The 234,059-nt window shown below is 44.6% G+C and overlaps 8 protein-coding genes and 6 pseudogenes across 18 annotated transcripts; all 14 read right to left on the reverse strand.

Moving 5' to 3' along the window:
* Nucleotides 1-7,678: 7,678 nt before the first annotated feature.
* ZNF331 (zinc finger protein 331) lies at nt 7,679-67,348 on the reverse strand. Of its 5 annotated transcripts, XM_030819749.1 has the most exons (7): nt 66,299-67,348; nt 65,709-65,773; nt 47,990-48,056; nt 31,519-31,582; nt 19,321-19,404; nt 16,728-16,854; nt 7,679-11,267 (listed from the first exon to the last, which is right to left on the reverse strand). In XM_030819749.1, the coding sequence occupies exons 5-7, from the start codon at nt 19,327-19,329 to the stop codon at nt 10,012-10,014; spliced, it is 1,392 nt and encodes a 463-aa protein (XP_030675609.1). In that variant the 5' UTR covers nt 19,330-19,404; nt 31,519-31,582; nt 47,990-48,056; nt 65,709-65,773; nt 66,299-67,348; the 3' UTR covers nt 7,679-10,011. The 5 variants fall into 5 exon arrangements, with proteins under 5 accessions (XP_030675609.1, XP_012355602.2, XP_003259771.2 ...); XM_012500148.2 differs by lacking the exons at nt 65,709-65,773; nt 66,299-67,348 and adding an exon at nt 49,803-50,252; XM_003259723.2 differs by lacking the exons at nt 65,709-65,773; nt 66,299-67,348 and adding an exon at nt 49,240-49,451.
* A 16,313-nt stretch (nt 67,349-83,661) lies between these two features.
* On the reverse strand, nt 83,662-90,161 carry LOC115836950 (vomeronasal type-1 receptor 4). The gene is given in 6 exon segments (XM_030820211.1): nt 83,662-84,133; nt 84,136-84,376; nt 84,379-84,627; nt 84,629-84,813; nt 84,816-84,879; nt 90,150-90,161. Coding segments are annotated over 6 exon segments (942 nt in total). The 3' UTR covers nt 83,662-83,942.
* A 1,416-nt stretch (nt 90,162-91,577) lies between these two features.
* Nucleotides 91,578-91,739, reverse strand: LOC105738325 (annotated as a pseudogene).
* A 1,892-nt stretch (nt 91,740-93,631) lies between these two features.
* On the reverse strand, nt 93,632-95,615 carry LOC115836952 (annotated as a pseudogene).
* Nucleotides 95,306-121,791, reverse strand: ZNF813 (zinc finger protein 813). 2 transcript variants are annotated; one of them, XM_030819747.1, is made up of 5 exons: nt 121,751-121,791; nt 105,753-105,840; nt 102,634-102,760; nt 96,020-97,467; nt 95,306-95,683 (listed from the first exon to the last, which is right to left on the reverse strand). In XM_030819747.1, exons 2-5 carry the CDS (start codon nt 105,765-105,767, stop codon nt 95,615-95,617), a joined length of 1,659 nt encoding a protein of 552 aa, XP_030675607.1. In that variant the 5' UTR covers nt 105,768-105,840; nt 121,751-121,791; the 3' UTR covers nt 95,306-95,614. The 2 variants fall into 2 exon arrangements, with proteins under 2 accessions (XP_030675607.1, XP_030675606.1); XM_030819746.1 differs by having other exon boundaries at nt 95,306-97,467.
* On the reverse strand, nt 109,355-110,305 carry LOC100598982 (annotated as a pseudogene).
* A 7,544-nt stretch (nt 121,792-129,335) lies between the features above and the next one.
* LOC105738326 (60S ribosomal protein L39-like) lies at nt 129,336-129,578 on the reverse strand (the record flags this gene model as incomplete). The annotated part of the gene is made up of 1 exon (XM_030820220.1): nt 129,336-129,578. A coding segment is annotated over one exon (243 nt), but the record flags the coding sequence as incomplete, so codon positions are not given.
* Nucleotides 129,579-130,729: 1,151 nt separating this feature from the next.
* LOC115836910 lies at nt 130,730-132,147 on the reverse strand (annotated as a pseudogene). The gene has a single exon (XR_004031912.1). The product of XR_004031912.1 is annotated as a putative zinc finger protein 137 (transcript).
* On the reverse strand, nt 130,730-142,059 carry LOC100596050 (zinc finger protein 761). The gene is made up of 3 exons (XM_030819745.1): nt 141,734-142,059; nt 139,751-139,877; nt 130,730-134,349 (listed from the first exon to the last, which is right to left on the reverse strand). Exons 1-3 carry the CDS (start codon nt 141,749-141,751, stop codon nt 132,167-132,169), a joined length of 2,328 nt encoding a protein of 775 aa, XP_030675605.1. The 5' UTR covers nt 141,752-142,059; the 3' UTR covers nt 130,730-132,166.
* Nucleotides 142,060-146,694: 4,635 nt separating this feature from the next.
* LOC101177596 lies at nt 146,695-147,625 on the reverse strand (annotated as a pseudogene). Its single transcript, XR_001114162.2, has one exon. The product of XR_001114162.2 is annotated as a tropomyosin alpha-3 chain pseudogene (transcript).
* A 15,110-nt stretch (nt 147,626-162,735) lies between these two features.
* LOC100600666 (zinc finger protein 765-like) lies at nt 162,736-180,822 on the reverse strand. The gene is made up of 4 exons (XM_030819748.1): nt 180,764-180,822; nt 172,552-172,639; nt 168,958-169,084; nt 162,736-164,440 (listed from the first exon to the last, which is right to left on the reverse strand). Exons 2-4 carry the CDS (start codon nt 172,564-172,566, stop codon nt 163,143-163,145), a joined length of 1,440 nt encoding a protein of 479 aa, XP_030675608.1. The 5' UTR covers nt 172,567-172,639; nt 180,764-180,822; the 3' UTR covers nt 162,736-163,142.
* Nucleotides 180,823-185,361: 4,539 nt separating this feature from the next.
* LOC115836911 lies at nt 185,362-186,292 on the reverse strand (annotated as a pseudogene). Its single transcript, XR_004031913.1, has one exon. The product of XR_004031913.1 is annotated as a putative zinc finger protein 137 (transcript).
* Nucleotides 185,362-225,381, reverse strand: ZNF845 (zinc finger protein 845). Of its 3 annotated transcripts, none has more exons than XM_030819742.1 (5): nt 225,310-225,381; nt 217,346-217,472; nt 198,399-198,486; nt 193,775-193,901; nt 185,362-188,576 (listed from the first exon to the last, which is right to left on the reverse strand). In XM_030819742.1, the coding sequence occupies exons 3-5, from the start codon at nt 198,411-198,413 to the stop codon at nt 186,310-186,312; spliced, it is 2,409 nt and encodes an 802-aa protein (XP_030675602.1). In that variant the 5' UTR covers nt 198,414-198,486; nt 217,346-217,472; nt 225,310-225,381; the 3' UTR covers nt 185,362-186,309. The 3 variants fall into 3 exon arrangements, with proteins under 3 accessions (XP_030675602.1, XP_030675603.1, XP_030675601.1); XM_030819743.1 differs by lacking the exons at nt 217,346-217,472; nt 225,310-225,381 and adding exons at nt 198,797-198,898; nt 205,845-205,878; XM_030819741.1 differs by lacking the exons at nt 198,399-198,486; nt 217,346-217,472; nt 225,310-225,381 and adding an exon at nt 198,008-198,082.
* LOC100600011 (zinc finger protein 816-like) lies at nt 214,536-216,380 on the reverse strand. The gene has a single exon (XM_030820224.1). It carries the CDS (start codon nt 216,168-216,170, stop codon nt 214,536-214,538), a length of 1,635 nt encoding a protein of 544 aa, XP_030676084.1. The 5' UTR covers nt 216,171-216,380.
* Nucleotides 225,382-234,059: the final 8,678 nt, after the last annotated feature.

The following is a 234,059-nucleotide window of genomic DNA, read 5'->3' on the forward strand; positions in this document are numbered from 1 at the left end:
ACAGGTGAGCGCTATCATCCCCTTCTAAGTTTTCCATTTTTTGTAGAGACGAGGTCTCCCAATGCTGCCCATGCTAGTCTCTTGAGCTCAAGAGATTCTCCTGCCTTGGCCTCCCAAAATGCTGGGATTACAAGTATGAGTCACCACACCCTGCCAGTTTTCGCATTTTCTAAAGCTTGTAAAAATAAAGAGGAATACGTGACAGAGAACATATGCGCCCTGCAAAATATGTGTCTAGTAAAATATTTACTAACTGGCCCTTAACAGAGAGTTTGCTGACCCTTGGTGTTGTCAAAACTTGTGAAATAAATGACTCCAGGTTTAGTGCAAACTCAGGTGAGGACACCCCTTACATTTGTCCGAAGAGCCAGTGAAATGTGCACAGAGTTATTCTGTTGGTCTTGCTGCGTGCATGTGTTCAGATGGGGCTTGTTTTGGTGATGAGTTTCACTCAGCCACACCTGCCTAAAAGAGAGCGGAACCTTCCCCATTGCTCCTCAGCTTCTATAACTTTGTGTAATTACTGCCTCTCCAGACAATGATGTCTGCTCTGTAGCAAATAATTTCTCATAAATTCTTTATTTCTTATTTTACACGTAATAATTACATGTGTTTATGGGACATAGAGTGATAATTTGATTTCTGTACACAATGTGTAATGATCAAATCTGGGTAATTAGCATAGCCATCACCTCAAACATTTATTGTTTGTATTGTGAACATTCAAAACCCTTCTAGCAAGCCGGGCGCGGTGGCTCACGCTTGTAATCCCAGCACTTTGGGAGGCCGAGGCGGGCGGATCACGAGGTCAGGAGATCGAGACCACGGTGAAACCCCGTCTCTACTAAAAATACAAAAAAATTAGCCGGGCGTGGGGGCGGGCGCCTGTAGTCCCAGCTACTCGGAGAGGCTGAGGCAGGAGAATGGCGTGAACCCGGGAGGCGGAGCTTGCAGTGAGCCGAGATTGCGCCACTGCACTCCAGCCTGGGGGACAGAGCAAGACTCCGTCTCAAAAAAAAAAAAAAAAAAAAAAACCCTTCTAGCTTTTATTTTATTATTTATTTATTTATTTATTTATTTTTCGAGATGGAGTCTCGCTCTATCACCCAGGCTGGAGTGCATTGGCGCGATCTCGGCTCACTGCAAGCTCCGCCTCCCGGGTTCACGCCATTCTCCTGCCTCAGCCTCCTGAGTAGCTGGGACTACAGGTGCCTGCCACCATGCCCACCTAATTTTTTTTTTTGTATTTTTAGTAGAGACGGGGTTTCACTGTGTTAGCCAGGATGGTCTCGATCTCCTGACCTCATGATCCCCCTGCCTCAGCCTCCCAAAGTGCTGGGATTACAGGCATGAGCCACCGCGCCCGGCCTATTTATTTATTTTAGATACAGGGTCTCACTCTGTTGCCCAGGCTGGAGTGCAGTGGCACAATCACACAGCTCATTGCAGCCTCGACCCCCTGGGCTCATGGGCTCAGGTGATCTCCAACCTCAGCCTCCTGAGTAGCTGGGACTACAGGTGGGTGCCACCTCATCTGGCTGTTTTTGTATTTTAGATATTATACATATTTATGTAATTTTTTAATTAAAAAAAATTTTTTTGGAGCCAGAAAGTCACTCTGTTGCGCAGGCTGCAGTGGCACAATCTCGGCTCATTGCAACCTTCACCTCCTGAGTTCAAGCGATTCTCCTGCCTCAGCCTCCTGAGTAGCTGGGATTACAGGTGCATGACACCATGCCTGGCCATGTATGTATATCCTTTTGCCATTATTGTATACCACACTGTTTAAATTACTATTGCTTTTTAAAAATTTTTTGAAATCCAGTCTGGGTGCAGTGGCTCACGTCCGTAATCCCAGCACTTTGGGAGGCCGAGGCAGGTGGATCATCTGAGGTCAGGAGTCTGAGATCAGCCTGGCCAACATAGCAAAACCCCATCTCTACTAAAAATACAAAAATTAGCCAGGCATGGTGGTGGGCACCTGTAATCCCAGCTACTTGGGACGCTGAGGCAGGAGAATCACTTGAACCCGGGAAGTGGAGGTTGTGGTGAGCCGAGATCATGCCACTGCACTCCAAGCTGGGTGACAGAGCGAGACTCCGTCTCAAAAAAAAAAAAAAAAAAAAAAAATTGAAATCCAAAAGTGTGAGTCCTCCACTGTTCTTTATTTTGGCTATTTGGGGTGTCTTGAAATTCCATACAACTCTAAGAGTTGGTTTCTCCATTTCTGCAAAAAATTGTCATTGAGTATTTTATTGAGATTGCATTGAATATGTATATATTGCTTTGGGTAATATTGTTATCTTTGAAATTTTATTTTAAAAAATAATATAGGCTGGGCGCGGTGGCTCAAGCCTGTAATCCCAGCACTTTGGGAGGCCGAGGCGGGCGGATCACGAGGTCAGGAGATCGAGACCATCCTGGCTAACACGGTGAAACCCCGTCTCTACTAAAAATACAAAAAATTAGCCGGGCATGTTGATGGGTGCCTGTAGTCCCAGCTACTCGGGAGGCTGAGGCAGGAGAATGGCATGAACCCGGGAGGCGGAGCTTGCAGTGAGCCGAGATCGCGCCACTGCACTCCAGCCTGGGGGACAGAGCAAGACTCTGTCTCAAAAAAAAAAAAAAAAAAAAAAAAATAATATATAGAGCTGGGATCTTGCCATGTTGCCAAGGCTGGTCTGGAACTCCTGGGCTCAAGCAAACCTCCTCCCTCAGCCTTCCAAAGTGCTAGGATTACAAGCATGAACCACCGTGCCCAGTCATCCTCTTAACAATATTAAATCTTCCAATTCAGGACCATGAAATATCCTTTCATTCCCAGCACTTTGGGAGGCCAAGGCGGGTGAATCACCTGAGGTCAGGAGTTCAAGACCAGCCTGGTCAACATGGCAAAACCCTGTCTCTACTAAAAATACAAAAATTAGCCGGGCGTGGTGGCAGGCACCTGTAGTCCCAGCTACTCAGGAGGCTAATGCAGGAGTCTGTTGAACCCGGGAGGCAGAGGTTGCAGGGAGCCGAGAGTGCACCACTTCACTCCAGCCTGGGTGACAGAGTGAGACTCTGTCTCAAAAAAAACAAAAACAAACAAAAAAAACCTTCCATTTATTTAAGTTTTTTAAAAAAATTATTCTACAACTACAACTGTTTTGTAGCTTTTGCGTACAACTCATGTACCTCCTTTTCTTTTTTTTTTTTTTTTTTTTTGAGACAGAGTTTTGCGCTTGTCCAGGCTGGAGTGCAATGGCACGTTCTCGGTTCATTGCAACCTCCGCCTCCTGGGTTTAAGCAATTCTCCTGCCTCAGCCTCCCAAGTAGCTGGGATTACAGGCATCTGCCACCACACCCAGCTAATTTTGTATTTTTAATAGAGATGAAGTTTCCCCATGTTGGCCTGGCTGGTCTTGAACTCCAGACTTCAGGTGATCTGCCTGCCTCAGTCCCCTAAAGTGCTGGGATTACAGGCATGAGCCACCAAGCCCGGCTCAATAATGACTTACTTTAGTAAAGCTCTTTGACTTCATGGTTACTCTTTGCCCCATGGCTCTTACTGCTTTTTGTAGTTTTTTTTTTTTTGAGATAGGCTCACTCTGTCGCCCAGGCTGGAGTGAAGTGGTGCCCTCTCGGTTCACTGCAACCTCCGCCTCCTGAGTTCAAGCGATTCTCCTGCCTTAGCCTCTTGAATAGCTGGGATCACAGGCATGCGTCACCTTGCCCGGCTAATTTTTGTAATTTAGTAGAGACGGGGTTTCACCACGTTGGTCAGGCTGGTCTCAAACTCCTGACCTGAGGTCATCCATCCACCTCGGCCTCCCCAAGTGCTAGGATTACAGGTGTGAGCCACTGCACCCGCCCTGTTTTTTTTTTGTTGTTGTTGTTACTGCTGTTTGTTGGGTGTTTGTTTGTTTTTTGTCATTATCCAGGCTGGCATGCAGTGGTGCAATCATCACTCACTGCAGCCTCCAGCTCCTGGGCTCAAGCAATCCTCCTGCCTCAGCCTCTTGAGTAGTTGGGGCTACAAGTGAGCACCACCACGTCTGGCTAATATTTTTATTTTTTGTAGAGACAGAATCCCACTATGTTGCCCAAGCTATGGTAAACTTTTTATTATTATTGTTATTTATTTTATTTTATTTTATTTTGTGAGACAGAGTCTTGCTCTGCCAGCTAGGCTGGAGTGCAGTGGAGCAATCTTGGCTCACTGCAACCTCTGCCTCCTGGGTTCCAGCAATTCTTCTGTCTCAGCCTCCTGAGTAGCTGAGATTACAGGCATGTGCTATCATACCTGGCTAATTTTTGCATTTTTAGTGGAGACGGGATTTCACCATGTTGGCCAGGCTGGTCTTGAACTCCTGACCTCAGGTGATCTGCCCACCTCGGCTTCCTAAAGTACTAGGAGTATAGGCATGAACCACTGTACCGTCTCCACTAAAAATACAAAAATTAGCCACTCTATTGCTCAGGTTGGAGTGCAGTGGGGCGATCTCACCTCACTGTAGCCTCCTGGGTTCAAGCCATTCTCCTGCCTCAGCCTCCTGAGTAGCTGGGATTATAGGCATGGGTCACCACGCCCAGCTAATTTTTGTATTTTTTTTTTTGAGATGGAGTTTCGCTCTGTCGCCCAGGCTGGAGTGCAGTGGCGCAATCTTGGGTCACTGCAAACTCCGCTTCCTGGGTTCACACCATTCTCCTGCCTCAGCCTCCCGAATAGCTGGGACTACAGGTGCCCGCGACCACACCCGGCTAATTTTTTGTGTTTTTAGTAGAGACGGGGTTTCACTGTGTTAGCCAGGATGGTCTTGATCTCCTGACCTCGTGATCCGCCCGCCTCGGCCTCCCAAAGTGCTGGGATTACAGGCGTGAGCCACCGCACCCGGCCTGATTTTTGTATTTTTAGTAGAGACACGGTTTCACTAAGTTGGCCAGGCTGGTCTTTAACTGCTGACCTCAGATGATCTGCCCGCCTAGGCCTCCCAAAGGGCTAGGATTACAGGCATGGGCCACTGCGCCTGGCCACCTCTGGGCTTGTTTTTTTTTTTTGAGACAGAGTCTTGCTCTTTCTCAAAAAAGTGCACTGGCTGGATCTCAGCTCACTGCAACCTCTGCCTCCTCAGTTCAAGTGATTCTCCTGCCTCAGCCTCCCGAGTAGCTGCGATTGCAGGTGTGCACCATTGTGCCGGGCTATTTTTGCATTTTTAGTAGAGACAGGTTTTCACTGTGTTGGCCAGGCTGGTCTCAAACTCCCGATCTCAAGTGATCCACTTGCCTTGGCCTCCCAAAGTGCTGGGATTACAGGCGTGAGCCACCGCGTTGGCCTACCTCTGGGCTTTTGATATAGACTTTGGATTTTGCTCCTTGAGCCAGGAGTCCTGCCTGACACACATTCTTCCTGTGTTACCTTCTGTGAACTAACCTGTCCACCCAGGCTGTCTTCCTGTGCCTTGGCTGTGTCCCCTAAGGCCAGGCCAGTGCTGCCTTTCTGCACAGCCTCCTCGTTTCTCAGTATTCTCCCTACCCCTACTCCCACATTCCTCCAGCCCCCTCTCACTGTCTACCACCTGCTTCTCCTCTTCACACTCCTTCCCTTGCCCTTCTCTTCCTATCCCACCAGCTCCTCCGTTTACGCGGGAATGCCGGGAAGGGCAGTGGCCCCCCCCATGCGTGTTGCTCTTGGTGTCAAGGAGGGGACCCTGGGCCCCTTCTGCTGAGGCTGGCGTAGGGTCCACAGGGGAAAGGGGCACTAAGTAGGATGATGCCGCCTATGAGGTTGATTCCTAAGGGTACTGAAGCCTAGACCAGAAAGATAGCCAGCTCTGAAACCTGGGTCTGGAACCCCTTCCCCTGAACATGCTCCCTCACTTCCCCACCACCCCTGGAGAATCTGAATCCTTAACCTAACGCTGAGTTATTTGTACTGTGAGAACTAAGCAGCTTTGATTGAAATGTAACCCTACCCCTGAGGTAAATCAAACAAGCAGGACTTCAACCCTACACTCTGGATCCTTTGCCAACCTTTATAGGACACCCCTGAGCTCTAACCACACCACCATCCCCCGTGCCTAAGGTTCTCCTGCGGGATGTAGCGTCTGCCCTCCATCTCCGCAGCTGCTCTCAGGAGCACTGCAGTCCTCCCCCAGCCCTAAGGCCTCTCTCCAGGACTCTATCCCTTCTCTCCCAGAATTCATCCCCGAGCTCTAGCCGTCCCTTCCCATGCGCCAGGCCCTCCCATGCCCATTAGCCACTCCTCTGCCCCGTCAAACTCACTCCCATGGGGTCTAGAGTCCTCCCCAATCCATATTCTCCGATTCCTACTATGGGCTTTGGTCGTTTCCCTAAGGTAATCCTACCTCAGCCTAGGACCATCTTAAGATAGTTCAGGTCTCTCCCCTGAGTCTGTGTGCTCACCTCCCCCAGGACTCTGTCAGAGGTGTTTGAACCACAGCGACTCCATTTTGAGTGCGGGCTGGGAAAATGCTGAGACTTGCTGGCTGCATTCTGAGAAATTTAGGCATTCTGAGCCTCTAGATGTTTACAGTTACGGGAACAAATTAATAACCGTTACTAAACAGACCCACACTTGGGAGTGTCCAGATATCCTGATATGTGGAGAACAAAGGCATTCCTAGTTGTGCTTTAAAGATAATATCAATTCTTACAAAATAATGAAGAAAAGGAATCGTTTATCACAAACCCTTGTAGCAGAGCACATCTCCCCATATATGTGAGCATTGGACCTAGGGTGGATGCGTTCCTCCTCATGTCAGGAGCGTCCAACACTGTCTATGGAGCAGCTGTCCTTTCACCACTTTTTCTGTTTTTGAGATGGAGTCTCCCTCTGTCGCCCAGGCTGGAGTGCAGTGGTGTGATCTCAGCTCATTGCAACCTCTGCCTCCCGGGTTCAAGCGATTCTCCTGCCTCAGCCTCTTGAGTAGCTGGGACTACAGATGTGTGCCCACACACACGGCTAATTTTGTATTTATAGTAGAGATGGGGTTTTGCCATGTTGGCCAGGCTGGTCTTGAACTCCCGACCTCAGGTGATCCACCCACCTCGGCCTCCCAAAGTGCTGGGATTACAGGTGTGAACCACCGCACCTGGTCCCACCACTTTACTTTTTTTTTTTTTTTTTGAGACGGGATCTCGCTCTTTCGCCCAGCCCGGAGTGCAGTGGCGCAATCTCGGGTAACTGCAAGCTCCGCCTCCCGGGTTCACGCCATTCTCCTGCCTCAGCCTCTTCGAGTAGCTGGGACTACAGGCGCCCGCCACCACGCCCGGCTAATTTTTTTGTATTTTTAGTAGAGATGGGGTTTCACCGTGGTCTCGATCTCCTGACCTCGTGATCCGCCCGCCTCGGCCTCCCAAAGTGCTGGGATTACAAGCGTGAGCCACCGCGCCTGGCCCATTTTACTTTCTTAATAAAGTTGCTTTTGCTTTGCACTGAGGACTTGTCCTGAATTCTTTCTTGTGTGAGATCCAAGAACTCTCTCCTGGGGTCTGGATTGGCACCCCTTTCCTGTAACAACTCTATTCCGGGCCCTGACCCCTTCCCCAGGACCAGTCCGCTCACCTCCCTCCCGCCCTGTCCCTGCTGTGGGACACCGCCAGGATTTGGCAGAGGTCCAGTCTGCTGGCGGGGTTCCTTCTTGAATAGGTTGTGTTTGAATATCCAACAAAGAGACCTGCTCATCTTTGATTTTATTTATTAATATTTGATTGACAAATAATAATTGTATTATATTGATGGAGTACAATGTGATGTTCTGATACATGTATACAGTGTGGAAGGATTAAATCAAGCTAATTAACATATCCATCACCTCGCTCCCTTATCCTTCTTCTTTGTGGTGAGACATCTGAAATCAACCTTGTTATTGGGATTTAAATTGAATCATCCTGGTGACTGTCTAGAGTGACAGCACATTGTGGTTTTACTCTACAATTCCTTGAGAAGCAATGGCATTGAATACATTTTCACTTACTTATTGGCCATTTGGTGGTCTTCTGTTGAGACGTGCTGAAGTTTTCTCCCCTTTAAATGGATTTTTTTTTTCAACTTGAGGGATTCTTTATATTTTCTGTGAGAGTTCCTTTGTCAGGTGTACCGTAGAGCAAACATCTTCTTCCAGTCCTGTTTCTTGTCTTTTCCCTATCTTAACAGCATCATTTGATGGACAGAACTTTGTACTTTTGATGAAGTGTAACGACTTTTTATGTTTGCTGTGTTTTGTGTACTAAGACATCATTGCGTAACCCACGGTTGTGCCAATAATCTCTTAATGTTTTCTTCTAGAAGACTCAATGGTCTTTTCTGAACTCATTGCACCCACAGGGGGTTTTCTTGTAAAAATTCACTAATGGCAACACAAATGGTGGTAATGATCATAAAAACAACAGTAGTTAATATTTATTGAAATTACACAATATTCCAGTTGTACTTTCAAAGACTTTACATGTACCAAACATTTAATTTCCATGATAGCAGTCTCGGGTAGATGTGATTCTCCTTATGTATAGATAATGCACATAGTGTCTGGTGCTGGACAGTGCACAGGGGTAGTGAGCCTTTGGCCCAGTGTCTCACAGGGAGGAGGGCGGGGGATGGTGGGGACAACTGGTAGAGTGGGTGCCATGACTAAGGCTTTCTCATGTGTTACATTAGCAGGGCTATTCCACAGATGCCACGGAGTAAAGACAGAATGGTAATGGCAGTCTTTATGTATTCATTAAACTAACCCACACAATAAAAACATCTACACCAAAAACAAGATCATTAAGAAAAAGTGATTTTTCCACTCTTCAAATTTGCCTCTAGAATGACTTCTGATATCCTGTAAGCAGAACAGTGATCAGTGGGCTGGGTGCAGTGGCTCACACCTGTAATCCTAGCACTTTGGGAGGGCAAGGTGGGTGGATCACCTGAGGTCAGGAGTTTGAGACCAGCCTGGACAACATGGTGAAAACTGTCTCTACTAAAAATATAAAAATGAGCCAGGTGTGGTGGTGCATGCCTGTAATCCCAGCTACCGGGAGGCTGAGGCAAGAGAATTGCTGGAACCTGGGAGGTGGAGGTTGCAGTGAGCCAAGACCATGCCACTGCACTCCAGCCTGGGCAAGAGTGAGACTCTGTCTCAAAACAAAACAAAAACAAAAACAAAAACAAAACAAAAAAGACAGTGAGCAGTGAAGGCTTTCTTATGTTAAACTGTACCATGAATTTTCCTTGTGTTGAGGAAGGAATAGATGTAGTCTAGAGGCCTTCCTACATTCTTTGTACAGCAGTCCCCTCTCACCTGAGGGGGGTACATTCCAAGACCCCCAGTCGATACCTGAAACCACAGATAGTACATTTTTTTCCTGTACATATATACGATACTATATACTACATTTTTTCCTGTACATACATATCTAAAGTTGAATTTATAAATTAGGCACAGTAAGAGATTACCAACAATAACTAACAAAATAGAACAATTCTAACAATATATGTAATAAAATTATGTGAACCTATCTCTCTCCCAAAATATCTTATTGTCATGTAGATCTTAGCAACCTCAGTACATGATTTTTTTCTTTTCTTTTTTAAGTTGAGAACTTTCACCTTTTCCCTTAAAAGGAAGCACTCTGTGGCTTCTCTTTGGCATATCCGAATCACCAGCATCACTACTATTGCTCTCTAGGGCCACCGTTAAGCAAAGTAAGGATTGCTTGAGCACAAGCACTGTGATGCTATGATAGTTGGTCCGATCACCAAGACGGCTACTAAGTCACTAGCAGGGTGGGGAGCGTATACAGCGTGGATGTGCTGCACCAAGGGATGAGTCACATCCCGGCTGGAGCCGGACAGCGAGAGATTTCATCACGCTACTCAGAAGGGCACACCATTTGAGACTTACAAATTCTTTATTTCTGGAATTTTCCATTTAATATTTTTGAACTGCAGTTGACTGCAGATAACAGACTGTGGAAAGCGAAACCATAGATACAAGCGGGCTACTGTGTTCAAAAGGCTCTTCAACTGTTGTGGATCCTCTGATGTTCTCGGAGATGGTTTAGGTGGTTACACGCCTTCCCGCACTCCTTACATTCGTAGGATTTTGCCCCACTGTGCGTTTTCTGATGTTGTGTAAGCTGATGGCCATGACTAAAGCTCTTCCCACATTCTGTACACCCATAGGGTTTCACCCCGGTATGAATTCTCTCATGTTTCACGAGGCTCGACCCATAAATGAAAGCCTTCCCACACTCCTTACATTTATACGGGGTTTCGCCCGTGTGGATTCTCTCGTGCTGAGTGAGGTGATAGCCACAATTGAAGGCCTTCCCACATTCTGTGCATTTGTACGGCTTCTCGCCTGTATGTATCCTCTCGTGCTTAACGAGGCTCGAACCCCAGCGAAAGGCCTTCCCACATTCCTTACATTCGTGAGGCTTCTCACCGGTGTGGATCTTCTGATGCTGAGTAAGGTAATTGACTCGAGTAAAGGCCTTCCCACACTCTTGACATTCATAGGGTTTCTCACCTGTGTGAATTCTTTTATGCTGAATGAGGCTTGAACCACAAATAAAGGCCTTCCCACAGTCTTTACACTCGTAAGGCTTCTCCCCGCTATGAATTCGTTTGTGCTGAATAAGTTTGTACACACGGCTGAAGGTCTTCCCACAGTCTTTGCATTCGTAGTCTTTCTCCCCAGTGTGGAATCTCTGGTGCTGAGTGAGCTCATCACCACGCCGAAAGGCCTTTCCACAGTCTTTACATTCATAGGGTTTTTCACCAGTATGAATTCTCTTATGAATAACGAGGCTTGAGCCCCATCGAAAAGCCTTCCCACAGTCTTTACATTCGTAGGGCTTCTCCCCAGTATGAATTTTTTGATGTTGGGTAAGCTGATTGCCCCAACGGAAGGCCTTCTTACATTCTTTACATTCATAAGGTTTCTCGCCAGTATGGATTTTCTGATGTTGACTAAGCTGATAGCCACGACTAAAGGCCTTCCCACAGTCCTTACATTCGAAGGAATTCTCCTTGTGATGTCTCTGATGTGTTCTAGGAGGGGTGCCTTCTCTAGTAGCAGGCCTTTTTACATAATTGATGATCATTTGATTGACATACCTCCCTCTGGAGCGCTGTGGTCTTTCAAGCGTACCTTCGCATATCCAGTTACGGCCAAGGGATTTACTTCTTCTATCTGAATTCCTTTTGGAAGCCCTTATTTCGTGAATGTTTTTTTCTGTAGGTAAACTCTTATTTTCATATGCTGACTCCAAATCTGGGAAAAAAGAACATATTTTCTTTCCTTTAGAGGGACACAAGTACAAACAAACCTAACCACAAACCAAAAACTTGTCTAACAGAAATAAAAATTATCCAGTAGAATAAATGTGAATCACCCAGGGCTCTTGTTAAAATGTAGATTCTACTTCTGGCACAATACTAGATGAGAATTCATTGGAGACATCTGTTTTAAAGTCAAACATGAAAAAGGTCCCGACAATTAGTCCTATTATTTCCTATTTTGAAGATGAAAACAAGTATTTGTAGATGATGTGATGATATACTTGGAAAACCAAAGAAAACCAAATATAGAAGTACTGTAACAAAACAATATGCAGTTGGATAGCTGTGTGTAAAGCATTCTGAAACTGATACACGTATATGTCAGTAGTAGTATTAAAAGTAACTGGGTAGAGGGCCAGGAATGGTGGCTTATGCCTATAATCCCAGCACTTTGGGAGGCCACGGCAGGCGGATCACCTGAGGTCGGGAGTCCCAGACCAGCCTGACCAACATGGAGAAACCTTGTCTCTACTAAAAATACAAAATTAGCCGGGCATAGTGGCGCATGACTGTAATCCCAGCTACTCGGGAGGCTGAGGCAGGAGAATTGCTTGAACCTGGGAAGCGGAGGTTGCAGTAAGCCAAGATCATGCCATTGCACTCTAGCCTGGGCAACAAGCATGAAACTCTGTCTCAAAACAAAAACAAAAACAAAAACAAAAAAAAACAGGCCGGGTGCAGTGGCTCACACTTGTAATCTCAGCACTTTGGGAGGCCAAGGTGGGTGGACCATGAAGTCAGGAGTTCGAGACCAGCCTGGCCAACATGATGAAATCCTATCTGTACTAAAAATACAAACATTAGCTGGGCGTGGTGGTGGGCGCCTGTAATCCCAGCTACTCGGGAGGCTGAGGCAGGAGAATCGCTTGAACCCGGGAGGCAGAGGTTGCAGTGAGCCGAGATTGTGCCACTGCACTCCAGCCTGGGTGACAGATCTAGACTCTGTCTCAAAAAACCAACAAACCCTGTCTCTACTAAAAATACAAAAATTAGCCAGGCATGGTGGCATGTGCCTATAATCCCAGCTACTTGGGAGGCTGAGGCAGGAGAATCGCTCAAACCCGGGAGGTGGAGGTTGCAGTGAGCCGACGGAGTAAGACTCTGTCTCAAAAAAAAAAAAAAAAAAGCAACTGGGTAAAAGAATACAACATTCAAAAGCAACAAAAAAGATAATATACAAGACTAAATTTAATAAAAAATGTGAAAAAGTTTAGAGGAACAATAAGGAAAAGTTGAGAACTTGAGCATCAATAAGGAGGTTAACTGCAAAGGACTGAGAAACAGCAAACGGTTAAATCTGTAAGTTCATAATTACATTACAAAATGTTAAATGGCCAGCTTTGGAGCACGCTAGGAAACCAGACCTTTATTTTAAAAACTGGCAGTTGGCTAGGTGCGGTGGCTCACGTCTGTAATCCCAGCACTTTGGGAGACCGAGGTGGGTGGATTACTTGAGCTCAGGAGTTCAAAACCAGCCTGGGAAACATAGTAAAACCCTGTCTCTACAAAAAAATATAAAAATTGGCCAGGTGTGGTGGTGTACACCTATAGTCCCAGCTACTTGGGAGGCTGAGGTGGGAGGATGGCTTGAGCCCGGAAGCCAAGGCTGCAGTGAGCCCAGACAGCACTACTGCACTCCAGCCTGGGAGTAGAAGTAAGACCCTGTCTCAAAAAAAAAAAAAAAAAAAAAAAAAGAAAAGGAAAAAATACAACATAAAAACTGACAAAGAAAAACAACAAAGTTTTTATCCTTCTTATCCAATATGAACAGTGCCACTGCATGAGCAATTAGCAGATGAAACAAAGTTTCTCTTTAAATTATAACAGCTAATAAATGAAGCGGCAGTGATGGGCACGCACCATTTGAGCCCCCAGTGTAATGAATGCAAGCACTGCCAATGACTGCCCACGGCAAAGAAGAGCTACAACCAGATACCAGGTGCTTCATGGTGGAGACACATTAACAGCACCCAGGAAGCAGTATTGCCAACACCTAGATATAAGAAAAAGAAAATGGGCACTTAAAGTGAGGCTAACCCACTTCCAGGAATGATAAAGGGCAGAGGATCATGTCACCTCTACCCCTGCTACTAAAGGCGTGGCCCACAGACCAGCAGTGCATAAAATGGGCTTAAATATGACAGGAAAAACAAGGTGACAGGGAAATGGGGTGAAGATCAAGTTCATGGTAAGATCTTTCTTTCCTAGAGGCTTTGGGCCTGAGCCTTTGGAGAAAGCTTCTCCAACACCTCAGGCTGTGCCTGTCCCTGCCCAGTGGGGACGCTCTTTGTACGGGCGGCTGACTGGCTCTCACTTTCCTCCGTGTTGTTGTCTTGTCTTTTCCCTCACAACCATCAAGGCTCCTTCCCTTAATTCTATAAGACAATACATCTGGCGTGGCCGGGCGCGGTGGCTCAAGCCTGTAATCCTAGCACTTTGGGAGGCCGAGGTGGGCGGATCACGAGGTCAGGAGTTCGAGACCATCCTGGCCAACATAGTGAAACCCTGTCTCTACTAAAAATACAAAAAAATTAGCAGGGCGTGGTGGCGGGCGCCTGTAGTCCCAGCTACTCGGGAGGCTGAGGCAGGAGAATGGCGTGAACCTGGGAGGCGGAGCTTGCAGTGAGCTGAGATGGTGCCACTGCACTCCAGCCTAGGGGACAGAGCCAGACTCTGACTCAAAAAAAAAAAAAAGACAATACATCTGGCTTAGAAATGATATGCCCTCCTTTAAAAACACGAAATGCTAGAGGACATAGAACTTGAGGAAAAATTCCAAGCTCAAAACTTTAAAAATTCTTTAAAAATCATTTTTATATTTTTTGAGAGGGAGTCTTGCTTTGTCGCCCAGGCTGGAGTGCAGTGGTGTAATCTTGGCTCACTGCAACCTCCACTTCCTGGGTTCAAGCGATTCTCCTGCCTCAGCCTCCTGAGTAGCTGGGACTACAGGCGTGTGCCACCATGCCCGGCTAATTTTTTTTTTTTTTTTTTTTGAGACGGAGTCTTGCTCTGTTGCCCAGGCTGGAGTGCAGTGGCATGATCTTGGCTCACTGCAGCCTCTGCCTCCCGGGTCCCAGCGATTCTCCTGCCTCGGCCTCCTGGGTAGCTGGGATTACAGGCGCACGCCGGCTAATTTTTGTATTTTTAGGAGAGACGTGTTTTCACCATGTTGGCCAGGCTGGTCTTGAAGTCCTGACTTCAGGTGATCTGCCCGCCTTGGACTACCAAAGTGCTGGGATTACAGGTGCGAGCCACCATGCCTGGCCTTAAATTTTTTTTGATTGAGTATTAATCAAATTTATAAGAACCAGAGGTCAAAATGCTATTGAGCCTGGTGCAGTGGCTCACACCTGTAATCCAACCTCTTTGGAAGGCTGAGGTGGGTGGATTGCTTTAGCCCAGGAGTTCAAGATCAGCTTGGGCAACATGGAGAAATCCCATCTCTACAAAAAAACACAACAATTAGCCGGGTGTCGTGGTGTGCACCTGTGGTGCCTGCTACTCAGGGAGATGAGGCGGGAGGATCGCTTGAGTCCAGGAGGTTGAGGCTGCAGTGAGCCATGATCGTGCCACTGCACTCCAGCCTGAGTAACAGAGTGAAAAAAAAAAATCTCCTCTTAAAAAAAAAAAAAAGAAATGCCATACCTCTACCTCCCGGGTTCAAGTGATTCTCCTGCCTCAGCCTCCCAAGTAGCTAGAATTACAGGCATGCGCCACCACACCTGGCAAATTTTTGTATTTTCAGTAGAGATGGGGTTTCACTCTGTTGGCCAGGCTGGTCATGAACTCCTATCCTCATGATCCTTCTGCCTTGGCCTCCCAAAGTCTTGTGATTACAGCAGTAAGCCACCGCACCCGGCCTTATTTTTTATTATATTTGAGACAGAGTCTCGCTCTGTTGCCCAGGCTGCAGCACAGTAGCGCGATCTTGGCTCACTGCAACCTCTGCTTCCCGGGTTCAAATGATTCTCCTGCACCAGCCTCCGGAGTAGCTGAGATTACAGGCATGCGCCACCATGCCCGGCTAATTTTTATATTTTTAGTAGAGACAGGGTTTCACCATGTTGGCCAGGCTGGTCTCTAACTCGTGACCTCCAGTGATCCGCCCACCTCAGCCTCCCAAAGTGCTGGGATTACAGGCGTGAGCGACTGCGCCTGGCCGAGAAAAGGTCATATTTTAAATTTCTGTAGGCATTATGCCTGGAGGAACATGGTGGCTGGCAGCATGGAATCTGGGGACCAAAATTGTTAGATTTGATTCTAGCTCCGGCTCCCTCTGTCTGACCACATCACTTTGTGCCTCGGTATCCTCATCTCCAAAATAGACAATGATTGTGCCTATCTCATCTGCCTGTGAGAATGAAATGAAATGTACTTACACACACAGTGCTTACAACAGTGCATGGCACAGAGTAAGCATTTTATATATATATGTATATATGTATATATTATATATGTACGTATTATATGTATATATTACATATGTACGTATTATATGTATATATTATATATGTACGTATTATATGTATATATTATATATGTACGTATTATATGTATATATATGTGTATATATATAATATGTGTGTGTGTGTGTATATACATATATAAAATATATATATTCCTATTTGTTTGTTTATTGTTTTAGCGATGGGGTCTTGATCTGTTACCCAGCCTGGAGTAGCTAACTATAGCCTTCAATTCCTGGGCTCAAGTGATCCTCCTGCCTCAGTCTTCCGAGTAGCTGGGATTACAGGCAGTGTCACCATAGATGGCTTAGCTATTAATATCATTGTTGTTATTTTTGCTAGAAGAAAAATAAGTTTCCAGAGATGTTTACAAGTTATTGTCATTCAATGTTTAACTCAAAGTTCAGGGATTATAACTTTCAACCTCACTTCAGGTATGATATGTAAGAAATGAAATATGCCTACTTTGGTTTTATACAAATTCTGTTTGTCTAATCTCTTCTACTTCAAACACATAGGCTGGTTTACTAGAACAATTCAGGGCACTGTATCCACATGTTTTCCCTAGATGTGGGTCCCTAGAGTAACACCGACCACCAATAGCAATTTGGGTATAAACATAATCTCATAAGACAAACTGGTTCCTTTGAAGATGGTCATGAAATAAATATCCCAGAATTCCCACTCATTCCACGGACATTAAGGAAGAGAGATGATTACAGGGCGAGTCGACAAAGGTGGGAAGGTAACCGAGGGATGGGAGGGGAAGGTGTGTGATGCTCATGGTCACATCAATAAGGCTCAATACATTCCTTGGGGACAGGAAGAAGAAATTCAACTAGTTTCTTGAAAGGTGGTCCTGAAATTCACAGGGGAGAGCGGATATTCCAGGAAGCAGTCTGAGTTATCTGAGGCGTGCAACTCACCCAGTGAGACCAAGTTACTGTAGTTCTCCAGCATCACATCCCAGTACAGGTCCCTCTGGGCGGAGTTCAGACAGGCCCACTCCTCCTGAGAAAAGTCTATGGCTACATCAGCGAACGTCACCAAACCCTGAAACAGAAACCCACACGTGCATGATGAAATGAAAGGAAACAGCTTCCAGATGAAGGAGACAAGAGGCCACCCTCTGGGTAGGGTGAACGCCGTGAGTAGACTGAACGCCTGTGACATGGGCAAGGGGCGGTAAGGACATCAGTGTAACTGTGACGGAAGCAGAATGCCTGCATGTCACTGAAGAGCTCTACCGCTGCACAGAAAATGACTTGTACTGTGCAGAATCCTCAATTAGTCAAACCTGCCAGGAAGTGGATAAAACAATCCAAGTTTTCTTCTTGTTTACAAGCAGTATCTGCTACGTGCCTACCTTATAAGTTCTCAACAAGTGTGGATTCCTATAGCATTTTTTCTTTTAAGGGGTGAAGAAAAATCAAGATTTTTGTTTAAGATCTTTTATTTTAGAAAATAGGGTTTGCTGGGGCCGGGTGTGGTGGCTCACGCCTATAATCCCAACATTTTGGGAGGCCGAGGCAGGTGGATCACGAGGTCAGGAGATCGAGACCATCCTGGTGGTGAAACCCCGTCTCTACTAAAAATGCAAAAAAATTAGCCGGGCGTGATGGTGGGCGCCTGTAGTCCCAGCTACTCGGGAGGCTGAGGCAGGAGAATGGCGTGAACCTAGAGGGGCAGAGCTTGCAGTGAGCAGAGATCGTGGCACTGCACTCCAGCCTGGGTGACAGAGCGAGACTCTCTCAAAAAAAAGAAAAGAAAATAGGGTTTGCCAGGTGTGGTGGCTCACGCCTGTAATCCCAGCACTTTGGGAGGCCGAGGCAGGAGGATCACCTGAGGTTGGGGGTTTGAGACCAGCCTGATCAACATGCAGAAACCTCGTCTCTACTAAAAATACAAAATTAGCTGGGCGTGGCAGCGCATGCCTGTAATCCCAGCTACTCAGGAGGCTGAGGCAGGAGAATTACTTGAACCCGGAAGGCAGAGGTTGAGGTGAGCCAAGATCGCACCACTGCACTCCAGCCTGGGCAACAAGAGCGAAACTCTGTCCCAAGAAAAAAAAAAGAAAATGGGGTTTGCATGTTTGAATGTTTTCAAGCCTCCAGTTCATCATGCCAAACTCCATTTTAAGCATCTTCCTTTTTTTTTTTTTTTTTGAGACGGAGTCTCGCCCTGTCACCCAGGCTGGAGTGCAGTGGCGCGATCTCTGCTCTCTGCTCACTGCAAGCTCCGCCTCCCGGGTTCACGCCATTCTCCTGCCTCAGCCTCTCCGAGCAGCTGGGACTACAGGCGCCTGCCACCACGCCCGGCTAATTTTTTGTATTTTTAGTAGAGACGGGGTTTCACCGCGGTCTCGATCTCCTGACCTCATGATCCGCCTGTCTCGGCCTCCCAAAGTGCTGGGATTACAAGCGTGAGCCACCGCGCCTGGCCGCATCTTCCTTTTAAGCATTTAAAAAATTCCCACACAGGTAAGTCAGACTGCTTATTACAGTTATTCACTTAGGTTGACCAAAACACCTAAGGCTTTCTCTGATTCTGGGGTATGTGATCATCTCCTACTTCCATACTGGAAGATCTTCATGTTTATTACCATCCATAACCCTGCCTTTCCCCTGTTCCTGATTTTTTTTTTTTTTTTTTTGAGACAGAGTCTTGCTCTGTTGCCCAGGCTGGAGTGCAGTGGCATGATCTTGGCTCACTGCAACCTCCATCTCCTGGGTTCAAGCAATTCTTCTGCCTCAGCCTACCAAGTAGCTGGGATTATGGACACATGCCACCATACCCTGCTAATTTTGGTATTTTTAGCACAGATGAGGTTTTACTATGTTGGTCAGACTGGTTTTGAACTCCTGACCGCAAGTGATCCACCCACCTGGGCCTCCCAAAGTGCTGGGATTACAGGTGTGAGCCACCACGCCCGGCCCCCTGTTCCTGATTTAGAGGATAAGGATGTCAGATGATTTAGAATCATCTTGCGGTCTGAGAGATCCATTCAATAATGAAATTTATCCCCCAGTTTCCCCGGCAGGAACATGACCTTTGTTCAAAGGTCCTAATCACAGCCCCATCCCCTTCCAAAAGTCCCATAAAGCTTGGGATCTGAGCACATACTAAGACAGACCAGCGAATATGAGCATTTCCTCTTTTCTACGCAGAAAACACCATCAGTGGAGGATTTGTTTCTCATGTGGGAACCAACATATCTAACTCATCAAACCACAGGCTTGACTTAAATATTTCCCTCAAAGGACTTTGCTACTTCACTGCTCCAACATTACCCTTGCCAAAAAGGGGAGCAAATAGGAGATACTTAATCACCTGCTCAGTGATTTCCCAAAAAGGCAGACGCGGAGCTATGTAGCATTATCATTCACTGGAATAGAAAGAACTGGGAAATAGGTAATTATAAAGAGCTGGACTAGATATAAAAGGCTTCAGATAATTCACAAGCAGATGCACAAAACACAAATATCATAGCTCAAGAAGGAAAGAGAAATACACACTTACCTGGGCCATTGTTTTAGAATTGAAGAACTGATCAGTCTTCTTGGGGTTTCCACTGAAGAAGACACAAATTCTGAGAGGCTAGAGCTAGGGGTGGAAAAAAAAGAGATTAAAACCAGGTGCACCCAGGGTCCCCACAGTGATGTCATATGACCGTTTGGTTCCTCTGTCTTGGCTTCCCAACACAAACACATAACTGTGACATATCTGGGAAAGGTGAAGAGTATCATGGATCAGGCCAGGCGCGGTGGCTCACACCTGTAATCCCAGCACTTTGGGAGGCCGAGGCGGGTGGATCACAAGGTTAGGAGATCGAGACCATCTTGGCTAACATGGTGAAACCCTGTCTGTACTAAAAATACAGAAAATTAGCTGGATGTGATGGCACGTGCCTGTAGTCCCAGCTACTTGGGAGGCTGAGGCAGGGGAATCACTTGAACCCAGGGGAGGCGGAGGTTGCAGTGAGCTGAGATTGCATCACTGCACTCCAGCCTGGTGACAGAGCAAGATTCTGTCTCAAAAAAAAAAAAAAAAAAAAAAAATGTATCACGGATCAAACCTAAACCAAACTCTCAATGAAACCTCAGGAAACCTAGCTGCATGCAGCAGAGGAGGCTTTACTTTTTTTTTTTTTTTTGCCTCAAAGACAGGCCCAGACAATTTAACAGGAGGACTTCATTTCTGGCCAGCTCCCTACTGGGGACGGATGGGTGGGATGTAGTAAAGAATGTGGACTTGCCTAAAAAGTAGTCTGGCCTTTGCCCTCTGGTGCTGAAAGGTAATCTATATTACCTCTAAGAGGAATGTCTTTGTTTCTGATGGGGGCTTGCTACGCCAGAAATACTAATCGAGGGATTCAGGGTAGGAGCTTTCGGTCACGCAGTATCAGCTGACCTGGACACTGAGATTAACCATGTAGACAATCAATCAACCAACCAGTCAATCATGTCTACATGCTGAAGCCCCAATAAAAACTTCCAACATCAGAGCTTTGGTGAGCTTCTCTAGTTGGCGATAGTTGGTGCCTGTTGTCACACATCAAAGACAGCAGAGTAATGAGTCCTGACTCCACAGGGAGAGGACACCAGAAGCTCTGTGTCTGGAACCCTCCTGGACTTCAACTTACGTACTTCTTTTTTTTTTTTTTCTTGAATGGAGTCTCGCTCTGTTGCCCAGGCTGGAGTGCAGTGGCACGATCTAGGCCTACCACAACCTCTGCCTCCCGGGTTCAAGCGATTCTCCTGCCTCAGCCTCCTGAGTAGCTGGGACTATAGGCACACGCCACTATGCCCAGTTAATTTTTGTATTTTTAGTAGAGATGGGGTTTCACCATGTTGGCCAGGCTGGTCTCGAACTCCTGACCTCGTGATCTGCCCTCCTCGGCCTCCCAAAGGGTTGGGATTACAGGCATGAGCCACCGCACCTGGCCATGTACTTCTTTCCTTGGGTGATGACAATCTATATCCTTTCCTTGTAATAAACTGTAACTATGAGCATAACATCTCTCAGTGAATTCTGTGGGTCCTTTTAGTGAATCGTTTTTTTGTTGTTGTTTTTAAGACAGGGTCTCATTCTCACCCAGGCTAGAGTGCAGTGGTATAATCTCAGCTCACTGCAGCCTTGACTTCCTGGGCTCAAGCAATCCTCCCACCTCAGCCTCCCGAGTAGGTGGGATTACAGGTTGCACCACTGCACTTGGCTAATTTTTTTTTTTTTTTTTGGTAGAGATTGGGTCTCACTATATTTCCCAGGCTGGTCTTGAACTCCTGGCCTCAAGTGATCTTCCCACCTTTAGCTTCCCAAGGTGCTGGGATTATAGGCATGAGCCACCATGCCTGGCTCTAGTGAACTGCTGAACCTGAGGGTAGTTTGAGGAATCCCCCCCAACCTTGCACTGGTGTCAGAAGTGAGGCTGGTCTTCTCTGCAGACTGTGCCCAAAAGCCTCTAGATTAGCTAACTCTGGACAGGGGGATTGTGATCTAGGATCAGACAGTGGGTGCTTAGAGTATTTAGTCTCATTCTGAGCCCACCCTGGTCCCTCCAGACAAGCTTCCAGGGTGAACAAGGGCTGTATTATCCAAACTTGGGCCTCTTCTGGCCTCTAGACTGGGTGATGTTACTCAAAACATGGCAGGTGGACAAGAAACTGCTCAGGTAATATACAGAACTTTTTTTTTTTTTTTGTATACCAGAGGTGATATCTGAGAGCACTTTTGAGTCCAGAAAAGCTGACAGCATAATTACACACAGAATATCAAAGTAAAATAGTAAATGGTTACTGAATGTTAAGTTAGAAAAACTATTTAAAGACATGAGAGAGATTTCAGACATACTCTCAGTAGAAAAGTTAGGTTACCAAAACAGAATGACACAATAACATTTGTAAAATTCCATATATAAAAATACACACACACACGCATCTGTCTATATATACACATACACATACACATGTATATATATGGAGAGAGAGGGAGAGGAAGAGAGAGGGAAGGAGGGAACGCAGAACCATACACGCTGACAAACCAACGGTAAGATACCAGTAGAAAAATATATAAAATAGAGATATAAAAACAGAGAAATAGAAAGTAGAGAAACAGAAAGAAAAAGTCCGGGAAGTTCTACGACCCCTTATGCATAACAGTTAACAGAATGAACTGGAAACTGCCATCCTTAGGCTGCTCCCAACACTGGCCTGTGGCATCTGAAAACCAGATCCGAGTGTTCTCACTCTTCTTTCACATGTAAGAGTGGCTTGCTGTGCCTAAACTGAGCCTGGTTCCCTGCTAACCTGTCCTATGCAACCTCTCCCTCTGCTGATTTTGCTTTGTATCCCTTCACTGGAATAAATCAGTATAAACGATGTGGTTTACACGGAACCCTTGGTTTCCTCCGGGAGTCCAGAAGGTTCAGATAGTGCGCGGCAGTCAGTGCATGAACCCTGATCAAAACCTTGCACTACCATACAAAAATCAGCTGGGCCTGGTGGCGGGCGCCTGTAATCCCAGCTACTTGGGAGGCTGAGGCAGGAGAATCACCTGGACCCAGGGGGCAGAAGTTGCAGTGAGCCGAGATCGCGCCGCTTCACTCCAGCCTGGGCAAAAGAGCAAAACTCCAACTCCAAACCAAACCAAACCAACCTTGCACCACCAGACTCTGGTGAGCTTCCCTGGTCGACAACATGGAACAGGTGTTGCCACAATGAGATGCTGGATGAGCCAGGCATGTCCAGTGTGATGCCCCTGGGAGAGGACTGAGGAAGAGGGAGCCTGGTTCCCTGCTAACCTGTCCTATGCAACCTCTCCCTTGGCTGGTTTTGCTTTGTATCCCTTCACTGGAATAAATCAGTCATGAGTAGGTCTAGATGGTGAGTCCTGTTGAGTCCATCTAGAGAAACAAGGAACCTGATGGTGGTCTTGACAACTCCTCACACACCCTGTGATCTTGAGTTTCTTCATTTAAGTGCACCTATTTGTTGCAACAAAAGGCATGCATTCCCTTATCAAATATAAATGTATATTGATTTGAAATGTAGTCAGAGGCAATTAGACTCTCCAAAGACAAAGAAGGTTTCTTTTTTTTCTTAAAAAGTCTACTGCTAGCCATGGTGGCTCATGCCTGTAATCCCAGCACTTTGGGAGGCCGAGGCGGGTGGATCACCTGAGGTCAGGAGTTTGAGACCAGCCTCGTCAACATGGCGAAACCCCATCTCTACTAGAAAAATACAAACATTAGCTGGGTGTGGTGGTGCGTGCCTGTAATCCCAGCTACTCGGGAAGCTGAGGCATAAGAATTGCTTGAACTCAGGAGGTGGAGTTTCCAGTGAGCCCAGATCGTGCCACTGCACTCCGGCTTGGGTGACAGACTGAGACTCTGTCTCAAAAAGAAAAAAAATAAAAAATAAAAAAGGATAAAAGACAAAAAAAGGCCAGACGTAGTGGTTCACACTTGTAATGCCAACACTGTGCTTTGTGGGGCCACGGTGGGCGGACTGCTTGAAGCCAGGAGTCTGAGACCAGCCTGGGCAATATAGCAAGACCCCATCTCTACAAAAAATTTAAAAAGGAAAAAAATTACACAAGGTATAAAGCCTAGAAAATAAATTCCATTTATCCCAACAAAGAGTCAGTACATTCAGAATTACCTGGTCATGAATTATCAGTGGCTATCCTCAGAATGATGTTCCCTTCCTGGCACTCCTCTGAGTGTGTGACCTGGAATTCTCCACCGGCCTTGACCACAGGCTGTCTTGAGCTTCTTCTATTTAGTTTCCCTTGCTGGATTATAAACACTGTACAGGCAGCAGCTGAGTCCACTGAATCAGACTCATTCCAAGCACTAATAGCCACAGCATCTGGCATATTGCAGGCACTGAACAAATGTCTAATTTTGACTCAAAATTCCACATTCTGGAATTTATGACAAGGAAACAGCTATAGTAGTCTATGAATGCATGCCTAAGAATGTTCAAAAAATCAGTTTTTTCTAGGAAAGATTGTCTTTTAAACTGAGATAAATGTAGATACACATGTAGTTATAAGAAATACTAGAGAGTGGGGCCGGGCGCGGTGGCTCACGCCTGTAATCCCAGCACTTTGGGAGGACGAGGCAGGCGGATCACGAGGTCAGGAGATCGAGACCATCCTGGCTAACACGGTGAAACCCCGTCTCTACTAAAAATACAAAAATTAGCCGGGCGTGGTGGTGGGCGCCTGTAGTCCCAACTACTCAGGAGGCTGAGGCAGGAGAATGGCGTGAACCTGGGAGGCGGAGCTTGCAGTGAGCCGAGATCGCGCCACTGCACTCCAGCCTGGGTGACAGCGAGACTCCGTCTCAAAAAAAAAAAAAAAAAAAAAAAAAAAAAAAAAAAAAAAAAAAAAAGAAATACTAGAGAGTGGTCTTTTGTACCCTTGACCTGATTTATGCCAACTGTGACACCTTGCAAAATAACAGTAAAATATCACAACCAGGACAATGATAACAACCCATGGATCTTATCCAGATTTTCCAGCAGATAATGCTTAATAATGAAAACAATTGAAATATCTCATAGTAGAGCCTGGGTGACAGAGCAAGACTTCTTCTCGGCGGCAGGGGGTGTGGAATCCAGCTTACAGAACCTATTCTGAGAAGACGCCAACTTGCAAACATTAGCAAGAGGGTGAAGCTGGTTTTTTTTGTTTTTTTGTTTTTTTGTTTTTTGAGACAGTCTCACTGTTGCTGAGGCTGGAGTGCAGTGGCGTGATCTCCACTCACTACAGCCTCCGCCTCCCGAGTTCAAGCGATTCTCCTGCCTCAGTCTCCTGAGTAGCTGGGATTACAGGCGTGCGTCACCACGCCTGGTTATTTTTTGTATTTTTAGTAGAGATGGGGTTTCACCACGTTGGCCAGTATGGTCTTGAACTCCTGACCTCGTGATCTGCTCACCTCAGCCTTCCAAAGTGCTGGGATTACAGGCATGAGCCACAGTGCCCGGAATTTTTTTTTTTGCTTTTTAAGATTTGCTTTTTGAGATGAGCTTGTTGCCCAGGCTGGAGTACAGTGGAGCGATCTTGGCTCACTGCAACCTCCACCTCCCAGGTTCAAGCGATTCTCCTACCTCAGCCTCCCAAGAAGCTGGGATTATAGGCACTTGCCACCATGCTTGGCTAGTTTTTGTATTTTTAGTAGAGATGGGATTTCACCATGTTAGCCAGGCTGGTCTCGAACTCCTGACCTCAGGTGATCCACCCGCCTTGGCCTCCCAAAGTGCTGGGATTACAGGCATAAGCCACTGCGCCCAGCGTGAACCTTGTGTTCTATGTGAAATGGAAGATACATGTGAACATTTTTAACTATTGCCATCTTATCACCTTATCTTGCAAATGTTACTTACACAGTCTTTATTTGTTACTTGTATCTATAACCTTGCTAATGTTACCCAGAAAGTCCATATTTGTAAGGCACCTGATGATTACTTAAAATTTATCAGTGATTACTGTCATGTTCTGGGAAAGAAACATTACAATTCTAGAATGTCTAGTTATTTTATTTTATTTTTTGAGACAGAGTCTTGTTCTGTCATCCAGGCTGGAGTGCTGTGGCACAATCTCAGCTCACTGCAACCTCCACCTCCCAGGTTCAAGCACCTCTCCTGCCTCAGCCTCCCAAGTACCTGGGATTACAGGCGCGTGCCACTACGCCTGCCTAATTTTTGTATTTTTTGTAGAGATGGGGTTTCACCATGTTGACCAGGCTGGTTTCGAACTCCTGACCTCAGGTGATCTACCTGCCTCAGCCTCCCAAAGTGCTGGGATTACAGGCACAAGCCACTGCGCCCGGCCTCCTAGTTTTTTTTTGAGATGGTCTCACTCTTTCACCCAGGCTGGAGGGCAGTGGTGGGATCACGGTTCATTGCAGTCTTAACCTCCTGGGCTGAAGGGATCCTCCCACTTCAGCTTCCTAAGTAGCTAGGACCATAGGCACATACCACCACGCCTGGCTAATTTTTTTAATTTTTGGAGAGATGAGGTCTCACTATGTTGCTCAGGTTGGTCTCAAACTCCTGGCCTCAAGCAATCACTCCACCTTAGAATCTTTAATTTTAAAGGCTGTCTTTCTTGATAATTTGCTGCTATAGATTAGATTTAAAACTAGATTTAAAGAGTCTCTGGCGTAGTCACATGATTAATTAGCAAAATTCCATGCTCCAGAAAGAAAACACATACATGCTTAAAGGCAAAAACGAGGACTAGAAACGGTAATTACCTCTGGATTGTACAATTATGGGTAATTTAGAGAGTTTTCTCTAAGAGCTCCTTAGGGACTAATTTTTTTTTTCCCCACCAGGCCTGAATTAATCCCATTATAAGAAATTTAACGAGATAGTCCCAAATTAAAAGAAAATACCAAACACAAACATAGTTATGGGGGAGCAGGCACACTGTAGTCATTAAGGAAACTCTGAATGAATAGGCCTGCCTCTCAAATGTGTGTATGTGTGTACACATATTTTGAGACAGGGCCTCACTCTGTCACCACTGGAGTACGGTGGCGTGAACCCAGCTTACTACAGCTTCGATCTCCTGGGTTCAAGTGATCCTCCCACCTCAGCGTCCCTAGTAGCTGGGACGCATTACCATGCCTGGCTAACTTTTGTTTTTGTAGAGATGGGATCTTGCCATTTTGTCCACTTCTCAAATGTGTCTCTATGGTAATTCCAGTACTTTCAAATATGTTACCTTGTATGGCAAAGGAAAATTAAGGTTGCAGATGGACTTAAAATGGATAATCAGCTGCCTCTAAGTTACGGAAGATTCTCTTGAGTTATAGAAGCAAGTGCAATGTAATGAGTCCTTAAACTTAGAAGAGGAGGGTCAGAGTGATGTGACGGAACGACCTGTCTTTTTAGGCTTTGGTCATGGAAGAAGGGGTCGCGAACTAGGGAGTGTGGGCGGCGTCTAGAAGCCAGCCAAAAGCAAGGACATAGAATATCTCCTAGAGCCTCTAACACCCTGGTTTTAGCCTGGTGAGACCCACTTCAGACTTCTGACCTCTATGACAGTAAGATAATACACTTGGGTTGTATTAAGCTAATAATCCACAGTAATTTGTTAAAACAGCAAAAATAAACTGATATAAGGCCTAATATTGAAAAAGTGTGTCACTGAAACAGGCATAACCTTCCTGTTATGGAACATCCTTTCACTGTGTCTCAGTAATACAATCAGACCTTGTGATATAATTTTGTGTATGTTTGTGTATATGTGTGTCTATCTGTGGGTATGTGTGTGTTTATATATATATGGTGTGTGTATATATATACATATGTATGATGTGTATGTGTGTGTATACAGTGTGGGTGTATATATATATGTGTGTATATATATGGTGTGTGTATGTATATGGTGTGGATGTGTATATGTATGTGTGTATATATATGGTGTGTGTATACATGTCTGTGTATGTGTGTGTATGGTGTGGGTATATATATATGTGTATATATGTGTGTATGGTGTGTGTGTATATATGTAGGTGTGTATATGTTTGTATATATGAGGTATGTGTATGGGGTGTGTGTGCGTATACGTGTGTGTATATATATATGATGTGTGTATATATGTGTGTATGGCATGTATATGTGTGTTTATGGTGTGTGTGTGTATGATGTGGCTATATGTGTGTGTATATATGTGTATGTATGGCATGCGTGTGTATATGCTCGTGTGTATGGTATGTATATGTGTATATGTGTGTATATGTATATGCATGTTATGGTGTGTGTATATATGTGCGTGTATATGTGTATATGTATGTATATATGGGGTGTGTGTGCATGTGTGTATGGTGTGTATATACGTAGGTGTGTATAGGTGTGTACATATGGGGTGTGTGTATATGCGTGTATGGTGTGTACATGTGTGTGTATATATGTAGGTGTGTATATCTGTGTATATATGAGGTGTGTATATGTGTATGGTTTTTATATGTGTGTATATATGTAGCTGTGTATATGTGTATATATGGGATGTGTGTGTATATGTGTGTATATATGGGGTATGTGTGTGTACATGTGTGAATGTGTATATATGTATATACGTAGGTGTGTATGTGTGTATATATGGGGTGTGTATATGTGTGTATATATGGGGTGTGTGTGTATATGTGTGTATATATGGGGTGTGTGTATATATGTAGGTGTGTATATATGTGTATGGTGTGTGTGCATGTATGTATGGTGTGTATATGTGTATATATGGTGTGCGTGATATGATGTGTATATGTGTGTACATGTAGGTGTGTATATATGGACTATGTGTGTGTATATGTAGGTGTGTATGTGTGTATATATGGGGTATGTGTGTACATGTGTGAATGATGTGTATATATGTGTGTATATAGTAGGTGTGTATATGTGTGTATATATGGGGTGTGTGTATATGTGTGTATATATGTAGGTGTGTATATATGTGTATATATGGTGTGTGTGCATGTGTGTATGGTGTGTATATATGTAGGTGTGTATATGTGTATATATGGTGTGTACAAGGTGTATATATGTATATGTAGGTGTGTATGTGTGTATATTTGGGTTATGCGTATGTGTGTATGGTGTGTATATATGGGTTATGTGTATGTGTGTATGGTGTGTATATATGTGTCTCTACATGTAGGTGTGTGTGTATGGGGTGTGTTTATGTGTGTATGGTGTATATATGTGTGTATATATGTAGGTGTGTATATGTGTGTATATATGGGGTATGTGTGTGTATACGTGTGTATGGTGTGTATATATGTAGGTGTCTATATGTATGTATATATGGGGTATGTGTGTGTCTGTATGTTCTTGTCCTTGGTTCTTGACTCATAATTCCATAACCCTTGGTACAGTCTTAATGTTACGGCACTTTCAGCCTCAGAAGCAGGCCTCGGGAAGCAGAATCTCTGTCTCTCTCATCTTCTCTTGCCCTCCTTTCACCTGCCCAAAGCAGGACTCTCACTCCAGAGAGGGTCCTGCCCTGTACCTGTAGGAAGGAACGCTGCACTGAGAGACCAAGAAGAATCTGAACAGACAGGCCTTGAGTTTCCCCACTCAGTCTATTAGATTAGATCAACTCTATTTGTCCAATCACATTTCAACACATTCGTGCATGCTTCAGTCACACCTGTCCAATGAAGTCTCCACAAAAGGCCTAAGAAGACAGGGTGAGGAGAGCTTCTGGACAGCTGAACAAGAGGCGGCTGCTAGGAAGCTACGAAAGAACTCATCCACGTGCTGAAAAGGTGGCACACCCCAATTCCATGGGAACAGAAGCTCCTGTGCTTGGGACTCTTCCAACCCTAGCCCTACATATCTCTTCAATCTGGCTGTTCATTAGTATCCTTTAAAATATCCTTTGTAATAAACTGGTATATGCGTTTCCCTGAATTCTGAGTCAATCAAATACATTAATAGAAGCCAAAGAGTATAAGAACCCCAACCTGTAGAGGGTTGGCAAAAGGTCCCAGAGGCCTCGTCTTGTGGCTAGCGGGGCAGAGTGGGACAGTCTTGCTCACAGCCTGTGGAATCTGATGCCATCTGCAGGTAGTGTCAGAACTGAACTGCAGGACATCCAGCTGCTGTCCACTACAGCTTGCTTCTCCCCACACATTTAGTCACAAAGCTTTTTTTTTTTTTTTTTTTTTTTGAAACACAGTCTTGCTCTGTCACCCAGGCTGGAGTGCGGTGGCGTGATCTCAGCTCATCACAGGTTCACAGCCTCCCAGGTTCAAGCGATTCCCCTTCCTCAGCCTCCTGAGTAGCTGGGATTACAGGCATGTGCCATCACACCCAGCTAATTTTTGTATTTTTAGTAGAAACAGGGTTACACCATGCTGGCCAGGCTGGTTTCGAACTCCTGGCTTCAAGTGATCTACCCGCCTCGGCCTCCTAAAGTCCTGGGATTACAGGTGTAGGCCACCGCACCCGGCCAAGTCACAAAGTTTTCTGTGTTGATTATTGTTGTGGTGTGAGAGAAGAAAAATGAGTTGGTTTTGTACATTGACCCTAAGCACAATACTGTACCTAAACAGCCTCTGAAGATACCTGATAAACTAAGTATTTTATTCCTCCCCAGATTCCTATATTGAAATTCTGTTCCCCAACGTGATGGTATTAAGACATGAGGCCCTTGGAAGGTGATTAGGACATGAGCGAGGAGTGCTCAGCAACAGGACTAGTGCCTTATAAAAAGGATCCCAGAGAGCTCTCAGCTCCCTTTCACCATGTGTGGACATGGCACAAGGGTGGTTGCCTGCAACCTGGAGGAGGGCCTCACCAGAACCTGCTTGCACTGGCACCCTGGTCTCAGACTTCCAGCTTCCAGAACTGTGAGAAATAAATGCTTGCTATGGCTGGACACAGTGGGTGATGCCTGTAATCCCTGCAATTTGGGAGGTGGAAGTGGGAGGATTGCTTGAGCTCAGGAGTTTGATACCAGCCTGGGCAACATGGCAAGACCCTGTCTCTACAAAATATTAAAAAATTGGCTGGGTGTGGCGCCTCACGCCTGTAATCCCAGCACTTTGGGAGGCTGAGGCAGGCAGACTGCTTGAGCTCAGGAGTTGACGACCACCCTGGGCAACATGGTGAAACATCGTATCTACCAAAAAAACAACAAAAAAGAGCCAGGTGTGGTGGCTCACACCTGTAGTCCCACCTACTCAGAAGGCTGAGGTGGGAGGATTGCTTGAGCCCAGAAAGCAGAGGTTGAAGTGAGCCGAGATCGTGCCACTGCACTCCAACCTGGATGACAAGGCGAGACCCCATCTCAAAATAAAAATAAAAATATACAGCCACGTGTGGTGGCACACACCAGTAGCCCCAGCTACTTGGGAGGCTGGGATGGGAAGATTGCTTGAGCCCAGGGGGCTGAGGTTGCAGTGAGCTATGATCACACCACTGCACTCCAGCCGGGATGACAGAGTGAGACCCTGTCTCAAAAACAAAACAAAACAAAACGAAAACAATAAAAAAGGCCCAACACGGTGGCTCACATCTTGTAATCCAAGCACTTTGTGAGGCCAAGGTGGGAGGAGAGCTTGAGCTCATGAGATCAAGACCAGCCTGGGCAACATAGTGAGACCCTGTCTCTTAAAAAAAAAATTAAAAAAAAAATAAAAAGTTTGCCCTTTTAGTCACACAGTCTATGGTACTTTGTTATAACAGACTGAATCAACTAAGACAAGAATTAAGAAGTGTGTGCAAAACAGATAAAAGACAGTTTAGTACAGAGAATGTGCTTAATAAGTGTGACCAGGATCCTCTCTTCCTTCACTGAATAATCAATCGTCATGTTGGATAGGATATTTACAAAATGTCTAATTCAATGGGTTTTTTTTTTTTTTTTTTGAGACGGAGTCTCGCTCTGCCACCCAGGCTGGAGTGCAGTGGCACGGTCTCGGCTCACTGCACTCCGCCTCCCGGGTTCACGCCATTCTCCTGCCTCAGCCTCCTGAGTAGCTGGGACTACAGGTGCCCGCCACCACGCCCGGCTAATTTTTGTATTTTTACTAGAGACGGAGTTTCACCGTGTTAGCCAAGATGGTCTCGATCTCCTGACCTTGTGATCTGCCCACCTCGGCCTCCCAAAGTGCTGGGATTACAGGCGTGAGCCACTGCGCCCGGCCGACTGAGTCTTATAAACACATATGATTTAATAAAAAAAAAAAAAAAAGATACTCACTTGACCTAAGATGTTTAACGATTCGTTTTCCTCCTCGGGGATGTTTTTTCTGAAGGATGCTGGCCTGGGGGAAACAGAACCAGAAGGGTAACATCTGCCATACCTAATAAAACCAATGAGAAATACGAGGGCCCCGAGATGGAGTTTCTGGGAGATTCCTGAAGAGCACGCTGTGGTGACTGAGATGATGAAGCGTGGAGCTGCCCCTCTCCCTGTCTCCCACATCAGGGACCTGTCCCTCTACAGGAGGAATTCTACTCCTGAGGCCACCGTCTCCTGTCACTCAGGCGGCCTGCATGGACAGCACTTCTGGCTCTGAAAGCGTCACCTCATGGCTGTTTCTGCCTTCTCGTTGGTGAATTTCCTGGCGAGGCTCAGGCGCTCACGTCCCTCCGCGGCCCTTGTTCTCAGGCAGGTACCGCTTGGTTAGGAGGTGAAGGCAGGGGAAGCAGCAGAGACGCTGGAGCTACAGGCTGTGCTGTCACACACACCTGCGTCACCCAGAAGGCCCGATCACCCATCCCAGCACAGAGACGCTGGAGCTACAGGTTGTGCTGTCACACACACCTGCGTCACCCAGAAGGCCCGATCATCCATCCCAGCATAAGCCTGCACAGATGGCTCAGCCTTACCACAGCACACACTGTCCTGAGACATATCTGCGCCCCCCATACCCACTAACGCTCAGCACGGCCACGCTGCCGGCCCCGCCACCCCACACAGTGCAAAGGCACATCCGTGGGCCACGGAGACCCGTCCTGATCGCCGCCCCTACATATCCCCCAGAACGCACCTCACAGAACAGAGTCCCAGGGACGCACTGCCGAGGTTCACAGGTGCGGGTTCCGTCGCCCCAAAGCCTCGGGAGCACCCCCGGCCCTAGTTATGGGGAGAGCCCGGCTGCATCACCCCACACTCTCTCCAGCAAGTGCGTCACCGCTAGAAGCTCTGTGCCCGTCTTCCCTTGGAGCCATGGGCGCCAATCTCACCTGCGCGGACTGGCGGAGACACAGCGGTTGCGTCACTGGTGCAGAAGCGCACCCAGCACGGCCCCCCTCACCCCCAATGACGCTCGCGTGCACCCGTGTCACAGTTACGGGGTATAGAGCCGCCGCGTCAGCCTCGCACTCCCACGCAAGTGCGTCGCACAGTTGGTCCCGCCACCCATGGAGGCCAGCGCGCATGCGCACCCCGGACTCGGGCCCGGCCTCGCGCACCCCGGAGCCGGAGCGCGCAGGCAGCAGCAGAGCCCGACACGCATGTGCGTGCACACAGATCCTGACACGCATGTACACCCAGACCGCGACACGCACGTGTACGTGCACACAGACCCCCCCAAAGCATGTGTGTGGCCAGACCTTGATACACATGTGCGACCAGACCCCGACACACATGTGCGCGTGCACAGACGCTGACACATGAACACACTGACACGTGTGCGCGCACCCTTCCCACTCCTTCCTCCTTTGGCCTCTCCCGAAGCCACAAGCGCACTCGGCGGTCCCCCTACCCCTATGCTTGGCACGCACCCCCGGGTTCCTCCTAGGAAGCGAATGCCCTACTTAGGCCCAAACACACAGGGGCTTCGGGAAGGGGTAAGAGGCTTGAGGAGGGTGATGTCTGGGGAAACCAGAGCCCCAAGCCCCATGTCCCAGCATGCAGCGCCTTAAGTTCCTGGGGGAGGCCTCTGGGAAACGTAGTCCGGGACGGTCCCAGGCAGGGGCCTCAGGGCGCGTTCCAGGCAGGCAGCCCCACAGAGTCCATCTTGCTCCCTGCAGACGCCCCTTCCCGGCTGGGAGAGGGGCTGTGTCACCCCAGCTGGGACCCCATCTGGCCTCTGGAGTGGGGTGATGCCGGGCGAGCCATGGCTGTCCTCAGAAGGGTATCCTCTCCCAGCCCCTCTGGAGCGTCACCTGGAATTCTCTGCAGGCCGCCAGCACAGGCTTGCCCGAGCTGCTATTCGGTGTCCCTTGCTTGCTGGATTGTAAACAATGTACAGGCAGCAGTTATGCCCCGTTAGTCACGCTCCCATTCCACACTAATGTCACAGGGTCTACAGGATGTTGCAGGTACTTAACCACAGTCTCATTTTGACTCAAAATCCCACTTTTTAGAATTTATCCCAAGGAAATAGCTAGAGTAGTACACACATGTATGCCCAATATGTGCGGAGATTATCTTGCGTGTGAAAGTTTTTCTTTTAAATTGTAGATTCTTAGGTAGTTGTACACATAATACCGAGAAAGCCTATGCATCTTTCACCTGGTTACCCCAACTGGTGATTGTAGTATACAGTATCACTGCCAGGACATTCACATTGACATCATCCATTGTTGTTATGCAAATTTCACGACAGTAATTTTTTTTTTTTTTTTTGAGATGGAGTTTCGCTCTTGTTGTCCAGGCCGGGATTACAGGCATGAGCCACTGCACCCAGCCAAGACAGTAATTTTTAAAAATGAAAATCTTGCAGAAGATAGAGGAAAATATCACAGTACAGAATAAATAAATTAGTCTGCTATATAATGGCATAAAATACATTTACTAATAGTGATACTGATTCATGTAAATTGAAAGAATGTATCATTAATTACTAAGAGAGGAAGGTAGGTTTGAAAGGGTATGTATGATTTGGGAGGAGATATTTTGGTGAAATTAAGAACACAGGCTCTATAGTATAACTTTCAGAATGTCAATCTGAGCTCTAACAGTTATTAACTGCTGGTTTCCTCACTAGTAAAATTGGGATAATAATACTATAAGGTATGACTGTCTCAACTATTAAATATCAGAATATCTAATACATACAGTAATATGTAAAGATTTTTTAAGTTTGTGGTTACTATTGAAGATCAGTAACATTACACTGATCCTGAATCCAGTTTTAAAAAAGAAACTCATCTGCTGTTTTTATTTTAATTTTTTTGAAACAGGGTATCGCTTTGTCACCCAGGCTGGAGAGCAGTAGCGCGATCTCAGCCACACTGCAACCTCTGCCTCCTAGGCTTAAGTCATCCTCCCACCTTAGCCTCCCAAGAGCTGGGACTACAAGTGCACGCCACCACGTCTGGCTAGTTTTTGTAATTTTTTTCTTTTTTTTTGGTAGAGATGGGGTCTTGTTATGCTGCCCAGGCTGGTCTTGAACTCCTGAGCTCAAGCAATCTGCCTCCTTGGCCTCCCAAAATGCTGGGATTACAAGCAAGGGCCACTGCACCTGGCCTGCTGTTTTTTTCTTATGCTAAAATATGTACTTGTCAAACCAGCTGTCAATATAGCGAATGCTAACTGAAAAGAACTTTCAGAGCCTGACGTTAAGAATGAAATTTGTTTTGTTTAAGCACGTTAGGTAAAAAGATTCTAAGACACATAAGGAGGAAATGTTCCCTCTCACAAGCAAGTAGGGGAACAGAGAGATGATTCTGCATCAAAAATTGTGCTCAAATAATATGATCTTAGAAGATGCCAAACTGGGAACATTAGCAAGAGGATGAATCGTGTGTTCCATGTGTTATAGGACATTTATGCAAACCATTTTAATTGCTATCGTATTCAATTTCACTGATCCTGGATTTGTTATTTGTATAGTGGGTATTTTTCACTTGTACATATAATCATGGAAATGTTACTTATACAGGCAGATTTGTAAGGCAACAGGGGTCAGTGATTACTGTCATCGTCTTTGAAAGAACAATTAAAATCACAGAAAATTTAATTCTGAAAGGCCGTAGAGCCATCCCTCAGTATTCAGATTTGTTCCAGAACCCCCTGGATATCAAAATCCTCGAATGCTTAAGACCCTTATACGAAGTGGTGTAGTATCTGCACATAACCTATCCACATCCTCCCGTACATTTTAGATCATCTCTAGATTCTTTATAAATATCTAATATACACGCTATGCTAATAATTTTCATACTGTATTGTTTAGAATAATGAGAAGAAAAGTCTGTACATGTTCAATACACATGTTTGCATCTGTAAAATAGGATGCAAACATCCTATTTTTTTTCCCAAGGATATTTTTGATCTGTGGTTGAATCCACAGATGCAGAACTCATTCCAAGGGTGCACTATATTTTTTGATAATTTGTTGCCATGGGATTAGTTTCAGATGATGTGTCTCTAATCCTATAAGGTGTAAATATATGAGAGGTTTTCCAAAACAAGACAAAGATCACTGGCACGCCCCTCCTGTCCCAACATGCTCACTGGTATAATGTGTCCCGTGGCTGGGCTAGATGCCTTTTACAAACTACCATTTGGAAAGTCTTTGATTCATTTACTTTATCAATTAGAAGGATTTAACGTTCCAGAAACAAAAGCACATACGTGTTTAGAGGGAAAGTGGAGGACTATAAACATATATACCAAAATATGATTAACAGTAATTATCTCTAGATGGAATTACGGGTAATCAATTTTGAGATTCTTCTTTATGAACTCCTTAGAGGACTGAATTTTTTTGCAGTTGGCCTGCATTAATCCCATTATAAGAAATGAAAGTTAGGGGAGTCCTAATTTTTAAAAATGATTGGCCAGGCGCGGTGGCTCAAGCCTGTAATCCCAGCACTTTGGGAGGCCGAGGTGGGTGGATCATGAGGTCAGGAGTCGTTCAAGACCAGCCTGACCAACATGGTGAAACCCCATCTCTACTAAAAAATACAATAATTAGCCAGGCATAGTGGTGCACACTACTCAGGAGGCTGAGAGGTAGGAGAAGCGCTTGAACCTGGGAGGTGGAGGTTGGGCCGAGATTGCACCACTGCACTCCAGACTGGGTGACAGAGCAAGACTCTGTCTCAAAGAAAAAGATTAACAGCCAGGCATGGTGGCTCATGCCTGTAATCTCAGCACTTTGGGAGGCCGAGGTGGGCAGGTCACTTGAGGTCAGGAGTTTGAGACCAGTATGGCCAACATGGCAAAACCCCATCTCTACTAAAAACACAAAAATTAGCCTGGCATGGTGGCAGGAGCCTGTAATCCCAGCTACTCGGGAGGCTGAGGCAGGAGAATCGCTCGAACTTGGGAGGCGGAGGTTGCAGTGAGCTGAGATCAGGCCACTGCACTCCAGCATGGGTGATAGAGCGAGAATCCATCTCAAAAAAAAAAAAAGACAAAATAGACTTTAAATCAAAAACTGTAAGGAGAGGCAAAGAATGTCACTATATAATAAGATCAGTCCATCAGTCAAGATGATGTATTAATTATAGATATGTATGCACCCAGCATGCAAGCTCTTAAATACATAAAGCAAACATTAACAAATCTCAAGGGAGGGTTAGATTTTAATACAATGATAAAGCAGGACTTCAAATCCTACTTTCAACAAAGGAAAGGTTATTTGGACAGAAAATCAACAAGTAAACACTGGACTTGAATTACACTTTAGACCAAATGGACCTAATAGTTGTATTCTGCACCATCTATGTAACAGTGGCAGCATGTACATTCTTCTCAAGTACACATGAAACATTCTCCATGATAGATCATGGTAGGTCATCATACAAATCTTAAGAAATTTACAATGACTGAACTCATATGAATGATCTTTTCCAACCACAAGGGCATAAAACTAGAAATCAATAACGGGAGAAATTTAGGTAAATTAAAAAATATGTGGATATTAAGCGACATGATGCTGAACAACCAACAGGCCAGGGAAGAAACCGTAAAAATATTTTGAGACAAACGTAAATGTAAACACAACATCCTCAAATCTTAAAGAATGCAAGAGAGGCAGTTCTAAGCCGGAAGTTTATAGCAGTAAATACTTATATCACGAAAGAAGTAAGATCTCAAACAAACATTTCGAGGAACCAGAAAATGAACAAATGGAGTCTAAAGATAGGAAGGAAGGAAATAATAAAGATTAGAGCAAAAAAATCAATAAAATACAGACTGGAAAACAATATGAAAAGATTTTTTTTTAAAGTTTTTTTTTTTTTTTTTTTTGAGACAGAGCCCCCACTGTTCCCATACATAGGATTTCTAATGTTAGAATCATGAGGCTTTTAAGAATTGCATAAGATGTTTCTCAGGTCCCAAATTCCAGTGAAATAGCTGATGCCAAGCAGTCTGAAGACATCCACAGAGGAACAGAATCAGCATGAGAATAGTTTCTTCATCTTCCTGTCTCATGACTCCACACTGCACTCTTCAACCAGTGATTTCCACACTTTAAAACCCTTAAAAACCCTAGCTCCAAACTCCTTGGGAGGACGGATTTCATTTTCATACTGCCTCCTTGTTCTGCAGCCTTACAGTAAACCTTCTTTCTTTGCTGCAACCTGCTGTATTGACATGCTGTGCTCATGGGGCAACAGACCTATTACGCTTATAATACTGGCACGAAAACACACACAATGGAAGAACAGAGCCCAGAAACAAATCCAAACTCATGGTCAACTGATCTTTGACAAAGGTGCCAACATCACACAATGGGGAAAGCATGATCTCTTAAATAAATGGTGTTGGGAAAACTGGATATTTGCACGCAGAAGAATGCAACTGGACCCTTATTTTACTTCATAGAGAAAAATGAGGCCAGGTGCGGTGGCTCACCTGAGGTCAGGAGTTTAAGACCAGCCTGGCCAACACGGGGAACTCCGTCTCTACTAAAAACACAAAAACTAGCCAGGTGTGGTGGCAGGAGCCTGTAATCTCAGCTACTCAGGAGGCTGAGGGAGGAGAATCACTGGAACCTGGGAGGTGGAGGTTGCAGTGAGCAGAGATCGTGCCACTGCACTCCAGCCTGGGTGACAGAGTGAGACTTGGTCTCAGAAAAAAAAAAAAAAGAAGAAAAAGAAAAAAAGAAAAATGAAGTCAAAATGGATTAAAGACATAAAAGTAAGACCCGAAACTGTAAAACTACTGGGAGAATACATAGGGAAATTTCTCCTTCACATCGCCCTTGGCAATGAGTTTTTAGCTATCATACCAGAAGATCATCCTACAAAAGCAAAAATAAGCAAATGGGACTATGTTAAACTAAAAATCTCCTGCACAGCAAAGGAAACAACAAAATGAAAAGGTAGCCTACGGATTGGGAGAGACTATTTCAAACCATATATCTGATAAGGGGTTAACATCCAAAATAGGGCTTGGCATGGTGGCTCACACCTGTAATCCCAGAACTTTGGAAGGCCAAGATGGGAGGATGGCTTGAGCCCAGGAGTTTAAGATCAGCCTGGGCAACATGGTGAGACCCCATATCTACAAAAAATTGAAAAACTGGCCGGGCACCGTGGCTCACACCTGTAATCCCGGCACTTTGGGAGGCCGAGGCAAGTGGATCATGAGGTCAGGAGATCGAGACCATCCTGGCTAACATGGTGAAACCCTGTCTCTACTAAAAATACAAAAAAAAAAAAAATTAGCTGGGCATGGTGGCACGCGCCTGTAATCCCAGCTACTCGGAGGCTAAGGCAGGAGAATCGCTTGAACCTAGGAGGCGGAGGTTGCAGTGAGCCGAGATCGCACCACTGCACTCCAACCTGGGTGACAGAGGGAGACTCCATCTCAAAAAAAAAAAAAAATAATAATAAAAGAAAAGAAAAGAAAAATTAGCCGGGCATGATGGCATGTGCCTGTAGTCCCAGCTACTCAGGAGGCTGAGGTAGGAGGATTGCTTGGGTCCAGGAGGTGGAGGATGCAGTGAACTGTGATTGCACCACTGCACTTCAGCCCGGATGACAGAGCAAGACCCTGTCTAGAAAACGAACAAACAAACAAAAAAACAAACAAAAATGACAAAACATAGAACTCAAACAACTTAACAGCAAAAAACCAAATAACTCGGATAATAAATGGGCAGAAAACTTGAACAGCCATTTCTTGATAGAACACATACAAATCACTATAGGTCTGTGAAAAATTCCTCAAGATCACTACTATTATTCAGGGCAACACAAAGTTAAACCACAATGAGATATCACCTCATACATGTAAGAATGGCTTTTATTAAAAAACAAAACAAAACAAAACAAATAACACGTTAGCAAGGCTGTGAGGAAAAGGGTACCCTTATACACTGTTGGTTAGAAGTAAATTAGTATAGCCATTATGGAAAATGCTATGGAGAGGCCTCAAAAAACTAAAACTATCAGATGATGCAGCAATCCCACTCTGGGTATATATCCAAAGAAAATGAAATTAGTATGTCATAGCGATACCTGTGCTCCCATGTTCACTGCAGTAGCATTATTCACAGTAGCCAAGATAAGGAATCAACCTACATACTCATCAGGAATTAATAAAGAAAGTGTGGTAGAGATAACACAATGCAATGCTATCTAGCCTTTACAAAGAAGGAAATCCTGTTATTGTGACAACATGGATAAATGTGGAGGACATTGTACTAAGTGAAATAAGCTAGACACAGACAAATCCTGCATGATGTCATTTACATGTGGAGTGTAAAAAAAATCAAACTCACAGAAGAAGAGAGGTGGTTGTCAGGGGCTGGGAGGGTGATGGGGAATGAGAAGATTAAAGGAGATAAAGTGGGAATAATTTCTGGAGATTTATTGTCTATCATGGTGACTAAATATAATGAATAATATTGTATGCTTTAAATATGCCAAGAGAGTAGATTTAAATGTTCTCATTGCACATATGATTATCAGTGAGTTGAGGGAGGGATATGTTAATCAGCTTGATTTAATCCACAGTATAAACACAGATCAAAGCCTCTGTAGACCATAAACATACACAAATTGCCATTGAAGACATCTGCTAACCTCTGCCATAGATCGGGAACTCATAGTCAACATTAAACCATATGGTTTCCCACAGTTCACACAAAGAGGGAACTGAAGAAAAACGGAAGCTGTCTGCCCAAAGAAGTCCAAGTTAATAGAGCAAATTTCGATTTACTGCATATTGAAAAACATCTCTGGCTTTTATGACACAGAAATTTGCTCAAATTCCACTCTTAAAAGCCTCACAAAACTGGCAACTTTGCCAAGTACAGACTAAACAAACTAATTTTCTCTTTTCTTGTGCTCTAAAAATCAGTCCCACGGAAAAGACCAAAGATATCTATTTGAATCCACCTAAAAACGAATCCCTTCCTTACCCAAGCACACTGTAAAATAAAGCACGCTAACATGAACCTCTAGGAGGGAGTTTTGTTTTTTTTTTTGAGGAGGGTTTTTTCTATACCATCAGATCTTAGAAAACCAGAGCACACAGCAGGACGTCAACAATTTGACAAATGGGTTTGTGAATACTCAAAAGAAGAGGGCTGGCCAACCAGGGGTAGAGAGAGGAATATACCTGCATGGCCCTTGCTACACCCTCTGGGGAGGAATTACTGGGATAAATTGCTATTAGGGAGGATATTTGGGGCCATAAAGAGTAAAGAGTCCTAAGTTATATAAACACAAATCATTTAATGAACAAAAAAGGTAACTCATGTGGAGAGTTACTTTCAGATATATAATATTAGGTCAGTGCAAAAGCAATTGACGTTAGAGGTAATGGCAAAAACAGCAATTACTTTTGCACCAACCTAAATAATAATTTTTTTTTTCCCCCTCAGGATGCTTTTTCTGAAGGATGCCAGCCTAGGGGAAAGGAAGAATGAGACCCTAGGGTCTTTCTGGAGCACAGGCTGCATTAGCAAATACCCTCCAGGGCACGCCTGCCCCCAGGCCACAGCCGAAACCAATCCGAATTGAGAGGACACTGGCATTTGTGAGTTTCAGAGTTCTTGGGGACTAACCTGTATTTACTGGATTCTAGAACACGTGATTCTCCCGACACCCACCTACCAAGTCAGTCACCTCTCCCTCCACAAGGACTCCCACTCCTGAGGCTTCCTGTTACTGCAACACAGGAGCCTGTTTGGAGAACACGTCTGGCTTGAACACTTATCTATGGCGATGGCTACGCCCTTTGTGTTGGTTTAGTTAATGACAGGGTCCTGGCTCTCATGTCCCACTAGCGGCCGCTGCTCTCAGGCAGGTACCACATGGTTGGAAGGTGAAGGCAGAGGAAGCCCAGAGACAATGGGAATACAAGTAGCAGACTGTGAGTCAGTGACTGATCTAGGACTGTGGCTGGGTGATCGGGAGTGTGGCCTACTGAGTGTCCATGAGTGGATGTGACAGGGGCTGTGTCACCCCAGCTGGGACCCCATCTGGCCTCTGGAGTGGGGTGATGCTGGGCAAGCCACGGCTGTTCTCAGAAGGGTATCCTCTCCTAGGCCCTCTGGGGCGTCACCTGGAATTCTCCGCAGGCCACCAGCACAGGCTGCCCGAGCTGCTATTCGGTGTCCCTTGCTTGCTGGATTGTAAACAATGTGCAGGCAGCAGTTATGCCCCGTTAGTCACGCTCTCATTCCAAGTACTAACGTCACAGGGTGTGGCATAGTGCGGGCCCTTAACAAACATCTAATTTTGACTCAAAATTCCACATGTGGAATTTATGGGTCCAGGAGGAGGAAACAGTTAGAAAGACAAGAAAAGAGTTAGAAGTACACAAATGTATGTGAAAGAGCGATCAAGAAAAATTTTTTTCTAGGAAAGTTATTTTTCTAAAAAACTGAGATAACTGTAGATTCACATGCAGTTGTAAATAATAATACAGAGAGATCCAGTGCACCCTGAACCTGACTTATACCAGTAGTGATACCTTATAAAACTACAGTACAGGCCAGGCATGGTGGCTCACGCCTGTAATCCCAGCACTTTTGGAGGCCAAGGCAGGCAGATCACAAATTTGAGACCAGCCTGGCCAACATAGTGAAACCCCGTCTCTACTAAAAATACAAAAATTAGCTGGCTATGGTGGTGGGAGCCTGTAATCCCAGCTACCTAGGAGGCTGAGGCAGAGAATTGCTTGAACCCAGAAGGTGGAGGTTGCAGTGAGCTGAGATCGTGCCACTGCACTCCAGCCTGGGTGACAGAGAAAGACTCCGTCTCAAAAAAAAGAAAAACAAAACTACAGTACAGTATCACAGCCAGGATACTGACATAGATTCCCTCCTTGATCTTATCTACAATTTCCAGAGAATATAGTTTCAACAATGAAAAAAATAGCAATATCTCACAGTAGAGGATAGATTAAATTATGGTCTGCTATATGACAGCATGGAATACTAATAATATTGATTCTTTTTTTTTTTTTTGAGACGGAGTCTTGCTCTATTGCCCAGGCTGGAGTGCAGTGGCGTGATCTCGGCTCACTGCAAGTTCCGCCTCCGGGTTCACGCCATTCTCCTGCCTCAGCCTCCCGAGTAGCTGGGACTACAGGTGCCCACTACCTCGCCCGGCTAATTTTTTGTATTTTTAGTAGAGATGGGGTTTCACAGTGTTAGCCAGGATGGTCTCATCTCCTGACCTCGTGATCCCCCCGCCTTGGCCTCCCAAAGTGCTGGGATTACAGGCATGAGCCACCACACCCAGCCTAATAATATTCATTCTTATTGAGAATTTTTTTTTTTTTTTTTTTTTGAGACGGTGTCTTGCTCTGGCCAAGCTGGAGTGCAGTGGCGCAATCTCGGCTCACTGCAACCTCCGCCTCCCAGGTTCAAGCGATTCTCCTGCCTCAGCCACCTGAGTAGCTGGGACTACAGGTGCATGCCACCACGCCCAGCCAATTTTTGTATTTTTAGTAGAGATGGGATTTCACCATGGTGGCCAGGACAGTCTCGATCTCCCGACCTTGTGATCCGCCCACCTCGACCTCCCAAAGTGCTGGGATTACAGCCGTGAGCCACCGCGTCTGGCTTGAGAAAATTTTTATGATGAATTATCAAGTGAAGAAGGTAGATTAAAAAGGTGTATATAATTTGGGCAGAGATGTTTTGGTGAAATTAAGAATACAGGTTGTGTGGTCTGACTTCAGAGATGTGAATCTGAACTCTGGCAGTTAGCCTCATAGTGTCTGTTTCGTCACTGATAAAATGGAATAAAAATACTACACGGTATGATTGTTACAACTGGCAAGTATGATAATCTATATAAAACACTCAATAATATGTAACATTTGTGTAATAGAAGTTACCTGTTATTACTGAAGGCCAACTCACGTCGGCCAATCTCCTTGCTTTTTTTCTTTTAAAAAATTTTTCTTTTTATAGTTTTTATTTTTAAAAAATTCATAATAAGGCTGGGCGTGGTGGCTCATGCCTGTAATCCCGGCACTTTGGGACGCCAAGGCAGGTGGATCACGAGGTCAGGAGTTTGAGACCAGCCTGGCCAATGTAGTGAAACCCCGTCTCTACTAAAGATACAAAAAACTAGCTGGGCATGGTGGTGTGCACCTGTAATCCCAGCTACTCAAGAGGTTGAGGCAGGAGAGGATTGCTTGAATTGGAAGGTGGAGGTTCAGTGAACCGAGATTGTGGCATTACACTCCAGCCTGGGAGACAGGGCGAGACTCCGTCTCAAAAAAAATAAAAAAATTCATAATAGAGACAGGGTCTCACCATGTTGCCCAGGTTGGTCTTGAACTTGTGGGCTCAAGTGATCCTCCTGCCTCACAGCCTGACAAAGTGCTTTGGATTACAGGTGTGAGCCACCACGCTTGGCCCCCTCCTTTTTTTTCTAATGGTAAAACGTGCCGCTGGGCGAGGTGGCTCATGCCTGTAATCCCAGCACTTTCGGAGGCTGAGGCAGGTGGATCACCTGAGGTCGGGAGTTCAAGACCAGCCTGACCAACATGGAAAAACCCTGTCTCTACTAAAAATACAAAATTAGCTGGGCGTGGTGGCACTTGCCTGTAATCTCAGCTACTTAAGAGGCTGAAGCAGGAGAATCGCTTGAACCCGGGAGGCAGAGGTTGCGGTCGGTGAGCCGCGATTGTGCCACTGCACTCCAGCCTAGGCAACAAGAGCGAAACTCTGTCTCAAGAAAAACAAAAGTGCCTTCCTTGAACCTGCTGTCTGTGTAATCAATATTAACCAAAAATAACATTCAGAGTCTGATGTTAAGAATGAAATTCATTTTGTTTAACAAAATGAATACATTAGCAAAAGAGATTCTAAGAAATATAAAGAGGAAATGTTCCCTTTCCATCAGCAACTAGGGGGAAGAGACATTGTTCTGCATAAACAAATCTAATTTAATGACTCTAATCTGAGAAGATGCCAATTTGAGAACATTAGCAAGAGGCTGAATCTTGTGTTCCACGGGATAAGGGAGATACGTATGAGATACTGTCATCTAATTCTTTTTCTATCTTGGAAATGTTACTTATACAGCCCATATTTGTTACTTGTAAAAATAATCTTGCTTATGTTACATGGAAAGTCCATATCTGCCAGGTACCCAGTGATTAGTGTTCATGGGTGATTACTGTGATGTCCTGGGAAAGGAACATTAATTCTATAACCTAATTCTAAAAGGTTGTCTTTCTTGAAAATTTGTTACCATAGGTTAGATTCAGATGATGTATTTCTAATCCTACAAGGTAGAAATATGTGAGATATTTCAAAGCAAGGCAAAGATCACTGGCATAGCCCTTCCCCTCCCAACACACACACAGGTGTAATGAGACTCATGGCTGGGTTGGATTCCTTTTATAAATTAAGATTTGGAGTCTTTGACTCATTTATGATGAATTAGCAAGATTCAATACTCCAAAAACAAAACACACACATGCTTAGAGGCGAAGAAGAGGACTAGAAACATAAATACTATTTCAAATGTTTTTTTTTTTTTTTTTTTTTTTGAGACGGAGTCTCACTGTCGCCCAGGCTGGAGTGCAGTGGCGCGATCTCGGCTCACTGCAGGCTCCGCCCACTGGGGTTAACGCCATTCTCCTGCCTCAGCCTCCCGCGTAGCTGGGACTACAGGCGCCTGCCACCTCGCCTGGCTAATTTTTTGTATTTTTAGTAGAGACGGGGTTTCACCGGGTTAGCCAGGATGGTCTCAATCTCCTGACCTCGTGATCCGCCCGCCTCGGCCTCCCAAATTGCTGGGATTACAGGCGTGAGCCACCGCGCCCGGCCTCAAATGTTTTTTTTCTTGTTTTTTTTTTTTGAGACATTGTCTCCCTTTGTCACCCAGGCTAGAGTGCAGTGGCGTAATCATGGCTCACTGCAGCCTGGAACCCTTAAGCTCAAGTGATCCTCCCACCTCATCCTTCTGAGTAGCTGAAACTACAGGTATGCATCACCATGCCTGGCTAATTTTTTTCAATTTTTTATTTTAGTAGAGATGGAGTCTCACTGTTGCCCAGGCTGGTCTCAAACTCCTGGCCTCAAGTGATCATCCCACTTTGGCCTCCCAAAGTGCTGGCCATTTAAAATGTTAATCAGTGATTATCTCTGGATGGTACAATTATGGGTAATTTGGAGATTCTTCTTTAAGGGCTCCTTAGGGACTGTTTTTTTCTTTGCCCCCAGCAGGCCTGTGTTAATCCTATTATAAGAAATATAACGAGATAGGAGCAGGGTACAGTGGCTTGTGCCTGTAATCCCAGGTACTTGAGAGGCCGAGGTGGGAAGATCACTTTAGCCCAGGAGACTGAGGCTGCTGTGAACTATTATCAACCCACTGCACTCCAGCATAGGCAACAGAACACAACCTTGTCTATAAGGAAACAAAATAAAACAAAACAAAAATACATAAAAAAAAGAAATAGAGGCTGGGCATGGTGGCTCACGCCTGTAATCCCAGCACTTTGGGAGGCCGAGGCAGGCTAATTAATCACCTGAGGTCAGGAGTTCGAGACCAGCGTGATCAACAAGGAGAAACCCTGTTTCTACTAAAAATACAAAAATTAGCTGCGGATAGTGGCTTCTACCTGTAATCCCAGCTACTCGAGAGGCTGAGGTGGGAGAATCACTTGAATCCGGGAGGTGGAGGTTGCAGTGAGCCAAGATTGTGCCACTGCGCTCCAGCATGGTCAACAGAGCAAGACTCCATCTCAATTACAGAAAAAAAAAAAAAAAAAGACTATCTCCTAGAGCCTCCAGGCACGCACCCCTCCTAGAGCCCTGCCAACATCTTGGTTTTGGCCCAGTGAGACCCACATCAGACTTCTGACCTCTAGGATAGCAAGATAATATATTTGTGTTGTATTAAGTTAATAAATCTGTGGTAATTTGTTAAAGCAGGAGAAATAAACTGATAAGAGGCTTAGTATTGAAAAATGTGTCACTGAAACAAGTATAACCTTCCTGTTCCAAAACATGTTTTCACTCAGTTTCAGTTAATACAATCAGACCCTCAACACGATAATGTAGCTAAATTGCCTCTGTAGGCATTTTAATTAACTGAATATTTTGTCCCCTCCCCGACAATTTCTTACATTAAAATCTTATCCCCCAATGCGATACTATTAGGAGGTGGGGCCTTTGGGAGGTGATTAGGTCATGAGGGTGGAACCCTCAGGAATGGAATTAGTGCCTTATGAAAAGGACCTCAGAGAGCTCGCATCTCTCTTTCCTCCATGAGAGGACACAGCAAGATGGTGACAGTCTCCAACCTGGAAGAGGGCCCTCATCAGAACTTGACCATGCTGGCACCCTCTTCTCAGACTTCCAGCCTCCAGAACTGTGAGCAATAAATGGTTGTTGTTTCAGCCACCAGTCTACGGTACTTTGTTACAGACTAAGGTAAGAATAAATTAAGGAGTGTGTGCAAAACACAAGAGAGTATGGTACAAAAATGTGCTCAATAAATGTGGCCAGGCTCCTCTCTTCTGAAGGATTCATGAATAATCCTAAATAATATACTGTCATGTTGGATAAGGTATTTACAAAAATCTTATTCAATGGAATTTCTAGGCAATTGAAGCATTTCCTTCATTTACTGTTGTTAATAACTATTAGCAGTGTTTAATATTATGTCAGGTGCATTTTTCTTTCTTATAGCTATAACTAAACTTACTTCTTTGTAGCTGCAGAGCATTCCATGAAATGAATGTGGTATAATTACTTAACCATTTCCACCATCCTGAACAATAATTGTGCTCAAGGTACACAGTCTTCGATTCTAGACCAATGGGTCTAAATGTCTTTGGGGCATGTACATCCTTCTTAATGCCATGAAATTAAAGAGTATCTCCTTAGGGTGGTGGTGGTGGGGGACAAATACACTAACACTGATAAACACATACAGTAGATATATAGAGAATGTCCCTTGGAAAGTTGTAAGTGGAGTTAAAGGAAGGCCCTCAGGTTAAGGATAACAGTTCTAGACCATCTGAGGCTGTGGTTCATTTTGTGAACTTGCAAGCATCTATCCCAGTTACCTTCATATGTACGTTGCTCTTGATGTACAGACATCCAGACTTAGCACATACCAGCAGCACTCACTGCGCACTCCCACTCCGGGGTGCTGGTCTGTGGGTTTTATGCATGTTAATGCATTTCACCCTCCTCACAAGCCTATCTTCAGAAGGCTCAAAAAGCTAAGAGGCAGAAACAGGACTCAAATCTTGGTCATCTACATTTAATGTTTGGTCTTAAGTCTTATAAACACATATCATTTAATTAAAAAAAAAAAAGGATACTCACCTGACCCTTTAAGATGTTTAACGATTCGTCTTCCTCCTCGGGGATGCTTTTTCTGAAGGATGCTGGCCTGGGGGAAACAGAACCAGAAGAGTAAGATATTACGCCTTTCTGAAATACAAGCAACATTAGAAAACTCCTGCCATACCTAATAAAACCAATGAGAAATACGAGGCCCTGAGATGGAGTTTCTGGGAGATTCCTGAAGAGCACACTGTGGTGACTGAGATGATGAAGCGTGGAGCTGCCCCTCTCCCTGTCTCCCACATCAGGGACCTGTCCCTCTACAGGAGGAATTCTACTCCTGAGGCCACCGTCTCCTGTCACTCAGGCGGCGTGCATGGACAGCACTTCTGGCTCTGAAAGCATCACCTCATGGCTGTTTCTGCCTTCTCGTTGGTGAATTTCCTGGCGAGGCTCAGGTGCTCACGTCCCTCCGCGGCCCTTGTTCTCAGGCAGGTACCGCTTGGTTAGGAGGTGAAGGCAGGGGAAGCAGCAGAGACGCTGGAGCTACAGGCTGTGCTGTCACACACACCTGCATCACCAGAAGGTCCGATCACCCATCCCAGCACAGAGACGCTGGAGCTACAGGTTGTGCTGTCACACACACCTGCATCAACCAGAAGGTCCGATCACCCATCCCAGCACACAGACGCTGGAGCTACAGGTTGTGCTGTCACAAATACCGGCATCAACCAGAAGGCTCCATCACCCATCCCAGCACAGACGCTGGAGCTACAGGTTGTGCTGTCACACACACCTGCGTCACCCAGAAGGCCCGATCACCCATCCCAGCACAGAGACGCTGGAGCTACAGGTTGTGCTGTCACACACACCTGCGTCACCCAGAAGGCCCGATCACCCATCCCAGCACAAGTCTGCACAGCTCAGCCTCACCACAGCTCACGCTGTCCTGAGACACATCTGCGCCCCTCATACCCACTAACGCCCAGCACGGCCATGCTGTGGGCCCCACCACCCCACACGGTGCAAAGGTGTATCCGTGGGCCACGGAGACCCTTCCCAACCGCCGCCCCCGCACAACCCCCAGAGCGCACCTCACAGAGCAGAGTCCCAGGTACGCACCGCCGAGGTTCACAGGCGTGGGCTGCGTTGACCCAAAGCCTCTGGAGCACCCCCGGTCACCAGTTACGGGGAGAGCCCGGCTGTGTCACCCCACACTCTCCAGCAAGTGCGTCACCGTCAGAAGCCCCGTGCCCGTCTCCCCTCGGAGCCATGCGCGCCAATCTCACCTGCGCGGACTAGCGGAGATGCAGCGGCTGCGTCACTGGTGCAAACGCTCACCCAGCACGGCCTCCATTGCCCCCAATGACACTCGCGTGCACCCGTGTCACAGTTACGGGGACAGGGCCGCCGCGTCAGCCTCGTACTCCCACGCAAGTGCGTCACACACTCGGTCCCGCCACCCCCTGGAGGCCAGCGCGCATGCGCACGCGCACCCAGCGGCCGGAGCGCGCAGGCAGCAGCAGAGCCCGACACGCATGTGCACACAGACCCCTACACGTATGTGCACGTACCCAGACCCCGACACGTATGTGAGCGTACACAGACCCCCGATACATAGCGTGCTCAGCCGTTGACGTGCCTGTGCGGGCACACAGACCCTCACAGGCGTGTGCGCATGCACTGATGCCGACACGCATGTGTGCATGGAGCCCGACACGCATGTGCAGACACAACAGAGCCCGACACATGTGCGCATGCACAGACGCTGACACGCGGACACACTGACACGTGTGCGTGCACCCCTCCCATCCCTTTTCCTCCTCCGACTCTCCCAAAGCCGCAGACGCACCCAGTAGTCCCCCAACGCTGGGGCCTCGGGAGGGGGTGAGGCTTAGAGAAGGATGCGGGACCGTCGGGGGAAACCAGAGCCCCAAGCCCCGTGTCCCAGCATGCAGCACGGCATACTCCTGGATGGTCTCTGGGAAATGTAGTCCGGGACGGTCCCAGGCAGGGGCCTCAGGGTGCGTCCCAGGTCGGTGCTGGAGCGGGCAGCCCCATGCTAAGCCCTTCCTGCTCCCTGCAGACGCCCCGTCCCGACTGGGAGGGGGGCTGTGTCACCCCAGCTGGGACCCCATCTGGCCTCTGGAGTGGGGTGATGCCGGGCGAGCCATGGCTGTCCTCAGAAGGGTATCCTCTCCTAGCCCCTCTGGAGCGTCACCTGGAATTCTCTGCAGGCCGCTAGCACAGGCTGCCCGAGCTGCTATTCGGTGTCCCTTGCTTGCTGGATTGTAAACAATGTACAGGCAGCAGTTATGCCCCGTTAGTCACGCTCTCATTCCAAGTACTAACGTCACAGGGTCTACAGGATGTTGCAGGTACTTAACCACAGTCTCATTTTGACTCAAAATCCCTCTTTTTGGTATTTATGCCAAGGAAGTAGCTATAGTCGTACACAATGTTGAAGTATGTTCACAAAACGCTTTTTTTCTGAAAATGTTTTTCTCTTTTAATTAGGTAGACCTTAGATTCATATGTAGTTACAAGAAATAAAATTGAGAGATCTTGTGTACCTTTCACCTGGTTACCCCAGCTGGTGATTGTAGTATATAATACCACAACCAGAAGATTACCATTGATGTAATCCACTGACGTTACCCAGAATTTCCATAGAATAATTTTTTGTTTGTTTGTTTGTTTGTTTTGAGAAGGAGTTTCGCTCTTGTTGCCCAGGCTCAAGTGCAATGGTGCGATCTCGGCTCACCGTAACCCCCGCCTCCTGGGTTCAAGCGATTCTCCTGCCTCAGCCGCCCCAGTAGCTGGGATGACAGGCATGCGCTACCACGCCCGGCTAAATTTTTGTATTTTTAGAAGAGACGGGGTTTCTCCATGTTGGTCAGGCTGGACTCGAACTCCCTACCTCAGGTGATCCGCCCGCCTCGGCCTCACAAAGTGCAGGAATTACAGGCGTGAGCCACCGCACCCAGTCGAGAATAATTTTTAAAAATGAAAATCTTGCAGTGGCGGATAAAGGAAAATCAGATTAAACCATGGTCTGTTATACAATGACATAGAGTACATTTCCTAATAATACTGACTCATTAATTAAGAAAACTTCTGATGAATCAACAAGTGAAAAGGGTAGGTTAAAAAGGTACATATAATTTGAGCAGAGATGTTTTGGTGAAATTAACACAGGCTCTGTGGTCTGATTTGAGGGTGTTAATCTGAGCTCTGATAGTTATTAACTTCACAGTGTAGTAAAATTTCCTCACTGGTAAAACTGCAAGAAAGATAGTGCAAAGTATGACTGTTTGAACAGGATCATCTACATGAAACACACAGTCATATATAACAATTAAGACAAGGTAGCTGTTATTATTAAAAAATCAATGACATATCTCAATCCATTTTCATAAAAGTAACAAGTCTGCTATTTCCTTTTAACTAGGGAGACAGAGACATCGATAGTTCCTTAAAAAATCTAGTTTAAAGATTCTTATCAGCTGGGTGCAGTGGCTCACTCCTGTAATCCCAGCACTTTGGGAAGCCGAGGTGGGCGGATCACTTGAGGTCGGAAGTTCAAGACCAACCGGGGCAACATGGTGAAACCCTGTCTCTACTGAAAATACAAAAATTAGCCGGGCATGGTGGTGGGTGCCTGTAATCCCAGTTTCTCAGGAGGCTGAGTCAGGAGATTCGCTGGAACCTGGGAGGCAGAGGTTGTAGTGAGCCAAGATTGCACCACTACACTCCAGCCTGGGTGATAGAGTAAGACTCCATCTCAAAAAAAAAAAAAAAAAAAGTGAACATTTTAAACTAGTGCTATCTCATTCTATTTCATATACCTTTGAAATGTTACAGTCAATATTTCTTACTTGCACATATAACCTTGGGAATGTTTCCAAAGCCCATATTTGTAAGGTATCCAGTGACTATTTTCATATTCATCAATGATTAATTTTTCAAAGCAAGGAAACATGACTGGCATCTCTCTTCTCTCCACATGCACACAGACATAATGTGACCCATGGTTGGGCTGGATTTCTTTTACAAACTATGATTTGGAGAGTTTTTGCCTCATTTACATGATTAATCGGATTCAATGTTCCAGAAACAAAACACACACATGCTTAGAGGTGGAGGGGAAGACGGTAAACATACATACTAAGTGTTAACAGTAATTATCTTTAGATGGTATAAATATGGGTAATTACAGTCGGACAGTGGCTCACACCTGTAACCCCAGCACTTTGAGTGGCCAGGGTAGGTGGATCACTTGAGGCCAGGAGTTCGAGACCAGCCTTGGCCAATATGGCGAAACCCCATCTCTACTAAAAATACAAAAATTAGCTGAATGTGGTGGCGGACACCTGTAATCCCAGCTACTCAGGAGGCTGAGGCAGGAGTTCTCTTGAACCCGGGAGGCAGAGGTTGCAGTGAACTGAGCTTGTGCCACTGCACTCCAGCCTGGGCAACAAAAGCAAGACTCTGTCTTAATAAATAAATAAATAAATAAGGGTAATTTTTAGTTTCCTCTTTGTGTGCTTCTTAGGGGAATAATTTTTTTTTTTTTTTGGTTACAGGCTTTCATTAATCCCATTATAAAGTATATAATTATAGGGAGCCCCACATTTAAAAAAAGATTAGTAAGGAAAAAGGACCATTGTTATAGGGGAGTGAGTACATTCTAGTTATTCAGGAAAGTTTGACGGACAGGCCTGTTACTGGCTGAATATATCCACATCCTACATCTGGAACCTGGGAATATGTTATGTTACAAGGCAAGATAAATAAGGTTGCAGATGGACTTAAATTGCTAACCAGCCACCCTTCAGATAGGGAGATTACCCTGAATTATCCAGGTGGGCCTGGTGCAGTTACAAAGTTCCTTAAAGTAGATGAGGGAGTTTCGAAGAAGAGAAACGTGATGACAGAAACAGGTGGGGAATGAGGTGATACAAGAACTTGACTTGTCTTTTCTGGGTTTAAAGGTGTAGGATGGGGCTGGGCACAGTGGCTTACACCTGTAATCCCAGCATTTGGGAGGCCGAGGCAGGCGGATCACTTGAGGTCAAGAGTTCAAGACCAGCCTGGCCAACATGGTGAAACCCCATCTACTAAAAAAAATACAAAAATTAGCCGAGTGTGGTGGTGCATACCTGCAATCCCAGCTACTCAGGATGCTGAGGCAGGAGAATCACTTGAATCTGGGAGGTGGAGTTTGCAGTGAGCTGAGATGGTGCCACTGCACTCCAGCCCAGGCGACAGAGTGAGACTCCGTATCAAAAAAAAAAAAAAAAAAAAAAAAAAAAAAAAAAAAAAAAAAAAAAGTAGGATGGGGTCATGAGCTAAGGAGTCTGGGCAGCCTCTAGAAGCTGGGAAAGGCCATGAAAGAGAATGCCTCCTAGAGCCTCCAAAAAGCAACACAGTCTTCAGTCTTCAACGTGTTGGTTTTAGCCCAGTGAGACCCACTTTAGACTTCTGACTTCTAGGACTTAAGATGTCACCCCCTGATCTTGAATGACCTTTCACTGTGTCTCAGCAATACAGTTGTCTTAGTCTGTTTTGGCTGCTATTAACAGCTGCTATTACAGGCATGAGCCACTGCGCCTGGCATATTTTCCTAATAACATTTTCTTTTTTCTAGCTTACTTTATTGTAGGAGTATTGCATATAACACATATACCATTCTATATTTGTGTTAATCTACTTTATGTAATCAATAAGGCTTCCTTCCATTCCACAGTAGGCTATTACATTTTTAGGGAGTCAAAAGTTAAATGTGGAGTTTTAACTGCATGGTGAGTTGTCGCCCCAGCTCCATGTTGTTCAAGGGTCAACTGTACGTATATCAGACAAAATAGAATTTAAGTCAAAAACTATAAGAAGAGCCAAAGAAAGTCATTATAGAATTATAAAGGGATCAACTCATGAAGAAGATGTATCAATTGTAAGTATGTATGTACCCAACATTGGATCATGTAAATATATAAAGCACACATTATGAGATTTGAAGGGCAAACAGACTGCAATACAATAATTGAAGGGGACTTCAAATCCTACTTTCAACAAAGGACAACTTATTCAGCAGAAAATCAATAAGGAAACACTGGAATTGAATTTTACTTTAGACCAAATGGACCTATCAGATGTATACAGAGCATCCCTCCCAACAGCAGAATACATATTCTTCTCCAGCACACATGAAAGATTCTCCAGGACAGATAACATACTAGGCCAAATAACAAGTCTTAAGAAATGTAAGGCAACTGAAATCCTATCAAGCATCTTTTCAACCACAGTGGTATTAAGCTAGAAATCAATAACAGCAGGAATTTAGGTCAATTCACAAATATGTGGAAATTAAACAACATGATAATAAGTACCAGTAGGTCAAGGAAGAAGTTAAAAGTTTAACTTAAAAATATTTTGAAATAAATGCAAAAGGAAACAACATACCAAATCTTGAGAAACGCAGGAAAAGCAGTTCTAAGAGAGAAGTTTATAGCAATAAACACCGACATTAAGAAAGGAGAGGCCGGGCGCGGTGGCTCACGCTTGTAATCCCAGCACTTTGGGAGGCCAAGGCGGGCGGATCACGAGGTCAGGAGATCGAGACCACGGTGAAACCCCGTCTCTACTAAAAAATACAAAAAATTAGCCGGGCGTGGTGGCGGGCGCCTGTAGTCCCAGCTACCTGGAGAGGCTGAGGCAGGAGAATGGCGTGAACCCGGGAGGCGGAGCTTGCAGTGAGCCGAGATGGCACCACTGCACTCCAGCCTGGGCGACAGAGTGAGACTCCGTCTCAAAAAAAAAAAAAAAGAAAGGAGAAAGACCTTAAACAAACATTACTTCTCAAGGAACTTGAAAAAGAACAAATGAAGCTCACAGTAATAAAAGGAATAATAAAGGTCGGAGACTTTTATTATGGAGACTAGAGAAACAATATGGGAAGATTAATGAAACCAAGAGTTGATTTTTTGAAAAGATAAACAACATTGAAAAACCATGAGACTTTCAAAGACAAAAAGAGGGAAGACTCAAAAATCAATGAGATCAGAAATGAAAATGGAGACATTACAATTCATACCACATAAATACAAAGAATCGCGAGACTACAATGAACAATTAGGTGCCAAAAAAATTGGATAACCTAGAAGATTAATTCCTAGAAACACACAACCTACCAAGACGGAATGATGAAGAAACAGAAAAATCTGAACACATCAGTAATGAGTAAAAAGATTGAATAAATAATACAGAATCTCTGGTCAAAGAATAGCCCAGGACTTGATGATGGCTTCATTGCTGTATTCTACCAAATATTCACAAAATATTCTTCTGAAACTCTTCCAAAAAGTTATAGAGGAAGGAATACTACCAAGTTGCTGCAGTATTATTCACAATACCCCAGGGGAAAACAAAAAAAATCAACCTACATGTTAATCAGTAGAGGAATGGGTAAAGAAAATGTGGCATATATCACAAATGAATACTATTCAGCCTTAAAAACCAAGAAAATCCAGCCATTTGTGATAACATGGGTGAACCTAGAGGACATTATATTAAGTGAAATAAGCCATGCATAGAAAGGTCCACCTGCATTATCTCACTTATTTAAGTGTCAAAAAGCTGAACTCATAGAAGCAAAGAGTGGAATGATGGTTACCAGAGGCTGGGACAGGGGTGGGAACAGGGAGATGAATGGCTACAAAGGCTAGAGAGGAGGAATAAATTCTGCATATCTATTTTATAACCTGGTGACTATAATGAATAACAATGTATATTTGAAAATTGCTGAGAGATGTTAAATGTTCTAATCACAAAAATGATAACTAGTAAGGTGAAGGGTATGTTATTCACTTTGGTTTCATCACTCCATAACGCACACACGTATCAAAACATAATGTTGTACATAATAAGCACATAATTTGTTATCAAATAAAAATAAAAAATAAAAGATGTCATTTTAATAAAACAACAATCCGAATAAATAAATAAAAAGAAGAAAAATACAGAACTATATGTGGCCCATAAATCCCTCTACTGCTGAACCTTTTACAGAAAAAATTTGCCAACTCTGTCCTAGATCCAGAACTCATATCCAAAATCAAACCACATTGCTTCTCACTGTGCACACAAAGCAAGTGGAAAAAAACAACTCTGAAGCTGTCAGCTTCAAAGAAAATCTAGTAAACAGAACAAATTTCAATTTATTGATTACCTGAAAAACATTTATGCCTTTGATGACACAGAAGTTTGCTCAAACTCCACTCTTAAAAGCCTCACAAAGCTGACAACCTTGTCATGTAGTCAAAACATCTACTTTCTGGCTGTGATATGAAAATCAGACTTAGAGAAAAGACTAAAGATAAGTGGTGTTCGATTCCACTTAAAAACGAATCCTTTTCTTAGCAAACCACATTCTAATATCAAGCACTAATGTTAAGCTCCAGGAGGTATTTTTCTATACCATCAGATTCTTAGAAGAGCAGAGCACACAGAAAGAGCTACACAGTTTGCCAAAGGGGCACAGGAATAACATTCAGAAGACAGACTTGGTCAATGGGGAGTACATTGAGGGATATCCCTGTATGAACCCCTCACACCTCTTTGGAAAGGATGACTGGGATAAGTTGTTATTGTGAGAATATTTAGGGGCAAGGGAGGTAAATAGTCCTGTCTTATAAACACTAATCATTTAATGAATAGAACGTAACTCACTTGAACCTTGATTTTAAGATGGGTAAATGATTCTTCCTCTCAAGGGGTGCTTTTTCAGAAGGATGTTGGTTTAGGGGAAAGAGGAGGATAAGAATGAGAAGCTAGGGTCTTTCTAGGTGCACAGCCTACATTAGAAAATACCTTATAAGGCACACCTGCCCTCAGGCCATATCTATAACAATCAGAAGTCAGAGGGCACCGGGATCAGGGTGTTTCAGAGATTCCTGGGGTATACGTTGTATTAACTGGAGTTATAGACTGTGTAGCTGACCTCCCTCTATAAGGATGGTCACCCTGCATGGGTCCCATTGCCCCCAAGATACTCGCACACCTGTCACAATTATGGGGACAGAGCTGGCACATCATCCCCACACACACCCACACAAATGCGTCTTCTACTCACACGCCAGGTCCCGGTTACCCCTGCAGATGCCAATGTACATGCACACACAGACACATATTTCCACATGTGCTGCAGCACTGACTGGAAAAATGGCCAAAACGCCAAGTGATGCCCTGTACATACCGACAGTTGCTTTGAGGCTGCTTCCTTTTATGTCTGAAGGGAGTGTGAATTTTACCTCTGAACTTGTCCTTCAAGCCATGATGGCCCAGCAGACAAGCATTAATTCGCCTTACCCTATTGGTCTTCCCTTTGCATCAAATATTATTAGAAAAATACAAGTTATAAAACAAATTGTATTTACCTACACATGGAACCTGTGAATTCAGAATTATTTGGTTATAACTCGACATCCATGGGTGATATGGCTTGAATATTTGCCCCGTCTAAATCTCAAGTTGAACTGTCATCCCCAGTGCTGGAGGTGGGGCCTGGTGGGAGGTGTTTGGGTCATGGAGGCAGATCCCTCATGTCTTGGTGCTGTCTTGGCCATGGTGAGTGAGATCTTGCAAAATCTGGTCATTTAAAAGTACATGGTATCCCCCGCACCTCCCGCCACTGCTGTGTCCCAACCTTACCCCTCCTTTTGCCATGTGACGTGCCTGCTCCCACTTCGCCTTCCAAGTAAAGTGGAGTAAAAGCTCCTGAGGCCTCCCTAGAAGCCAAGCAGATGCCAGATCTCAATATCATGCTTCCTTTTCAGCCTTCAGAAGCATGAGACAATATAATCTTTATAAATTACCCAGTCTCAGGGATTTCTTGATAGCAGTGCAAGAATGGCCTATCTGAGTGGGTGCTGTCAGAATGATGTTCCCTTCCTAGCAGCTCTCAAGGCACATCACCTGGAATTCCCCACAATCTGTGATCACAGGCTGCCCTGAGCTGCTTCTACTCAGTTTCCCCTCCTTGCTGGGTTATAGACAACATACAGATAGCAGCTGTGTTCTTTTAGTTATTCTCATTCTTCGTGCTAATATCACAGAGTTTGGCATACTGCAGACACTTAACAAGTCTGATTTTGACTCAAAATTCTGGTTTTCAAAATTTATCTGAAGGACACGGCTATAGTCATACACAAATGTTTGTGCAAGAATATTCAGGGCATTTTTTCTCTGTGAATTTTCTTTAGAATGGAGATAAAGATTCACATGCAGTTGTAAGGAACAATACAGCGAGAGAAATCCTGTTTACCTTTCACCTGATTTACACCAATGATGACTGACCTACAGTATAATACCACAACCAGGACACTGTCCTTGATGCAATCAATTGATATTATTCCACTTCTCCAGAGAATAATTTTTTCTTTTTTTTTCTTTTAAAGACAGAGTCTTGCTCTGTCGCCCAGGCTGGAGTGCAGTGGCATGATCTCGGCTCACTGCAAGCTCCACCTCCCGGGTTCACACCATTCTCCTGCCTCAGCCTCCCGAGTAGCTGGGACTACAGGTGCCTACCACCACACCCGGCTAATTTTTGTATTTTTAGTAGAGATGGGGTTTCACCGTGTTAGCCAGGATGGTCTCGATCTCCTGACCTCGTGATCCACCCACCTCAGCCTCCCAAAGTGCTGGGATTACGGGCTTGAGCCACCATGCCCAGCCTTCAGGGAATAATTTTTAAAAAATAAAAAAAATAGGTTGGGTGCGGTGGCTCATGCCTGTAATCCCAGCACCTTGGGAGGCCAAGGTGGGCAGATCAGCTGAGGTCAGTTGTTTGAGACCAGCCTGGCCAACATGGTGAAACCTCGTCTCTACTAAAAATACAAAAAAATCATCCAGGTGTGCGGACAGGCAGCTGTAGTCCCAGCTACTCGGGGGAGCTGAGGCAGGAGAATTGCTCAAACCCAGGAGGCGGAGGCTGCAGTGGGCTATGATTGCGCCACTGCACTCACTCCAGCCTGGGCAACAGAGCGAGACTCTGGCTCAGAAAAAAAAAAAAAAAAAAGAAATATCTGACAGTAGAGGACAGATTAAATAAATTATGATCTGCTATATCATGACATAAAATACATTTCCTAATGATACTGATCCATATAATTGAGAAAGCATTTATGATGTATTACCAAATGAAGAAAGTAGGTTTAAAAAGGTACATGTAATTTGGGCAGAGGTACTTTGGAGAAATTAAGAACACAGGCTCTGGCCGGGCGCGGTGGCTCACGCCTGTAATCCCAGCACTTTGGGAGACCGAGGCGGGCAGATCATGAGGTCAGGAGATCGAGACCATGGTGAAACCCCGTCTCTATTAAAAAATACAAAAAATTAGCCGGGCGCGGTGGCTGGCGCCTGTAGTCCCAGCTACTCGGGAGGCTGAGGCAGGAGAATGGCGTGAACCCAGGAGGCGGAGCTTGCAGTGAGCCGAGATTGCGCCACTGCACTCCAGCCTAGGCGACAGAGCGAGACTCCGTCTCAAAAAAAAAAAAAAAAAAAAAGAACACAGGCTCTGCAGTACAACTTTCAGGGTGTGAATCTGAACTCTGACAGTTACTAACCTCACAGTGTCTTTTTCCTCACTGGTGAAACTGGAATATAAAGACCATAAGATACGGCTATGTCAATTATCAAGTAAGATAATCTACATAAAACATAGTAATACATAACAATTACTTTACATAAGTTAGCTATTTTTATTAAAGATCAATGACATTACATATCCCTTAATCCATTTTTAGAAAAGAAACACGAGGCTGCTGTTTTCTTGTGCTAAAATATGTGCTTCTCAATCAGCTATCAATATCATGAATGCTAACTAAAAATAACTTTCCAAGCCTGATGTTAAGCATGAATTTATTTGAATCAGCAAAATTAGCAAAAATGATTCTAAGACACATAAGAAGAAAATGTTCCCTCTTTACCAGCAACTAGGGAAATAGAGACATGATTCTGCATCAGAAATCAAGTTTAAAGAATCTAATCTGAGAAGAGATACCAAATCGAGAATATTAGCAAGAGACTGAATCATGTGTTCTGTGTGATATGGGAGATTCATGTAATTATTTCAAATTATTGCCACCTTAATCATTTCATGTATTTGGATTTCATGTATCTTGGATTTGTTACTTGTACATATAATCATAAAAATGTTACTTGTATATATTTGGAAGGCATCAGACATCACTGATTATCATTCTCTGTCAAAGAAACATTAAAATCATAGAAAATCTAACTCTGAAAGGCTCTCTTTCTTGATAATCTGCTGTCATGGGATTAGTTTGAAATGGTGTATCTCTAATTCTATAAGGTGTAAACATGTGAGGCTTTTCAAAGCAAGAGAAAGATAACTGGCCTGCCTCTCTCTTCTCCACATGTACACAAATGTAATGTGACCCATGGCTGGGTTGGATTGCTTTCACAAACTAAGATTCGAAGAGTCTTTAACTCATTTACATGATCAATTAGCAGGATTAAATGCTCCAGAAACAAACATACACACGTGTTTAGTGGGGGAGTGGGAGACAGGACACATACCTAGAAAATGTTAACAGTAAATACTCACAGTTAACAGTAAATCCTCACCTCTTTCTCTTCTTCTGACCCCCCTCATCTACTTCTAATACCCTGTGATTACATTGGGCCCACTGGCACAATTCAGGATAATCTCCCTGTCTTAAGGTTGGCTGATTAGCAACTTCAGTCCATCTACAACTGAAATTTCCCTTGCCCCTGCAACACCACATATTCCCGCATTCATGAATTAGGGTGCGGACATTTTTGAAATACACTTATTCTGCTTAACACAAGCCTATCCATTCAAACATTTGTTAATAACTACAAAGTACCAGCACCTTCATAACTCTGATTTTTTCACCTTGAGTAATCATTTTTTTAAATTCAGGACTTCCTTAAGTTGTATTTCTTTTTTTTTTTTTTTAAAGATGGAGTCTCACTCTGTCACCCAGGCTGGAGTGCAGTGGCACAATATCGGCTCTCACTGCAACCTCCACCTCCTGGGTTCAAGTGATTCTCCTGCCTCAGCCTCCTGGGTAGCTGGGATTACAGGCACATGCCATCACGCCTGGCTAATTTTTGTATTTTTAGTAGAGACGGGGTTTCACCATGTTGGTCAGGCTCAAACTCCTGACCTTGTGATCCGCCTGCCTTGGCCTCCCAAAGTGCTGGGATTACAAGCATGAGCCACTGCGCCCAGCAAGTTATATTTCTTATAACGCAATTAATGCAGGCCTGGTATAAAAAAATTAGTTCCTGGGCCAGGCGTGGTGGCTCACGCCTGTAATCCCAGCACTTTGGGACGCCGAGGTGAGCGGATCACGAGGTCAGGAGATTGAGACCATCCTGGCTAACACGGTGAAACCCCCTCTCTACTAAAAATACAAAAAATTAGCCGGGCGCGGTGACGGGCGCCTGTAGTCCCAGCTACTTGGGAGGCTGAGGCAGGAGAATGGCGTGAACCTGGGAAGCGGAGCTTGCAGTGAGCCGAGATCGCGCCACTGCACTCCAGCCTGGCAACAGAGCGAGACTCCGTCTCAAAAAAAAAAAAAAAAAAAGAAAATTTCTATGCCAAAAAATTGAATAATGTAGAAGAAATGAATAAATTCCCAGTAATATACAATCTATCAAGATTGAATCATGAAGAAATACAAAATCTGAACATACTAACAGGTAAGGAGGGTGAATAAGCAATAAAATATCTCCCATGAAAGACCAGAACCTGATGCCCTCACTGCTGAATTCTACCAAACATTCAAAGACCTAATACAATGCTTCTCAAACTCTTCCAGAAAATTCAAGAGAAGGGACTATCTCCAAGCTCATTTTATAAGACCAGCATGACCAAACCCAACAAGGACACTGCAAGACAAGAAAAATCACTGGCCAATATCTTTCATAAACATAAAAGCAAAAATCCTCAGCAAGATACTAGCAAACTGAACTCAGTAGCATATAAAAAGGATCATTCACCATGATCAAGCGGGATTTATCCCAGGAATGCAAGTATGGTTCAACATATACAAATCTATAAATCTGATATAGCACATTGACAGAATGAAGGATAAAATCCTTATGATCATCACAATAGATCCAGAAAAAGCATCTGACAAAATTCAGCAGCCTTTCCTAATAAAAACTCTCAACAGATTAGGTATTGAGGAATGTACCTCAATATGATAAAGGTGATATAACACAAGCACATAGCTAACATCATAATCAATGGTGAAAAGTCGAAATATCAGGAACAAGATGAGGATTCCCACTCTTACCACTTCTAATCAATGTAGTACTAGAAGCCTTAGGCAGAGCAATTAGGCAAGAAAAAGGAAAGCCAATCAAATAGGAAGTGAAGAAGTTAAACTGTTCCTGTTTGTAGATGACATGATCTTATACATATAGAAAACCCTAAAAGCTCCATCAAAAAACGATTAGAAATAATAAATGAATTCAGTAAAGTTGTAGTATGCAACATCAACATTAAAAAATCAGTAGTATCCCTTACAAAATCTATGTGCAAAAATCACAAGCATTCCTATACACCAATAACAGACAAACAGAGAGCCAAATCATGAGTGAACTCCCATTCACAATTGCTACAAGGAGAATAAAATACCTAGGAATCCAACTTACAAGGGATGTGAAGGACCTCTTCAAGGAGAATTACAAACTGCTCAGTGAAATAAAACAGGAAACAAATGGAAGAACATTCCATGCTCATGGACAGGAAGAATCAATATCGTGAAAATGGCCATATTGCCCAAGGTAATTTATGGATTCAATGCCATCCCCATCAAGCTACCAATGACTTTCTTCACAGAATTGGAAAAAACTACTTTAAAGTTCATACGGAACCAAAAAAGAGACCACATTGCTAAGAAAATTCTAGGCAAAAAGAACAAAGCTGGAGGTATCACACTACCTGACTTCAAACTATACTACAAGGCTACAGTAACCAAAACAGCATGGTACTGGTACCAAAACAGAGATATAGACCAATGGAACAGAACGGAGGCCTCAGAAATAACACCACACATCTACAACCATCTGATCTTTGACAAACCTGACAAAAACAAGAAATGGGGAAAGGATTCCCTATTTAATAAATGGTGCTGGGAAAAGTGGCTAGCCACACGTAGAAAGCTGAAACTGGATACCTTCCTTACATTTTATACAAAAATTAATTCAAGACGGATTAAAGACTTAAATGTTAGACCTAAAACCATAAAAACCCTAGAAGAAAACCTAGGCAATACCATTCAGGACATAGGCATGGGCAAGGAATTCAGGACTAAAACACCAAAAGCAATGGCAACAAAAGCCAAAATAGACAAATAGGATCTAATTAAACTAAAGAGCTTCTGAGCAGCAAAAGAAACTACCATCAGAGGGAACAGGCAACCTACAGAATGGGAGAAAATTTTTGCAATCTACCCATCTGACAAAGGGCTAATATCCAGAATCTACAAAGAACTCCAACAAATTTACAACAAAAAAACAAACAACCCCATCAAAAAGTGGGCCAAGGATATGAACAGACACTTCTCAAAAGAAGACGTCTATGCAGCCAACAGACACATTAAAAAATGCTCATCATCACTGGTCATCAGAGAAATGCAAATCAAAACCACAATGAGATACCATCACACACCAGTTAGAATGGCAATCATTAAAAAGTCAGGAAACGACAGATGCTGGAGAGGATGTGGAGAAATAGGAACGCTTTTACACTGTTGGTGGGAGTGTAAATTAGTTCAACCATTGTGGAAGACAGTGTGACGATTCCTCAAGGATCTAGAACTAGAAATACCATTTGACCCAGCAATCCCATTACTGGGTATATACCCAAAAGATTATAAATCGTGCTACTATAAAGACACATTCACACATGTTTATTGTGGCACTATTCACAATAGCAAAGACTTGGAACCAACCCAAATGTCCATCAATGATAGACTGGATTAAGAAAATCCAGTATACACCATGGAATACTATGCAGCCATAAAAAAAAGACGAGTTCATGCCCTTTGCAGGGACATGGATGAAGCTGGAAACCATCATTCTGAGCAAACTATCACAAGGACAGAAAAATGTTCTAACTCATAGGTGGGAACTGAACAATGAGATCACTTGGACACAGGGTGTGGAATATCACACACCAGGGCCTGTCGGAAGGTGGGGGGCTAGGGGAGGGATAGCATTAGGAGAAATACCTAATATAAATGACGAGTTGATGGGTGCAGCAAAACAACATGGCACATGTATACCTATGTATTAAACCTGCACGTTGTGCCCATGTACCCTAGAACTTAAAGTATAAAAAAAAAAAAAAAAAAAAAAAAAAATTAAAGAAACTATAAAAAAGAAATAACAGTATATCACATAAAATATAGTTTTTTTAACATATAAAAAAACAAAAAAAAAAAAAAAAAAAAAAAAAAAAAAAAAAAAAAAAAAAATGTGTAAAAAAAAAAAAAAAAAAAAAAAAAAAAAAAAAAAAAAAAAAAAAAAAAAAAAAAAAAAAAAAAAAAAAAAAAAAAAAAAAAAAAAAAATCAGTAGTATATATACACTAACAACTATTTGAAAAAGAAATCAAGGCTGGGCATGGTGGCTAACAGACAAATGAATTGCATCATTAAAAAACTTCTGCACAGCAGAGCAATCAACAGAGTGAAGAGAGAACCTATGGATTAGAAGGAAATATTTGCAAACCATACATCTGATAAGCAGTTAATATTCACGATATATAAGAAACTCACACAACTCAAGAGTGTGAAAAAAATGTGATTAAAAATTGGGACAAAGGCAGGACATGGTGGCTCACACCTGTAATCCCAGGACTTTGGGAGGCTGAGGCGGGCAGATAACTTGAAGTCAGGAGTTCGAGACCAGCCTGGCCAACATGATGAAACCCCGTCTCTACTAAAAATACAAAAATTAGCCAGGCATGGTGGCGGGTGCCTATAATTCCAGCTACTCGGGAGGCTGAGGCAGGAGAATCGCTGGAACCTGGGAGGCAGAGGTTCCAGTGAGCTGAGATCATGCCATTGCACTCCAGCCTGGAGGACAAGGGCAAAACTCCATCTCAAAAGAAAAAAAAAAAAAAAAAAAAAAAATATATATATATATATATATATATATACATATATATAGTATATTTGAAAATTGCTGAGTAGAGTTTTAATGTTCTCATGACAAAAATAATAATTAGTGAGGTGATGGATACGTTCATCAGCCTGATTTAATTATCTCATAATGTATACATATATCAAAATGTGTACACAATAAATAGAATTTGTCATTTGCCAATTATACAAAAATTTTAAAAATTAATCATGTTAAAAAAATAACTACAATAATAAAAAATAAACAAAAGACCAAAGATATCTGGTGTCTCCTTCCACCCAAAAATAAATCCCTTCCTTATCAAACCACACTGTGATATAAAGTGCTAGAATTAATCTCTTCTGTACCATCAGATTCTTCGACAATTTTTAGACATTTTAGAAGAGCGTAGGTCAATGGAGAATACACGGAGGAATGACCTGCACAGCTCTGTCACATCCCTTGGGGAGGAATTAGTGGGATAAATGGCTATTTGGGAAGATATGCGCCCAAGGAAAGTAAATAGTCTTAAATTGTATAAACGCAAATCATTGAATGAACAAAAAGCTAACTCACCTGAAACCTTACTTTAGGACATATAACACTTCTTCCTCCTCCGGGATGCTTTTCCTGAAGGCCAGCTGGCCAGAGGGGAAAAGGAAGATAAGAATGAGGCACCAGGACCTTTCCGGATCACAAGCTATGTTAGAAAATAGCGCACACGTCCAGGCGCGGTGGTTCACGCCTGTAATCCCAGAACTTTGGGAGGCCGAGGGGGGCGGATTATGAGGTCAAGAGATCGAGACCATCCTTGCCAATATGGTGAAACCCCGTCTCTACTAAAAATACAAAAATTAGCTGGGCGTGGTGGCGTGCGCCTGTGGTCCCAGCTACTCGGGAGGCTGAGGCAGGGGAATCGCTTGAACCCGGGAGCCGAGATTGCGCCACTGCACTCCAGCCCTGGGCGACAGAGCAAGACTCTGTCTCAAAAAAAAAAAAAAAAAAGAAAGAAAGAAAAGGCACACTTGTCCCCAGACCACAGTTAAAATCAATCAGAAATAAGAGGGCACAGGCATGTGAGTTTTTCAGAGAAATGCTGGAAAACTCTAGGAACTGGGGTTCTGAAACATGGAGCTGCCCCTCTCCCCGCCTCCCATGTCAGGTACCTCTTTCTTCCCCAAAAGGAATTCTATTCTTGAGGTTACTTCCTCTTGTCGTCAGGTAGTGTGCATGGAGAGCACTTCTGGCTCCAAAATTGCCATCTCGTGACTTGTGAAGCCTTCTTCTTGGTCATTTTCACAACAGCGTCGAGCCTCTCACGTCACTTTGGGACCACTGCTCCCTAGCAGGTACCACATGGCTGGAAGGCGAAGGCACAGGAAGCAATGGAGACACTAGAAAGACAGGTGACATGGTCGCACACACCTGTGCTCACTCAAAAGGCCATGCACCCAGGCCCGATCCCGACTAGTCACAGCCGCACACTCGCTGGCCCTTTCACACCCACATACGCTCACACCAGAGAGACACTGACTGTCCCTGTCAACCTGACAGAAGTGCAAAGGCACATTTCAGAGACACGGAGACCCGTCCTGGCCGTGCCACCTCTGCAGACCCCACCAACATTGACCTCGCACAGAGCGGAGGTGCAGAGACACAGCCTGGCTGCGTCACCCCTACAGGTGCCCTTACAGCCCGGCGCTATGGCCCTCATAGACGTCTACACACACCTGTGTCACAGTTTATGGGGACAAAGCCCGGCCGCGTCAACCCCGCATGCATCACAGCTAGGGGAACGGGGCTTGTTCGCGTTACCCCACAGACGAAGACAATCATCTCAGTCACTGGGCCACGGCAGGGCCCCACCAGGCAGCCTCTGGCTCATTCACACACACACATACACACACTCCCACTTCCCTGCTCGCCGCTCCCGAATCCTCAGGCCGAAGCTTCTTCATTTTAGGGCCTCCCCGTCCCGAGTGGCTCCCTCACCGCCATTCCCCGCGGAACCCTGCTCTGGCTTCCTCCTGGGAGGCAAATAGCTCCCGGCTCGAGGCCTAACCACACCCAGCACATCAGGAGGTGAAACAAGGGCTCAGGCGCAGTTGGGATAAGGTCCAGGAGAAACCATTTTTAAAAATCCCGCGAGCATGAAGCACGCCCCTCAGCCAGCCACCCGGCTCGCTCCTCATTGGACTGTGCCCCCAATGCCCTCTGGGAAATGTAGTCCGTAACTAGAGAACCTTCGACGTAGCTGGAAGGGCGCCCGTCAGTGTTTCCCAGTATGCAACTCTACACGGCGCTAATGGAGCCGTGACCCAGAGGCCTCTGGGAAATGTAGTCCGTAACCCGGGAATGCACAAAGTTGGAAGAGGCTGTGAGGATTTCCCAGCATGCAACTCTACGCGGCCCTAAGGGCGTCGTGCGTTGAGGGCTTCTGGGAAATGTAGCTCATAACCCGGGAATCGACGTATCTGGGAGGGCGCCCATCAGTGTTTCCCAGCATGCAACTGCACACGGCCCTAATGGAGCCATGCCCCAGACACCTCTGGGAAATGCTCACTAGGCTGGAATCCTCAGCGCTGGAAGCGCGGCCCTCAGAATGCCCTTCGTCAGTGTCTCCTCCCACTGTTAGAGCAGCTGCACCCCCATAGACTTCTGGGGAAGTGTATCTCAGATTGGGAGAATCTTCAAATGCTGGAAGCCCTGTCGGCCTTCTCCCGCCCTGAAACTTTGCTTGCTTCTAAGGCGCACCACAAAAAATTCCTGGGAAAAGTGGTTCAGGCTCTAGGAGTCTACAGTTCTAATTGCTTACAGCTTGCATTTGGGATCCGTCCATAGGTAAGGCGTGTCCCCGCGTCCTTCTGGGAAGGAAATGGAGTCTGAAACGACCAGAAATCACGCCTGTAATCCCAGCACTTTGGGAGGCCGAGGCGGGTATATCACCTGAGGTCAGGAGTTCGAGACCCTCCTGCCCAACATGGTGAAACCCCGTCACTACTAAAAATACAAAAATTAGCCAGGCGTGGTGGTGTGCGCCTGTAATCCCAGCTACTCGGGAGGCTGAGGGAAGGGAATCGCTTGAACCCGGGAGGCGGAGGTTACAGTGAGCCAAGGTCACACCACTGCACTCCAGACTGGGCGATAAGAGTGAAACAGTGTCTCAAAATAATAATAATAATAAGCCCGGAAAGCTTAAAAGCTGTGATTTGGGAAAAGTTCAAAAATTTCCCAGCATGCAACATGGCCCTCCTTCGAAAAGAGCTGTGCCTCCAGAGGGTTCTTGGAAATACAGCCCGGAGCTGGAAATGCCTCTAGAAAGTGTTAGGTAGGGTGTTTACATGTGAGATTTGGGGTTCGTTTCAGCACTGCCCTTTCCCCCACCCCCCAGTAGATTGGGGAGCTCCAGGCACGTGTGTAGGGTCCTTGAGTAGGTTCCACGGGAGTGACCCGGTCGTGACTGGGTCTGTGCCAAGGCTCTCTCTGTAAGGGCAGGACTTTGCGTTTCGTTCTCTGATGCTGTCCCAGGCTTGAGAGCACTGCCTGGCTCTTCAAATGTCTCTGTGAGTGTTACCTTGGTATGGGCGGGAGGGGCCTGGGCTGTATGGCTTGCTGCACGGCAGGATATTGACAAGATGTTCTTATGATCAGGCGGTTTGGCCCTTTTTCCGGTGGGATGTCATCAGGATGTTCCTTGGACCTTTGCCCAGAAAGATATTATAGGGATGGTTTTTTTAGTTGGGCCTTTGCCCGGTAGGACATGATGAGAATGTTTCTTTAATTGGGTCTTTGTTCGCCTTGTGGTCAGGTGGTTAGGTAGGATATTTCTCACTGCCTGAACCCCTGTGAAATGTTTCACTTTGACCAATGTCTGCAAAAGAGCAGGGGGCTTACAAAATGGTGCAATTTAGACTAACACTGGGGTGTGAGATGCTTTGTCCTCAAAAATATATGCTGTCGTTGGGAGAGAACCATTGGTGGGTGTGACTGGATTTGTGATTGTGTGGACTCATCAGGGAGCCTCCTGGAGCTGAGGTAAGGGAGGGTGCCTGTGAGGTTTTTGGCCTTGATTATGACATGGATGAGATTGTATGTTTCTATGAACGTGTGGGTAAGACTACTGTATAGAGTACCCTTGACATAAGTAACTCCATCTTAGAAAAAGACTCCATCTTGCATTCCATAGGGCACTTTGCCAACAGGGACAAGATGTTTTGCTTAATAAATAAATAATAAAGATTGCATCCAACCAGATAAGGATATAAACAAGCACATTCTTCCACTGTCTGTCCTCCCCAGAGGACTCTGTGGCCATAAAAGGAGCAAGGCTTCAGTGGCTTGAAATAACCATCTTAACTGACAACCGTCCTGCTGTCATTTGTGATGAGCACTTGGCATCTGCTGCTGAAGCCTCCTTGCAAGACCAATGGGCCTGCCCAGCCCTGACCAAGGGCTTTGTTCCTCTCCCTAGACTGACTTGTTAACCCTTTCTCCTCTTTTCTCTTGATGTTAAACATTACTTTGTTTATTGTGAAATGTTTAATCTATAACATTTATATATATTGATTAAGTACACTCTTATATATGGTTTGCAATATTGACTGACTTGTGAAGTGGCTTGAGCCTGCGTGCCTATGGCTCTGACTACTAAGTGAAGGGGCAGTACCAAAGAGAATTGTCTTGTATTAGTCAGGGTTCTCCAGAGAGACAGAACTAATAGGATATATGTCTACAGGAAAGGAAGTTTATTAGGGAGAACTGGCTTACACGATCACAGGGCCAAGTCTCATGATAGGCCATCTGCAAGCTGAGGAAAAAAGAAGCCAGTAGTGGCTCTGTCCAAGTCCAAAAGCCTCAGAAGCAAGGAAGCCAACTGTGCAGATGTCAACCTGTGGCCAGAGGCCACAGGGCCCCCGGCAAACCACCAGTGTAAGTCTAAGAGTCCAAAGACCAAAGAACCTGGAATCTGATGTCCAAGGGCAGAAGTGGAAGGAAGCATCCAGCACGGGAGAAAGATGAAAGCCAGAAGACTCAGCAAGCAAAGGTATCCCACCTTCTTCTGCCTTCTGTGTTCTACCCGAGCTGGCAGCCAATTGCATGGTGTCCACCCACATCGAAGGTGGGTCTTCCTCTCTCCATCCACTGACTCGAACATCAGTCTCCTCTGGCAACACCCCCACAGACACACCCAGAAACAATCCTTTACCAGCTGCCTAGGCTTCCTTCAATCCAATCAAGTTGACACTTAATATTAACCATCACATGCCTCTTTGGGAACTCCAGGTGGCTCATGGCTTTTGTGATTGAAATAGCATCAATCAAAGCCTGACACTGTGGAAAGATACAAACGTGGTGTGGACCTGGTTATCTCTGGACCACTGGTGGTTTGCTGGGGGCTCTCGGGCCTTTGGCCACAGGCTGAAGGCTGCGCTGTTGGCTTCCTTGCGTCTGAGGCTTCTGGACTCGGACTGAGCCACTACCGGCTTCTTTCTTCCTCAGCTTGCAGATGGGTTATCATGGGACTTTGCCTTGTGATTGTGTGAGCCAACTCTCCCTAATAAATCAGAGATAAACCAAATCTCAGCAGATTTGAACCTGCGTGGGGAGAGTAATGAAGACATAAACAGTCTCCTGGTCTGGGCTGAGTTGTCTGTTGATCTTGCAAAGAAGAATCTTTGATGTGGGTAGAAACTTCGGCAGCAGATGTCAAGTGCTTATCACAAATGACAGCAGGATGGTTGGCAGTTAAGATGGCCATTTTGCGCTGCTGAAGCCCAGCTTCTTTTATGGCCAGAGTCCTGTGGGGAGGACTGATAGTGGAAGAATGTGCTTGTTTATGTCCTTATCTGCTTGGATGCAGTCTTTATTATTTATTTACTAAGCAAAACATCTTGTCCCTGTTGGCAAAGTGCCCCATGAAATGTAAGATGGAGTCTTTTTCTAAGATGGAGTTACTTATGTCAAGGGTGCTCCATACAACTACTAACTATACAACTACTATACAACTCTATACAACAGGTGTTTTCATTTTGATGGTTGGGCTGTTGTGCACGTTTTCTAGTGGTTTTACAGAGCTCTGTTGGGGGATTTGTCAAATGGCATTGCACGTTATTACTGTCCGTGATGATGTTAGCCTACTCTAGCACGTGTGCCTGTGGAATTATATCTCTGTGTGTACTGGTGAACATAAGCCCAGTCTCATCTGAAACAAAGTGAATAATGCTGTTTCTTTTGAGAACATCAAATTTGTTAAAATTTGGTATACAAATTCTCAATTTATCTGGCACTAAAGTAGACATTTCATATTGAATCAACATATTGTATTTTTATGGAGAAGTGTGTAAGTCAACACAACCTGTTTTTTAATTTTTAACTAAGAAAGAAGAATAAAAAAGATGTTACTTTAATCCAAAATAAGCAACAAAAAAGCAGCAGCTACTTTGTCTCTTTCACAAGTTGTAAGGAGTTAGCTTCCATTTTCTTGTGCTGTTTAGGGGCCTGGATAACTATATTTAAAAAGCTCTGGACTACAGATGTAACTTTCCTCTTGGACATAGGTTTAGGGCCTAGAATCAGGAAGTCAGGGAACCTCCTGGATGTTAGGTGAGGCATCTTGATCTTTTCATTCTCTGAACAAGAAAGGTTAACTCAGAAAACAGAAGTACTCTGTTTAAGAATCTTCAGTTTATCCTTAAGAAACTACTTGCATTTTTTAAAACCATAGGCAATTAATACTTTTTTTTTTTTTTTTTTTGTGATGGAGTCTCGCTCTATTGTCCAGGCCAGAGTGCAGTGGCCCATCTCGGCTCACTGCAACCTCTGCTTGCTGGGTTCAAATGATTCTCCTGCCTCAGCCTCCTGAGTAGCTGGGATTAAAGGCATGCACCACCATGCCCAGCTAATTTTTGTATTTTTAGTAAAGACAGGGTTTCACCATGTTAGCCAGGCTGGTCTCGAACTCCTGACCTCAGGTGATCCGCCCACCTTGGCCTCCCAAAGTGCTGGGGTTATGGGTGTGAGCCACCACGCCCGGCCCAATAAATACATATTTTAATGACCAGTCTAAAATACAAAACTAGCCTGCCACATCTTAGTAAGGATCTGGTTTCTGAGGCCTCCCCAGAAATGAAGAAATGAATATCATGCAATATTTTTCTTTCTGTGTCTTCCTTATTTCTCTTGGCATAACATCTACCAGCTTTTTTCTTGTTGTCATAAATGGCAGAATTTCCATGTTTTCATGGCCAAATAATATTTTACTGTGTATATATCACATTTTATTTACCCATTTGTCCTTTGAAGGAAATTTAGGTTGTTTCCATGTCTTGGCCATGGTGAATAATACTGTGGTGAACATGAAGATGGAGATAGAAGGGGTGTAAAAGGAGCTTCGAAAGAAGTCAGTGCAGCCGGGCGCAGTGGCTCGTGCCTGTAATCCCAGCACTTTGGGAGGCCAAGGAAGGCAGATCACCTGAGGTCGGGAGTTTGAGACCAGCCTGACCAACATAGAGAAACCCCGTCTGTACTAAAAATACAAAATCAGCCAGGTGTGGTGGTGCATACCTGTAATCCCAGCTACTCAGGAGGCTGAGGCAGGAGAATTGCTTGAACCCAGGAGGTGGAGGTTGCAATGAGCCGAGATCGCGCCATTGCACTCCAGCCTGGGCAACAAGAACAAAACTCCGTCTCAAAAACAAACAAACAAAAAACAAAAAAAGTCAGTGCTCTACACTGAACGAAGGATGGAGGGTGACAGAAATGCCCCCACGTTAAAATGACACAAAATGCTGCTGTCTTACTGAAGTTTGGTACTTTCTGTGGGATAGATAATTTTCACTTTGTTCTGTGGCTTTGGTAAATTTCAGGAGTCTGAAATGATTGATTTTAGTGGCTTTGCTAGTGTTTTCATCTTTTGCAGAGGAGACTTGGTTTCTTGTGGTTTGCATTCATCAATGTCAGAAGCTGATCTCTCTATTCAATCTTGCAGTTTTAAGTAATGCATTGAACAGTCACACAACAGAACGCTGAGCAGGAGAACTAGATTTCTAATGTAATCAGAATGGCAGGCACTAAATGAATTATTTTACGATAAGCCTGTGTCCTTTTTATTAACTGTTCAGTGGAGAAGTTTGGAGTCTATAAACTTATAATAAATGTGGCCTGTAAGAACTACAAATACTGGAAAGCTTCTCTGAGGATGTAATTTCTAATTAGATGAATAAAACATTCTGTTTAATTAACTTGGCAAGGAGAAGGCTTTGGCAGGGCACGGTGGCTCCCGCCTGTAATCCCAGCACTTTGGGAGGCTGAGGCGGGCAGATCACGAGGTCAGGAGATTGAGACCATCCTGGCTAACACGGTGAAACCCCGTCTCAGCTAAAAATACAAAAAATTAGCCAGGCGTGGTGGCGGGCGCCTGTAGTCCCAGCTACTCGGGAGGCTGAGGCAGGAGGATGGCGTGAACCCGGGAGGCAGAGCTTGCAGTGAGCCGAGATCGCGCCACTGCACTCCAGCCTGGGCCACAGTGTGAAACTAGGTCTCAAAAAAAAAAAAAAAAAAAAAAGGAGAAGGCTTCAATAAAAAGAAAAAGAAAAGCAACTATGCCGGGGGCGGAGCTGGAGTGGAAATAAGATGGCGGACATTGGACATCATTGAAGGCATGGTGATGTGGTTTTAGTCCATGTGCCAAGAGCAAAAAGTTATTTAAAATATATTAGTTAGGGCCAGGCATGGTGGCTCACGCCTGTAATCCCAGCACTTTGGGAGGCCAAGGTGGGTGGATCACCTGAGGTCAGGAGTTTGAGACCAGCCTGACTGATATGGTGAAACCCCGTCTCTACTAAAAATACAAAAAAATTTGCCGGGTGTGGTGGCGTGTGTCTGTAATCCCAGCAACTTGGGGGGCTGAGGCATGAGAATCACTTGAACCTGGGAGGCAGGGATTATAGTGAGCTGAGATCGTGCCACTGCACTCCCGCCTGAGCAACAGAGCAGGACTCCGTCTCAAAACAGACAGAGAAAAAATATATTAGTTATTGGAGAATATCAGCATATATAAATGTGTTTTCAGGCAAAAACCACAATAACCTGGATACAGACACATGGAAATATGTTAGGAATTTTTTCAGGTGTTCAAGAGGGAGCTGTGAAATATAACTTAGTGATATTGGGGTATGATAATGGGGGAAAATATTTCAAACCATATATACCCTATGTGTGATAAGGAGTTTATATCCAAAATATATAAGGAACACCCGCAACTCAAAAGCAAATATGGTAATGGTAATAACCCTATTAAAAATGAGCAAAGGGGCTGGGCGTGGTGGCTCACGCCTGTAATCCCAGCACTTGGAAGGCCAAGCAAAGTGGATCACCTGAGGTCAGGAGTTTGAGACCAGCCTGGCCAACATGGTGAAACCTCATCTCTACTAAAATACAAAAATTAGCCAGGTGTGGTGGCTAATCATGCCTTCCCAGAAGGCGGAGGTTGCAGTGAGCCGAGATCGTGCCATTGCACTCCAGCCTGGGCAACAGTGAGAGTATATCTCAAAAACAAAAACAAAAACAAAAAAGGGCCTGAATAGACTAATCATCAGGAAAATGCGAATGAAAATCACAGTGAGGTAGCACTTCACATGTCTTAGGATTGCTATTATTAAAAAGACAACGGCCGGGCGCGGTGGCTCATGCTTGTAATCCCAGCACTTTGGGAGGCCGAGGCGGGCGGATCACGAGGTCAGGAGATCGAGACCACGGTGAAACCCCGTCTCTACTAAAAATACAAAAAAATTAGCCGGGCGTGGTGGCAGGCGCCTGTAGTCCCAGCTACTCGGAGAGGCTGAGGCAGGAGAATGGCGTGAACCCGGGAGGCGGAGCTTGCAGTGAGCCGAGATTGTGCCACTGCACTCCAGCCTGGGCGACAGAGCGAGACTCTGTCTCAAAAAAAAAATAAATAAATAAAAAGATAAAAGGTAACAAGTGGTGAGGATGTGGAGGAAAAAAAAATACCCCTGTACGCTGTTGTTGGGACAGTCAATTGGCAGAGCAATTATTTCTTAAAAAATTATAAAAATCATGGAGTTGCCTTACAAGTTGTAATTTAATTTTACTCAAAACAATATGAGAATTAAAATTCTTTTTAATTTTAAAAATCAAAATGACCAAACAATCCAGGAATCCTACCTCTGAGTGTGTATCTGAAGGAAATGGGTTTTTCCAAGAGGTATCTGCACTCCCACGCTTGCTGCAGTGTTACTCGCATTAGCCAAGGCATGTCAGCCGTATGAGGGTCCTTCATGATGCACGGATGAAGACACTGTGACAGATAGACAGATTTCTCAGCGGCTGAGAGGGTTTTAGAGATCCTGACACCCAGAGAGGAATTGGGGACCAAAGAGGATGCAGCTTTTCATTACCAAAGCTGAGGAAGTCCAGAAGGAAGAGGAGAGGCTCACCTCTCCTCAGTGGGGCTCACCTGCAGGCGCCTGCTGAGACTCCGGAGCATGGTCCCTGGGAACGATTCTGATGTTTCTCAACCACGTGCTTCCTTAGCAGAGAACTGTCTAGATTAGCGGTTCCCAGCGTTTTTGGCACCAGGGACTGGTTTTGTGGACGGCAGTTTTTCCACAGACAGGGGGATGGTTTCAGGATTAAACTGTGCCGCTTGAGATCATCAGGCATTAGTTAGATTCTCATAAAGAGCATGCAACCCAGATCCCTCTCATGCACAGTTCACAGTAGGGTTCGCACTCCTCTGAGATGCAGTGGCGCTGCTGATCTCACAGGAGGCAGAGCTCAGGTGGTCACGCTCAATCACCCGCTGCTCACTTGCTGCTGTGCGGTCCAGTTCCTGACAGGCCACCCACGGGGACCGGTCCGCAGCCCAGGGGTGGGGATCCCTGGTCTAGATTAGTGCAGCTTGACTTTGGAAAAGAAACAAAAACCCTCTGATGTGGGCACAGCAGCCACATCACGCAGACCCATGATGCCCAACTTAAGAGCTCCCGCGGGCCCTCAATGGGTAAGGGCAGTAAGCAGCCCAGGTCCTGCTCCCCAGGAGACCACCGGCCACCACTTCAGAAAAGCCAGGGGATCTTGCTGCACTCTAGGTCTGAGGCCATTTGTGAAGACGTAGCTCAGGTGCAGATTCAGCAGGCACATTCCCCGCTGACCCCAGAGCAGCTTTCTGGCCTCACCCAGCTCTGGGGCCTCTGTGCACCATGGTGCAGATCTTCAAGGCCTCGGCCACCCAGGCACCTGTGTCTTCCCTGCTGAGGGGGGCTTCTCCCAGCCCCACTGGCAGGTCCCTGGGGCACATCCCTGGGTGAAGGTGAAGCTCAGAGCTCCTCCCAGGACGGAGAGAAGCCCACCTCTTCCCCGGACAGGAGATAACAGACCCTGTTGGTGGATCAGACTGGGCTTGAGATGAGGTGCCCGGCCCTGTCCAGCAGAGGGTGCTGCTCTGAGAGTCAGAAGAAAGACCTGCCCCTTCTCAGATTCCTCCAGATGACCAGCAGGGAAGACTTCAGACACACGGTGTTAATACATGCTAGAACCCGCGGAAGGAAAATAGGAAAATAACTTGAACGATATACTCAGAATGGTGAACTCTGTGGTTCATTGAGGATGAAGTTCACTATTCAGTTTCATGTGAGTTATCTGCTGTCTTTTGGATGTCTCCTGAGAGTCATGCATTTCTGTAGAATCACAGCAAATACTAGGGTGTAATCATCCATATGTGTTTGTATATTATAAAGTATAGCAAAAATAAATATACATATTTATATCCTTCTACTTTAATTAAGAAAAGGCTGCATCTCTTCACTCTCTCACCTGCAGTCCATGTGGGACTCAGACCCACAAACCTGAGATGCATCTCTATTGAGAAAAGGTTATCTTTTTATGCTTGATGACATCATGGCAAAACCACCATGTCATTGTTTGATTTTTATTTCTTTTATATCTAAACTGAGTCAAGATGTATTAAATGCTTATTGATTATATTTATTTAGTTTTTGGCTGGCTCATATGATTTACTTGGATTTAAATTTTCTTCTATTTTATAGTTTTAATTTACCCTATTTTACTATAGGATATTAAATCTAACATACATATTGTCACTTGTTTTACATATTGTTATGTTTTATATGTTTTCCTATTTTCATTTTACACTGCGATAATGCAATCTTTTACCATATAAATGTATATATTTTTATGTAGGGAATATATAAGTAATTGTGTATTCTTTTGTCTTTTCCTTATAATTTCCATATTGTATAGTATGAGATAAATATTAATATTTTCTAAGTATTTTATACTTTAGATAATTACATATTGATCCATAGGGAGGTTGTTTTGCTGCATGCGTGGGTTAGATAATGTTTTCTCTTCACTTCTGCTTCATCCCCACCCTGATTTCCCTCAACCCAACAGCTCTTGTTGTGGATATGGAATAGTAGTCATTCCAGTGAATGGGGAAAATTGAGTGGTTGATGTTACAAATCAGTTTGAACCCATGACATGGCCTTAAATTACACGCAGCAGGTATTTACATATATATGAAATAATAATTTACAAGTTAGATTTGGGGTGGGGATGCAATTACAAAATAACAATAAAATAAAATATACTTAGGAATAATTTTAACAAATATGTGAAATGTATATAAGAATTAAGTAGAAAATTTCTGAAATATGTGAATATACACATAAGAAGTTACAGCATGGACTTGGGTAAAAAAAATTCAATATTATAAAAATCAATTGTTCATAAGCTAATTTATAAATTTAATTTGATCCAAATAGATACATTCCGTTAAGAGTTATGGATGTTATTGCAAGAATCTCATAGGTGAAAACACAGATAAGAATAATCAAGAAAACTCTGAAAAAGAACGAAATGAGGGTAGCTAGTCTTGTAAGACATGTTGGTTGATGGGCAGACTGATAGATGGGTGAAGCTCAAAACTCAGAAATAGACTGCAGTGCATAAGACACATTATGAAGTGACAAAATCGATTCTTTACAACATATAGTAAAATAAAGGTCTGATTTAAAATAAAGCTACATGGCAAAAAAAAAAAAAGTACAAGTTTTGATCAGGTTAATTCTGGCAGGTTGTGCTGGGCCTTCTGAGATTTCTGGGGATGGACAGCTCCCACTCCTACCCCGAGTTCCCTAATCTGCCATTTTTACTGAAGTCACTCCCCACCATCACTCGAATTGAAAGTGGGTAAAATGTTTCCTCTGAATCCTTTTTGAAGAAACTCAGAAGAAAGCAAGCCTATCTACACATGGTCCTCAAATGACTATTGTGTTTCTCTGCCAAGAAAGAGCAAAGACTGTCACGCCCACAGAAGCAGGATGTTCCATCACATAGGACACTTCTCCATGAGCTCTAACATGGTTTGCTCTGTGTCCCCACCCAAATCTCATGTCTAATTGTAATCCCCACGTGTCAGGCGAGGGGCCCGGTGGCAGGTGATTGTATCATGGGGGCGGATTTCCCCCTTGCTGTTCTGCTGATAGTGAGTGCGTTCTCACGAGATCTGATGGCTTAAAAGTGTGTGCTTTTCTTCACTCTCTCTGTCTCTCCTTTTCACAATGGTAAGACATACCTTGCTTACCCTTCTGCCATGACTGTAAGTTTCCTGAGGCCTCCCCATCCATGTGGAACTGTGATTCAGTTAAATCTCTTTTCTGTATAAATTACCCACTCAGGTAGTTATTTGTATCTGTGGGAAAACAGACTAATAGAAGTCCAGAGTTTTATCTTCCACGTGTGATCAGAGCTTTCCCAGGCTCTGCATTGCTCTGCAGATCAGACCTACCACAGAAGCCTAGCTGTGAGCATCTGACCTCAGAAGTGGCTGCCGAACCTGTGTCCTGCTACTCTACTCTCCTGCAGGGATCCTGCCTGCTCTAAATCTCTTCCAGGGCTCTAGGATCTTTCCTGGATCCATCTACTTCCTGTGTATACACTTGTAGTATCAGACACAAGCTTTGATTCTCAGGATTGGCAGGATTGGACTCCTGCCATCTCCAACCACCTTCTCTACACGTATGGTGTTGCAGTCTTTTCTGAGAGACCCCATCTCAGGTATCTCTGCACCAACATAATGAAATCAGTACAGTGGGAAGAGGAACAGAAAAGAATCAGGCTATGTTGGAGGCTGGGTCTGGGGTTCCGTTACTTGATTTGTTTCTCTGGTTTATCCAAATAGGAGTAAACATACATTCATCTCTACGTGGAAGAAAAACAGGAGGGAGGAGGAGATGCAGCTCACAGAGGAAGGAGGGCAGGTGGGCACCGAAAGGGCACACTCCTCACTAGAATCCCACGCCTGCATCCCAGAGGGAGGGAACAGTCCCAAAGGATTCTTCCGGGTGACGTGGAGACCAAATGCACAGGAACTCCCAGCACCTGCCCTGCCATCTGGCTTAACTGAAACTAACACAGTCCTGGCCCAACATGATTTCCAGTGAGACTCTTTCTGGTACTCATGGAGGTGATTATGAGGGACAAAAGGCGATGAATGTCCCTCCGTTCCTCAGAGCTCCTAGGACCTAAGTTGATTGCTCTCCAGGTTTCAGGTTGTCACTCTCCCTCTCCCTCCACAGAGTCAGTCAGTCCCATTCCAGTACCTACAATTTCCCCTTTATTCTCATCATCCCCTACTGTCTCCAAGACATTTTGTCCCTAAGAGCAAGGTGAAAGGCAGATAAAGATTTTTGTATAAACCTTAATTGTAACTTACTTCGAGTCCCATAAACTCACTTTTAGCTGGGCTGCCACTCATCGTGGGCAAAGTAGACTGGCCTGGGGCTGCTGTTCAGAGAAAGAATGACATATTGTGCCCAGAATGGTCAGAGAGAGAAATCTCATATTTTGGAAATAGAGTCATAGCCCCCAGTGATTTCATCCTGATCCTGCAGGCTGCCAAGAAGAGATCATTCCTTTTGGAGACAGCCACATTCAATCAACAAATTCCCTAAACAACATTGATGGGTCAAGAGGGGAAACGAGAAAGTAAAATCAGACATTTGGCCCATTTTTAGTAGATTTAGTGATTAAAGACTCAGTATGTCAGAGTGAAAATGGTCCCAAAAGTCTAAAAGGTGACATGAATGAGTTTCAAGGGACACATGGTGTGGCTAGAGTCTGCTGGCATGACGCTGAAGGTGGCGAGAGTGGTGTGACATGATTGAAACTTTCCAAAGTGGGTCAAAAGTCCAATGCACTCATTCTGCCAGGAATGGTCAGGGGCCTTCCAAACCACCAGATAAACAGATCAACTTTCACCAAGAACCACAGGCCCGGCCTGCAGTGACAAGCTCTGCATGAGACAGATTCAGGCTCTGTCCAGAGCTTGATTTTGGTCAGGTGCTTCAGAAAACAGTCCTTTACCATGGACTCCTAAATCAGAGATGCAACTGTTAGATCAGCAGCTGAGATTGTTTCCAGTTTGCAGCCTCAAAGAGGGTGTGCCTCATCAGACAGTCTCTAGTTTGAATGGGGATGAACAAACAGCTAGAATGTGGGCAGTGGCCAAAACCCTGAGTTTTGATGATTTTTTTTTTTTGTAACCTCCATGTTCAAGCGATTCTCCCACCTCAGCCTCCGAAGTAGCTGGGATCACAGGTGCCTGCCACTATGTCCAGCTAATTTTTTGTATTTTTAGTACAGATGGTGTTTCCCTATGTTGGCCAGGCTGGTGTCGAACTCTTGGCCTGAAGAGATCCGCCTACCTCAGCCTCCCAAACGGCTGCTGGAATTACAGGCAGGAGCCCCCACGCCTGGCCCCAAGTCTGACCATTGAGCGGAGCAAACACCCCTGCTGCAGGTTCCACGTGGCTGGGCTGGCACTGAGCCCAAACAGCCTCTGCTGTGGACACCATGAGGAATCTACTTCCCTGACCCATCAGTGAACCTGGACCAGGCATTTAGGGGCTACGTGCTAAATTTGGAATCCCCCATAATGCCACAGCTTTGCTTCAGACCGTGGAGAAGGGCATAGAGTTTTCACCGATGATAGATCTTGATTTTTCCTTTAGAGCTGAGATGTTCCTGGGCTGGTCCATTTTCCTTCCGGAATACACCATTTCTGTGTCACAAGCAAGGCTTTCGGGTGCTTTTGTAGAGTTTGGACTAACCCATCTCACAATTGGAATATCAAGTTGGGGAGCCCCAAGCTGTCTGTAGGTCAGGATTTGGTGATGACAATAGCTCAGTAGCAAAGTAACAGATAATGTTCAAAATTAGTGTGACTGTTATTGTGTCAGGGCAATTAGGACCCCAAAGGCACCTCTAGGTAGAGGCTGCCTCCCTTTTCCAGAGGCTGCAGATCACAAAATCATCAGCCACAACTTTTGTCGACCATTGGAATCATTGAGCAATGTAAGTCTGCTCACATAATTTCAATAAACCTTCCCCAGAAAACAGAAGGCTGCATTTGTTTGGGTTCTGTCAGTTACCTCTGCTGGCAGAGTGGGGATCACACCCCACACAGGAAGACTGAGAGTAACTCCTCTCACCTGCCGAGACACACAACATCATCTGCATAGTGAGGATTTGGGACATCAGCGGCTAGAGGCACTCATAGGAATCCTAATGATTCGCCCCCAACTGGTGGCAAATGGCAGGAGAGTTAGTCTCACGCGTCCCTACCTGCACCCCACCCAGATTGGAATAATTCCCTCTGGTACATAGGGACACGAAACCCAAAAACACACATCAATTCCTACTGTCTATTCTGATGCAGAAACCGAACAGGACATTGAATTAGCACAAAAGACCCTCTTTCCACCCTCACTGGGAACCCTGCCCAAACCCTCTGTTGAGTGGGTTTTTTCTTGTTTTTGTGTTTTGTATTTTTCTCTATGTAAACACAGACTAATAAGTGTACGCTATACAATGGCATGGGTAAGGAACTGTGAGGGACCAGTAGACCAGAGGAAGCTAGGATAGGAGTGTGTGTGTGTGTGTGTGTGAGAGAGAGAGAGAGAGAGTGAGTGGTGTGTGTGTGTGTGTGTGTGTGTGTGTGTGGTAGGGGCCAGGACAATGGGGGAAGTGTGATTCTTTTTTAGCTTTTCAGACTATGGTCTGCGCTGCATTTTTTTTCTTTTCTTTTCTTTTTCCTTTTTTTTTTTTGAGATGGAGTCTTGCTCTGTCACCAGGCCAGAGTGCAGTGGCACGATCTCGGCTACTGCAACCTCTGCCTCCCGTGTTTAAGTGATTCTCCTGCCTCAGCCACTGGAGTAACTGGGACTACAGGTGCCTGCCACCACGCCCAGCTAATTTTTATATTTTTAGTAGAGACGGGATTTCACCATGTTGGCCAGGATGGTCTCGATCTCTTGACCTCATGATCCACCCACCTTGGCCTTCCAAAGTTCTGGAATTACAGGCATGAGCCACCACGCCCGGCCTGTGCTGCATTCTTAGCATTGCACCATCCAGCATTTGGTGACTATTCAGGGTCAGAAGCTTGTCTCTTTCTGCCTGTTTGCAGCCACACTTCATCCCACCATCCTTAGCACCTTCACCCACTCCTGCACCTACTGACCCTTCTTCCCCGAATCCACATAGGTTGGTGACTTAAATCCTTGCATGCAACAGGACTAAAAGTGTTTCAGGCCAGGTATGGTGGCTCACGTCTGTAACCCCAGCATTTTGGGAGGCACAAGTGGGCAGATCACTTGAGCCCAGGAGTTCGAGACCAGCCTGGGAAACATGGCACGAGGCGGAGACAGGAGGATTGCTGGAGCCGGGGGCGGGGAGGTTGCAGTGAGCCAAGATGGCACCATTGCACTCCAACCTGGGAGACAGAGTGAGATTCCATCTAAAAACAAAAACAAAACAAAAAACAACGGGGTTTCATTGTCTTCCTCCTAAAAACCTCTAAGCTGATTCTACTCTTTCCACAGAGCTGCTGTAGTGCGGTGTGGTGGAGGGAGGGATCAGGAGGTACAGAAAAAAAGGCTGCTCCCTGCTGGCAAGCACAGCACTAACAAGCCTCGTTTGCCTACAGATTATGACAGCCTGTTGGCCGCTGTCAGCTCAACCCCATGAACTCAGCATCAGTTTCGGGGACTCTTCATCCTTTCCTCCTCCTGCCAGGAGGAGAATGAGCAACAAATAAGTCACATTCGGACAGTTCATTTCAATCCTCCCTCTCACACAACAGCCCCTTTCAAGGGTTTGAGCGTGGAGGAATCTTACCCTCATTTCACTCCAGTTTGGGTGAGACAATTTCCTGCTCGCTCCAGAGAGCCGTTTTCTGTCCGCTAACTACGCCAGTGAAGAACCTTCTACCTTCCTCTTCCACAAAGTCATATCTGTCTCAGCATCCCCAAAACTATCAGAAATTGCAAAAGGTTTTAAATTTTAACCTTACTTGCAAGCCAACAAGTAAGATTGTCAGTTTATGGATGTTGGCTGAGGGCATGAGATTTCTGGATATGAGAAAATATATATTTTATTATTCATCATGAAAATGACAGCAAGAACTTCTCATCTATGCACATTCCCCCGTCTACTCCAAGGGACACAGGGATGAGGCATGTGTGTTTGTACACCGTAACTTATAACGTTTACGTTTCAGTGTCTTCCTCCCAAAAACCTCTAAGCTGATTCCAATTTTTCCACAGAGCTGCTCCAGGGCGGTGTGGGTGGAGGGGGGATCAGGAGTTAAAGAAGGAAAGAGTGACCCCTGCTGGCAAGCACAGCACTAACAAGCCTCGTTTCATAACCGTGTTTATGGGTCTCTAGAGATCAATGAACAAACATAAACATTGTACAAACATGTTCAATTCACATGTTTCTGATAAGATTAGGGGGTTTTGTGTTACTTATACAAGCAAAGCAAAGCTTGGATACACAGGAGTCCCCACTCATGAGAAGAAAGGGGCTGACAGTTGGGAAATCTGCATTGATCATTGCAGAGATGTTCACCACCAACTGACTGGGATTATTTAAAAGAAACAAACAAACTTGGAAGGTGAAGAGAGAGTGTAAAAGGACACAAAGGTGCTCACCAGAAGGATGGTTTTTGTAGCTCTGGACTCAGAGGAGGATGTGGGGGAGACGCTGGTCCTGTGAATGTGCTGGACCCGCCGCTTGTGCCTGTGCAGGATGCAAATGATGGAGCTGCTGCCCCAGAACGTGAGCCCCAGACAGATCACATCAGGGAAGGACAGCAGTGCCGCGTCAGCGACTCTCTGGTGCCCTCGTGATGAGCAGCAGGACAGTATCCCAGATCTTTTGTCTTTGTGGTATTTTTGTTACTCCACTTGCCAGTCACGTGCATAAGAACAATGATATTGACCAGCATGTGGAAGAGCCAGCTGAGGAACACACAGGAGCCAGGGTGCTTGGGGGCTTTCCCTTTAAGCTCTGCCCACCTGGAGCTCCTGGGGCTGATGGTGATAGCCTGGGAGACACTCAGGAGGCAGATGCTGCCAATGGACACTCCCCTGACAACTCTGTGGACATAAAAAAAGAAATTTACATCCAGAATCATTCAGGAAATGTCTAAACCCAAAAGCTGCCATTGTCTGTGGGACTCCTCTAGGGAGGAGGAATAAGGTGTTGGCTACAATTATGTGTCTGATAATCAAATCTGTGGACCTTAACCTGCACCCAGTGATGTAAAAGGACAGATATTGGTAAATAAGAGAGAAATTCCCAGGATTCCAAGTACAGTCTGCGATAAGAAGATCATTCCCATTGCCACATCCCGGCAGCCATTCTGTCAGTTCCCACAGGCTGCTACTTATCTTCAGAGACACAGGATCCTGCAGGGAACGTGATGCATGAGCGACATTTAAAAGGTAGCTGGTACTTGGTGGGGGCTGAGGTGGGAGGATCCCTTGAGCCTAGGAGATTGAGGCTGCAGTGAGCCAAGATCCCGCCACTGCACACCAGCCTGGATGACAAAGTGAGACCCTGTCTCAAAACATAAAAAATAAAAATAAAAAATAAAATCAGCTGAAATGCAATAGAAATAATAAAGTTACTTTCTATTATGAAGAGTTTGCCATATTTGGATGTGTCCCATTTTAAGTGTATTTGCAATGAATTGCTCTTTGCTATGAAGAACAGACATGTATTCACCTCCATATTCTTCATAATCTATGAGCCAGGTACCACCATTATAAAGACAAAGAGGACTCAAGCACAGAGAGATGCCATGATTTGTGTAAATTCACACCGTGTTTGGGGTAGAATGGGGACTGATCTTGTCTGCGCTGATTTCAGAGTGCATTAACCACCATGCTCTACTGTCAAAGCTAGTTAGCGGAGTTCTTTGAATAATGAAGATACATATTTAATTTCTTTTTTATACCTTGTCACTATATTTTACGCAGGTGACATTTAATTTTATAATTTTGGTTTTGACCAGTTTCCATTGATAAAATATTAGCCCATAGACTGATAGCAATTATGAATAAATCTTTAAAGACCTTGATAAAATGTAGATACACTGATTGGAGTATAAAATTATAGGAATCTGCCTCATGACTAAATTCGATTTAAAAGATTGACCCCATATCAGGATAGCCACAGAGACTCACTTCTTTTTACACCAGGAAAGAAAGTATGATGGCACCTACCACAGGAATTAATGGACAATCTGATATCATGTCCTAACTACGTAATGTGACATACTAGAGGATCATAAAATAGATACAGGTAGAAATTATCATTCTTTTCAGTTCATATACTCATCAGTTAATGAGTACATAAATTAAAACAATAAGTGTTGAGGCGAGATTTGTCAAAGGTGTTAATACACGAGGTCAGGAGATCGAGACCACGGTGAAACTCCGTCTCTACTAAAAATACAAAAAAAATTAGCCGGGCGTGGTGGCGGGCGCCTGTAGTCCCAGCTACTCGGAGAGGCTGAGGCAGGAGAATGGTGTGAACCCGGGAGGCGGAGCTTGCAGTGAGCCGAGATCGCGCCACTGCACTCCAACCTGGGTGACAGAGCGAGACTCCGTCTCAAAAAAAAAAAAAAAAAAAAAAAAAAGAACATATATGGAAAATTAAATCTGTAAGCCATGGGATCTTGTGCATTTGATAAATTGAAATGATAGATTTGGAGATTAAGTGAGATTTCCTTTGTTTTTAAAAGACTTTTAAGTTCAGGGGCACATGTGCAGGTTTGTTACATAGGTAAACGTGTGTCATGGGAGTTGGTTGTACAGATCATTTCATCACCCATGTATTAATTCTAGTACCCATTAGTCATATTTCCTGATCCTCTCCCTTCTTTCATCCTGCACCCTCCAATTGGCCCTAGTGTGTGTTGTTCCCCTCTATGTATCTGTCTTCTCATCATTTACCTCCCACTTACAAATGAGAACATGTGGCATTTGGGTTTGTGTTCCTGTGTTAGTTTGCTAAGGAAAATGGCCTCTAGCTCCATCCATGTCCCTGAAAAAGACATGGTCTCGTTCTTTTTTATGGCTGCATAGTATTCCATGGTGTATAGGTACCACATTTTCTGTATCCAGTCCACTAGTGATGGGCATTTTGGTTGACTTCATGTTTGCTATTGTGAATAGTGCTGCAACGAACATACACGTGCATGTGTCTTTATAATAGAACAATTTATATTCCTTTAGGTATATATCCAGTAATGGGATTGCTGGGTCAAATGGTATATCTGTCTTTAGGTCTATTTTCTGGAAGACAGAGTGGTGAGTTCCAAAATTTCTAATGTGAACTAATGGCTTCATGTTCTTCCTTTTACTTTTTTTTTTTTCTCTCTCAAAATCCTTCTTAGGTACTCTGCCTGATTCCATTTATCTGCATATAACTTAAATGATCAAAGGTTTGAATATTATAAGGAAACTTACTTTGGGTGGAAAGATTTCTCTGGGATTCAGAGACTCCACTGAGACATACCTGGTGTGTGTTCAGTCCCTGATGTACCAGAGCTCAGTATTTCCTGCTTCCTTCTTATGAGACCCTCTCTGCCTCCAGGGATCAAGAAGAAAGAATCTCCCCAGACACTCCAAAATCCCTTTGGAGATGCTATCTAGGAATTAGTAAACGTTTTCTTGGTAATTACAACAGGGAAATAGTTTTAAAAAAAGAATAGCTTCCTAGGACTGCACTGTCATAGCTGTGACAGGTAAAATGATCATTGCAGTTTTGAGAGCAGGTGAGGTCACAGAATCACAAGCCCATATCTAGCAGCCTGGCTGCTGCCCTCTCATATAATACTGACTGGCATGACCAGCACACTGAGCTTACCATCCAGACAGAAGGGTGGGTCAGGTGAGTATTTTATATTTCAGTTTGACAGGTAGAGTCCGCAGTAGAAGGAGGTATATAAGAAGTCCAGATATGGCTGGGTGCAGTGGCTCACACCTGTAATCCTAGTACTTTGGGAGGCCTAGGCAGGCAGATCACCTGAGGTCAGGAGTTTGAGACCAGCCTGGCCAAGATGGTGAAACCCCGTCTCTACTAAAAATACAAAAATTAGCCGGGTGTGGTGGTGAGTGCCTGTAATCCCAGCTACTCTGGAGGCTGAGGCAGGAGAATTGCTTGAACCTGGAGGCGGATGTAGCAGTGAGCAGAGATCTTGCCACTGCACTCCAGCCTGGTCGACAGAGCAAGACAGTCTCAAGAAAAAAAAAAAAAAAAAGAAGAAGAAAAGAAAAATAAAAAAAAGTTATCCTGGATTATCTGGGTGGGTCCTACGTGTCTTTGAAGAAGAAATATATGTCAGAGAGATGCAATAGCAGAGGAAGTTAAGACCCAGGAGCACGAGGGTGATTTCACGTGCTGTATATTGAATATATGGGAACCAGGAGAAAGAAATGAATTCTGACAACAATCTGAATGAGCTTAGAAGTAAATTCTGGCCGGGCGCGGTGGCTCATGCTTGTAATCCCAGCACTTTGGGAGGCCGAGGCAGGTGGATCACGAGGTCAGGAGATCGAGACCACGGTGAAACCCCGTCTCTACTAAAAATACAAAAAAATTAGCCGGGCGTGGTGGCGGGCGCCTGTAGTCCCAGCTGCTCGGAGAGGCTGAGGCAGGAGAATGGTGTGAACCCGGGAAGGCGGAGCTTGCAGTGAGCCGAGATGGCACCACTGCACTCCAGCCTGGGTGACAGAGCAGACTCCGTCTCAAAAAAGAAAAAAAAAAGTAAATTCCGCCCCCACAGTCTCTAGAATAGAGCCCATGGCTTTGACTTTGATTTTGGCCTTGTGAGACCAGACAGAGTACCCAGAAAAACCTGACACATTTCTCATCTATGAACTGTGAGAAAATAAATGAGTGCTGTAGTAAACTGCTGGCTAAACCGTGGCAATTCATAAATAGAAAATTAATACACATCTGAACAAATGTAACGATAAAACATTTAAACACTAAAATAAAAAGCAACCATTTATATCATAGTATATCTAATTATCTATATCATAGAATATCTATTATCAATTTCATAGAATATCTAAAATTGCATCTGAAATCACATACAAAATATATATGTATATACACACCATTCAGATATCCATTATTCAATATTTAAATATATATTTGCAGAGTTACATTTCTGTCTAATTCAATAGCTTTCACCCATCAGTGATGGGGTTTTTTTTTGTTTTTAAGATGGAGTTTCACTCTTGTTGCCCAGCTGGAGTGCAATGGCGCAATCTCAACTCACCGCAACCTCCGCCTCCCGGGTTCAAGCGATTCTGCCACCTCAGCCTCACTAATAGCTGGGATTACAGGCATGCGCAACCACGCCCAGCTAATTTCGTATTTTTAGTAGAGATGGGGTTTCACCATGTTGGTCAGGCTGGTCTCAAACTCCCAACTTCAGGTGGTCTGCCTTCCTCGATCTTCCAAAGTGATGGGATTACGGGTGTGAGCCACCGTGCCCGGCCAATCAGTGATGAAGGGGTGGCCCCTCCACACCTGTGGGTGTTTCTTGTCAGGTGGGACGAGAGACTGAGAAAAGAAATAAGAGACAGAGACAAAGTATAGAGAAAGAACAGTGGGCCCAGTGGACCAGCGCTCAGCATGGGGAGCACCTGCCAGCACTGGTCTCTGAGTTCCCTCTGTGTTGATCACTATCTCTACCATCTCGGAGAGGGGATGTGGCAGGACAATAGGGTGATAGTGGGGAGAAGGTCAGCAGGAAAACATATGAGCAAAGGTCTGTGTGTCATAAATAAGGAAAGGTGCTGTGCCTTCATGTGTAGCACACAAACATCTCGGTGTAATAAAGAGCAGTATTGCTGCCAGCATGTTTCACCTCCAGCCCTAAGGTGGTTTTCTCCTATCTCAGTAAATATAACATACACTCGGGTTTTACAGCGAGACATTCTATTCCCAGGGACAAGCGGGAGACAGATGCCTTCCTCTTATCTCAACTGCAAAGAGGCCTTCCTCTTTTACTAATCCTCCTCAGCACAGACCCTTTAAGGGTGTTGGGCTGGGGGATGGTCAGGTCTTTCCCTTCCCACGAGGCCATATCTCAGGCTATCACATGGGGAGAAACCTTGGACAATACCTGGCTTTCCTGGGCAGAGGTCCCTGTGGCCTTCTGCAGTGTATTGTGTCCCTGGGTACTTGAGATTAGAGAATGGTGATGACTTTTAACAAGCATACTGCCTTCAAGCACTATTTTAACAAAGCACATCCCGCATAGCCCTAAATCCATTAAACCTTGAGTCAACACAGCACATGTCTCTGCAAGCACAGGGTTGGGGCTACGGTTACAGATTAACAGCATCTCAAGGCAGAATAATTGCTCTTAGTGCAGAATAAAATGGAGTCTCTTGTGTCTACTTCTTTCTACAGACACAGTAACAGTCTGATCTCTCTCTTTTCCCCACAAGTGATGTTTTTATACCAGTTGCAGTAGATCTACGCATTTTTTAAAATGCCACATCAGATTCCATGGTGATTGTGAATAAACCATGTCATTGCAACACTCCCTGTTTACACATTGACAGAGCTGTGTCCGTATGTGCCCTGCCAGAGCACACATCATACCATGTGGACCATGCTGACTGAGCACATGCGGTGACCTGTGTGATCCTTGGATAGAGGATTATTGCACCATGGTGATTGCACATTCTCTCCAAGACAGGCAACTGATGATAACAGACCTTAGAATAGCCATAAAATGCCACATCCCGACAAATGTGCACCCAGGTAACTCCACCTAGTACTGCCTTCTCTAGGCCCCTGTCATCCCATAGAAGGCCAGAAAAGAATGGGATTTGCAAGAAAATCTAAGGTAGTTTTCACTGGGAGCCTGCAGTTTGTGGAGGGAAATGGGAACTGCTTTATATGGGCTTTTCACCAGGGTGTGTGTGTGTGTGTGTGTGTGTGTGTGTGGTGGGGAGGGTCAGTCCATCCTATGTCCCCACTGCTATAGGAAAATGTGGGGGCATCTCTGGGAAGGCACCTGAAGACAGAAACTCATATTTTGTTCTCCATGTAGGAACTTATCATACCTGATTCTCTTCTGTGCCAAAGGATTATTATAACATATGATGTTTGCTGGAAGTTTTTTTTTTTTTTTTTTTTTTGAGAGGGAGTCTCACACTGTCACCCAGGCTGGAGTGCAATGGCGCGATCTCGGCTCACTGCAACCTCTGCCTCCTGGGTTCAAGCGATTCTCCTGCCTCAGCCTCCTAAGTAGCTGGGATTACAGGCACGCACCACCATGCCCCGCTAATTTTTGTATTTTTAGTAGAGACAGGGTACCTTCATGTTAGGCTGGTCTCAAAGTCCCAACCTCAAGTGATCCGCCTGCCTCGGCCTCCAAAAGTACTGGGATTACAGGCATGAGCCACCGTACACAGCCTCTATGTAACTTCATTTTAGTCTTTGTGGCTATCTCATTTAGGAATAAAATGGGAGGCAGGTTTGTCTGATGCAGTTCTCAGGTTGACTTTTCACTTTGGCTTAGTAATTTTTATTTTCCTTTCACGAGCTTGTGACAGACATGATGCTTTGACACACTGATATTGCTTAATATAGATTTTTCCATAACAGTAAAGTCCAAGAGTCTGTCATGAATTGGGTTAGGGGAGACAAGAAGATTCCCAGGAGACTCCTGGTCTCAACCAATCCTCCCACCTTAGCCTCCCAAAGTGCCAGGACCACAGATGTGATCCACTGAACCCAGTGGAGTCTCCATCTCAAGAAAAAAAAAAAAAAAAGCAATACAGAAATTGAGGTACTCTATGCGATTACATCATTTGCCTTTTTTATTTTGAAATGAAAAGTCTCACATATTTATTATTGAACCCACCCAACCGACGTGTCCGTAACAGATTCAGAGAGAAAAAATATATTCCCAATAAAACATGTCCAACTCTCCAGATAGTGGTGACATTTTCAGCTTGATATGGTAACGTGATTGTAATGCTCAGACAGCATAAATATGTGTGCCATCTCACATGCAATTCCTTATAGACCTAGCTTCGTTCTTCTCCAATGTCTCCTTTTGGAGTTGTACCTGATTTTATTACCAGTTTTGATCTGAATCCACTGGGGAATGGAACCATTTTGCTTTTGTTTCTTGGCCAGGAATTGCTTAAATCTGAAAGTCCTGTGAGAAGATTTGGCGAGAAGGGGAGTCAAGTACACACCACGAGAGGAGAGAGGAAGAGAAGGGGCTTGATGTATTTTATTATTTATTTATTTATTTTTGAGACAAAGTTTTGCTCTTGTTGTCCCCATCTTGGCTCACTGCGACCTCCGCCTCCCAGGTTCAAGCGATACTGCAGCCTCAGCCTCCTGAGTAACTGGGATTACAAGCGCCTGCCACCACACCCACCTAATTTTTGTATTTTCAGTAGAGATGGGGTTTCACCACGTTAATCAGCCTGTTCTCGAACTCCTGACTATTGTTTTTGCTGTTACCTGTCAGTCCTCTTCATTGTGGCACAAACAAGATTAATTTTTTTTGTAAAACTGATGTGGAGAGGGCACGGTGGCTCACACCTGTAATCCCCGCACTTTGGGAGGCTGAGGCCGGCAGATCACGAAGTCAGGAGTTCAAGACCAGCCTTGCCAATATGGTGAAACCCCGTCTTACTAAAAATACAAAAATTAGCTGACATGGTGGCACGTGCCTGTAGTCCCAGCTACTACGGAGGCAGAGACAGGAGAATCACTTGAACCCGGGAGGCAGAGGTTGCAGTGAGCCAAGATTGTGCCACTGCATTCCAGCCTGGGAGACAGAGCAAGACACCGTCTCAAAAACAAAAACAAAAACAAAAAACAAAACAAAACACAAACAAAAAAACTGATGTGGATGGTGTGCCTGTCACTCCATGCATCACCTTCAACATTGTCTTGTCCCAACTCAAACTAAGTTATCCATTTACAAACTGTTTATTTCTTTTGGGCATCATCTCCATAAACTTTTCATAAAGCATCAATGATTTCATTATTCCTCTACCCAAACTTTACCATAAGTATTCTTTTTTGAGCCAGTATCTCACTCCATCACCCATGCTGGAGTGCAGTGGCATCATCACAGCTCACTGCAGCCTCGACCTCCCAGGCTCGAGCCATACTCCTACCGCAGACTCCACAGCAGCTGGCCCTGCACGCATGTGCCACCATGCCCAGCTAATTTTTGCACTTTTTGTAGACAAGGGGGTTTCACCATGTTGCCCAGACTGGTCTTGAATACCTGGGCTCACGTGACCCACCCGTCTTGGCCTCTGAAAGTGCTGGGATTACAGGCCTGAGCCACTGCATCTGGTCTCATTGTAAATTTGATGCTTCTTTTTGTTTTAATTTTAGCAGGATTTATATTGCTTTGATAGAGTCTCTTTTTCTTTTTTTTTTGAGATGGAGTTTCACTCTTGCTGACCAGGCTGGAGTGCAATGGCGCAATCTCAGCTCACAGCAATCTCTGCCTCCCGGATTCAAGCCATTCTCCTGCCTCAGCCTCCAGAGTAGCTGGGATTACAGGCATGCACCCCCATGCCTGGCTAATTTTGTATTTTTAGTAGAGATGGTGTTTCTCCATGTTGGTGAGGCTGGTCTCAAACTCTGGGTCTCAGGTGATCCACCCACCTTGGCCTCCCAAAGTGCTGGGATTACAGGTGTGAGCCACTGCACCTGGCAGATAGAGTCTCTTTTAAAACTCATGTCTTATCCTTCTGAGTGCCTCAAACTGGAGCCTCTTCAGACATGTTATAACAGATTTGTACCAGTTTATTTTGGTGCAAAAACTGGGAAATTCATACACAATTTTCTCATAACATGCAAAATACATATTTTTCCATGAACTTCTTGAAGACCCCTTGTACTAGAAAGCTGTATTCAAGAGGATATAAAAAGGACTGTAGATATTCAAGTGCCACTTATTTCTGGGATGCAAGGATGGTTCAACATATTCAAGCAAATCAATGTGATACACCACTTGAACAGAATGAAAGATGAAAACCACATCATCTCAATAGATGGAGAAAAAGTATTTCACAAAATTCAAAATCCACTCATCATAGAAATCCTAAACAAAATAGATAGAAAAGGAAATTTACCTCAACAATAGAAAGACCATCCATGAAATGACCAACGAGTAGATAACGAAGCAGGGAACATGGAATGATTTTCCTGTAGGATCTCACATGATGCAAGAGTGCTCTCACCTCTTCTAATCAATAAATACTAGCTGTCCTAGCCAGAGCAATGAAATAGCAAAAGAAATCAAACCCATCCAAATCAGAAAGAAAGAAGTAAAATTATATTTGTTTGTAGATGACATGATCTTCCACGTAGAAAATCACAAAGACTCAACCAAAATACTACTGGAACTAATAAACACATTCAGTGTATTTGCACAATACAATATCAGCACCAAAAATTAGTTGAATTTCCATACATTAACAATAAACAATTTTAAAAGAAAATTTAAAAACACTTCCATTTGCTAGAGAACTTAAAGTAAGAAATACTTAGGAATAAAAGTAAAAAGGTGAGAAGTTTGTACCTTGAAATCTACAAACATAGCTCAATATGATTAAGAACATATACAGAGATAATAACCCATATTGCTGGTTTGGAAAAATTAATATTGTTAAATGATTATATAACCCAATGTGATTTAGATTCAACACAATACCCATAAACATCTCTATCAGTTTTTGTTAAAGAACAAAAAGCAAACTGGGAAAAGTGGCTCACGTCTGTTGGCCAGACTGATCTGAAACTCCTGACCTCAAGTGATCTACCCGCCTTGGCCTCCCAAAGTGCTGGGATTACAGGCGTGAGACACTGCGGCCAGCCCAATCTTCTTAACATAAACACTTTAATGTCAATTAATGCTTGATGGTTTGCTCTACTCATTGCATTTGGAACAATTACCTCAAAAATGAATTTTCTGATATTCTGCAAGGAGTGAAGTCAGACTGAAGACCTTGCCACACTGATGACATTTGTAAGTTTTCTGTCCAGTATGGATTCTCTGATGTCTAATGAGGTGTGTACGTGACGTAAATGCTTTGCTACCATCATCACACTTGTGAGGTTTCTCTCCTGTATGAATTCTCCCATGTTTTGCATAGGATGAAGTTTGACTGAAGACCTTGCCTCAGTCATGACATTTGCAAGGTTTCTCTCCAGTATGAGTTTGCCAATGAACTGCAAGGTATGGACGATGTCTGAAGAATTTGCCAATTATTACACTTGTATGATCTCTCTTCCTTATGGGTTCTCCAATGATTTGCAACGGTTGTAGCGTTACTGAAGACTTGATGACAATCATTACGTTAGTAAAGTTTCCTTCATCATGGATTGCCTGATGGTGAATAAGTGTTGACTGCTCATTAAGGCTTTGCAAGACTCATTACACTTGTAAGGTTTCTCTCCAGTATAAATTCTAGTATGTTGTGCCAGGTGTGAATCATGCCCGAAAGCCTTGTCACAAACTCTTTTTTTTTTTTTGAGATGGAGTCTCTGTCCCCCAGGCTGGAGTGCAGTGGCACAATCTAGGCTCACTGCAAGCTCCACCTCCCGAGTTCACGCCATTCTCCTGCCTCAGCCTCTTGAGTAGCTGGGACTACAGGCGCCCGCCACCATATCCAGCTAATTTTTTGTATTTTTTAGTAGAGACGGGGTTTCACCATGTTAGCCAGGATGGTCTCGATCTCCTGACCTTGTGATCCGTCTGCCTTGGCCTCCCAAAGTGCTAGGATTACAGGCGTGAGCCACCACGCCCGGCCCTGGTCACAAACTCTTACAATTTTATGGTTTCTCTCCAGTATGAATTATTTTATGTCTTTCAACGTTTGACTTGTGACTGAACACTTTGTGATATTCTTCACCTTTGTAAGCTTTCTCTCCAGTATGAATTCTCCTGTCTTTTGAGGCTTGATTTGTGACTGTAAACTTTGTCTCATGCTTCACATTTCTAAGGTTTCTCTCCACTATGAAGTCTATGATGACATGGAAGGTGTGCTTGTTGATTAAAAATTTTGCAACATTCATTACACTTGTAAGGTTTCTCTCCAGTATGAATTCTTATGAATTACAAGGACTGAATTGTGACGGAAGGTCTTGCCACACTCATTGCACTTGTAAGGTTTCTCTCCAGTATGAATTGTATGATGATGTGCAAGCTTTGCTTTTCAATTAAAAACTTTGCCACGCTCATTAAACTTGTAAGGTTTCTCTCCAGTATGAAGTCTATGATGACGTGCAAGGTTTGCTTTTTGATTAAAAACCTTGCCACATTCGTTACACTTGTAGGGTTTCTCTCCAGTATGAAGTCTATGATGACGTGCAAGGTGTGCTTTTTGATTAAAAACCTTGCCACATTCATTACACTTGTAAGGTTTATCTCCAGTATGAAGTCTATGATGATGTGCAAGGTGTGTTTTTCGATTAAAAACCTTGCCACATTCATTACACTTGTAAGGTTTCTCTCCAGTATGAAGTCTATGATGACATGCAAGGTGTGATTTTCGATTAAAACCCTTGCCACATTCATTACACTTGTAAGGTTTCTCTCCAGTATGAATTGCCGTATGAATTACAAGAGCTGAAATTCGACGGAACGTCTTGCCACACTCATTACACTTGTAACGTTTCTCTCCAATATGAATAGCCTTATGAATTACAAGGGCTGAATTTCGACTGAACGTCTTGACACACTCAGTACACTTGTAGGGTTTCTCTCCAGTATGAAGTCTATGATGACGTGCAAGGTTTGCTTTTTTATTAAAAACCTTGCCACACTCATTACACTCGTAAGGTTTCTCTCCAGTATGAAGTCTACGATGGCATTTAAGGGTTAACTCCTGACTAAAGGTCTTGCCACACTCATTACACTTATAAGGTTTCTCTCCAGTATGAAGTCTACGATGGCATGTAAGGGATGACTTTCGACTAAAGGTCTTGCCACACTCATTACACTTGTAAGGTTTCTCTCCAGTATGAAGTCTACGATGGCATGTAAGGGATGACGTCTGACTAAAGGTCTTGCCACATTCATTACACTTGTATGGTTTCTCTCCAGCATGAATTCTCCTATGTCTTTTAAGGTTTGATTTGAAACTGAAAGCTTTGTCACATTCTTCACATTTGTAAGGTTTCTCTCCAGTATGAAGTCTATGATGGCATGTAAGGGAATACGTCTGACTGAAGGTCTTGCCACACTCATTACACCTGTAAGGTTTCTCACCAGTGTGACATCTATGATGACATGCTAGGTTTCGCTTCCGATTAAAGACCTTGCCACATACATCACATTTATATTGTTTCTCTCCTAAATGGATTATCTGATGTTTCCTTAAGAGTGAGCTATAATTAAAGGCTGTGCCACTCTCATTACATTGGAAAGACTTTTTTCTCATGTGTACCTCCTGTTTTTGTGTGAGTAACAAATGATTCAGGAAATTATTCCCATAATTATTAGAAATATGGGTTTTGGGCCTACAAGAAATTCTTTGGGCTGTTGAAATTAAGGAAGCATTGTTGATAGACTTCTCAACTTGATTATCAATTTTCCCTTGGGTCTGAAATATGTGGAGTTCAGGCAGATGTGAATGAAAGCTTGACCCAAGCTGATCTTTAATAGGCTTGTTTCCAAAATGCCTTTGATCATATCGGTCTGTACTACCAGTCAACTTTTTGATTTCTGTCATGGGTGCTTCATGGCTATTTCTTTCATCTTCTTGCCACTGAAACTCTAAGTTACGAATATCTTTATCAATTTCCTGAAAGCAAAAGTGTCCAATGTGATGACTTTCATGTCTTTCCAATGTTCCTGTGTGGAACTCTTCTCTCTTGCCTTGAGCAGCTGACAAGAACTCCTTCACCATGCATTTGGAAGAGATATCTACAAAATATAAACACCAATAGGTTTCCAGTTCAGTACAGATGGTAAATAATACTGAAATGTGTAAATGTGACACTACAAAAATACTTATTTTCAACTTCCCAAACATGATCTTCAAAGTTTAGGAACACAAAAGCGTAAGATTCTTTATTAGATAAAGGGCGATTACATGTGCTTCAAATCATTTCTACGGAACCCTATTTCCAATATCACGACAAAACACTGACAGCGCACAAATGTGTATAAGCCTAAAGTAAGGAGTATTTTTCCACTGTGACCCTAAAGTGTCTAACAGTTTGCAAAAAACATATCACTGTCACATCAATGAAAAGTATATATTCTTCATATTTACAGCATATTTACTGTATACAAATAAATGCTAAAGGACCACACGATATACTATATTGGTACATAATCCACAACAAGCTCATGTAAGGATAACCAAAATCAATGGAAATTCTGTATTGTCAAACAATCATAGCACTGAGAAGACAAGAAAAGATTACAAAATGTAGCCAGGTGTGGTGGCCTACATCTGTAGTCCCAGCTACTCAGGAGGCTGAGGCACAAGAATCGCTTGAACCCAAGAGGCAGAGGTTGCAGTGAGCTGAGATCAGAACACTGTACTTCAGCCTGGGTGACAAAGAGAAACTATCTCAAAAAAAAAAAAGTTAATACAATATTTTTCTGAATAACTGTCATAAAATTACCTATATCTATGCAGAAAAGGCACATTGTGACATTTTTTAAAAAATTTTGTATTTTTTTATTTTTGAGATGAAGTTTCACTTGTCACAACAGGCTGGAGTGCAATGGCCCGATCTCGGCTCACTGCAACCTCCACCTTTTGGGTTCAAGCCATTCTTTTGCCTCAGCCTCCTGAGTACCTGGGATTACAGGCACATGCCAGCATGCTTGGCTAATTTTTGTATTTTTAGTAGATATAAGGTTTCACCATATTGGCCGGGCTGGTCTCGAACTTTTGACCTCAATGAGCCACCCGCCTCAGCTTCTCAAAGTCCTAGGATTGCAGGCGTAAGCCACAGTGCCCTAGTTAATGTGACATTAATGCCGGGCGCGGTGGCTCACACCTGTAATCCTAGCACTTTGGGAGGCCGAGGCAGGCGGATCACCTGAGATCAGGAGTTCGAGACCAGCCTGACAAACATGGAGAAAACTCGTCTCTACTAACAATACAAAATTAGCCGGGTATGGTGGCTCATGCCTGTAATCCCAGCTACTCAGGAAGGCTGAGGCAGGAGAATCACTTGAACCCAGGAGGCGTAGGTTGCAGTGAGCCAAGATCACGTCATTGCACTCCAGCCTGGGCAACAAGAGTGAAACTCCGTCTCAAAAAAAAAAATGGCATTAACTAATGGACTCTGTCAGTTATATTGCATACCACATACCGAAAAGCTTTACATACAATCATAAAAGTTAGTTAGTAAAATATTGTAACCAATAAAACTAGCAAGCAAATAACAAGTACATTTATACAACCTGCAGAATTCTAAACAATTCCCTGTTAAGAAAAAAGCCACAACTTCTATTTACCACCAGCACACAATATAAGAACTGAAATACATGTTAAGATCACTACCTGCTGAGTTATGAGGTAAAAAATATACACAGCATTATAAGGAATAAGAATTGACTAATGGCTGGGCGCGATGGCTCATGCCTGTAATCCCAGCACTTTGGCAGGCCAAGGCGGGCAGATCATGAGGTCAGGATTTCCAGAGTTGCCTGGCCAAGATGGTGAATCCCTAACTCTACTAAAAATACAAAAAAAATTAGCTGGGCGTGGTGGTGTACACCTATAATCTCAGCTACTTGGGAGGCCGAGGTAGGACAATCATTGGAACCTGGTAGGCAAAGGTTATAGTGAGCCGAGATTGCACCATTGCCCTCCAGCCTGAGTGAAAGGGTGAGACTTCGTCTCAAAAAAAAAAAAAAAAAAGAATTGACTAACAGTGTCAGAGGGTGCAATTATGATGTCACAACTACATTTATGAAACAGTCAGGAAATACAGCAATTCTATATATATGCATTGCCCTTAGTTATCTAGTTCACTAGCATAAAATATAAAACATAGAATGTGTACTGGGAAAATTTATAAACAGATCAGAGAAAACATTGTATATAACAAGTTGCACAATAAAAACAAACAATATGATGCAGGCTCCCTGGTCTGAATGTTCTTATTGGCCAAAAGCCATGTTCAGAGTTCTTATTCTCTAATAGGATGTTCTGCAGATGGGGCCTTTGAGAGAATTTGGTCACGGGTGTTGACCACTCGTGAATAGGGCTTGTGCTTTTATAAAAAGAGATATTAAAGAGCTCGTTTCCTGTTCCTCTTTCCACCACGTCAGGACACAGCAGGAAGGTGGCTGGGCTAAACCATGAAGAAGGCTCTCGCCAGGAACCAATTTGGCTGGCACCTTGCTCTTGGATTTCCCACTTTCCAAATTCATGAGAAATAAATTTCTGTGTCTGAAGCCTCCCAGTTTATTTCTTTGTTTGTTTGTTTCTGAGACTGAGTCACACTCTGTCACCCAGGCTGGAGTGTAGTGGCATGATTCTCCTGCCTCGAGATTCTCCTGCCTCAGCCCAGAGTCTTACTTTGTCACCTGGACTGGAGTGCAGTGGGGCAATCTTGGCTCACTACAACCTCCACCTCCCAGGTTCAAGAGATTGTCCTGCCTCAGCCTCTCGAGTACTGGGGATTACAGCCGTGCGCCACCATGCCCAGCTAATTTTTGTATTTTTAGTAGAGACGGGGTTTCACCATGTTGGCCAGGCTGGTCTCAAACTCCTGAACTCAGGTGATCTGCCCATCTCAGCCTCCCAAAGTGCTGGGATTACAGGCATGAGCCACTATACCTGGCCAATTTTTTGTATTTAGTAGATTCGAGGTTTCACCATGTTGGCCAGACTGGTCTCAAACTCCCGACTTCAAGCGATTCGCCCACCTCGGCATCCCAAACTGCTGGGATTAGAGGCATGACCCACCTCAGCTGGCCAGTCTAAGGTATTTCTGACAGGACAGTGAAATGACTGAGACAGGAAAGTGAGCATCTCATGATCAACATCACTGAAGGCTGACAAATCTTATTAAACAAAGGAAGTTAAGAGCCTGTACTATAAATCTTGTAATACTTGAAGCCATCTAATAGCAATAACATGTTTTACAAACTTTGAGGCCAGCCGGGCATGGTGGTTTACATCTGTAATCCCAGCACTTTGGGAGGCTGAGGTAGCAGGATCACAAGGTCAGGAGATTGAAACCATCCTGGCTAACACCATGAAACTCCGCCTCTGCCTCTACAAAAAACAATACAAAAAATTAGCCAGGTGTGGTGACATGTGCCTGTAGTCCCATCTACTTGGGGGACTGAGGCAGGAAAATCACTTGAACTCGGGAAGCAGAGGTTGCAGTTAGCCAAGATTGAGCCATTGCGCTCCAGCCTGGATGACAGACTGAGACTCTGTCTCCAAAAAAAAAAAAAAAAAAAAAAGAAAAAGAAAAAGAAAGAAATGAAAGAAGTCTGAAGAGTCATTCCAACCCACAAATATATATAAAGTTCTCCAGTAAAGGTAAATTAAAAGACAGATAGGCTGGGTGCGGTGGTTTATACATGTAATGGCAGCAGTTTCGTAGGCTGAGGTTGACGGATCACCTGAGGGCAGGAGTTTGAGATCGGCCAGACAAAAAAAGAGAAACCGTGTGTCTATTAAAACACAAAATTGGCCAGGCGTGGTGGCACATGCCTGTAATCCCAGCTACTCGGGAAACTGAGGCAGGAGAATCACTTGAACCTGGGAGTTGGAGGTTGGAGTGACCCGAGATTGTGCCATTGCACTCCAGCATGGGTGACAAGAACAAAACTTCATCTCATCAACAAATAAATAAATAAATAAATAGGCAAATAAAAGGACAGATACAGAAACTGTTATAAGTGTACCTTTTCTTCATAATTCAACTTTTTTTCTATTATTTAGAAGAAAAAAGCATGAAAACACAATATACATATATGTTGATGAAAATGCAACATACACAAATAATTCTGACGTAAATAAAGAGTTCTGGTGGAGAAAGAGTAGTTTTTGCAGGTTATGGAATTTTTTGTGTGTGTGTGTGTGACAGAGTCTCGTTCTGTCACCCAGGCTGGAGGGCAGTGGCACAGTCTCAGCTCACTGCAACCTTCGCCTCCCAGGTTCAAGTGACTCTCCTGCATTAGCCTCTTGAGTAGCAGGGCTTACAGGTGCCCACCACACTGTCTGGCTAATTTTTGTATTTTCAGTAGAGATGGAGTTTTGCCATGTTAGCCAGACTGGTTTTGAATTCCTGACCTCAGGTGATTTGCCTGCCTTGGCCTCTCTAAGTGCTGGGATTACAGGCACGAGCCACTGGAGCACAAGGATCCGTTGAGCTGGAGAGGCAGAGCCAGTTGCAGTGACCCAAGATTGTACCACTGAACTGTAGCCTTGGCGACAGAGTGAGACTCTGTCATAAACAAACAAAAAATAAATAAGAAGGGAGTCAAAGCATGTCTACACAAAAAAGCTATTAAACACAAAAAGTAGTAAATGAGAAATGAAGAACCAAAAAAATCTACAAGAAATACAGATAATATGTAACAGAAACACAATGGTAAGGTCTTCTCCATCAGTAATACTTCAAATGTAAATATTTAACTCTGCACTCAGAAGGCAAAGACTGGCTGAATCAACAGGAACCAACTACATGTTTTCTACAGAAGACTCATATTGGCCTTAAGGACATACATATGCAAAAATTTTAAAAATAAAAGCCAATAATTAGTTATGGGGGTTGGGGCCTGTAATCCCAGCTACTCGGGAGGCCGAGGAGGATCTCTTGAGCCTAGGAGATCAAGACCAACTTCAACAACACAGCAAGAATGTGTCTCTAAAAAAAAAAACTAAAAAAGTAGCCCGACATGGTGGCATGCACCTGTACCAGCTACCGGGGGAGGATGAGGTGGGACAATCACTTCAGCCCAGGAATTCAAGATTGCAGTGAGCCATGATCACATCATTGCACTCCACCCTGGGTGACAGAGCAAGACACTGTATTAAAAAAAAGAGAAAATGCAAAGATACACAAGGGCACATCCCCACTTCTGGAAGGAAGTTATCCTCACCCAGGGAGACCAGGTTCCTATAATTCTCCAACATCACGTCCCTGTATAGAGTCCTCTGAGCAGGGTCCAGGCATTTCCACTCCTCCTGAGAGAATTCTATGGCCACGTCCCTGAATGTCAATAGACCCTGAAAGGAAAACACATTTTAAGGAAATGATTATGGAAGGAGTTCTTTTTTTTTTTTTTTTTTTTTTGAGACGGAGTCTTTCTCTGTCCCCCAGGCTGGAGTGCAGTGGCGCGATCTCGGCTCACTGCAAGCTCCGCCTCCTGGGTTCACGCCATTCTCCTGCCTCAGCCTCCCGAGTAGCTGGGACTACAGGCGCCCACCACCATGCCCGGCTAATTTTTTGTATTTTTAGTAGAGACGGGGTTTCACCGTGTTAGCCAGGATGGTCTCGATCTCCTGACCTCGTGATCCGCCCGCCTCGGCCTCCCAAAGTGCTGGGATTACAGGCTTGAACCACTGCGCCCGGCCATAAGGAGTTCTTATCTTTACAGAAAATGAGAAGAGGGGAGGGGAAAGCATGGATTTAATTGCAGTGAATGTTCTGACAAATCCGAGTAAGGGCTTTATCACCACATTTTGTCTTCCCAGTTGTGCTTTATTATTATTTTTTGAGGTGGAGTCTCACTCTGCTGCCCAGGCTGGAGTGCAATGGCACAGTCTCCACTCACTGCAGCCTCCACCTCCCAGGATCAAGCGATTCTCCTGCCTTAGCCTCCTGAGTAGCTGGTATTACAGGTGCACACCACCACGGCCAGTTAATTTTTGTATTTTTAGTAGAAACGGGGTTTCACAATATTGGCCTCAAACTCCTGACCTTGTGATCTGCCTGCCTCAGCCTCTCAAAGTGCAAATTACATGTGTGATCCATCGTGCCCAGCCCAGAAACTTTTATTGACACACCAAGTGACATTCAGTATCTAGATGAGACAGAGTATGAGTAATGTCTTCAGAGATGACAACGTCCACAGTGAAAGATCAGAAACTAAAATCTGGCTAGGCACGGTGGCACAGGCCTGTTATCCCAGCTACCCGGGAGGCTGATGCAGAAGAATTGCTTGATCCCAGGAGGCAGAGGTTGCAATGATCCAAAATCACACCACTGCACTCCAGCCTGGGCAACAGAGACTCCATCTCAAAACAAACAAACAAACAAACAAAAACAAAAAAAAACACATAAAAGTTAGCCTGGCATGGCACCTGTGGTTCCAGCTACTTGGGAGCTTGTGGTAGGATGATGGTTTGAGCCTGAGGGTGGAAGTTGCAGTGAGCTAAGATCACGCCACTGTGCTCCAGCCTGGGCAACACACTGAGACCCAGTCTCAAAATAAAAGAAAATACATGAAAACTAGATTACTCAAAGTATGAAAATCCATTGTGTGTGTATGTGTTGACATATATATATAGGTCAACAAAAGAATGAAACTTACAGAGACTCACAAAAAACTAGATGTTAATACAAAGGGTTGTCATTTTCCCCAGATTTTCAAACTGTAAAAGTTGTTCAAAATATATACATTTGTGTGTGTGTATATGTATGTATATGTATATGTGTGTGTATATTGTATATGTGAGTGTGTATATAAAGATTTTACAAATATAAAAAGTAGTAAGTTTTGTTGAACTGAAGAGGAATCTCCTCTTGCTGGAAAAGGATACATTGGCAGTTGGGGGCAGGCGGGAATCTCGTCAGATCTAAGAAAACAGGAAATGCCCCATCCTAGAGGAAGCAATCACCCTTTCAACTGCTTGACCTGGAGGAAGCTTCAGATATCTGTAGGAATGCAGGTGTGCTCAGCTAATTTTTGTAAAAAAGTATTTTTTTTAATTTACAGCAGAATTTTTTTTTAAGTCTCATAGCGATGCAGAAATACACGTGTACGAGACTTGCTCTGACACCTGACACAGAACTGACAGTAGCGGCTCCCCAGTGAGGCTGGAAGGAGGGTGGAGGATGTGACAGGGAAAGGAGACGCTTTATGGCAAAAAGTCTAAGCTGCAGCTTTGCTTGGAGTTTTACCACAAAACAAATAGATACATCATATGATGGTTAAATATAAAAATATGTATTTAATAATAATTGGTGGGGCTGGGCACGGTGCCTTGCACCTGTAATCTCAGCACTCTGGGAGGCTGAGGTGGGCAGATCACCTGAGATCAGCAGTTCGAGACCAGCCTGGCCAACATGGTGATACCCGTCACTAATAAAAATATAACAAAATTAGCTGGGCATGGTGACGCGCGCCTATGATCCCAGCTACTTGGGAGGCTGAGGCAGGAGAATCACCTGAACCTGGAAGGTGGAGGTTGCTGTGAGCCAAGATCATGCCACTGCACTTCAGCCTGGGCGACAAAGCAAGACTTCATATATTTAAGATACAATAATATTATCATAATTTAATAATAATGACAAAAATTATAACCATGTTTAATGAAAACACCTGTTTCACTAACCTCTCCACAGTAACACCACAGTCTCCATGAGCTTAATGTGATAAGAATGGTTTAAGGAATCTCCTGCTATTATTTAGGTTGATTTCCTATTCTTAAAATAATGATGGAATAAAATATCTTCTATCTTTCATGTCTGTGTATGAACTTTCCATTCTAATTACTAAGATTTTTGGAGTCAGAAACACAGTAACTCACTCAAAAAACTAAAAACGTAGTATAAAATTGGGCAGAAAACATTTCCCCTTACTGGTTGCATTTTCTAGAATTTACCACGTACTTTGTACACATGAATACATGACTTCCATTGGCAGCTGCTGTAATCCTGGTCCACAGAGAGCTGACAGTTCATCCAGATGTGGCCCCTGAACAATCCCTGCTGCCCAACAGCACTGACACCATGGGACCCTCACCCCATCTCCATCCATGTCTGGGTGTGAGCCCTTCCCAGGACCATGCCCAGTGCAGCCTCTTCCCAAGTTCATGTCACTGGGTCATGAGAGATGGAATCTAAGCAAGATGAGAGGGACTGAGGGAAGGCATGGGTGAGTGCGAGCAAACCTGTCAGGCAGGACACTTGAGACTCAGAGAAGATTCCCAACTCCAAGGCCCAGGGTTTCTGAAAGGAAGGAGACAGAACAATCCCCCAAAAATATCATCTCACCTGAGGAAGAGCCATCCCTGACTCCTTTGCTTTCCTCTTCCTCTTCCGGGTTTCTTCCTCATGTACCAAGAGTGTTTGGAAGTCAATCCTGAATGTTAGAAATATGTTGTTTATTGCTCAGAATCAACACACCCCCTCCCTGGAACACAATCACACATACAAAGGAGACCTCATCCTGAGGAAATACGGTCCCCTATGCTGCCGACCACACCAGGGACAATAAACTCCTACAGGAAAACTCCCACTCCCCTCCCGGAGAAGCCCACACACACGCTGCAGCAGTGGGGAGCTGGGGTGGGATGAGCTCCCCTTTAGGGCACAGATCCAGACCTGACCAAACCTCATGCAAAGGCTGGGTGCGGTGGCTCATGCCTGTCATCCCAGCACTCTGGGAGGCCAAGGTGCATAGATCTCTTGAGCTCAGGTTTGAGACCAGCCTGGGCAACATGATGAAACCCCATCTCTACCAAAAATACAAAAACTTAGCAAGGCATGGTCGTGCACGTCTGTGTGTCTGTGGTCCCAGTTACTTAGGAGGCTGAGGTGTGAGGATCGCTTGAGCTCAGGAGTTCGAGACCAGCCTGGCCAACATGGTGAAACCCTGTCTCTACTAAAAATACAAAAATTGAGCCAGGCATGGTGGCTGATGCCTGTAATACTAGCACTCTGGAAGGCCAAGGAGGGTGGATTACTTGAGGTCAGATGTCAGAGACCAGCCTGGCCAACATGGTGAAACCCCATGTCTACTAAAAATACAAAAAGCAACTGGGCTTGGTGGGTGTCTGTAATCCCAGCTACTCAGGAGGCTGAGGCAGGAGAATCACTTGAACCCAGGAGGTGGCAGTTGCAGTGAGCCAAGATCATGCCACTGCACTTCAGCCTGGGTGACAATGTGAGACTCAAAAATAAAATAAAATAAAAATAAAAATACAATAATTAGCTGGGTGTGGTGGCACACACCTGTAATCTCAGCTACTTGGGAGGCTGAGGCACAAGAATCACTTGAACCCAGGAAACAGAGGTTGCAGTGAGCCAAGATCACAAGACTGCACTCACAGCCTGGGCAATAGAGTGAGATTCTGTCTCTCAAAAAAAAAAAAAAAAAAAAAAAAAAAGCATTTCTGATGTGATTGATGCAGAGATAATAGAACCTGAGTAACATGATAGAGACTGACGGGCAGAGGGAACTTCAGATGGAGGTGGGCAGGAATGGGAGACAGCTCTGAGCCTAGACCTGAAGGAGGAGAAAGGGACAGGGCTGTGATCATTTAGGGACATAGAGTAAGAGCAGGGACAATGATCAGAGACAGGAAGGGTTTTGTTGTTTGGGAAAACAGAAAAGCAAATGTGACTGAGGGATTCATGAGATGAGGGCAAGCTCCCAGGAGGAGGCTGGACACTGGCAGGGGCCCTGGACACAGGGCTGTGGAGCCACGGCAAGGGGTTGGGCTTTTGTCCTGGGGGACACGGGAAGCAGGTGGAGGGTTCCCTGCCAGGGACTGACATGACCTGCTTTAGATTTTGCTGTGATGTCCTCATACAGAGAAAGGCCTCGAAGATGGTCTCTGTGTCTGAGTCTACACCTCTGTTTCTTCCATTCTTTTGCATTTTTTTATTCTTTTTTATTTTTGGGGTACTACATCCCATTTAAAATTCTAATTTCAACTGGGCGCTCCCCTCTCCCACAAGAAAAGCCACACCCAGACACGCACTCTATTTGCCAATCATTTCAGGGACCAGGGTCACCCAGGTTGAGCTTTTCTGGTCCGGCCCCTCATCTCCTAGTTGCAGGGAGGCTCACTGGGGCTCAGAGAAAGAGAAATTTTCACCAAGTTACCCTGAGAATGTCTGAGATGAGTGAAAACATGTGCCTGAATTCTTACATTGGAGCCTGGAAGTGCTAATGGGAAGGGTTGGTCTTTATCACCCCTATCCTTGAAAATTAGAGAAGCATCTTTCACATGCCTGGGCTAAAGAAACTTCATTTGCAAGGTTCTGATGCCATTGATTCCCAACATTTAATTTTTCCTTACAAGAAAATCACAGTAACATTTATAAAACACAGAAGTGTGAACACACAGCTATTGACCTTGAAAACAGTGAAAGAGGGTCAGCTGTAGAACTAAGATATAAGCAAAATTTTTCAATCAAGAATACATGGGTGGCCAGGTTCAATGGATCATGCCTATAATCTCAGCACTTTGGGAGGTTGAGGTGGGTAGATTACCTGAGGTTAGGAGTTTGAGACGAGCCTGGCCAACATGATGAAACCCCATCTCTACTAAAAATCCAAAAATTTAGCTGGGCGTGGTGGCTGGGTGCCTGTAGTCCCAGCTACTCAGGAGGCTGAGGCAGGAGAATCACTTGAACCCAGGAGGCAGAGGTTGTAGTGAGCCTAGATCACACCATTGCACTCTAGCCTGAGCAACAAGAGTGAAACTCCATCTCAAAAAAAGAAAAAAAAAAAGAATACATGGGTGCTTTTAGAATAGCATTCCATGTTGGGGAAAAGCTGAGGTAGGGCTTGCTAGTCTGACATAATATAAAAAGAGTCTTGGAATATGCCGGGGTCCAGGGTCTAAAACCCCTTGTGGCCTTTGGAACACCAAGCTCTGTGCCAAAGGGTTGAAGCCTGCCCTGCTGCACCATAATCTAAGCCCAGGGCATAAAACCCCTCGTAGGCTCTGGAATGTGCCCAGACTGGCTGCTTCCTTGCTTCTAGCACTCCCAGGCTCATAAAATAATTGTATCTTAAACTAGAAGAACATGATCTCAAGTTCCCCATGATCTCAAGTCACAGAACATGTTCCATATAAATGCTAAACTGACACACCCCTATAGATCATGTGCTTGATGCACCACTTCCTTTCAACCCCCACATCCTCACCACCTGCTTCTTTATTTGATCACCAATAAATAGTGTGGGCTTCCAGAGCTCGGGTCTGTTGCAGCCTCCATACCCGCATTGGCCCCCTGGACCCACCTTATGCATTCTTAACTTGTCTTTTCTCATTCCTTTGACTCCGCCAGACTTCGTAGCCCCCATGGCCTCGTGTTTGGTCTGGCCACCCCAAAAGTTCCATGCCAATCCAATCCATCTTTCAACATTAGTCCAGAATGGACCAGAGGGCCTTGAGGGAAACATGCACTTACTAGCTCACAGCTCAAGATGTTCACAGATGACATAAGGAAAGAAAACTGAAAAATAGACTAATTGGTTAAACTACATTTTGATGTTAAGGTAAAAGGTCACTGACATCTTTACCAGGTACACACGGAAACAATCAAACTTCTGTATTAGGTACTAAAGGTTTTCAATAAAAAATAAAGACTAGAAAGCATGCAGACCTCAATCTGAACCACACGCAACTAGTTTCCAACAGAAACTATTTTGAAATTGTTTTTTAAAAAAATCTAACAAATTCTGGGGTCAACAGGAAAATAACTGGAAAATATACAGAAAAAAATGATGTGAGCTGATTATAGGATGTGACAAAGGCATCTTTCAGAAGTTATTATTATTATTATTTTACATCACAACATGCTTTTTAAAGACATTATGCATTGGGCTCACATTCCCTTAAATGTTGTTTCCAAAGGTTCTCACCCTCTAGCCCAGCTGGAATCTCCAGGAAGAGGCAGAGACGGTTTGGCGAAAAAGAGGCAGGGGAGGAGGGGGTGGTGAAAGGAGAAAGCAGCCTTCCAGTTAAAGATCAGCCCTGAGGTAAAGCTCAGCTTCAGGCAGGCTGGCCTCAGGCGGAGTCAGGGTCAGAGGGAGGAGCAGCACCAGGGTGGGTCTGGGGCATTCTACATCTCATTCAGGTCAAGCGGAGTCTGGTCCAGCATCCTGTGTGTACAGAGGTGTTCCTCTTTGGTGCATTTCAGTTTATCTTCCAAGTCATCATTGTCTTTTTGAGCTTGGTGACTGATCTCTTAGCAAACTCAGCACGGGTCTCTGCCTCCTTGAGATTATCAGTAAGAATCTTCATCTCTTCCTCACATTTGTCTTCTTTTTGAGAGTACTTTTCTTCAGCTGCACTCAGACACTTCAGGTTCTGGTCCATCAGTCTGATCTGCTCATCCATCTCTCAATAATGGGACTCTGCCAGCTCAGCTCATTCCTCTGTGCATTCCATGTCTCCTTCAATGATCACCAACTTACGAGCCACCTCTTCATACTTCCCATCTGCCTCTTCTGCAATGTGCTTAGCTTCTTTGAGTTGGATTTCCTGGAGTTCCATCTTTTCTTCATCTTTTAAGACCCAGATTTCAATAACGTTTATATCTCTCTCACTCTCAGCAGCAGCTTTTCCTGCTTCTTCCAGCTTTTGCAGGGCAGTGGCCAGGCGCTCCTGAGCACAGTCCAGCTCTTCTTCAACCAGCTGGATCCTACCGTTCACAGAGGCCACCTCAGCCTCAGCCTGTTCCCGGGCCCACCTTTCTCCCTCAGCTTCTCACTGGAAGCGCTCAGCTCGCTCCTCTGCATCACCTGCCTGGTGCAGCAGAACCTGGATCTTGCGCTTCACTTCCCTGATGGTGGTGATCCCAGCCATGGTGCCCACCCAGCTACTGCTCATGCTCCGGTTCCTGCCTCCTCCATTCGGCGTTGCAGACTCATCTCCATGATTATGTATTAAAAAAGAAATTTTGAAAACTAAGATTTATCTCAGCCAGGCGTGGTTGCTCACGCCTGTAATCCCAGCACTTTGGGGGGCCAAGGCGAGTGGATCACCTGAGGTCAGGAGATCAAGGCCAGCCTGGCCAACATGGTGAAACCCCATCTCTGCTAAAAGTACAAAAATTAGCCTGGTGTGGTTGTGCGGGCCTGTAGTCCCACATACTCGGGAGGTTGGGGCAAAAGAATCCCTTGAACCTAGGAGGCAGAGGTTGCAGTGAACCGAGATCACGCCACTACACTCCAACCTGGGTGACTGCATGAGATTCTGCCAAAAAACAAAACAAAACAAAACCTACAATTTATCTCAAACTGAAAAAAAAAAAGGAATAAAGAAAGCAATGAAGAGGAAACAAAGTAAATCTATTACACATAAGAACAAACGTACTTTTGATGTCTCTTTTGTTTTTTATTTTATTTTTTGTTTGCGTGTTTGTTTTTGTGAGATGGAGACTCACTCTGCCACCAAGGCTGCAGTGCACTGGCACAACTTCAGCTCATTGCAACCTCTACTTCCCAGGTTTAAGCGATTCTTGTGCCTTGGCCTCCCCAGTAACTGTGACTACAGGTGCACACCACCATGCCTGCCTAACTTTTGTCTTTTTAGTAGAGACCAGATTTCACCATGTTGGCCAGGCTGCTCTTGAACTTCTGACCTTAGGTGACCCACTCACCTCCATCTTCCAAAGTGCTGGGGTTACTGGCAGGAGCCACCATGTTTTGATGTCTCCTTTAAAAAGTACTATATAGGCTAGGTTCGGTGTCTCATCCCTGTAATCCCAGTACTTTGGGAGGCCAAGGCAGGAAGATTCTTTGAGCTCAGGATTTTGAGACCAGCCTGGGAAACATAGTGAAACCCGTTTCTACAAAAAAAATACTTGTCTGACTTGGTGGCTCATGCCTGTGGTCCCAGCTACACAGGAAGCTGAAGTAGGAGGATCGCTTAAGCCCAGGAGGTGGAGGCTGCAGTTAGAAGAGATCACACTGCACTCCATCCTGGGCGATAGAGCCAGGCCCTGTCCCAAAATATTAATTTTTAATTAATTTAATTAAAAGTATTATGTAATAACAGAAAGTGATTTTTTTCCCACTTCACTGCCCCACTTCCTACCCCCGCTCTGTGAAAAGGGAATAGAGTGATTCACAACTGAATAAGTCACTGCCCTCTGGCTGAATAGGGATTCCAAGTGGAAGCTGACCTCTATGCCAAGATTTATAGAATGTACATGTCTTATAGATAGGAATTTTTAAATTCTCAATCTCATCTGTATAAAGAAATTTTAAGTTATTAGATTATATACACAGAACTCAACATGTCACAAGTAATCATATCCAATGAACTCACCCACTCATCTGAACACAAAGTCCCCCACCCCTTTTATTCTTTTGAGACAGAGTCTCGCTCTGTTGAGCAGGCTGGAGTGCAGTGGCATGAGCTTGGCTCACTGCAGACTGGACCTCCTGGGATCAAGTGATCCTCCTGCCTCGGCCTCCAGAGTAGCTGGGGGTACAGGTGTGCACCATCACACCCGGTTAATTTTATTATTTATTTATTTTGGCAGAGATGGGGGTCTTACTATGTTGCCCAGGCTGGTCTTGAATACCTGGACTCAAGCAATCCCCTTGCCCCAGTTTCCAAAAATGGTGGGATTACAGGAGTGAGCCCCTTTTTCAGGCACCAATGCAACCTCACACTCAAGTAGAAGAAAAATTATTATTCCAGTTAGTTAAAGAAATTCCTGGAGTACAGGCTGAGGACAATCCACCTGGGTTAGCTGTAAATCATGCACCAGTAGTAGCAGAATCAAAACCAGGAGCAACTCCTGTTCAGGTTCGTCAGTACCCAGTTCCCCAAAAGTCCACACAGGGCATCTGCAAGCATTTAGAAAGGCTCTATAAACATGAGATTTTAGTCCAATGCCAGTTGCCTTAAAATACTCCACTTTTGCCAGTTCAGAAGCCATTGCCAGGGCCAGGGTCTAATGAATATAGGCCGGTGCAAGATTTGCATGTTATAAACCAGGCCACGGTAACTATCCATCCAGTGGTACCCAACCCATATACTTTGATAGGATTCCAGCAAGTGCTACCTAGTTTACAGTCTTAGACTTAAAGGATGCTTTCTTTTGTATCTGTCTGGAACCAGTTAGTCTGCCTATCTTTGCATTTCATAAGACAATGAAGCGTCACAGTTCACCTGGAGTAGACTCCCACAAAGTTTTAAAAACTCTCCCACAGCCGGGCACGGTGGTTCACGCCTGTAATCCCAGCACTTTGGGAGGCCGAGGCAGGTGGATCACAAGGTCAGGAGATCGAGACCATCCTGGCTAACAAGGTGAAACCCATCTCTACTAAAATACAAAAATTAGCCGGGCGTGGTGGTGGGCACCTCTAGTCCCAGATACTGGGGAGGCTGAGGCAGGAGAATGGCGTGAACCCAGGAGGCGGGAGGAGGTGGAGCTTGCAGTGAGCCGAGATCGCACCACTGCACTCCAGCCTGGGCGACAGAGTGAGACTCCGTCTCAGACAAACAAACAAACAAAAAAACTCTCCCACAATCTTTTTTTTTTTTTTTTGAGATGGAGTCTTGCTCTGTTGCCCAGGCTGGAGTGCAGTGGCAAGATCTCAGCTCACTGCAACCTCTGCCCCCTGGGTTCAAGGAATTCTCCTGCCTTAGCCTCCGGAGTAGCTAGGATTTCAGGTGCCAGCCACCGCACATGGCCAGTTTTCGTATTTTTAGTAGAGACGGGGTTTCACCATCTTGGCTGGTCTGGTCTTGGACTCCTGACCTCGTGATCTGTCCGCCTCGGCCGCCCAAAGTGTTGGGATTACAGGCGTGAGCCACCATGCCCAGTTCTCTCCCACAATCTTCAGAGAAACATTGGCCTCAGACCTTATGGCTTATACCCCGCCAAATAACAACTGCACCTTGTTGCAGTATGCAGATGAGCTTCTTTTGCCGGCACCAATCTAAGAGGACTGTTATCGGGGAACCCAGGATCTCTTCCATTTCCTACGGAAAGTAAGTTACAAAATATCAAAAAAGAAAGCCCAAATTTGCCATGAAGAGGTTACATATCTAGGTGTCATGGTGAGCCATGAGGAACGCTGGTTTGGCAATGAGAGGAAGCAAGCCATTTGTGCTCTTCCAATCCCAACCACCCAACGTCAAATAGGAATTTTTAGAGGCAGCAAGATTCCGGATTCCAAATTTTTCACTGATGGTCAAGTCGTTAATATGAAGCCACAAAAGGAGGAGAAATGGGGCCCTTCCTTTGAAAACCTAATCAAGAAATAGACTTCAAGCAGGTCAAGGAAGCTTTAACTAAGGCCCAAGCCTTAAGACTACCAGACCTAACTAAGCCTTTCTTTCTATATGTTAATGAACAAAAAAAAATGGCTATAGGGGTTCTGACTCAAGTTATAGGATCGTGGCATCGCCCAGGGGCATATTTATCCAAACAACTAGACTCCGTGGTGTCAAGATGGCCTCTCTGCCTTAAGGCATTAGCTGCCACCATCTTGTTAACACAAGAAGCTAGCAAATTAACTCTAGGACAGCAACTAACCATCCGGGTGCCACACTGAGTCATAACTTTGACGGATCAAAGAAGGCACCATTAGTTATCAAACCTGAGGATGACTCAGTACCAAGGGCTTCTATGTGAAAATCCTTATACGACTTTAGAACAGTAAACACCCTAACCCGGCTATTCTGCTCCCAGTCGGACAGGCAGCTCCCCTCCATAACTGTGTCGAAACAGTAGACGAGGAATTCCCCAATGAGAAAGATCTTACAGACAGACCCCTCAGAGACCCCGATGTCAGGTACTTCACAGGTGGAAGTAGTTCTGTGCTAGAAGAGTTTGGACATGCCAGGCATGCAGTGGTAACATTAGACTCAGCAGTAGAGGCTCAGCCTCTGCCTACTGGAACATCAGCTCAAAAGGCAGAACTAATAGCCCTGACGAGAGCACTGTTGCTAGCAAAAGACAAGAAAGTCGATATTTACACTAATTCTAAGTACGCTTTTACTACATTGCATGTACATGGCACTATATATAAAGAGAGAGGATTTTTAACAGCTAGAGGAAAGAAATAAAGCACAAAGAAGAGATTCTACAGCTCTTAAAGGCTATATAGACTCCAGAAAAAGTAGCTATAATGCACTGCAGAGGGCACCAAAAGGCAAGGATGCCAGAAGCCAAAGGAAACAGGCAGACAGAGAGGCAAAGCAGGCAGCAATCATTATGCTGCATTTTAAAGAAGAAGCCTTAGCTTTGCCTCTCCTCCCAGAACCTCCTCTCCAAGAGGACCCAAGTTATACTCCAAATCAAAGAGGCTGGTTTGCCCAAGAAGATAAAAAATATATTAAAAGAAGGTAGTAGAAGTTCTTTGATAGGAGATTGGCCATTCCAAAGATGTTAGCTCCTAAGTTCGTGAAGCAAACTCATCAAGAAACTCCTATAAGAAAAACAGCATTAGCAACATTATGAAAGTGCCATTTCTTTTTTTTTTTTTTTTTTTTGAGATGGAGTCTCGCTCTGTCACCTAGGCTGGAGTGCAGTGGTGCAATCTTGGCTCACTGCAACCTCTGCTTCCTGGGTTCGAGCGTTTCTTCTGCCTCAGCCTCCCTAGTAGCTGGTATTACAGGCATCTGCCATCACGACTGGCTACTTTATTTGTTTTTCCAGTAGAGACCGGGTGTCACCATGTTGCTCATACTGGTCTTGAACTCCTGACCTCGTGATCTGCCCACCTTGGCCTCCCAAAGTGGTAGGATTACAGGCATGAGCCACCGTGCCCGGCCACAAAAGTGCCATTTCTATGTGCCATGGCTCTCTGCTGTCATTTGAGCCATTTGTAAACAATGCTTAACCTGTGCTCAGAATAACCGTGACAGGGGCCCACTTGGCCCCCAAGAGTTCAAGAAGCAGGAGCCATGCCTTGTGAAAACTTGGTTATAAACTTTACCGAACTGCTCTGTGCCAGAGGATGTCAGTATATGCTAGTGCTTATCTGCACCTTTTCAAGATAAGTTTAGGCTTTCCCCACCAGGACAGAAAAAGCATGAGAAGTGACTAAAGACTTCTTCCCAGGTTTGGACTGCCTCTATCTCTAAAGTCAGAAAATGGGCCGGCATTTGTAGCTGAAATAGTGCGAGATTTAACAAGACTGCTAAAAATAAAATAGAAGTTACACACAGCCTATTGGCCGGAAAATTCAAGAAAAGTAAAATACATGAACCAGACGCTAAGCAGCTACTGAAGAAATACTGCCAAGAAACTCACCTGAGATAAGATCAGGTCTTCCGTATGGTTGTCCTCTGAGTCAGCTGCACCCCCACCAAACAAACTAGGTATTCACCTTATGAGAGTTCGTTCAGTCGGCCTCTCCAATCATAAGTCAAATTAAAAGTGATCTCCAAGAACTAGAGGAATTAACTTTAAGTAAAAAAATGCAGACTTTAATAATAGCCATGCAAGAAATCCATAACCGAGTATGGGAAAGAATGCCTATAGGTCTCACAGATCCGGGACACCCCTTTAAACATGGAGACTCCATTTAGGTTAAAAAGTAGAATCCAACTTCCCTAGGACCCATATAGCATGGGCCCTATACTATAATCTTGTCCACTCCACTGCTGTTAAACTTGCAGGAATCATGCCTTAGATCCACCACAGTCAGCTGAAACTGGCAGCTCAGGACAAGTGGACCAGCCAGCAAGACCCAGATCATCCAACTCGGCTGATCCTGAGACGAGACCAAGCTGCTGCTGAGGACGCCAGCCCTGCTCTGGTCACTCCGGAGGCTGACCAGTCTATGCATGGCTGAAGCTGGAGGGGATGACAAGCCCTGCTCTAGTCACACACCGGAAGCTGACTAGTCTATGCATGGCCAAAGCTTGAGGACTCATCAAGCCAGTAAATGTGGTTAGAAATCTTGATTAGTAGTTTTCCTTGTAATACTAACTGTTTTACTATTGTTCTGTCGTCGTGGTCAAACTCCTCCCCAGGCAAGGCCCTCTTCTGTCCTTGCTGGATGTGAATATGCTGTACATTGTTTTGCTGTTGTTACCCCCCTTAACCATGGTAGAAGAAACAATATAGAAAGGTGTCCCCACTGTACACATACTACCTGGTCAGGGAACAGGATAAGTAAGACTCTATTGCACCATACCTATTATGAGTGTACAAGGACTCGCTTAAGAACTTGTACTTATAAAGGCCAGACACGGTCGCTCATGCCTGTAATTCCAGAGCTTTTGGAGGCCACGATGGGTGGATCACCTGAGGTCGGGAGTTCGAGACCAGCCTCACCAGCATGGAGAAACCCTGTCTCAAAGAAAAATACAAAATTAACCAGGCATGGTGGTGCATGCCTGTAATCACAGCTATTCAGGAGGATGGGGCAGGAGAATCGCTTGAACCCAGGAGGTGGAGGTTGCGGTGAGCCACGATCATGCCATTGCACTCCAGCCTGGGCAACAAGAGCGAAACTCCGTCTCAAAAAAAAAAAAAAAAAAAAAAGACTTGTACTTATAATCAGACCATCTACTCAATTTGTGACCCAGGAAATAACCAACCTTATGTATGTTATAACCCCAAGCTTTCACCCAGTGAATAGTTTAAAATACATGCAAGGTCAAAAGAAAGTCTTCTCTTAAACCAAACCAAGGTCCCTCCCTTTTACCGAGGGCCTATTTCTCTGTATTTTGATGCTTGTCAAGCAGCAGACCTAGACTCACCCGTCTGTGGTAACCCACCTATACAAAGATACTATAGAAATGACTACAAATATGTATGCATGCCAGCCTGTCCCCCTGGGACCCAGAAAAAGATTGTCAGTATTGCATATCGTGGCACCCCAGCACACAACAAAGGCCAATTATGCTTACCAAAATGCCGGTAAAACCAGACTGTGAAACAAAAACCTGTCATTCTGTAAATTTCGCCATTCTAAAGCCAGACTTACCCGTGTGGACTGCAGGTTACCCCATACATGTCTCCACACACACCCCTACCCAGCAACCTACGTATATGTTATCAAAAAGGAACCCCGACCAGCAACAATTCTGAGTCTTTAAATCATTCCATAAGCATGCAGACCAGAAGTTACCAGAGCCTCCTCCTTTAGCTAAAAGCCTGTTTGCTCGGCTGGCTGAAAACACTGCTAGCAGCTTAAGCATTTTCTCATGTTATGTTTGTAGAAGGACTAACATAGGAGACCAATGGCCTTCAGAAGCAAAAGGGTTAATGTCACAAGATAATTTAACTGACTCTTCCCTGAACCGATGCCCACAAGTTTAAGCCCCTAGCTCTTTTTTTTTTTTTTTTTTTTTTGAGACGGAGTCTCACTCTGTCACCCAGGCTGGAGTGCAGTGGCGCGATCTCTGCTCACTGCAAGCTCCGCCTCCCAGGTTCATGCCATTCTCCTGCCTCAGCCTCCCGAGTAGCTGGGACTACAGGCTCCCGCCACCAGGCCCGGCTAATTGTTTTTTTTATTTTTAGTAGAGATGGGGTTTCACCGTGTTAGCCAGGATGGTCTTGATCTCCTGACCTCGTGATCTGCCAGCATCGGCCTCCCAAAGTGCTGGGATTACAGGTGTGAGCCCCCTGCACCCGGCCTTAAGCCCCTAGCTCTTAAAAACTTCCATTATCAGGAGATACTGTCTTGCTTACTAAGGAAAGGCTTTTACGGGCTCAGTAGAAGAATTAACTTGTTTAAGACAGCAATATTATAATAAAATACTAAAGAAAACTTTGTGGCAAGGAAAAGATGACTCCAGATCACCTCATCCAATCCATTTTCCCGTTTCTCTTCTCTAAACCACACCTAGTATCAGCTTGAAGCTCCAAATACCTGGCAAGCACCCTCTGGTCTCTATTAGAACTGTGGGCCACAGGCCTACTGATAGTTGCCAGGAAAAAGGATAAGAGCTTGTGTGCTTGAAACAATTAGACCATGTTTCTTCTCACTCCCACTGCAACAGGGAGAAACTTGAAGGTATCTTGTCTAAAATAAAATCAAAGAAAAAACAAAAGAGATATAGACATAAGAAAAGACATAAAAATAGAAGATTAGAAAGACACAGACTGGCCCCCTGAAAGACTAATTCAGTACACTAGGCCAGCTACCTGGGCACAAGATAAGTCATAAGGGTATCGCACCCCAATTTACACGCTTAACCACATCATAAAGTTGCAAGCAGTACTTGAAATCGTCACTGACGAAACAGCAAATGCATTAGACTTACTGGCCCAGCAAGCCACAAAAATGAGAAATGCCATCTACCAAAATAGATTAGCTTTCGACTACTTCCTAGCCCAGGAAGGAGGAGTATGTAGAAAGTATAATCTAACTAATAGCTGCCTAGAAATCGGTGACAATAGGAAGGCTGTTATAGAAAGAACTGCCAGAATGAAAAAATTAGCCCATGTTCCAGTCCAGACTTAGACAAAACAGACTCCTGAGTCCCTCTTTTGAGGCTGGTTTTCCTCCTTCAGTAGATTCAAAACCTTAATAGTAGTTCTAGCCATACTAAGAATTTGTTTAATACTCCCTTGCCTCTTACCTCTCCTTGTTAAGAGCATTCAATCAACTATAGAAGCAATTGTGACCCGACAGACTACCACTCAGCTAATAGTTCCATATAAGTATCAGCCTGTGCCTAAAGAAGAAAACCTGCTTTTTCATGAAGAATCAAGTAATAGTGGTGCTTTCTATTAAAATCTTGTTTATAAAAAGCATCAAAGGGAGAAAACTGAGGCAGAAATTAAAAAAATAAATATGCATTCATTCACTCCAAGAAAAGTAACAGGAAAGGCAAGGGTTAAAAAGAAAAGAACAAGTTTTCCTCTGCCTAACAAGCCCACTTCAAGGACAGTTATGACATAAGGCTGTTTGAGAAGTCGAAGCCAAAGGAATGGGCTCCAGACACCTCCTCCCCTTTAGAACAAGAGTGAAAGAAAGAAAGAGAACAAATGTATTTAGCTGTTCTTGTTTTTCTTTCAATGCAGCTACAAGACCACCAGCCATGCAAGGCTACAAGTTATGCTATGCTATAGATTACATGACCTATCATTATATGATTAACTGCTTTTATTTTGCTTCTGTAAGCCTGCTTATAAAAACCCCACTCTTTGTTGAAATGCTCAGCTTGTTAGATGTAAATCCACTGAGCCAGTGCGTACCTTAAATAAACATCCTCCTGTCTCCCCCATATCAGTCTCTCTAGTCCTCAGTTTCCCACAACACCATCTCTGTGCCTCCTCTGCTTTCCCCATTAAATTCTCTCTTCCCTGTTATACCCCTTGTCCCCACTCTCTGGCAGCCTAGATCCCCAGGTGTCCTCCCTGCTGTGGTTCTCCCTCTATTCTCCTTGCCACCAGCACCACTCTGCTCTGTCTGCCCTGGCTCCAAATCCCTCCTCCTCTCCCTCACTCTGATGAGCCTCCCTCTTTGCTGCCCCTCTCCCTACCTTGCTGTCCTTCATCTCTCTGTACATCTAGCTTTTCTCTGCATGTCTCCAGTTGCTTTTCTCCTCCTGCTTTCTTCTGTTTTTTTGTTTTTTTACTTTTGCTGTCTCTTGGCAAATCCCTCACCCATTCTCTACTTTGCCATCTGTTATGAGTCTTTCTCATTCTTTTCTCTTTCTCAGGTTTTCTACTGCCTGTGTCTCCTGATCCCTTTGGCCCACACAATCACAGGATGGTTTGGAGTAAGATGCCTGCATCCCAGGGGAGCACATTTTCAAGGGGCTGGAGCTGGGCAGGGAAGAACATCCCGTGTCACAGGATGTGGGCAAAAGAAAGAGAAATCAGATTGTTACTGTGTCTACGTAGAAAAGGAAGACATAAGAAACTCCATTTTGATCTGAACTAAGAAAAATTGTTTCTGCTTTGAGATGCTGTTAACCTGTAAATTTTTCCCCAACCCTGTGCTCACAGAAACATGTGCTGGATTGAATCAAAGTTTAATGGACTTAGGGCTGTGCAGGATGTGCCTTGTTAACAATATGTTTGCAGGGAGTATGCTTGGTAAAAGTCATCACCATTCTCCATTCTCGATTAACCAGGGACACAATGCACTGCGGAAAGCCTCAGGGACCTCTGCCCAAAAAAGTCTGGGTATTGTCCAAGGTTTCCCCCCACTGAGACAGCCTGAGATATGGCCTCGTGGGAAAGGAAAGACCTTACATCCCCCAACCCGACACCCTTAAAGGGTCTGTGCTGAGGAGGAGGAGTGAAAGAGGGAGGCCTCTTTGCAGCTGAGATAAGAGGAAGGCTTCTGTCTCCTGCTGGTCCCTGGGAATGGAATGTCTAGGTGTAAAGCTGACCATTTCCATTCGTTCTATTCTGAGATAGGAGAAAACCGCCCTGTGGCTGGAGGTGAGATATGCTGGCAGCAATACTGCTCTGTTACTCTTTGCTACACTGAGACGTTTGGGTAAAGAGAAGCATAAATCTAGCCTACGTGCACATCCAGACACAGTACCTTTCCTTGAGCTTATTCATGATACAGATTCCTTTGCGCACATGTTTCTCTGCTGACCTTCTCCCCACCTGTTGCCCAGCTACACTCCCCTCGCTAAGATAGTAAAAATAATGATCAATAAATACTGAGGGAACTCAGAGGCTGGCACTGGTGCGGGTCCTCCGTATGCTCAGCGCCGGTCCGCTGGGCCCACTGTCCTTTCTCTATACTTTGTGTCTTATTTCTTTTCTCAGTCTCTCTTCCCACCTGACGAGAAATACCCACAGGTGTGGAAGGGGTGGCTCCCTTCAACAGGACAAGCCCCGGGCACCTCCCCTACGTGGGCTCAGGGGAAGCCATGACTGCGGAGGGGAGACCTAGGGAGCAGCAGGGCCCGGCAGGAGGAGGGAGGCGGGGGGCGAGGGCGCCTTAAGACAAGGGTGGGGTCTGCAGGATCCCAGGACCAGACAGAGGACGCGGCCTTCCCGGGACTGGGGCCGCGGTTCTGCGCTCCATGGGCCGAAGAGGGCGAGAATCCACTTCTCGGGTGAGGACTTTAAAAAGCGCGGGGTGGGAGGAGTCAGAGAAAGGTTTAGAGCAGGAAAAATGCGCGATAGAAAGTGTATACATTGCCGTATAACAGAAAGACCCGGGACGGGACCAGCCTCAGGGCGACCTTAAACACAAAAGGAAGCGACCCCCGGACTCTCACGGGGTCATCTCAATTTGCTCTGGGTGAAGGAAGATGGCTGAGAATTTCCAGGTTTGTGGGGACCCCACGCCCCAGGTACAGAAGCGCCAGGAACCTGGGAAGCGCAGACTTAATACAAGACAGAGCCAAACTCACGCGCTGCCGTGGGACCGTCACTCCACGCGATCCGCTTCCGGGTTTTCGCGAATCTGCGCGCAGGACAGAAGCCAGGCCTGGGCGGGACCTGGGATGAGGTGGGCGGGGCCTGGACGAGGTAGGGGCGGGGCGCCAGGCGGAGAGACCTTGCCCTTTGGAATGCGCAGAGGGCGGGGCCAGGGTGGGACCTGTGAGACCCTCACCCTCGCTCCAGCGCCTGTTTTAGGGTTTTGGAGTCGAGACCGGCCAGTAAAGTTGAGGCATGATTCAAAAGCCCTGGAATTGTCTGGAACGGGGGGATGCAAACTAGAATGTGAAATGCAAAGCCCTGCCTGGGTGGAACGTACGATTTCATGCTGATGGCCCACAGAACAGAATAGAAATCCTCTCCCTTTCTATCCTCCATTCACTCTGGAGGGAGAGTCCACCCTGTGCTCAGCTGCAGAGACTTCCCTAAAGCCACCGCCTGGGATGCGGGACCGAGTGCTGAGGCCAGGGAGGAGTGAGGTGATCACCTGCTGGATAAACACAGCAAGGATGCGGGCGCGGGGGCGGGAGCCTGAGGTCCCAGCTACTCAGGAAGCAGCGGCGGGAGGATCGCTGAGCCTGGGGGTCCAGGACAGCCTGGGCGACAAAGTAACACCCCCTCCCGCAGGGCTCTCTTCCTCGTCTCTCTCTCTTTTTTCCTTTTTTTTTTTGTGTGTGTGTGTTTTAAAATACAGTTTTGACTGTGTGAGATAGGGATCCAACAGTATTCTTTTCCATCTGGATATTCAGTTAGTTGTCTCAGCACATTTGTGGAAGAGATTTATTACTTTATTTATTTACTTATTTCTTTTGAGACAGAGTATTTCTCTGTCGCCCAGGCTAGAGGGCAGTGACGGGATCTCGGTTCACTGCAGCCTCTGCCTCCTGGGTTCAAGCGATTCCCCTGCCTCAGCCTCCGGAGTACCTGGATGTAGGGGTGGCCTGCCCCTAAACACCTGTGGGTGCTTCCCGTTAGGTGGGACGAAAGACTTGAGAAAAGGAATAAGACACAGAGACAAAGTGTAGAGAAGGAAAAGCGGGGCCCAGGGGACCGGTGCTGTGCTTACAGAGGACCCACACCGGCACCGGCCTCTGAGTTCCCTTAGTATTTATTCATAATTATCTTTACCATCACCGGTGCTGTGCTTTGAGATGTATATGCGAACATCTCCATAAACCTTTTAGCAGTATTGCTCCAGCAAGCCTCACCTTATTCCTAAAGGCGGTTTTCTCCTTACTCAGTAAACAAAGCACATTCTGCACCGCCCAAAATCCTTTTAACTTTAAGTCACCACAGCACATGTCTCTTGCAAGGACAAGGTTGGGGGTAGGGTCACAGATTAACAGCATCTCAAATACAGAACTAAATGGAGTCTCTTATGTCTACTTCCTTCTATATAGACACAGTAACAGGCTGATCTCTCTTTCTTTTCCCCACACCTGCCATTACAGGCGCGTGCTACCATGTCCGACCAATTTTTGTATTTTTGTAGACGGGTTTCACCATGTTGGCCAGGCTGGTCTCAAACTCTTGACTTCAAGTGATCCGCCTGCCTCAGCCTCCCAAAGTGCTGGGATTCCAGGCGTGAGCCACCGCACCTGGCCCAACAAATACTTTTTACTTCAGTTTCTAATTGTTGAGAAAATATAATTGAAACAAACAAAAAGTCTTCCGCCAATGAGAAATCATCTCCACGATGATAATAGAGAAATGGAAACCATTTCATTAATAAATAAGCCTTAGACCAGATTGTGATGGGAAATAGATGCAAACAGCTAAGAGGTTGAAAAAAGAGAAAGACATTTCACTGTTCTATCAACCCATTAAGTACATGTTTTCAAGATAAACACTAATCAGTCCTCAGGGAAGAGGATTTGACAACACCCTTGGTCACACATAGTTCATCCTGGCTCTACTTGGTAATGGAGGTGACCACCTGTGTCAGTTAATTAGCTTCATGCCAAGGAAGGGGAGAAACCCTAACCCATTTTTTTTTTGACAAGTGTGAGTTTCACATGACGACAGGTGCCTTCTCTGGTGAGGCTCCTAAAATCCAACAGAAACTGATGTCAGCAATAAATAATAAAATTTAGAATTTATGATTAAGTATACAGCTTATCTGAACACAAAGTGTGAGGCTAGCCACCGGCAAACATCAACTCCAAATGAATGGGATCAGCGTTCCAAAGCAGAGACGTTTAGGTTTCACGCACAGGGAAGGGCAGAGAAGCTTTAGGACAATCACCACATTTTCCATTCAAGACCAGTGCATAGGGTGCAGCAAGTTGATTGGTTATGGACTGATACACTTCAAGGAAGGTTACTTTATCACTCGATATAAAGGGACAATGATCCCTTTATATCAGATCCCTCCCAGAGATAAGGAGGTCTTATCTCTGGGGCTGCTTAGTCTTTCTAATTATTTAAAGGAAAACTCTTTTTTTTTTTTTTTTTAAGAAGGAGTCTTGCTCTCTTGCCCAGGCTGGAGTGCAGTGGCATGATCTCAGCTCACTGCAACCTACACCTCTCGGATTCAAGCAGTTATCCTACCTCAGCCTCCCAAGTAGCTGGGATTACAGGCATCTGCCACCACTTCTGGCTGATGTTCTTTATTTTTAGTTGAGACAGAGTCCCACCATGTTAGCCATGCTGGTCGTGGACTCTTGACATCAGGTGATCTGCTCAACTCAGCCTCCCAAAGTGCTGGAATTACAGGTGTGAGCCACCATGCCCAGCCTATAAGTGGCTTCTTTATAGCTAACACTATGCAAAACTTCTCATTGGTCATCATCATATTCAGTAGCATTGCTTTTGTCAATATCATGGAAACCATTATTCTCATTTGGAATAGTTTGCCGTTAACCCTCACAAATGCATCTGCAAGCCCTCATGCTAGACTTGTCCTCACCCTACAATCACCTGGGGGCAGGGTATGTCAGAGACCAAACACACGCTACATGTGTCTCAGTGGATTCTCTGCATCCCTGAGAAGTCTTTCCACCCAAAGTAATTTCCTTATAATATTTAGATCTTTGATCGTTTAAGTTATATGCAGATAATTGGAATCAGGCAAAGTACCTAAGAAGGATCTTGAAAGACATGAAAGGAAGTAAAAGGAAGAACATGAAGCCATTAGTTTACCTTAGAAATTCTTGAACTCACCACTCTGCCTTCCACAAAATAGACCTAAAGAGAGATATATCCTTCGACCCAGCAATCTCATTACTGGATATATGCCTAAAGGAATATAAATTGTTCTAGTGTAAAGACGCATGCGCATGTATGTTCGTTGCAGCAATATTCACAATAGCAAACATGAAGTCAATTTAAATGCCCATCACCGGTGGACTGGATAAAGAAAATGTGGTACCTATACACCATGGACTATGCAGACATAAAAAAGAACGAGATCATGTCCTTTGCAGGGACATGGATGGAGCTGGAGGCCATTTTCCTTAGCAAACTAACTCAGGAACACAAACCCAAATGCCACATGTTCTCACTTATAAGAGGGAGGTAAATGATGAGAAGACAGATACATAGAGGGGAACAACACACACTGGGGCCTATTGGAGGGCGTAGGGTGGGAGAAAGGAGAGGATCAGGAAATATGATTAGTGGGCACTAGAATTTATATCCTGGTGATGAAGTGATCTGTACAACAAACTCCCATGACACACGTTTACCTATGTAACAAATCTGTGCATGTACCCCTGAGCTTAAAAGTCTTTTAAAAATGAAAAAAACCTGGTTGGGCATGGTGGCTCACTCACGCCTGTAATCCTAGCACTTTGGGAGGCCTAGGCAGGCAGATCACCTGAGGTCAGGAGTTCGAGACCGGCCTGGCCAACATGGTGAAACCTCGTCTCTACTAAAAATCCAAAAATTAGCTGGGCGTGGTGGTGCACGCCTGTAATCCCAGCTACTTGGAAAGCTGAGAGAGGAGAATTGCTTGAACCTGGGAGGCAGAGGTTGCAGTGAGCTGAGATCACAACACTGCTCCCCAGATCTGGGCTACAGAGCAAGACTTGGTCTCAGAAAAAAAAAAAAAGAAATCAATGGACTCGTAAGCACAACTGAATACCAAATAATATAGAAATTTCATAGAAACATATAGTTTACCAATATTTAAGTATATATTACTATATAATTATATTGATGTATAGTTATAGTGGTACCTACACATCATGGACTATGCAGCCATAGAAAAAGAATGACATCATGTAAAAGATAGTATTGTAAAATACTATACTTTACTATAAAATACTATATTTTATATAACTATAACTAATGTAAGTATAATAAATGTATTTTACTATGTAAAATTTTACTATGTGAAATATAGTATTACAAATATAGTTTACCAATATATAGTATACCAATTTCTCTTAACAGAAATATACCAAATGGTAATAATTTTCTAGCTAGATTGGCAAATTGTTTTCTCAGTGCAAAAAAGTTTACTGATCCTATGATGTTGTAGCCATGTCTCCAACTGCTACTCCTGTGTTTATGTTGTTACCTGCCAAAAGGAATTTGGCTGGTAACTTACTAATTAACGAAGGTTACTAGTCATTTGAATATTTTTTATTTTTTGGGACTGAGTTTCGCTGTGTCGACCAGGCTGGAGTGTAGTGGCGTGATCTCGGCTCACTGCATCTTCTGCCTCTTGCATTCAAGCGATCCTCCTACCTCAGCCTCCTGAGTAGCTGGGATACCCGCCACCATGCCTGGCCTCATTTGCCTTTGAAAGAGAAAACTGTGTGTAATCCCAGCATTTTGAAAGGCCGAGGTGGGTGGATCACTTTGGGTCAGGAGTTCAAGACCAGCCTGGCCAACATGGTGAAACCCCATCTCTACTAAAAATAAAACAATTAGCCAGCACGGTGGTGTGTGCCTGTAATCCCAGCTACTTGGGTGGTTGAGGCAGGAGAATCACTTTAACCCGGGAGGCGGAGGTTGCAGTGAGCAGAGATTGCACCGCTGCACTTCAGCCTGGTCGACAGAGCAAGACAGTCTCAAAAAAAAAAGAAAAGAAAAGAAAAGAAAAGAAAAGAAAGTTATCCTGGATTATCTGGGTGGGTCCTATGTGTCCTTGAAGCAGAAATATATGTCAGAGAGATGCAATAGCGGAGGAAGTTAAGACCCAGGAGCACGAGGGTGATTTCACGTGCTGTATATTGAATATATGGGAACCAGGAGAAAAATGAATTCTGACAACAATCTGAATGAGCTTAGAAGTGAATTCCGCCCCCACAGTCTCAAGAGTCGATCCCATGGCTTTGACCTTGATTTTGGCCTGGTGAGACCAGACAGAGTACCCAGAAAAACCTGACACATTTCTCATCTGTGAACTGTGAGAAAATAAATGAGTGCTGTAGTAAACTGCTGGCTATACCGTGGCAATTCATAATAGAAAATTAATACACACCTCAACAAATGTAGTAAAATATTTAAACACTAAAATAAAAAGTAGTCATTTATATCTAGACATAATTTTCACCAGTTTGAGGTGTATCCTTCTGCCTATAGTTTTATAGAATATCTAAAATTGCATGTGAAATCACACACAACATATATATGTATATACACACCATTCAGATATTCTGTTCATTCTTCAATATTTAAATATATATTTGCAGAGTTACATTTCTAATTCAATAGCTTTCACCAATAAGTGATGTTTTCTTTTTTCTTTTCTTTTCTTTTTTTGAGATGGAGTTTCACTCTTGTTGCCCAGGCTAGATTGCAATGGCGTGATTTCAGCTCACCTCAACCTCTGCCAACTGGCTTGAAGCGATTCTCCTGCCTCAGCCTCTGGGGAAGCTGGGATTACAGGCACGCGCCGCCATGCCAGGCTAATTTTGCACTTTTAGTAGAGACAGAGTTTCACCATGTTGGTCAGGCTGGTCTCAAACTCCCGACCTCAGGTGATCTGCCTGCCTCGACCTTCCAAACTGCTGGGATTACAGGCGTGAGCCACCGTGCCCGGCCAAACAGTGATGTTTTCATACCAGTTACAATAGATCTATGCATTTTTTTAAAACGCCACATCAGATTCCATGGTGATTGTGAATAAACCACGTCATTGCAACACTCCCTGTTTACATATTGACAGAGCTCAGTGTGTCCATCTGTGTCCTGCCAGAGCACATATCATACCATGTGGATCATGCTGACTGAGCACCTGTGACCTGTGTGGTTCTTGGATAGAGGATTATTGGACCATGGCGACTGCACATTCTCCCCAAGACAGACAACTGATAACAGACCTTGCGAATAGCCATAAAATGCCACATCCCAACAAATGCGCACCCAGGTAACTCCACCTAGTACTGCCTTCTCTAGGCCTGTCATCCCTTAGAAGGCCAGAAAAGAATGGGATTTGAAAGAAAACCTAAGGTAGTTTTCACTGGGCACCCACAGTTCGTGGCAGGAAATGAGAACTGCTTTATATGGGCTTTTTGCGGGGGTGGAGGGGGTTGGGGGGAGGGTCAGTCCATCCTATATCCCCACTGCTATAGGAAAATTTGGGGACATCTCTGGGAAGGAAGCTGAAGACAGAGTAGAAACTCACATTTTGTTCTCCATGTAGCAACTTATCATACCTGATTCTCTCCTATGGCAAAGGATTATTATAACATATGACGTTTGCTGGAAGTTTCTTTTTTTTCTGGAGATGGAGTCTCACTCTGCTGCCCAGGTTAGAGTGCAGTAGCACGATCTCGGCTCACTGCAACTTCCGCTTCCCGGGTTCAAGCGATTCTCCTGCCTCAGCCTCCCGAGTAGCCGGGATTACAGGCATGCGCCACTGTGCCTTGCTGTTTTGTATTTTTAGTAGAGACGGGATATCTCCATGCTAGTCAAGCTGGTCTCAAAGTCCCAACCTCAGGTGATCCGCCCACCTCAGCCTCCCAAAGTGCTGGGATTACAGGTGTGAGCCACCGCACCTGGCCTCTATGTAGCTTTTAAAAAATCCTTGTAGCTATCTCATTTAGGAATAAAATGGAAGGCAGGTTTGTCTGGTGCAGTTCCCAGCTTGACTTTTCTCTTTGGCTTAGTAATTTTTATTTTCCTTTCACAAGCTTGTGACAGCCATAATGCTCTGACACACTGATATTGTTTTATGTAGATTTTTCCAATATAGTAAAGTCCAAGGGTCTGTCATGAACTGGGTTACAGGAGACGAGAAGATTCCCAGGAGACTCCTGGTCTCAACCAATCCTCCCACCTCAGCCTCCCAAAGTGCGAGGACCACAGGTGTGATCCACTGAACCCAGTGGAGTTAAAAAAAACAAACAAACCCAAAAAGCAATACAGAAATTAAGGTACTCTATGGAATTACATCACTTGACTTTTTTTGAAATGAAAAGTCTCACATATTTATTACTGAACCCAGCCAACCAACGGGTTCATAACAGATTCAGAGAGGAAAAATATAGTCCCAATAGAACATGTCCAACTCTCCAGATAGTGGTGACATTTTCAGCTTGATATGATAACGTGATAGTGACACTCAGACAGCATAAATATGTGTGCCGTCTCATGTGCAATTCCTTATAGACCCAGCTTGGTTCTTCTCCAATGTCTCCTTTTAAAGTTGTACACGATTTTATCACCAGTTTTGATCTGAATCCACTGGGTAATGGAACGATTTTGCTTTTGTTTCTTGGCCAGGAATCGCTTAATCCTGAAAGTCTTATAAGAAGATCTGGTGAGAAGCAGAGTCAAGTACACACCACGAGAGGAGAGAGGAAGAGAAGGGGCTTGACATCTTTTTTTTTTTTTTTTGAGACAAAGTTTCGCTCTTGTTGCGCAGGCTGGAGTGCAATGGCGCCATCTCGGCTCACTGCAACCTCTGCCTCTGGGGATCAAGCGATTCTCCGGCTTCAGCCTTCCCAGTAACTGGGATTACTGGCATCTGCCACCATACCCAGCTAATTTTTGTATTTTTAGTAGAGACGGGGTTTCACCATGTCAACCAGCCTGTTCTCGAACTCCTGACTACTATTTCTTTTTTTTTTTTGAGAAGGAGTCTCGCTCTGTCACCCATGCTGGAGTGCAGTGGCATGACCACAGCTCACTTCAGCCTCGAACTCCCAGGCTCATGCCATCCTCCACCACAGACTCCACAGTAGCTGGCCCTGCAGTCATGTGCCACCATGCCCAGCTAATTTTTGTATTTTTTGTAGACAAGGGGGTTTCACCATGTTGCCCAGGCTCGTCTTGAATACCTGGGCTCACATGACCCACCTGTCTTGGCCTCTGAAAGTGCTGGGATTATAGGCCTGAGCCACTGCATCCGATCTCATCGTAAATTTGATGTTTCTTCTTGTTTCAATTTTAGCAGAATTTATATTGCTTTGATAGTGTCTTTTCAAACTCATGTCTTATCCTTCTGAGTGCCTTAAACTACAGCCTGTTCAGACATGTTATAACAGACTTGTACCAGTTTGTTTTGTTGCAAAAACTGAAATTCACGTACAATTTTCCCATAATAGGTATTTTTCCATGAACTTCTTCAAGATCCCTTGTACTAGAAAACTGTATTCAAGAGGACATTAAAAAAATTTAGATATTCAAGTGCCACTTATTTCTGGGATGCAAGGATGGTTCAACATATTCAAGCAAATCAATGTGATATACCACTTGAACAGAACAAAAGATGAAAACCACATCATCTTAATAGATGGAGAAAAAGCATTTCACAAAATTCAAAATCCAGTCATCATAGAAATCCTAAACAAAACAGATAGAAAAGGAAATTTACCTCAACAATAGAAAGACCATCCATGAAATGACCAATGAGTAAATAGTCAAGGAGGGAAAATGGAATCCCTTTCCTGGAGGATCTCACATGATGCAAGAATGCTCTCACCCCTTCTATTCAATCAATACTGGCTGTCCTAGCCCGAGCAATGAAATAGCAGAGGAAATAAAACTCATCCAAATCAGAAAGTAAGAAGTAAAATTATATTTGTTTGTAGATGACATAATCTTCTGTGTAGAAAATCACAAAGAGTCAACCAAAATACTACTGGAACTAAGTAACATATTCAGTGGATTTGCACAATGCAGTATCAGCACCATAAATTAGTTGAATTTCCAAACTTTAACAATAAACAATTTTAAAAGAAAATTGTAAAACACTTCCATTTGCTGGAGAACTTAAAGTAAGAAATACTTAGAAATAAACGTAAAAAGGTCAGAAGTTTGTACCTTGAAATCTACAAACATTGATCAAAATGATTAAAAACACTGAGCTACAACCCATATTGATGGTTTGGAAAAATTAATATTGTTAAATGATTATATAACCCAATGTGATTTAGATTCAACATGATATCCATAAAAATCCCTATCAGTTTTTTTAAAGAAACAAAAAACAGGCTGGGAAAATGGCTCACGTCTGTTGGCCAGGCTGATCTCAAACTCCTGACCTCAAGTGATCTACCCACCTTGGCCTCCCAAAGTGCTCGGATTTCAGGTGTAAGCCGATGTGCCTGGCCGAATCCTCTTAACATAAACACTAATGTCAATTAATGCTTGAACTCAATGTTAAGTCGATACAAACTCAGGTCAATGCTGAATTGACCCTAATGTCAATTAATGCTTGATGGTTCGCTCTACTCATTGCATATGGAGCAACTACCTTCAAAATGAATTTTCTCATATCCTGCAAGGAGTGAACTCAGACTGAAGACCTTGGCACATTGATGACATTTGTAAGATTTCTGTCCAGTATGCATTCTCTGATGTCTCATGAGGTGTGAAGTGAAGGCTTTGCCACTATCATCACACATGTGAGGTTTCTCTCCTGTATGAATTCTCCTATGTTTTGCATAGGATGAAGCTTGACTAAGACCTTGCTGCGGTCATGACATTTGTAAGGTTTCTCTCCAGCATGAGTTCACCGATGAACTGCAAGGTATGAACAATGTCTGAAAAATTTGCCAAATTTATTACACTAGTATGATCTGTCTTCGTTATGGATTCTCCAATGATTCACAATGGTTGTAGTGTTACTGAAGACTTTGTGACAATCATTACATTCGTAAAGTTTCCCTACACCATGGATTGCCTGATGGTAAACAAGTGTTGACTGCCCACTAAAGGCTTTGCCACACTCATTACACTTGTAAGGTTTCTCTCCAGTGTGAATTCTAGGATGTTGTGCCAGGTGCGAATCACGCCCAAAAGCCTTGCCACAAACTCTTACATTTTTATGGTTTCTCTCCAGTATGAATTCTCCTATGTCTTTCAAGGTTTGATGTGCGACTGTAAACTTTGTGACATTCTTCACATTTATAAGCTTTCTCTCCAGTATGAATTCTCCTGTCTTTCGAGGCTTGATTTGCAACTGTAAACTTTATCACATGCTTCATATTCTAAGGTTTCTCCCCAGTATGAATTCTATGATGAACTGCAAGCTGTGCTTGTTGATTAAAAACCTCACCACATTCATTACACTTGTAAGGTTTCTCTCCAGTATGAAGTCTACGATGGCATGTAAGGTTTGACTTCTGATTAAAAGTCTTGCCACACTCATTACACTTGTAAGGTTTCTCTCCAGTATGAAGTCTACGATGGCATATAAGGGATGACTTCTGACTAAAGTTCTTGCCACACTCATTACACTTATAAGGTTTCTCTCCAGTATGAAGTCTACGATGGCATATAAAATATGACTTCCGACTAAAGGTCTTGCCACACTCATTACACTTGTACGGTTTCTCTCCAGTATGAATTCTCCTATGTCCTTCAAGGTTTGATTTCACATGGAAAGCTTTGTCACATTCTTCACATTTGTAAGGTTTCTCTCCGGTATGAAGTCTACGATGGCATGTAAGGGATGACGTACGGCTGAAGGTCTTGCCACACTCATTACACTTGTAAGGATTCTCTTCAGTATGAATTTTCTGATGTATTTCAAGGTTTGCTTTGAAACTGTAAGCTTTGTCACTATCTTCACATTTGTAAGGGTTCTCTCCACTATGAAGTCTATGATGGTGTTTAAGGGTTAACTGCTGATTGAAGGTCTTGCCACGCTCCTTACACTTGTAAGGTTTCTCTCCAGAATGAAGTCTACGATGGCATGTAAGGGATGACTTCCAACTAAAGGTCTTGCCACACTCATTACACTTGTAAGCTTTCTCTCCAGTATGAAGTCTATGATGGCATGTAAGGTATGACTTCCGACTAAAGGTCTTGCCACACTCATTACACTTGTATGGTTTCTCTCCACTATGAATTCTCCTATGTCTTTCAAGGTTTGATTTGAAACGGAAAGCTTTGTCACATTCTTCACATTTGTAAGGTTTCTCTCCAGTATGACGTCTACGATGGCATGTAAGGGATGATGTCCGGCTAAAGGTCTTTCCACACTCGTTACACTTGTAAGCATTGTCTTCAGTATGAATTTTCCGATGTATTTCAAAATTTGATCTAAAACTGTAAGCTTTGTCACATTCTTCACATTTGTAAGGTTTCTCTCCAGTATGAAGTCTACGATGGCATGTAAGGGATGACTTGTGACTAAAGGTCTTGCCACACTCATTACACTTGTAGGGTTTCTCTCCAGTATGAAGTCTACGATGGCAAGTAAGGGATGACTTGTGACTAAAGGTCTTGCCACACTCATTACACTTGTAAGGTTTCTCTCCAGTATGAAGTCGATGATGGCGTGTAAGTATTGACTTCTGCCTAAAGGTCTTGCCACACTCATTACACTTGTATGGTTTCTCTTCGGTATGAATTATCCTATGTCTTTCAAGTATTGATTTGAAATGGAAAGCTTTGTCACATTCTTCACATTTGTAAAGTTTCTCTCCAGTATGAAGTCTATGATGGTATGTAAGGGATGACTCCTGACTGAAGGTCTTGCCACACTCTTTACACTTGTAAGGTTTCTCACCATTGTGACATCTATGATGGCATGCAAGGTATTGCTTCTGATTAAAGACCTTGCCACATACATCACATTTATACTGTTTCTCTCCTAAATGGATTATCTGATGTTTCCTTAAGAGTGAGCTATAATTAAAGGCTTTGCCACTCTCATTACATTGGAAAGATTTTCCTCTCATGTGTACTTCCTGTTTTTGTGTGAGTAATGAAGAATTCTGGAAATTATTCCCATAGTTATTAGATATATGGGTTTTGGGCCTACAAGAAATTCTTTGGGCTGTTGAAACCGAGGAAGCATCGTTGATAGACTTTGCAACTTGATTATCAATTTTCTCTTCGGTCTGAAATATGTGCATTTCAGGCAGATGCGAAGGAAAGCTTGATCCAAGCTGATCTTTAATAGGCTTGTTTCCAGCATGACTTTGATCATATCGGTCTGTACTACCAGTCAACTTTTTGATTTTTGTCATGGGTGCTTCATGGCCATTTCTTTCATCTTCTTGCCATTGAAATTCAAAGTCATGAATATCTTTATCAACATCCTGGTAGCAAAAATCTCCAATGTGATGACTTTCATGTCTTTGCAATGTGCCTGCGTGGAACACTTCTCTGTTGCCTTGCGCTGTTGACAAGACCTCCTTCATCGTGCATTTGGAAGAGATATCTACAAAATATAGACACCAAAAGCTTTCAAATTAAGTACAGATTGTAAATAATGCTGAAATGTGTAAATATGACACAAAAAAAATACTTATTTTAAACTTTCCAAACATGACCCTCAAAGTTTAGGAACAGAAAAGCATAAGATTCTTTAACAAATAAAGGGCGATTACATTGTGCTTCAAATTATTTTTACGGAAGTCTATTTCCAATATTGTGACAAAACACTGACAGGGCACAAACATACGTGGCCTAAAGTAAGGAATATTTTTCCATTGTGACCCTAAAGTGTCTAACAGTTTGCAAAAAAAATCACTGTCACATCAATGAAAAGCATATATTCTTCATATTTACAGCATATTTACTGTATACAAATAAATGCTAAAGGACCACACGATATACTATATTGGTACATAATCCACAACAAGATCATGTAAGGATAACCAAAATCAATGGAAATTCTGTATTGTCAAACGATCATAGCACTGAAAAGACAAGAAAAGATTAGAAAATTTAGCCAGGCGTCGTGGCCCACGTCTAGTCCCAGCTACTCGGGAGGCTGAGGCACAATAATTGCTTGAGCCCAAGAGGCAGAGGTTGCAGTGAGCCAAGATTGCACCACTGTACTTCAGCCTGGGTGACAAAGTGAGACTCCACCTCAAAAAAAAAATAGTTAATACAATGTTTTTCTGAATAACTTCATAAAATTACCTATATCCACGCAGAAAAGGCACTTTGTGACATTTTAAACATTTTTTTATTTTTATATTTTTGAGATGAAGTTTCACTCTGTCGCAACTGGCTGGAGTTCAATGGCCCGATCTCAGCTCAATGCAACCTCCATCTTTTGGGTTCAAGCCATTCTCCTGTCTCAGCCTCCTGAGTACCTGGGATTACAGGCACACACCACCATGCTTGGCTAATTTTTGTATTTTTAGTAGAAATAGGGTTTCAATATGTTGGCCAGGCTAGCCTCGTACTTTTGACCTCAAGTGATCCACCCGCCTAAGCCTCTCAAAGTCCTGGGATGCCAGGCGTGAGCCACAGCATCCGGTGGCACTTTGTGACATTAACTAGTGGACTGTGTCAATTACATTGCATACCACATACCCAAAAGCCTTATGTACAATCATAAAAATTAATTAGTAAAATATTGTAATCCATAAAACCAGGAAGCAAATAATAATTACATTTATACAATCTGCAAAATTCTAAACAATTCCCTATTAAGAAAAAAGCCACAATTTCTACTTACCACCAGCACACAATGTAAGAACTGAAATACATGTTTAAGATCACTACCTTCTGATTTATGAGGTCAAAAAAGTACACAGCATTATAAGGAATAAGAATTGACTAACGGCCGGGCATGGTCTGTAATCCCAGCACTTTGGGAGGCTGAGGCAGGCGGATCATGAAGTCAGGAGTTCGAGAGTAGCTTGGCCAACATGGTGAAATCCCAACTCTACTAAAAATACAAAAAAATTAGCTGGTCGTGGTGGCGGGTGCCTGTAATCTCAGCTACTTGGAAGGCTGAGGCAGGAGAATCGTTTGAACACGGGAAGTGGAGGTTGTAGTGAGCCGAGATTGCACCATTGCACCCAGCCTGAGTGACAAGGTGAAACTCCACCTCAAAAAAAAGAATTGACGAACAGTGTCAGACGGTGCAATTATGATATCACAACTACGTTTACGGAACAGCCAGGCAATATAGCAATTCTATATACATATATGCCTTGTTGGCCTTAATTATCTAGTTCACTATGCACAAAATATAAAACACAGAATGTGTACTGGGAAAATTTTTAAACTAGGATCAGAGAAAAAAATTTAATAAATTAAATTACACAATAAAAACATAGAAAATATGATGCAGGCTCCTTGATCTGAATGTTCTTACTGGCCAAAAGCCATGTTCAGAGTTCTTATTCTCTAAAAGGATGTTCTGCAGATGGGGCCTTTGAGACAATTTGGTCACGGGTGTTGATCACTCGTGAATAGGGCTTGTGCTTTCATAAAAAGAGATATTAAAGAGCTCGTTTCCTGTTCCTGTTTCCACCATGTCAGGACACAGCAGGAAGGTGGCTGGGCTAAACCATGAAGAAGGCTCTCAACAGGAACCAATTTGGCTAGCACCTTGCTCTTGGATTTCCCACTTTCCAAATCCATGAGAAATAACTTTCTGTGTCTGAAGCCTCCCAGTTTAAGCTATTTCTCTTTTTGTTTGTGTTTGAGACTGAGTCACACGCTATCACCCATGCTGGAATGTAGTGGCACGATTCTCCCGCCTCAGCCTGGAGTCTTACTTTGTTGCCTGGACTGGAGTGTAGTGGGGCAATCTTGGCTCACTACAACCTCCACCTCCCGGGTTCTAGTGATTCTCCTGCCTCAGCCTCTCAAGTACTTGGGATAACAGCCATGTGCCAGCACGCCCAGCTAATTTTTGTATTTTTGGTAGAGACAGGGTTTCACCATGTTGGCCAGGCTGGCCTCGAACTCCTGAAATCAGGTGATCTGCCCCTCTTGGCCTCCCAAACTGCTGGGATTACAGGCTTGAGCCACCGCAACTGGCCAATTTCTTGTATTTAGTAGATTTGAGGTTTCACCATGTTGGCCAGACTGGTCTCAAACCCCCGATTTCAAGTGATCGGCCCACCTTGGCATCCCAAACTGCTGGGATTAGAGGCGTGAGCCACCTCAGGTGGCCAGTCTAAGCTATTTCTGACAGGACAGTGAAATGATGAGACAGGAACAGGAGCATCTCATCATCAACATCACCGAAGGCTGAAAAATCTGATTAAACAAAGGAAGTTTAGAGCCTGTACTATAAATCTTGCAATACTTGAAGCCATCTATAGCAATAACATGTTTTACAAACTTTGAGGCTGGCCAGGCATGGTGGTTCACACCTATAATCCCAGCACTTTGGGAGGCTGAGGCAGGAGGATCACGAGGTCAGGAGATCGAGACCATCCTGGTTTACACGGCGAAAACCCGTTTCTACAAAAAAAAAAAAAAAAAAAAATTAGCCGGGTGTGGTGGCATGTGCCTGTAGTCCCAGCTACTTGGGAGACTGAAGCAGGAGAATCACTTGAACCTGGGAGGCAGAGGTTGCAGTTAGCTGAGATCACACCACCACACTCCAGCCTGGGTGACAGACCGAGACTCCATCTTAAAAAAAAAAAAAAAAAAAGAAAGAAATGAAAGAAGTCTAAAGAGTATCTTCAACCCACAGATACATATAAAGTTCTCCAGTAAAGGTAAATAAAAAGACAGACAGGCCGGGCACAGTGGTTCACACCTGTAATCCCAGCAGTTTAGGAGGCTGAGGTTAGTGGATCACCTGAGGGCGGGGGTTTGTGACCTGCCTGACCAAAAAGGAGAAAGCCTGTGTCTATTAAAATACAAAATTAGCCAGGCGTGGTGGCACACATCTGTAATCCCAGCTACTCATGACACTGAGGCAGGAGAATTGCTTGAACCCGGGAGTTGGAGGTTGGAGTGACCCGAGATTGTGCCATTGCACTCCAGCATGGGTGACAAGAACAAAATTTCATCTCATCAACAAATAAATAAATAAATGAATAGGCAAATAACAGGACAGATACAGAAACTGTTATAAGTGTACCTTTTCTTCATAATTCAACATTTTTTCCTATTTAGAAGAAAAAAGCATGAAAACACAGTATCCATATATGTTGATGAAAATGCAACATACACAGAAATAATTCTGACATAAATACAGAGTTTTGGCAGGTTATGGAATTTTTTTTTTTTTTTTTTTTTGAGACAGTCTTGTGCTGTCACCCAGGCTGGAGTGCAGTGGCACAATCTCGGTTCACTGCAACCTCCACCTCCAGGGTTCAAGCGACTCTCCTGTATTAGACTGAGGCAGGATTAAGGAGGCCCATCACAGTGTCCGGCTAATTTTTGTATTTTAGTAGAGATGGAGTTTTGCCATGTTAGCCAGGCTGGTTTTGAACTCCTGACCTCAGGTGATTTGCCTGCCTCAGCCTCCCAAAGTGCTGGGATTACAGGCGTGAGCCGCTGGGACACAAGAAACGTTTGAACCCGAGAGGCGGAGCTGGCTGCAGTGAGCCAAGATCGTACCACTGAACTGTAGCCTTCGCGACAGAGTGAGACTCCATCATAAACAAACAAACAAAAAAAGTAAATAAGAAGGGAATCGCCGGGCGCGGTGGCTCACGCTTGTAATCCCAGCACTTTGGGAGGCCGAGGCGGGCGGATCAAACCCCGTCTATGCTAAAAATACAAAAAAATTAGCTGGGCATGGTGGCGGGCGCCTGTAGTCCCAGCTACTCGGAGAGGCTGAGGCAGGAGAATGGCGGGAACCCGGGAGGCGGAGCTTGCAGTGAGCCGAGATCGCGCCACTGCACTGCAGCCTGGGCAACAGAGCGAGACTCCGTCTCAAAAAAAAAAAAAAAAAAAAAAAGGGAGTCAAAGCGTGTCTACACAAAAAAGCAATTAAACACAAAAAGTAGTAAACGAGAAATGAACAAAAAAAACCTACAAGAAATACAGATAATATGTAACAAAATCACAACTGTAAGGTCTTCTCCATCAGTAATACTTCAAATGTAAGTATTTAACTCGGCACTCAGAAACCAAAGACTGGCTGAATCAACAGGAACCAACTACATGTTGTCTACAAGAAACTCATAGACTCATATTAGCCTTAAGGACACACATATGCAAATATTTTATTTTATTTTATTTTATTTATTTTTTTGAGACAGAGTCTCACTCTGTCACCAGGCAGGTGTGCAGTGGTGATCTTGGCTCACTGCAACCTCCGATTCCCAGGTTCATTCGATTCTCCTGCTTCAGCCTCCTGAGTAGCTGGGATTACAGGCCCGTGCCACCACACCTGGCTAATTTTTGTATTTTTAGTAGAGACGGGGTTTCACCATGTTGGCCAGGCTGGTCTAGATCGCCTGACCTTGTGATCTGCCCACCTTGGCCTCCCAAAGTGCTGGGATTACAGGCGTGAGCCATCATGCCCGGCCGCACCTATGCAAAAATCTTAAAAATAAAAGCCAATAATTAGGTATGGGGTTTGGCGCCTGTAATCCCAGCTACTCGGGAGACTGAGGAGGATCTCTTGAGCCCAGGAGATCAAGATGAATTTCAACAACACAGCAAGACCCTGTCTGGAAAAAAAAAACTAAAAAGTTTGCCTAACATGGTGGCATGCACCTATACTAGCTACCGGGGGAGGCTGAGGTGGGACAATCACTTGAGCCCAGGAATTCAATTGCAGTGAGCCATGATCACACCATTGCACTCCACCCTGGGTGACAGAGCAAGACACTGTATTAAAAAAAAGAGAAAATGCAAAGATACGCAAGGGCACATCCCCACTTCTGGAGGGAAGTTATCCTCACCCAGGGAGGCCAGGTTCCTATAATTCTCCAGCATCACGTCCCTGTATAGAGTCCTCTGAGCAGGGTCCAGGCATTTCCACTCCTCCTGAGAGAATTCTATGGCCACGTCCCTGAATGTCAATAGACCCTGAAAGGAAAACACATTTTAACCAAATGGTTATGGGAGGAGTTCTAATCTTTACAGAAAATGAGAAGAAAAGAGAGGTAAAGGCACGGATTTAAATACAGTGAATATTCTAACAAATCTGAGTAAGGGATTTTTCACCACATTTTGTCTTCCCAGTTGTGTTTTACTAAAATTTTTTTTTTTTTTGAGGTGGAGTCTCGGTCTGTCACCCAGGCTGGAGTGCAATGGTGCTGTCTGCGCTCAACTGCAACCTCCACCTCCCAGGATCAAGCAATTCTCCTGCCTTAGCCTCCTGAGTAGCTGAAATTACAGGTGCACGCCACCATGACCAGTTAATTTTTGTATTTTTAGCAGAAACGGGGTTTCACCATATTAGCGAGGTTAGTCTCAAACTCCTGACCTTGTGATCTGCCTGACTCGGCCTCTCAAAGTGCTAGAATTACATGCATGATCCACGGTGCCCAGCCCAGAAACTTTTATCGACACAGCAAGTGACATTCAGTATCTAGATGAGACAGAGTATGAGTGATGTCTTCAGAGATGACAACGTCCACAGTGAAAGATCAGAAACTAAAATCCGGCTGGGCACGGTGGCACAGGCCTGTTATCCCAGCTACCCGGGAGGCTGATGCAGAAGAATTGCTTGATCCCAGGAGGCAGAGGTTGCAATGATCCGAAATTGCACCACTGCACTCCAGCCTGGGCAACAGAGACTATATCTCAAAAAAAAAAAAAAAAAAAAAAAAATTAGCTGGGCATGGTGGCAGGCACCTGTGGTTCCAGCTACTTGGGAGCCTGAGGTAGGATGATGGTTTGAGCCTGAGGATGGAGGTTGCAGTGAGCTAAGATCATGCCACTGTGCTCCAGCCTGGGCAACACAGTGAGACCCAGGTCTCAAAATAAAAGAAAATACATGAAAACTAGATTACTCAAAGTATGAAAATCCATTCTATCTCATCCATTATATCTCATAACGATATCAACTCCTAAGTCTCATAGCGATGCAGAAATACACGTGTACGAGAGTTGCTCTGACACCTGACACAGAAGTGACAGTAGCGGCTCCCCAGTGAGGCTGGAAGGAGGGTGGAGGATGTGACAGCGAAAGGAGACGCTTTATGGCAAAAAATCTAAGCTGCAGCTTTGCTTGGAGTTTTACCACAAAACAAATGGATACATCATGTGATAGTTAAATATAAAAATATGTATTTAATAATAATTGGTGGGGCTGGGCACGGTGCCTTGCACCTGTAATCCCAGCGCTCTGGGAGGCTGAGGTGGGCAGATCACCTGAGATCAGCAGTTCGAGACCAGCCTGGCCAACATGGTGATACCCGTCACTAATAAAAATACAACAAAATTAGCTGGGCATGGTGACGCGCGCCTATAATCCCAGCTACTTGGGAGGCTGAGGCAGGAGAATCACTTGAACCTGGAAGGTGGAGGTTCCCGTGAGCCAAGATCATGCCACTGCACTTCAGCCTGGGCGACAGAGCAATATTCTGCATATTTAAAATATAATATTATCATAATAATAAAAACAAAAATTATAACCATGTTTAATGAAAACACCTGTTTCACAAACCTCTCCACAGTAATACCACAGTCTCCATGAGCTTTAATGTGCTAAGAATGGTTTAATGAATCTCCTGCTATTATTTAGGTTGATTTCATATTCTTAAAATAAAGATGGAATAAAACATCTTCTATCATTCGTGTCTGTGTATGAACTTTCCATTCTAATTACTAAGATTTTTGGAGTCAGAAACACAGTAACTCACTCAAAAAACTAAAAATGTAGTATAAAATCAGGAAGAAAACATTTCTCGATCTTGGTCACCTTTTCTAGAATTTACCACATACTTTGTGCACATGAATACATGACTTCCATTGGCAGCTGCTCTAATCCTGGTCCACAGAGAGCTGACAGTGCATCCAGATGTGGCCCCTGAACAATCCCTGCTGCCCAACAGCACTGACACCACGGGACCCTCACCCCATCTCCATCCATGTCTGGGTGTGAGCCCTTCCCAGGACCATGCCCAGTGCAGCCTCTTCCCAAGTTCATGTCACTGGGTCATGAGAGATGGAATCTAAGTGAGATGAGAGGGACTGAGGGAAGGCATGGGTGAGTGTGAGCAAACCTGTCAGGCAGGATGCTTCAGACTCAGAGAAGATTCCCAACTCCAAGGCCCAGGGTATCGGAAAGGAAGGAGACAGAACAATCCACTGAAATATCATCTCACCTGAGGAAGAGCCATCCCTGACTCCTTTGCTTTCCTCTTCCTCTTCCGAGTTTCTTCCTCAAGTACCAACAGTCTTTAGAAGTCAATCCTGAATGTTAGAAATATGTTGTTCATTGCTCAGAATCAACACACCCCCTCCCTTAACACAATGACACATATAAAGGAGACCTCACCCTGGGAAATATGGTCCCCTTGGCTGCCCACTGCACCAGGGATGATAAACTCCCACAGGAAAACTCACACTTCTTTCCTAGAGGAGCCCACACACACGCTGAAGCAGTGGGAGCGGGGCTGGAATGAGCTCCCCTTCCTGACCCAGCCCTGGGTCCCCAGACCCAGCCCTGACCAAACCCCATGCAGATGCTGGCTGTGGTGACTCACGCCTGTCATCCCAGCACTGTGGGAGGCTGAGGCGGATAGATCTCTTGAGCTCAGGAGTTTGGTGAAACATGGTGAAACCCCATCTCTACCAAAAATACAAAAACTTAGCCAGGCATGGTTGTGCACATCTGTGTGTCTCTGGTCCAAGTTACTTAGGAGGCTGAGGTGTGAGGATCACTTGGGCTCAGGAGTTCGAGACCAGCCTGACCAACACGGTGAAACCCTGTCTCTACCAAAAATAAAAAAAACTGAGCCAGGCATGGCGGCTCATGTCTGTAATACCAGCACTCTGGAGGGCTGAAGAGGGTGGATTACTTGAGGTCAGAAGTTTGAGACCAGCCTTGCCAACACGGTGAAACCCCATCTCTACTAAAAATACAAAAAGTAACTGGGCTTGGTGGTTGTTTGTAATCCCCGCTACTCGGGAAGTGGAGGCAGGAGGATCGCTTGAACCCAGGAGGTGGCAGTTGCACTGAGCCAAGATCATGCCACTGCATTCCAGTCTGGGATGACAGTGTGAGACTCAAAAATAAAAATATATATAAAAATAAAAATACAATAATTAGCCAGGTGTGGTAGCACACACCTGTAATCTCAGCTACATTGGATGCTGCGGCACAAGAATCACTTGAACCCAGGAAACAGAGGTTGCAGTGAGCCAAGATCATGAGACTGCACTCACAGCCTGGGCAATACTCTGTCTCAAAAAAAAAAAAAAAATTTCTGATGTGATTGATGCAGAGATAATAAAGCCTGAGTAACGTGATAGAGACTGACGGGCAGAGGGAACTTGAGATGGGGTTGGGCGGGCCTGGGAGACAGCTCTGAGCCTAGACCTGAAGGAGGAGAAAGGCACAGGGCCGTGTTCATTTAGGGACATAGGGTAAGAGCAGGGATGATGACCTGAGACAGGAAGGGTTTTGATATTTGGGAAAAGAGAAAAGCAAATGTGACTGGGGCAGAGGGAGTCATGAGATGAGGGCAAGCTCCCAGGAGGAGGCTGGACACTGGCGGGGGCCCTGGACACAGGGCTGTGGAGCCACGGCAAGGGGTTGGGCTTTTGTCCTGGGGGACACGGGAAGCCGGTGGAGGGTTCCCTGCCAGGGACTGACATGACCTGCTTTAGATTGGGCTGTGATGTCCTCATACAGAGAAAGGCCTCAAAGATAGTCTCTGTGTCTGAGTCTACACCTCTATTTCTTCCATTCTTTCACGTTTTTAAAAATTTTTTTTTAAATTTTATTTTTGGGGTACTGCATCCCATTTAAAATTCTAATTACAACTGGGCACTCCCCTCTGCCAGAAGAAAAGTCACACCCAGACATGCACTATTTTGCCAATCATTTCCGGGGCCAGGGTCACTGGGGTTGAGCTTTTCTGGTGTAGCCCCTCATCTCCAAGTTGCAGGGACGCTCACTGGGCTCACAGCAGGGAAATTTTCACCAAGTTCCCCTGAGAAGGTCTGAGATGAGTGAGAAGGTGTGTCTGAATTCTTACATGGGGGCCTGGAAGGGCTAATGGGAAGGGTTGGTCTTTATCACCCCTATCCTTGAAAATTAGAGAAGCCTCTTTCACATGCCTGGGCTAAAGAAACTTCTTTTGCAAGGTTCTGATGCCACTGATTCCCAACATTTAATTTTTCCTTAGAAGAAAATCACACTAACATTTATAAAATGCAGAAGTGTGAACACACAGCTATTGACCTTGAAAACAGTGAAAGAGGGTGAGCTGTAGAACTAACATAAAAGCAAATTTTTTCAATCAGGAATACATGGGTGGCCAGGCACAATGGATCACGCCTGTAATCTCAGCTACTCGAGAGGCTGAGGCAGGAGAATCGCTTGAAGCCGGGAGGCGGAGGTTGCAGTGAGCCGAGATCTCACCATTGCACTCCAGCCCGGGCAACAAGAGTGAGACTCCATCTGAAAAAAAAAAAAAGAAAAAAAAGAATACATGGGTGCTTTCAGAATAGTGTTCCATGTTGGGGCAAAGCTGAGTGTTGGAGAAAAGCTGAGGCAGGGCTTGCTAGACTGACATAATATAAAAAGAGTCTTGGAACGTGCCGGGGTCCAGGGCCTAAAATCCCTTGTGGCCTTTGGAACACCAAGCTCTGTGCCAAAGCGTGGAAGGCTGCCCTGCCAAATTACAATCTAAGCCCAAGGCATAAAACCCTGAAGGGGGCCTGCCCCTCCACACCTGTGGGTATTTCTCATCAGGTGGGACGAGAGACTGAGAAAAGAAATAAGACACAGAGACAAAGTATAGAGAAAGAACAGTGGGCCCAGGGGACCGGCGCTCAGCATACAGAGGACCCGCACCGGCACTGGTCTCTGAGTTCCCTCAGTATTTATTGATCACTTTCTCTACTATCTCGGTGATGGGGATGTGGCATGACTACAGGCTAACGGTGCAGAGAGGTTCAGCAGGAAAACATGTGAGCAAAGGTCTCTGTGTCATAAATAAGTTTAAGAAAAGGTGCTGTGCCTCAATGTGCACATAGGCCAGATTTATGTTTGACTTTACACAAACATCTCAGTGAAGAGCAGTATTGCTGCCAGCATGTCTCACCTCTAGCCATAAGGCGGTTTTCTCCTATCTCAGCAAATAGAATGTACAATCAGGTTTTACAGTGAGACATTCCATTCCCAGGATGAGCAGGAGACAGAGGCCTTCCTCTTATCTCAACTGCAAAGAGGTCTTCCTCTTTCACTAATCCTCCTCAGCACAGACCCTTTATGGGTGTCAGGCTGGGGGACAGTCAGGTCTTTCCCTTCCCATGAGGCCATATCTCAGGCTGTCTCAGTGTGGAGAAACCTTGGACAATACCCAGGCTTTCCTGGGCAGAGGTCCCTGTGGCCTTCTGCAGTGCATTGTGTCCCTGGGTATTTGAGACTGGAGAATGGTGATGACTTTTACCAAGCATACTGCTTGCAAACACATTTTAAACAAAGCACATTCTGCACAGCCCTAAATCCATTAAACCTTGAGTCAGCACAGTACATGTTTCTGTGAGCACAGGGTTGGGGCTAGGGTTACAGATTAACAGCATCTCAAGGCAGAAGAATTTTTCTTAGTACAGAATAAAATGGAGTTTCTTATGTCTTCTTCTTTCTGCATAGGCACAGTAACAGTCTGATCTCTCTTTCTTTCCCCAACAAACCCCTTGTGGCTTGGATGGAATCCAGGGTTCAGGGCATAAAACCCCTCGTGGCCTCTGGAATGTGCCTAGACTTGATGGTTCCTTGCTTCTAGCACTCCCAGGCTCATAAAATGATTGTATCTTAAACTAGAAGAATATGTTCCCCATGATCTCAAGTAGGAGAACGTGTTCCATATAAACGCTAACCCGACACACCTATAGATCACATGCTTGATGCACTGCTTCCTTTCAAACCCCACATCCTCACCACCTGCTGCTTTGTTTGATCACTAATAAATAGTGTAGGCTTCCAGAGCTCAGGTCTGTTGCAGCCTCCATACTAGCATTGGCCCCCTGGACCCACCTTATGCATTAACTTGTCTTTTCTCATTCCTTTGACTCCACTGGACTTCATAGCCCCCACAGCCTGGTGTTGGGTCTGGTCACCCCAACAGTTCCCTGCCAATCCAATCCATCTTTCAACATTCATCCAGAATGGACCAGAGGGCCTTGAGGGAAGCATGCACCTAATAGCTCACAGCTCAAGATGTTCACAGATAACATAACGAAAGAAAACTGAAAAATACATTAACCGGTTAAACTACATTTTGATGTTAAGGTAAAAGGTCACTGATTCTTTACCAGGTACACACTGAAACAATCAAACTTCTGTATTAGGTAGCAAAGGTTTCCAATAAATAATAAGGACTAGAAAGCATGCAGACCTTGATCTGAACTGGACGCAACTAGTTTCAAACAGAAACTATTTTGAAATTGTTTTTTAAAAAATCTAACAAATTCTGGGGTCAACAGGAAAATAACTGGAAAAAGTACAGAAAAAAATGATGTGAGCTGATTATAGGATGTGACAAAGGCATCTTTCAGAAGTGATTATGTATTTTTTTTTCACAACATGATTTTTAAAGACATTATGCATTATGCTCACATTCCCTTAAATGTTGTTTGCAAAGGTTCTCAGCCTCTAGCCCAGCTGGAATCTCCAGGAAGAGGCAGAGACAGTTTGGTGAAAAAGAGGCAGGGGAGGAGGGGGTGGCGAAAGGAGAAAGCAGCCTTCCAGTTAAAGATCAGCCCTGAGGTAAAGCTCAGCTTCAGGCAGGCTGGCCTCAAGTGGAGTCAGGGTCAGAGGGAGGAGCAGCACCAGGGTGGGTCTGGGGCATTCTACATCTCATTCAGGTCAAGCGGAGTCTGGTCCAGCATCCTGTGTGTACAGAGGTGTTCCTCTTTGGTGCATTTCAGTTTATCTTCCAAGTCATCAATTGTCTTTTCCAGCTTGGCTACCGATCTCTCAGCAAACTCAGCACGGGTCTCTGCCTCCTTGAGATTATCAGTAAGAATCTTCATCTTTTCCTCACATTTGTCTTCTTTTTGAGAGTACTTTTCTTCAGCTGCACTCAGACACTTCAGGTTCTGGTCCATCAGTCTGATCTGCTCATCCATCTCTCAATAATGGGATTCTGCCAGCTCAGCTCATTCCTCTGTGCATTCCATGTCTCCTTCAATAATCACCAACTTATGAGCCACCTCTTCATACTTCCTATCTGCCTCTTCTGCAATGTGCTTAGCTTCATTGAGTTGGATTTCCTGGAGTTCCATCTTCTTCATCTTTTAAGACCCAGATTTCAATAACGTTTATATCTCTCTCACTCTCATCAGCAGCTTTTCCTGCTTCTTCCAGCTTTTGCAGGGCAGTGGCCAGGCGCTCCTGAGCACAGTCCAGCTCTTCTTCAACCAGCTGGATCCTACCGTTCACGGAGGCCACCTCAGCCTCAGCCTGTTCCCGGGCCCGCCTTTCTCCCTCAGCTTCTCACTGGAAGCACTCAGCTCGCTCCTCTGCATCACCTGCCTGGTGCAGCAGAACCTGGATCTTGTGCTTCACTGCCTCGATGGTGGTGATCCCAGCCATGGTGCCCACCCAGCTACTGCTCATGCTCCGGTTCCTGCCTCCTCCATTCGGCACTGCAGCCTCCTGTCTGTGATTATGAATTTAAAAAGAAATTTTGAAAACTAAGATTTATCTCAGCCAGGCATGGTTGCTCATGCCTGTAATCCCAGCACTTTGGGGAGGCCAAGGCGAGTGGATCACCTGAGGTCAGGAGTTCAAGGCAGGCCTGGCCAACATGGTGAAACCCCATCTCTGCTAAAAGTACAAAAATTAACTGGGTGTGGTGGTGCGGGCCCGTAGTCCCACATACTCAGGAGGTTGAGGCAAAAGAATCACTTGAAACCAGGAGGCGGAGGTTGCAGTGAACCGAGATCATGCCACTACACTCCAGCCTGGGTGACTGTGTGAGATTCTGCCAAAACAAACAAACAAACAAACAAGCAAAAACAAACAAACAAAAAAACTAATATTTGTCTCAAACTGCAAAAAAAAAATAAATAAAATAAAGAATTGAAGAAGAAACAGAAATAAAATAAAGTAAATCTATTACACATGACAACAAAAGCACTTTTGATGTCCCTTTTGTTTTTTATTTTTTGTTTGCTTGTTTTTGTGAGATGGAGACTTGCTCTGCCACCCAGGCTGCAGTGCAGTGGCAGGATTTTTGCTCACTGCAACTACTATCTCCCAGGTTTAAGTGATTCTCATGCCTCAGCCTCCCCAGTAGCTGTGACTACAGGTGCACACCACCATGCCTGGCTAACTTTTGTATTTTTAGCAGAGACCAGGTTTCACCATGTTGGCCAGGCTGCTCTTGAACTCCTCACCTTAGGTGACCCACTTGCCTCTGTCTCCCAAAGTGCTGGGGTTACTGGCAGGAGCCACCAGGTTTCGATGTCCCTTTTAAAAAGTACTATGTAGACCAGGTGTGGTGGCTTATCCTTGTAATCCCAGTACTTTGAGAGGCCAAGGCAGGAAGATCCTTTGAGCTCAGGATGTTGAGCCCAGCCTGGGAAACATAGTGAAATGCGTTTCTACAAAAAATGTACAAAACTTGCCTGACTTGGTGGCTCATGCCTGTGGTCCTAGCTACTCAGGAAGCTGAGGTAGGAGGATCGCTTGAGCCCAGGAGGTTGAGGCTGCAGTTAGAAGAGACCACGCTGCACTCCATCCTGGGCGATAGAGCCAGGCCCTGTCCCAAAATATTAATTATTAATTAATTTAATTAAAAGTATCATGCAATAACAGAAAGTGATTTTTTTCCCACTTCACTGCCCCACTTCCTACCCCACCCTGCAAAAAGGGAATAGAGTAATTCACAACTGAATAAGTCACTGCCCTCTGGCTGAATAGGGATTCCAAGTGGAAGCTGACCTCTATGCCAAGATTTATAGAATGTACATGTCTTACAGATAAGAATTTTAAAATTCTCAATCTCATCTGTATAATTTAAACAAATTTTAAGTTATTAGATTATATACACAGAAGTCAACATGTCACAAGTAATCATATCCAATGAACTCACCCACTCATCTGAACCCAAAGTCCCCCACCCCTTTTATTCTTTAGAGACAGGGTCTCGCTCTGTTGACCAGGCTGGAGTGCAATGGCATGATGTCGGCTGAGAGCAGCCTGGACTTCATGGGCTCAAGTGATCCTCCTGCCTCAGCCTCCAGAGTAATTGGGAGCACAGGTGTGCACCATCATGCCCGGTTCATTTTGTTTATTTATTTTTCGCCAAGACGGGGGTCTCACTATGTTGCCCAGGCTGGTCTCGAACTCCTGTACTCAAGCAATGCCCTTGCCCCAGTCTCTGAAAATGGTGGGCTTACAGGAGTGAGCCACAGCACCGAGCCCCTTTTTCAGGTACCAGTGCAACCTCATATGCAAGAAGAACAAAAATCATTATTTCAGTTAGTTAAAGAAATTCCTGGAGTACAGGCTGAGGACAACCCACCTGGGTTAGCTGTAAATCATGCACCAGCAGTAGTAGAATTAAAACCAGAAGCAACTCCTGTTCGGGTTCATCAGTACCCAGTTCCCCAAAAGTCCGTACAGGGCATCTGCAAGCATTTAGAATGGCTCTATAAACATAAGATTTTAGTCCAATGCCAGTCACCTTAGAACACTCTGCTTTTGCCAGTTCAGAAGCCGTTGCCAGGGCCAGGTTCAAATGAATACAGGCCAGTGCAATATTTGCATGCTATAAACCAGGCCACAGTAACTATCCATCCAGTGGTACCCAACCCATATACTTTGATAGCTCTTATTCCAGCAAGTGCTAGCTTACAGTCTTAGACTTAAAGGATGCTTTCTTTTGTTATCTGTCTGGCACCCGTTAGTCAGCCTATCTTTGCATTTCATAAGGGAAAGAAGTGTCACAGCTCTCCTGGACTAGACTCCTACAAAGGTTTAAAAACTACCACAATCTTTTTTTTTTTTTTTTTTTTGAGTCAGAGTCTTGTTTTGTCACCCAGGCTGCAGTGCAGTGGTGCGATCTCAGCTCACTGCAACCTCTGCCCCCTCGGTTCAAGCAATTCTCCTGCCTTTGCCTCCTGAGTAGCTGGGATTACAGGCGCCTGCCACCATGCCTGGCTAATTTTTGTATTTTTAGTAGAGACAGGGTTTCACCATCTTGGCCAGTCTGGTCTTGGACTCCTGACCTCATGATCCAGCCACATGGCTGCCCAAAGTGTTGGGATTAGAGGCGCGAACCACCATGCCCCGTTCTCTCCCACAATCTTTAGAGAAACATTGGCCTCAGACCTCATGGTCTATATATACCCTGCCAAGTAACAACTGTGCCTTGTTGCAGTACATAGACGAGCTTCTTTTGCCCGCCCCAACCTGAGAGGACTGTTATCGGGGAACTCAGGATCTCCTCCATCTCCTATAGAAAGCAAGTTACAAAATATAAAAAAGAAAGCCCAAATTTGCCACGAAGAGGTTACATATCTAGGTGTCATGGTGAGCCACGAGGAACGCTGGTTTGGCTATGAGAAGAAGCAAGCCGATTGTGCACTTCCAACCCTGACTACCCGACGACAAATAGGAATTTTTAGAGGCAGCAACATTCTGCCGCATCTGGATTCCAAGTTTTTCACTGATGGCTAAGCCGTTATATGACGCCACAAAAGGAGGAGAAAAGGAGCCCGTCTTTTGAAAAACTAACCAAGAAATAGCCTTCAAGCAGATCAAGAAGCTTTAACCCAGGCCCCAGCCTTAAGACTATGAGACATAACTAAGCCTTTCTTTCTATATGTTCATGAACAAAAAAGAATGGCTATAGGGGCTCTGACTCAACTTATAGGATCATGGCATCACCCAGTGGCATATTTATCCAAACAACTAGACTCCGTGGTGTCAAGATGGCCTCTTTGCCTTAAGGCATTAGCTGCCACCATCTTGTTAACACAAGAAGCTAGCAAATTAACTCTAGGACAGCAACTAACCATCCGGGTGCCACACTGAGTCATAACTTTGATGGATCAAAGAAGGCACCATTAGTTATCAAACCTGAGGATGACTTGGTACCAAGGGCTTCTATGTGAAAACCCTTACACGACTTTAGAACAGTAAACACCCTAACCCGGCTATTCTGCTCCCAGTCGGACAGGCAGCTCCTCTCCATAACTGTGTCGAAACAGTAGACGAGGAATTCCCCAATGAGAAAGATCTTACAGACAGACCCCTCAGAGACCCCGATGATGTCAAGTACTTCACAGGTGGAAGTAGTTCTGTGCTAGAAGAGTTTGGACATGCCAGGCATGCAGTGGTAACATTAGACTCAGCAGTAGAGGCTCAGCCTCTGCCTACTGGAACATCAGCTCAAAAGGCAGAACTAATAGCCCTGACGAGAGCACTGTTGCTAGCAAAAGACAAGAAAGTCGATATTTACACTAATTCTAAGTATGCTTTTACTACATTGCATGTACATGGCACTATGTATAAAGAGAGACGACTTTTATCAGCTAGAGGAAAAGAAATAAAGTACAAAGAAGAGATTCTACAGCACTTAGAGGCTGTATAGGTTCCAGAAAAAGTAGCTATAATGCACTGCAGAGGGCACCAAAAGGCAAGGATGCCAGAAGCCAAAGGAAACAGAAAGGCAGACAGAGAGGCAAAGCGGGCAGCAATGATCAAGCCGCATTTTAAAGAGGAAGCCTTAGCTTTGCCTCTCCTCCCAGAACCTCCTCTCCAAGAGGACCCAAGTTATACTCCAAATCAAAGAGCCTGGTGTGCCAAGAAGATGTAAAATATATTAAAAGAAAGTGAAAGAAGTTCTTCTATAGGAGTCTAGCCATTCCAAAGATGTTAGCTCCTAAGTTTGTGAAGCAAATCCATCAAGAAACTCAAATAAGAAAAACAGCATTAGAAACATTATGTAGTGCCATTTTTTCTTTTCTTTTTTGAGACAAGAGTCTTGCTCTGTCACCCAGGTTGGAGTGCAGTGGTGCGATCTCGGCTCACTGCAGCCTCTGCTTCCCGGGTTCAAGCGTTTCTTCTGCCTCAGCCTCCCTAGTAGCTGGGATTACAGGCGCCCACCAAAACGACTGGCTAATTTTTTTGCATTTTTAGTAGAGATGGGTTGTCACCATGTTGGTCAGACTGGTCTTCAAATCTGGACCTCATAATCTGCCTGCCTCGGCCTCCCAAAGTGCTGGGATTACAGGCATAAGCCACCACGCTGGGTCACAAAAGTGCCATTTCTATGTGCCATGGCTCTCTGCTGTCACTCGAGACATTTGTGAACAATGATTAACCTGTGCTCAGAATAACCCACGACAGGGGCCCACTCAGCCCCAAGAATTCAAGAAGTAGGAGCCATGCGTTGTGAAAACTTACTTATAAACTTTACTGAACTGCCCCGTGCCAGAGGCTATGGGTATATGCTAGTGCTTATTTGCACCTTTTCAAGATAAGTTAAGGCTTTCCCCACCAGGACAGAAAAAGTGCAAGAAGTGACTAAAGTACTGATAAAAGACATTATCCCCAGGTTTGGACTGGCTCTACCTTTAAAGTCAGACAATAGGCCGGCATTTGTAGCTGAAATAGTGTAAGATTTTACAAGTCTGCTAAAAATAAAATAGAAGTTACACACAGCCTATCAGCCACGAAGTTCAAGGAAAGTAAAACGCATGAACTGGACAGTCAAGCAGCTACTGAAGAAATACTGCCAAGAAACTCCTCTGAGCTAAGATCAGCTCTTTTGTATGGTCCTCCTCCAAGTCAGCTGCACCCCCACCAAACAAACTAGGTATTCACCTTATTAGAGTTTGTTCAGTCGGCCTGCCCTAATCATAAGTCAAATTAAAGGTGATCTCCAAGAACTAGAGGAATTAACTTTAAGCAAGCAAATGCAGACTTTAAGAACAGCCATGCAAGAAGTCCATAACTGAATACGAGAAAGAATGCCTATAGGTCTCACAGATCCGGGACACCCCTTTAAACATGGAGACTCTGTTTAGGTTAAAAAGTAGAATCCAACTTCTCTAGGACCCATAGAGGATGGGCCCTATACTATAATCTTGTCCATTCCCACTGCTGTTAAACTTGCAGGAATCGTGCCTTAGATCCACCACAGTCAGCTGAAACCAACAGTTCAGGACAAGTGGACCAGCCAGCAAGACCCAGATCATCCAACTCGGCTGATCCTGAGATGAGACCAAGCTGCTGCTGAGGATGACAGCCCTGCTCTGGTCACTCTGGAGGCTGACCAGTCTATGCATGGCTGAAGCTGGAGGGGATGACAAGCCCTGCTCTAGTCACACACCGGAAGCTGACTAGTCTATGCATGGCTGAAGCTTGAGGACTCATCAAGCCGGTAAATGTGGTTAGAAATCTTAAGGCAGGTAGTTTTCCTTGTAATACTAACTGTTTTACTATTGTTCTGTCATCGTGGTCAACCTCCTCCCCCAGGCAAGGCCCTCTTCTGTCCTTGCTGGATGTGAATATGCTGTACATTGTTTTGCTGTTGTTACCCCCCTTAACCATGGTAGAAGAAGCATCTATAGAAGGGTGTCCCCACTGTACACATACTACCTGGTCAGGGAACAGGATAAGTAAGACTCTATTGCACCATACCTATTATGAGTGTACAAGGACTCGCTTAAGAACTTGTACTTATAAAGGCCAGACACGGTCGCTCATGCCTGTAATTCCAGAGCTTTTGGAGGCCACGATGGGTGGATCACCTGAGGTCGGGAGTTCGAGACCAGCCTCACCAACATGGAGAACCCCGTATTGAATAAAAATACAAAATTAAACAGGCATGGTGGTGCATGCCTGTAATCATAGCCTTTCAGGAGGCTGAGGCAGGAGAATCGCTTGAACCCAGGAGGTGGAGGTTGTGGTGAGCCGTGATCATGCCACTGCACCCCAGACTGGGCAACAAGAGTGAAACTCCATCTCAAAAAAAAAAAAAAAAAGGACTTGTATTTATAACCAGACCACCTACTCAGTTACTCAATTTGTGACCAGGAAATAACCAACCTTATGTATGTTATAACCCCAAGATTTCACCTGGTGAATAGTTTAAATTCGTACAAGGTCAAAAGAAAGTCGCCTCTTAAACCAAACCAAGGTCCCCCCCTTTTACCGATGGCCTATTTCTCTGTATTTTGATGCTTGTCCAACGTGTAATCCTATAAATTTCACCATTCTAAAGCCAGACTTACCCGTGTGGACTGCAGGTTACCCCATACATGTCTCCACACACCCCTACCCGGCAACCTACATATATGTTATCAAAAAGGAACCCGGACCAGCAACAATTCCGAGTCTTTAAATCATTCCATAAGCATGCAGACCAGAAGTTACCAGAGCATCATCCTTTAGCTAAAAGCCTGTTTGCTCGGTTAGCTGAAAACATTGCTAGCAGCTTAAGCATTTTCTCATGTTGTTTGTAGAAGGACTAACATAGGAGACCAATGGCCTTAAGAAGCAAAAGGGTTAATGTCACAAGATAATTTAACTCTAACTGACTCTTCCCTCAAACCGATGCCCACAAGTTCAAGCGCCTAGCTCTTAAAAACTTCTATTATCAGGAGATACTGGGTTGCTTGCTAAGGAACAGCTTTTACAGACTCACTAGAAGAATTAACTTAAGACAGCAATATTATAATAAAACACTAAAGAAAACTTTGTGGCAAGGAAAAGATGACTCCAGATCACCTCATCCAATCCATTCTCCCGTTTCTCTTCTCTAAACCACACCTAGTATCAGCTTGAAGCTCCAAATACCTGGCGAGCAGCCTCTGGTCTCTATTAGATCGTGGGCCACAGGCCTACTGACAGTTGCCAGGAAAATGGACAAGGGCTTGTGTACTTGAAACAATTAGACCATCTTTCTTCTTACTCCCACTGCAACAGGGAGAAACTTGAAGGTATCCTGTCTACAATAAAGTTAAAGAAAAAAACAAAAGATATATAAACATAAGAAAAGACATAAAAATGGAAGATTAGAGAGACACAGACTGGCCCCCTGAAAGACTAATTCAGTACACTAGGCCAGTTACCTGGGCACAAGATAAGTCATGAAGGTATCGCACCCCGATTTACACACTTAACCGTATCATAAACTTGCAAGCAGTACTTGAAATCATCACTAATGAAACAGCAAATGCATTAGACTTACTGGCCCAGCAAGCCACAAAAACGAGAAATGCCATCTACCAAAATAGATTAGCTTTAGACTACTTCCTAGCCCAGGAAAGAGGAGTATGTAAAAAGTGTAATCTAACTAATAGCTGCCTAGAAATCGGTGACAATAGGAAGGCTGTTATAGAAAGAACTGCCAGAATGAAAAAATTAGCCCATGTTCCAGTCCAGACTTAGACAAAATAGACTCCTGAGTCCATCTTTAGAGGCTGGTTTTCCTCCTTCAGTAGATTCAAAACCTTAATAGGAGTAGTTCTAGAAATACTAAGAATTGGTTTAATACTCCCTTGCCTCTTACCTCTCCTTGTTAAGAGCATTCAATCAACTATAGAAGCAATTGTGACCTAACAGACTACCACTCAGCTAACAGCTCTGTATAAATATCAGCCTGTGCTCTTTCATGAAGAACCCAGTAATAGTGATGCTTTCTAGTAAAATCTTGTTTATAAAAGGCATCTAAGGGAGGAAACTAAGGCAGAAAATTAAAAAACAAATATGCATTCATTCACTCCAAGAAAAGTAACGGGCAAGGCAAGGGTTAAAAAGAAAAGAACAAGTTTTACTGTGCCCAGCAAACTCACTTAGAGAACAGTTATAAGATAAGGCTGTTTGCGAAGTCAAAGCCAAAGGAATGGGCTCCAGACAGCCCCCCACCTTCCCAGAACAAGAGTGAAGAAGAAAAAAAAAAAAAAGGACAAATGTGTGTATTTAGCTGTTCTTGTTTTTCTTTCAACTCAGCTACGAAGCCACCAGCTATGGAAGGACACAAGTTATGCTATGCTATAGATTACGTGACCTATCATTATATGATTAACTGCTTTTATTCTGCTTCTGAAAGCAAAAAAACCCCACTCTGTGCTTGTAGAAATGCTCAGCTTTTTAGATGTAAATCCACTGGGCCGGTGCATATCTTAAATAAACATCCTCCTGTCTCCCCCATATCAGTCTCTCTCGTCCTCAGTTTCCCGCAACACCATCTCTGCGCCTCCTCTGCTCTCCCGGTTAAATTCTCTCTTCCCTGTTATAGCCCCCTGACCCCACTTTCTGGCAGCCTAGATCCCCAGGTGTCCTCCCTGCTGTGGTTCTCCCTCTGTTCTTGCCACCAGCACCACTCTGCTCTGTCTGCCCTGGCTCCAAATCCCTCCTCCTCTCCCTCACCCTGATGAGCCTCCCTCTTTGCTGCCTCTCTCCCTACCTTGCTGTCCTTCATCTCTCTGTACATCCAGCTTTTCTCTATATTTCTCCAGTTGCTTTTCTCCTTCTTTCTTATCGTTTTCTTTTCACTTTTGCAATCTCTTGGCAAATCCCTCACCATCCTCTACTTTGCCATCTGTTATGGGTCTTTCTCATTCTTCTTTTCTGTCTCAGGTTTTCTACTGCTCTCTGTCCGTCTCCTGATCCCTTTGGCCCATACAGTCAAAGGACGGTTTGGAATAAGACGCCTGCATCCCGGGGGAGCGCATTTTCCAGGGGCTGGAGCTGGGCAGGGAAGAACACCCCGTGTTACAGGACAGGCCCCAGGCACCTCCCCAACTCCGGCTCAGGGGAAGCGGTGACTGTGGAGGGGAAACCTGTGGAGCAGCAGGGCCCGGCACGAGGGAGGTGAAGGGGCGACAGCGACTTAAGACAAGGGTGGGGTCTGCAGGATCCTAGGATCAGGCAGAGGACGCGGCCTTTCTGGGACTAGGGCAGCGGCGCTGCGCTCCAGGGGCCGAAGAGGGCGAGAATCCACCTCTCGGGTGAGGACTTTAAAAAGCGCGGGGAGGGAGGCGTCAAAAAAAGGTTTAGAGCAGGAAAACTACAGGTTACAAAGTGTATACATTGTCTTATAGCAGAAACACCCGGGACGGGACCAGCCTCAGGGCGACCTTAAACCCAAAAGCAACCCCCAGACTCTCACGGGGTCGTCTCAATTTGCTCTGGGTGAAGAAAGACGGCTGAGAATTTCCAGGTTTATGGGGATCCCAAGTCCCAGGTACAGAAGCGCCGGGAACCTGGGAAGAGCAGACTTAATACAAGAAAGGGCGAAACTCACGCGCCGCGGTGGCACCGTCACTCCACGCTATCCGCTTCCTGGTCTGCGCGAAACTGCGCGCGCAGGACAGAAGCCAGGCCTGGGCGGGACCCGCGAGGTGGGCGGAGCCTGGACGAGGTAGGGGCGGGGCGCGAGGCGGAGAGACCTTGCGCTTTAGAACCGGCAGGGGGCGGGACCGGGGCGTGACCTGTGCTCCTCTCAGCCTCTCTCCTGGCACCTCTGTTTTCGGGTTTTGGAGGCGAGACCGGCCAGGAAGGCTGAGGCATGATTCAAAAGCCCTGGAATTGTCTGGAACGGGGATGCAAACTAAAATGTAAAATGCAAGGCCCTGCTTGGGCGGAACGTACGATTTCATGCCGACGACCACAGAACAGAATAGAAATCCTCTCCCTTTCTATTCTCCATTCACTCTGGAGGGCGAGTCCACTCTGTGCTCAGCTTCAGAGACTTCCCTAGGGCCACCGCCTGGGATGCGGGACGGAATGCTCAGGCCAGCGAGGGACGATCTGCTGGATAAATACAGCAAGGACGCGGGAGCGAGAGCGGGAGCCTGAGTTCCCAGCTACTCAGGAAGCAGCGGCGGGAGGATCGCTGAGCCTGGGAGTGCAGGCCAGCCTGGGCGACAAAGTAACACCCCCTCCCTCAGGGCTCCCTTCCTCGTCTCTCTCTCTCTTTTTTTTCCTTCATTTTCTTTTAACGTTTTAAAATAAAATATTGATTGTGTGAGATAGGGATCCAACATTATCGTTTTCCATGTGGATATCCAATTGGTTGTCTCAGCACATTTGTGGAAGAGATCTATTACTTTCTTTTATTTATTTACTTCTTTTCTTTTGTTTTCAGACAGAGTATTTCTCTGTCGCCCAGGCTGGAGTGCAGTGGCGGGATCTGGGCTCACTGCAGCCTCTGCCTCCTGGGTTCAAGCGATTCCCCTGCCTCAGCCTCCGGAGTACCTGCCATTACATGAGCGTGCCACCATGCCTGACTAATTTTTGTATTTTTGTAGGTGGGTTCACCATGTTGGCCAGGCTGGTCTGAAACTCCTGACTTCAAGTGATCCACCTGCCTCGGCCTCCCAAAGTGCTGGGATTACAGGCATGAGCCACCGCGCCTGGCCCCCCCAAAAATACTTTTTACTTCACTAATTGTTGAGAAAATATAACTGAAAACAAACAAAAAGTCTTCCCCCAAGTGAGAAATCATCTCCACGATGATAATAGAGAAAGAAATTGAAACCATTTCATTAATAAATAAGCCTTAGACCAGACTGTGATGCGAAATAGAGGCAAACAGCTAAGAGGTTGAAAAAAGAGAGAAAGAAACTTCACTATTCTATCAACCCATTAAGTACATGTTTTCAAGATAAACACTAATCAGTCCTCAGGGAAGAGGACTTGACAACAAACACCCTTTGTCACACATAGTTCATCCTGGCTCTACTTGGTAATGGAGGTGACCATCTGTGTCAGCTAACTAGCTTCATCCCGTGCAGGGGAAGAAACCCTAACCCATGTCTTTTTGGCAAGTGTGAGTTTCACAACATGGCGACAGGTGCCCTCTCTGATGAGGCTCCTACAATCCAACAGAAACTGACGTCAGCAGTAAATAATAAAATTTAGAATATATGATTAAGTATAGAGTTTATTTGAACACAAAGCGTGAGGATAGCCACCTGGCAACATCAACTCTAAATGAATGGGATCAGTGTTCCCTTAGGTTTCACACACAGGGAAAGACAGAGAAGCTTTAGAAGAATCACCACATTTTCAAGACCAGTGAATAGGGTGCAGCAAGTTGATTGGTTATGGATTGATACACTTCAACGAAGGTTACTTTATCACTTGATATAAAGGGACAATGATCCCAGGAGGTCTTATCTCTGGGGCTGCTTAGTCTTTCTAATTATTTACAGGAAAACTCTCTCTTTTTTTTTTGGACGGAGTCTTGCTCTCTCACCCAGGCTGGAGTGCAGAGGCATGATGTCAGCTCACTGCAACCCACACCTCCCGGATTCAAGCAGTTCTCCTGCCTCAGTCTCCCAAGTAGCTGGGATTACAGGCATCCGCCATCATATCCGGCTAATTTTTGCATTTTTAGTTGAGACAGGTTTCACCATGTTAGCCAGGCTGGTCTCGAACTCTTGGCCTCAGGTGATCTGCTCACCTCAGCCTCCCAAAGTGCTGGAATTACAGGTGTGAGCCACCGTGCCCAGCCTATAACTGGCTTCTTTACAGGGAATGCTATGCAAAACTTCTCATCAATCATCATCATATTCAATAGCATTGCTTTTATCAATATCACGGAAACCATTTTTCTCACTTTAACACTCTGCAGTCAACCCTCACAAATGCATCTGGAAGCCCTCATGCTGGACTTGTCCTCACCCTACAATCACCTGGGGGCAGGGTAGTTAATTGAAACAGCATGGATGTTTCCCCCGAGACCAACAGACAGACGCTATGGGGAGGGCACAGGTGACGGCAGTAATTAAACCTGACCATTTGATCTTGATTGGAAGCCTGGGCTTAGAGACTCTTAGCTAAGCACTGCTTCTCAAGCTTTAAGGTGAATATAAGTCATCCGGCAATCCACAACCCACTGTAATAACATTTGATTCTGCAGGTATGAGGTAGCGTTTATAAATTGGCATCTTTAACAAGGTCCCTGTTAATGCCAATGTTTCTCCCTTTGGACCCATTGTCAGAAGCACTGAGCTACAGAAGGCATGCCCAGCACACCAGAGCCCCTTACAAACAAATATCTGGTCTCAGCACAGATACTGTTGGTTCCCAGGGCAGACCATAAGTCACAGTCTTCGAAAGACACCTTCTTTTTTTTTTTTCCCCTTTCTTTTTTTGAGATGGAGTATCGCTCTGTCGCCCAAAGTGCTGGGATTACAGGCGTGAGCCACCACGGCTGGCCTGATAGGAGGGGTATAAAAGGAGCTTCAAAAGAGGTCGGTGCTCTACACCGAATGAAGGATGGAGGGTGATGGAAATGCCTCTATGTTAAAATGACACAAATGCTGCTGTCTTACTGAAGTTTGGTGCTTTCTGTGGGATAGATAATTTTCACTTTGTTCTGTGGCTTTGGTAAATTTCAGGAGTCTGAAATGATTGATTTTAGTGGCTTTGCTAGTGTTTTCATCTTTTGCAGAGGACACTTGGTTTCTTGTGGTTTGCATTTATCAATGTCAGAAGCTGATCTCTCTATTCAATCTTGCAGTTTTAAGTAATGCATTGAACAGTCACACAACAGAACGCTGAGCAGGAGAACTAGATTTCTAATGTATCAGAATGGCAGGCACTACATGAATTATTTTACAATAAGCCTGTGTCCTTTTTATTAACTGTTCAGTGGAGAGGTTTGGAGTCTATAAACTTATAATAAATGTGGCCTGTAAGAACTACAAATACTGGAAAGCTTCTCTGAGGATGTAATTTCTAATTTGATGAAGAAAACATTCTCTTTAATTAACTTGGCAAGGAGAAGGCTTCAATAAAAAGAAAAACAACTATGCCGGGGGCAGAGCTGGAGTGGAAATAAGATGGCGGACACTGGACATCATTGAAGGCATGGTGATGTGGTTTTAGTCCATGTGCCAAGAGCAAAAAGTTATTTAAAATATATTAGTTAGGGCTAGGTACAGTGGCTCATGCCTGTAATCCCAGCACTTTGGGAGACCAAGGTGGGTGGATCATATGAGGTCAGGAGTTCTAGACTAGCCTGACCCATATGGTGAAACTGCATCTCTACTAGAAATACAAAAAAATTAGCCAGGGCTGGTGGCATGTGCCTGTAATCCCAGCAACCTGGGAGGCTGAGGCAGGAGAATCACTTGAACCTGGGAGGCAGAGGTTTCAGTGAGCTGAGATCATGCCACTGCACTCTGGCCTGGGTGACAGGGCAGGACTCCGTCTCAAAAAAAAAAAAAGTAAAAATATATTAGTTATTGGGAAATATCAGCATATATAAATGTGTTTTCAGGTAAAAATGACAATAACCTCGATACAGACACATGGAAATATGTTAGGAAATTTTTTAAGGTGTTCAAGAGGGGGCTGTGAAATATAACTTAGTGATATTGGGGCATGATAATGGGAGAAAATATTTCAAACCATATATACCCTATCTGTGATAAGGAGTTTATATCCAAAATATATAAGGAACACCCACAACTCAAAAGCAAATATGGTAATAGTAATAACCCTATTAAAAATGAGCAAAGGGGCTGGGTGTGGTGGCTCACGCCTGTAATCCCAGCACTTTGGGAGGCCGAGCAAAGTGGATCACCTGAGATCAGGAGGTCGAGACCAGCCTGGACAACATGGTGAAACCTCATCTCTACTAAAATACAAAAATTAGCCGGGTATGGCGGCTAATCATGCCTCCCCGGGAGGCGGAGGTTGCAGTGAGCCGAGATCGTGCCATTGTACTCCAGCCTGGGCGATGGAGTGAGAATCCATCTCAAAAAAAAAAGTAAAGGGCCTGAATAGGCTAATTATCTGGAAAATGCAAATCAAAATCACAGTGAGGTATCACTTCACATGTCTTAGGATTGCTATTATTAAAAAGACAAAAAGTAACAAGTGGTGAGGATGCGGAGGAAAAAAAAAATACCCCCGTACACTGTTGTTGGGACAGTCAATTGGCAGAGCAATTATTTCTTTAAAAATTATAAAAATCATGGAGTTGCCTTACAAGTTATAATTTAATTTTACTCAAAACAATATGAGAATTAAAATTCTTTTTAATTTTAAAAATCAAAATGACCAAACAATCCAGGAATCCTACCTCTGAGGGTGTATCTGAAGGAAATGGGTTTTTCCAAGAGGTATCTGCACTCCCACGCTTGCTGCAGTGTTACTCGCATTAGCCAAGGCACATCAGCCGTATGAGGGTCCTTCATGATGCACGGATGAAGACACTGTGACAGACAGATTTCTCAGCGGCTGAGAGGGTTTTAGAGATCCTGACACCCAGAGAGGAATTGGGGACCGAAGAGGATGCAGCTTTTCATTACCAAAGCTGAGGAAGTCCAGAAGGAAGAGGAGAGGCTCACCTCTCCTCAGTGGGGCTCACCTGCAGGCGCCTGCTGAGACTCCGGAGCATGGTCCCTGGGAACGATTCTGATGTTTCTCAACCACGTGCTTCCTTAGCAGAGAACTGTCTAGATTAGCGGTTCCCAGCGTTTTAGGCACCAGGGACTGGTTTTGTGGAAGGCAGTTTTTCCACAGACGGGGGGATGGTTTCAGGATTAAACTGTGCCGCCTGAGATCATCAGGCATTAGTTAGATTCTCATAAAGAGCATGCAACCCAGATCCCTCGCATGCACAGTTCACAGTAGGGTTCGCACTCCTCTGAGATGCAGTGGCGCTGCTGATCTCACAGGAGGCAGAGCTCAGGTGGTCACGCTCACTCACCCACTGCTCACCTGCTGCTGTGCGGTCCAGTATGAAGTCTACGATGGTGTGTAAGGCACAACTCCTGACTGAAGGTCTTGCCACACTCACTACACTTGCACGGTTTCTCTCCAGTATGAATTCTCCTATGTCTTTCAAGGTTTGATTTGTATCTGAAAGTTTCATCACATTCTTCACATTTGTAAGGTTTCTCTCCAGTATGAAGTCTACGATGGCATGTAAAGGAGGAAGTATGACTGAAGGTCTTGCCACACCTATTACACCTGTAAGGTTTCTCACCAGTGTGAATTCTCCTATGTCTTTCAAGGTTTGATTTGAAACTGAAAGCTTCATCACATTCTTCACATTTGTAAGGTTTCTCTCCACTATGAAATTTATGATGGTATACAATGGATGGCGTATGACTGAAGGTCTTGCCACAATCACTACACTTGTAACATTTCTCTCCAGTATGAATTTTCTGACATATTTCAAGATTTTATTTGAAACTGTAAGCTTTGTCACATTCTTCACACTTGTAAGGTTTCTCTCCACTATGAAGTCTATGATGGCATGTAAGGGATAACTCCTGACTGAAGGTCTTGTCACACTCATTACATTTGTACAGTTTCTGTCCATTATGAATTCTCCTATGTCTTTCAAGACTTGATTTGAAACGGAAAGCTTCATCACATTCTTCACACTTGAAAGGTTTCTCTCCAGTATGAAGTCTACGATGGCATGTAAGGGTTGACATATGACTGAAGGTCTTGCCACAATCATTACACTTGTATGGCTTCTCTCCAGTATGAGTTATCCTATGACTTTCAAGGTTTGATTTGAAACTGAAAGCTTTGTCACATTCTTCACATTCGTAAGGTTTCTTTCCAGTATGAATGCTACGATGGCATGCAAGGTATGACTTCTGACTAAAGGTCTTGCCACACTCATTACACTTGTGTGGTTTCTCTCCAGTATGAATTCTCCTATGTCTTTGAAGGGCTGAATTGTGTCTGAAAGCTTTGTCACATTCTTCACATTTGTAAGGTTTCTCTCCAGTATGAAGTCTACGATGATATGTAAGGGATGACATCTGACTGAAGGAGTTGCCACACTCATTACACTTGTAAGGTTTCTCACCAGTGTGACATCTATGATGGCGTGCAAGGTATCGCTTCCGATTAAAGACCTTGTCACATACATCACATTTATATTGTTTCCCTCCTAGATGAATTATCTGATGTTTCCTTAAGAGTGAGCCATAATTAAAGGCTTTGCCACTCTCAATACATTGGAAAGATTTTTCTCTCATGTGTACTTCCTGTCTTTGTGTGAGTAATGAACAATTCAGAAAATTATTCCCATAGTTATTAGATATATGGGTTTTGGGCCTACAAGAAATTCTTTGGGCTGTTGAAACCGAGGAAGCATCACTGATAGACTTCTCAACTTGACTATTAATTTTCCCTTTGGGCTGAAATACGTGGCGTTCAGACAGATGCGAATGAAAGCTTGATCCAAGCTGATCTTTAATAGGCTCGTTTCCAGCATGACTTTGATCATATTGCTCTGTACTACCCATCAACTTTTTGATTTTTGTCATGGGTGCTTCATGGCCATTTCTTTCATCTTCTTGCCACTGAAACTCAAAGTTATGAATGTCTTTCTCAATTTCCTGAAAGCAAAAATCTCCAATGTGATGACTTTCATGTCTTTCCAATGTCCCTGTGTGGATCACTTCTCTATTGCCTTGTGCTGTTGATGAGAACTCCTTCAGTGTGCATTTGGAAGAGATACCTATAAAATATAAACACTAATAGGTTTCCAGTTAAGTACAGATGGTAAATCATACTGAAATGTATAAATATGACACAAAAGACAATACTTATTTTAAACTTCCCAAACATGATCTTCAAAGTTTAGGAAAACAAAATTGTAAGATTCTTTAATAAATAAAGGGCGATTACATGTACTTCAAATTATTATTATGGAAGCTTATTTCCAGTATCATGACAAAACACTGAAGGGCACAAACATGTGTAAGCCTAAAGTAAGGAGTATTTTTCCAATGTGACCCTAAAGTGTCTAACAGTTTGCAAAAAACATATCACTAGCACATCAATGAAAAGTATATATTCTTCATATTTACAGCATATTTACTGTATACAAATAAATACTAAAGGACCACACGATATACTATATTGGTAAATAATCCACAGCAAGCTCATGTAAGGATAACCAAAATCAATGGAAATTCTGTATTGTTAAATAATCATAGCACTGAGAAGATAAGAAAAGATTACAAAATTTAGCAAGGCGTGGTGGCCCATGTCTGTACTCCCAGCTACTCACAAGGGTGAGGCACAAGAATTGCTTGAACCCAAGAGGCAGAGGTTGCAGTGAGCCGAGATCGCACCACTGTACTTCAGCCTGGATGACAAAGTGAGACTCCATCTCAAAAAAATAAAATAAAAGAAAAAACAATATTTTTCTGAATAACTGTCATAAAATTACCTATATACATGCAGAAAAGGCATATTGTAACATTAAAAATTTTTTTTTATTTTCATATTTTTGAGACAATGTTTCACTGTGTCACAACAGGCTGGAGAGGCTGGAGGGCAATGGCCTGATCTCGGCTCACTGCAACCTCCACCCTTTGGGTTCAAGCCATTCTCCTGCCTCGGCCTCCTGAGTATATGGGATTATAGGCACACGCCAGCATGCTTGGCTAATTTTTGTATTTTTAGTAGAGACAGGGTTTCATCATGTTGGCCAGGCTGGCCTTGAACTTTTGACCTCAAGTGATCCACCCGCCTCAGCCTCCCAAAGTCCTGGGATTGCAGGCGTGAGCCACAGCACCTGGTGGCACTTTGTGACATTAACTAGTAAACTCTGTCAGTTATATTGCATACCACATACCAAAAAGCTTTATGTAAAATCATAAAAATGAACTGGTAAAATACTGTAACCCATAAAACCAGCAAGCAAATCATAAGCACATTTATACAACCTGCAGAATTCTAAACAATTCCCTGTTAAGAAAAAAGGCACAACTTCTACTTACCACCAGCACACAATATAAGAACTAAAATACGTGTTAAGATCACTACCTTCTGATGTATGAGGTCAAAAAAATACGCAGCATTACAAGGAATAAGGAATTCACTAACAGCCGGGTGCAGTGGCTCACGCCTGCAATTCCAGCACCTTGGGAGGCCGAGGTGGGCAGACCATGAGGTCAGGAGTTCAAGAATAGCCTGGCCAACATGGTGAAACCCTAACTCTACTAAAAATACAAAAAAATTAGCTGGGTGTGGTGGCGGGTGCCTGTAATCTCGGCTACTTAGAAGGCTGAGGCAAGAGAATCGTTTGAACCCAGGAGGTAGAGGTTGTAGTGAGCCAAGGTCCCACCATTGCACTCTAGCCTGAGTGACAGGGTGAGACTTCGTCTCAAAGAAAAAAAAAAAAAAATTGACTAATAGTGCCAGAGGGTGCAATTAGGATGTCACAACTACATTTATGAAACAGCCAGGCAATACAGCAATTATATATATATACACATTGCCCTATGTATCTAGTTCACTATGCACAAAATATAAAACATAGAATGTGTAGTGGGAAAATTTATAAACTGAGATCAGAGAAAACATTGTATAAAACAAATTGCACAATAAAAACATAAACAATATGATGCAGGCTCCCTGGTCTGAATGTTCTTATTGGCCAAAAGCCATGTTCAGAGTTCTTATTCTCCAATAGGATGTTCTGCAGATGGGGCCTTTGAGAGAATTTGGTCACGGGTGTTGACCACTCGTGAATAGGGCTTGTGCTTTCATAAAAAGAGATATTAAAGAGCTCGTTTCTTGTTCCTCTTTCTACCATGTCAGGACATGGCACGAAGGTGGCTGGGCTAAACCATAAAGAAGGCTCTCGCCAGGAACCAATTTGGCTGGCACCTTGCTCTTGGACTTCCCACTTTCCAAATTCATGAGAAATAAATTTCTGGTCTTAAGCCTCCCAGTTTAAGCTATTTCTTTTTTTGTTTGTTTTTGAGACCAAGTCATGCTCTATCACCCAGGCTGGAGTGTAGTGGCATGATTCTCCTGCCTCAAGAGATTCTCTCGCCTCAGCCTGGAGTCTCACTTTGGTGCCCAGACTGGAGTGCAGTGGTGCAACCTTGGCTCACTACAACCCCCACCTCCCAGGTTCAAGTGATTCTCCTGCCTCAGCCTCTCGAGTACTTGAGATAACAGCCATGTGCCACCACACCCAAGTAATTTTTGTATTTTTAGTAGAGACAGGGTTTCACCATGTTGGCCAGGCTGGTCTCAAACTCCTGAACTCAGGTGATCTGCCCCTGTCGGCCTCCCAAAGTGCTGGGATTACAGGTGTGAGCTACTACACCTGGCCAATTTCTTGTATTTAGTAGATTCGAGGTTTCACCATGTTGGCCAGACTGGTCGCAAACTCCTGACTTCAAGCGATTTGCCCACCTCGGCATCCCATACGGCTGGGATTAAGGCATGACCCACCTCGGCTGGCCAGTCTAAGCTATTTCTGACAGGACAGTGAAATGACTGACACAGGAAAAGGAGCATCTCATGATCAACATCACCGAAGGCCGAAAAATCTAATTAAACAAAGCAAGTTTAGGGCCTGTACTATAAATCTTGCAATACGTGATGCCATCTAATAGCAATAACATGTTTTAAAAACTTTGACGCCGGCTGAGTGAGGTGGTTCACACTGTAATCCCAGCACTTTGGGAGGCTGAGGGAGAAGGATCACGAAGTCAGGAGATCAAGACCATCCTGGCTAACACGGTGAAACCCCGTCTCTACAAAAAACAAAAATAAAAAAAATTAGCCTGGTGTGGTGGCATATGCCTGTAGTCCCAGCTACTTGGGAAACTGAGGCAGGAGAATCGCTTGAACCCAGGAGTTGGAGGTTGCAGTGACCTGAGATTGTGCCATTGCACTCTAGCATGGGTGACAAGGATAAAACTTCATCTCATCAATAAATAAATAAATAGGCAAATAAAAAGACGGATACAGAAACTGGTATATGTGTCCCTTTCCTTCATAATTCAACTTTTTTTCCTATTATTTAGAAGAAAAAAGCATGAAAAAACACTGTACATATATGTTAACGAAAATGCAACAAACACAGAAATAATTCTGACATAAATAAAGAGTTCTGGTGGAGAAAGAGAAGCTTTTGCAGGTTGTGGAATTGTTTTTTCTTTGAGACAGAGTTTCACTCTGTTGCCCAGGCTGGAGTGCATGGCACAATCTCAGCTCACCACAACCTCCGCCTCTGGGGTTCAAGTGACTCTCCTGTGTTAGCCTCTTGAGTAGCAGGGATTACAGGCGCCCACGACCGTGTCTGGCTAATTTTTGTATTTTTAGTAGAGATGGAGTTTTGCCACGTTAGACAGGCTGGTTTTGAACTCCTGACCTCAGGTGATTTGCCCACCTCAGCCTTCCAAAGTGCTGGGATTACAGGCATGAGCCACTGGGGCACAAGAATTGTTTGAGCTCGAGATGTGCAGCCAGCTGTGGTGAGCCAACATCGCAGCACTGCACTGCAGCCTTGGCGACAGAGTGAGACTCCGTCATAAACAAACAAACAAAGTAAAGAAGAAAGGAGTCAAAGCATGTCTACACAAAAAAGCAATTAAACACAAAAAGTAGGAAATGAAGAATGACGAACAAAAAAAACCCTGAAAAAACAAAATAAGAACAAAAAAACAAACAAACAAAAAATCAAGAAATACAGATAATATGTAACAAAAAGGCAATGGTAAGGTCTTCTGCATCAGTAATATTTCAAATGTAAATATTTAACTGCACTCAGAAGGCAAAGACTGGCTCAGTCAACAGGAACCAACTACATGTTGTCCACAGAAGACTCATATTAGCCCTAAGGACACACATATGCAAAAATTTTAAAAACAAAAGCCAATAGTTAGGTACAGGGGTTGGCGCCTGTAATCCCAGCTTCTTGGGAGGCCAAGGAGGATGTCTTGAGCCCAGGAGATCAAGACCAACTTCAACAACACAGCAAGAACCTGTCTTTAAAAAAAAAAAACTAAAAAAGTATCCTGGCATGGTGGCATGCACCGGTACCACTACCGGGGGAAGCTGAGGTGGGACAATCACTTGAGCCCAGGAATTCAAGATTGCAGCGAGCCATGATCACATCCTTACACTCCACCCTGGGGGACAGAGAGAGACACTCTATCTAAAAAAAGAGAAAATAGAAAGATACGCAAGGGCACATCCCCACTTCTGGAGGGAAGTTATCCTCACCCAGGGAGACCAGGTTCCTATAATTCTCCAACATCACGTCCCTGTATAGAGTCCTCTGAGCAGGGTCCAGGCATTTCCACTCCTCCTGAGAGAATTCTATGGCCACGTCCCTGAATGTCAACAGACTCTGAAATTAAAACACATTTTAAAGAAATGGTTGTGGGAGGAGTTCTTATTTTTACAGAAAATGAGAAGAGGAGAGAGGGGAAAGCATGGATTTAATTGCAGTGAATGTTCTCACAAATCCGAGTAAGGGGTTTTTCCACAGCATTTTGTCTTCCCAGTTGTGTTTTGTTATACTTTTCTTTTTTTGAGACAGAGTCTCACTCTGTCACTCAGGCTGGGGTGCAATGGTGTAGTCTCTGCTCACTGCAACCTCCACCTCCCAGGATCAAGTGATTCTCCTGCCTTAGCCTCCTGAGTAGTTGAAATTACAGGCGCATGCCACCACGCCAATTTAATTTTTGTATTTTTAGTAGAAACGGGGTTTCACCATATTGGCCAGGTTTGTCTCAAACTCTTGACCTCATGATCTGCCTAACTCAGTCTCTCAAAGTGCTGGAATTGCAGGCCCAATTCTGGGCCATGCCTGGCCCAGAAACTTCTATTGAAACACTAAGTGACATTCAGTATCTAGATGAGGCAGAGTATGAGTGATGTCTTCAGAGATGACAACGTCCACAATGAAAGATCAGAAACTAAAATCCAGCCAGGCACGGTGGCACAGGCCTGTTATCCCAGCTACCTGGGAGGGTGATGCAGGAGAATTGCTTGATCCCAGTAGGCAGAGGCTGCAATGATCCGAAATTGCACCAATTCAGCCAGGGCAACAGAGATTCCATCTCAAAAAAAAAATTAGCTGGGCATGGTGGCAGGCACCTGTGGTTCCAGCTACTTGGGAGCCTGAGGTAGGATGATGGCTTGAGCCTGAGGGTGGAGGTTGCAGTGAGCTAAGATCGCACCACTGTGCTCCAGCCTGGGCAACACAGTGAGACCCAGTCTCAAAATAAAAGAAAATATATGAAAACTAGATTACTCAAAGTATGAAAATCCATTACATAGATATATTTGTCAACAAAATAATGAAACCTACAGACTCACAAAAAACTAGATGTTAATACAAAGGGTTGTCATTTTCCCCAGATTTTCAAAATGTAAAAGTTGTTCAAAATATACACATTTGTGTGTGTGTATATGTATGTATATGTATATGTGTATGTGTATGTATGTATACATATACAGGTTTTAAAAATATAAAATTCCAAGTTTTGTTGAACTGAAGAGGAATCTCATCTTGCTGGAAAAGGACACTTTGGCAGTTGGGGCAGGCGGGAATCTCGTCAGATCTAAGAAAACAGGAAATGCTCCATCCTAGAAGAAGCAATCACCTTTTCAACTGCCTGACCTGGAGGAAGCTTCAGATATCTGTAGGAATGCAGGCATGTGCAGAGGCAGCCACTATGGCACTCCTTATACAGGGAAAAATCTCAAAGGACCCACATGTTGTCATTCAGCTAATTTCCAATGCAGATGTCAAAGGGCAAGCTAGCCATGGTTACTAATGTGAGAACATGTAAATTCACAACTAGCAGGATCAAATATCAAAGTAAAATATCTACTGGAACACAAAGAAGAAAACAACAGACACTGGGGTCTGCTTGAGAGTGGAGCGTGGGAGGAAGGAGAGGAGCAGAAAAAATAACTATTGGCGGCTGGGCACGGAGGCTCACGCCTGTAATCCCAGCTGTTTGGGAGGCCGAGGTAGGTGGATCATCTTAGGTCAGAAGTTCAAGATCAGCCTGGCTAACATGGTGAAACCCTATCTCTACTAAAAATACAAAAATTAGCCAGGTGTGGTAGCAGGCCCCAGTAATTTCAGCTAGCCAGGAGGCTGAGGCAGGAGAATCGCTTGGGATGCAGAGGTTGCAGTTGGGCTTAATACCAGAGTGATGAAATAATTTGTACAACAAACCCTGATGACCCTAGTTTACCTATGTAACAAACCTGCACATGCAGCCCCAAACCTAAAGTAAAAACATAAATATAAAAACTATTCTTTTTTTGAGACGAAGTCTTGCTCTGTGCCCAGGCTGGAGTGCAGTGGCACAATCTCATTTCACTGCAACCTCCGCCTCCCATGTTCAAGTGATTCTCTTGCCTCAGCCTCCTGAGTAGCTGGGATTACAGGCACGCGCCACCACGCCTGGCTAAGTTTTGTAAAAAAAAAATTTTTGTAATTTACTGCAGAATTTTTTCTGAAGTCTCATAACGATGCAGAAATACATGAGTACCACACCTGACACCTGACACCGAACTGACAGTAGTGGCTCCCCAATGAGGCTGGAAGGAGGGTGGAGGATGTGACAGAGAAAAGAACATGCTTTATGGCAAAGGGTCTAAGCTGCAGCTTTGCTTGGAGTTTTACCACAAAACAAATATATTCATCATGTGATGTTTAAATATAAAAATATATATTTAATAATAATTGATAGGGCTGGGCATGGTGGCTCATGCCTGTAATCTCAGCACTCCTGGAGGCTGAGGCAGGCAGATCACCTGAGGTTAAGAGTTTGAGACCAGCCTGGCCAACCTGGTGATAACCCGTCACTAATAAAAATACAACAAAATTAGCTGGGCATGGTGGTGCATGCCTATAATCTCAGCTACTGGGGAGGCTGAAGTAGGAGAATTGCTTGAACCTGGGAGGTGGAGGTTGCCATGAGCCAAGATCATGCCACTGCACTTCAGCCTGGGTGACAGAGCAAGACCTCTTATATTTAAAATATTATAATATTATCAGAATATAATAATAATAATAATAATTGTAACAGGTGGAATGAGAATATGGCTCCATCCTCTAGGATAAAAAAGAAGTACTGCTCTCATATGTGAGAAAAGTTATAACCATTTTTACTGAAATCACCTGTTTCACAAGCCTCTCCACAGTAACACCACAGTCTCCATGAGCTTAATATGCTGCAAATGGATTAATGAATCTCCTGCTATTATTTAGGTTGATTTCGTATTCTTAAAATAATGATGGAATCAAACATCTTGTATCATTCATGTCTGTGTATGAACTTTCCATTCTAATTACTGAGATTTTTGGAGTCAGAAACACAGCAACTCACTCAATTACCTAAAAATGTAGTATAAAATCAGGCAGAAAGCATTTCCCAATATTGGTCTCCTTTTCTGGAATTTACCACGTACTTTGTGCACATTAATGTGTGACTTCCAGTGGCAGCTGCTCTAATCCTGGTCCACAGAGAGCTGACAGAGCATCCACATGTGGCCCCTGAACAATCCCTGCTGCCCAACAGCACTGACACCACGGGACCCTCACCCCATCTCCATCCATGTCTGGGTGTGAGCCCTTCCCAGGACCATGCCCAGTGCAGCCTCTTCCCACGTTCATGTCACTTGGTCACAAGAGATGGAATCTAAGCAAGATGAGAGGGACTGAGGGAAGGCATGGGTGAATGTGAGCAAACATGTCAGGCAGGACGCTTCAGACTCAGAAGATTCCCAACTCCAAGGTCAGCATTTCTGAAAGGAAGGAGACAGAACAATCCACCGAGAATATCATCTCACCTGAGAAAGGGCCATCCCTGACTCCTTTGCTTTCCTCTTCCTCTTCCAGGTTTCTTCCTCACGTACAAAGAGTCTTTAGATGTCAATCCTGAATGATAAAAATGTTGTTTATTGCTCAGAATCAACACACACCCTCCCTGTAACACAACGACACATACAAAGGAGACCTCGCCCTGACGAAATACAGTCCCCTCTACTGCCCTCCACACCAGGTACAGTAAACTCCTACAGGAAAACTCCCGCTCCCCTCCTGGGGAAGCCCACACACACGCTGCAGCAGTGGGGAACTGGGCTGGAGTGAGCTCTTCAGGGCACAGACCCAGACCTGACCAAACTCCATACAGAGGCTCGGTGTGGTAGCTCTCAGCTGTCATCCTAGCACTGTGGGAGGCTGAGAGGGGTAGATCGCTTGAGCCCAGGAGTTTGAGACCAGCCTAGGCAACATGGTGAAACCCCATCTCTACCAAAAATACAAAAACGTAGCCAGCCATAGTGGTGCATATCTGTGTGTTTGTGGTCCCAGCTACTTAGGAGGTTGAGGTGGGAGAATCACTTGAGCTCAGGAGTTCGAGACCAGCCTGGCCAACATAGTGAAACCCTGCCTTTACTAAAAATACAAAAATTGAGCCAGTCGCAGTGGCTCATGCCTGTAATACTAGCACTCTGGAAGGCCGGGGTGGGCGGATTACTTGAGGTCAGAAGTTTGAGACCAGCATGGTCAACATGGTGAAACCCTGTCTCTATTAAAAATACAAAAAGTAACTGGGCTTGGTAGATGTCTGTAATCCCAGCTACTCGGGAAGCTGAGGCAGGAGAACCGCTTGAACCCTGGCAGTGGCTGTTGCAGTGAGCTGAGATCATGTCACTGCACTCAAACCTGGGTGACAGAATGAGACTCAAAACTAAACTAAACTAAAAATATAATAATTAGCCAAGTGTGGTGGCACAAACCTGCAATCTCAGCTAATTGGGAGGCTGAGACACAAGAATCACTTGAACCCAGGAGACGTAGGTTGCAGTGAGCCAAGATCATGAGACTGCACTCACAGCCTGTGCCGCAGAGTGAGACTCTGTCAAAAAAAAAAAGCGTTTCTGATGTGATTAATGCAGATAATAATAAAACCTGGGTAACTTGATAGAGACTGATGGGCGGCGGGAACTTCAGATGGGGTGGAGGGCATGGGAGACAGCTCTGAGCCTAGACCTGAATGCAGAGGAAAGGGACAGTGCTGTGATCATTTAGGGACATAGGGTAAGAGCAGGGACAATGACCTGAGACAGGAAAGGTTCTGATGTTTGGGAAAAGTGAAAAGCAAATGTGACTGGGGCAGAGGGAGTCATGAGATGAGCGCAAGCTCCCAGGAGGAGGCTGGACAGTGGCAGGGGCCCTGGACACAGGGCTGTGGAGCCACAGTGAGGAGTGGGGCTTTTGTCCTGGGGAACACGGGAAGCCGGTGGAGGGTTCCCTGCCAGGGACTGACATGACCTGCTTTACATCTAGCTGTGATATCCTCATACAGAGAAAGGCCCCGAAGATAGTCTCTGTGTCTGAGTCTGCAACTCTGTTTCTTCCATTCTTCTGCGTTTTATTATTTTTTTTTTCATTTTTGGGGTACTGCATCCCATTTAAAATTCTAGTTACAACTGGGCACTCCCCTCTCCCAGAAGAAAAGCCACGCCCAGACACGCACTCTATTTTGCCAACCATTTCAGGGGCCAGGGTCACTCAGGTTAAGCTTTTCTGGTCTAGCCCCTCATCTCCAAGTTGCAGGAAGGCTCGCTGGGGTCAGAGTGGGGAAATTTTCACCAAGTTCCCCTGAGAAGGTCTGAGATGAGTGAGAAGGTGTGCCTGACTTCTTTTTTTTTTTTTTTTGACATGGAGTCTCGCTCTGTCTCCCAGGCTGGAGAGCAGTGGCGCGATCTTGGCTCACTGCAAACTCCGCTTCCCGTGTTCACACCATTCTCCTTCCTCAGCCTTTCGAGTAGCTGGGACTACAGGCATCCGCCACCACGTCTGGCTAATTTTTTGTATTTTTAGTAGAGAAGAAGTTTTACCAAGTTAGCCAGGATAATCTCGATCTCCTGACCTCCTGATGTGCCCGCCTCAGCCTCCCAAAGTGCTAGGATTACAGGCATAAGCCACCGCACCCGGGTGCCTGAATTATTACATGGGGGCCTGGAGGAGCTAATGGAAGTGTTGGTCTTTATCACCCCTATCCTTGAAAATTAGAGAAACATCTTTCACATATCTGGGCTAAAGAAACTTCTTTTGCAAGGTTCTGTTGTCTTTGATTTCTGACATTTAATTCTTCCTTACAAGAAAGTCACAGTAACATTTATAAAATGCGGAAGTGTGAACCCACAGCTATTGAACTTAAAAACAGTGAAAAGAAGGTCAGCTGTAGAACTAAGACATAAGCAAATTGTTTCCATCAAGAATACATGGGTGGCCGGGAGAATGGATCACGCTTGTAATACCAGCACTTTAGGAGCTCGAGGCGGGTGGATCACCTGAGTTCAGGAGTTTGAGATCAACCTGGCCAACATGGTGAAACCCGTCTCTACTAAAAATACAAAAAATTAGGCCAGGCGCGGTGGCTCACGCCTGTAATCCCAGCACTTTGGGAGGCCGAGGCGGGCGGATCACGAGGTCAGGAGATCGAGACTATCCTGGCTAACCCGGTGAAACCCCGTCTCTACTAAAAATACAAAAAATTAGCCGGGCGAGGTGGCAGGCGCCTGTAGTCTCAGCTACGCGGGAGGCTGAGGCAGGAGAATGGCGTGAACCCCAGGGGGGCGGAGCCTGCAGTGAGCCGAGATCGCGCCACTGCACTCCAGCCTGGGTGAAAGAGCGAGACTCCGTCTCAAAAAAAAAAAAAAAATACAAAAAATTAGCTGAGCATGGTGGTGGGTGCCTGGGAGGCTGAGGCAGGAGAATTGCTTGAACCCAGGAGGCAGAGATTGCAGTGAGCTGAGATCGTGCCATTGCACTCCAGTCTGGGCAACAAGAGCGAAACTCTATCTCAGAAAAAAAAAGTATACATGGGTGCTTTCAGAAAAGCGTTCCATGCCAGTCCAGCCCATTTTTCAACATTAGTCCAGAATGGACCAGACGGGCCTTGAGGGAAACATGCACTTAATAGCTCACAGGCTTTAAGAATAGCCATGCTGTAGTGGGATTGATAAGGAATCAGACAGATCGATGGGGTTGAGGAGGATTTATTATTATTTAGGTGCACTGACCCAGTTGGTTTAACATCCAAAGGACTGAGCCCTGAACAAAGAGCTAAGTTACCTTTTCAGCATTTTGTGGGCTGGGGGGAGATCCGTGCAGGTGGAAGCCCATTACAGAAGTGAGAAACAAAGACAGTTATTTAATTGAGACACGCATTACATCATTTCTTACTTTTCAAGGAAAAACATGTTTTACGACTTGAGTTTATCTGTGTAGGGACCTTGCACCTGCACAGCTAGAGAAACACCATCTTCGCAATGCCTGGGAAGAGAGGAGAGATAAGGCTCACTAGCCACAGAAAAACAGGCAGTTAATTTTTAAGGGACTCCAGCTCTTTCTCTTTCTCAGGGGGCAATTGGGTTTTCTTACATACAACGGAGTTTCTGCTTACACCTTTTTAAATTTCATTTAATTCCTGTTTCAATGCAAGAAGCGCATAACTGCATACAAGGAAGAATGCCTATAGGTCTCACAGATCCAGGACACCCCTTTAAACATGGAGACTCTGTTTAGGTTAAAAAGCAGAATCTAACTTCTCTAGGACCCATATAGGATGGGCCCTATATCATAATCTTGTCCACTCCACTGCTGTTAAACTTGCAGGAATCGTGCCTTAGAGCCACCACAGTCAGCTGAAACCAGCAGCTCAGGATAAGTGGACCAGCCAGCAAGACCCAGATCATCCAACTCAGCTGATCCTGAGACGAGACCAAGCTGCTGCTGAGGACGCCAGCCCTGCTCTGGTCACTCTGGAGGCTGACCAGTCTACGCATGGCTGAAGCTCGAGGAGACGACAGGCCCTGCTCTAGTCACCAACCGGAAGCTGACTAGTCTATGCATGGCCAAAGCTTGAGGACTCATCAAGCCAGTAAATGTGGTTAGAAATCTTAAGGCGGGTAGTTTTCCTTGTAATACTAACTGTTTTACTATTGTTCTGTCGTCGTGGTCAACCTTCTCCCCCAGGCAAGGCCCTCTTCTGTCCTTGCTGGATGTGAATATGCTGTACATTGTTTTGCTGTTGTTACCCCCCTTAACCATGGTAGAAGAAGCACCTATAGAAAGGTGTCCCCACTGTACACATACTACCTGGTCAGGGAACAGGATAATTAAGACTCTATTGTATTATATTTATTATGAGTACAAGGACTTGCTTAAGAACTTGTACTTATAAAGGCTAGGCATGGTGTCTCATGCCTGTAATCCCAGCACTTTGGGAGGCCGAGGTGGGTGGATCACCTGAAGTCAGGAGTTCGAGACCAGCCTCACCAACATGAAGAAACACTGTCTCTACTACAAATACAAAATTAGCCAGGCACGTTGGCGCATGCCTGTAATCCCAGCTATTTTGGAGGCTGACGCAGAAGGATCGCTTGAACCTGGGAGGTGGAGGTTGCAGTGAGCCAAGATTGTGCCATTGCATTCCAGCCTGGGCAACAAGAGCGAAACACCAGCTCGAAAAAAAAAAAAAAAAAAAAAAAGAACTTGTACTTAGACAATCTACTCAATTTGTGACCAAGAAAATAACCAACCTTATGTATCTTATAACTCCAAGTTTTCACCTGGTGAATAGTTTAAAATTTGTGCAAGGTCAAAAGAAAGTTCCCTCTTAAACCAAATCAAGGTCCTTCCCTTTTACCGAGGGCCTATTTCTCTGTATTTTGATGCTTGTCAAGCAGCAGACCTAGACTCATCTGTCTGTGGTAACCCACCTATACAAAGATACTATAGAAATGACTACAAATAAGTATGCATGCCACCTTGTCCCTCTGAGGCCCCAGAAAAAGATTGTCAGTATTGCATATCGTGGCACCCCAGCACACAACAAAGGAAAATTATGCTTACCAAAATGCCGGTAAAACCAGATTGTGAAACAAAAACCTGTCATTCTGTAAATTTCACCATTCTAAAGCCAGACTTACCCGTGTGGACTGCAGGTTACCCCATACATGTCTACACACACACCCCTACCCAGCAACTTGCCTATATGTTGTCAAAAAAAGAACCCCGACCCTTCCGGCCCAGCAACAATTCCGAATCTTTAAATTATTCTATAAGCATGTAAACCAGAAGTCACCAGAGCATCATCCTTTAGCTAAAAGCCTGTTTGCTCGGCTGGCTGAAAACATTGCTAGCAGCTTAAGCATTTCCTCATGTTATGTTTGTAGAAGGACTAACATAGGAGACCACTGGCCTTAAGAAGCAAAAGCGTTAATGCCACAAGATAATTTAATTCTAACTGACTCTTCCTCCGAACGAACGCCCACAAGTTCAAGCGCCTAGCTCTTAAAAACTTCTATTATCAGGAGATACTGGGTTGCTCATTAAGGAAAAGCTTTTACAGAGTCACTAGACGAATTAACTTGTTTAAGACAGCAATATTATAATAAAACACTAAAGAAAACTTTGTGGCAAGGCAAAGATGACTCCAGATCACCTCATCCAAACCCATTCTCCCATTTCTCTTCTCTAAACCACACCTAGTATCAGCTTGAAGCTCCAAATACCTGGCAAGCACCCTCTGGTCTCTATTAGAACTGTGGGCCACAGGCCTACTGACAGTTGCCAGCCAAATAGACAAGGGCTTCTGTACTTAAAACAATCAGACCATCTTTCTTCTTACTCCCATTGCAACAAGGAGAAATTTTAAGGTATCCTGTCTACAACAAAATTAAAGAAAAAAAACAAAAGAGATATAGACATAAGAAAAGACATAAAAATAGAAGATTAGAAAGATACAGACCAGCCCCCTGAAAGACTAATTCTGTACTCTAGGCCAGCTACCTGGGCACAAGATAAGTCATAAAGGTATCGCACCCCGATTTACACGCTTAACCACATCATAAATTTGCAAGCAGTACTTGAAATCATCACTGATGAAACTGGCCCAGTAAGCCATGAAAATGAGAAATGCCATCTACCAAAATAGATTAGCTTTCGACTACCTCCTAGCCCAGGAAGGAGGAGTATGTAGAAAGTTTAATCTAACTAATTGCTGCCTAGAAATCGGTGACAATAGGAAGGCTGTTATAGAAAGAACTGCCAGAATGAAAAAATTAGCCCATGTTCCAGTCCAGACTTAGACAAAATAGACTCCCGGGTCCCTCTTTAGAGGCCGGTTTTCCTCCTTCAGTAGATTCAAAACCTTAATAGGAGTAGTTCTAGAAATACTAAGAATTGGTTTAATACTCCCTTGCCTCTTACCTCTCCTTGTTAAGAACATTCAATCAACTATAGAAGCAATTGTGACCCGACAGACTACCACTCAGCTAACAGCTCTGTATAAATATCAGTCTGTGCCTAAAGAAGAAAACCTGCTCTTTTATGAAGAATCCAGTAATAGTGATGCTTTCTATTAAAATCTTGATTATAAAAAGCATCTAAGGGAGGAAACTGAAGCAAGAAATTTAAAAAAAAATGCATTCATTCACTCCAGGAAAACTAACAGGCAAGGCAAGGGTTAAAAAGAATAGAGGAAGTTTTCCTCTGCCTAGGGAACTCACTTCAAGAACAATTATGAGATAAGGCTGTTTGGGAAGTTGAAGCCAAAGGAATGGGCTCCTGACACCCCCACCTCCAGAACAAGGGTGAAGAAAAAAAAAGGACAAATGTGTGTATTTAGCTGTTCTTGTTTTTCTTTCAATGCAGCTACAAGGCCACCAGCTATGGAAGGACACAAGTTATGCTATGCTATAGATTACGTGACCTATTATTATATGATTAACTGCTTTTACTCTGCTTCTGAAAGCAAAAAAACCCCACTCTGTGCTTGTTGAAATGCTCAGCTTTTTAGATGTAAATCCACTGGGCCGGTGCGTACCTTAAATAAACATCCTCCTGTCTCCCCCATATCAGTCTCTCTCGTCCTCAGTTTCCTGCAACACCATCTCTGTGCCTCCTCTGCTTTCCCCATTAAATTCTCTCTTCCCTGTTATACCCCCCTGTCCCCACTCTCTGGCAGCCTAGATCCCCAGGTGTCCTCCCTGCTGTGGTTCTCCCTCTATTCTCCTTGCCACCAGCACCACTCTGCTCTGTCTGCCCTGGCTCCAAATCCCTCCTCCTCTCCCTCACCCTGATGAGCCTCCCTCTTTGCTGCCCCTCTCCCTACCTTGCTGTCCTTCATCTCTCTGTACATCTAGCTTTTCTCTACATTTCTCCAGTTGCTTTTCTCCTCCTGCTTTCTTATCTCTTTTTTTTTTCACTTTTGCTGTTTCTTGGCAAATCCCTCACCCATCCTCTACTTTGCCATCTCTTATGGGTCTTTCTCATTCTTCTTTTCTCTTGTCTCAGGTTTTCTACTGCTGTCTATCTCCTTATCCCTTTGGCCCACACAATCACAGGAGGGTTTGGAGTAAGACGCCTGCATCCCAGAAGAACCCATTTTCCAGGGGCTGGAGCCAAGGAGGCAAGAACACCCCGTGTCACAGGACAGGCCCCAGGCACCCCCCTAACGCAGGCTCACGGCAAGCGGTGACTGCGGAGGGGACACCTGGGGAGCAGCAGGGCCCGGCACGAGGAGGGACGTGGGGGGCGACGGCGCCTTAAGACAAGGGTGGGGTTTGTAGGATCCCAGGACCAGGCAGAGAACTCGGCCTCCCTGGGACTGGGGCTGCGGCGCTGCGCTCTAGGGGCCAACGAGGGCGAGGCTGGGAGGCGCCCAGGGCGGGAATTCACCTCTCGGGTGAGGACTTTAAAAAGCTCGGGGCGGGAGGAGTCAGAAAAAGGTTTAGAGCAGGAAAACTACGCAACAGAAAGTGTATACATTGCCCTATAGCAGAAAGATCCGGAAGGGGACCAGCCTCAGGGAGACTTTAAACCCAAAAGGAGTGACCCCCGGGCTCTCACGGGGACGTCTCAATTTGCTCTGGGCGAAGGAAGACGGGCGAGAATTTCCAGGTCTGGAGGGACCCCACGTCCCAGGGACAGAAGCGCCGGGGACCTGGGAAGAGCAGACTTCACACAAGATGGAGCGAAACTCACGCGCCGCTGTGGGACCTTCACTCCATGCGATCTGCTTCCGGGTTTGCGCGCGTCTGAGGAGGGAAGGACAGAAGCCAGGCCTGGGCGGGACCTGCGAGGAGGTGGGCGGGGCCTGGGCCAGGTAGGGGTAGAAGCGGAGAGACCTTGCCCTTTAGTACCGGCAGAGGGCGGGGCTGGGGCGGGATCTGTGCGTCTCTCAGCCTCCCTCCCAGCGCCTCTGTTTTTGGGTTTTGGAGGCGAGATGGCCAGGAAGGCCGAGCCATCATTCAAAAGCCCTGGAATTGTCTGAAAAGGGGATGCAAAGTAGAATGTGAAATGCAAAGCCCTGCTTGGGCAGAACTTACGATTTCATGTTAACCTAACCCTAACCCTAACCCAGAGAATAGAATAGAAATCCTCTCCCTTTCTATTCTCCATTCACTCCGGAGGGAGAGTCCACCCTTTGCTCAGCTGCAGAGACTTCCCTAAAGCCACCGCCTGGGATGCTGGACGTAGTGCTCAGGCCAGCGAGGAGTGAGGTCACCACTTGCTGGATAAACTCAGCGCGGGCGCGGGCGCGGGGGCGGGAGCCTGAGGTCCCAGCTACTCAGGAAGCAGCGGTGGGGGGATCGCTGAACCTGGGGGTCCAGGCCAGCCTGGGCGACAAAGTAACACCCCCTCTTGCAGGGCTCCCTTCTTCGTTTCTCTATTTTTCGTTGTTTTTTTAACGTTTTAAAATAAGAGTTTGATTGTGTGAGATAGGGATCCAACATTCTCTTTTCCATGTGGCTATCCAGTTAGTTGTCCATTCCACATTTGTGGAAGAGATCTATTACCTTCTTTTATGTATTTACTTATTTCTTTTCTTTTATTTTGAGACAGAGTATTTCTCTGTCGCCCAGGCTGCAGTGCAGTGGTGGGATCTCGACTCACTGCAGCCTCTGGCCCCCTCCACACGTGCAGGTATTTCTCATCAGGTGGAGATGAGAGACTGAGAAAAGAAACAAGACACACAGACAAAGTATAGAGAAACAGCAGTGGGCCCAGTTAACCAGAGCTCAGTGTGCGGGGACCCTCACTGGCGCTGGTCCCTGAGTTCCCTCAGTATTTATTGATCACTATTTTTACTATCTTTGCGAGGGGAGTGTGGCAGGGCAACAGGGTGATGGTGGCGAGAAGGTCAGCAGGGAAACGTGAGCAAAGGAATCTGTGTCATGAATAAGTTCAAGGAAAGGTACTGTGTCTGGATGTGCACGTAGGCTAGATTTATGTTTCACTTTACACAAACATCTCAGTGTAGCAAAGAGTAACAGAGTATTGCCGCCAGCATATCTCACCTCCAGCCACAGGGCGGTTTTCTCCTATCTGAGAATAGAATGGTCGGCTTTACACTGTCAGAAACACAGTAACTCACTCAATTACCTAAAAATGTAGTATAATATGCAAATCTCTCCCTGGGTGGAAAGAGCAATTTTATGCTGACGGCCCACAGAACAGAGTAGAAATCCTCTCCCTATTCCTCATCCACTCGGGAGGGAGAGTCCACCTTGTGCTCAGCTCCAGAGACTTCCCTAGGGCCACTGCGTGGGATGCGGGACAGAGTGTGCAGGCCGGGGATGAGTGAGGTCACCACCTGGTTCCTAATGATCTGCTAAACAAGGGGTGGATTATTCATGCTTCCCCTTTTTAGACCTTATAGCGTAGCTTTCTGACGTTGTCATGGCATTTTTAAACTGTCATGGAGCTGGTGGGAGTGTAGCAGTGAGGACGACCAGAGGTCACTCTCCTAGCCATTTTGATTTTGGTAGGTTTAGGCTGAGGTAGGATAATTGCTTGAACCGGGAAGCAGAAGTTGCAGTGAGCTGAGATAGCATCATTTCACTTCAGCCTGGGCGACAAGAGAAACTCCATCTCAAAAAAAAAAAAAGAAGAGGGAGGCCGGAGGCAGTGGCTCATGCCTGTAATCCCAGCACTTTGGGAGGTCAGGGTGGGCAGATCACTTTCTTGAGGTCTGGAGTTGGAAACCAAGCTGACCAGCATGGCAAAATCCCATCTCTTCTAGAAATACAGAAATTAGTTGGGCGTGGTGGTGCATGCCTGTAATCCCAGCTACTCGGGAGGCTGAGGCAGGAGATTCACTTGAACCTGGGAGGTGGAGGTTGCAGTGAGCTGACATTAGGCCACCACACTCCAGCCTGGGATGCAGAGGGGTACTCCATCTCTGAAGACAGAGAAAATACATTTACAAATTTTCTAAATAAATGTCCTGAGAAAAGAGACAAAAGAAAGGGAAATCTTTTCCTTTATTCTCAAAAGAGGAATTATGCCTCTCATTTATTTGCTTGTTTGAGACAGGGTCTAGCTCTGTCACCCAGGATGGAGTGCAGTGGGGAGATCAGGGCTCACTTCAGCCTCAGAATCCCTGGTTCAAGTGATCCTCCCACTTCAGCGCCCAGAGTAGCTGGGACCACAGCAGTGCACCACCATACCTGGCTGACTTTTTTTACTTTTAGCAGAGGGGAGGTCCCCATATGTTGCCCAGGCTGGTCTTGAATCCCTGGGCTCACGTAACCCACCTGCCTGGGCCTCTGAAACCGCTGGGATTACAGGCCTGAGCCACTGCGTCTGGTCTCATCATAAATTTGATGTTTCTTCTTGTTTTAATGTTAACAGAATTTGTATTGCTCTGATAGAGGTTCTTTTCAAACTGACGTCTTATCCTTCTGAGTGCCTCAAACTAGAGCCTGTTCAGACATGTTATAACAAGTTTATACCAGTTTATTTTGGTACAAAAAGTGTGAAATTTATGCACAAATTTTTCATAACATGTATTTTTCCACGAACCTCTTGAAGACCCTTATACTGGCAAACTGTATTCAAAAGGATATAAAAAGGGATTGTAAATATTCAAGTGCTACTTATCCATGGGATGCAAGGATGGTTCAACATACTCAAATCAATGGGATACACACTTGCACAGAATGACAGATAAAAAACACATTATCACAATAGATGGAGAAAAAGCATTTCACAAAATTCAATATTCATTCTTTGTAAAAATCCTAAACAATATAGGTAGAGTTTTACCTCAAAAATATAAAAACCATCCATGAAATGTCCACAGCTGAAATAACCAATGAAAGAAAATGGAATGGTTTTCCTGTAGGATACCTCATGATGCAAGAATGCTCTCACCCCTTATATTCAATAAATACTGGCTGTCCTAGGCAGAGTAATTAAATAGCAAAAGAAATATAACTCATCCAAATCAGAAAGACAGAAGTAAAATTATATTTGTTGGGGCCGGGCTCATGGCTCACACCTGTAATCCCTGCAATTTGCGAGTCCGAGGTGGGCGGATAATGAGGTTAGGAGATCTAACATAGGAGATTCTTTCAAGTTATCTTCAAGGTTCTCACCATGTTGGCCCACCATCTGGGCCAACATGGTGAAACCCCGTCTCTGCTAAAATAAAAAAAAATAAATTAGACAGGTGTGGCGACACGCGCCTGTAGTCCCAGCTACTCAGGAGGCTGAGACAGGAGAATTGCTTGGACGCGGGAGGCAGAGGTTGCAGTGAACAAAGATCATGCCATGGCACTCTAGCCTGGCGGCAGAGCGAGACACTGTCTCAAAAACAAAATTATTTCTTTGTAGGTGATATGACATTCTATATAGAAAATCACTGGCTGGGTGCAGTGGCTCACACCCGTAATCTCAGCACTTTGGGAAGCTGAGGGGGGCGGATCACCTGAAGTCAGGAATGCAAGACAAACCTGGTCAACATGGTGAAACCCCGTCTCTACTAAAAATAGAAAAAAATTACACGGACATGGTGGCAGGCACCTGTAATCTCAGTTAGTCGGTAGGCTGAGGCAGGAGAATCACTTGAACCCGAAAGGCGGAGGCTGCAGTGAGCCAAGATCGTGCCATTGCACTCCAGTCCAAGTGACAAGAGTGAGACTCCCTCTCAAAAAAAAAAGAAAAAAAAAAAAAAAAAGCTGGGCGTGGTGGCTCATGGCTGTAATCTCAGCAATTTGGGAGGCCAAGGACGGTGGATCATGAGGTCAGGAGACTGAGACCATCTTTGCCAACATGGGAAACCGCATCTCTACTAAAAATACAAAAATTAGCCAGGCATGGTGGCATGGGCCTGTAGTCCCAGTACTCAGGAGGTTGAGGCAGGAGATTCACTTGACTCAGGGAGGTAGAGACTGCAGTGAGCCGAGATCATGCCAACGCACTCCAGCCTGGGTAACAGAGCGAGACTGTCTCAAAAAAAAAAGAAAGAAAATCACAAAGAATCAACCAAGATTTTACTGATACTAATAAACCCACTCAGTGTATTTGCAGAATACAAAATCAGCACCCAAAATTAGTTGAATTTCCTTACATTAACAATAAATGTTTAAAGAAACTTATGAACACACTTCAATTTGCTATGAAACTTAATACTTACAAATAAACTGAATTAAGGAGGTGAGAAGCTTGTACCTTGAAATCTACATTGATCAAAAAAAACTAAATAGACATACAACCCATATTGATGGATTGGAAGTCTTAATATTGTTAAATGATTATACAAACAATGTGATTTAGATTCAACACATACCCATGAAAACCCCCAACAGTTTTTATTAAAGAAACAAAATACAGGCTGGGAAAAGTGACTCATGTTTTGGCCAGTCTGGTTTCAAACTCCTGACCTCAAGTGATCTATTGGTCTTGGCCTCCCAAAGTGCTGGGATTACAGGCCACCCCGCCTGGCCCAATCTTCTTAACATAAACACTTTAATGTCAATTAATGCTTGAACTCAATGTTAAGTCAACTCAAACTCAAGTCAGTGCTGAATTGACTCTAACGTCAATGAATGCTTGATGGTTTGCTATACTCATTGCATTTGGAACTATCATCTCAACAATAAATTTTCTGATATTCTGCAAGGAGTGACCTCGGACTGAAGACCTTGCCACTCTGATGACATTTGTAAGATTTCTGTCCAGTATGGATTCTCTGATGTCTAATTAGGTGTGAACATGAAGTAAAGGCTTTGCCACAATCGTACTTGTGAAGTTTGTCTCCTGTATGAATTCTCCTGTTTTGCATAAGATGAAGCTAGACTGAAGACCTTGCCACAATCATGACATTTGTAAGATCTCTCCAGCATGAGTTTCCCGATGAACTGCAAGGTATGAACAATGTCTGAAAAATTTGCCACATTTATTACACTTTTAAAATATCTCTTCATTATGGATTCTCCAATGATTCGCAATGGTTGTAGTGTTACTGAAGACTTTGTGAGAATCATTACATTAGTAAAGTTTCCCTATACCATGGATTGCCTGATGGTGAATAAGTGTTGACTGCCCACTAAAGGCTTTGCCGCACTCAGTACACTTGTAAGGTTTCTCTCCAGTGTGACTTCTAGTTTGTTGTGCCAGGTGTGAATCACGCCCGAGATTCTTGTCACAAACTCTTACATTTGTAAGCTGCCTCTCCAGTATGAATTCTCCTGTCTTTCGAGACTTGATTTGCAACTGTAAACTTAGTCACATTCTTCATATTTCTAATGTTTCTCTCCAGTATGAATTCTATGATGACGTGCAAGTTTTGCTTTTCGATTAAAAACCTTGCCACATTCATTACACTTGTAAGGTTTCTCTCCAGTATGAATTCTCCTATGTCTTTGAAGGTTTGATTTGAAACTGAAAGCTTCATCACATTCTTCACATTTGTAAGGTTTCTCTCCAGTATGAAGTCTACGATGGCATGTAAGGGATGACTTCTGACTGAAGGACTTGCCACACTCATTACACTTGTAAGGTTTCTCTCCAGTATGAATTGCCTTATGAATTACAAGGGCTGAATTTCGACCGAAGGTCTTGCCACACTCATTACACTTGTAAGGTTTCTCTCCAGTATGAAGTCTACGATGGCACGTAAGGTATGACTTCCGACTAAAGGTCTTGCCACATTCATTACACCTGTAAGGTTTCTCTCCAGTATGAATTCTCCTATGTCTTTGAAGGTTTGATTTGAAACTGAAAGCTTCATCACATTCTTCACATTTGTAAGGTTTCTCTCCACTATGAGTTCGCCAATGAACTGCAAGGTATGAACGATGTCTGAAAAACTTGCCACATCTATTACACTTGTACGATCTCTCTTCATTATGGATTCTCCAATGATTTGCAATGGTTGTAGCATTACTAAAGACTTGGTGACAATCATTACATTTGTAAAGTTTCCCTATACCATGGATTGCCTGATGGTAAATAAGTGCTGACTGTCCACGAAAGGCTTTGCCACACTCATTACACCGGTAAGGTTTCTCTCCAGTATGAAGTCTACGATGGCGTGTAAGGGATGACTTCCGACTAAAGGTCTTGCCACATTCATTACACTTGTAAAGTTTCTCTCCAGTATGAATTATCCTATGTCTTTCAAGGTTTGATTTGAAACTGAAAGCTTCATCACATTCTTCACATTTGTAAGGTTTCTCTCCAGTATGAAGTCTACGATGGTATACAAGGGATGATGTCTGACTGAAGGTCTTGCCACAATCATTACACTTGTAAGGTTTCTCTCCGGTATGAATTCTCCTATGTCTTTCAAGGTTTGATTTGAAACTGAAAGCTTCATCACATTCTTCACATTTGTAAGGTTTCTCTCCAGTATGAAGTCTATGATGGTATACAAGAGATGACATCTGACTGAAGGTCTTGCCACAATCATTACACTTGTAAGGTTTCTCTCCAGTATGAAGTCTACGATGGCGTGTAAGGGATGACTTCCGACTAAAGGTCCTGCTGCATTCATTACACTTGTAAGGTTTCTCTCCAGTATGAATTTTCCTATGTCTTTCAAGGTTTGATTTGAAACTGAAAGCTTTGTCACATTCTTCACATTTGTAAGGTTTCTCTCCAGTATGAAGTCTACGATGGTATACAAGGTATGACGTTTGACTGAAGGTCTTGCCACATTCATTACACTTGTAAGATTTCTCTCCAGTATGAATTGCCTTATGAATTACAAGGGCTGAATTTCGACTGAAGGTCTTGCCACACTCACTGCACTTGTAATGTTTCTCTCCAGTATGAAGTCTATGATGGCATATAAGGGTTAACTCCTGACTGAAGGTCTTGCCACAATCATTACACTTGTAAGGTTTCTTGCCAGTGTGACATCTACGATGACATGCAAGGTATCGCTTTTGATTAAAGACCTTGCCACACACATCACATTTATATTGTTTCGCTCCTAAATGGATTATCTGATGTTTCCTTAAGACTGAGCTATAATTAAAGGCTTTGCCACTCTCATTACATTGGAAAGATTTTTCTCTCATGTGTACTTCCTGCTTTGGTGTGAGTAATGAAGAATTCAGGAAATTATTCCCATAGTTATTAGAAATGTGGGTTTTAGGCCTACAAGAAATTCTTTGGGATGTTGAAACCGAGGAAGCATTGTTGACAGACTTCTCAACTTGATTACCAATCTTCCCTTCGGTCTGAAATATGTGGAGTTCAGGCAGATGCGAATGAAAGCTTAATCCAAGCTGATCTTTAATAGGCTTGTTTTCAGCATGCCTTTGATCACGTCGGTTTGTACTACCTGTCAACTCTTTGATTTCTGTCATGGGTGCTTCATGGCTATTTCTTTCATCTTCTTTCCACTGAAACTCAAAATCATGAATATCTTTCTCCATTTCCTGGAAGCAAAAATCTCCAATGTGATGACGTTCATGTCTTTGCAATGTCCCTGTGTGGATCACCTCTGTATTGCCTTGTGCTGTTGATGAGACCTCCTTCAACGTGCATTTGGAAGAGATATCTACAAAATGTAAACACCAATAGGTTTCCACTTAAGTACAGATGGTAAATAATACTGAAATGTGTAAATGTGACACTAAAAACAATACTTATTTTAAACTTCCCAACCATTATCTTGAAAGTTTAGGAACACAAAAGGGTAAGATTCTTCAATAAATAAAGGGCGATTACATGTACTTCAAATCATTTCTACGGAAGCCTATTTCCAATATCATGTCAAAACACTGACAGCGCACAAATGTATATAAGCCTAAAGTAAGGAGTATTTTTCCACTGTGACCATAAAGTGTATACGACTTTGCAAAAACATATCACTGTCATATCAATGAGAAAAGCATATATTCTTCATATTTACAGCATATTTACTATATACAAATAAAAGCTAAAGGACCACACAATATACTATATTGGTAAATAATCCACAACAAGCTCATGTAAGGATAACCAAAATCAATGGAAACTCTCTATTGTCAAACAATCATAGCACTGAGAAGATAAGAAAACATTACAAAATTAAGCCAGGTGTGGTGGCCCATGCCTGTAGTCCCAGCTACTCAGGAGGCTGAGGCACAAGAATTGCTTGAGCCCAAGAGGCAGAGGTTTCAGTGAGCTGAGATTGCACCACTGTACTTCAGCCTGGGTGACAAAGTGAGAGTCCATCTCAAAAAAAAATTAAAAAGTTAATACAATATTTTTCTTAATAACTGTTATAAAAGTACTTATATTCATGCAGAAAAGGCAAGTTGTGACATTTTAAAAAATTGTTTGTATTTTTATATTTTTGAGATGAAGTCTCGCTCTGTCACAACAGGCTGGAGTGCAATGGCCCAATCTCGTCTCACTGTAACCTCTGCCTGCTGGGTTCAAGCCATTCTCCTGCCTCAGCCTCCTGAGTAGCTGGGATTAAAGGCATGCATCACCATGCTTGGCCAATTTTTGTATTTTTAGTAGCGATGGGGTTTCACCATGTGGGACAGGCTGGCCTCGAACTTTTGACTCAAGCAATTAACCTGCCTGAGCCTCCCAAACTCCTGGGATTATAGGTGTCAGCCATAGCGCCGGGCAGCATTTTGTGACATTAACGAGTGGACTGTGTCAGTTATATTGCATACCACATAACGAAAAGCCTTATGTAAAATCATAAAAATTAATTAGTAAAATAAGGTAACCCATAAAATCAGCAAGCAAATAATAAGTACATTTATACAGCCTGCAGAATTCTAAACAATTTCCTATTAAGAAAAAAGCCACGGCCGGGCACGGTGGTTCACGCCTGTAATCCCAACAGTTTGGGGGGCTGAGGCGGGCAGATCATGAGGTCAGGAGATCGAGACCATCCTAGCTGACAAGGTGAAACCCCATTTGTACTAAAAATAAGAAAAAAAAAATTAGCCGGGTGTGATGGCGGGTGCCAGTAGTCCCAGCTACTCAGGAGGCTGAGGCAGGAGAATGGCATCAACCCAGGAGGGGGAGCTTGCAGTGAGCCGAGATTGCGCCACTCTGTCTCAAAAAAAAAAAAAAAACCAAAACCAAAACCAAAAGAAAAAACAGAAAAAAAGCCACAATTTCTACTTACCAGCAGCATACAATATAAGAACTGAAATACATGTTAAGATCATTACCTTCTGATGTATGACGTCAAAAAAATACACAGCATAAGGAATAAGAAGTGACTAACGGCTGGGCACTGTGGCTCATGCCTGTAATCGCAGCACTTTGGGAGTCCAAGGCAGGTGGATCACGAGGTCAGGAGTTCAAGAGCAGCCTGGCCAACATGGTGAAACCGTAACTCTACTAAAAATACAAAAAAATTAGTTGGGCATGGTGGCGGGAGCCTGTAATCCCAGCTACTCGGGAGGCTCAGGCAGGAGAATCGTTTGAACCCAGGAGGCAGAGGTTGCAGTGAGACGAGATTGCATCACTGCACTCCAGCCTGGGTGACAGGGTGAGCCTCCGTCTCAAAAAAAACAAAAAACAAAAAGAATTGACTAACAATGTCAGAAGGTGCAACCACGACGTCACAACTACATTTATGAAACAGCCAGGCAATACAGCAATTCCATATATATGCATTGGCCTTAGTTATCTAGTTCACTAGCATAAAATATAAAACATAGAATGTGTAGTGGGAAAATTTATAAACTGAGATCAGAGAAAACACCGCATAAAACAAATTGCACAATAAAAACATAAAGGAGATGACGCAGGCTCCCTGGTCTGAATGTTCTTATTGGCCAAAAGCCAGGTTCAAAGTTCTTATTCTCCAATAGGATGTTCTGCAGATGGGGCCTTTGAGAGAATTTGGTCACGGGTGTTGACTACCCGTGAATAGGGCTTGTGCTTTCATAAAAAGAGACATTAAAGAGCTCACTGCCTGTTCCTCTTTCCACCATGTCAGGACACAGCAGGAAGATGGCTGGGCTAAACCACGAAGAAGGCTCTCGCCAGGAACCACTTTGGCTGGCACCTTGCTCTTGGATTTCCCACTTTCCAAACTCATGAGAAATAAACGTCTGTGCTGTAAGCCTCCCAGTTTAAGCTACTTCCTTTTTTGTTTGTTTTTGAGATTGAGTCATGCTCTGTCACCCAGGCTGGAGTGTAATGCCATGATTCTCCTGCCTGATGAGATTCTCCCACCTCAGCCCAGAGTCTCACTCTGTCACCCGGGCTGGAGTGCAGTGGCACAATGTTGGCTCACTGCAACCTCCATCTCCCAGGTTCAAGTGATTCTCCTGCCTCAGCCTCCCGAGTACTTGGGATAACAGGTACCCGCCATCATGCCCAGCTAATTTTTGTATTTTTAGCGGAGACGGGGTTTCACCATGTTGGCCAGGGTGGCCTCAAACTCCTGAACTCAGGTGATCCCCCCGTCTCAGCATTCCAAAGAACTGGGATTACAGGCGTGAGTCACTCCACTTGGCCAATTTTTTGTATTTAGTAGATTTGATGTTTCACCATGTTAGCCAGACTGGTCGCAAACTCCTGACTTCAAGCGATCCACTCACCTCGGCCTCCCAAACTGCTGGGATTAGAGACGTGAGCCACCTCGGCTGGCCAGTCTAAGCTATTTCTGAGAGGACAGTGAAATGACTGAGACAGGAACAGGAGCATCTCATCAACAACATCACCAAAGGCTGACAAATCTTATTAAGCAAAGGAAGTTTAGAGCCTGTACTATTGCAATACTTGAAGCCAATCTAATAACAATAACATGTTTTAAAAACTTTGAGGCTGGCTGGGCACAGTGGTTCATGCCTGTAATCTCGGCACTTTGGGAGGCTGAGGCAGGAGGATCACAAGATCAGGAGATCAGCACCATCCTTTCAGCACCTTTCTGGCTAACATGGTGAAACCCCATCTCTATAGAAAAAAAAAAAAATTAGCCGGGTGTGGTGGCACGTGCCTATAGTCCCAGCTGCTTGGGAGACTGAGGCAGGAGAATCACTTGAACCTGGGAGGCAGAGGTGGGAGTCAGCCAAGATCGCGCCACTGCACTCCAGCCTGGGCAACAGACAGAGACTCCTTCTCAAAAAAAAAAAAAGAAAGAAAGAAATGAAAGAAGTCTAAAGAGTAACTCCAACCCACAAATATACAAAAAGTTCTCCAGTAAAGGTAAATAAAAAGACAGATAGGCTGCGTGCAGTGGTCACACCTGTAATCCCAGCACTTTAAGAGGCCAAGGCAGGCGGATCACCACCTGAGGGCAGAAGTTCGAGACCAGTCTGAACAACAAGGAGAAACCCTATCTTTCCTAAAAATACAAAATTAGCCAGGCATGGTGGCACATGCCTGTAATCCCAGTTATTCGGAAAACTGAGGCAGGAGAATCGCTTAAACCCGAAAGTCAGAGGTTGCAGTGACCTGAGATTGTGCCACTGCACTCCAGCCTGGGTGACAGAACAAAACTTCGTCTTATAAATAAATAAATAAATAAATAAGCAAATAAAAGGACAGACACAGAAACTTGTATAAGTGTACCTTTTCTTCATAATTCAACTTTCTTTCCTATTATTTAGAGGAAAATAGCATGAGAAAACACATACATATGTGATATTGAAAATGCAACACACACAGAAATAATTCTAACATAAATAACAAAGAGTTCTCATGGAGAAAGAATAGTTTTCGCAGGTGATGAAAATTTTTTTGAGACAGAGTGTCGCTCTGTCGCTCAGACTCTAGTGCAGTGGCACGATCTTGGTTCACTGCAACCTCTGCCTCCCGGGTTCAAGCGCCTCTCCTGTGTCAGCCTCCTGAGTAACTGAGATTACAGGCACCCACCTGTGTCTGGCTAATTTTTGTATTTTTAGTAGAGACAGAATTTCGCCATGCTAGCCAGGCTGGTTTTGAACTCCTGACCTCAGGTGATTTGCCTGCCTCAGCCTCCCAAAGTGCTGGGATTACAGGCGTGAGCCACCGGGGCACAAGAATTTTTTGAGCCGGAGAGGTGAAGCCGGCCGCGGTGAGCCAAGATCGCACACGGCACTGTTGCCTTGGCAACAGAGCGAGACTCCATCATAAACAAAAGTCAATAAGAAGGGAGTCAAAGCATGTCTACACAAAAAAGCAATTAAACACAAAAAGTAATAAATGAGAATGAGTAACAAAAGAAACCTACAAGAAATACAGATAATATGTAACAGAAATGCAACGGTAAGGTCTTCTCCATCAGTAATACTTCAAATGTAAATATTTAACTCTGCACTCAGAAGGCAAAGACTGGCTCAGTCAACAGGAACCAACCACATGTTGTCCACAGAAAACTCATATTAGCCCTAAGGACACACATACGCTACAATTTAAAAAATAAAAACCAATAATTAGGTATGGGGGTTGGCGCCTGTAATCCCAGCTACTCAGGAGGCCGAGGAGGATCTCTTGAGCCCAGGAGACCAAGACCAACTTCAACAACACAGGAAAACCTTGTCTGTAAACAAAAACAAAAACAACTACAAAAAAAAACAAAACAAAAAAAACTAAAAAAGTAGCCCAGCATAGTGGCATGCACCTGTACCAGCTACTGGGGGAGGCTGAGGTGGGACAATCACATGAGCCCAGGAATTCAAGACTGCAGTGAGCCATGATCACACCATTGCACTCCACCCTGGGTGGCAGAGCAAGACACTGTATCTAAAAAAAAGAGAAAATACAAAGATACACAAGGGCACATCCCCACTTCTGGAAGGAAGTTATCCTCACCCAGGGAGACCAGGTTCCTATAATTCTCCAGCATCACGTCCCTGTATAGAGTCCTCTGAGCAGGGTCCAGGCATTTCCACTCCTCCTGAGAGAATTCTATGGCCACATCCCTGAATGTCAACAGACCCTGAAATGAAAACACATTTTAAGGAAATGGGTATGGGAGGAGTTCTTATCTTTACAGGAAATGAGAAAAGGAGAGAGGGGAAAGCATGGATTTTGTAGTGAATGTTCTGACATCTGAGTAAGGGATTTTTCACCACATGAGGTCTTCTGAGTTGTATTTTATTATACTTCTTTTTTTTTTTCTTTTGAGACGGAGTCTCGCTCTGTCACCCAGGCCAGAGTGCAGTGGCATGATCTCGGCTCACAGCAACCTCTGCCTCCCAGGTTCAAGCAATTCTCTTGCCTCAGCCTCATGAGTAGCTGGAATTGCAGGCTGGCACTACCGCGCCTGGCTAATTTTTGTATTTTTAGTAGAGATGGAGTTTCACCACGTTGGTCAGGCTGATCTCGAGCTCCTGACCTCGCGATCCACCTGCCTCGGCCTCGTGAAGTGCTGAGATTACAGGCATGAGCCACCACACCCGGCCTTATTATACCTTTTGAAGAGGTCACAATACCCTCGCAGTATGAATTTCTAATGTTTGTGGATAATACAAAAAATACACACAAAAGAAATCAATGAAGGAGCCAGGCACAGTGGCTCATGCTTGTAATTTCAGCATTTTGGGAGGCTGAGGCGGGCAGATCACCTGAGGTCGGGAGTTCAAGACCTGCCTACCCAACATGGAGAAATCCCATTTCTACTAAAAAAGAAAAAATACAAAAATTATCCAGGCGTTGTGGCACATGCCTGTAATCCGACCTACTTGGGAGGCTGAGGAAGAGTTGATTGAAGCAGGGAGGCGGAGGTTGTGGTGAGCCGAGATTGCGCCATTACACTCCAGCCTGGGCAATAAGAGTGAAACTCCATCTCAAAATAAAATAATAAAATAAAATAAAAAATAAAATAAAATAAATAAAATAAAATAAATAAAAATATAAAATAAAAATAAAATAAAAAAATAAAAATCAATGTAGGGTTCTCCTTATAGAAATGTTAGAAACTTTTTTTTCTTTTTGAGACAGAGTCTCGCTCTGTCACACAGGCTGGAATGCAAAGGTGCCATCTCAGTTCACTGCAACCTCCACCTCCCAGGATCAAGTGATTCTCCTGCTTCAGTCTCCTGAGTAGCTGGGATTCCTGGTGCACACCACCACTCATAGCCAATTTTTGTAGTTTTAGTAGAAACGGGGTTTCACCGTATTGGCCAGGTTGGTCTCAAACTCCTGACTTCATGATCTGCCTGCCTCAGCCTCTCAAAGTGCTAGGATTACAGGCGTGATCCACTGTGCCTGGCCCAGAAACTTTTATTGACAATGCAAGTGACATTCAGTATCCAGATGAGACAGGGTATGAGTGATGTCTTCAGAGATGACAATGTCCACAGTGAAAGATCAGGATCAGAAACTAAAATCCAGCCTGGCACAGTGGCACATGCCTGTTATCCCAGTTACCCAGGAGGCTGATGCAACAGAATTGCTTGATCCCAGGAGGCAGAGGTTGCAGTGATCCTAAATCTTATCATTGCACTCCAGCCTGGGTAACAGAGACTCCATCTCAAAAAAAAAAAAAAAAAAAAAAAATTAGCCGGGCATGGTGGCAGGCACCTGTGGTTCCACCTACTTGGGAGCCGGAGATAGGAGGATGGCTTGAGCCTGAGGGTGGAGGTTGCAGTGAGCTAACATCGCGCCACTGTGCTCCAGCCTCGGCAACACAGTGAGACCCAGTCTCAAAATAAAAGAAAACACATGAAAACTAGATTACTCAAAGTATGAAAATCCATTTTATACATACATATGTCCATAAAAGAATAAAACCTACAGAGACTCACAAAAAACTAGATGTTAATACAAAGGATTGTCATTTCCCCCAGATTTTCAAAAAATAAAAGTTGTTCAAAATATATACATTTGTGTGTGTATATATTTATGTATATGTATATGTGTGTGTATACTTGTGTATGTGGGTGTGCATATATAGAAAGATTTTAAAAATATAAAAAGTAGCAAGTTTTTTTTTTTTTTTTTTTGAGACGGAGTCTCGCTCTGTCACCCAGGCTGGAGTGCAGTGGCGCAATCTCGGCTCACTGCAAGCTCCGCCTCCCGGGTTCCCGCCATTCTCCTGCCTCAGCCTCTCCGAGTAGCTGGGACTACAGGCGCCCGCCACCATGCCCGGCTAATTTTTTTTGTATTTTTAGTAGAGACGGGGTTTCACCGTGGTCTCGATCTCCTGACCTCGTGATCCACCTGCCTCAGCCTCCCAAAGTGCTGGGATTACAAGCGTGAGCCACCGCGCCTGGCAACAAGTTTTGTTTAACTTAAGAAGAATCACATCTTGGTAGAAGAGGATACTTTGGCAGTTTGGGGCGAGGGGAGTCTTGTCAGATCTAAGAAAACAGGAAATGCTCCATCCTAGAGGAAGCAATCACCCTTTCAACTGCCTGACCTGGAGGAAGCTTCAGATATCTGTAGGAATGCAGGCATGCGCAGAGGCAGCCACTATGGCACTCCTTATACAGGGAAAAATCTCAAAGGACCCACATGTTGTCATTCAGCTAATTTCCAATGCAGATGTCAAAGGGCAAGCTAGCCATGTTTACTAACATGACAACATGTAAATTTTCACAACCGGTAGGATCAAATATCAAAGTAAAATATTTACTGGAACACAAAGAAGAAAACAACAGACACTGGGGTCTACTTGAGGGTGGAGGGTGGGAAGAAGGAGAGGAGCAGAAAAAAATAACTATTGGGGGCTGGGCACGGTGGATCACGCTTGTAATCCCAGCACTTTGGAAGGCCGAGGTGGGTGGAAAACCTGAGGTCAGGAGTTCAAGACCAGCCTGGCCAACATGGTGAAACTCTGTCTCTAGTAAAAATACAAAAACTAGCCAGGAGTGGTGGCAGGCACGTGTAATGTCACCTACTCAGGAGGCTGAGGCAGGAGAATCGCCTGAACCTGGGAGGCAGTGGTTGCAGGAGATCATGCCATTATACTCCAGTGTGGGCAACAAGAGCAAAACTCAGTCTCAAATAAATAAATAAATAACTATTGGATACGGGGATTAATACCAGAGTGATGAAATAATCTGTACAACAAACCCCGATGACCCTAGTTTACCTATGTAACAAACCTGAACATGGAGCCCCAAACCTAAAGTAAAACCATAAATACGTATTTTTTAAATTTACCGCAGAATTTTTTCTAGTCTCATAACGATGCAGAAATACAGACGCGCGAGATTTGCTCTGACCCACAGCACAGAACTGACAGTAGCGGCTCTACAATGAGGCTGGAAGAAGGGCGGAGGACATGACAGCGAAAAGAGATGCTTTATAGCAATGGGTCTAAGCTGCAGCTTTGCTTGGAGTTTTACCAGAAAACAAATGTATACATCATGTGATGTTTAAATATAAAAATATATATTTAATAATAATTGGTGGCGCTGGGCACGGCTCGTGCCTGGGAGGCTGAGGCAGGCAGATCACCTGAGGTGAGAAGTTTGAGACCAGCCTGACCAACATGGTGATAGATAGCCCGTCACTAATAAAAATGCAACAAAATTAGCCGGGTGTGGTGGTGCATGCCTATAATCCCAGATACTTGGGAGGCTGAGGCAGGAGAATCTCTTGAACCCGGGAGGTGGAGGTTGCCGTGAGCCAAGATCATGCCACTGCACTTCAGCCTAGGCAACGGAGCAAGACTTTGTATATTGAAAATATAATATTATAATAATATAAAAATAATAATAGGTGGAATGAGAATATGGCACCATCCTCTAGGATAAAAAGGAAGTACTGCTCCAATATTTGAGAAAAATTATAACCATTTTTCCTGAAAACAACTGTTTCACAAGCCTCTCCACAGTAACAACACAGTCTCCAGGAGCTTAATGTGATAAGAATGGTTTAATGAATCTCCTGCTATTATTTAGGTTGATTTCATATTCTTAAAGTAATGATGGAATAAAACACCTTCTATCATTCATGTCTGTGTATGAACTTTCCATTCTAATTACTAAGATTTTTGGAGTCAGAAACACAGTAACTCACTCAATTACCTAAAAATGAAGTATAAAATTAGGCAGAAAACATTTCCCCTTATTGGTTGCCTTTTCTAGAATTTACCATGTACTTTGTGCACATTAATACGTGACTTCCATTGGCAGCTGCTCTAATCCTGGTCCACAGAGAGCTGACAGTGCATCCAGATGTGGCCCCTGAACAATCCCTGCTGCCCAACAGCACTGACACCATGGGACCCTCACCCCATCTCCATCCATGTCTGGGTGTGAGCCCTTCCCAGGACCATGCCCAGTGCAGCCTCTTCCCACGTTCATGTCACTCGGTCACAAGAGATGGAATCTAAGTGAGATGAGAGGGACTGAGGGAAGGCATGGGTGAGTGTGAGCAAACGTGTCAGGCAGGACGCTTCAGACTCAGAGAAGATTCCCAACTCCAAGGCCCAGGGTATCGGAAAGGAAGGAGACAGAACAATCCACTGAGAATATCTTCTCACCTGAGGAAGAGCCATCCCTGACTCCTTTGCTTTCCTCTTCCTCTTCCGGGTTTCTTCCTCATGTACCAACAGTCTTTAGAAGTCAATCCTGAATGTTAGAAATATGTTGTTTATTGCTGAGAATCAACACACACCCTCCCTCTAACACAACGACACATACAAAGGAGACCTCACCCTGAGGAAATACGGTCCCCTCTGCTGCCCACCGCACCAGGGACGATAAACTCCTGCAGGCAGTGGAAGGTGAAAAAACAAAAAGACGCATGCAGAGCAGCCAATATGGACCACAGGTGGGGGTGAGGGTGTGGTTGGAGTGTTAAATGGGAGGTGGGTCACAGAAGTCCCCACTGAGGTGGTGATATCAGAACAGAGACTTGGGGAAGGAGGGGTGTTTGCACCTGCAGCTGAGGGGCCAGCGAGTTCCAGCAGAGGGACAGCCCACGTGAACGCCTTGAGGCAGGAGCAACCTCGGCCCAGGAACAGGAAAGAGGCCCGCATGGCTGGAGCAGGGGGAGGGAGGAGGACACAGGAAAGAGATGAGGTCAGAGGTCCTGGGGGGCACATCAGGCAGGGACGAGGTCTTCTAACATTTTTCTCCCAAAACTCCAAATAATTTTCAAAATGATGAATTTCTTCACCCATTGTGAGTAAACATGTAATTTTTTCTTTATATTACAAATTAAAACCCTTACAAATAATGTAATTATCCTTTACATTTTAAAAGCATGCTGAGATTTTAGTGATATCCTAGGAAGCACAAGGTCACCCTCATCTGAGAAGGGCAGGAGCATGAGGGAATGCATGTATGGAAGTTCGGGACGTCACCTTTGGACACATGAAGGTGGAGATGCCTGTTCATCCTCCCAGCAGAGTTAAGGAGTCAACTGGACACAGCACTGTAGCATTCAGGGGAGAGTTCTGCAGGGGCCATGGGGCCATAGGGGTAAAGTTTAAAGCCATGAGATGAGGCTGGGCACAGTGGCTCACACCTGCAATCCCAGCACGTTGGGAGGCCAAAGCAGACAGATCACTTGATGTCAGAAGTTTGAAACCAGCCTGGCCAACATGGCGAAACCCCGTCTCTACTAAAAATACAAAAATTAGGCCAGGTGCAGTGACTCATGCCTGTAATCCCAACACTTTGGGAGGCTGAGGCAGGCGTATCACGAGGTCAGGAGTTCAACACCAGCCTGACCAACATGGCGAAAGGCTGTCTCTACCAAAAATACAAAAGTTAGCTGGGCATGGTAGCACATGCCTGTAATCCCCACTGCTCAGGAGGCTGAGGCAAGAGAATTGCTTAAACTTGGGAGGCGGAGGTTGCAGTAAGCTGAGATCACAGCACTGCACTCCAGCCTGGGACACAAGAGCAAAACTCTGTCTCAAAATAAATAAATAAATAATTAGCCAGGCATGGTGGTGCGTGCCTGTAGTCCCAGCTACTTGGGAGGCTGAGGCATGAGAATCGCTTGAACCCAGAGGGGGGAGGTTGCAGTGAGCTGAGATTGCACCACTGCACTTCAGCCTGGGTGACAGAATGAGACTCCACCTCAAATAAATAAAAATGAAAAATAACCTGGATAAAGCAGGGAAGTATACTCTGTTGGTTTAACATTTTGATCCCTGGCACAGACAGCACCTCTATTTGTGTCCCCTGGCATATACTGTAACTCCATAGCTACTGAGTCAATGAATGAGAATGACTGAGTGATACTAGTATGTCCTCTCTGGAGTTTCATGTGTGCCAGGGTCCTGGTTGACCTAAACTCTGCAGAAAGAGGAGAGGCTTCCTGGCTGCCCAGACTCTCAATGAAGAAAAATTCCTGGGGTCTAAGACTTCTCACTTGGCAATGACATTGGCTTAAATATTTCCAGCCTCAAATCCTTGGGTCTTAGTTGGGTCTTGGGATGGTGCAAACTGATAGAATTGCTGGCAATGAGCATCAGAATAGAACACCGGACAGGAAGGTGGAAGACTTGAGGGAGGGGATCAAGGACAGGCAGAGAAACCACTCCCCTCCCTCAGACGTCCACCTGGGGAAGCACCAACTTTGCCATTCTAGAGGAGACAACGGGAAAGGGAGGAGTGTGCATAGGGTGGGTGACGGTGTGTGCTGGGTGGAGAGAAAAACCCCTTTTTCCAAATGTCACTCCATTAGATCAGCCCATCTGTTCTACCAGCTGCTGAGCACAGGGACATCCTGTGAGGATAAATACAGCTTTTTCTTCCTCCAGTTCCTAAGTCTTCTGGCCATGACCAGGGCTGTAACCCTCAAACTCCCTTCCCAGGAACCAGTGGCCCCTCTTTGTGGAAAAAATATTTGTGCTCCACATTTACATTATAGCATATTTATTTATTTATTTATTGAGAGATGGAGTCTTGCTCTGTCGCCAGGCTGGAGTGCAATGGCGCGATCTCAGCTCACTGCAACCTCTGCCTCCCGGGTTCAAGCCATTCTGCTGCCTCTGCCTCCCGAGTATCTGGGATTACAGATGCACACCACCATGCCTGGCTCATTTCTTCTTTTTCTTTTTTCTTTCTTTTTATTTATTTTTTTTAGTAGAGATGGGATTTTACTATGTTGGCCAGGCTGGTCTCAAACTCCTGACTTCGTCATCTGCCTGCCTTAGCCTCCCAAAGCGGTAGGACTACAGGCGTGAGCCACCACACATGGCCACACATTTACATTATAGCATCTTGACCCTTGACTCCCCAGCTGCCTTGTGACTGTGTGTGGGAGTGAGAGTGTGTGAGTGTGTGTGTGTGTGTGTGTGTGCGTGCGTGCATGCTCACGTGCCATGACAGGCGAGGAAAAGCCAGTAGAGCGTCATCGCTGCTAGCCTGTGTGTGTGTGTGTGTGTGTGTGTGTGTGTGCGCTCACGTGCCATGACAGGCAAGGAAAAGCCAGTAGAGAGTCATCGCCACTGGCCTGGCAGGAGGAGGTGGCCCTCGGGCTGCAGTTCACTGTGCTGTTTGCACTCTGATCCTTGGAAGAATCTTTCCTGAAGTCATGGAGCCTCCAGCTCCTCCGGAACAGAACTACTTGTGTAGGAGTGTGTCCTTCATGTCCCTCAGGTCCCTGACCTTCTCCCCACCCTTCCTGAAGGGAATCCAGGACCCCTGACTCTGAGCGCATCACCTGCTTGTGGCAAAGCCCCTGCCCATGATGGCCAAACTGGGCCCTGGTGGTGTGCAGAGCACGGAGACCCGGGAGCTGGAGTGAGGCAGTGACACAGACGACAAAAATGGGGATGCCTCGGCACTGCCTGAGGACACAGGGTCTGGTCTGTAGGGCTTTCTGACCTTAGTGAGGCCTTCTCCTCTTATTTTGACTGAAATAAATAGCCACAGGAAGTTCAGATCAATTAGAGTTGAAATTTCCAGAAGAAACGTGGGACCATCCTTGCACTTGCCCCAGGCCCTGAGTCTTCCCTGAGGACGCCTCAGCATCTGAACCACAACCCCAGAGTAGGTGCTGCAGTTGTCCTGTGGCCAAGATGGGAACTGTGCGTCCTCCAGCGAAGGGAGACACAAAACACTCAAAATAATCCATGCAGAAAGGCATCTCTGGGCGGGCACCATGGCTCTTGCCTGTAATCCCAGCACACGGGTAGGCCTAGACAGATGGATCACCTGAGGTCATGAGTTCGAGACCAGCCTGGCCAACAAGGTGAAACCCTGCCTCTACTAAAAATACAAAAATTGGGGCGGGCGTGGTGGCTCATGCCTGTAACCCTAGCACTCTGGGAGGCCAAGGCAGGTGGATTACTTGAGGTCTGGAGTTCGAGACCAGCCTGACCAACATGGCGAAACTCCATCTCTACTAAAAATACAAAAAGTAGCTGGGCTTGGTGGGAGTCTCTAATCCCAGCTACTCAGGAGGCTGAGGCAGGAGAATTGCTTTAACCTGGGAGGTGGAGGTTGCAGTGAACCATGATTACGCCACTGCACTCCAGCCTGGGAGACAGATTGAGACTCAAAAGTAAAATTAAATTAAATTAAATTAAATTAAATTAAAATTAAAATACAAAAATTAGCCGGCTGTGGTGGCACACACATTTAATTTCAGCTGCTTGCAAGGGTGAGGCAGAAGAATTGCCTGAACCTATAAGACAGAGGTTGCAGGGAGAGGTCGCAACACTACACTCACAGCCTGGATGATAGAGTGAGACTCTGTCTCAAAAAAAATAAAATAAAATAAAAAGAGTGTTTCTGATGTGACTGATGCAGAGATAATAAAATCTGAGTAACGTGATAGAGACTGTCGGGCAGAGGGAACTTCAGATGGGGGTGGGCAGGCATGGGAGACAGCTCTGAGCCCAGACGTGGAGGAGGAGAAAGGCACAGGGCCGTGATCATTTAGGGACATAGAGTAAGAGCAGGGACAGCAACCTGAGACAGGAAGGGTTTTAGTGTTTGGGAAAAGAGAAAAGCAAATATGACTGGGGCAGAGGGAGTCATGAGATGAGGGCAAGCTCCCAGGAGGAGATGGCACACTGGCAGGGGCCCTGGACACAGGGCTGTGGAGCCACAGTGAGGAGTTGGGCTTTCAACATTTGTCCAAATGGACCAGAGGTGCCTTGAGGGAAACATGCACTTAATAGCTCACAGCTCAAGATTTTAACAAATAACATAAGGAAAGAAAACTGAAAAACAGGCTAACTGGTTAAATTACATTTTCATGTTAAAGGTTTCCAATAAATAATAAAGACTAGAAAGCATGCAGACCTCGATCTGAACCGGACGCAACTAATTTCAAACAGAAACTATTTTGAAATTGTTTTTTAAAAAATCGAACAAATTCAGATGTTAACGGGAAAATAACTGAATGATGTGAGCTGGTTATAGGATGCCACAAACGCATCTTTCAGAAGTGATTATGTATTAAAAAAGAAATATTTAAAACCAAGATTTATCTTAAAGTAAAACTGCAAAAAAAAAAAAAAAAGAAAGAAAGGAAGAGGAACCAGAAAGAAAAAAAAGAAAATATGTTACACAACAAGAACAAAAGCACTTTTGATGTCCCTTTTGCTTTCATTTTTTGTTGTTGTTTCTTTGTTTTTTTGAGATGAAGCCTCGCTCTGCCCCCCAGGCTGCAGTGCAGTGGTACCATTTCGGTTCACTGCAACCTCTACCTCCCAAGTTCATGTGATTCTCATGCCTCAGCCTCCCAAGCAGCTGGAACTACAGATGCACGCTACCACGCCCAGCTTACTTTTTTAGTATTTTTACTAGACACGAGGTTTCACCATGTTGGCCAGAATGGTCTCAAACTACTGACCTTAGGTGATTGGCTCCCAAAGTGCTGGGATTACAGGCATGAGCCACCATGCCCAGCTTTGATGTTCCGTTTCTTTTTTTTTTTGAGATGGAGTCTCGCTCTCCCCCAGGATGGAATGCAATGGCGCAATCTTGGCTCACTGCAACCTCCGCCTCCCGGGTTCAAGTGATTCTCCTGCCTCAGCCTCCTAAGTAGCTGGAATTACAGGCGCGTGCCACCATGCCCAACTAATTTTTGAATTTTTAGGAGCAATGGGATTTCACCATGTTGGTCAGGTTGGTCTCGAACTCCTGACCTTGTGATCCTTGTGATCTGCCCGCCTCCGCCTCCCAAAGTGCTGGGATTACAGGCATGAGCCACCACGCCCTGATGTCCCTTTTAAAAAGTATTATGGGCTGGGCGTGATGGCTCCTCTCTGTAATCCCACCTGTAATCCCAGTAATTTGGGAGGCCAAGGCAGGACGATCCTTTGAGGCCAGAATTGAGACCAGCCTGGGAAACATAGTGAAACCCCGTTTCTACAAAAAAAAAAATACAAAACCCAGCTGGACTTGGTGGCTCACGCCTGTGGTCCCAGCAACTCAGGAGGCTGAGGTAGGAGGATCGCTTGAGCCTAGGAGGTCGAGGCTGCAGTTAGAGGAGATCACGCCACTGCACCCCAGCCTGGGCAACAGAGCCAGACCCTGTCTCAAAATATAAATTAATTAATTAAATTAAAACTATTACATAATAACAGAAAGTGATTTTTTTCTCCCACTTCACTACCCCATTTCCTACCTCACCATGGGAAGAGGGAAGAGAGGCTCTCACAATTGAATTAAGTCACTACCCTCTGGCTGAATAGGGATTCCAAGTGGAAGCTGACCTCTATGCCAAGATTTACAGAATGTACGTGTCTTATAGATAGGAATTTTAAAATTCTCAATCTCATCTGTATAATTTAAACAAGTTTTAAGTTATTAGATTATATACACAGAATTCAACATGTCACGACTAATCATATCCAATGAACTCACCCACTCATCTGAACCCAAAGTCCCCCACCCCTTTTAATCTTTTGAGACAGGGTCTGCTCTGTTGACCAGACTGGAGTACAGTGGCATGATCTCGGCTCACTGCAGCCTGGACCTCCTGGGCTCAAGTGATCCTCCTGCCTCAGCCTCCAGAGTAGCTGGGATTACAGGTGTGCACCATCACGCCCGGTTAAATTTTTTTTTTTTTTTTTGACAGAGATGGGGGGGGGTATCACTATTTTGCCCAGGCTGGTCTTGAACTCCTGGACTCAAGCAATCCCTCTGCCCCAGTCTCCTAAAGTGCTGGGATTACAGGCGTGAGCCACTGCGCCCAGCCCCCCTTTCTTCATTACTGTGCTTCCCTCCCTAATTCTGTACATCTCTCTCATTCTCCCCTTCTCTCTCTAGCTCTTGTTTTCTTTTCTTTTTCCCTGGGATCTGCTCCTCCTGCTTTTTTTTTTTCTTCATTTTTGCTCTCTCTTGGCAAATCCCTCACTCATCCTTTACTTTGCCATCTGTTATGGCCTTTCTCATTCTTCTTTTCTCTGTCTCAGGTTATCTACCGCTCTCTCAGTCTCCTGATCCTTTTGGCCCACACAATCACAGGGGGCTTTGGAGTAAGACGCCTGCATCCCGGAGGAGCGCATTTTCCAGGGGCTGGTGCAGGGCAGGCAAGAACACCCGGTGTCATAGGACAGCCCCGGGCACCTCCCCAACGCGGGCTCAGGGTAAGCGGTGGATGCGGTGGGGAGACCTGGGGAGCATAAGGGCCTGGAACGAGGAGGGAGGTGGGGGGCGACGGCGCCTTAAGATAAGGCTGGGAGGCGCCAAGGGCGGGAATCCGCCTCGCAGTAAGGACTTTAAAAAGTGCGGGTCGGGAGGAGTCAGAAAAAGGTTTTGAGCAGGAAAACTACGCGATGGGCAGTGTATACATTGCCCTATAGCAGAAAGACCCGGGAAGGGACCATCCTCAGGGCGACTTTAAACCCAAAAGGAAGCGACCCCTGGACTCTCACGGGGACGTCTAAATTTGCTCTAGGTGAAGGAAGACGGGTGAGAATTTCCAGGTCTATGGGGACCCCACGTCCTAGGTACAGAAACTCCGGGGACCTGGGAAGCGCAGACTTAACACAACACAGAGCAAAACTCACCGCTGCGGTGGGACCATCACTCCACGCGATCCGCTTCCGGGTTTGCGCGAATCTGCGTGCGCAGGACAGAAGCCAGGCCCGGGCGGGATCCGCGAGGAGGTAGGCGGGGCCTGAGCGAGGTAGGGGCGGGGCGCGAAGCGGAGAGACCTTCCCCTTTAGAATTGGCAGAAGGCGGGGCCGGGGCGGGACCTGTGCGTCTCTCAACCTGGCTCCCAGCGCCTCTTGTTTTCGAGCTTTGGAGGCGAGACCGGCCAGGAAGGCTGAGGCATGATTCAAAAGCCCCGGAATTGTCTGAAACGGGGATGCAAACTAGAATGTGAAATGCAAAGCTCTGCCTGGGCGGAACATACGATTTCATGCTGACGGCCCAAAGAATAGAATAGAAATCCTCTCTCTTTCTATTCTCCATTCACTGGGAAAGGAGAGTCCACCCTGTCCTCAGCTTCAGAGACTTCCCTAGGGCCACCGCCTGGGATGCGGGACAGAGTGCTCAGGCCAGGAATGAGTGAGGTCACCACCTGCTGCTTAAACACAGCAGAGATGCGGGCACGGGGCGAAAGCCTGAGGTCCCAGCTACTCAGGAAGCAGTGGCGGGAGGATCGCTGAGCCTCGGGGTCCAAGTTAGCCTGGGCGACAAAGTAACACTTCCTCCGGCAGCGCTCTCTTCCTCGTCTCTCTCTCTCTCCTTTTTTAAAATTTCTTTAAATAAAATTTTTGATTTTGTGAGATAGGGATCCAACATTATTCATTTTCGTGTGGATATCCAGTTAGTTGTCCCAGCACATTTGTGGAAGAGATCTATTACTTTCATTTTTATATTTACATTTTTCTTTTCTTTTCTTTTTTGAGACAGAGTATTTCTCTGTCACCCAGGCTGGAGTGTAGTGGCGAGATCTCGGCTCACTGCAACCTTCACCTCCCGGGTTAAAGTAGTTCTCTTGCCTCAGCCTCCCAACTAGCTGGGATTACAGACGCGCGCCACCAAGCCTGGCTAATTGTTTTGTATTTTTAGTAGAGACTGGGTTTCACCACGTTGGCCAGACTGGATTCGAACTCCTGACGTCAAGTGATCCACCCGCCTCGGCCTCCCAAAGTGTTGGGATTACAGGCGTTAGCCACCGCGTCTGGCCAGGAAAACTCTTAGAAGTTGCGCCTGCATACCACTGGACTCAAGTTGCATGACCACATTCCTTTCGAGGCTCAGAATTATTTAAAGGTCCATACCTTTACATTGGAATTATTTGATGTTTGAAATATTTAATTTCCTACCGAGATACAGGTACTGTCTCCCTTGTTCTTTGCCTATCAAAGACAGACCCCAAGTCCTTCAGAAATACATCCATGGGTTATTAAGCTGAAAAAAGGATTACGTGGTTTCTAAAAAATACTACTTCAGGCCAGGCGCGGTGGCTCACGCCTGTAATCCCAGTGGTTTGAGAGGCCGAGGCGGGCAGATCGCATGAGGTCGGGAGTTCGAGACCAGCCTGACCAACATGGAGAAACCCCGTCTCTAGTAAAAATACAAGGTTAGCCGGGCATGCTGGTGCAATGCCTGTAATCCCAGCTATTCAGGTGGCTGAGGCAGGAGAATCGCTTGAACCCTGAAGACAGAAGTTGCGGTGAGGCGGGATCGCGCCATTGCACTCCAGCGTGAGCAACAAGAGCAAAACTCTGTCAAAAAAAAAAAAAAAAAAAAAAAAAGGCCGGGCGCGGTGGCTCACGCCTGTAATCCCAGTATTCTGGGAGGCCGAGGCCGGCGGATCACCTGAGGTCGGAAGTTCGAGACCAGCCTGACCAACATGGAGAAACCCCGTCTCTACTAAAAAATACAAAAGTTAGCCGGATGTGGTGGCTAGTGCCTGTAATCCCAGCTACCCAGAAGGCTGAGGCAGGAGAATCTCTTGAACCCAGGAGGTGGAGGTTGCGGTGAGCCGAGATCGCGCCATTGCACTCCAGCTTGGGCAACAAGAGAGAGACTCCGTCTCAAAAACAAAACAAAACAAAACAAAAAAAGCCTCAGAAGACAGAGAAAATGCATTTACAAATTTTCTAAATAATGTCCTAGGAAAAGAGACAAAAAAAAGAAATTTCTTTTTTTTATTTTCAAGGGAGGAATTATATCTCTCATTTATTTGCTTGTTATTTTGAGACAGTCTCGCTCTGTCACCCAGGCTGGAGTGTGGTGGCGAGATTAGAGCTCACTGCAACCATAAAATCCCTGGCTCAAGTGATCCTCCCGCCTCAGCGCCCCGAGCAGCTGGGATCACAGGCGTGGACCACCACACCTCACTCATTTTTTAATTTTTAGTAGAGACCACGTCTCACTACGTTGCCCAGGTTAATCTCAAACTCCTGGGCTCAAGCGATCCTCCTGCCTTGGCCTCTGAAAGTGCTGGGATTACAGGTGTGAGCCACCGCTCTGGGCCCTGACTTAATTTCCATGAAATATGAAGTTATCCTCCACTTCCTGTGTGTAATAGGCAGTTCTGCTTGTCACCTTACAGCTTCCATTATCCACTCAAACAACCCAGGACGTTGCTTAGTTTAATAAGCCGTTCTAATTGTCAGTCCCCGCTGCAACCAGCGCCCCACTCCACCCCTTTACCGAGGTCCCTGCCCCTCTCCCCCGCCCTGCCCCAGACTGAGGGGAGCTCGCCCCGCCTGCAGGACGCGAGACTCTACCTGCTAAAAAAGGCGCTTTGGATTAAAACCATTTTCAATTTAAGAAGAAAAACTACTCAGCGTTCAGTACAGGTGGTCCACTACAGTAAGTTGTTTTACCTTCGATTTTTTTGAAATATTAACTTAAAACGGGCAGGAAGCATCCATGTGATATTAGGGGTAACATCACGGCACATGAAAATCAATCCACCAACCAGAACCCGGAGGTTCCAGTCCTAGAGGGAGAGGATGACAGCAGGCGACATCCATGGCCCATCTGAGAGAGCCCGGACCCCCCCGTCCAGGCCCGGCTCTTTAGAATCACACGCCTTCGAGAGCCCGCCCCCTAGACGACGATAACCCTCTGGCCCCGCTCCTGCCCACAGTCGGACACGGCCCCAGGCAGCCTCCTCCATCTTGCCCCGCCCGAGTCCTGTTCCAGGCCCCGCCCCCACAGCGGCCTCCACCCTCTCGCCCCGACCCAGGCTCCGCCCCCTCTTTGACCTTTCCCCCCCTCCCGCCCCGTCCCCGCCCAGTGTCCAGAACCCGTCCAGACAGGGTCCAGGACACCCCCATGGTTGTTCAGCACGCAGCGCCCGGGGCTGACTCAGGTGACCTTTTTTTTTTTTTTTTTTTGTCTTTCTGCTTCAAACCTGCCTTTCGCAGCACCCTAGCCCCGAGTCCAGCCACAACAGGAATCTGGGTGCTTCGGAACGTTGAAATCCCCACGCGGCTTTGTGCAGTTGTCAGGGAGTCCCAGCTTCGCCATGGGAAGCTCGCAGGCCCGGTGGCTCTGCAGCTTTTGTATCGTTTTAGACCGTGTCCTCCACCTTTCAAGATCCTATTGCCCTTTTCATTAATCCCAGTTGGCGGCTGCTGAGCGCCTCACCCTTCATCCACCCGTTTCCCAGCTGTCAGCCCCTTTGTTCTCATGAGGGATGACTCCACAGTGTCCATCTTTGCTTGGCATGCTGGATGAGGACTATGAAATTCCTACTTTTATGAGAATTAGATCAATTGTTTTTGTATAACGTTCACTCGTTTTGTTGCCTCAAATGGGGACACAGTCCACACTTCATGTTCGAGTTCTTGGATCTTGCGCAGGAAAGAATTCAAGGCGAGTGTCCGAGTGCTGTGAGGAGAGTTTATTGAAAGCTACCAGTTACACAGTAGGGCGTCCCCAGAAAGCAGGGGGAACGCCTCCTCCTGAAGTTTTTCTTACATACGGGGCCTACGTAAAAGCTAAGGTATGTCTACCTGCCAGTGGGCTGACAGTGTAACAAAACTTAATACTTTCTGATTTAAAGCTATCCTTGGCCGGGCGCGGTGGCTCACGCCTGTAATCCCACCGCTTTGGAAGGCCGAGGCGGGCGGATCACCGGAGGTCAGGAGTTCAACACCAACCTGCTGTCTTAAAAGCATACGTTGTCATGGGATATTGGGTCATCTGGACATTGTGTTTCTGTAGGAGTTTGTCCTTGCAGGTATCAATAAGCTGTTTTCCTTAACCGTAAACATCTTATAACCGTGACTCGTGAGTGAGCAGTAAGGAATACGTCTTGCTAGTTTTTTTTTTTCTTTTTTTTTGAGACAGAGTCTTGCTGTGTCGCCCAGGCTGGTGTGCAGTGGCGCTATCCCGGCTCACTGCAACCTCCGCCTCCCGGGTTCAAGCAATTCTCCTGCCTCAGCCTCCTGAGTAGCTGAGATTACAGGCGTCCGCCACCACGCCCAGCTATTTTTTTTGTATTTTTAGTAGAGACGGGGTTTCACCATATTGGTCAGGCTGGTCTTGAACCCCTGACCTCGTGATCCACCCGCCTCGGCCTCCCAAAGTGCTGGGATTATAGGCGTGAGCCACCGCGCCGGGCCTACGTCTTACTAGTTTTAATGGACTTGAACTTTGTCACCCTAGCTCTCCTAGGTTCCTGCTTAACAGTTTGTCCACTCATGCAACACAGAGTCCTAAGCACAATTATGGACGACACCACTGTCTTGTAATGTATCTGACAGACTGAGCTTCTGCCCCAAGAACATAGAAATAGCAATACTAAGTGAAATATTAGGAAGTTTTATGTATGTATATAATTGATCATTATTTGCAGTTTTAAATTGGCTAAAATCACATAGAATGGGTTTTTATTTTAATCAAATGTTCGTAATCTATCTTTCACACAAAGTTGAAGAGCATTTCCTTATGTTGAGTACATATGAAAGAGTTCAGATTTTGGACCTGAGTTTGTGCTTTCCATTACATCTAGTTTTTTTCCTATTCTCTCTTGATTTTTTCTGTGTTCATGAGCTTGTGAACCAAAAGTATCTACTGGGTCTCACTCAATTTAGAAATCTATTTTGCCAAGGTTAAAAATGCCCCCGTGACACAGCCTCAAGGGGTCCTGATGACGTGTGCCCAAGGTGTTCAGGCTGCAGTTCGGTTTTACACATTTTAGGGAGACATAATACATCAATCAAAACATGTAAGATATATATTGGTTTGGTCTGGAAAGGTGGAGTAACTGGACTTAGGGGGGCTTCCGGGTCACAGGTAGATAACAAAGTAAAGTCCAAGGGTCTGTCATAAACTGGGTTAGAAGAGACGAGAAGATTCCCAGGAGACTTGGTCTCAAGCAATCCTCCCACCTCAGCCTCCCAAGATGTGTGGACCACAGGTGTGATCCACTGAACATAGTGGAGTCTCCAGCTCAAAAAAACAAAACAAAGACCAACGTACTCTATCGAATTACTTCATCTGACATTTTTTTGAAATGAAATGTTTCACATCTTTATTACTGAACCCAGCCAACCAATGCATTCATAACAGATTCAGAGATTAAAAAATATATTCCCAATAAAACATGTCCAACTCTCCAGACAGTGGTGACACTTTCAGCTGGATATGATAACATGATTGTGACCCTTATTACCAGTTTTCATGCGAGTCCACTGGGAAATGGGACAGTTTTGCTTTTCTTGGCCAGGACTCGCTTAATCCTGAAAGTCTTGTGAGAAGACATGGTGAGAAGCGGAGTCAAGCACACACCACAATGACGGAAAGAGGAGAAGACGCATGACTTTTTTTTAGACTGTTTCTTTTCTTTTTTTTTTTTGCCCAGGCTGGAGTGCAATGGTGCAATCTTGGCTCACTACAACCTCCACCTTCTGGGTGCCAGTGATTCTCCTGCCTCAGCCTCCCAAGTAGCTGAGTTTGGTCAAAATATGAACTAGAAATGCAGGAATGGGCCGGGCGCGGTGGCTCAAGCCTGTAATCCTAGCACTTTGGGAGGCCGAGGTGGGCAGATCACGAGGTCAGGAGTTCGAGACCATCCTGGCCAACATAGTGAAACCCTGTCTCTACTAAAAATACAAAAAAAAAAAATTGGCAGGGTGTGGTGGCGGGCGCCTGTAGTCCCAGCTATTCGGGAGGCTGAGGCAGGAGAATGGCGTGAACCCGGGAGGCAGAGCTTGCAGTGAGCCGAGATGGTGCCACTGCACTCCAGCCTGGGGGACAGAGCCAGACTCTGACTCAAAAAAAAAAAAAAAGAAATGCAGGAATGTGGCCAAAGGTGGGGAGCTTGAATGTTATTACATATTCCTGCTTGACCTTTACTGCCAACACCAACACAAATGGCCAGAAATCTCTTACGTGAAAATCTTCATGATCTCGTGGGAAAACCCTGATATTTGTAAATGCTGCAAAACAGGCTCAAAAAAAAAAGGTCAGTCGCAGTGGCTCACACCTGTAATCCTTCCACATTGGGAGGCTGGGGCGGGTGGATCAGCTGGGGTCAGGAGTTCTAGACCAGCCTGACCAACATGGAGAAACCCCCTCTCTACTAAAAATACAAAAATTAGCCAGGCATGGTGGCAGGCACCTGTAATCCCAGCTACTCAGGAGGCTGAGGCAGGACAATTGCTTGAACCTAGGAAGCAAAGGTTGCAGTGAGATCACACCACTGTACTCCAGCCTGGGTGACAAGAGCGAGACTCCATCTCAAGACAAAAATAAAATAAAATATAAAATAAAAATAAATAAAAATACAAAAATTAGCATGGTGTGTTGGCGCACACCACTAATCCCAGCTACTCAGGAGACTGAGGCAGGAGAATTGCTTGAATGCAGGAGGCGGAGGTTCCAGTGAGCCGAGATCATGTCATTGCACTATAGGCTGAGTGACAAGAGCAAGACTCCATCTCAAAAAATAAAAATTAAAACCAGGCTGGGTAAAGTGGCTCAAGTCTGTTGGCCAGGCTCATCTCAAACTGCTGACCTCAAGTGATCTACCTGCCTTGGCCTCCCAAAGTGCTGGGATTACAGGCATGAGCCACCACACCTGGCCCATTCTTCGTAACATTAACACTTTTCATGTCAATTAATGCCTGAACTCAATGTTAACTCAAACTCAAGTCAATGCTGAATTGACTGTAATGTCAATTAAAGCTTTATGATTTTCTATATTCATTTGGAACAATTATCTCAAAAATGAATTTTCTGATCGAGACCATCCTGGCTAACACAGTGAAACCCTGTCTCTACTAAAAATACAAAAAAAATTAGCCAGGCATGGTGGCTGGCCCCTGTAGTCCCAGCTACTCGGGAGGCTGAGGCAGGAGAATGGCGTGAACCCAGGAGGCGGAGCTTGCAGTAAGTCGAGATTGTGCCACTGCACTCCAGTCTGGGCAACAGAGCGAGACTCCGTCTCAAAAAAAAAAAAATGAATTTTCTAATGTTCTGCATGGAGTGCCCACAGACTGGAGACCTTGCCACACTTATGACATTTGTAAGATTTCTGTCCAGTACGGATTCTCTGATGCCTAATGACTTGTGAACGTGAAGTAAAGGCTTTGCCACAATCATCACACTTGTGAGTTTCTCTCCTGTGTGAATTCTCCTTTGCATAGGATGAAGCTTGACAGAAGACCTTGTCAGAGTCATGACATTTGTAAGGTTTCTCTCCAGTATGAGTTCACTGATGAACTGCAATGTATGAATGATGTCTGAAAAATTTGACACATTTATTACACTTGTAAGATTGTGGGGGAAAGAGAGATCAGACTGTTACCGTGTCTATGTAGAAAAAGGAAGACATAAGAAACTCCATTTTGTTCTGTACTAAGAAAAATTCTTCTACTTTGAGATGCTGTTAATCTGTAACTCTAGCCCCAACCCTGTATTCGCAGAAACATGTGCTTTATTGACTCAAGGTTTAATGGATTTAGGGCAGTGCGGATGTGCTTTGTTAAAAATGTGTTTGCAGGCAGTATGCTTGGTAAAATCATCGCCATTCTCCAGTCTCAAGTACCCAGGGACAAAATACGCTGCAGAAGGCCACAGGGACCTCTGTCCAAAAAACCCTGGGTATTGTCCAAGGTTTCTCCACACTGAGACAGCCTGAGATATGGCCTCGTGGGAAGGGAAAGACCTGACCGTCCCCTAGTCCAACACCCATAAAGGGTCTGTGCTGAGGAGGATTAGTGAAAGAGGAAGGCCTCTTTGCAGTGGAGATAAGAGTAAGTCATCTGTCTCCTGCTCGTTCCTGGGAATGGAATGTCTCAGTGTAAAACCCGATCATTCATTCTATTTACTGAGATAGGAGAAAACCGTCTTATGGCTGGAGGTGAGACATGCTGGCAGCAATACTGCTCTTTACAGCACTGAGATGTTTGTGTAAAGTCAACATAAATCTGGCCTACGTACACATCAAGCCACAGCACCTTTCCTTAAAATTATTTACGACACAGAGTCCTTTGCTCACACGTTTTCCTGCTGACCCTCTCCCCACCATCACCCTATAGTCCTGCCACATCCCCCTGACCGAGATTGTAGAGATAGTGATCAATAAATACTGAGGGAACTCAGACTGGTACTGGCACGGGTCCTCCGTATACTGAGCGCTGGTCCCCTGGGCCCACTGTTCTTTCTCTATACTTTGTCTCTGTTTCTTATTTCTTTTCTCAGTCTCTCATCCCACCTGACAAGAAACACCCACAGGTATGGAGGGGCTGGCCTCCTTCACAAGATCTCTCTTGAATTCTCTAATGATCTGCAATGGCTGTAGCATTACTGAAGACTTTGTGAGAATCATTGCATTTGTAAAGTTTCCCTACACCATGGATTGCCTGATGGTGAGTAAGTGCTGGCTTCCCACTAAAGGCTTTGCCACACTCATTGCACTTGTAAGGTTTCTCTCCAGTATGAACTCTCTGATGTTGTGCAAGGCATGAATCACTCCAGAAAGCCTTGTCACAAACCTTACATTTGTATGGTTTTTCTCCAGTGTGAATTCTCCTATGTCTTTCAAGGTGTGATTTGCAACTGAAAACTTTGTCACATTCTTCACATTTGTAAGGTTTCTCTCCAGTATGAATTCTATGATGATGTGCAAAGTTTTGTCTTCTACTAAAAATCTTGCCACATTCATTACATGTGTAAAGTTTCTCTCCAGTATGAAGTCTATGATGGCATTGAAGGTATGACTTCTGACGGGAGGTCTTGCCACACTCATTACTCTTGTAAGGTTTCTCTCCAGTATGAATTGCCTTATGAATTACAAGGCCTGAATTTCGACGGAAGGTCTTGCCACACTCATTATATTTGTAAGGTTTCTCTCCAGTATGAAGTCTACGATGGCATGTAAGGGATGACGTCTGACTGAAGGTCTTGCCACACTCATTACACTTGTATGGTTTCTCTCCAGTATGAAGCGTATGATGGCATTGAAGGGACGTCTTCTGGTGGAAGGTCTTGCCACACTCATTACACTTGTAAGGTTTCTCTCCAGTGTGAAGCGTATGATGGCATTGAAGGGACGTCTTCTGGTGGAAGGTCTTGCCACACTCATTACACTTGTAAGGTTTCTCTCCAGTATGAAGTCTACGATGGCATACAAGGGATGACTTCCAACTGAAGATCCTGCCACACTCATTACACTTGTAAGGTTTTACACCAGTATGGAGTCTATGATGGCATGTAAAAGATGACATCTGACTGAAGGTCTTGCCACACTCATTACACTTGTAAGTTTTCTCACCAGTGTGACATCTATGATGACATGCAAGGCATCGCTTCTGATTAAAGATCTTGCCACATACATTACATTTATACCGTTTCTCTCTTGAATGGGTTATGTGGTGTCTCTTAAAGAGTGAGCTATAATTAAAGGCTTTGCCACACTCATTATATTGGCAAGGCTTTTCTCTCATGCATACTTCCTGTATTTGTGTGAGTACTGAAGAGTGGAGGAAATTTTTCCCATACTTACTAGAAATATGGGTTTTGAGCCTACAAGAAATTCCTTGGGATGTTGAAGGTAAGGAAGCACCACTGATAGACTTGTCCACTTGGTTACTAATTTTCCCTTCGGTTGGAAATACGTGCAGTTCAGGCAAATGCGAATGAAAGCTTACTCCAAGCTGATCTTTAATAGGCTTGTTTCCAGCATGCCTTTGATCACATCGGTCTGGACTACCAGCCAACTCTTTAGTTTCTGTCATAGGTGCTTCATGGCCATTTCTTTCAACTTCTTGCCACTGAAACTCAAAGTGATGAATATCTTTCTTGATTTCTGGGAAGCAAAAATCTCCAATGTGATGACTTTTATGTCTTTCCAATGTCCCTGTGTGGAACTCTTCTCCTGTATTACCCTGCCCGGTTGGTAAGAACTCCATCATGGATTTTAAAGAGCTATCTAAAAAATATAAAGACCAATAGGTTTCCAATTAAGTACAGATGGTAAATAATAGTTAATATTGAAATGTGTAAATATTACACAAAAAGCAATAGTTATTTTAAAATTCCCAAATGTGATCTTCAAAGTTTAGAAACACCCTGTCTCTACTAAAAATACAAAAATTAGCCAGGCATGGTGGTGGGTGCCTGTAATCCCAGCTACTTGGGAGGCTGAGGCAGGAGAATTGCTTGAACCCAGGAGGCAGAGGTTGCAGTGAGTGGAGATCATGACATTGCACTCCAGCCTGGGCAACAAGAGAAAAATTCTGTGTCAAAAAAAAAAAAAGAGTTCAGTCAAGAGCCTCATATACATGAGGCAGTAAGCCTGAATGATGTCCTCCCTAGGAAGAATTTCTATAGCAGTGACTGCTGCTTAGAGAAGTCGATCATTAGTTTATGTGATGAGCACAGTCACAGTGCCAGTGAGAGACGCTTCTGTGATGGTTCTCAAAAACCAGAACAAAAGGCCAAGTGTGGTGGCTCACGCGTGTAATCCCAACACTTGGAGGCTGAAGCGGGCGAATTGCTTGAGGCCAGGAGTTCAAGACCTGGCCAACAAGGTGATACCCTATGTCTAATAAAAATACAAAAATTGGCCAGGTATGGAGGCATGTGCCTGTAATTCCAGTTAGGTTGAGAGGCTGAGGTACACGAATTGCTTGAACCCAGGAGGCAGAGGTTGCAATAAGCTGAGATCATGACACTGCACTCCAGCCTGTTCAACAGAGGGACACTCTGTCTGAAAACAAAGAAAAAGAAAACAAAACCAGAAGCACAGCTGGAAACACTTGTCAGTCAGTGTCATGCTTTCTATCTCATCTCCTGGGTCACGCTGACAATTCTGCTCAGAACTTCCAGGGGCATCTCTGCCTAGAGCAGGATGATGTTCAATTGTATTAGTCAGTGTTCATGAATTTTCTGTTTTTATGTAAAAGCACTCCACAGGAGAGTCTCTAAGAAGCCATCCATGACAGATAGGAGGGTCATCACTGCAGAAAACAATGACATGTACATCAAAAGCATGTATGCAGCAACATCACAAAAGAGAATACAAAATCAGGAAGAGCCAAGATAGACAAGGACAGACTCCTCTTGTCTGGAGGGATATTTTCCTCACCCACAGCCTCCAGGTTCCTGTAGTTCTCCAACATCACTTCCCTGTATAAAGCCCTCTGCGCAGGGTTCAGGCATTTCCACTCCGCCAATGAGAATTCTATAGCCACATCCCTGAAAGTCAAGCGTCCCTAAAATGAAAAACACATTTCAACAAAACATTACGGAGGAGTGAGTTATCATCTTCACACGAAATGAGAAAAGAGAAAATAAGTATTGATTTGATCCAAGACTGACAAATCCACATTAAGATATTTTTGAAAATTTTTTCTGTATAGTTGCGTTTTATTGTACTTTTTCATGATAGATTTTAAAATCCCCTAAGTCACTGTGGAAGTCTCAGTTTTATGGACAATATAAAAAATATATGGCCTGGCATGGTGGCTCACGCCTAAAATCCCAGCACTTTGGGAGGCTGAGGCAGGTGGATTGCCTGAGCTCAGGAGTTTGACACCACCCAGGACAACATGGTGAAACTCCGTCTCTACTAAAAATATAAAAAGAAAACCCCCCCAAAAAAACCAGGTGTGGTGGCGTATGCCTCTAGTCCCAGCTACTTGGGAGGCTGAGGCAGGAGAATAACTTGAGAACCAGAGGTAAAGTTTGCAGTGAGCCCAGATCATGCCACTGCACTTCAGCTTGGGCTGCAGAGTAAGACTCGATCTCAAAAAAAAAAAAATTATTATAGATATATAATAAATTTTATAATAAAATTTATTTATAATTATTTTATTATAAAATTTATTATATATATATAATAAATCCACACCTGTAATCCAATCACTTTGGGACTAAGGTCAGGAGTTCGCAACCAACCTCTCCAACACGACGAAACTCCGTTATCTACTAAAAATTAAAAAATTGGCTGGGCATGGTCGAGGGGTGTCTGTAATCCCAGTGATTCAGGAAGCTGAGGAAAGAAAATTGCTTGAACTCTGGAGGCGGAGGTTGCAGGAAGCCAAGATCACAACACTGCAATCCTGCCTGGGCAACAGAGTGATACTCTTTCTAAAAAAAAAAAGTATATATATATATTGCAAATGATGTGTTTTCTACACAAACCCTGGGCTTGGCCGCATGCAGTAGGTCACGCCTGTAATCCCAGCACTTTGGAAGGCCGAGGCAGGCGCGATCATAATGTCAAGAAATAGAGACCATTCTGGCCAAATACAAAAATTAGCTGGGCATGGTGGTGCACCTATAGTCCCAGCTATGCGAGAGGCTGAGACAGAATAATCGCTTGAACTCGGGAGGCGGAGGTTGCAGTGAGCTGAGATGGTGCCACAGCACTCTACCCTGTTGACAAAGTGAGACACTGTCTCAAAAAAAAAAAAAAAAAAAAGCCGGGTGCCATGGTTCACTTTGGAGGCTGAGGTGGGTAAATCACCTGAAGTCAGGAGTTCTAGACCAGCCTGGCCAACATGGTAAAAGCTCGTCTCTACTAAAAATACAAAAATTAGCCGGGCATGGTGGCATGCGCCTGTAATCCCAGCTACTCGGGGGGGCTGAGGCAGGAGAATCGCTTGAACCCGGGAGGCAGAGGTTGCAGTGAGCCGAGATCGCGCCATCACACTCCAGCCTGGGGGACAAGAGCGAGACGTCATCTCAAAAAATAAATAAATAAATAAATACACAAAAATTAGCCGGGTGTGGTGGCACGTGCCTGTAGTCCCAGCTACTCAGCAGGCTGAGGTAGGAGAATCGCTTGAACCTGGGAGGCAGAGGTTGCAGTGATCCGAGATGGCGCCACAGCACTCCAGCCTCACAACACAGGGAGACTCTGCCTCAATAAATAAATAAATATATATATAAAAATCCAGGCGCGGTGGCTCACGCCTGTAATCCCAGACTTTGGGAGGCTGAGACAGGCGGATCACGATGTCAGGAGATCGAGACCATCTGGAAAACATGGTGAAACCCCTCTCTACCAAAAATACAAAAATTAGCCGGGTGTGGTGGCACACGCCTGTAGTCCCAGCTACTTGGGAGGCTGAGGCAGGAGAATTGCTTGAACCCGGGAGGCAGAGGTTGCAGTTACCCAAGATCACACCACTGCACTCCAGCCTGGGTGACAGACCAAGACTCCCTCTCAAAATAAAAAGAAAGTAATGAAAGAAGTCTAAAGAGTAACTCCAATCCACAAATATATACAAAATTCTCCAGTAAAGGTAAATTAAAAGACAGATAGGCCAGGCGCGGTGGTTCACACCTTGTTGTCCCAGCAGTTTAGGAGGCCGAGGTTGGCAGATCAACTGAGGGCGGGAGTTCCAGACCAGCCTGACCAACAAGGAGAAACCCTGTGTCTATTAAAATATAAAATTAGCCAAGCGTGGTGGCACACGCCTGCAATCCCAGCTACTCGGGAAACTAAAGTAGGAGAATCACTTGAAACCAAGAGTTGGAGGTTGCAGTGACCCGAGATTGTGCCATTGCACTCCAGCATGGGCGACAAGAACAAAACTTCGTCTCATCAATCAATAAATAAATAAACAGGCAAAAGGACAGATACAGAAACTGGTATAAGTACACCTTTTCTTCGTAATTCAACTTTTTTTCCTATTATTTAGAAGAAAAAAGGATGAAAAAACACCATACATATGTTAATGAAAATGCAACATACACAGAAATAATTCTGACATAAAGAGTTCTAGTGGAGAAAGAGAAGCTTTTGGAGGTTATGGAATTTTTTTTGTTTTTTTTTTTTTTTGAGACAGAGTCTCGCTCTGTTGCCCAGGCTAGAGTGCAGTGGCGCAACCTCGGCTCACTGCAACCTCCGCCTACCCGGTTCAAGTGACTCTCCTGCCTTAGCCTCTTGAGTAGCAGGGATTACAGGCGCCCACCACCATGTCTGGCTAATTTTTGTATTTTTAGTAGAGATAGAGTTTCGCCATGTTAGCCAGGCTGGTTTTGAACTGCTGACCTCAGGTGATTTGCCCACCTCAGCCTCCCAAAGTGCTGGGATTACAAGCGTGAGCCACTGGGGCACAAGAATTGTTTAAGCCTGAGAGGCAGAGCCTGCTGTGGTGAGCCAAGATCGCGCTACTGCACTGTAGCCTTGGCAACAGAGTGAGACGCTGTCATAAACAAACAAACAAACAAAATAAGAAGGGAGTCAAAGCATGTCTACACAAAAAATCAAATAAACACAAAAAGTAGGAAATGAGAAATGAAGAACAAAAAAACCTACAGGAAATACAGATAATGTGTAACAAAATCGCAATGGCAAGGTCTTCTCCATCAGTAATACTTCAAATGTAAATATTTAACTCTGCACTCAGAAGGCAAAGACTGGCTGAATCAACAGGAACCAACCACATGTTCTCCACAGAAAACTCATATTAGCCCTAAGGACACACATATGCTACAATTTAAAAAATAAAAACCAATAATTAGGTATGGGGGTTGGCGCCTCAGGAGGCCGAGGAGGATCTCTTGAGCCCAGGAGACCAAACCAACTTCAACAATACAGCAAGACCTTGTCTCTAAAACAAAAAATAAAACTGAAATATTCACCTGGCATGGTGGCATGCACCTGTACCAGCTACTGGGGGAGGCTGAGGTGGGACAATCACCTGACCCCAGGAATTCAAGATTGCAGTGAGTCATGATCACACCATTGCACTCCACCCTGGGTGACAGAGCAAGACATTGTATCTAAAATTTTTTTTAATACAAAAAAATACTAAAGATAAAAAATGATTTTTTTTTATCCAAGGAGAGCAGAGGTGGCTATACTAAAATGTTTTAACTCAAAAATATTTTATCGGAGACATGGAAGGACATTACATCACGATAATAGGGTCAATTCACCAAGAATATACAATAACTAGAGATATACACGCATGAATATCAGAGCTCCATATATAAAGCCAATGTTTGCAGAACTCAAAGAAATAATCCATTGTAATGCTAGGAGATTTCAACATCACACTTTCAATAATGGGTAAAACAACAAGAGAACTGATGAATAAAAAAGTAAAGGGAGGCTGGGCGAGTGGCTCTCGTAAACCTAGCACTTTGGGTGGCCAAGGTGGGGAGATCACCTGAGGTCAGGAGTTTGAGACCAGCTATGCTCCCCATGAGGACCTGTGGACCCAACACAGGGTCTTTCTGTCGACTGTCTTTCCCACTCAGCTGAGAGCCACCTATTCCCCTGTGACACACACCGGTAAAGTGTGGATGAAACACAACTGAAGAATGGCTGAGGGGCCTTGTGGAATAAGAAGAAATGCATATATTGGTCTCTTTCCCGGTTCCTGACACAGAGCTCCGAAGACCTTGGGTGGTCCTGGGTGTGGCAGCGTGATTTGTCCTAATGAGGCAACCTCTGTGGTCTCCTGGATGGGGCTGATCACCAGCAACACGACGCCAGGCTTAGAAGCATGGAAGAGTCACCACCATCCACCATCCTCCAGGAAGGGTGGGGGCTGGAGACTCCGTTAACATCAATCATGACTTCGTGATGAAGCCTCCATGCTCATCCCTGAACTATGGGGGACAAGAGCTTCCAAATGCTGAACACACCCACGTGCCTGGGGCATGGCACACCCAGTGAATCTTTCCACCGTCCTGGCGTGCAACACAGCTCACTGGAAAGATGTCTCTGGTGTTAAGTACACTGTTATTTGTTTAAGCCACTGCTACTTTCATCTAGGACATCTGAAAAAGAATGAAATGACGGTAGCTAGCCCTGTAAGATATTTTGGTTGATGGGCAGACTGATAGATGGGTGGAGCTCAAAACTCAGAAATAGACTGCAGTGCATAAGACACACTACAAAGTGACAAAATAGATTCTTTACAACATATAGCAAAATAAAGGTCTGATAAAAAATAAAGCTACATGGCAAAAAAAAAAAGTACAAGTTTTGATCAGGTTAATTCTGGCAGGTTGTGCTGGGCCTTCTGAGATTTCTGGGGATGGACAGCTGCCACTCCCACCCCGAGTTCCCTAATCTGCCATTTTTACTGAAGTCCCTCCCCACCATCACTCGATTTGAAAATGAGTAATGAATCCTTTTTCAAGAAACTGAGAATTAAGAAAGCCTATCTATACATGATCCTCAAATGATTATTGTCAGTGCTTCTCTGCCGAGAAAGAGCAAAGACTGTCACACCCACAGAAGCAGGATGTTCCATCACATAGGACACTTCTCCATGAGCTCTAACATGGTTTGCTCTGTGTCCCCACCCAAATCTCATGTCTAATTGTAATCCCCACGTGTCAGGGGAGGGGCCTGGCGGCAGGTGATTGAATCATGGGGGCGGATTTCACCCTTGCTGTTCTCTTGATAGTGAGTGCGTTCTCACAAAATCTGATTGGTTTAAAATATATTAAGTTCAGTTTCCCACACTACTCAATTTGTCCTCTACAGACCAGCATAGTATTCCCTGGGGGCTATAGATGCCAACTCTCAGGCTACTTCCACCACTACTGAGTCACATTCTTCATTGGAACAAATTCCCCAGGAAATTTTTTTGGGCATTGAAGTTTGAACACTACCATGCAAGAGTATTAGAGTGTGGCTTTAAAAAAAAAAAAAAAAATCACTTAAAATGGAGTCATTTTTGCTGGGCGCAGTGGCTCACTCCTGTAATCCCAGCACTTTGGGAGGCTGAGGCGGGCAGATCACCTGAAGTCGGAGTTCGAGACCAGACTGACCAATATGGAGAAACCCCGTCTCTACTAAAAATGCAAAAATTAGCTGGGCATGGTGGCATGTGCCTGTAATCCCAGCTACTTGGGAGGCTGAGGCAGGAGAATCGCTTGAACCCAGGAGGTGGAGGTTGCACTGAGCCGAGATCGTGCCATTGCACTAGAGCTGGGCAACAAAAGCGAAACTCCATCTCAAAAAAAAAAAAAAAAAAAAAAAAAAGAGAGGGGGTTAATTTTTCCATCAATGTAAATTATGTCCCACACTGATCTATCTTGACGACTTTGTGTTTACACAATATATTTCTTTTTGTTGTTGAGACGGGGGTCTCTCTCTGTTGCCCAAGCTGGAATGCACTGGCGCCATCTTGGCTCACAGCAACCTCTGCCTCCTGGGCTCAAGCCATCCTCCTGCCTCAGGCTCATGAGTAGCTGAGACCATAGGTATGAGCCACCACGCCTGGCTAATTTTTGTATTTTTTGTAGAGATGAGGTTTCTCCATGTTGCCCAGGCTGGTTTCGAACTCCTGACCTCAAGTGATCCACCTGCCTTGGCCTCCCAAAGGGCTGGGATTACAGGTGTGGGCCACCAACCCTGACCTACACAATATATTTCTTTTGTTTGAATAGAGTTAATTATTTGAAAGATCGTTAACATGGCAATTACCAGATTATCAGAAAAACTTGTGAAAGTCTTCAAAATTAAAGATAACTGGGCTTCTTTTCAGTGGAATTGATAAAGAGGGTACATTTTTCTCTATGAAAATTGGAAAACAATTTTCTCCCTCCACAAAATGATTTTCTCTGCTTAAGTACTTTTATTTACTTATGCTAAATCTCTGCAACAAAATATGAGTAAATGTTTCTTCCTAAATTTTGGAAAACACAATGTAAGCATTTTAAAAATCATTAATTGAGCTAATATTAAAAATTTAAATACACAAATGATAAAAGCAATTTAACATATCACACATGTTGAAAATCATTAAATACAAATACTAAAATTATATTGTAAATGTAAATCTGAATGAAATGGATATGTGCTTTTATGCCTTTAATAAAAGTAGCTTTACTGAGATGAAAATATTTTTATTTGTGTCCTATAAATTTTTCTGTCGAGGTAAAGCAACATTTTAAGATTAGGGGCTAGATGAGAAATAAGCTCATCTTTATTAAAGTGGGAAAAGCTGGGTAAGAGTGTTGTAGACAAATTTCTATTCAGATTGAGTATATAGAGAATACTACAGATACTGATGAACTGGATATTACCTTCAAACTCTTTGGGTCAACATATCTGTTGGAAGGTCTTCAGATAATCTTGCAATAAAAACCATATTGAGGACATAGTATAACTAAACTAGTAAACACAAATTGAACCATTTTCTAAGAAATATTCTATTTTTCTTCAACACACACACACACACACACACACACACACACACACAGCATCCAAACATGACCTTACTGTTGGCCAAAAGAAAATTTCAGCTAACTGAAAAAATATAACGCTAATCAAACTTTATTTCAAAGAGATATTAATTTGTATTAATAGTTTTCACCTCCAGTGTGTAGTAGATCAAAATATTAAATATAATGAACTAAGGGATTAATATCTATTTTAAAAAATGTTGTTGACCTAAATTATCAGATACCTCAATCCTCTACCAACATGCCCAGGTCGTGACCCTATGAAAGTCCCTGGCCCTAAACCCAGGGTTGCATCCCTATCGTCCCAATGCAGGAGGAATGAAAATGGAAATTATGTTCTAATGGGAGTTGCTGTAAAATTGCAAATTTTGTACAAGCAGAGTTTTGCATTTCACCTTGTGCTTTCCATCCCCTACAGAGCAACTCCAGCCCTTGTTTAATTAAATATAGCGTTCTAATTCCCAGAGCCTGAGACTTTCCGGATTCCACACTGACCCCCAACCCCGCCCCACCACTGCCACCAAGGTCCTAGCTCCCAGACCCCTGTAGAATCTCATCTCCACCTGCTGGCAAAAACAGTTTTTGATTTAACAGTTTTTGATTTAAAAGTTTTCAACTTGTAAAGAGTAAAACATCTCGGTTTCCAATATAAAAGACCCAGGAAACTCTAAGCTTCGCCTTACGTTGTTTGAAACATTAGCTTAAAATAAGCAGGAAGCAGCTCTGCTACAGAGGACATCACAGAGATTCAAATGGATGCAAATGAGGACCATCAAGTAGTTGGGCAGAAAAATAACCCACAGACCGGGAAATTCCCTGGGGCGGGGCGAAACTAGGGAAGGCCAGGCTCCGCCCCTTTCCCAGACCCGCCCCTATCTCGGCTCCCACCTCGGATCCAGCCGTCTCCATTGCGAGACCAGCCAGGGTCCAGGCGCTGGTCCAGGACGCTGCGGCCCCGCCCTGCCATGAGAGGGATTGCCCGCAGACCCGGAAGCGGATGGAGGGGAAGCGGATGGAGAGGTCACGCGTCAGTGAGAAGGGTTTACGTCTTCCGTCTTCAAACTTGCACTCCTCTTCTACGGTGTTCCGCACCGATGTCCGGGATCCTCTAGATTTTAAAATCTGCACACCCGTTCCTCTCTTGAGAGTCCCGGCGTCGTTATGAGACGCTGGGAATCCAGTTGCTCCCTTGCGCATCTGTATCCCCTTAAAGTCGTCCTCAGGCTAGGTCCTTGAAACGACCTTTGTGCCTTGAAGCTCTGTAGACACTGCCTGCTGTTGGAGAGGCACAATTAAAAATAAAATCTTTTCCCAGTGTAGAAAACCTCTCTACAAAGGTGGTAGAGAAAGAAAATAGTTTGAAAAAGCGTTAAACCCAAATGTGATGTGCGTCACAGGCAAGCCGCTAAGCAATTGCAATGACACAAAGAAATCTCACACTTTTATGTAGCCAAGTAGAACATACTTGTCTTCAAGGCAAATAATAGCTAGTTCTCAAGTAAGAGGACTTGACTGCCCCATTGGTCACACATAGATCATCCTAGATTCACCTGGTAGTTGGGCTGACCATCTGTTAAAGCTAATTGGCTTTATCCAGAGGAAACACAGACTTCATACACTTTATGACAAGAAGTTGTTTTGCAGCTTGGATTAAGGCTCCAAGAGCCTGATGCGAGGCTCCTACGCTCCCACAGAAACTAGGAGATGGGGTGCTATTTTCCTTAATGTTTACATTTCAAAGAGAAGTTTCTCAGGTTCTTTAGAAAGACATCACTGGGTCATAAAGCTGGCAAAGAACGACCCAGTTTTCAGAGGCATTCAAATGCATGTCTAAGAGAGAAGTACTTACAAGTTTTCTAAAGTAAATGTTCTAAGAAAAAGGACGGTATAGCATCTCGTTTTCAACAGGGAGAACCGAGCCTCTTCACATTGCCGAGTCATTTTCCTACTTCAATCCCTTCACTGTCTTCCCTCCCCCGCCTTATGCCCTATAAATCCCTGACTCAGGAGATGGAGTCAAGCTCTTGAGCTCTGCCTCCCTCACCGTTTTAGGCCTGTCAAGTGCAGCCCTGAATGCTGCATCTTCTTCCTGGGCCTAGGATTCTGCAGGCCTTACTGCTTCCCTGAAAGTCCCTATCCTCAAGTCCTCCCTGGGTCAGCATCTGCCTCTCCCTAGAACTCCCCTTCACGCAAGGTTTTTGTCTTCAGGAGTCCCCTGGGTCTCAGGAGATGACAGACTCCTGTCTGTGACACCATGAGTTTCTTCCGTCCTGAATCACATATGTTAGCTGAGAGGCAGGCAAATAGGGTCTGGAGGCATGGAACATAAGGCCAATTCACATTTCAGCTATGACAGGAAATAGCCCCTCCATAGGGCATATGCCAAGGAAATGACTTTGTAACTTTACTTCATCCTATTTACATAGGGCATACACCAAGTAACCAATGGAATCCTCTAGAGGGTATTTTAACTCCCGAAAATTCTGTAACAGGGCCCTTGAGACCCTGTGCTTGGGCCAGCTCCCACACTGTGGAGTGTACTTTCATTTTCAATAAATCTATTTATTCCTTCCTTAATTTATGCATTTTGTCCCATTCTTTGTTTAAGACACCAGGAACCTGGACACCCTCCACTGGTAACAACTGTGGTGTATTGCAGTCTCAATTCCCCACCAGAAATTGCTATTCCCCAGCAGCCTATATTCCATTCCTATATTCACAAATTTAACTTGGATCCTGAATTCATTAGATTTTTCTTTATAATTTCTAAATTACTTTCAAATTACTTTACCATCATAGGAATCTCTCTTTTATTAGGATATTACAGAGGTGTATGACTTTGGGAGAGGGTGTTATAAGTGGAAATATGGGCTCCTGGATCATTGGGTCCATGAGTCAATTTATGTATGTCATTACAACATGAATAGATACATTATTAGGGCCTGCAATGTGCTGTGGGATTTCATAGCAGAATGGGGGAATCATTATGGGCTCTCAAGAGTTAATTGGACTCCATGGAATTTCCAGGATTGTGTGAGTCCAGAAGTTAAAGAGTGAGGGGCTAAGACTCAGGCAACTGATAGTTTTCATTGGAGGAGGGTTTCCTAGGGATGGGTCTCTGGGCACAACTAAAGAGGGGTATTGGGGTCCCTGGCTTAAGAGCACACATTATCCCAATAAAGAATGTGCAGACACCACCACGGCAACTATGCAGTTCAAAGGCTTATCTTTGGGGGAATATTCTTGAGGAAATATCAGTGCTGGTTACATGGTTACACAATATTGGCCTCTCTCTGTCACCTCCCCATTTGTCCCAACACAACACACAGAATCACAAGGCAACTGATGGAGGTTTAGGCAATGTTTTGTAGTTTTCTATGTATAAGTCTTGCAGTTTCCTTGGTTAAGTTTATTATTATGTACTTTATAATTTTTATGCTATTATAAAGTTGTTTTCTTAATTTCCTCTTTAGATTGTTCATTGCTAGCACAGAAATACAACTGATTTTTGTGTGCCCATCTTGTATCAGCAACTTTGCTGAATTTATTCTTTAGCTTTAATAGTTTGTTGTGTGTGGATTCTTTAGGATTCTATAGCCATCTGCTAATAAAGATAGATTTCATCTTTTTTCAAATTTGAAATTTTTTTCTTGCCTAATTTCTTTGGCTAGAATTTCTAATACAGTGTTGAATAGAACTGTCAAAACTGGGCTTCCTTGTCTTGTGATCTTAGGGGGTAAGTTTTCAGTCTTTCACCCTTGAGTATAATGCTAGGTGTGGGTTTTTCATAAGTGCTCTTTATCATGTTGAAGAAGTTCTCTTATATTCCCAGTTTGTTGAGTGTTTTTTTAATCAAGAAAGGCTGTACAATATTGTAAAATGCTTTTTCTGCATCAACTGAAATGACCATGTAGTTTTCTTCATTTTATTAATGTGGTGCATTATAATTCATTTTCATATGTTGATCTTGTTTTCCTGGGATACATCTCACTTCTTCATGGTGTATAATCCTTTTGGTAAGCCACTGTATAGGATTTGCTTGTATGCTGCTGAGGATTTTTGCATCTATATGCATGAGGGCTACTGGTCCGTGGTTTGCCTTTCTTGTTATTTCATTGTCTGGCTTTGATATAAAGGTAATGCTGGCTTCGTAGGATAAATTAAGAAATGTTCCCTCCTTCTACTTTTTGGGAGAGTTGGGGAAAGATTGGTGTTAACTCTTCTTTAAATGTTTGATAGACATCATCAAGGAAGATATCTGATCCTGCCCTTTTCTTTGTGAGTAGTTTTAAAATTATTCCCTCTTTTCTTGTTAAGGTTGTGATATAAAATAAAAAATATATGTTTGATCTAGGTCCCAGGTTCCTGGCAGAGAGATTGTAAAACCGTTGAAACTTCTGGAGTGAGAGGAGTAAGAGTCTTTTGTTATTAAGCCTCAACCATACCTGAATTTTTGTTGAGATGACTCTTGGTGGGCCCCTTGCCAGAGGGACCAACCATGTGATTAAAGGGTTGGAACTTTCAGCTGTACTCCCCTTTTTCCTCTCCAGGGAAGGAAGAAGGGCCAAAAAAGGTTGAGTTAATCACCAATGGCCAGTGACTTAGTCAGTCATGCCTACATAAGGGAGCCTTCATGGAAAGCTGAAACAAGGTTCAGGGAGCCTCTGGGTTGATGAATGCACCTATTTGCAGGGAGGATGGTGCAATCCAACTCCATGGAACAGAAGGTCCTGCACTTCTGACCCTTTTGGACCCCACCCTATGTACTTCTTCATCTGGCTATAAGTTTGTATGCTTTATAAAAGTGGTCTCCAACCATTCTGGCACCAGGGACTGGTTTCATGGAAGACAGTTTTTCCATGGAGGGCAGGAGGGGGATGGTTTCAGCATGAAACTGTTCCACCTCAGATCATCAGGCATTAGATTCTCCTAAGGAATGGGCAACCTAGATACCCCGCATGTACAGTTCACAATAGGGTTAATGCTTCTATGCGAATTTCATGTTGCCACTGATCTGAAGGCAGTGCCCAGGCGGTAATGCTCACTCCCCCACTGCTCACCCCCTGTTGTGCAGCCCAGTTCCTAACAGGCCTTAGACTGGTATTGGTCCACAGCCTGGGGGCTGGGGACCCCTGCTTTATAATATCCTTCAACATAAACTGGTAATAAGTATGCTGTTTTTCCTGAGCTGTGTGAGCCATTCTAGCAAATTATTGAACCCAAGGAAGGAGTTGTGAGAACCCTCATGTTGTAAAAATTCTTTCTAATTTGGTCTTCAGATCGCTCTCTGAAAAGTGGCTTAAATTCTAGGCCTGCCCTGATTGGGCTCTAGGGAAGATGATCGTGGATGTTTACAGTGTGCCTTTCATGGGATACTGCTTTATCCTGGCAGGCTGCCTAATGCCTAATTGTGTGACCTGTGGCCAGGTGTTCTGCTCACAGGAAACTTGTTTATACTGGCAGATGCCCTTGTGGCTCTTGTCTGATTGATGTCAGACAAGATAACTCTTGATAACCACTCTCTAGGAAAGCTCTAACCACGAAAAAAGTTAGGTTAGAGTGTGTTGGCCAGGTAAGACACAGAGAAGGCAGCACAACAACACATATGAAACATTAGAAGCCATCTATTACAGATCCGAGAGAAGAGAGCAGCACACATTGCAGGGCCAGTGGAAAGTGGGAAGCCATTCAGGACATGCATGTGCAACCAGTGGGTGCTGTGGAGTGACAGAGAGAGAGGATTTGTGGCCCTAAAGCCTTAACTAGGGACTAGGAAATTACCCAAGCAGATTTTGGAGGGAAATTCTAATTGGTGGATGTATTATTTATTTATTTATCTGAGACAAAGTTTTGTTCTTGTCGCCCAGGCTGGAGTGCAATGGCATGATCTCAGCTCACTGCAACCTCCGCCTCCCAGGTTCAAGCTATTCTCCTGCCCCAGCCTCCTGAGTAGCTGGGAGTACAGGTGTGTGCCACCACGCCTGGCTAATTTTTGTATTTTTAGTAGAGACGGGGTTTCACCATGTTGGCCAGGCTGGTCTCAAACTCCTGACCTCAGGTGATCCACCTACCTCGGCCTCCCAAAGTGCTGGGATTACAGGCATGAGCCACGGCGCCTAGGCCAATTGGTGGATTTAAAGCAAGGAGGCATGAGATTTGCAAGGTATGGTGGCTAAGCCCTGTAATCCCAGCACTTTGGGAGGCCAAGATGGGAGAATCACTTGAGGCCAGGAGTTCAACACCAGCCTGGCCAACATGGCGAAACCCCATCTATACCAAAAATACAAAAAATTCAATGGGTGTGGTGGCATACCCCTGTAATCCCAGCTACTAAGGAGGCTGAGGCACAAGAATCCCTTGAACCTGGGAGGCGGAGGTGCAGTGACCCAAGATTGAAACAAAAGAAAAACTTGAGACTTGTTTTGTGGCCTAACATGGTGTCTAGGAGAATGCTCCATGTGCACCTGAGAAGAATGTTTATTCGGATGTGGGATGGAGCATTCTGTTATATCTGTTAGGTCTAATTAGTGTGTACTGTTGTTCAAGTTCAAGTCTTCCGTTTCTTTACTGATCTTCTGTCTTATTGTTCTTTTCCGTATAGAAAGTGTGGCATTGAAGTTTCTACTGTTGTAGAAATATTTCCACCTGAATTCTGTCAATTTTGGCTTCATATATTTTTAGGGCTCTGTAATAATATATAATTATTATATGCTCTTGATGCATTAATACTATATATATAGTATTTTATATATATACATTATATATGTATATATCTTCATATTTTGTCTCTTACAACTTTTGCCATAAAGTCTTTCGGTTAATATCTAGGAGGTCCTATGGTTTGAATGTGTTCCCTCCAAAATTCCGGTGCTGTCAATGAGATAGTACTAACTAGTAGGATCTTTAAAGGTGATTAGGCCATGAGGGCTTCCTTCCTCATTAATGGGATTAAGTTATTGTAAAGAAGCTTCAAGCAGCATTTAGCTGGTTTGCTAGCTTGCCTTTCTGCCATGTGAGGATGCAGCAAGAAGGCCCTCATCAGCACAAATACCAGCACTCTTGATTTTGGACTTCCAGCCATCTGAATAGTGAGAAATACATTTTTGTTCTTTATTAATTACCCACTCTTAGGAATTCTGTTTAGCTGCACAAAATAAACTAAGACACATGGGATATTTTGTTATTGTTGTTCACTTTCAACCAATTTGTGTTTTGAGATCTCTAGTCTCTGGTAAATACATATACTGTAGTTGATGTTTTGTTTTCCCAATCCATTTTCCCAATCTCTGTCTTTTGGTTGGAGAGTTTAGTCCATTTACATTTAAAGTAAATATTGATATGGAAGAGTTTCTGCCATTTTGATATCTATCTTTTATCTGTCTTTTTTGTTCCTCAATTCAGCAAATATTGACTTATTTTGTATTTGTTTTTTATGTAGTGTATGATTTTCATTCCCCTTATTTGGATGGTTACCCTGAGATTACAACTAATTTTTTTTTTTTTTTTTGAGACGGAGTTTTACTCCTGTTGCCCAGGCCGGAGTGCAATGGTGTGATCTCAGCTCACCACAACCTCTGCCTCCCAGATTCAAACTATTCTCCTGCCTCAGCCTCCCGAGTAGCTGGGATTACAGGCACGTGCCACCACACCGGCTAATTTTGCATTTTTGGTAGAGACGGGGTTTTCCATGTTGGTCAGGCTGGTCTCAAACTCCTGACCACAGGTGATCCACCCACCTTGGCCTCCTAAAGTGCTGGGATTACAGGCATGAGCCACCACCCCGGCCTAACTTCTTAAATTTATAACAATCTAGTTTGAATTAATCTCAATTTAGCTTCAGTGATTTTCACAAACTGTGCTCTTGTACAATTCTGTATATGCATTTGATGTTACTGTCACAAATTACATCTTTATACATTTCATCCCTATCAATAGAGATCTATAATTGCTGTTCATGCCTTTGTATCTTCAGTCATATGGGGAAAAAAAGAGTTAAAAGCAAAACAGGCCAGGTGTGGTGGCTCATGCCTGTAATCCCAGCACTCTGGGAGGCCAAGGCAAGTGGATTGAGGTCAGGAGTTCGAGACAAGCCTGGCCAACGTGGTGAAACTCCATCTCTATTAAAAATACAAGGCCGGGCGCGGTGGCTCACGCTTGTACTCCCAGCACTTTTGGAGGCCAAGGCGGGTGGATCACGAGATCAGGAGATCGAGACCACGGTGAAACTCTGTCTCTACTAAAAAATACAAAAAATTAGCCGGGCATGGTGGTGGGCGCCTGTAGTCCCAGCTACTCAGAGAGGCTGAGGCAGGAGAATGGCGTGAACCCGGGAGGCAGAGCTTGCTGAGGCAGGAGAATTGCTTAAACCTGGGAAGCCAAGATTGCAGTGAGCCAAGACTGTGCCATTGCACTATAGCCTGGGCAAAAAGAATGAGACTCTGTCTCAAAAAAACAAAAAACAAAAAACAAACAAAAAAACCACATCATGGTAACTAGTTCTATATTTACCTATGTAGCTGCCCTTACCAGTGTTATTTCTTCTAATGGCTCTGACCCTATTTAATGTCTTTTCATTTAAGCCTACTGGACTCCCTTTAGCATTTCCTGTAGGACATGTCTACTAGTAATGGACTGTTTCAGCTTTTGTTTACTTAGAAATAACAGATAATCGTATTTTATTCCTCAATTTTGAAGAAGTATTTTGCCACGTATAGAATTTTTGGTCGACAGGCTTCAAGCAGCTGTCAGCTGGTTTTCTGGCTTGCCTTTCTGCCATGTGAGGATGCAGAAAGAAGGCATTTTTTGTTTTGTTTTGTTTTTTCTCTCTCCTTTCAGCACTTTGTCATCCCACTGCCTTTTAGCTTCTATGGCTTCTAAGGAGAAATTGGCTGGCCTTCTTTGACCATATTGAATTTCTCTCTGGCTGCTTTTAAGATTGTCTTTGTTTTTCTATTCTTTGATTATAATGTGTCTTGGATTATTTATCCTATTTGAATAAGGCTTATTGAGCTTCATGGATGTGTGTATCAGCCCATTTTCACGCTGCTGATAAAGACATACCTGAGATTGGGATGAAAAGGAGGTTTAATGGACTTATAGTTCCACATGGCTGGGGAGGCCTGAGAATCATGGTGGGACGCAAAAGGCACTTCTTAACATGGCAGCAGCAAGAGAAAATGAGGAAGATACAAAATTGGAAACCCCTGATAAAACTATCAGATCTCGCAAGACTTGTTCACTACCACAAGAATGGTATGGAGAAAACTGCCCCTGATTCAAATTATCTCCCACCGGGTACCACCCACAACATGTGGGAATTATGGGAGTACAATTCAAGATGAGATTTGGGTGGGGACACAGGGCCAAACCATATCAATGTGTATATCCACAACTTCCATAAAATTGATAAATTTCCTGCCATTATTCCAACATAACGTTATTTCTGTGCCTTTGTCTTTCTTGTCTTCTTGCAGATTCACATAAGGCTCACCTTGGTAATGACTGATGATCTCACAGGCCTCATGAGCTCTGGCTCTGTTCGTTTTTCATTTTTTTTCTTTTGTTTCTGCCTCCAAGACTCAATAATATCAGTTGATCTATCTTTATGTTCACTGATTCTTTCTTCTGAGTACTCGAAT

This window comes from Nomascus leucogenys, chromosome 10 (assembly GCF_006542625.1).
Source record: "Nomascus leucogenys isolate Asia chromosome 10, Asia_NLE_v1, whole genome shotgun sequence".
Taxonomy (NCBI): domain Eukaryota; kingdom Metazoa; phylum Chordata; class Mammalia; order Primates; family Hylobatidae; genus Nomascus; species Nomascus leucogenys.

What these genes read in the sequence shown, in the direction of transcription:
- ZNF331 (XM_030819749.1), bottom strand. An exon ending in CAGTAACTTGGTCTCACTGG is followed by an intron (nt 11,268 to 16,727) that starts GTGAGTTGCACG and finishes CTTTTTTCCCAG; the next exon opens with ATTTGGAGTCAGCATATGAA.
- LOC100600011 (XM_030820224.1), bottom strand. Translation starts at nt 216,170, where the DNA reads ATGATGGAGTTCTTACCAACCGGGCAGGGTAATACAGGAGAAGAGTTC.
- ZNF813 (XM_030819746.1), bottom strand. An exon ending in TAGGAACCTGGTCTCCCTGG is followed by an intron (nt 97,468 to 102,633) that starts GTGAGGATAACT and finishes TATATTTTGTAG; the next exon opens with ATATCTCTTCCAAATGCATG.
- LOC100596050 (XM_030819745.1), bottom strand. An exon ending in TAGGAACCTGGCCTCCCTGG is followed by an intron (nt 134,350 to 139,750) that starts GTGAGGATAACT and finishes TATATTTTGTAG; the next exon opens with ATATCTCTTCCAAATGCACG.
- LOC100600666 (XM_030819748.1), bottom strand. An exon ending in TAGGAACCTGGTCTCCCTGG is followed by an intron (nt 164,441 to 168,957) that starts GTGAGGATAACT and finishes TATATTTTATAG; the next exon opens with GTATCTCTTCCAAATGCACA.
- ZNF845 (XM_030819741.1), bottom strand. An exon ending in TAGGAACCTGGTCTCCCTGG is followed by an intron (nt 188,577 to 193,774) that starts GTGAGGATAACT and finishes TACATTTTGTAG; the next exon opens with ATATCTCTTCCAAATGCACG.